Source organism: Molossus molossus, unplaced genomic scaffold, assembly GCF_014108415.1.
Source record: "Molossus molossus isolate mMolMol1 unplaced genomic scaffold, mMolMol1.p scaffold_m16_p_22, whole genome shotgun sequence".
In the NCBI taxonomy this organism is placed as follows: domain Eukaryota; kingdom Metazoa; phylum Chordata; class Mammalia; order Chiroptera; family Molossidae; genus Molossus; species Molossus molossus.
The window spans coordinates 36356292-36636008 of NW_023425358.1; the positions used below are offsets into that span (position 1 = coordinate 36356292).

At 57.0% G+C, this 279717-nt stretch overlaps 6 protein-coding genes, 7 non-coding genes and 1 pseudogene across 17 annotated transcripts; 6 read left to right on the top strand and 8 right to left on the bottom strand.

The window, feature by feature from the left end:
- Positions 1-69895: 69895 nt before the first annotated feature.
- SCARB1 (scavenger receptor class B member 1) lies at positions 69896-132339 on the bottom strand. Of its 5 annotated transcripts, none has more exons than XM_036276578.1 (13): positions 132015-132339; positions 100221-100378; positions 99346-99487; positions 96534-96737; positions 93441-93536; positions 91379-91494; positions 89614-89780; positions 84985-85103; positions 82699-82772; positions 78320-78371; positions 77421-77567; positions 73147-73285; positions 70531-70631 (listed from the first exon to the last, which is right to left on the bottom strand). In XM_036276578.1, exons 1-12 carry the CDS (start codon positions 132138-132140, stop codon positions 73157-73159), a joined length of 1530 nt encoding a protein of 509 aa, XP_036132471.1. In that variant the 5' UTR covers positions 132141-132339; the 3' UTR covers positions 70531-70631; positions 73147-73156. The 5 variants fall into 5 exon arrangements, with proteins under 5 accessions (XP_036132473.1, XP_036132471.1, XP_036132475.1 ...); XM_036276582.1 differs by lacking the exon at positions 132015-132339 and adding an exon at positions 113600-114120 and having other exon boundaries at positions 70533-70631; XM_036276581.1 differs by lacking the exon at positions 132015-132339 and adding an exon at positions 107239-107391 and having other exon boundaries at positions 70533-70631.
- A 15879-nt stretch (positions 132340-148218) lies between these two features.
- Positions 148219-148693, top strand: LOC118640191 (electron transfer flavoprotein regulatory factor 1-like). The gene has a single exon (XM_036277075.1). It carries the CDS (start codon positions 148219-148221, stop codon positions 148483-148485), a length of 267 nt encoding a protein of 88 aa, XP_036132968.1. The 3' UTR covers positions 148486-148693.
- A 4764-nt stretch (positions 148694-153457) lies between these two features.
- Positions 153458-153561, bottom strand: LOC118640460. Its single transcript, XR_004961380.1, has one exon. It is a non-coding gene; the product is annotated as a U6 spliceosomal RNA (small nuclear RNA).
- Positions 153562-155099: 1538 nt separating this feature from the next.
- LOC118640284 lies at positions 155100-156519 on the top strand (annotated as a pseudogene).
- A 1137-nt stretch (positions 156520-157656) lies between these two features.
- UBC (ubiquitin C) lies at positions 157657-160798 on the bottom strand. The gene is made up of 2 exons (XM_036276731.1): positions 160675-160798; positions 157657-159546 (listed from the first exon to the last, which is right to left on the bottom strand). The coding sequence occupies exon 2, from the start codon at positions 159536-159538 to the stop codon at positions 157817-157819; it is 1722 nt and encodes a 573-aa protein (XP_036132624.1). The 5' UTR covers positions 159539-159546; positions 160675-160798; the 3' UTR covers positions 157657-157816.
- A 6526-nt stretch (positions 160799-167324) lies between these two features.
- Positions 167325-167396, bottom strand: TRNAA-UGC. The gene has a single exon. It is a non-coding gene; the product is annotated as a tRNA-Ala (tRNA).
- Positions 167397-170422: 3026 nt separating this feature from the next.
- TRNAD-GUC lies at positions 170423-170494 on the bottom strand. Its single transcript has one exon. It is a non-coding gene; the product is annotated as a tRNA-Asp (tRNA).
- A 213-nt stretch (positions 170495-170707) lies between these two features.
- On the top strand, positions 170708-170779 carry TRNAA-UGC. Its single transcript has one exon. It is a non-coding gene; the product is annotated as a tRNA-Ala (tRNA).
- Positions 170780-171189: 410 nt separating this feature from the next.
- TRNAF-GAA lies at positions 171190-171262 on the bottom strand. The gene has a single exon. It is a non-coding gene; the product is annotated as a tRNA-Phe (tRNA).
- Positions 171263-173358: 2096 nt separating this feature from the next.
- Positions 173359-173430, bottom strand: TRNAD-GUC. The gene has a single exon. It is a non-coding gene; the product is annotated as a tRNA-Asp (tRNA).
- A 267-nt stretch (positions 173431-173697) lies between these two features.
- TRNAA-UGC lies at positions 173698-173769 on the top strand. Its single transcript has one exon. It is a non-coding gene; the product is annotated as a tRNA-Ala (tRNA).
- Positions 173770-177261: 3492 nt separating this feature from the next.
- Positions 177262-197320, bottom strand: DHX37 (DEAH-box helicase 37). The gene is made up of 27 exons (XM_036276708.1): positions 197178-197320; positions 195571-195737; positions 194394-194506; positions 193311-193653; positions 192752-192900; positions 192278-192370; positions 191020-191116; positions 189941-190054; positions 188657-188758; positions 188413-188527; positions 187513-187608; positions 187263-187345; positions 186623-186767; positions 186032-186108; positions 185594-185826; positions 184530-184641; positions 183354-183460; positions 183081-183269; positions 181287-181411; positions 181095-181211; positions 180123-180295; positions 179419-179533; positions 179148-179285; positions 178889-178983; positions 178725-178798; positions 177672-177769; positions 177262-177519 (listed from the first exon to the last, which is right to left on the bottom strand). Exons 1-27 carry the CDS (start codon positions 197281-197283, stop codon positions 177434-177436), a joined length of 3462 nt encoding a protein of 1153 aa, XP_036132601.1. The 5' UTR covers positions 197284-197320; the 3' UTR covers positions 177262-177433.
- A 2650-nt stretch (positions 197321-199970) lies between these two features.
- LOC118640283 (BRI3 binding protein) lies at positions 199971-217333 on the top strand. Its single transcript, XM_036277238.1, has 3 exons — positions 199971-200234; positions 209158-209260; positions 215870-217333. Exons 1-3 carry the CDS (start codon positions 200028-200030, stop codon positions 216289-216291), a joined length of 732 nt encoding a protein of 243 aa, XP_036133131.1. The 5' UTR covers positions 199971-200027; the 3' UTR covers positions 216292-217333.
- Positions 217334-230818: 13485 nt separating this feature from the next.
- On the top strand, positions 230819-259615 carry AACS (acetoacetyl-CoA synthetase). The gene is made up of 18 exons (XM_036277121.1): positions 230819-231023; positions 235946-236049; positions 238097-238217; positions 239992-240105; positions 243082-243179; positions 244188-244302; positions 244466-244547; positions 248189-248336; positions 250051-250131; positions 251647-251771; positions 253252-253316; positions 253429-253551; positions 253944-254057; positions 254154-254279; positions 254825-254894; positions 255121-255179; positions 255887-256089; positions 258557-259615. The coding sequence occupies exons 1-18, from the start codon at positions 230891-230893 to the stop codon at positions 258692-258694; spliced, it is 2019 nt and encodes a 672-aa protein (XP_036133014.1). The 5' UTR covers positions 230819-230890; the 3' UTR covers positions 258695-259615.
- The last annotated feature ends 20102 nt before the right edge of the window (positions 259616-279717 follow it).

A 279717-nucleotide genomic window follows, 5' to 3' on the forward strand; every position in this document is an offset into this window, starting at 1 on the left:
ACGGGGCCTCCTGAGTCCCTCAGAGTCAGCAGAGTCAGCCGGGCTTGCGCGGCGGTTTGGCAAACCGTCTGCTGCGCACCTTTCCTGTGGCGCATTAGGTTGAACAATGGATGGAAAGACCTTGAGCCAGTGCCAGGTCAGGACTCCGGGTGCTAGAGGACAGAAAACCCAACACTCCCTGGTAGAAACGGAGAAGAGATTTCGGACATGTCACTGGAGAGTTTCAGGGGGAAGCGGCTTCAGGAATGGCTGGATCCAGGTACTCAAACAAAGATCCTGGCAGTCACTCTGCCTTCATCTCCCAGTCCTGTTGGGCTCCGCAAGCTCTCCCCAAAGATGACGGAAGCACCCAGGAACACCCAGCTGATATCTCTCCTTCTCGGTCAACTCCACGCGCGCCACACCTCTCGGCCCCACTCACTGGTCCCTTCCAGGTCACGTGGCCATCCGAGCCGATCACTGTGGTCAGGGGAACGCACTTAGCTGACTGGCCGTCCCTAGAACTTGCGGTTTGGAACCCCTTCGTCTCATGGCCGAAATTGGAAGAGAGATGGTCCCCAAAGGACAATGGAGATGCAAAAGGGAGAACGAGGAGGCTGGGAGGCTGCCCCCCTCGGCCTGTCCGTGCTGGGAACTGGGCGAGGCCCGAAGGCAAGGGCCCCTCCCCCGGGAAGGCCACGGGCCGGTGCTGCTCACGGGCCGCGGCCCCTCTGATCGCTGTGGGTGAAAGGGCCGCACACCAGCCCTGCCGCGCTCAGGGGAGGCCTGCGTGGGGCCCTGGCACACCTAGAGACCAAAAGGAATGTCACAGGATCAACTGAAACGCCAGCTCCCTCTTTAAAAGCGAGTCATGGCGAGTAGTCATGTCCGGGGCTCTATCTTCCCTGACGAAGTCAGTCTGTACCCTGACTTTTCCCATCTATGATGATATACCTTTGGACCGTCAACCCCTTTTCCCGGACCCCTCAGGGCACAAACACGCACCACGAAACACCCCATTCTATTGTTATGCTCGTTGCTGACTGTTAACTACTCGGCACCCACCTGTGTGGGTCCACCGTTACTTTACTTGTATCCATTCCCAGAGACTCCCCCACCTCGTTTTCTCCGCCTCCCTAAGCTGTCACCCAAGGGTTTCGCGTATGCCTCACACCTCCTCCTTCGATTCTGGCGATAAAACACGTGGCAGAGCTGCCTTTGTCTGGGGCCTTTCTCTGTCCGCTGAGCTTTTGCTTCCCAGCAGTGGTTGTCAGTCTGGCCGGTGTGGCTCAGTGGCTGAGCGTCGACCCTGCACCAAGAGGCCGCCGGTTCGATTCCCGGTCAGGGCACATGCCCAGGTTGTGGCCTGATCCCCAGTGGGGGGCGTGCAGGAGGCGGCCAGTCGATGTTCTCTCTCATCGATGTTTCTATCTCTCTCTCCCTCTCCCTTCCTCTCTCTCTGAAATCAATAAAGGAAAAAAAAAAATCTCTGATCTCGCCCTTGCAGTAGGACCGCCTCTCTCCATCCTTCAACCAACACTCGCCACGTGGGCCACTGTGCTCAGCCCTGGAGACACAGCTGACCATGACACCGAGAAACATCCTGGCTTCATGGCGCTTCCGCCAAGATGATGCGATAGTGTGGAGGACGTGAGATAAACCAGATGGCAGCAAATGCTGTGGAGAAAGGGGAGTTGGTGGGGGCGTGGGGTTGGGCACCGACTCTGGAGCTCGGCGGCCTGGGTCCACATCCTCACTGGAGAGCGCTGTGCCCTTGACCAAGTCACGTCATGGCGCTTGGCCTCGGCGATACAATGAGGAAGAAATGAGATACTCAGTGTCAAGTGCCTGGGACCCTGTCTGCCACACGTGAACAATGACTGTTGTCATTACGTGGCGTTACTTGCTCACTGGGCCAGGCTGTGGCTCAGGGCAGGAGGGGAGGGCTTAGCCCAGAGCGGAAGACTCAGTCACCCGTGCAGACTGGATGGATGTCCTGAACTCAGCTCTATGGAATCTCCGTCCCATGTGGGGGTCCCCCTCCCCTCACCCCTACAGCAGACTCACCTGCCCTCCCCTCCCCGAGCCTTGTCTAACCACCCAAGTACAATTAAGCCAAACTTTTGATTTAAGACATTTATAAAGGCACTAAGAGTGTCCTCTAATATCAGCTTATATATTTTTAATCTGCTGTTAAAGTGATTTAACACGGAGCTCCGATGGACGGGTGTGATGAAAATTAAAAGTCTCCATCACCTCGTGTCTGGCTGTGGCGCCCCTGCTGACAAGGCACAGGGACGTCCCCACCCCGCTGAGCTGGGGACGCGTGGCCTCCCGCCTTTGGGCACCGGGGCGGCGGGCGGGCGGGCGGGCGTGGAGGAGCCCGCGGCGGCACAGGCCCTAGTGAACAGTGACGTCTCTGTCCGGTTAATTAGCGAGCCCGTGGCTGTGCAGGGCTCAGGATGCGTCCTCGGGGCTCGCGGGGAAGCAGCCTGTGGGAAGGGGCTGCCCATCTGCAGAGCAGCCCCCCCGCCCCGCCCTCCCCCCTGCCTCCTCTCAGGAGCCAGAGCACGAACCGGCTCCTACCGTCCACTCCACCAGGCAACTTCCTGGGGCGCATTCGTGTTTCCTGGCGGCGAACGCGCTGCCCCCCTCTCTGTCCCCCCGCCGCCTCTGCACAGGGAGTCTGACATCCGTGGAGGCGGACAAAAGTGGGGAACCCACTCACTCACCCACAAACGCTTCTGGCTCCCCTCCGGCCACTGACAACACCAAGTGGGGACAGAGCGAGACTGCAGGACCTCACCGTCCAGGGCAGGACAGGATGGCGCCATTTCAGCATCGAGGGTCTGCAGACAGCCCGGCCTGGAGCGGGGTTTTGACTGGGGGCCGGAGGCTTGAGTCTCCAGGCTGTAACATCTCGGGAAAGGCAGTGCCCAGGCCCCAGAGGGAGCCCAGGAGGAGCCGCAGATGAACACAGCTGCCGGGCACGGGCTCGGGCCCCACTGGGCGCCCCGGGCGGTGGACACCAGGGGAACGCTCTGCTCCTGCCGCCGGCGCACTGCCCCCTGGAGGCAGGGGCTGTGCAGCCCCTTCTGCGGGTGAGAAAACCAGGAGGCACAGAGAGGGCACAGCCCTGGCCCAAGGGCACCACCTGGCCGGAATCCGTCCTCCTCACACGATGCCTTTAGAGGGTAACCGGCTTGGCCAAGGGGTGGGCTGTGTGTGGTCACACGGCTGGCTGGGGGCTGAGACCCGAGTGATGTCCACACCAGACCATACCCACTCCCCCGTTTCCTCGGGGTCCAAGGAAAGTCCTTCAAGCACCTAACACCTGCCAGCCCCCTGCCCCCACCCCCCCACGGAGCACTGTGGCAGCAGGGAACAAGGCACGGTCTCTCCTGGGGTCCTCCCACCTGGTGGGGAGCAGAGGGAGCCCTGGTGGATGTGGAAAGGTGGTGGTCAAAGGCAATCTTCCCACGGGGAGCCCCAGGCAAATCCAGTGCAAGTCAGTGGCCGAGTCCAGGCAAAAACACGGCTCTCGCGTTGTTTCTAGACGAACTAAAGGCCTCAGTCTGACCGGAAAGCTCCCAGTGACGCGGGCCCTGCTGCCCCTCCAGCCACAGCCCCGCTCACTCTCCGCAGCCCAGCCTCCTTGGTGGCCTCCATTCTTGGAACAGTTCTGCTCCCTTCCACCTCAGGGCCTTTGCACGTGCTATTCTCCACCCACCTCCTGACTCCGCTGCCACCAGTCAACCTGGCTCTCCTCTCAGATGCCACTTCCTCCGTGTCTCAGTCAGGTGTCCCCTCCTGCTTGGTTAGGGTCCCCTGCTTTTCCCACCACAGCTCAGTCACTTGGCTCTTGAACTGCCTGGATCCCTGTCTCTCTCTCCCGTCAGATTCCGAGCTCCATCCTTGGGGGTAGGGACCATGTTCTAGCCACCACTGTATCCAGTAAGTAGAAGCTAAATGAATAGACAAAGTGGAGCGACTCGGGAGCTGCCCTGACCCCACAGAACAGTGGTGTCTGGGGCAGGGGGCGGGGATGGTGGTTGTGGGGACACAGCCCTTTTCGCAGGACTGTGGGTGGCTGGGGATGGGGACGATGACACGTGTGGACCTGCTGTGACGGCTCCCTAGGGGGCCTTCCCGCGGGGACAGTTCTGACGCACCCAGGAGGATGCTGGCGGAATCACCTCCTCAAGCCCCCCTGGATCGGGGGTCAGGTGGGACACAGTAGCTCTGGCTGTGCTGCGGTCCTGGGCAGACATCCAGGTGGACCGTCCATCGGGGAGAACGCTCTGCCCGGAGACGTCGGTTTGGAAGTCGCTGGCATGTAGGGGCAGTTGGGGCAGTGGGTGTGGGTGGGGCAGGGAGGGCCTCTGACAGCTGGGGGACCCCCAGATGTGGGAAGGAGCAGTGAGGTGGGCAGAGGCCTGAGGATGCCCCTGGACCCCTGTGCGCGGTGTGCACGCCCCTGGGTGACCCTCTCCTCTGCTGGTGCACCTGGCACCAGTAGGATTGTTCTCGAGATCTGGGGTCGGGGGCCTCATGGGAAGCAGAAGGGTCTGGTGGGCAGAGACTTCAGGTCCCAAGAGGAAAAGGTAAAACGGGTTGCATGTGGCTGTGGAGAGGCTGAGGGGAGTGAGGCACACCCGTCTGGGGGGCCGCCCTCCCGCGTGGGGCCTGGGTCTCCCGTGGGCCTGGGCTGGTGGGCAGGGAGCCCTGTGCCCGGGGGATCTGCCCTCGCAGCTGGGCCGACCTCCCGCAGGCGGGCCTCCTCTGCACAAGAGCGCAGTGTGTTTCCCTAGGCGGGGGTTTGTCTGGGGGTCCTGCCGGGAGCCCGGCTCAGACAGGAGCCCTTTGAAGGCGGCATGAATTGGGCTCAATGTCCCCATCCAGCTGAGAGCGGGCGAGGAGGGCACGGGCCACCTCCGGAGGCCTCTCGTCGGGCTCGGCTCCCAGCACCGACTATTCAGACCCGCAGCATGAGCCCCGCGCAGGGGAGGGGGATCCTGGGCCAGCGGCCCTGACTCCAAGCACTTAGGCATTTACTGGGTCACGCAGAGCCAGCCCGGCCCTCCGGGGCCTGCTCGGGTGTTCCTGCCCGCTGCAGGGCGGCCGCTCGCGAGGAGGGTCCGCCGGGGGTCCGTGAGCCGGTGGATGCAGAACCCGGCCGGATGCACGCGCCAGCACAGACCCACGCTGGAGAGGGACGCCCCTTCGCCAAGGGGGCGGGGCTGAGTGCGGCCCTCGCCTGCCACAGGGGCCGACACAGGCTCCCACGAGGGTCCGGCCCTCCCTGGCTCCTGTCTGTCTCTGTGGCGATCAGACTGCTCCCAAGAATGTCCCCAGCCACCCCTTACGCCTGTCATTCTCGGGCTCAGAGACTGCATTTCTCACTTGGCTCCTCCCCCCACCGCCCCCTGCCTCTGGGCTCCAGAACCACTCCGCGCCCTGCACAGACCGACCTTCCTCACGTGCTCCTGGTGACGTGCTCCTGCTCAAGCACCTTCCGTGGCTCACCATTACCTGGAAAATAAACACACTTCCTCAGCCTGGGGCTTCGCTGTCGCCGCTCCGGTCCTGCAGCGCAGCCTGCCCTGGGAAGAGGGGAGCAGGTTAAATCTGGGAGGGGGACTTGCTAAGTGCCTGTGCAAGCCGGGGAGAGCTTCCCTTATCGGAGATCGGAGAAGGCGGAATGGTACAGGGCCCCGCTGCTCTGGCCCCTCAGGCCCTACCTCAGGTCCGGGGGCTTCCTGGCCCCATGCAGTGCAGTCACCCGGGCCGGTCACCTCCGAGGAAGGGAGAAGGTGCTGACGGTGAACTGCACCCGGGCGGTGTCTACACGGGTCAGGAGGATCCGGATAATGGAGTCCTTGGACGCGTACAAGGGAACATCCCCTCTGGGCCTCGCAGGCCCAGGCGGCTGCCCCTCTGCCCAGCACCGTGGACCGGCTCCTGCCTTCTCCCGGCCTGAGCACCCACTGGCTCAACTCTCTCAGATCAGCCGGTTGAGGCAGATGCGTGGACTTGGAAGGCCCACGCGGCCACCACTGGACAGCCAGCCTCAGCTGCTGTAAACAGTCCATAACCATGACAATAATGGGAACAAAGGGGTCATGAAAATCTGCTTCCCAGCGCCGAGACCCCGACTTTCCCCTGCTCTGTGGCCGGTGGCCCAGCAGCTGAGCCAGGCGCCCCCGGAGACCCCCTCCTGCGGCAGGAGAAGGGAGGAACAAGGTGCCTTTCTGCGGTGGAGGGTGACTCAGCGCTGTGTCTGCGCCTCCCCGGCCCCCCACGACTCGGGAGGATGATACATCATGGTGACTGGGAGGGAACACCTGAGCAGGCCAGGCAACCCCGGGCGCTCCCAGCCCTGCCTCCTTCAGTCCTCAAGACACCCCAGGCAGGGGCAGGGGCCCCGTCACCATCACAGGGACCTGGAGGTTGTGACTCACCCACATTCGTTCACCTCACGTACATGCTCATCCTCAGAACACGTCCCCACGCGTACACACTCTCACATGTGGACATACACACACTCATTCTTTTGCACACGTGTGATCACTCAGCACGTGTGAGCACACGTGTGCATGTGCATGTACACAGAGAGACCAGGCACACCTGCCCCTCACGCAGGTTTGTCCCCTGCACACAGGCGGACCCACACGCAAGCCCACAGTGCACACGCGGTGTGTGACAACTACCTGTGTAAACACCGCTGGGGAAGCACACACAGGCACACGCAAACACACGTGTGCATCTTCACTCGCTCGGATACATATTCATTGCACCGTGCACTCGATCACAAACACAGAAACACGTAACTCAAATATGGAGAAGTCGAAATCCAGGCAAATCCAAAATTCCATCCCCCTGCCAGCATCCGGACACACATGGGCACACAGGAACATGCCCACAGACGCACCCAGTCCCTGCCCCTGTCCATGTCCCCGGTTCCGGGCCTACGCTGAGACCGGGGCCCACACCAGGCCCTCTGTCTGGGTGCCCGTGGAGAGGGGGCCGCTCCTGGCCTCCTGCTGGGTGGGTGTGGCCGGCAGCAGGGTGTGCTGAGAGGAGCCCTGTCCTCGGGGCCGCAGGCCTGGCCCTGGATGCCTTGGTCACTCCTCCTGACACCGCACCGCACTGTCCATGCCGGACCCCGGGGCGGACCAGACCCAGAAGTCTGGGAGGGGACGGGCCCTCTCACCCTGGAGCCACCCCGGCCCCGTCACGCAAACTGAGGAAGCGCCGCACGGGTGAGGGTGGGGGTGGGGCGCCTGCCTGGACAGCCGCCTGCGCGACCAGATGGCCAGCCATCTGCAGCCCCCTCCTCCTCCCAGTGTGGCCAGGTCTGGTGCGTCCCCAGAGCCGGCGGAGCGTGTTGGAGCCATGTGCTGCCTGGCAGGCCACTCCAGGCGGGGGCGGGGCGGCCCCTCGGAGAGGCATCCGAACACACGGCCCTGCCGGCTGCAGCGGCCCCTTCTCTGGCCCTGCCTTTCACCCGTCATGTAAGCAGCTCTGTTCTGGAAGATTCTGCGGCTTTTGGGGGAGAGTATACCGTCATCCATTCAACCACTCATTCGCTCACTAAACCCTGTGCCCACTAACTGCCAGGCACTAGGGACGCGAGAGGGAACCGAGCAGATGCTCGCCGGGCACCTGTGACGGGCCGGTGACTGTGCCGGGAGCCGGGACGCAGTCTCAGACACGTCGATACCTGTTGGGCACTCGCTGTGCGCCAAGCACAGGCTCACGACTATGGTGGTCAGACGGGGGCTATTGTGCGCCCACTGTGTGCCAGGAGCTGTCCTCGGCACTGGGAACACGGCAGTGAACAGACCACATTCGCTGAGTACCCACCATGTGCCAGACCCTGGGGTACAGTGGTGGCCGAGGGCATGGTCCCTGACCTCACAGGGTCCGGGATGGGGACAGATGAGCAGCAGAGAATACACAACAGCAGCAGCAAACTAAGGAGTGAGGGGAGGACAATGTCATTTGGACCCATCTGAGCACTGTAGATGGGACAGTCAGGGAAGGCTTCTCAGAGGAGGTGATACGGAGCAGAGACCTGGAGAGAACAACGAGCCAGCCCTCATTCTCCTTGGGGGAGAAGGTTCTGGGCAGAGGGAACAGCCAGCTGGAGGATTGGGCTTGATGGGCCTGAACAGCCGTGGGGATTCAGGGCCCCTGGGCAGAGCAGGTGAGCCCAGCAGGGTGGGGTCCTGTGACAGTGAGGCCCGGGAAAAGTGTCCACGGGTTTGGGGGTGCATGTGAGATGAGGACACCTCATGCAGGAGTTGCTCCTTGGCCCCAACCCACACCGAGGGTTGCATTTGGACGGGTCCAGGGAGTCTGGGAAGTGAGTGCCCACTGATCCCATTTCGCAGACAGGAAGGTAGAGGCACATGGGAAAACCGCAGTCTGGCCCCCAATCTCTCCGGCACCCCTGATCCATCCGAGAGAAAGCCAAGCAGCCCCCTCAGCCCCACGCCGGACACGGCTCCCGGCGGCCCAGGCTGGCCGAGCTCCAGCTTCAGTCCTGGGCTCTGCAGACACGTCTGGGCGCCCGCGTCCCCGGGTCCCCGGCTGACCCCTCTGCTGGCGCCTGAGCTGGCGCCTTGACTCCCCTCGGGCTTAGTCATCCTGTGCGAGTGACATTTATTTATTCCCTCACACGGGAGCATGGTGAGAATTAATTATTTAGCGCGAGGAAGTGCTTTGAACGTGCAGAGTGCCGAGAGGGACCGTGACATTGCAGAGTGACGGCCGCCTCCCGGCCACCCAGCTCTGAGCCCAGAGCTCCTCTGTGAAGAGGGCGGGTGGGAGGGGGCCGTGGGGGGGAGGGATAGAAGGAAGGGAAGGAGGGGGAGGGGTGGAGGGAGGGGTAGAAAGAAAGGAAGGAGGGGGAGGGGTAAGGGAGGGGGTAGAAAGAAGGAAGGAGGGGGAGAGGGAGGGGAGAGGTAGATTAGTAGAAAGAAGGGAAGGAGGGGGAGGGGTGGAGGGAGGGGGTAGAAAGAAGGGAAGGAGGGGGAGGGGGAGGGAGGGGGTAGAAAGAAGGGAAGGAGGGGGGAGGGGAGGGGTAGAAAGAAAGGAAGGAGGGGTGGGGGTGGAGGGAGGGGGTAGAAAGAAGGGAAGGAGGGGGGAGGGGAGGGAGGGGGTAGAAAGAAAGGAAGGAGGGGTGGGGGTGGAGGGAGGGGGTAGAAAGAAGGGAAGGAGGGGGGAGGGGAGGGAGGGGGTAGAAAGAAGGGAAGGAGGGGGGAGGGAGGGAGGGGTGGAGGTAGGTGGTGGGGGTGGGAGGGAGGGGGTAGAAAGAAGGGAAGGAGGGGGGAGGGGGAGGGGGTTAGAAAGAAAGGGAAGGAAGGGGGGTGGGGGTGGAGGGAGGGGGTAGAAAGAAGGGAAGGAGGGGGGAGGGAGGGGGTAGAAAGAAGGGAAGGAGGGGTGGGGGTGGAGGGAGGGGGTAGAAAGAAGGGAAGGAGGGGTGGGGGTGGAGCGGAGGTGGTTTAGAGCATAGAAAGAAGGGAAGGAGGGGGAGGGGGGGGGAGGGACGGGTAGAAAGAAGGGAAGCGGAGGGGGGGGGGAGAGGGGGTAGACAAGAAGGGAAGGAGGGGTGGGGGTGGAGGGAGGGTGGTAGAAAAAGAAGGGAAGGGGGGGAGGGGGGGCAGGGGAGGGGGGTAGAAAGAAGGGAAGGAGGGGTGGGGGGGGAGGGAGGGGGTCGAAAGACGGGAAGGAGGGGGGAGGGAGGGGTAGAAAGAAGGGAAGGGGGGGGAGGGAGGGGGAGGGGGTTGAAGGAAGCAGGAAGGAGGGGTGGGGGTGGAGGGAGGGGGTAGAAAGAAGGGAAGGAGGGGGAGGGGGGAGGGAGGGGGTAGAAAGAAGGGAAGGAGGGGGAGGGGGGAGGGAGGGGGTAGAAAGAAGGGAAGGAGGGGTGGGGGTGGAGGGAGGGGGTAGAAAGAAGGGAAGGAGGGGGGAGGGAGGGGGTAGAAAGAAGGGAAGGAGGGGTGGGGGTGGAGGGAGGGGGTAGAAAGAAGGGAAGGAGGGGGAGGGGGGAGGGAGGGGGTAGAAAGAAGGGAAGGAGGGGGGGAGGGAGGGGGTAGAAAGAAGGGAAGGAGGGGTGGGGGTGGAGGGAGGGGGTAGAAAGAAGGGAAGGAGGGGGGAGGGAGGGGGTAGAAAGAAGGGAAGGAGGGGTGGGGGTGGAGGGAGGGGGTAGAAAGAAGGGAAGGAGGGGGGGGGAGGGAGGGGGTAGAAAGAAAGGAGAGGGAGGGGGGGGTGGAGGGAGGGGGTAGAAAGAAGGGAAGGAGGGGTGGGGGTGGAGGGACGGGGTAGAAAGAAGGGAAGGAGGGGGAGTGGGAGGGGTGGTAGAAAGAACAGGAAAGGGGAGGGGGGTGGGGGTGGACGGGAGGGGGGGTTTAGAAGAAGGGGTAGGAGGGGGAGGGGGGAGGGAGGGGGTAGAAAGAAGGGAAGGAGGGGTGGGGGTGGAGGGAGGGGGTAGAAAGAAGGGAAGGAGGGGGGAGGGAGGGGGTGGGTAGAAAGAAGGGAAGGAGGGGTGGTGGGTGGAGGGAGGGGGTATGAAAGAAAGAAGGGGAAGAGGGGGAGGGGGGCGGAGGGGGTAGAAAGAAGGGGAAGGAGGGGGGGGGGTGGAGGGGGGGGGGGGGTAGAACGAAGGGGAAGGAGGGGGGAGGGAGGGGGTAGAAGAAAGAAGGGGAGGGGGAGGAGGAGGGGGGAGGTAGGGGAGGAAGGAGGGCGGAGGCGGGGAGGGAGGGGGTAGAACGGAAGGGAAGGAGGGGTGGGGGGGGAGGGAGGGGGTAGAAAGAGGAAGGAGGGGGGGGGGGAGGGGGGGGTAGAGAAGAAGGAGGGGAGTAGAAAGAAGGAAGGAGGGGGGGGGGGGGGGGGGGGGGGTAGAAAGAAGGGAAGGAGGGGGGGAGGGGGGGTAGAAGAAGGTAGGAGGGGTAGGGGGTGAGGGAGGGGGTTAGAAACGAGGGAAGGAGGGGGGAGGGGGGAGGGGGGTAGAAAGAAGGAAGGAGGGGGAGGGGGGGGGAGGGGTAGAAAGAAAGGAAGGAGGGGTGGGGGTGGAGGGAGGGGGTAGAAAGAAGGGAAGGAGGGGGGAGGGAGGGGGTAGAAAGAAGGGAAGGAGGGGTGGGGGTGGAGGGAGGGGGTAGAAAGAAGGGAAGGAGGGGGGGAGGTGGAGGGGTGGAGAAAGAAGGGAAGGAGGGGGAGGGGTGGAGGGAGGGGGTAGAAAGAAGGGAAGGAGGGGGGAGGGAGGGGGTAGAAAGAAGGGAAGGAGGGGGGAGGGGAGGGGGTAGAAAGAGAAGGGAGGGAGGGGGGGGGGAGGGAGGGGTAGAAAGTAGAAAGCAGGAGGAGGGGTGGGGGTGGAGGGAGGGGGTAGAAAGAAGGGAAGGAGGGGGGGGAGGGAGGGGTAGAAAGAAGGGAAGGAGGGGTGGGGTGAAGGGAGGGGTAGAAAGAAGGGAAGGGAGGGGGAGGGGTGGAGGAAGGGGTAGAAAGAAGGGAAGGAGGGGGGAGGGGAGGGGTAGAAAGAAAGGAAGGAGGGGTGGGGGTGGAGGGAGGGGGTAGAAAGAAGGGAAGGAGGGGAGGGGGGAGGGAGGGGGTAGAAGAAGGGAGGAGGGGGAGGGGTGGAGGAAGGGGGTAGAAAGAAGGGAAGGAGTGGTGGGGGTGGAGGGAGGGGGTAGAAAGAAGGGAAGGAGGGGGGAGGGGTGGAGGGAGGGGGTTAGAAAAGAAGGGAAGGAGGGGGAGGGGAAGGGGAGAAGGAAGGAAGGAGGGGGAGGGGAGGGGCGAGTAGAAAGAAGGAAGGAGGGGGAAAGTCTCTCCAGTAGTCCCAGCCACCCCACAGCAGGAAGGCAGGACAGAAATGAGTCACAGACCCGCAGTTCTGGTTTATAAAGCACTTTCTCTACCTTATGTCACCGGCGGGTTCTCGGCCTGGGGTGGGGCATTGGAGCTCAGAGAGGAACTGGGCCTGGCCCGAGGCTCCACAGCATCAGGAGCAGAATCCGGAGAGGGAGCCGGGCCCACCGGGGCGAGGCATGGCCACGCTGAGGGCTCTCCCCAGCGCCGGGACCCTGGGCCCACCCAGCGGGACCCCAGCTCACAGGGCGACCCCTAAGGCCAGTCAGGCAGCTCAAAGGTTTCAGCACGCAGCAGACTTTGCGGGGTCTGAGGACTTGCGCTTTGAACCAGAGACGCCCTCCGTGTAAAGCAGGAGGCCACCCAAGGGCACGGGGGCCCTGAAGCCACCTGGCTGCCCTCCACCTGGGAAGCTCCTTGGACAGCTGGGCGCCCACTGGAGGCTGCAGCCATGGCAACAGTGCCAGCTGCCCTCACTCCGTGGGGCCCCATCCTGCCTCTCCCGGACACTGAGTGGGCTGGGGCTCAGCTGGCCACCTCTCCCTCCAGGGGTCATCGGGGAGTCCTGAGAGCTCCCCATCCACTCTGGACCCCAGCAGGGCAAAGCCGGCCCCAAACATCCCTCACATAGTAACTACCACCAGCTGACATGTGCCGAGTCCATGGCCCTTCACAAGTACTGATCCATCAGTTCTCATGTAACCCATTTGACAGATGAAAAGACTGAGGTCTAAAGGGGCGAAGCGCTTGCCCAGGGTCACATGACTAGTCAAAAGCAAAGCCAGGGTTCAAAGCCAGGGTTTCTGACCCCAGAGCTCCATTGCGTAGTAGAGTGCAATGGTTACGACACGGAGCAGGCTGAGCTGTGTGACCCTGGACAAATGACTCAACCTCTCTGGGCTCCAGTTTCCCCTTCTGCAAAGTGGAATGACAGTTACTGCTTCAGAGAGTCCTTGGGAGGATCAGCTCAGTCCATGCGTGCAAGGTGCTTGGAGCAGAGGGCAGAGCGAGCGCCGGCGCCCCGAGGTTCCCACCCAGATTCGGAGCATGTGTGGCAGGTGCCCCGGGAGCAGGGCAGGAAGGTGCTGAGCACTGTCCCAGCCCTGATCCCTGGCAGGCTCGGGAGTGGGGGTGCATCTGAGCTTGTCCTGCCTCTAGGAAAGGGGGTGGGACCCCCTGCCGCCCCGGAAAGATGACAACCCCCAGGCAGCTCAGGCTTTGGGGCCTGCCCGAGAGAGTCGGGGGCTCATTACCTGCCCCGACCTCACGGCAACCTGTCTGACCAACAGAGCTGACCACGCTGGGTCACAGTGGCACAGACCTGGGCCAGGGAGCCCCGTCTCCAGACTCCAATGCAGCACCTTCTCACTGTGCCCGGGCACAGCCTCCAGGCCTGGAGGACAGGGTGCCAACCTGGGCAGGAGGAACTTAACTTCTCCAAGGCCTGGGCCAGCCGGAGGAGGCCGTGTCAGTCCAGGTGTCTCAGGCAGCACGTGACAGAAAAACCCCCATTCGAACAGCTTTCAAGATGAGGAAGCTTGATCTTTTCCGTGATGAGAAAACCAGAGGTAAGGGGCTCCCAGGCTGCTTGATTCAGCAGCTCAGTGGTGGCCTCAGGACCAGGCTCCTTCCAGGCCTCTCTCTGGCTACTCTCAGGGCACATAGATCACTCCACTCATGGTCCCAAAACGGCTGCAGCAGAGCCAGTCATCACATCCCACCAGGACAGCGGGCAGCTCAAGATGAGGCAGTCGTCTCTTCCTTGTGTTTCTCTCTGTAAAGAACCAGGCTTCCCTTCGACCTTGTCCGGGGTCCCCTCACATCTCATTGGTGGGTCCTGTGAAAAGCTGGCGAGGGGCACAGGGCAGGAACGACGGACTTAGACCACAGGCCAGACCTGGCCCCAAGCCTCCTGGTGCCCCACCACGCCCACAGAGCCGAGCGGCTGCACTGGGGCCTGTCTGGCCCTCGGTCCTGAAAGGGTGATCTGACTCTTTACAGAAAATGGCCTGTTGACCCCTGGCTGGACTGACTGGGAGTTACCCCCAGGCTGGACTGAGTCACGGTGCCTGAGAAATGCACACTGAACACAACAGTCTGAGCCCAGTGTCGGTGGGTGGGGGCTGGGCTGGCAGCTACATCCTCCTTGAGGCCTCATTGCTGAGCGTGGTCCCGAGACCAGTGGCATCCCACATCCCCAACCCGAACCTGCACTTGGACCAGCTCCCCCAGGGTCTGTGTCGGCAGGAAAGCCCAGCCCTGCCGGGGGTAAAGGCATGGGTGGGGACAGGCTGGGTAGCTGCACCCGAGTGACGCCAAGCCAGGCCTGAGTTCCAGTCCTGCCTGTGACCCTGAGGCGCTGCGTGGCTGTGGTGGTCGCGGTGCCCCCCGGGGCCTCAGCACCCTCACCCACCAAGTGCTGTGCACAGAGCCCAAGCTGGGCGGCTGGAACCACAGACCTGAAGGCCGGCAGCCCACCGGCAAGGGGTCGGCAGGCCGTGCTCTGCCGAAGGCTTCTCCTGCCTCTTCCAGACTCTGGTGGTCCCAGCTGTCCCTCGGCTGTGGCTGTGTCACCCCAGCCTCTGCTGCTTGCACATGACCTTCTCCCTGTGTCCCCTCCTCTTCTTATAAGGACACGGTCATAGTGGATGAGGGCCCACCCTCATGACCCCTTCTCAACTTGATGACCCCTGCCAAGACCGTTTCCGCACGAGGTCGCCGTCCCAGCCTCCGGGTGAGAACTCCAACATACCTTTTGGGGCACTCAGTCAACCCATGACATTTGGGTAGTACCATCCACACATCACAGACAAATGAGACGTGTGTGCTTGTTGCGGGGAGACAGGGCTGAAGGGGGCAGCCCTCCTGGGCAGCAGCATGCCGTGGGCTCCCGGACTGCCGCCGGTCCGAGTCGGCTCAAGGAGACCATCGCTGCGCCTTCTGCTGCTGCCAGGCCGCCGGCCCCGCGGAGCCTCGGCAGGTGGGACAGGAGGCAGGGGAGGTGCCAGCTGCGAGCTTTGAGGGCGTCTCCTCGCTCGCAGGGCCCTGACGGCCTGCGCCGCCTGAAATGGGGGGCCAGGAGCGCCTAGCTCACCTCACGCTAGTCCAGTGCTGGGCTCCGTTCTGCCCTTTATACACACACACACACACGCACACCTGCCCTGCGCCTCCACCCCGCTGTGGTCGGGGAGCAGGTGTGTGTAGCCCCACCACGACCGCATGCGCCCGGGAAGTCTGCCGAACTTCTCAGGTGCCTTGGAAACGTCCAGAGTGAGCTCCCTGCTTTGCTTTGCACACAACCGAGGCTTAAAGAACATGGGAATGAGTGAAAGAGGAAGTACATTCCCAAATCCACATTCCTCACCGTGACCCGAAAGGCCCGCATGAATGGGCCCTTCCCGCCTGACTGACCCCCTTCCCACCGTGTGCCCCCGACCCTTGGGTTCCAGCCACACCGACCTCCTTCCTCTGTCTAGAACACGCGAAGCCCACGCTGGCCCCAGGGCCTTTGCACTTGCTGCGCTCCCTGCCAGACACTCTTCCTGCAGGTGCCCATGCGTGGCTTACTTCCTCCGGATCTCTGGCCGAAGTCATCTCCTTAGACAGGCCTTCCCGACCAGACACCCGAGAGCAGACATGCCCCCCGCCCCGCCACGGCCACCGAGTCACAGTCTGTCCCGTTGAACTACGTTATGGTCTTCACAGAACTGACAACCGGGTAGACTTCCCACATCATTTATTTCTCTACCGGCCACATCCTCAGTGCCCGGAACATTGTCCAGCACATAGTAGGTGCTCAATAAAAATGTGCTATTTGACCAAATGGGCCCCTTCCTCCCCCCGACCCGCTAAGCTCACCGTGAACACTCAGGAAAAAGTCAGGCCCCAGCGTTCAAGGCCCGGCAAGTCTGGCCCTGTCGTGGAATTTTCCGGATGAAACTGTTCCTTTGTGTGTCAACAGAGCCCTTGAATCTCCATCCATCCCACCCACCAGGCAGGAAGGAAACTGCTTTGCTGAGGGACCTCTGTCCTGAAGCCGCCAGGTAACATGGGAGGGGCCTCTTGAGGGGACAGGGTCACCTCACTCCTGAGGAAGGTCAGCGGTCCCTCTCGCCCTCCCACACCTCTGCCCACACCCGGTCCACACGGCCGAGCTGCCCCTGGGCTCCCTCCAGCCTACCCTCCCAGCTGCAGCACGGCCCTCTGGAGTCAGGGGGTCTTCCAACTTCCCACACGCGAACCCTTTAAAAATAGCATTCTTCATGTTCTTTTCTTTTTCCTGGTTAAAAATGTACCCCTGGCCCTGGCCGGTGTGGCTCAGTTAGTTGAGTGTCGTCCTCTGCACCAAAAGGTCGCCAGTTCGATTCCGGGTCAGGGCACATGCCCAGGTGTGGGCTCGATTCCCCAGTAGGGGGCGTGCAGGAGGCGGCCGATTGATGTTTCTCATGCATGTTTCTCTCTCTCTCTCCCCCTCTCCCTTCCCCTCTGTCTAAAATTGATAAAAACACATTGTTAAAAGTTTGCCCGTGTAAACCATGTGTGTTGAAGAGGAAAAATCCCGAAATTTCCAGAACACACAGGGAAGGGTGTCCTTGCCCTCCTGATTCCAACCCCCAGCGCAGAGGTGACAACCACAGCCAAAGGCGGCAGGTGCCCTTCGTGAGGTCTGGACCGTTTCTTTACCCAGCTCTTGTCCAGGGCCCCAGCAGTCCGCGTGTGCGGCTGTGGCCAATACCCCCGTTTTACGGATGGAGAAACTGAGGCTCGGCAGGAACGGAGCTAGCCAGTGCCGGTCTCAGTCCGCGGGACCCTCCCATTCTCCGTTTCGTTTTCTATTTTCTGTTCTGTGATGCTCTTTTCTTTTTTTAATCCGCACCCGAGGATATTTTTCCCTTTATTTTCAGATAACGTGGGAGGGAGAGAAATATAGATGGGAGAGGGACACATCCAGTGGTTGCCTCCCACAGGACCCCAACCAGGGCCGGGGTCCAAACCAGAACCCAGGTGCACGCCCTTGACTGGAACCAAACCTGGGTCTCTCTGGATTGGGGGCCGCCGCTCTAACCGCTGAGCCACGGGCCAGGCGATGGTCTGCAATGCTCTGGGAGCTGCTTTCTTCCTTGAACCTCCACGCCCGGGACGTCGTTTCGTGCCGGACACCTGTCGCCCCTTCGTGTTGCTTCTTTAGAGAGAGTGAGGCGCTGATTGGCTGCCTCCAGCACGCCGCCCACAGGGATGGACCCACAGCCCTGGGGCATGGGACGACGCCCAACCCACAGAGCCATGCCGGGGCCACCCCTTCTTTCTCGTGTCTGTGTAGCGCTCCGGAGCCACTGCACCCAGCACAGAACCATGATGACTTCTCGGGTCAAACTGGCCCGTTTGTGACCACCTTCTTTTTTTTTTTTTTTTTTATCCTCACCCGAGGACATTTTTCCATTTTTTGTTCAGGTAGAGTGGGAGGGAGAGAGAGGAACAGAGAGAGAGAGAGAGAAACATCGATGTGAAAGGGACACATCGAGTGGTTGCCACCCGCACAGCTGACCAGGGCCGGGGACAAACTGCAACCGAGGTACATGCCCTTAGTGGGAACCGAACCCGGGTCTCTCAGGACCGCAGGCCGACGCTCTAACTGCTGAGCCAAACCGGCCAGGGCCACCTTCTATTCTGAGGACACAATTCACTTGCGCGTGCGCGATGGTTCATGGGGACACTGACTCTTTGGGACACCGGCACTCCAGCGGCTGGGGAGGAGGAAGTCTGGGTCACCCTGACACCCAGGGCCCCTGGGCTGACTGCGATGCTGCTGGCGGAGGACGACGCAGGGCCCAGCACGACCGTCCAGAACGTGCCCAGCGCCAGAGACAGCGGGAGGACGAAGCGCCCCTTTTGCTGCTCAGCTACAAATCTACGGACCTCAGCATGTCAAACCTTCAAAGCACAGTGACATCCCTTGGAGGACGGTGCCCGCTGATTCACAAAGCAGCCCCGCGGACGGCACAGTCTGTCCACACCTCCGAAGCTATTGGTACTCAGAGTCACCCCTGAGCAGGTCGGGGGACGCCAGCCTCTCCCCGCTTCCCGTCGGGTGCTTCTGAGGGTTGTCACAGAGGGAGTGAGGAGGGAAAGGCATTGCCGCAAAGTCAAAACGGAACTGCCAACGACACCGGTCTGTCTCTCGAGAGTGAGTCACCCGGTGAAAACCAGAACATTGTTCCAAGTGTGAAATCGCGGCGCAGCCTCCGGGGTTTGGGGCCGATCCAGCCGCACTGAGCCCAAACACGCCAGCGTGTTCCTCGGGCACCTGTGAACGGGGCCCCGTGTTCCCCCCGCAGCCTTTGTTTTCGCGAGCCCGGGAAGAGGACGGAGGTCAGCGGACAGCAGGCCAGCCACTCCTGCGCCCGACCTCCGGCCAGTGGGGGGGGCCGTCGGCGTTGGTGCCCCACGGAGGGAGCCAGGCCGGCGGGTGGCCGAATTGAGGGCCTTCAGAGCATCACGTGGCCTCCGGGCACGGGGAGGGCAGGCGGGGGCCGTTTGTCATCATCAGGACGTTGACTTCGAACAGGGCAGAAACGGTTTCAGAGTGAATTTACTGGTGCTGGATCTGAAATGCCTCTTCCAGCCCTCGGAGTAACTCTGTGCGGCCCTGCGCCCTCCATGGACGGGGAGGTGGACTGGTTTGCAGACGGGAAGGAGGCCGGGCATTTCCATCTCCTGGCTTCCTTTACATGAGGGAACTCGAAAGGCGGCCCTAGAATGCCCGGTTTGCCCCGTGGGGTTGGCCGGGTCTCCATCCTCCTACTGAGTATATTTTTAGCGCAGGTGTTACTCCGTAATGAGTCATAGGAAAACCAGGACAGTTCGAGCTGCGTCTGTTTTCCGCTGTGGCCGGGACTGGCGGGGGGAGAGTTGGGGGTACGGCAGCAGCTAACATCTGTAAAGCAGGAGTTTTGCGCGGGCTGGGCCCCGTCCCCGGCGCTGTGTGTATTGGTGTTGATCAGCTGATGACCCAACAAGGGAGGTACTAATAGGATGGCTATTTTCCAGAGAAGGAATCCGGAACAGAGAGGTTAAGTCACTTGCCCAAGGTCACACAGCAAGTAAATGGCCGAGCTGGGATTTGAACCCAGGGGACCCAGCTGCACAGCTTAGGCGTTCAGTAGCGTGTGGCTGTCCCAGATCATGAGGGGCTTTCTGTGACAGACACTGTGGCTGGCCTGCCCAAGGGCATCTGGTGACGATCCATCCGCTGCCTTTCTGGCTATTGTTTACTGGGGACCTGCCACCTACCATAGGTGCGGTGGCCTCCGGGTTCATTTCCCCACGGTGCTGTAACACCTGGGAGAGAGGCCGCATCGGCTCCATTCCACAGATGAGGACACTGAGGGGCCGGGGCTTTGCAAACTTGCCCAGTGGGTGGGGGCAGGACTCACCTGGGCAAGGCTGATGCCCAGGCCAGGGTCTCCCTGTCCTCAGCCACAGCCACTCCAGCCCACGGCACCGCCTTGGAGAACATGTCCAGCCCCCCAGACTCCAGGCTGTCCGCTCATCTGCCTGCCCAGGGCCAGGGCCTCCCCCGTAGGGCCTCGGTGTTCATCCGTCAAGTGGGGCTGACGCTGGGACACCCCCAGGCTGCGGTGCCGATTCAGGGACTTCCTCCGCTTGGCACAGGGCCTGGCACATGGGAGCTCTGGACACGTGGCGTTATTGTCTCTACTATTTCCACTAAGTACCCAGAGCCGTCCCGGGAGGAGCCCCCTGGGCAGCCATGCCCTGTGCCGAGGGGCCGCTGAGGAACCTGGGGTCTGTTCCCATTGAGTCTGGCCTGGGTTTGTGCTCCCCAGGCCCGAGCACAGGTGCCCTTGAGTGACCCCCGGGAGGCCTCCTGCACGGAGCCACCCCCGGAAGGCAGGTCTGCCAGCCCCTTGTCTGCAAAGAAGCACAGGCCTGAGAAAAGCCATCTCCTGCCAGGGGCTCAGAGACTGGCAGTGGGCACCAAGGGCAGGGTTGGGACTGCAGGGGGCTTCGAGCGAGGCTGCCAGCGACTGCAGCGGGGAGTGGAGATCGCCCACGGGTCAGCGCAGCGCCTGGTGTCCGCGGGCGCTCCACCGAATACGCGTGGACTGTGGCCAACCACGGGCACACGAGTGGATCACTCTGCAGCCCTGGAGGTGGCCAGGGACATCGGGCGTTCTGAAGGAGCAACAAAGAGGCCGGCCTGTCTCTCTCCGTCTCTCTCCCACGCACCTTCTTCCTCTGACTGCTTGCACCTGGGGGGCCCTCACTCCCTCTGGCAAAGCCCCCAGATCCAGCCCCCCCCATCTCCGTCCTACCAGATCCGGGTCCACCTGCATAACAAAAATTACACGGACTCTGCAGTGACCCAGACCTGGTCCGCACTGGAACTTCCCACCTGCATGGCCTTGAGCGGGTCACGTCCCTTCCGAGCCTCAGTGTCCCCTTCGGAGCCTCGGTGTCCCCACCTGCACAACAGGGCAACCCTACAAAAAGAGCGCATCCTCCCCACGAAGAGAGGGTGTGGGTGCGCAGGCGGACTCCCCAGTCTGCCCCTCACTGGCCTCCCCTGGCAGCCGATCCCCGGGGAGCGCGGAGTGTAAGTGCCTCTGGCCCCGATTCCCCAGCTGCGCGGGCGAGGTCACCGCAGGGCAGTCAGGGGGCCGTTCGCTTGATTGGGTCCCTTTTTCATCCCACGCGAGCGGTGAGGCGGCTCGGCTCCCAGGGCCAGGTACCCCGTTATCACGCAGCGGAGCGGGGGGAGAGTCCTTCAGCGGCAGCGTGAGGGCACCCCGCAGTCTGCAGACGCCCCCACGCCGAGGGCTCCCCTAACGTGTCTGAGTCCCCTTCTGTGAAATGAAGTCAGGAATAGCACCAGCTTCCCAGGGTTGTGACGGCTAAAGGCTTAACGACTGTGAGGCCTCAGAAAGGCGCACACAGGGGGGCTCGGTGAAGCCCGGGGTCCCTGCTAACCAGGCCCCACAGACCCCGCACGCCCACTGCCTCCCCTTAGCCCGGGCATCTCCCTTCGCCACCTTCGCAGCCATGTCCCCTCCTCCGGGAAGCCTTCCTGGGACCCCCAGTGCACCCTGAGCCCCTGGAGCCCCACGGATCTGGGTCTGAACCCCTCGAGCTGTGTGACCCTGAGCCAGAGTATTTTCCTGGAAAACGTAATTAAAAACACAAACAATAAAAATAAAATTTCAGAAGCACCTCAGAGGGCTCTGGTAGACTCTGAGCCCTCGGTCCCTTTGCAGTTGGGGCCCCCTCCGTGCACCTCTCGGTGTCCCCGGGGAACGCCATTCATAATGCAGATAGGCTCAGATTGGGGTTCTTCCAGCTCGGAGCTGAGCCCCAGAGCTACCCCTAAAAGGCTGTGTGACACTGGGGAAGTCACTGTGCCTCTCTGAGCCCCGGTTCCCTCGTGGCAGTTCCTTCGTCGGAGAGATTAGGAAGCGGGCAGCAGTGTGGCCCGGGCCTCGGGTCAGCATTCCCGCACCCCCTCCCCGGCCGCCAGTCCAAGTGCACCTCCTCGGGGCAGCCTTTCCTGGCTGCCCAGCTCGGACGGCCGCTTGGTCTCTCCGGTCTGCACGCTGAGCTCCTGGGACTTCAGGCCTTGGGAGTCCCTGATGCCTGGCACCCGCCCTGCGAGCAATGGGTCGTCTGAGGTCGGTGACGACCATGATAATAGGGTGGTGGGGTGTCCTTCAGGGCCTCCCAGGTCCCCTCAGCCCCCCAGTGTGATCCCAGCTCCACTTGCTTCCAGCGGGTTTTCCCGGGTCCTCGGGAGCAAGGGCGGAGGCGCCAACACACACACAACCCGGCACTGGGGTGTCCAGCTCTCTGCCAGGCAAGCCTGACTTTTTGTGTTTTTCTTTTTCTTTTTATTGATTTTAGAGAGAGAGGAAGGGAGAGGGAGAGAGAGAAACATCGATGAGAGAGAACATCGACTGGCCGCCTCCTGCATGCCCCCACTGGGGATTGGGCCCACGACCTGGGCATGTGTCCTGACCGGGAACCAAACTGGTCGACACTCAACCACCGAGCCACACCAGCCGGGCTTGCCAGTCTCGAGTGGCCCCTTGCCTCGAACAAAGAGGCTTATGTTCAAGCAGGTGACACGGCCTGCAAGATGATTGGCACACGCAGACGACCACCTGGCATTGTCATAGTTCTGTTCACACAGATCAGAAAACCCAAACACCAGTGGCTAGCCCGAATAAGGGTTTCTTTCTCTTTGTTAAGAGACAGCTCCACCACCATGCCATCGAAATTCAGGCCTGTTTCTAAGACTTTTTTTTAAATCCTCACCCAAGGATATTTCTCCATTGATTTTCTGATAGAGTGGGAGGGAGGAAGAGAGAGGGAGAGAGAAACATCGATGTGAGTGAGACACATCGACTGGCTGCCTCCCACACGACCCCGACCAGGGCCAGGGATTGAACTGCAACCTTGACCGGAATCAAACCCGAGACTCTTCGGTCCAGGGGCTGACGCTATAACCGCTCAGCCAAACAGGTTAGGTTTGCTAAGACTTTTATTTTAATGGTTACCTTATGGTCACAAACTGGCTGCTCTGCCTCCACCATTGCATCTAGATTCCAGGCAGGAAGAGGAGAGAAAGCCAAGGACAAAAGATCTGCACTACTTTCTTCTGTTCCCCATCCCCACCCCCCACTTTTTAAAGAACTGTCACAGAAATCCCATCTAACCACATCCACGTACAGTTCGGGGTCATGGGGCAAACTTTACTTGCAAAGGAAGCTGGGAAAGGTGGAGTTTAACCTGGGTGCTCCACTGTCCTAAACAAAACTGGGGTTTTATTCGTAAAGGAGGGGAGAAAGAACACTGGGAAGACGACCAGTTGTGGGGTCCACACACACCAAACCTGTGATTCACAGGAATTATAACTGGGGGCAGTGGTTCTCATGCTAAGCATGTGTCATGAAAACACAGGTAGCTGGGCCCGCCCTCGCACAGTAGTTCTGGGGTGCGGCCCAACAGTGTTCATTTCTCACTAGCTCCCCGGAGCTCCTGAGGATGTGGGTCCCCTGCCACACTTTGAGAATGGCTAGCTCGCGGCAAGGCTAACGTTGATATCCGAGTAAAAACATGCGAGTTGATTTTAATTTTTTTTAATCCTCACCTGAGAATATTTTTCTATTTATCTTCAGATAGAGTGGGAGGGAGAGAGCGGGAGAGAGAGAGAAACATCCACATGAGAGAGACACACCAACTGCTTGCCTCCTGCACGACCCCAACCAGGGTCAGGGACGAACCACAACCGAAGTACGTGTCCTTGGCCGGAATAGAACCTGCGACTCGTTGGTCTGCGGGCCGACACTCTAACCATGGAGCAAAACCGGCCAGGCACGTGAATTGATTTTAAAAGGATAATAAGAGAACATATTAGTGTAGGTATGTTATTAGTTAGGGTCCAACAGGAAAGGACACCAGCAGATGGGAAACTGAGAAACCCTAGCAAAGCAACTATTTGCAGAAGTATGAGCAGAGGGTGGTAAAGACCCTCCCTCCTCCCCAAAGCAGCATGGGGAGCTGTTCCCGCACCGGAAGGGACAAGGGTGAGCGCATTCCTGGAACCTGAAGGAGGAGCTAGAGGAGAAAAACCACCTAGTAGTAGTCGGAGGGGCACAACCCACCCAGGCAAGGCAGAGAGAGAGCTGGCAATGCCCTGGCCTCGTCCACCACCTGCCCCGACCCCCAGCCGGTGCCTCCCACTGGCTGCACCCAGCTCGAAGCCAAAGGGCTTGGGAGTCCAAGGCTGCAGCCACACAGGACGGAAAAGGATGGAGGGTCGACCTGGAGGGGCCCACAGAAGATGTCCAGCACACACAGAAAATATCGTGACATCGTGATGTACCGCTGAGTTTGGCAAACAGTTGAAAGGAGGCAGCTCACCCAGCTCATGCAACCATTCCGTTATTCACCGAGCGCCGCTGTGTGCCAGGCTCCGTGCCAGGCGCCAGGGACGTAGAACTGAATTAGTCATGACTCCTGTGCAGAGAGTGGTGTGGGCTGGGGTCCAAGGCCCTGTGAGGGCAGGTGGGTGGGGTTGTCACCTCCCCACGCGCCCACCCAGCCGGTATCACTGTGCTTTCCACTGATCTCATCTGCTCAGCACCCACGAGAATTCTGCTGTGATTTAAGCTTTCATTAAAGTTTAACCACAGGGAGACGACTGCGAAAAAATTCACCTGCTCCGTCACAAATCACTGGCTTACGATGTGCTGAGAGAGGCTGCAGGAATTCGCCGAGGGGATTGGGGATAAAGTGAATTTGAACCACGGGGCGCCCCACGCCCCCGTGGTCGCACCCCGTGAACCTTGGTGCGTGTACATTTCTGTCTGCGGATTGGGAGTTTCCCCCGCTCTGCCCGGCCCGGGGCTTCCACGTCAGCCTGGTGCAGAACGTCTGTCTCCGCGCTCAGCGGCCAACAACGAAAACGATGGAGAAGCTGACGCAGACGCAGATAATTGCTCTGGCTTCCCCCCGTGAATTTAAATAGCTTTCTTGAATTACTGCTTCTGACGCGATCGATAAAATTGAGCTATTGCTGTATCAGACCTTTCAGCAAATAGGCAGGGAACTGTGCTCCGGGGCAGACGGTTTAGTGACCCCCGCCCTCCCGGCAGGCAGGGCCAGGGGCTTGGGGACAGCTGATGGAGTGGGGACAGCGACCGCTGAGCTGGTCAGCAGGGGAAACATGAACTTCAACAGTCTGCATCCCTGGCTGCTTTCGCTTTTTCTTTTTCTTTTTTTTATCCTCACCCGAGGACATTTTTCCATTTTTTGTTCAGGTAGAGTGGGAGGGAGAGAGAGGAACAGAGAGAGAGAGAGAAACATTGACGTGAAGGGACACATCGAGTGGCTGCCACCCGCACAACCCAAGCAGGGCCGGGGACAAACTGCAACCGAGGTACATGCCCTTAGCGGGAACCGAACCCGGGTCTCTCTGGACCGCAGGCCGACGCTCTAACCGCTGAGCCAAACCGACCAGGGCTGCTCTCACTTTTTCTGCATCCCTTCCCCTCCCCCAAAAAACAATTAAGCACAAGTTACCTGCCTGCACCGCCCCCCGCTCGGCCTTCCGAAGCCAGCTGGCCCAGCCCTCGCTCTCCTGGTCCAGGGAGACGCTGAGCCCTCTCTCACCCTCCAGGAGACGTCCTGCGTGACCCCAGGCCTCCTGGACACAACGTCTCTGGTCCGGGAAGCTACCCCAGCCGTGGCTTTTACGACGCGTCCCCCAAGACCAACGGTGAGCCCCAGTGGAGAGACGGCAGATAAAGGCACGACCCCAAGACTGAAACATTTTCGGGTGCGAGTCACAGAACACAAAGTGACCCATGTTGACGTGTGCAGGGCAGTGGCCCTCAGCACTTCCACGACCAGGTACAGGCACTACCCCTGTCTCGTTCCAGAACATTCTCATCCACTCTCAGTGAAGACCTCGTACCTGCTATGCGGCCGCTCCCACCACCCCGTCTCCCAGCCCCCGGCACCCACCGATCTGTGCCGTCTCTCGGATTTGCCTAGAATGACTGCGTCCCTCGTCCCCCGGCATCAGCAGGCCGGGGCTCTGTGCCAGGCGCCTGGAAGAGGTGAGGGCGGGGTAGGACGCTAGCAGGCCTCTCGGGACTCGGCTCGGTGGCATCGGGCCCGCCATAGTTCCCACAAACGCTTGACGCCAGGCTGACTGATGCGGAGTCGGGGCTCGGCTGTTCTCCAGCTGTGCGGCCCTGGCCCCGCCTCGTGGCCCCCCAGGCTCGGTTTTCTCCCTGCGATGGGAATGTCACTGTCCCTGCCTCCGTGGGCAGCCGTGAGCATGACACGGGGAGCACGGGAAGTCCAGCCCTGTGCCGGCCTTGGGGAGCAGGCTGACCTGGGTAGTGTCCTCCCCCGAGTCTGTGTCCACCCGGAACCTGCCAGCACGATCGTATCTGGAAATAGGGTCTTCGCCGCTGGGATCTGGTGACGGCGAGGGCACGCTGAGAAGGCTGGGCCTGCGTCCAGTGGCTGGCAGATTTCTCAGAGGGCCGTGTGGGGGCACGGGGACACGGGGGCACGGGGACACGGAGACACGGGGACACAGGGACACGGAGATGCAAGCACACGGGGACACGGGGACACAGGGACACGGGGACACGGAGACACGGGGACACGGGGACACAGGGACACGGGGACACGGAGACACGGGGACATGGAGACACGGGGACACGGGGGCACGGGGACACGGAGACACGGGGAAACGGGGACATGGAGACACAGGGACATGGGAACATGGGGACACAGGGACACGGAGACACGGGGACACGGGGGCACGGGGACACGGAGACACGGGGACACGGGAACATGGGGACACAGGGACATGGAGACACGGGGACACGGAGACACGGGGACACGGAGACACGGGGACACAGGGACACGAAGACACGGGGACACGGGGACACCGGGACACGGGGACACGGAGACACGGGGACACGGAGGCACGGGGAAATGGGGACACAGGGACACGGAGACACGGGGGCACAGACACGGGGACACGGAGAGACAGGGACACAGGGACACGGGGACACGGAGAACACCGCCAGTGTTGCAGCCACGAGCCGGGGTTGCTGGCTGCCAGAAGCTGGGAGCAGCAAGGCAGGCCCCTCCGGGAGGCTCCAGAGGACGCGTGGCCCTGCCGACACCTCATTTCCCACGTCTGGCCCCAGAGTTGCGAGTTCACTTCCTGGGGTTCAACCACCCAGCTTCCGCTTCGTTCGTGACGACAACCCAGAGAGACCAGGGCCGGGAGGGTCCGGCGCCGGAGGAGCTTGACCGTCCCTGCTGCTATTCATGACCTCACGCTGGGAGGTGGCGGGTCACGCAGGACGGCCCACGGGACTGAGGGCAGCCACCAGGGGAGCAAACCTCACCTCTGGCTGCCGGGGCCTCACCGCGGCGTCAGGTCAGGGTTCAGGACGGGGTCTGCTGGGTGGGAGCTGAGGGCAAAGAGGGCCAGTCTTGGGGTAAGTTGGGGGCTGGACTTTGGGGCGAATTCATGGTGAGAGAAAGCCCTCTGAGGCCCGTAGGCGGAACAGCCAGCGCAGAAGGAAGGTGAGTTGCTTTTGGAAAAGGGGTGCTCCCTGGGAAGGGCCCCACCTTCCCTGCCGGGATGTACGGGCTGGTCTGCTTACGACCCAAGGGCTCCCCAGGCAGGGTGCCGGCTGTTGATTCACTAAGTTCTCGAGAGGATGTTGACGTCTGGAATTGGGGAGATCTGGGAGATGCCATGGAGCCACCCACAAATCAGAGGCTCTCTCCAAAATGCTGGTCCCTCTCAGAGCCACCAAACGTGCTTTCCCTTCTCCCTGGATTTGGGCTCTGGGAAGCCCTGGTGTCTATTAAATGGACATTCTGGGGTGGGGGGCGGGGCACAGTCATGGGGTGGGGGTGGGGCACAGTCTTGGGTGACCCTTCGCTCATTCCGGCCTGATGGAGCGCACGTGGGCCGAGTCCAGGGGACGCTAGGCCAATAATTCTTCCCCAGGTTTTACACAACTGCCCAGGTCCTGGGCACCAGGTGGCCGGGTGCCAACCTGCCAGGACAGGCAACTTTGCCCTTGGCCAGCTCTGGGCACGTGTGCGCAACGCAGTCACGTCGCCTGGTTCCCTGGGCGCCTCCGATGGCACCAACGTGACTGCAAATCTGGCCTCCGACCGGGAGATACCAGCCCCAGCCACGCACGGGGCCCCGAAAGCTCCCAGAAGGACGCCGGTTTGGATTTCTGACGCCAAACCAAACACGGGCTGGAAAACGTTTTCTTATTATCTCATCCCCCGACTATGGAACAATCACCCCATTGAAAAGCCATGAGCCCGCCCAAGTTTTAAATGAAACCTCTTGCGTTTCCCCTCGGAGAGCAGATGCAACCCTTCCCGCTTATGTTCTGAGGAAAGAATTTGGGGGGTGCGCCCTGGTGTGCGCTTCCCCGAAAACGCGACCCCTTGTGCTGGATTCCTGAACGCTGTTTAAATACGTTCCTCGAGGAAATCGTGACGTTTGATGAATGTTGAAACACCATCCAGGAGCAGGCCCTCCACGCCGCCTGGGTGCTGGGATGAAGTTCCTTCTGCAAGGAGAGGTGGACCCCTTCTCAGGGAGCCCCCCACGCCCGGAGCGGCCCCCAAGGGCATTTATCTCCACCCCATCTAGCTATTCACTGGTCCTCAACCGCAGGCTCTGGAATCCCCTGTGCCAAACATCTCACGTTGCACGGGAGCGGAGGGTGTGTGTGTGTGTGTGTGTGTGTGTGTGTGTGTGTGTGTCCTGGGCGGGGGAGGGGCAGGAAGAGGCCCCACCCCAGCAGCTGGGCAAATGCTAGCCGGTCCCTTCCCCTCTCCGCCTCCCGATGCCTTGTCCCGAAGGGATCCCCTTGTGGGATTCCCACCCGCAGGTGCCTGGGAAGATGCTGCTGCCGTTCCTTCAGGGGCGCCTGCCCTGTGCCAGGCTCTGCTCTGAGCGCTGGGGTGAAGACAGGGAGCTGACAGTGCAGGAGGCAGGAGAGCACACGTCTTTTAGACTCGGAGGGATTTCTGACTTCATTCTGGAAGCTACACGAGGCGTGGTGTGGGGCCTGGTACACAGTAGGTGGTCGGCTCTCTCGGAAAAAGCATGTAAATACCGAACACCAGGAGGGAAGGGCCCTGTGCTAGTGGGGGGGGGGGGGGGCAGTGGCGATTCTGAGTGTCCAGGTTGCGGCCCCATCGGGCCCTGCAAAGCACCCTCGGCCGAGCTGAGATGACCCTGGCCACACCACCCCGACAACAGAAAGGCCGGATGCCCACGCACAGCCTGACTTCTGCAGCCAGTGACCGAGACCAAGCTTTAAAATCGAGGGCATAATGCGGCCCTGTGGCCGGGCGTCCCCTGACCACAGAGGACTTGATACACATCAGCGCACGTGCGCAACGCCGACCCACGGGACACACAAGTCCAAATGTCTGGCTGCCCTTGAAACATCAGAAATTCCTCCACCCTGGGCCAAGTTCCAGCCTGGCCACGCTGGGCTGGGGCCTCTGCCCTCCTTTAGGTACCTGCACGGCCCCTGCGGGCATCTGAGTTTCACTCTGTCCCCCATGTGAGCCAAGCACGAGTTCGATGGGGACATGGGTGGCACTAACGGTAAGAAGGTGCTTTCTCTGTCCTGGCTGGCGCAGGGGTGGCACGGGGTGGAGGGAGCCCAGGTTTGGGCGCCAGAGAATCGATGGTTCAAATCCTGGCTCTGCAGCTCCTTAGCTGGGTGATCTGGAGAAGGGCACTAAGCCTCTCTGAACCTCAGTGTCCTCATCTTGAAAATGGGAAGATGTGCCCTGCCGATTGTCGCAAGATTGTTGATCGAATGTAAAGGGTCTACTATGCACCAGGCATCGTCAGGGGCCAGGGACACCGAAGACGAGGCAAGGGGGTGAAACTCAAAACCTAGAGATCGGCCCGATCGGTGTGGCTCAGTGGTTGAGCATCGACCCAGGCACCAAGAGGTGGCCAGTTCAATTCTTGGTTAGAGCACATGCCCAGGTTATGGGTCAAATCCCCAGTGGGGGGACATGCAGGAGGCGGCCCATTGATATTCTCTCTCATCGATGTTTCCATCTCTCTCTCCCTTTCCTTTCCTCTCTCTCTAAAATCAGTAAAGAAAAAAAAAATTTTTAAATAAAACCCTACAGAGATCAGACAGGTGAGGGGCAATGGGGCCTGGTGGGGAGTGGGGCAAAGTGAAGGGGAGTGTCCCTTTCCAGACTATTTTCATCATGTGCAAATGTAGGACCCAAAGAGACTGAACCTTCTCTTTTTCTTCCAGAGCCCACAAATCCAGATTTTAAAATGCAAAATCTGTTAACTTTAGAATGATGCCAATTAATGTGTTTGAAATGATAGAGCTCTATGCAAGGGCAACCAGACAGTGTGTGGGCCACCCGTGGGCAGCCCGGGGTAGAAACAGGGAGCTCCTGCCTTCACGGACTTGCAGCCTGGGGTGCGGGGAGTGGGAGCTGGGGGTGCGGAAACAGCCTCGCGGTTCTGGGGCCCCCACTCCTGACGGACTCCGCAAAGGGGAGCCGCGTCCGTGGAGAAGGGGCTTCCCTGAGGCTGAGTTCCTGGGCCCGGGGCGTGGGCAGGAGGAGGGGAAGAGCCACGCAGCGGAACAGCACCCGCAAAGGCCCAGCAGGGGTCTGAGAACCGGCTGTCTCTTCTTTCCCACACGGATGCTGGTTTCGCGGTGCCTGCGAGTAGGGACGAGGGCGGCCCTTCCAGGGAATTCTGTCCCGGGCTCAGCAGTCACCCACCGGAATGCTAGGGAGTGGCTGGAAATCGGAACCGGGGCCTCCTCTGGGCCTCTCTGTGTCTGACATCACCCACCCCAGGTCCCGCTCCCCGCCCTGCCCCAGCCCACTCTTTCCTGAAGGAGGGGACCTGGGAACGCACTTCGGATTTTTCTGCCATTGCGTGCTGTTTGGGCGGCCGCACATTCCACAGGAAACAGTTAGCAGGCAGCCCGCTGGGAGGAGGGGAGGGAAGGCCGAGGGAGCAATGGAGACCCACCTGCCTGGCTTCTCTCCTCTCTGCTGGGTCTGGGTCCGGCTTTGACCTTCACCTCCTCCCTCCCTTGCCTTACCCTGCCCCTGCTTGCCATGGGGCCTGGCGGAGGTGCAAGCGGTCAGCAGGACCTTCTCCAGGGTCAAGCTCAAGGTCAAGCCCCTTTGCATGTGAGCACCTACTTGGGGCCAGCACTGGGTTACGGAGAACAAGACAGGGAAGTCTCCAGGGGGGGCCATTAGGAGGCAAAGTTGAGGGGACCCTCAGCACCCCTAAATCCCTCGCAGCTTTTGCACAGAAGCCCGGAACGTCTTCTTGCAGCATCTCCACGGAGAGAGTTCATGCCCACGGCGGTGCACACAGTCGGTGCTCAATAAATGCTCGCCCGAAGCACAATCTCAAAAGGGGCAGAATGAGTCTGTGTGCTGAGATCGCACCCCCCGCACACGGAACCCGCGTCCGCTCAGCCAGCCTCTCTCCAAAGGCTGCTGGGAAGGAAAAGTATTAATATGTTCAACCCTAATCAAATCTGGGTAATTTCACTAGAAATCTTTCCATAATTTCATCAGTGTTAAAGATTACAATAGCAACAAATTAAACCAACAGGCATGAATTTCGTTGCTCAAGAGGAAAATGGAGTTTGATTTAGAAACGGATGTTACAGTTTATTAACCAATCTAAATTAATTCGATTCTAAGCCACTGTTAAATATACATTAGGATGTATCACCCAAGAGCATTGCCGGCAGGGGGAGAGAAGGGAGGAGGAAAGCAAGGGAGGCCCACGTGAGCTTGGTGCCCGCACACAAAACAGCGTCTTAATTTTGAGGCTTGGGGCCAGGTGTTCAAAATCGGGGAAGGGAGGATCCGCCACGACTCTTAGTCGCAAGAATCAAAAACTCAGCTCAAGCAGGCTTAAGCCAAATGGGGGTTTCATGATCTCAGTATCTGAAAATCTCGGCTTTGCAAGCTTCAGGTACGGCTGGATCCAGGCTCTCAAGGCCCCTAGGAATTGGCCTTTCTCTGTTTCCTAATCTGTTTCCTTCTGGGGGCAGGAAAACCACCGGCAGCGCCAGGTTTTCATTCTACTGGCTCAGCCCAAACCCAGGGAAGCTCTTGCTGGCCTGGCCAACGCCATGGACCGCTCTGAGGGGCTAGGCTCGGACCCTCCGGCCACGTGAGAGCCGGAGAGGAGAGGAGGGTGGTCAGGCCGAGTGAAGCACATGAACTCGGAGCAGGGAGCAGGGGCCCCTCAAAGAGAGAGGCTGGCACCCACTCTGAAGAAGGAGAAAGGGCAATGCAACGCGTGCAGGCCCCCTCTGGAAGCCAGACGAGCCAAGGGGCCCCCTCTCCCTGGAGCGTTCAGAGGAAACCGGCCCTGCTGACTCCCCATTTCAGTCCCGTAAGGCGGACTCAGTCTGGGTTTCTAACCTCCAGGACCACAGGAGACACACAAGTTGTCCTGAGCCCTTCGGCTACGGCAGGTGGTCACGGCGGCAGTAAGAAGCCAGTGCATGTGTGGAAGGCCACGCACTGCCCTCGGCGTGGGGTCGCGCGCCGGCCTTCAGGGACACAGAGCCAGCGGAGAGGCCCGGCCTGTTCCCGCTCGCCCCGGACCAGCGCCCCGCAAGCAGCCCAGGTACTGGCGGACGGACGGACGGACAGCCCGCCGCTGCAGCCTGAGCCCCCCCTGTCCCACGGGTGTGTCCAGCAGTGAGTGAGCACGGCGGGGAAGGAGACCAGCCTGGCATGTGGGCTCCCTCCGAGGGCCTCCCCATTTGCTGGACGGAAACTTCCTCAGTCAGAAGGGTGCTGGGCCTGAGTCCCTGCCACCGAACCCCCCTTGCCCTCACACAGAGGCCGGCCCAGCATCACCACCCCATCCCCCCTCAGAGCCGGCTCCCCCATCAGCCTCTTGCATCGAATGTCCCCTGGCACCCCTTCCTGGAGGAGCCAGGCTGAGCCGCACCCCTGGGGGATTAGGAAAAGGAGTCCTCTGCCCGGACGCTTGCCAACAGCCCCGAGCTCAGCCCTGGGCACGGCGCGGGCGCCCTGGGCAGGGGAGGGCTGCCACACACCCCTGGCTGGAGGGCCCTTGGGAGGGAACACGAAGGTGGGCAGGCCAGACAGACCCGCCTCACTACTCAGGGGGCCAGGAGAGGGCAGCTGCCCACCATGCCGGGCCCCACACGCCTCCCCGCCCACCCTCTGGGCTGTGCCCACCACGGGCACCGCGATATCCCAGACAGACAGTTCTCAGGAAGGTCCGCTTCGCCTGGCCCACACTGGGAGTCCTGGAACTTGGTTTACTGGGTAGTTTCCTGCACACCTGGGCTTCAGCTCCGCTGACCTGGTCCCACGGGGGAGCATCTCTCCAGCCACCCTGAGCAGTCCATCAGGGCCCTCCCGGCCCCGCCACGCCCCTTGCCTGCCCCTTGCCTGTCCCTTGCCAGCTCTGGCCCCACCCCCTCACTGTGTCACCTAGGCCGGCCGCTGCCCCCTCTGAGCCCTGTTCTGGACCCGAGGGGCTCCGAGCACACAGAGGGCCGGTTTAATTGCTCGTTAAGCGCCTCTTGTCAGAAAGCCCAAACGGAGCAGCTTCTCCTGTTTCCCGGCTTGCCCACCCCTCCTGGCTGAACCAGGCAGCTGGATGCTGGGGTCAGGAGTGAGGGGGCTGGAGAAGGGGAGGACCCTTGGGAAGGGGCAGGAGCCTCCAGGCTCCAGCCCAGGGAGGTACACAGCCCCGGGAGGGTTTTATTTGGTGGATCCTAGCAGTACCCCCCAAACAGCAGCTTCGGCGAGAGTGGGAGGTTCCACGTCTCCGGCGGGACAACCATGGCAGCCGACACCACCGCGGGGTCCACGCCCTGCGCAGGCACCCACAGCTGTTCCAAGGGGGGTGCACACACGAATCACAGAACCCCTCGTCCTGGCGTGAAAAGTGCCCCCCAAATCCACTTCACCCTGTACCCTGGGCCTAGACCTCATTGAAACAAGGTGTTTGCAGGTGTGGTCCAGGGAAGACAAGGTTGTGCTGATTCAAGGGGCCCTCGCTAGTGACGGGGGTCCTCATAGGAAGAGGGGAATGTGGACACAGATACCCACAGAGGGAGACGGCGTGTAATGACAGAGGCGGAGATGAGAGAGACGTGTCTACAAGCCAAGGACACCAGCGATGGCTGGTGACAGCGGCTCAGAGGGTCACGGAACAGGTGGGTCCGCAGCGAGTCCAGAAGGAACCAACCCTGCAGGTACCTTGGCCTCAGACTTCTGGCCTCCAGATCTCGGCCGTTTCGTCTTTGGGACTTGGTAGCCCAGGAAACGGATACACTCCAGGAGGTGGGTTCTGTCATCACCCCACGTTACAGTCGGAAACGGAGACACAGAGAGGGAAAGTGACTAGTGGGAAGTTGCACAGCCAGTCAGGGGTAGAGCTGGGAGGTGATCCCAGCCCACTGGGCTCCGCCTCAAAGACTTGCCAGGCAGAGAGGTACACGAGCCAGTGAACACACATCCGTGGACGTGGACGTGGACAGGAACCTCTACAGTCACCCGAGGGGTGCTATGGGGCGCGTAGAAGCCACCATGCTGAGACCCAGGATGTGTTTGACCCGCTTCTCCAGAAAGTGCCGATGAACAAATGAGCCCTGGGAACCAACTCTCCGCAGCACGGGAGAGCGGGGTCGGTGACCGGGCAGGTGACGTTTAGCAGGTCGGAGCCCCGGCTGTTGGGATCACCCCCAGCTGAGCTGGTGGAAGGAAGCCCCGGGTGGGAAGGCTGGCCCGGCTGGTGATCGGAGGAAGCGGCCCGGACAGTGTTCCAACACAGACCGGAACCCAGGGCACTGAGCGCCAGGGGCTGTCCCCCGAGGACACCTCCCTTTGCCCGCCGAGCCTCGTGTCTCCCTCTGTGCGGGGGGACCCATGCTCCTCTGTCCCCGTCTCACCGGTGACGTGAGCGGACGCTCCCTGGGCCGGTGTCAACACAACAGTGTCTTTGGGTACAGTCTTCACATTTCCAGTTCCATGTTCTCTCTTTTCTATTGACGGAGAGTGGGTACCCGTTATTTTTGTGCAGGAATAGAAAAAAATGCGTATTGTTTATATTTGAAGATCCCTGAATTTGCTCCATGCGCCCTGGGGAGACAGCACAATCCCTGATTTACAGCCAAAGCTGCTGGGGATCCGGCCGTGAGCAAAACAGCCCCAGCCCCTCGCCCCGTGCCTTCTGTCTGGGGGGAGGGGCCAGACAGCAACGACGACGGAGATGCATTACTGCGGATGTCGAAGTCTCGGGTAGGAGGTGCAGGGGCAGCTTTGCCACCCAGGTCCCTTTCACAGGGCCCGTGCGCACTGACTGCAGGGACTGACTCGCAGCTGTGCCTCTTGGGAACTGGCCTCCATCTGAGCCGGAGCGACTCGCTCAGGGTGCATTCCTCTGTGGGCAGACCCGTGGGCAGGGAGGCAGGTGGACGCTGGCACGTCCCGTCCACAGCAGCGTGGCTCACGGCGCCAGAGGACGCAAACAGCCCGGTGTCCATCAGCGGGTGAACAGCTCGACCAAACGCGGTCCACAGAACCAGTAGAATATTGTTCTCGACACAAAAGGACACCGCTGCTGAGAACCTGGGACTGCTCCGAAAGGTTGTCTATTTGACGCTACGTAGAGAGAGCGTGTGTGGGAAAGACAGGCCGGAGCACCACGTGCGCCCGCATGGGGACCGGAAACATGCCCAGCGAGCCGGCGCGGAAGGGCCACACGAGTCCCACCTGTGGACTTCGCGGGAAACACACACTCTCAGTCTGCAGCAGGGACGTTTTACCGCAGTAAGAACAAAGAGGCCCTGGCCGGTGTGGCCCCGTAGTTAGAGCGTCGGCCCCTGCCCCCACAGGCCCAGCGCCCCCTCTGCGCCCCCTCTGCCTGGCTGGTGAGGTGACCGGTGGTACAGCGCTGGCCTGTCCCCGGGCTGCCAGGCAGCCTTCAGAAGCCTGTGGAAAACACGGCTCCAGAGCCGACAGCCAGGAGCGGCCAAGAACCACGGCCCCTGCGTGCCTCCTGCCCCCAGGCCCAGCTCCGGCAGCGAACCGTGTCTTATTAAACCCATTGATCACACCCCTGACCGGGAGCTCTCACCTCCTGGGCACAGCCCGTGACCTCAGCCTTACGCTCTGGAGGACAGAGGAGGGGGCCCAAGGGTGTGGCCGGTGTGCAACTCCCGCTCCTCCGAGGCAGAGAGCGAGCACGGGTGCCTCCGACACACAGGGCTCGGGGTCCATTCTCCGTCCTCTTTGCTGAAATAATCGTGTGCAAACATGAGACACTGGGCCCCCAGACAGCACTACCTGTCCCTCCGGAAGGACGGGCACGGGGACGGTGCACGGCAGTAACTATGGTTTTTGCATGTGAAGGGGGGGCGGGGAGGCAGGACGAGGGTCCTATTGGATTATTTACAGTAAGTGGCAGGAACCGAGTTGGGTAAAGAGAGACCCCAGCCCGGCTGGTGCGGCTCAGTGGATGGAGCATCCCATGCACTGAGAGGTCCCGGTTCGATTCCCGGTCAGGGCATGTGCCCTCATTGCGGCTCGATCCCCAGTAGGGGGCGTGCAGGAGGCAGCCGATCGATGTTTCTCTCTCACATCGAGGTTTCTATCTCTGTCTCCCTTCCTCTAAAAAATCAATAAAAACATATTTTATTTTTTAAAAAAATTTTAAAGAGAGTGCAGCCCAGTTTTTTACAGAGAAGGGCAACCACCCCTGGCTTCCAGCTGCACAGGGCATCTTCACCCTGGGGATGAAGGGCTTTGCTGGAGCGGCTGAGACAGGCTGATGGGCCGTGTCTGGCTAAGAGCAGTTGTGCGTGGCTGGCGGCGTCGGGGTGTCCCGTCCCAATAGCCCGGTGTGGACAGTGTAAGGTCGCCGGCATGTTCCATACATGGGCCTCCGTGACCTCCTACTGTTGAGAGGAAAGAGGGAGAAGGAGACGCCAATGTACTGAGCACCTACCGGGTACCAGGCATGGGGCCAGGGGCTTAATCTGCCTTTCATGGCCGTCTGTCTGCATGTTCGAACAGCCCACAAATACTTACTGAACACCTACTATTAGCCGCGTACCAAACAGCCCCAGGAGCTCAGTGCACAGACAATACGCGCGATTTAGCTCCTGCTCTGCAGGGTGGCCGGCTGGACAGGCTCGGGGGAGGCACCTGCGCCCCTTTGCGTAACTGCAGGTTGGCTGACGGGGCGGCCCACCCCACAGCTTCTCCTCCCCTCGAGGGCCAGCAGCCACCCGCACGCTCTCCCCGTGGGGATGGCGGGGAACAAGCAAAGTCTAGCAAGTCTGGGGTACACTCTGCCCTGGCCACGGTTCCAGCCCCAGTCAAGGGGGAGGAAGGCAGGCCCCGCCCCGAGGGGGAGGAGCTGGGACGTGTGACAAGAGGGATGGAGATGGACCGGGTCCTGTGCGCCAGCCCGGCCTCGGCCTTGAAGAAGCTGTTGGTTGTCAGCGTGTGGGCCTCCGTCCGCACACAGTCCACAAATACTGACGGAGCGCCCGCCCGCCAGCCTCCTGCTCCAGGACCAGCCCCGTGGCAAGCGCTGGAGATACCACGGCGAACAGGAGGACAGGTCACTTTCCTGGTGGTCCTCGCGGGGTGTGCGTGACGTCAGCTGTGACCAGGAACAGAGGCGCTGATAGTAGGGGGATCACAGGGCACCTGGTCTGGCCCTGGGGATAGAGGGACAGTCCCCGGAGTCTCCCCAGGCACCGAGGCTGGAGCTGAAATTCGAGATGTGTGGAACCACCCTCGGGAAGAGGGGAGGGAAAAGCATTTTGGGTGAGGGGCCGGCAGGGGCAAAGGCCCTGGAAGGAGAGGTGGGTGGCAGGTGGGGGAGGCACGGGGTGGGGGTCCTGCGGGCACAGTGCTCACCCACAGACCCTCAGCCCTAAGGGGCTGTGACAACGTCCGAGACCTCACACAGAGGACATGCTGCTTCCAAAACGGAAGCGACGACAGCAAACCAGAGTGAACAGCTGTGCCCTGAGACACTGACAGGACCCCTCCTCCTGTTAACACGTCAGCTACAGACTCCTGGAGGCCCCTCTCGCTCCCACCCACCGAGGTAACTAAGGGCACAGCGCTGGCTCGCACTCACTGACCTCTCCCGCACGCAGCCCCCTCACACGCGGCAACCCCACTGCACAGATGAGGAGCCCGAGGCCTCCCAGGCTCCTCCCACTTGGGGCGGGGCAGCTGCCTTCTCCCCACTCCACCATGGGACCATACCCCAGGCGTGCTTTCTGCTGGGACCCCAGGACCCCGCAGCGGGTGTTTAACTCGAATGTGAATGCACGCATTCAGCAAACATTCAATAAGTACCTATGCACGCCAGGCGCTGTTCTAGGTGCAGGGACCTGGCAGGGAGCAAGATGGAGAGAAGCCTGCCCTGTGGGTGCTGGTTTCCAGTACAGGCCCAGCCCGTGTGGCTCAGTGGCTGAGCGTCGACCTGCACCCGGAGGTCGCCAGTTCAATTCCCGGTCAGGGCACATGCCCAGGTTGTGGGCCCCATCCCCAGTGGGGGGCGTGCAGGAGGCGGCCAGTCGATGTTCTCTCTCATTGATGTTTCTATCTCCCTCTCCCCTCCTCTCTCTCTAAAATCAATAAAGAAAAAAATATTTAAAAAAAATAATAACACGCCCTGGCCTGTTTGGCTCAGCAGTTAGAGCGTCGGCCCGCGCACCAGAGAGAGTCCTGGGTTCGGTTCCTGCTAAGGACATGTACCTTGGTTGCAGTTTGTCCCCAGTCCTGGTTGGGGTCGTGCGGGTGGCAACCAGTCGATGTGTCTCTCTCACATTGATGTTCCTCTCTTCCTCTCTCCCTCCTGCTCTCTCTAGAGATAAATGCAAAAATGTCCTCGGGTGAGGATAAAATAATAACAACACGAGTGTGCACGGTGCCAGGCACCGGGGTGCAGAGGACAGATGTGAATGCGGGAGGGGCAATGCTAGGCAGGGGGCCTTTCCCCCCAAGAGGCGGTGGGCTGCCCCGCCCCGAGGGTGCCCTGCTGGGAATGAGGGCGGGGAGGGGCCGGGCAGGGTGTGCGGGCTCCGGGGCCACAGTGAGAATGCGGGCTCGCCCCGACCAGCTGGGAGCCATGGGAGGCTCCGGAGCACAGCCGCCGCCGTGGGTTTCGCAGGATCAGGGGGGTGCGACTGCATCCGGCGGAGTGAGCAAGGCGCCGGCTGGGACCTGGCTGGGGCCAGAGCAGGTGACGCAAAGGGTCAGACTCTGGATCTGGTTCGAAGAGAAAAACAACAGGGTTTCCTAATAGACTAGGTTCTGGGCAGAAGAGACAAAGAGGAGGCGGGGAGGACCCCAGGTGGTCAGCCCAGCCGGGGGGAGGCAGGCGTGGGGGGGGGCGTGGAGGAGCAGGTCTGACTCGGATGCTGGGAGCCAGGGCAGCCCAGTGGGGTCTCTGGGGGGGGCCGCACGGGAGACAGAACACGCTGTCTAGCTGGAGCTTCCGAGAGCCTGCGCTCAGGTTGGCTCTCCTCCGGGGATAAAACACACCGACCAGATCCTCCCCCACCGTCTCTCCTGAGCGCCGGAGCCTCCAACTGGGTCAGCCTCCCTCGGCGGCGGGGACGCTGGGCCATAAATCACGAGCGAGCGAGGAGCCGGGCCCGGGAGGACGCCTCCCCGCGTGAGGCTCCGGCAATGGCGGGGGTTCGGATGAGCTCACGCAGCGGCGGGCACATGAGATGGGCCATAAATTATTACCAAGTACCAGGAAATCACCGTGATCTCCCCCGAGCAGCAGAAGGAGCAGGGGACAGTCAGGAGCCCTTGCAGCCTGCAGGCTCCAAACCATCAAACCATCACTGCGTGGGCAGTAGGCAGGGTGTGTGCGCGTGTGTGTGCGCGTGTGTGTGCATGTGCATGTGCGTGTGTGTGTCCCAGACTAGGCCATAAACAGTCTGGCACTTGGGAGAAATGAGAAAGTTTGCTTGAGGACATGGGGTGATTCCTTTGCTTAGCTACCTAACCTCTCTGAGCCTCTGTTTTCTCTCTCTCGAAAAATGTGGGTAATAAGCGCACCTGCGCATCACACAGCCAGGAGCGCGGGGCACGGTCGCACCGACGCTCCCTGAACCACTCACCGGCTTGCTGGTGCTCTTCCCCAGCGCACGGGGGCACTGCAGAGCCCCTTGAACTTAGGCGAGGTCACGTGACTGGCTTCTTCCACCCATGAACCCCGGCACTCACCTCCGTTCAAACGATGGCCACTCGCAAGGGTACGGCTGTCCGTGCGGGCCCATGACAAACAGGAAGCACAGGGTCGTTACTCCTGTTCAGCAGGGATGGGGCCACTTGTGACTGCAGCCGAAGCTGACCTCTCCTGCCCCACACGGGACAAATGTGTTAGTACGTAGACAGTGCCCAAGGCGCTGCCTGGCACCTGGGGAGACTCCAGCCCCTCCTTCCTCTTTTCAGAACTACAGAGCCTTATGTATTTTAACTCGCTGTTTACTTTCAAATTCTCGCCGGACGGACGCGAAGGAACTGGCCCTCGGGACTGGGGCCTGTGGACGGATACAGGCCTCGGGCTCCTGTGCCCTGAGGTCTGGCTGGGAGCCGTCATCCTGTCCGAAGAACCGCGCTGAGCACCCCCTTTTCTCATCGCATGCGGACAAGAACCCGGGAGGTAGGGACCAGTGACGCCCATTTTGCAGACGAGGGAACTGGGGCGCTTAGAGGCCAAGTAGCTTGTTTAGTGCCGGGCAAGGAGCAACAGGCAGGTGGCCTTGAGGTGCATGGGGGGGGGGTCCTGTGGGGTTTCATGGAGCGTCGCCCAGAGCGGGGGCACGAGGAACGCAGCAGTTGTCGGCCTGGCGGCGGGCTGCAGGTACCGGCCGTGGCTGTACCCACCTGCCTGCTGCCGTTCCAAAGGCTTTGTCTGCATTTAAGCATCTGGTGCCCGTGACACTCCTGTAAGGGACAGATGTTAGCATCACCCCCGTTTTTTATGTCCAGGGTTCCACAGCTAAGGGGTGGGGGCTGGGACTCCAGCCCCGGACCCTGCACCCTCCAGCCCCACTCGGCACTGCCTCTCCGACCCCTTCTGGAAGGGAGCCGGCGCTGGGCCGTACCCGCTTTCTCTCCCTTGCGAGCCGTCTCGCAGTTTGGCACCCGGTAAGCAGGTGGCTCGGGGCCGCACAGCTGACGAGAAGCTGCTCTCTCAGATGCGCAGCCACAGTTCTAGCCTCCAGGTTCCCCCTCAGCCTCTGGGCCACCGCAGCCCGCCGGAAGCGCGGCTGGACAGGCCCAGGCGGACCCAGAAGACCAGAGGCAGAGGAGGCCGAGCCTTCCCCGCCTCCGCTGCTTGTCAGCATTCTTGCTGAGCTTACGGGGGGAGGGGAACCCTGAAAAAATGACAGTCAGAGCTGTGGCTTGCTTACAATGAAAAAAAGGAAAAACTGGTCACGTCAGGAATCTTTCTTGCAAGCCAGTGCAAATCCAGAGGGCTTACGCAAAATAAAAAGGGGGGGGGGGATATATTGGCTCGAGTAACTAAGATTCCTGGAATTGGTTCAGCTTCAGACATAGCTGGATCCAGGGGCCTGAGTCCCTCTCTGGCTTGTCCTCTCCTCCCTGTTGGCTTCATTCCCAGGTGCCACCTGGTGGCAAGGTGGCTGCCAGGAGCTTATGCTACATCCCAGGTCCTGGGCCAGAAAAAAGAGATGCCCCTTCAGGGCCCTGCTGCTAAGTCCCCAGGATCAACCCTAATTAGCCACCCGGAACCATTCATAGAGGCCAGGAAAATGCAATACACCGACCGGCTTAGACCCGGTTTATTGATAAGATCACTGCCCCTGGAGTTGGGGTGCAGTTTTAGACTGAGAGTAGAAGGCTGGACCCCTGGCCGGTGTGGCTCCGGGAATTGAGCGTGGTCCCATGGACTGAGAGGTCCCGGTTTGATTCCCAAGTCAGGGCACATGTCCGGGTTTCAGGCTCCATCCCCAGTAGGGGGCGTGCAGGAGGCAGCATATCAGTGTTTCTCTGGGGGAGCGTGAGGTCGCTCCCCAGGGCTGGTTGTTTCCCTCTGACCAGCAGTGCCTCTCCTCTCAAGGTGGTAGTGGCTACACCCTCTCTTTGGGGTTTCCGGAACTCACCTTGCCTCCTCCCTTCCATAGCAGGGTGTGGTCAGGTCCTCCACTCCTAGCCCAGGGTGTCCCTGAGCCCGCCCCCTGCCCACACCTTTGCCAACGCTCTGCTCCCCGAGAGGCCCTCCTGAGGGGCCCACTGAGAGCTGCCAACAGGAAACCAACCTGGGCACCTGGGCGGGGCACTCGCCTTCTCCTGGGATCCTCCTGCCCTTCCCCGCCCTGCCCCGCGGGTGCCTCTGCCCTGTCCCAGTCCAGAACCCCGGGATGTGGGGGAGATGGAGAAGTCTGGACACGGATGGTGATACAATGATGCGAATATACTTAACGTCATGACTGCACACTGAAAAATGGTGGAAATGGTCAATTTTATGTTTTATTTTATATTTCACCATAATTTTTTCAAAATTTTTTTTATTGATTTTAGAGAGAGAAGGGAGAGGGAGAGAGAGAGAAATGTCAATGAAAGAGAGAAACATCAATCAGCCGCCCCCCGCATGCCCCTTCTGGAGAGGGAGCCCATAACCCAGGCATGTGCCCTGACCTGAAACCCACTGGGGACCGCTCAGGGCACAGGACAATGCTCAGCCCATTAAGCCACACCGGCCAGGGCCAATGCTTTTTTTTTTTTTTTTCCTTTATTGATTTGAGAGAGAGGAAGGGAGAGGGAGAGAGTGATAGAAACATCAATGAGAGAGAACACTGATTAGCTGCCTCCTGCACGCCCCCTACTGGGGACCAGGCCCACACCCTGGGCGTGCGCCCTGACCGGGAATCGAACCGGCGACCTCTGGTGCAGGGTCGACGCTCAACCCCTGAGCCACACTGTCCGGGCCAATGTTTTTGTTTTGCTTTGTTTTGTAAAGGAAAAAGAGCCAGTAGGCACAAACCCTCCTCCACCCAGGGCCCGGTTCCGACCCCTCCCCCGACCCGGGTTCTGCAGAGTCCAGCTCCGGGCGGCACAGGGGGACGCGGGCTCCTCTGGATCAGCGCCGCACTGGCTCATGCTCTGTGGGGAGAGCAAGGCCCAGGCTGACTTCCTGCCGCGAAGCTGAACTTCAGATACCCCAGGCTGTGGGCACGAAGGATGGAACGGTTCCCGCAGCCAACAGGGAGCTGCCCCCTGACCGGGCTGGGTGGCAGGCGGAGAGGCTTGGCAGACACGACGGGCAGAAGCCACAGGACAGGATCCCAGCAGACGCCCAAGTTCCCCTGCCCAGCGCAGGAACTGAGTCACCCTGCCCACACCCTCCCAGCAGCTGCTGCCCCCCCCCCCCCGGCGCTGGGAATGCCCTGGTTCCGAGGACAGAGGCCCAGGGTCAGCAAGGCTGACCTGACCCCGTGGGCTGGGATGAGCGGGACCAGAGCACACAGCTGGCGCCGCAGAGGAAGCATGGCTGTGAGCGGGTTCGAGTTCCCTCGAAGCCACGTCCAAATCAGGAGAGGCCCGGGGTTAGAGCGCCGGCCCTCGGACAGAACAGTCACAGGTTTGATTCCCGGTCAAGTGCACATACCTGAGCTCCCTTCCACTCTCTTTAAAATAAAATAAAAAATCAGCCCGGCTAGTGGGGCTCAGTGGTTGAGCGTCGACCCATGCACCAAGAGGTCACCGGTTCGATTCCTGGTCAGGGCACATGCCCAGGTTGTGGCCTGGTCCCCAGTGGGGGGCATGCAGGAGGCGGCCGATCCATGTTCTCTCTCATTGATGTTTCAATCTCTCTCTTCCTCTCCCTTCCTCTCTCTCTAAAAGTCAATAAAGAAAAAAAATTTTTTTTAATCAATAAAGAAATAAAAGTAGCCCTGGCCGGTTTGGCTCAGCGGTTAGAGCTTCAGCCTGCGGACTGGAGAGTCCCGGGTTCGGTTCCCACTAAGGGCACGTACCTCCGTTGTCCTGGGCCCCGGTTGGGGTCGTGTGGGTGGCAACCACTCAATGTGTCCCTGTCACATCGATGTTTCTCTCTCTCACTTCCTCCTTCTCTCCCTCCCACTCTATCTGAAGATGAATGCAAAAAAAAAAGTGTCCTCGGGGGAGGATAAAAAATTAAAAAATAAAAATCAAGGCGTGTGATGCTAGAAGGTGTGAAGCAGGGGATCGTGATTTGCTCGTGGGGTGGGAATCAAGGCAGGCTTCTCTGAGGAAGTGGCCTTTGAGCTGAGCTCCCTAGCTGAGGGGGAGGACGCAGGGAGGAGAAGTCCAGAGGGGGGGGAAGTCCATGCGCAAAGGCCTACGAATGAGTTGGGATGTTTTGGGGCCACAAGTAACAGGCATGAGGCAATTTAATGATCTCAAAATACGAAGTCTGGAGAGTGTCAGTTTCAGGATGATTTTGGCTCCAAGATCCAGAACCTAGGAGCCTACCAGCCCTCCGCGCCACCACCCTCAGTGGGTCGGCCATGACCTGCCTCATGGTCGCACAATGGAGGCTGAGGCTCCAGGCAACACGCCCTCACGTAGCAGCCAGCCAAGCAGCGAAGTGAGCCTTCTTCTCACGTGCTTCCCTCTCATTGAGGGGGCCTCCGCCCCTGGAAGAATCCCCCTAACATTTCACGAGAGCAGGGTCTTTTTATTTTATTTTTATTTTTATTATTTTCTGTGGTACGTGCCCCTGGCAGGAACCGAACCTGGGACTCTCTGGTCCGCAGGCCGACACTCAACCGCTGAGCCAAACCGGCCAGGGCCAGAGCAGGGTCTTGTGTCCACCTCAGAGCATCGAGAACAGCATTTCCTCCGTCCTGCCTGACGAATCCCTGGGACGCGGTGGCTCAGCTCCACCCTGACTCCTTGAGTACAATCTGGACTTTGCCGGAGAGGAAAAGGAGGGACCGGTTCTGGCGAGGTGACCGCCAGGGCCCGCCTGGCCTGCGGATTATTGTTTAACGGAACTGGCCGTCTCCGGCCCGCTAGGATGGGGCCTGAGAGAATGCGCCCGGGGCGACGTGGCAAAACCGCGGCCGGTCCAGGCGGCCTCATCCCCAACACCCAGATGTAATCTCACTGTCCCTGTGGCCCCTCTCACATGTCCCTCAGCGCCCCGCTGGGCGTCACAGGAGTCCCACCTCCCAGGCTGGCTGAGTGAGCGTCCGGCCCCTCTGCCCACGCCCAGGGGGCCTCTGGAGTGGAGCTGGGGCTGGGCTGGGTGGCTGCCCCTTTGACTCCCGGCACCGGCACCGGCCCAGCCGGGCGGCTGGCGCTCAACCAGCTCGACCAGTTCCTCTCCCCGCAAAGCTTTGTTCTCTGCTCCTGTGGGAAAGCTCTCTGCAGCTCCAGAGGGCACCTCTGCCCAGAAAGGTCACCCGCAACAGGACTGCGGCCCGCCCCGTCCCCGAGGCTCAAGGGCACAGCAGGGGGTGAGGGTCTGTCCACACCCTGCCCGTGGGGGCGCATGCTCGGGGCGCGGGCCCAGTGTGCGCGCGGGGGTGCTGGTGGGGCCTGGACGCGTGTGAGAGGCGTGCAGTGTGCTTGGCCTCATTCACCCGCCGGGGGGCTGGGCGCCGGCTCCAGGCTTGCCCGCTGCTCCTCCGAGGTCCCCAGTAAACAGCGGGAACAAGCGCCCCCACGTCGCTGGCTGACCATGAACGAGAGAACAAACACGCCCTCGTTTCAGAGGCGCTCCCTCCTGGGGCGAAGGTGCAGCCTGCTGAGGGTTCGAGCTGTCGAGCTGGCGGACATCTGAGCCACAACCACTAAGGAGCCGGCTGTGCAAAGGGCCTGGGGAAGCTGGTTCCCCATCCGAAGAGCCAGTAAGAGCCCCGGCGTGGGAGCCAGCGGGTGGTCCAAGGAACAGAAGGGACGTCTTCGAGGGGACCGGCGTCCCCTCTTGTGTCCCCTCGGCCGGGTGCGGGCAGGACGGGGGCCTGAGTGTGCCTCCCCTTCTCCGAGTTTGGACACTAAGTCCGGTCAGAGCGGGAGGGCTCTGCGGACCGTCTAGAGTTTCACTGTTTCCTGGCGGCTCCTTCAGCCCTGGGGGCTGCAGTTTCAGAGCCCTGGTTTTTTCCCAGGTGGCCACGTGCCCAGCTGATGAATTCCATTTCTGGCCTCCCCTGTGGACATGGGGGCCAATGAGTGGCAAGCAGAATTGTTAGGATAGATCCTTGGAAAACATAATGTTTTCTTTTTGATTAAATTTCAGAGAGAGGGGAAAGGAGATGGGGAGAGAGAGAGAAACATCGGCGAGAGAGAAACATCCGTTGGCCGCCTTCTGCATTCCCCCTACTGAGATCGAGCCTGCAGCCTGGGCCTGGGCCCTGACCAGGAATCAAACCGGTGACCTTTGGTGCATGGGACAGTCTCAACCAACGGAGCCACACCGGCCAGGGAAAAAAACATTATTTTCTTAAAGCTGGAGTTCCTGAGTCAACCCCTTATACACAGTATCAGTCGCCTGCCACCGATTTGCAAGGATTTTGTGAGCAATTGGTAAACCGTTGGCATCTTGAAATGGCCCGCGGGGGGAGTAGCCACACCATGAATGTAGGCAGACACGACACCTCAGGACTTCCAGCGACCCCCGCCCCCTAGAAAAAGCTGATTGAGCCCTGGCCGGTTTGGCTCAGAGCATATGCCCAGGTTGTGGGCCCGATCCCCAGAGGGGGGCATGCAGGCGGCGGCCAGTCGATGTTCTCCCTCCATCGATGTTTCTATCTCTTTCTCCGTCTCCCTTCCTCTCTCTCTAAAAACAATAAAGAAAAAAAAAAAGAAAACAAATCTGGCTGCCCACAGACGTTCGCCCCATTTCACAGAAGGAGAGACCGATGTTGCAGAGGCCCCGTGACTTACCCTGGGTCACACGCCTGGTAAGCAGTGGGGCTGGGATTCCAACCCGCCGAGTGACTCTTGTCACCTGTAGCCACTACGTCCTGATCAGTAAGTCAGGGGACCCTGAACCCCGAGCTGGCCCTGGAGAAGCCCCTCCCTTCTCCACAGTGGGCCCACGTGCCCGCCTCCCTCTGCCGGGAACCCCTGATGAATGAAGGCGGTGGGCACCCAGCACAAGAGACTGTGTCGGGAGCCACGAGACCACAAACAGGAGCCACCCGCAGACCAGGGGGCCTTGCCCAGAAGCCAGTGCCCTCCGGAGTCCGAGTCACCACCGCAGGTTCCACGCACAGCCCCGGGACAGCAAGACCACCGAGCAAACAGACTCCAGAGGCGGCCAGAGCCTGAGCGCGCACCGCCCGGGGTCCCAGGCTTGGCCTGCTCATCACTGGACAGTGGCTGGAAGCTAGCTTGTCGCTCCAGGGTGACCCCTGGGGAAGTCACAACCCCATTTTATAGGTGAGGAAACAGGGCCAGCAGGGTGCATCACCTGCACAGCTCCGGAGACAGGAATTTGGGAATAAAACTGTCTCCCAGGGGCCCTCACCCTCCTTCCTCCTACCTTGGAGCTGGGTGAGAATTCTTCGTCCTCTGCTGTAAAGACTGGTTGCTAGTCCAGCTGGTGTGGCCCAGTGGTTGAGCGTTGACCCTGCACCAAGAGGTCGCCAGTTCTATTCCCAGTCAGGGCACATGCCCAGGTTGTGGGCCAGATCCCCAGTGGGGGGGCGTGCAGGAGGCGGCCAATCGATGTTCTCTCTCATCAATATTTCTATCTCTCGCCTTCTCACTTCCTCTCTGTCTAAAATCAATAAAGAAAAAAATTAAAAAACAACAACAACAATGGTTGCTATTTTAGCTACACTACACCCATTTCCCTTCTGTTTTGTTTTTAAATCCTCACCCGAGGATATTTTTCCATATATCTTCAGACAGAGTGGGAGGGAGGGAGGGAGGGGGAGAGAGAGAGAGAGAGAGAAACATTAATGTGAGAGAGACACATGGACTGGTTGTTTCCTGCACGACCCAACCAGGACCAAGGACTGAGCCGCAACTGAAATACATGCCCTTGGCCGGAATCGAACCCATGACTCTTTGCTCCACAGGCCAACACTCTGACCACTGAGCCCAATGGGCCAGGGCTCATTTCCCTTCTCAGTGGGAGCATAGCCCTGGATTTCCTCCACCTGCCAAGACTCTCCACCCAGGAGGTTCTGGTTGGGTGCTACCCCCTGGAAGGGCAGAGCCTGTAACCCAAGCCTGGCCAATCAGAGCACTGCTAGCCAGGTGACTGGCTCAGAGATGGGCATGTGACCCAAGCTAGTCCAATCAGAATGAGCAGTAGGACTTAGGCAGGAGTTACCAGGGAGAAACATTCCATCTTTTCTGCTAGACTCGAAACCAAGGGAAATGTGAGTTACAACAACAAAAATGTATTATCTCACAGATCTGGAAGTCTGAATCTGAAATCTGTCTCCCTGGGCTGGAACCAAGATGGGGGCAGGGCTGTGTTCCTGCTGGTGGTTCTGGGGGGAAATCCATGAGTGGCCTCTCCCAGCCCTTTCTAGAAGCCGCCCACATTCTGTGGCCTATGGCCCTTTCTGGAAACATCACTCCCATCTCTGCATCTGCCGTCACCTCCCTCTCTGACTCTGATTCTCCTGATAAGGACCCTTGTGATTACACAACCCTTATGCTAATCCAGGACAATCTGCCCATCTCAAGATCTTTAACTAAATCATCTGCAAAGTCCCCATGGCCATGTCGGGTCACATGGGTTCCCTGGGGTTAGGATGTAGACATCTTTGGGGAGGCCATTCTTCAAACCCACGGAAAACAGGGTGCCAAGATGGAAAGAAAGTACATCTGGTAAGCGTTTTGAGCCCCTGGATCAAGCTATACCTGAAGCTATGTACTCCACTTTTCAGTTACAAGATGACTATTCAATGACCTATCGCCTCAGCTAGTTTGAGGTTTGTTTTGTTTTGTTTTCAGCGCTTGTAAACACAGAACCTGGCTGATACAACGCCCAACCCGGACCATCACCATGAGTCATCACCAGCTTGTACGTGTGTCTCTGTCTCGTGTGAGGCTGAACTTCTTTGAGCCCAAGGACAATAGCTTATTTAACTGTCACCAGACCTAGCAAGGTGCCTGGCACATAGGAGGTGCTGGGCCAATATCTGTTCACAGAATAACAATGTGCTGATTAGACAGTTGGGTAGACGCCCTCTCCAGTGGCCATGTTCGGAAGGAGAGGACAGAGACGACCCTCAGCGGAGCTCCAGGGGGGGAGCCAGGCCGGTCACTGCCTCTCTGCAGGCGAAGAGGCTCTGAGAGCGACCGGGACAGGAGGCCCGGAGCAGGCCTGACCTTCACGGGCAGCCAGCAGCCTCGCTGTCCTTAGCCAGCATTTCCAAATTAATCCCAGGGTGGCAGCTGCGGCCCTCAGCCAGCAAATTTATCTGAGTCATTTCTGGTCAGGAAGCACCTTGCTAGTAAACGAGCCACAGCTGGTCGCTCTGCACACCCAGAGAAGACAGAGTCGTGTTCCTCGGCTGCGGCGGGCGGCCAAGGGCGGCCAGGAGGGTTGGTGTAGACAGGCGGGGAGCTGGGAGGACAGTGTCCCAGGAAGACTTGTATATCTCTGTCCTCAGAACTGAGCTATTGTTTTCATCAGCAAGGCCCCTGCAATTTTTTTTTTTTTAGAGAGGAAGGGAGAGGGAGAGAGAGATAGAAACATCAATGAGAGAGAATATCGATCAGCCGCCTCCTGCATGCCCCCCACTGGGGATCAGGCCCACAACCTGGGCATGTGCCCCTGACCGGGAATCAAACCGGTGACCTCTTGGTGCAGGGGTCGATGATCAATCACTGAGCCACACTGGCCGGGGGGGGGTTCCTACAATTTTTTTTTTTATCCTCACCCAAGGACATTTTTTCGTTTTTTGTTCAGATAGAGTGGGAGGGAGAGAGAAAAAGAGAAACATCAACGTAAAAGAGACACATCGAGTGGTTGCCACCTGCACGACCGGGGACAAACTGCAACCGAGGTACGTGCCCTTAGCAGGAACCGAACCCAGGTCTCTCTGGTCCGCAGGCCAAAGCTCTAACCGCTGAGCCACACCAGCCAGGGCGGTCCCTACAATTTTTGTTCACACACACGTCCTCCCTTCTCCAGCCCACCCGGACATACCTGCCTGTTCCTTTCCTGCCTCACACCAACGGGTCTGCTGTACCCTCTGCAAACCCCAAAAGGCAGGGCCCGGCCTCTGCCACGTCTGTGCTGAGCCCTGCACCCCAACTTCATGCACTGCGTTGTGACAGGAATGCATGCCTTTGCATAGGCTGTTCCTTCCCCCGGAACACTGTTCCTCCCCACACTGTCTATCCCTTTGCCTGGCTACTGTCTCCCACAGATGCGCAAAGACTGAGCTGAAATGCCACTCTTTGTTTAAGCGACCGGGATGCGTAAGAATAATGAACAGGCCCCTACACCTGTGATAGACGCACGTACCTACCTAACCTCCCCGGAAAGACCTGAGGGACCTGGAGCAACTGGTCAGTGTCCCATGGGCCGGCTGCTGCACCCGGGCTATTCCGGCTGGGGACTGTCCATCCTCCGGCTGACTTCCTGGGCCCCTGGATTTTAGCCAAATCCCCTGCTGTGTGGCCCCAGCAGCCCATCAGAGCCTGTGCTCCCTGAGGAGGGGGTGCCTTGCTCACCCTGACCCCCAGCACCCCGACTGGGTGGCTGCAGCCAAGCCCTGTGAACTTGGGAACTCAGCCTTTTGTGCCTCAGTTGCTCTTCTGTGATCTGGGGATAATAATGGCACCTACCTTGACAAAGGTGTCCCTGAGCCCCCCTTCTTGAGGGGGACTCTAACAAAGAACTCAAATAAGAGATGGATGGGGGCATAGGTAGGTATGAATTTTGACATCAAAATATTAGAATTTCTAGAGTGTTTCCTCAGTTTGAGGGAATGAGGATTTTTGTCCCAAAAAAGAAAGAAGGAAGGAAGGAAGGAAGGAAGGAAGGAAGGAAGGAAGGAAGGAGAGAGGGGAGGGAGGGAGGAGGGAAGAAAGGAGGGAGGGAGGGAGGGAGGGAGGGAGGGAGGGAGGGAGGGAGGGAGGGAGAGAGGGAGGGAGGGAGAGAGGGAGGGAGGGAGAGAGGAGGGGGTGGAAGGAAGGGGGTCAGGGGGTAAGGGAAGGGATGCTCAGCCCTTGTAACTATAATCCAATCCCGGAGTCAGCCCATCAGAACCACAAGCCAAATCCAGCCTGTGGCCTGTGTGCAGCCCATGAACCGAGAATGACTTTGTGCATTTATAAAGAGTTGCAGAAAACAAAAAATATTCCGGAGGCTTCACAGCCCACCAAGCCTAAACATTCACTGTCTGGCCCCTCACAGAAACAGCTACCTCTGAGCTCGCCACCAACTCCCCCGCCTGGACCAGCTGTGACTGCAGAAGCGGGGGACAGGCCAGACAGCCTGGAAATGTCCATTTCCGCCCCCGGGGCGGCGTACCATCCGTCAGAAGCCTTTCAAAGCCAAGGCCCAGATGGCTGAGCGGGAGGATGGAGGTCCCCACGCGCCCACGGGGAGGGAGTGGTTCTGCAGCCTCTGCCCGTACCCATCTCTCGTCGGCTTTCTAGAGAACAAGGGGATTCGTGTTCCCTGTTCCGTGTGTGGCATGGCGTGATTTCTGGTTTATGGAATGAGAGGAAAGAAAGGCCTCTTTGTGAGTCGGGGCTCTGGGTTCCAAGTGATAAAATTCCGATTCGAACTGACTGAAGCAAAAGAGCATTTACTGGCCCATGTTACTGACAAGTCCAGGAGCTGGACGAGCTTCAGGCATAGCTGGATCCAGGGGCTCAAAACGGCACCATCAGGACCTATTCTGTTCCCTTCGGGTTGGTTTCATTCTCAGGGAGGCAGCATGGGGCCAGGGGCCCACATCCCATCCATGGGCCACGTCCAGCAGGGAGAGCTTCTCTCCCGGAACGGAACATTCCAGAACCGAATCTCACTGAACTCTGGGCAGGAGAATGGTCTAATTGGCCAGGTTTGGTCATGTGCTCCTCCAGGAGGGCTAGGAGGGATCAGCCCCACCTGAACCACAGGTGCTGAGAGGAAACAAGAGAAGGGATTCACCCAACAAGATCAGGGGCTGGTACCAGGAGGAGGAACAGATGCTGAGCCGTCAAAGCAACCGCTGTCCCTACCGAGACGGCCCAGTCTCAGGCGCCTTGGCCCAGTCTCACTACCACGGGCTGAGTAACTGGGATCCTGGAGGTGAAGCCTCTCGAAGTTACAAACTTCATCGGAGCCTGACGGTCTTCCTGCTGCCCACACTGACCCCATGGTCTCCAACCCTGCCCTCCGAGAGGCCTGCACAGTCGGCCATCACACCGAACCGCACGGCGCCTGACGGCAGAGGCCACGGCTGTCCGCTCACTGAGAATACCTGGCACAGACTACGAGCCCCACAGACAGGGGCGAGTAAGCGCCTAGCATCCCAGCACTGCGCGCGTGGTAGGTGTCCCACGAGTTCTCGCTAAACACGTACAAACCTGCGCATCCACGCGTTACCACAAAAACCCCGTAAGGGAATGGACGCCTCTGTCGCACTGACACGCGGGAGGCGCGCCACAAAGGGCTGGTGAGAGGACACGTCGCCGCGCCCAGGCATAGTAGGTGCCTAACAAATGGGGAGTGAACGAGTGAGCCGCAGTGAAGCCAAGCTGCCTGGCCGCCCAAACACTCCCAGGTCGTTAACCAGACACATGGAGACAGAAGAGTGGGGGCGGGAGAACTGAATGAATGAGGGAGTGAGTGAGTGAATGAATGAGAGAGTGAGTGAGTGAGTGAATGAATGAGAGAGTGAGTGAATGAATGAGTGAATGAGTGAATGAATGAGTGAGTGAATGAGTGAATGAATGAGTGAGTGAATAAGTGAGTGAGTGAGTGAATGAATGAGAGAGTGAATAAGTGAATGAATGAATGAGTGAGTGAACGAGTGAGTGAATAAGTGAATGAATGAGTGAGTGAGTGAATGAATGGGTGAATGAGTGAATGAATGAGTGAGTGAATGAGTGAATGAATGAGTGAGTGAATAAGTGAGTGAGTGAGTGAATGAATGAGTGAATGAATGAGAGAGTGAATAAGTGAATGAATGAATGAGTGAGTGAACGAGTGAGTGAATAAATGAGTGAGTGAGTGAATAAGCGAGTGAATGAGTGAGTGAGTGAATGAGTGAATTGAGTGAGTGAGCGAGTGAATGAATGAATGAGTGAGTGAATAAGTGAATGAGTGAGTGAGTGAATGAGAGAGTGAATGAGTGAATGAATGAGTGAATGAATGAATGAGAGAGTGAATAAGTGAATGAATGAATGAGCGAGTGAATAAGTGAGTGAATGAGTGAGTGAATGAGAGAGTGAATAAGTGAATGAATGAGTGAATGAATGAATGAGAGAGTGAATAAGTGAATAAGTGAGTGAGTGAATGAATGAATGAGTGAATAAGTGAATGAGTGAGTGAGTGAGTGAATGAGTGCTCAGAGCAGGACCCACATTTTTTATGGAAGGTCCTGGACAGTAAGAGCATCAAGGTTACTTGGAGAGCAAAACCCGGTCTGGGTCTTTGTGACCTGGAGGGGGCTGCTGGCAGGAGGAAGCCAGGTCAGCCAACCGGCTGTGCCAGGGGCGCTGCGCCCGCCGCCCGCCCCTGACCTTGCCTCATCCCACAATAGAGCCTCCATTGTAAGTGGGTAATTGGGTTCCGGCTCATCCCCTCCCCCGGCTGGGGGTGGAAGTCAGGGAAACACAATCTGTTTTCTATTTGTCGTGGCTGCCAAGACTCCGCTCCCTGCCCTGCCCCCGCGCTGGCCCTGTGAGCCCAGCGGCTGTGACATTCCTTGGCTGGGCTGAGGGTGGACTGGAGATTGGAGCTGCCGGTCCTGGCCGGCTAGCCCGGGAGAACCCACACAGAAACCTAAAAACAGACCACGGGGCCTCCTCACCTGTGGGGAGCTATAAATAGAGCCCCGTTGGAGTCACTCCATCCAAAGGCGGGGTTCACACCCCGGCTCCTGTTCTCCAGAGCCGTGGGACCCTGGGCCAACCTTTCGGGGCCTCAGTTTCCTCATCTGTAAACCGGGCATGACAGTAATATTACCAAAGGCCGCGGGATGTCTCGAATGTGTCCCTGGGGCAGGGTGCGGCCCGGAGAGTTTGGTAGCTGCGGCCCCTCGAAGGGTTGTTCAGGGAGTTGGGTCCTCCAGTTTCCAGTTCGGTTTGCAGAGCTGGGTGAGCGTGGAGGGGAACAGCCCGCGCCCCAGCTGGTGCTGCTGCGCCGTCCGCGTCTGGGAAAGCAGGGTCCCAGGATGCTGCTACCTGTCCCGCAGGGCCTGGGCCCAGCACAGGTGCGCAGCAGGTTGAAGACCCAGTACCGTCGTCCCCCGCCCAGTGACCCTGTGTTGGGAATGGGGTGCTCCCTTTGTGTGGGTCCCAGAGGAGGACTTGGGGGGCAGCATAGGTGGGACGTGGGCTCTGCAGCCACAGGAGCTGGGGACACGGACCAGCGCGTCCCCGCGTCACAGCTGAGGGCACAGGGCCGGAAGAGGCGGGCAGCGAACCCGGGGTCCACGCAGCACAGCCAGGGCTCAAGGCCGTCTGCCCGTCTGCCCGTCGCCAAGACCTCTCTGGAGGCGGGGTCTCCTTTCAAAACAAACCCCGAGGAGCCCCGGCTGCTGACCCCTTCCATGAAAGCCAATTTCAAGGTCTCCTGGTTTCTAAATGAACAGCCCTGATGATGGTTAAAGGCCCCGTGTCTGCCCAGGCTGCTCATTTTATCAGAAGCCGCCAGCAAGATAAATAGCCCTGGAATGAACGCCCTGTCCCACCGTGGAGGCCTCGCGCCTGTGGGAGCGCAGATGCCAGGAATCAATCACGTCTGATCTCCGGAGCCCGCAGAGCTGCCCCAGCCATGTCGCAGGGGGGGGGGAGCCGCCCGGCCCGGGGCTCCGCCCAGGACCACAGCGCGGCTGCCAGGCCTTCGGACCCCGAGGGCTGGCGGAGCCTGGGTGGGGTTCTCTCCGCCTGGCCCCCGTGTCCCTTCTCCACAGCGTTTTTCTTCGGGGAAGCCAGCCCTCCTTCGCTCGGGGTTCTGGTCATCACCCCCCCCCCCCGGCCGGCTCAGGGCGCGGACACCGGATCGAGCCCCGTGTCCTGTGGCTGCCGTGATTGGTTCAGGGTGGGCATAGACGCCAGGGCGACAGGACCCAATTCTCGGCCCGCTGTGGGAACCCCAGGAAAAGGGTCTCTTTCGGCAGAGGCTGCCTGTCTCCCCCACTGCGTCTCCCCAGCTCCCAGCACCGTTACAGGCACAAAGCGGGAGCTCAGTCACTCGGCGCTTGGGGACTGGTCGAGCCAGCCGGACTGAAGACAGCCGGGCTCTTCTCTGCCATGTCCAGATGCTCTCGTCACCCCTCTGGGCCTGTGTCCCTGCCTCTTGAGGGGATAATAACAGCTGGTTGTATCAGTTAGCTACTGCCAATGCTATGCTGTGTAACAAATGACCTCGAAGCTCAGCGGCTGGAAACCGCCACCGTGCATTCGTGTCTACACGCCTGCCAGCAGGCCGCCCCCGCCCCCCGCCCCCCAGCCCCCCGGGTCAGCAGGCTCGCCCAAGGCATGTCTGTCTCACACCAACAGCAAAGGTGCAGAAAAGTACGAGTCCCTACGGGACTGTGGACGGAACCAGCACGGCATCACTTCCACCTCACTCTTCGGGCCAAAGCAAGTCGCTGGCCTCAGCCAGTTGTGGGAAGAAGCGCCGGTGACCGAGCAGAGGAGGAGGACGCAGGCGGGGTGATGGCGAAGGTGACGGTGCCCTCTCCCACCACACCCGACTGTCTGCATGTCCTCGTGCAGCATCGGCTCCTCCTTGGCACCTGGGGTTCTCTGTCTGCTCTGTCACCAGGGCATCCCAGCTCCCAGAACGGGGCCCGCGACACAGTCCGTGCTCAGCGGACATTGTCTATAGACCGGGAAGCTGGACACCCTCCCTGCACTGTTGTAAGGATGAGGCCACAGAAGCCCGAGAGCCCTGGTTCTGACCCCACCCCAGCCTTGAACCTCCGGGTGGAGGGGGGGCCATCCCATCTTTGTCCTCCTGATAAACAGCAGAGCCAGGGGTCTGATGGCATGTGTGGGTGTCACACCTGGGGACCAGCCCCCTGCCCCTGGCCAGGCTGTGCTCTGCAGCCTCACATCTGCACCCCACCTCGTCCTGGAGAGCCTCCCCACCTCCGGCGGCTCAAACTGCAGCCCTTGGACCAGGAAGCTCAGGCTGAGCTGAGTGCTGAGGCCGCAGATCTCTCTGGGACACGAGGAAAGTGGCCGAAAGCCCCCGGAGAGGGACAGTCTGCCGTGGCCTGTGCTGGCCTGTGCTGGCTGAGTCCCTGAGGCCACAGCCCTGCCCTGGGCAGGTTTTTTAGCCCCCCCCCCCCCATCTCTGGAAAACAGCAGTGTCAGGGAGCCCTGCCCTGCCTGTCTGCCCTTCCCCAGGGAGCTGTCCCCCCACCACTGTGCCCCTCCGGAGCTGTCTGGTCTCCCACGCCCCCTCAGCCGGGCACGCAGGGACCCGCTCCAGTCTGCCCAGCCGCACACTTCAGCACAAAACCTTCCCCCTCTCCAGGCCGAGAAGAACCAAATGTTCCTCTATTATGCAAGCTCATTTCTCTCTTCCTGCGGCAAAATTGCAATCTGGGCAGGGGAGGCGCGGGCTCCTCGGGGAGGCCTCTGAGCCAGGGAGCCGAGCATCTGCGCAGGACGCCGGCCTGGCCCCGCGGAGGGGGCGCTGCGTCAGCTCCTACCCGCGCCCGGTGCGCCAGGGCAGGGCGGCGCCCTCAGCCTGTGTCCCCAGCAGGGCTTCATCCTGGGGGCGCAGCAGGCACAGGGCGGCGCCCTCAGGCGAGAACTCTGCGTGACACAACCGCGGGGCTGTTGGCTGTGTAGGCGCTGGTCCCAAGGCCTCGTCACTCCACCTTCACGACCGGGTAGATCCTGTTCCCATCCCCCTTCACGGAGCACGAAACAGGCTCAGGGACACACCTGAGAACTGGACTTATTTACTTATTTTCGGTGACTCCTCGCCTAAGGATATGTTTTCCACTGATTTTTAGAGACAGTGGAAGGGAGGGAGGGAGGGAGGGAGAAACATCCATGTGAGAGACTCCCACACGCGCCCCCTCCCACCCTGGAGCATCGGAGCTGCGACCAGGAATGCGCCCTTCATGGGGAATCGGGCCCTCAACCCTTCGGGTCCCAGGACAACGCTCTAACCACTGAGCACATTGGCCAGGGCTTACCTGAGAACTTTATTTGTTTAAAATAGGTTCTCACTGACTTCAGAGAGAGAGGAAGGGAGAGGGAGAGAGAGAGAGAAACATCAGTGAGAGACACATTGACTGGCTGCCTCCTGCATGACCCGTGCCAGGGCCGGGGACTGAACCTGCCGCCCAGGGACGTGCCTGTGACCGGAATCGAACCCTTGACCCTTTGGTCCGCAGGCTGACGCTCTAACCACGGAGCCACACAGCCAGGGCTGGACTGACAGCTTTCAGTGAGGAAGCCGTAGAGCCGGGACCCAAGCCACCCGGTGACCCCAGCGCTTGCTGCTCCGCCCACCGTGGGGAGTGACATCTGCCTCCCAGAGGGCACCAAAGAGTTGCGGGTTCGATTTCAGTCAAGGGCACGTACCTCAGTTGCAGTTTGGTCCCTAGCCGCGGTCGGTGGTCCGGGAGGCAACCAGTCGATGTGTCTCTCTCGCAACAATGTTTCTCTCCCTCCCTCCCTCCCTCCCACTCTGTCTGAAAATCAGTGGGAAAATATCCTCGGGTGGGCTTGAAATACGGGGAAGGGAATTCTGGCCCAGGCTACATCGTGGTGAACCTCGAGGACATCATGCTGAGTGAGATGAGCCAGACACCAAGTGACAAACAGTGTGTGGTTCCAGGGACGCGAGGCGCCCGGACAGTCACGGTCACAGAGACAGGCAGGAGGACGGGGGCTGGGGAGGCGGCCGGGGCGTCGGTGCTGAGGGTACAGTTCTGGAAATGTGTTTCACAACCACTGAGTAAGCCTGACACTATCACTACAAATGGATGAGATGGCAGGTGTCACGTTCTGTGTGTTTGATCCCCCCCCACGCGCGAGTCTTCACCACTATCAGACCATCTGCGCACTTGTGCAGCACTTTGTGCACATGCTCCGCAACCTGGGAGAATCTGACTCACACTGGCGGCCCGACTGGGTGGAGTGTCCCGAGGCCACGCCCTGCGGCCACGCCCCACGGCCACGCCCTTTGTCCCGTGGCTCTGCAATTCCTTTGCTGGGGAAGTGAAGTTGATCCCGCCCCTTGAGTATGGACTGGCCTGGGGACTGGCCTCGGCCCCATAAGTGACCGGTGTGGTAGCTCGGCCTTGGGAGGCTGGCGTGTTCCTGTTGTCCCCCCTGTCCGGCGGCTCAGACCCGGTCCTGGGGCAGTGTCGCTGGCACAGAGCGGGGCTCTGCCAGCTGAGGGCATCCTGGACGGGCCGGCAGGCGGGCGCCCCCACACGTGTGGGAGCCCAGCTGGGACAGGGGAGCCCCCGCCACGCCCAACCTCAGGCGCGGATCTGCAGCCTCCCCGGGTGAACCCCGCTCGTCGCTGGAGGGCACTGGTGTCTGGGGCAGCTTGTTCCGCGGCGTTGTTTTGCCGAATGATGCTTGATACTGACTCGTGCAGAAGGCCCCACCCACGCATTCACTGACGTATCTGTTCCGACACCTGCTTGTTAGGCACCTTCTCCGTGCCCACGGCGGAGCTGCTGGCAGGGCCTGCGTGGGGCCCCAGGTCAGAGGCTGACCAGACGAAGGCCAGCACCTCCCACGCGGGGAGTCGGTGCTCTGAAACGGAAGGAGCACACCCGAGGTTGGGGAGGTCAAGGAAGGCCCCCTGGAGGAGGGGTTGTTGGAAAGGAAGCCTGAGAACGTGAGAGACAGCCAGGTAGGGTGTTGTGTGCAGGCCCGGGCAGAGGACGGTGTCTCCGGCGGAAGGAACAGGGGCGGGGGGCCTGGCTGGTTGTGGGGACAGAGCCTGGCTCCTCGGAAGAACCGCCAGGACATGGGGGCAGCTGCGCCGGCCGCTCCGCAGGTGGGACTGCGTCCTGAGGGCCCGGGGTGAGGTGGGCGGTCAGCCGCATGCGGCCCAGCAGATCCGCACCTTGAGACAGACCACGCGGGTGGGCGGGCGGAAGAGGTGTCCGCCGGGCATGCCACTGGCACAGCCATGAAGGCTCCTGGGGACGCAGAGGCCCGGGTCATCAGGAGTCGCGGGGGGCTGCTGTCTCAGCTGCCCCTCTCCCGGGCTGGCTCCTTCTCGTGTGGCGATGCGGAAACAGGTCGTTCAGGGTCCGCCACTCCATCCTCATGGCCTCCCCGGGGACCTCTGCCAAGTGTCCACCCTCTCCCCACCCAATCAGCTGGCCCTCGCCCGCTGCAGAAGCTGCCTTGTCCAATCGGGAGCCAGGACAGCCCGCAGGCCACCTCCAGCCCATCAGTGGAGAGTGAATTTGCTGATTCTGGGCAGAGATGGGGCAGCCAGAACCCTCCCTCCAACCCCCTCCAGGCGTGGCCACCTGGCCCGGCAGCCGGCACACCGCCCCAGCAAGACCCCACGTCCGTCAGACAGCACCCTCCCCGGCATCCATCACTCGTGGGAGAGAAAGGCAGGCCCTGCCGTATCGTTGTCCCGGGATTAATGTCCCTGCTGTGAAAACAACCGGTGCGTCTTCCCGCCAACATTTATTTTTGATAAATGCTGTGACTTTGCCTTGACATTTCGGAAGCAGCGGGAGACCATTACCCGGTGACAATGTTCTATTCCACCGACATTATCTCTTAATTATAATATGCAAGTAATGCTGGAAAAAATGGCCCATAAATAGCTCGTTTGGAGTTGCGGCTTCTGCCCTGTCGGGAAACGCTGAGCCTTTCACTCAGCCCTTGCAAACGAGGGAAGACAAATGGATTTCTGGGAGCTGGAGTGTGTCCTGCCTCCGCAATGACAGAGCTCCCGGGGTGGCAGGAGGTGGCGGGGGGCGAGGATTTCAGGGCATCCTCTGGGCTTCTGCCCTCCCCAGGCCCCTCTCCCCCACCCCCACCTCAAAATCAGAGGGCACCTCACCCCATCACCCATCAGAGGGTACCTCACCCCATCTCCCATCAGAGGGTACCTCACCCCATCACCCATCAGAGGGCACCCCACCCCATCTACCATCAGAGGGCACCTCACCCCATCACCCATCAGAGGGTACCTCACCCCATCTCCCATCAGAGGGCACCCCACCCCATCACCCATCAGAGGGCACCCCACCCCATCTCCCATCAGAGGGCACCCCATCCCATCACCCATCAGAGGGTACCTCACCCCATCTCCCATCAGAGGGCACCCCATCCCATCACCCATCAGAGGGCACCTCACCCCATCACCCATCAGAGGGTACCTCACCCCATCTCCCATCAGAGGGCACCCCACCCCATCTACCATCAGAGGGTACCTCACCCCATCTCCCATCAGAGGGCACCTCACCCCATCTCCCATCAGAGGGCACCCCACCCCCATCTCCCCATCAGAGGGCACCCACCCCCCATCTCCCATCAGAGGGCACCTCACCCCATCACCCATCAGAGGGCACCCCACCCCATCACCCATCAGAGGGTACCTCACCCCATCTCCCATCAGAGGGCACCTCACCCCATCACCCATCAGAGGGCACCTCACCCCATCTCCCATCAGAGGGTACCTCACCCCATCTCCCATCAGAGGGTACCTCACCCCATCACCCATCAGAGGGCACCCCACCCCATCACCCATCAGAGGGCACCCCACCCCATCTCCCATCAGAGGGCACCCCACCCCATCACCCATCAGAGGGTACCTCACCCCATCTCCCATCAGAGGGCACCCCACCCCATCTCCCATCAGAGGGCACCCCACCCCATCTCCCATCAGAGGGTACCCCACCCCACCACCGTCAGCAGCCGCACACGGTTTGCTCTGCAGCACAGAGGGGACAGGAAGAGATGGTGTTTTCAAGAAATTAATTCTGTCCAGGGGCAGGGAGGTCGAGGGAAGAGTTTCTGGAGAAATTCCCACTCGGCGACTCCTCTGGGTCCCTAGGAGCAGAAGAAACCTTCACCCAAGTTCAGTGGGAACGGTTCCAGAAGGGGGTCCTCGGGGACAGCGGCTTCAGAATGGGGAAGGACAGATGGACACTCCTTTTGACCGGTGCACAGCAGCAGCGCTTTGAGAGACTCCTGGGGCCACCAGCAGGCTCCCATCTCCACCTGCGGCCTCTGCTGGGGTGAGGGTCAATGGGGGGCGGGGGGCACCATGCACACAGTCTTCCACCAGCTTCTAGAAGGGTCTCAAGGGCTCAGGCTCGAGCAGGGTCGCTGGCTCAGAGCCGCCACCCCCGGGGACAGCTGCCAGGCAGGTGTGAGGGCCCAGTGAGGCCGGATCTCTGACTTTGCAAAAGCAGCTGAAATGCAGATTTGTATGGGAAATCCCTTGATTTTTAAATACTGGCCACTCATTTCGGGTTTTTCTCCCCCTTTTTAAACACTGTGGAAGCCAAAGTCAACAGATCTCCAGGCCACTAGCTTGCACCCTCTGGCCTGGCCTAGGGCCAGACCCTTCCCCTGGGAGATGACCCCACACAGGCCTGGAGCTGCCCGGGAACTCGCCCTGCCCCGGGCCCACGGCCAGAGACAACAGACCATGGCAGCTCCCCGACAGTGGGCCCCAGGGGACAGACACCTGAAGTTCACTGACCCTCCACCTGCCTCTGACCCCATCTTGCCCCTAGAGTTCCACACCAGATGAGATCTTCAAAGCCACTCGATACCAGCTGGGTACCCGGCTGTCAGGTCATCTGTCGGAGCGAGGGGAGAAAGGACGCAGCCCCTCGGAGGGGAGAAAGGACGCAGCCGAGGGAAGGCTGGCCGGCTCAGCAGGACCTGGCACAGAGGGGTTTTCAGTCCAAAGGGCAAAGACCATCCAACCCAGAAGGAGCAATAAGAGGCTGCCCTGGCCCTGGCCGGTTTGCTCAGCGATTAGAGTGTCGGCCCGCAGGCCAGAGAGACCCGGGTTCAGTTCCCGCTAAGGGCACAAACCTCGGTTGCAGTTTGTCCCCGGCCCGGGTTGGAGTCATGTAGGTGGCAGCCACTTGATGTGTCTCTCTCACGTCGATGTTTCTCTCTCTCTCTCCCTCCCTCTCTCCCTCCTGCTCTATCTGAAGATAAATGGAAAAATATCCTCAGGTGAGGATTAAAATATATATATATATATGTTTTTACTGATTTTTTAGACAGAAGGATAGAAACATCGCTATGAGAGAGATACATCGATGAGCTGCCTCCTGCACACCCCGCACTGGGGATCGAGGCCACAACCCGAGCCCGTGCCCTGACCAGGAATGGAACCCGGACCTCTCAGTCCATGGGAGGATGCTCAATCCACTGAGCCTCACTAGTTGGGCTATTAGCCCCATTTTCACAGATGAGGCTGTTGAGGCTCAGAGAGGTTACGTGACTTGCCCAAGGTCGCACAGCTAGTAAACAGCGGATCTGGGCTCACACCCAGTTCTGCTGGCGCTAGGGCGTCATCTCGCTGTCACCATCGGTGAGCCCGGAACAGGGCCGCACAGCACCCAGCCTCCGGCAAGGCAAGTACCGCGCGGCCGCCGGCAGACCGAATCCGCCCGAGACGGTTCGTCGGGCCAACTCTCTTTTCTTTCATCGGCACATGTTGCCAATAGTTAAAAATCAGTCGATTTCACATTTCTTGAAAACCATCTTCCTTTGAGAAATTTGTTTTTAAAGCGGGAAGACTTGGCAACAACAGCCTGCATCCCCATAAGACGCTGTCGGCGTGGCACAGGCGACGCCCGGCGCTCCGATGACGTGACGGAGGCTGCGGGCTGGAGCTCCAGGGTGGCACCAGCCCAGAGCGCGGCACGCAGAACGCTGCCTTCTTTGACCACGGGTCCGAAGGCCTCGCGGTCACAAGGCGGCAGATTCTCATCTCGGTCTTAACGATAACGCGTCAACTGGACGCCTCTCAAGTGTGGAAGAAATGGCACTTCAGGGAGGCACAGCAGGGCCCACCCACCCGCACCCCCTGGCTCTGCCACCCGCTCCAGGGGTATGTACACTGCTGCCTGGCTCCGTGGGCATCTGAACTCACCTCCGCTCTTCGACACATCATTTAAAGAAGCCAGCTGTACGCACAGAGCAGGGTGGGGACGTCCAGCCCACGGGCCGTATAACGCCCACGAAATCAACACCAGCTAACGTCACGGCCGCACCAAAGAGTAGCATGTTCCAGCCACCCCGTTAGGGGTGAGTTAATTAAATGTTTGACCAAATACAGCAGGCTAATTTTTAAGTTGATAATTTTTTAAAATCGATTTTAGAGAGAGAGGAAAGGAGAGGGAGAGAGATAGAAACATCAATGAGAGAGAACATCGACCAGCTGCCTCCTGCACGCCCCCCACTGGGGATCAGACACACAACCTGGGCATGTGCCCTGACCGGGAATCGAACCTGCGACCTCTTGGTACATGGGTTGACACTCAACCACTGAGCCACACCAGGGGGCTGAGTTGATTATTTTGTATGTCCTGGGAATAATGTTATAAACATCCAAATGGCCCTTGGCAGCAAAAAGTTTCCCTACCAGATCCTAGAGGACAGCCCACGAAGTGTTTGACGGCGACACCTCCTGGTGACGTGCAGTATTACAGCTCAGCTCCAAAAAGCCTGCTCAACACTACAGGGACCCTGGCTATTAATAAGGTTACTTTGTTCAGTGTCATTTTGTTATAGTGTTGATGAGATGCTGTAGGAACTTGACCCTTGTTTGTATCAATTAGCCGATGACAAAACGGCTTTCATGACTCATCGTTTGCCTCACAGAAGCAGAACCTATCAACGCCATTAGGTGGGGATTTGCTGTATTTCAGTTTGGCTCAGCGGTTAGAGCGTCAGCCCACAGATCAAAGCGTCCTGGGTTTGATTCTGGTTAAGGGCACGTACCTTGGTTGCAGTTTGGTCCCCGTCCCTGGTCGGGGTCGTGCAGGAGGCAACCAATCGATGTGTCTCTCTCACCTTGATGTTTCTCTCTCTCTCTCTCTCCCTCCCACTCCATCTGAACATAAATGAAAAAATGTCCTCGGATGAGGATTAAAAAAATAAAATAAAATAAAATAAAATAAAATAAGATGTGTCCAGGATTAGTTCCCAAATTACTTTGTGACACTCTTCAAGGTCTTCTCTAGTAATTTTCAGCCGAAAGGGCGGAACCTGTCCTTCTTTACAGTCCTCCTGAGGACCTGTGACATAACTGACCAGGAATCAGAATTCCTGCTGGACAAGGGGCCGAAGTGACTTGCCTGACAGCCATAGTGGACCGAGGCCTCTTGAGCAAACAGCCCTAACTTCGAAACCCCGACTCCTGCCTAATCGCTGAGGCTGGACTCCTGGGAGCAACCACGTCCTTCACCCAAACTCTGTCTCTGCCAGAGCCACAGGGCTGGGCACCCGGCGAGGCAGGGCCAGAGATGTCTCATCGGGAGTCTCCAGCCCTGGAAACGGAAGACATTCCTGCGGCCCAGAGAAGGACAGATGGGCGGGTCACAGAAACAGACGGCACGTCCCAGAGACCAGGAGAATGTTCCAGGGTTCTGCAGAACTGCCACAGGGCTGGCCACCGCTTTCCCGCCTTCCAAACCACGCTGTTCCCATCCATCTGCTGCGCTGCGTCCCGGGAGGGGGGGACTGGAAGCCCCATTTCGTAACGGGCGTGGGGGAGGGGAACGAGATCTGGTTTGCAGAAAATGCGCATCATGGCCAACGTGGCTCGAACATCTGTTCTTCAAGCAGAGAACAAACAGCTCCATCGTGAAGCCCTCCCCCGGGCCTCCGCCGAGGACTTCCAGATGTTGTCGAGTTTGCTGTGGCTCGCGACTCCAGACTCCTGGACACTACCACGTGGCCCACGCCCTCGGGAAAGACACGCCAGGCCTGGGACCCTCGGAGCCAGCTCCTGAGGCTTCGAGAGAGGACCCTCAGGAAAACAGTCCCCACCAAAGCAGTGGACCCTAATTTAAAGTCCCGGGCGGCTTCCTCCCTCTCTTGGGCTTTGGAGAGCTGAGCAACCCTTTAGGGATGAGCAGGCAGGAGCCTGCGTCCAGAGAGAGCCCTTTCCGTTACATGCTGAGCAACAGCTAAGGTCACATGGCCCTGACTTTTATGTCACGGGTGTTATTCTTGCCCACAAGATGCCCGGAGAGAGGGTCAAGACCCCTTTGAAAATCTGAAGAATATTAAGAAAACGTTTCCCAGAAAAAAAAAAAATGCCCAGACACATGCATAAGGCGCAATTTCTGAAGGTTACAACTTCCTGGAGCCAGGCGACACCCACCCGCAATCCGAGGAATGCGCTGAGGTCACCCGCGGCCCCTCAGATGGCAGGCCCTGGACAACCTGCGTGCACGGCTCGCCCCCAAGTGGCCGAGCCGGGAATTGCCCAGAAGCCCAGCACCGGGCCGCAGAGAGGAGGGATTTTCCCAGCATGCTCCGCGCCAGGATGGAGCTTCAGGGCGGGGGAAGCGCGCAGGCACTTAAGCCAAGGATGCGCCCTGTGCCGGCTCACGTGTAAGAAGGTGCATCGCACCCTGGCCAGTTTGGCTCAGCAGTTAGAGCATCGGCCTGCGGTCCGGAGAGACCCGGGTTCGGTTCCCGCTAAGGGCAGGTACCTCGGTTGCAGTTTGTCCCCGACCCTGGTTGGTCGTGCGGGTGGCAGCCACTCGATGTGTCCCTTCACGTCGATGTTTCTCTCTCTCTCTCTTCCTCTCCCTCCCTCCTGCTCTATCTGAACAAAAAATGGAAGGATGTCCTCGGGTGAGGATAAAAAAAAGAAGAAGAAGAAGGTGCATTCCAATGAAGTCCTGCTTCTTTGTTGGACGGGGAACAAAACGTGACACGCACGGATACTGTTCCGAGCAGCTGTGCACCTACAGTTAAATGACGATCCAGACAAAACCTTTATAGGGTCACAAGAAAAAAGATGTTAAATGTGCATTTCAACTTCTGTAGGTGTTTACGGTGTTGAGAAGTACGCCGGCAAAATGAGTAAGACTTGGAGGCATAAATTATATAACATTTGGCTGGGATTCTGGGGCGGAGAAGGAATAGACGTTCACGGGGGAAGGCTCACATTTCCCACGACAAGAGCATGTGTGCGGATTTCTTTTTAAGTGGAATATCCTCTCCCCATCATATTTAGATTTCACTGGGCCCGTTTTTATCAAAAGAGGGGTGATGTGCTTTATTTTAACACATCGACAAGGGCAGACAATAAGCGGGAAATTTTACCCTGTGCACCGATTTAAATTTAGGATAAAAACGTCTCCACATCAACTTGAGACACGGAGTTTGGGGAGCGTGCCAAGCACCAAGGTGGATTGGGGGCACCCGGGAGGTCCTGCGCCCAAACGCACGGCCCAAGGCCCCACCGGAAGCCGGAAGGCCAGTCTTCCCGCCCCAAGTCCTTCAGCCGCCCCCCGAGCCTCTTACGTCATGAGAGGGCCTCTTGCGTCATCAGGGCGCCTCTCGGAGAAATCGCAAGCTTGCGCGTCACCTCGGTGCCCCTTCCAACCGCGCCAAACGACTCACGGCGCACTCTCCTGCTTTAGGGAGTGGCTTACGTCATCACAGAGCCACGTCACACCGCAACCCTACGTCACCACGGCGACGCTGCGTCATCCCGGCGCCAGAGTGGAAATGCTTGGGTTTCTGGACACCTGGGCGCACGCACCGCGGGAGGCCCGGCCGGCTCCCGCGAACAGCGCTCGGCCTGGTAGGCAGCCGGCGAGGCAGGGCAGGGTGAGGACAGGGCCCTCAGCCAGGGGAAGGCCAGGTGTCCCGGGGCCGCAGGGCAGCGCAGTGACTTCCAGGCCCCTTCCTCCAGTAACAGTATCTGTTTTTAAATATTTTTACTGATTTTTTTAGAGAGAGAGAGGAAGGTGGTGTAAGGATTAAGTTTTAAAACATTTTTCAACCTAAAAGTTTGGGGTTTTCCTTCTATATATATATATATTTTTTTTTTTTTAATCCTCACCAGAGGATATTTTTTGCATTTATCTTCAGATAGAGCAGAGGGAGAGAGGGAGGAAGAGAGAGAGGAGAGAAACATTGATGTGAGAGACACATGGACTGGCTGCCACCCACACGACCCCAACCCGGGCCGGGGACAAACTGCAACCAAGGTACGTGCCCTTAGTGGGAATCGAACCCAAGTCTCTCCCGTCCACGGACTGACGCTCTAACCGCTGAGCCAAACCGGCCAGGGCTTTCCTTCTATTTTTAAAAGAAATGAACATATTTTTGTGGGGCCCTGGAAGGCCGGGACACCATGCTGTGTGCCTCCTCTGCCCGGGCTGGGGGATGGAAACCCAGCTGTCGACCAGCAGCTGGGAGCCCACCCTGTCCTGTAAGAAGCGTCCAGACCTGCAGAGAATGTTTTACTGAACTGGCGCCGAGTTGAAGACCGTCGCTGGGTAGCTGTCTCAAGGCGTGGAGCAGGCGCTCCGGAGAACGGCAGTTTTGTGCCGCATTTCATACATTAGAATCGGAGGAGAAGATGTAAGGAGGGTCCGTGAGGTCCATGGGCGGTAGACTAAGGGGGCCGGAGAGTGCGAGGTGAGGGAAGTGTCTGGGGCTGGACCAGAGGGGACACGGAGAGACACACACTTCTTTCACACCGGTGCGCCCCGGAGCCAATCCAGTGACAACACAGAGGTGTGTGAGCAACACGAGGGCTCTGCGGTCTGTGCCCTGTGGGGAGTGGGCCCTGCGGGTCTGCAAACAGAGGGCACTCTGGCACTCGAAGCCGTGCTAGCGTAGGCACAGAGGCAGTAGACAGGCTCAGCTCAAAGACTGACTGTCGTTGAGGAAGATGCGGCCGAGGACGTGACCCCCCTCCATGACTCGAGTTGAGATGGGAGTTTTTGTGTCCTGACCACCCTGTGTGGTGACTCTGGGTCTGAGTGTGCTAGGCTGCCTGCAGGCCTCCCTGAGCTCGCCAGGCCTAGCGCGGAGCCCTGTGTGTCCAGTCCGACCCCCAACAGCTCTGGAAGGAGGGGCGGGGGGTGGAAGCATGCCCGGTGACTCGGAATCCACCTACCTAGAGAAACGCGTCCAACCACCAGTGTTTTGGTCCCTGACACATCCCATCTGTGGCGTGGTGCCTCGTGTACTGTGGTCACGGAAGGACAGAGTGCTCAGTGTGTTTGCGACAGGGGGAAACGAGACCCCCAAGATTCCAGGGGACGGGGCCATGTGACCGTCTTACCTTGGACACTACGCAGCCATTGAAAAGAATGCAGTTGTCCTGGCCAGTTTGGCTCAGTGGTTAGAGCATCGGCCTGTGGTTCAGAGAGACCCGGGTTCGGTTCCTGCTAAGGGCACGTACCTCGGTTGCAGTTTGTCCCCGGCCTTGGTTGGGTTGTGCGGGTGGCAACCACTCGATGTGTCCCTTTCACGTCGATGTTTCTCTCTCTCTCTCTCTCTCTCTCTCTCTCTTCCTCTCCCTCCCGCTCTGTCTGAATAAAAAATAGAAATGTCCTCAGGTGAGGATAATATATATACATATATATATGTATATATATGTGTGTGTGTGTGTATATATATATATATATAAAGAATGCAGCCCTGGCCGGTTTGGCTCAGCGGTTAGAGTGTCGGCCTGCGGTCCACAGAGACCCGGGTTCGGTTCCCGCTGAGGGCATGTACCTCGGTTGCAGTTTGTCCCCGGCCCTGGTCGGTTGTGCGGGTGGCAGCCACTCGATGTGTCCCTTCACATCGATGTTTCTCTCTCTCTCTCTGTTCCTCTCTCTCCCTCCCACTCTACCTGAACAAAAACTGGAAGGATGTCCTCGGGTGAGGATAAAAAAAGAAGAATGCAGTGACTTGCCTGGCCCAGTGGCTCAGTTGGTTGGAGCATCTCCCTGTGCACCAAAAGGTATCGAGTTCGATTTTCAGTCAGGGCACATATTATGGGAGGTAACCAATCAATGTTTCTCTCTCACATCAATGTTTCTCTCTCTCTCTCTTCCTCTCTCTCTAAAATCAACAGAAACCTGTCCTTCAGTGAGGATTTAAAAAAAAAAAAAAAAAGAGCCTGGCTGGTGTGGCTCAGGGGTTGAGCGTCGACCCCGCACCAAGAGTCGCTGGTTCAATTCCCGGTCAGGGCACGTGCCCAGGCTGTGGGCCCAATCCCCAGTGGGGGGCATGCAGGAGGCAGCCAGTCGATATTCTTTCTCATCGATGTTTCCATCTCTCTCCCTCTCCCCTCCTCTCTAAACTCAATAAAGAAAAAAAAATTATAAAGAATGTGATGCCTCAGTATGTAGGAACCAGGAAAGAGATGCACAGTGTCCAGCTTGGATGGAAAGAGAGGAGGAGGGTAAGTCATGACGTACAGTGACGCAGCCGTATTGCCCGCCCGGTGCCAGCCCACACCACGCGTCCGCTCCAGAGCCCGGCCGCCCCCCCCCCTTCAGGCAGCCCGGGCCGGCGAGAGCCTGAGGCCAGGAGACTAGCAGGAGGCAGGGCCAGAGCACACCAGGCCTCCGGCTCCCTTCCGTCCTGTAACCACCGCTTTCCTCCATTATGTCACAGGAAGAAAAGGCCCTGAACACCCCCCACGTGCCCGCAGGCCCTCGCCTGGGCACCGCCGCACAGGGACCAGCCTGGCGGTCCGTGCAGAGCGGCAGAGGCACGCACCTCGGCGGCGGTCGGAGCGGCCTCGGGCCTCCTCTTTCTGAACTGCATCCACACACAACTGGCAGCAAACGGGACACTCGCCCCGCTGACACGTGAAACAGCAGAGAGGCCGGTCAGCAGCCCACCTCCGAGACTCGGGCAGCTTCCAGAGAGGAGCTGCTGACTGCCAGCCAGAACGTCCCAGGAGGCTGTCCCCAACCCCCGCCAGCCGACGGACTCACAGACTCACGTGTTCGCTTTTTTAAAAGGTTTATTACTTCAGCCCTGGCCAGTTTGGCTCAGCGGTTAGAGCGTCGGCCTGCGGTCCGGAGAGACCCGGGTTCGGTTCCCGCTAAGGGCACGTACTTCGGTTGCAGTTTGTCCCCGGCCCTGGTTGGTCGTGTGGGTGGCAGCCACTTGATGTGTCCCTTCACATCGATGTTTCTCTCTCTCTCTCCCTTTCTCTCTCTCCCTCCCAATCTATCTGTACAAAAAATGGAAAAAAAAAAAAAAAAAAAATAAAAGGTTTATTACTTCAATCGTGAATTGTTTTAAAAAGATGATAAAACTCATTTTTCTTCTAGTAGAAAAGAGACAGAGGCTTGCCCCGGAGACCAGAAGCCGCAGGTGGACGGGTCTCCCCCTGGCCCGGCACCTAAGAGACGCGGCCCCCGTGGGGCAGCTCGGGCAGAGCCTCCGCCACCCCAGCCAGGGAGTGGCCGGCTCAGTATACAGCATGATGTCAGTGTCGCTGGAGGGACGGGGCTCCAGACACCCAGCCTCAGGATCACGGTCCTGGGGGGTGAGGACACAGCCGGGCAGCTGCACGGGGCGTCTCTCGTGCTGGTTCTGAGCTGGTGTGGCTGTGCCCCGGCCCGGATGGGTGCAGAGACCCCGGCTGGGCCCTGAGCCCCGGCTGTGCACCTGGCTTTGGCGCGAAGCCCGCACTCTGGCTGGGTTCCCAGACAGCGGCTGCTTGTCCTGCGGGGGGACACCGAGCGGGGCCACAGTGTCCCCAGGCTGTAGGCGAGGGAGCTGGGAGGGGTGGCCCAGGGGCTGAGGGCTGGCCCACGTGTGGACACTGGAGAGCTTCCGGAGCAGGTCCTGCTGGCGGCCCCTCCGTGAGTCCCTCAGAGCACCTGTCCCTGAGTGTCGGCCGCACCCGTGCACCCGGGGTGCGGACGTGTTGGGGTGTGACAACTGGAGGCTCAGACTTTGGGACTGGCAGGCTGTCCGCTGAGAGAGTCCTGAAGAAGTGGGGTGCAGGGGCTGGGGAGCCGGTCTGGCTGAGCGGCAGAGCTCGGCTGGCTCTTGGCCTCTCTGGGACCCTGTGGAGAAAGGGGGGGCTGGATTCACGCCCCAGCCCCAGCCCACCCCACCCCGGCTCTGCCCACACCCCGGGCAGTGCAGAAAGCCCACGGCCTCCCCGTCAGCAGCACCGTCTGAAAAGCTCGGGGGACCTGGCAGGTCCACATCTCACCAGACACACCCCGCCCCGCCCCGCCCCGCCCTCACTGTATCTGAGAGCTGGGGAAACTGAGGCGCAGAGGGCCTGCCGGGCCGTGGGAAGGCAGAGCAAGGGCCCGAGGCTTACACGCAGCCTGTTAACTCAGTCAGGACACAGCCTGCTGCTCGTCGACAGAAAGCGTTCCAAGCGCAGCCGCAAGGGGCCCTCGGCCGAGACAGCGGCCACGGACAGGGCTGGGAGCCAGCTGCAGAGTGACACGGGCCGTGACCCCCGAGACCAGGCGAAAGCAGACAAAATGTTAACATTAGTAGTGCTAACAGCGTTAAAATGTTAACGAGCTGCTGAGTCAGGGCGAGAGGGAGCTCACGGGTACTGTGATTTGTCTAGTTTTCCATTTAAACATTTTTTTCTCCAAAAATAAGTTAAAGATAAGAATTGGGGCTACTCTTCCCCCCTAACCCTAAACCTTCCCGAGAAGGCAGAGGCTCCTCTGAATGCCCGAGCTCACCCGGGCTGGCTTCACCCTGGGGCTCCACGGGGCTCACCCCCCCACACAGGCAGCACGGGACCCCCGGGGGGCCAGACCCTCAGCAGTGTGGGCCCAGAGCCACAGCTCGAGACACCTCCCTCAGAAGTAAAAGGGGAAAGAGTTTTCCAGGAAACATGCTACATACTCTTGGGGCCAGAGGGGGGAGGGGCCCCTCCCCTCCTGTTCCCCTCCCCCTGGGTGTGCCGGGTGGGGCCTGGCACAGGAGACACAGTGATGAGAAGGGAGGAAGGGGACATCCTCCGGAAGGGCGCCCAGCTTGTCTGCGTGCCGTGTGCCAGGCCACCTGTCCTGCCTTCCCGAGTGAGGCAGCCTCAGGCACCCCGTGCCCGGTGCCGGTGTGGCCTCCCCAGGACCCAGGCTGGAAGCTGCCTGCATGCTTGAGCATTGGGTTCTGTTGCCGGAGCAAGAAAAGACCCCGGTTCGGTTTTTATGGGGGAGGGGCAGGCATCCTGGCCATGTCCGGGGAGGTGCTTCATGCGGTTCTGACCTCCCAACCAGCAGCTCCACCTGGGCTACAGCTAGCGACCCCTCCCTGTGCCTGACGACCCCCCTACCCCCCCCCCAGAATACCAAGCAAATCTGTGCCGAAGGGAGCTGGCTGGAAGGGGCAGGCAGTGCCAATGCGGCCAAAGGGCACGCGAGGAAGCATTCCTGAGAGATTCTTGGGAGGAAGGACAGGGAGAATGCCCCGCCCCCAAGCCTGGGGACCGGGAGTCACCTTAACGCCTATTCCTGGCCTGATTGGGCCCTGCCCTCTTATTCCCAAATTTCAGGAGAAGCCCCCCCCCCCCCCAGCCTGGCTGGGGACTCAGCTGACCCTTCCTCCCTCCCCCACCCCTTCCTCCTCCTCAGGGGGCCTGCATCCCTGCATTTTCTCTTACTCCCCCCCAGTGCTGGGGTCGGGACCGGAGGCGGCCACGGGCCGAATGGCAGGGCTGTTGCCTCACCCGGCCTGTGGCTTGAGGAAGCTACTTAAACCCAAGTGGCCCAGCAGCTCGAGGGGGCAGCACATTCTTCAGAAACCAAAGTAATAGCCCTGACCGGGTAGCTCAGTGGGTTAGAGCGTTGTCCCGATAGGCCGAGGTTGCGGCTTCGATCCCCGGTCAGGGCACATGCAAGAGTCAACCAATGAATGCAGAGGTGATGGAACAGCAAGCACATTGCTCGCTCGCTCTCTGTCTCTCTCTCTCTCTCTCCCCTTCCCTCTCTTCCTAAGATCAATAAATACATTTAAAAATTTTTAACTGTATGGGAGAAAATTATATATGTATGTGTGTGTGTATAAACACAACATAACAGCTATTATCAGAGGTACAACCCTAGAGCAGCTCAGCTCGGCCCAACCCGACGGTGGGACAGTGGGCCTGGAGTTCTGCCTGCCTCCCCTGGCGGGACCGGCTCTCCTAAGACCTCAGACCTAGTGGGATGCGGCCCAGTCACCCTGGATTTATGTAGACCCATCTGCACCAGGATCCCCGTGGGGGTCCCTTAAACACGGATTCCACAGCCAGTTTCTACAGCAGGTGCAGGAGCTGCATTTTCAGCAACTGTCCCTAGAGGGCGCTCTCGCACCAGGGGTTGGAAGGGCAGCTGCCCCAACTCCACAGCCTTTCCTAACACAACCTTGCGAGTAACACGCCAGCCCGCGGACACCGGGCGTCCTGCAAGGAAGAAGCTGCCATGCACGGGAGTGGCAAAGCAGACGCACGGGCGGTCTGTCTGTCCGCACTCCGGGTGGGGTCCAGGCTGAGGGATGTCAGATCCACACTGTTTCAGGCCGCCCGAGTTCTACCCGCTACGGGAGGGGGCGGGGAGGCACCCTTACCTGTACCCACCTACAGTCTCGCCTCCTGCAGCACAGCGCCTTTGGGAGCTGATGTCATCAGGGATTCAGAATAGGCCTGCATGGCCTCCTTATCCTTTGAGCCCTTTTTATTACTACTCCAAAATAAATAGCATCTCTCCTAGAAGATAACCAAGCTAATTTATAGTTGACGTTGCAGCTGAGCAGAGAAGGCTTCAGGGGTTCTTTCGTTTCCCGGAAGCGGAGGGGTGTGGAACGCTCAAGTCCGACCCCGTGGATCACTGGGGTTGGCTGAGATTCGGGGAGTCACGCCGCCCTTCACCAGGGGCGGAAACACCGGCATCGTGAGGAAACACGCTTGGCCAGCGGGCCAGGCCAGGCCGAAAGGTTCGTCCACTGGAAAACGGAGCGATCGGGCGGGTGGACTGGCCAGGAGTCCGCGGGTCGAGCAGGGCGCATTTTAAATCGACCCAAAACAGGGGTTTTCCTGTTGCAAGACTTTCCTTGTAAAGAATGAACTGTGAGAAGACAAGCTTCTCTGGAGGACGTTAAAGTGCGGGGAGCTCAGCCCTGAGGCCCTTTTGTTTTGATCAGTCGGGACAAACACAGAAACATGGAGGCCCAACCTCAGCCCAGCCAGCTCGAGGCATCCAGTTCAGTTACTGGCCTCAGACACCTGGGGGAGGTGGCCTCAGACACCTGGGGGAGGGCCCCAGCCCACCCCTCGGTGGGAACAGTAAAACATCGGCCTTCTCATTGGGTTGGGGCCTGACAGTCTGGGGAGGGGGAGGCAGGGAAGGGGCCCGAGCCAGCACTTCCCATGGTGTCCTCACTCTCCTCCTGGCCCCTGTGTGACGGACAATTAGGAGACAGGGCGACAGGCTGCCCTGGCCTCCCCCACCAGCCGGTCCCCGAGGAGCCCCCGCATGTGCCGTGTCTTCACTGGGGGAAACCCGCCCAGGGAGCAGCCCAGGCCGGGAGCTCTGGCTTCTAGTCCCTTCCGCCCTCCCAGCAGAATTTAATCGAAAACCGTAGGGACTCCCTTCTGCTCCCTGGAGTGTCAGCCCCGCTCAGCCTGGCTGTCCTGGGGCAGTGACAGAGCACAAGGGCCCCCGCGGTCTTGTGACACCCAACGTTCATGTTCATCGGGGTTCAAACACCAGAGGCCGTGACGCGGCGAGAGCTGGCACCTCGCTCGCTCCAGCGTGAACCTTTCCCCACGGGAGGGGCGTGGGTTAAGGGTCTGGAAGCCCAGCTGAGCGGGGAGGGTTACCGCGGCCGCTGCAAGCCCGCCGGCGAGCAAGCCCCCGGGAAGGAGAGAGCCGTCCCCCAAGCCGTCCCCCAAGCCGAGGCAGAAAGCAGACACTGCGAGGCCCAGGGCAGCACCCCGACCAAGGCCTCGGCCTGGGGCCCAGGACAGGGTGGTTCATGGATCCCCGGTGGTTTCTCAGACACTCCCTGCATGTCCCTTCCCCACCGCACAGCTGCTCCCCCAGCCGCACTGCCCCGGAGCCCCGGATCACAGGCTGTGGCCATGTGACCTCAGGAACTGCTTCCAGTCTGATTTGCTCCCTGGTCTCCCCCAAATTGTGCATGGTGCCTGGAGCACAGCTGCTCACCAGAGGGGTGTCAATGCCATGGGTGAGGAATGAATGAATGGGTGAGTGAATGGATGAATGAATGTATGAATGGGTGAGAGAATGACAGAATCAATGGGATAATAGAAGAATGGGCAGGTGAATGACAGAATGAATGGGATAATGGGGTATTGAATGAATGGATGAGTGAATGAATGAAGGGCTCAAGTCAAGGAGTGTATCTTGTCCCCCGTCTTCCTGCCTTTAGAGCCCTCTCTGACTACGCCTCCTTCCAAAAATAGCCAGTGTGCCCACTCTGGTCTGAGCCACCACCTTGCTCACCTGGGTCTCCTCACTAGCCCCCTGCTTCTGCCCCTCCCACGGAGGGCCTCGTCCCCACACAGCAGCTGACTCAGCCACTCCTCTCCTGAAAAGCCTCCAATAGCTTCCTGTCACCCAGGAATCGGTTCCAAGCGGCTCACCCTGTGCTGCAGGGCCCAGTGTGACCTGCCCCTGCCCCTGTCAGACATCACCTCACTCCCTTCCAGCTCCTGGCTCTGTGGCGTCCCCTCCGAAGCCTCACCCCCCCGGTGCCTCGGGGCCTTTGCACTGGCTGTTCGTTCCCGAGGGGAATTCATCCTGTGGCTCTGTGCCCAGTGCATCGCGGCCTCGGGGCCTTTGCACAGGCTGTTCCTTCCCGAGGGGAATTCATCCTGTGGCTCTGTGCCCAGTGCATCACGGCCTCGGGGCCTTTGCACGGGCTGTTCCTTCCTGAGGGGAATTCATCCTGTGGCTCTGTGCCCAGTGCATCGTGGCCTCGGGGCCTTTGCACGGGCTGTTCCTTCCCGAGGGGAATTCATCCTGTGGCTCTGTGCCCAGTGCATCGTGGCCTCGGGGCCTTTGCACGGGCTGTTCCTTCCCGAGGGGAATTCATCCTGTGGCTCTGTGCCCAGTGCATCGCGGCCTCGGGGCCTTTGCACGGGCTGTTCCTTCCTGAGGGGAATTCATCCTGTGGCTCTGTGCCCAGTGCATCGTGGCCTCGGGGCCTTTGCACGGACTGTTCCTTCCTGAGGGGAATTCATCCTGTGGCTCTGTGCCCAGTGCATCGCGGCCTCGGGGCCTTTGCACGGGCTGTTCCTTCCTGAGGGGAATTCATCCTGTGGCTCTGTGCCCAGTGCATCGTGGCCTCGGGGCCTTTGCACGGGCTGTTCCTTCCCGAGCGGAATTCATCCTGTGGCTCTGTGCCCAGTGCATCGTGGCCTCGGGGCCTTTGCACGGGCTGTTCCTTCCTGAGGGGAATTCATCCTGTGGCTCTGTGCCCAGTGCATCGTGGCCTCGGGGCCTTTGCACGGGCTGTTCCTTCCCGAGGGGAATTCATCCTGTGGCTCTGTGCCCAGTGCATCGTGGCCTCGGGGCCTTTGCACGGGCTGTTCCTTCCTGAGGGGAATTCATCTTGTGGCTCTGTGCCCAGTGCATCGCGGCCTCGGGGCCTTTGCACGGGCTGTTCCTTCCCGAGCGGAATTCATCCTGTGGCTCTGTGCCCAGTGCATCGTGGCCTCGGGGCCTTTGCACGGGCTGTTCCTTCCTGAGGGGAATTCATCTTGTGGCTCTGTGCCCAGTGCATCGCGGCCTCGGGGCCTTTGCACGGGCTGTTCCTTCCCGAGCGGAATTCATCCTGTGGCTCTGTGCCCAGTGCATCGTGGCCTCGGGGCCTTTGCAGGGGCTGTTCCTTCCTGAGGGGAATTCATCTTGTGGCTCTGTGCCCAGTGCATCGCGGCCTCGGGGCCTTTGCACGGGCTGTTCCTTCCCGAGGGGAATTCATCTTGTGGCTCTGTGCCCAGTGCATCGTGGCCTCGGGGCCTTTGCACGGGCTGTTCCTTCCTGAGGGGAATTCATCCTGTGGCTCTGTGCCCAGTGCATCGCGGCCTCGGGGCCTTTGCACGGGCTGTTCCTTCCCGAGGGGAATTCTTCCTGTGCCTCCTTAGCATTCACATCTGAGCTTAAATCCTACCTCAGATAAGAAGCCTTTCCTGACACTCGCTATAGCTGTCCCCAGCCTCCCTGGACTCTGTGCCGTCCAGGCCAGTAGCCAGACATGCAGCGGGCAGACCCGCTGGAAGAGTAAGACACACACTGGGCTTCAAGGACCTAACGTGAAAAAGCTAATGCAAAGCATTAATATTGATATTTTTATATGGATTACGTGTTGAAATGGTCATATTTTGGATGTATTCCGGTTACATACGATACGTGATTAAAGTTAATGTTTGTAGTTGACGTGGCCATTAGAAAACTCGAATCTAAAAGCACACACGTGGCTGGGGCCGTGTCTCTACGGGCAGCCCTGCTCTAGCCTGTCCTTCTCACCAGGGCACTGACCTCGTGTGTATTTGCCTGTCTCACCTGCACCCCACCCCGTCTGCCTTGTTCATTGCTGTGCCCGTCACCCGACAGGGCCAAGCACCCAGCAGGCGCTGCCGACGAACAAGGCATTTAAGCACCAGGTCTCATCACAAAACCACCGCAGCCCCTCCAGGGGAGGGTCCCCAGGCCTCCCCGAGCAGGCAGAGGAGCATGCAGGGTGCAGGGATGCAGGGACAGCTTCCCCGCCCCCGCACAGAGCTCGGACAGGCACAGCAGGAAAGGACGGGGTGGGGGTGGGGGGTCCCATGCAGCCCCGTTCCCCCAGCAGGCGAGCAGTGAGAGGCCCCCACTTACTTGGGTCCGGATCTGGTAGACAACGGGGACGAGCAGCAGGAGGCAGCCCAGGGCGAGGAGCACGTACTGGGCGTAGTGCAGCAACTTGGGCATCAGCACCAGCTGTGTGTAGAACTTCTGGAGGGTCTCGCCCTCCATGGCCCCTCTCTGCGGAGGGAGAAGGACAAACACAGATGCCACCCCACGCCGCAGCCCTGTCCCCGCACCCCTTCCCCACTCAAGCCTGCTGGTGGCCTCCATCTCCTCCAGGGCCACACGAAGACACTACATTTCCCAGACTCCCTTGCAGCTGGCAGGGCCATGTGAAGGCATCCTGGCCAATGGGACATGGGCACAGAAATGTTACAATGTCCACACCTGGCTGGTGACAGCCTCCCCCAGATTCTCCCCATCATGTCCCCCACCCACTGAACTGGGATGGACCCTGAGGGTCCACAGGGCGGAAGGAGCCTGGCCCACCCTGCGTGGCGGCGTGGGAGGGGCTCTGCCCCCCAGAAGCCCACGTCAGCCTGCCGTGAACCCGGCCCTCGGAGGCTCCTGCTCAGCCCTCAGCTCTCCCCGGTCTAAGAGGATCGAGGCCAGGAGAAGCCCCGACAAGCCGGAGGGAAGGAAGTGCACAGGAAACGCCAACACCCCGAAACCAGCTCCCTCGCCTCAGAAGAGGTCATGCGCATTCAGATAACGGGGACCTGGGCTGGGGCTGTCGTTTCCCGGAGCTTCTGCCTTTGCCCAGGTGCCTGCAGAGTGGGAAGTTCCCCGTGGATGGTTCTCGGACGCACAGTCCATTCCCCGGGCCCAGCCCCCCCACCCCCCACCAACAGCCCCTGCGTCAAAGGCCCACACAGGCCCCCCACTTCGGTGCCACGGAGCCCCGTGCAGGGACAGCGAGGTGGCCTTACCTCCTCAAACCACACCAGCGGCAAGACCACAGGCTGGATATTCCTGGTTTGCCTGGAAAGGGAGACAAAGAGTGAGGGGTTTCGCCAGGGGGTCTGCCGTGGGGCCGGGCCGGACATTCGGTTGTGAGCTCCAGGGGCAGGAGGGCTTTGAGCAGCGACGCCATTGGGGCAGGCTCGAGAGACGGACCTTTCCGGGCAGGAGCAATCTGACCATCAGACAAGACCTTTTCCCGTCAAAACTCATCCGCCCGGACCGGGTGGCTCAGTGGTGGGCGTCGCCCATGCACCAAAAGGGTCAGGGCACAGGCCCGGGTTTCGGCTCCATCCCCAGTAGGGGGCGTGCAGGAGGCGGCCAATCAGTTTCTGTCTCTCTCCCGCTCTCCTCCTCTCTCTCTCAAATCAATAAAAACATTTGACAACAACACCTCCCATCTAAGCGGCAGGGCTGCCCACGACCTAGCTGACACCCAGCCGTCCCTGTAGAGGGGCCCGGCCTCATTCGGGCACAGCACCGGCTGACAAGAGTGTGGTTTGTGCCGGGCAGAGCTGTGTGAGGCGTGATGAATTCACACAGCATCGCCCACAGGGCAGAGACGCGGAAACAACACTGGAAACAGGCTTTGGCCTCTTTCGACCCTGCGTCTGTAACAACTGACGTGCGTTCAGTGCGAACAGCGTTCATCACAAGACAGATCCCGTGAGCCGAGAGCAGGTTCCTGACCATCCCTCCTCCGCCTCCAGGTGGCGACAAGCCCTGCGACCGGGACCGGCCGCCTTGAGGCCAGGGCTCCAGCTGGTGGGACATCAGGCTGCTGTGCGCGCCCCCACCCTGCACAGACGGGGACACAGATGCTCAGGAAGGTCAGGGTCACAGCCTGAGACCCCCAACAGGCAGAACCCAGCCCCCACCCCAGTGTTCTGCTGGCTTGGGCAGTGTCTGTCAAGAATGTGAATTCACTCCCGACAGGTGAAAATGCAAGGAGCTCATGTTAAATTCCAGATTTTTTTTTTTTTAATCCTCCCCCAAGGATATTTTTCCATTGATTTTTAGACAGAATGGGAGACAGGGAGGGAGAGGGAGAGAGAGAGAAACACTGAGGTGAGAAAGACACAGATTGGTTGCCTCTTGCACAACTCTGACCAGGACCGGGAATCGAGGTTGCTGCCCTTGACGAGGAGTCGAACCCGTGACTCTGGTCCAAGGACCACCGCTCCAACCACTGAGCCAAACCGGCCAGGACAAAATCCAGATTTTTTTAAACGCTGAGACTACACTGAGCCCCTTCCCTTGCCCGTGGCCCCAGCCCACCCAGCCTGGCCTCTGCCCTGCCACGCGCCCACACAGGCACGGTCAGGCTACCAGACCGGTGCCGATGGCACAGTGTCTTCCACAGCCCACACGCCCTCCTGAAGGAGCCTGTGCCAGGGGAGAGCAGCCAGAGGCCAGCATGGCCCTGCCATTCCCCACTGCCCACAGGAGTGCTCCCAGGCCGCACAGACCACCATCCTGCAGCCGGGAATCTCTCTACGAGATGGCTTTCCAATGAAACTATTTCAAATATGCTGACAAGTACCGACGTTGACATGAGATGCACTGGTGTGCTCCCGCACTCGGTGTGGTCAAAACATCGCGTTACAGAGCAAGAGCCGGCGAGCACGGGAAGCCGGAGCCTCCGCACAGCTGGCGGGAACGCAGCCGCTGTGGGAAACAGCCTGGCAGTTCCTCAAACCGTCAACACCGAGTTACCATCTGACTCAGCAAGTCTGCGCCTAGGTGTCGACCCAGAGAAAGGAGAACCAGAGTCCAGGGAAACTTAGACATGAACTGTCGTAGCAGCTGTTCACAGTGGCCGAAAACTAGAAACAATCCAAAGAATCAATAAAACATGGTCGGTCCTGACAGTGGAATATTACTCGGCCATGAACAGGAACAAAGCACCTGCTACAATGTGGATGAACCTTGAGAACATGACACTTGCCTGGCTGGTGTGGCTCAGTGGTTGAGCATTGACCCATGCACCAAGAGGTCGCCGGTCTGATTCCCGGTCAGGGCACATGCCCAGGTTGTGGGCCGATCCCCAGTGGGGGGCATGCAGGAGGCGGCCAATCGATGTTCTCTCTCATCGATGTTTCTCTCTCTCTCTAAAAATCAATAAAGAAAAAAACTAAAAAAAACAAGAACGTGACACTGAGAGAAGCCATACACAGAGGCCACATAGCGCGTGATTCCATTTGCAAGAAATGTCCAAAACAGGCGAATCCACAGAGACAGGAAGTAGATGGGTGGTTGCCGCACACGTGGGAAACGGGAAGTGACTGCTCATGGGGACAGGGTGCCTTTGGGGGTTGACGGGAATGTCCTAAAGTAGGGGTGATGGTCGCACAACTCTGCATGTACTACAGTCACTGAATTATACATTTTTAAAGGGTAGGTATTTTTTTGTTTTGTTTTTTAATCCTCACCCGAGGATATTTTTTTCTATTGATTTTAGAGAGAGTGAAAGGGAAGAAGGAGAGAGAGAGAGAGAGAGAGAGAAACATCGATGTGATGTGAGAGACACACCAATTGGCTGTCTCCCGCACAACCCTGACCAGGGCCAGGAATCGAACCTGCAACCCAGGTACATGCTCTTGCCTGGCAATCAAACCCTCAATCCTTCGGTCTGTAGGTCGACGCTGTAACCATTGAGTTTGCTGACCAGGGCAAAGGGCGGGTTTTATAGTATGCGAATTAATAATATAGTATGTGAACTGCTTGATAAAGCAGTTATTAAATTTTTTTTTTTTTTGCCCTGGCTGATGTGGCTCAGCAGTTAGAGCGTCGGCCCGCAGACCAGAGAGGCCTGGGTTCGGTTTCCAGTAGGGGCACGTACCTTGGTTGCAGTTTGTCCCCGGCCCCGGTTGGGGTCGTGTGGGTGGCAACCAGTTGATGTGTCTCTCTCACATCGATGTTTCTCTCTCTCTCTTCCCCCCTCTCTCCCTCCCGCTCTATCTGAAGATAAATGCAAAAATGTCCTTGGGTGAGGATAAAGAAAAAATTTTTTTTCAACAAAATCAGTGCATAAAGCAGCCCGCCCACAAAAGGAGCTGAGCAGAGTGCCGGCCAGTGAGCCCCCACTGTGGGACGCCCACCTTCGCCAGGGATTCCGCGGGGCCCTCTGCTACAGCAGGCAGCTGAGCCCCACATTCTGCCGAAACTGGGGACAAAGGTTGGGAGGACGAGGGGATTCTGAAGCAGAGATGTCAGGATGCAGGAGGGACCTCCTGATGGAGGAGTGATGGCAGGGACCAGAGCCCACACCCGGGGGGGCAGCCCCCAGACCCCGGCCCTGTCTCTGAGCTCACACCCAGGAGGGAAGCCCCCCAGACCCCGGCCCCGTCTCTGAGCCCACACCCAGGAGGGAAGCCCCCCAGTCCCCGGCCCCGTCTCTGAGCCCACACCCAGGAGGGAAACCCCCCCAGACCCCGGCCCCGTCTCTGAGCCCACACCCAGGAGGGAAGCCCCCCAGACCCCGGCCCCGTCTCTGAGCTCACACCCAGGGGGCAGCCCCCCAGACCCCGGCCCCGTCTCTGAGCCCACACCCAGGAGGGAAGCCCCCCAGTCCCCGGCCCCGTCTCTGAGCTCACACCCAGGAGGGAAGCCCCCCAGACCCCGGCCCTGTCTCTGAGCTCACACCCAGGAGGGAAGCCCCCCAGACCCCGGCCCCGTCTCTGAGCCCACACCCAGGGGGGAAGCCCCCCAGGCCCCGGCCCTGTCTCTGAGCCCACACCCAGGAGGGAAGCCCCCCAGTACCCCGGCCCCTTCTCTGAGCCCAACCCAGGGGGGAAGCCCCACCAGACCCGGCCCTGTCTCGAGCCCACACCAGGAGGGAAGCCCCCAGACCCCGGCCCTGTCTCTGAGCCCACACCCAGGAGGGAAGCCCCCCAGACCCGGCCCCGTCTCTGAGCCCACACCCAGGAGGGAAGCCCCCCAGTCCCCGGCCCCGTCTCTGAGCTCACACCCAGGAGGGAAGCCCCCCCAGACCCCGGCCCCGTCTCTGAGCCCACACCCAGGAGGGAAGCCCCCCAGACCCCGGCCCCGTCTCTGAGCCCACACCCAGGAGGGAAGCCCCCCAGACCCCGGCCCCGTCTCTGAGCCCACACCCAGGAGGGAAGCCCCCCAGACCCCGGCCCCGTCTCTGAGCCCACACCCAGGAGAGAAGCCCCCAGTCCCCGGCCCCGTCTCTGAGCCCACACCCAGGGGGGAAGCCCCCCAGACCCTGGCCCTGTCTCTGAGCCCACACCCAGGAGAGAAGCCCCCCAGTCCCCGGCCCCGTCTCTGAGCCCACACCCAGGGGGGAAGCCCCCCAGACCCCGGCCCCGTCTCTGAGCTCACTCACCCGATGCCCTTCACGGCCTTGATGTAGAGGCTCAGCTGCAGCTTCACGGAGCAGTTCATGGGGATTCCCGTGACCTGTGGGGACAACAGTGAGCCCGGCACAGGGAGCCTTCCTGGAGCCCGGCAACCAGCAGAGGGAGCCTTCCTGGAGCCCGGCAACCAGCACAGGGAGCCTTCCCGGAGCCCGGCAACCAGCACAGGGAGCCTTCCCGGAGCCCGGCAACCAGCACAGGGAGCCTTCCTGGAGCCCGGCACAGGGAGCCCTCCTGGAGCCCGGCACAGGGAGCCTTCCTGCAGCCCGGCAACCAGCACAGGGAGCCTTCCTGGAGCCCGGCAACCAGCACAGGGAGCCTTCCTGGAGCCCGGCACACCAGCACAGGGAGCCTTCCTGCAGCCCGGCAACCAGCACAGGGAGCCTTCCCGGAGCCCGGCAACCAGCACAGGGAGCCTTCCTGGAGCCCGGCACAGGGAGCCTTCCTGCAGCACGGCAACCAGCACAGGGAGCCTTCCTGGAGCCCGGCAACCAGCACAGGGAGCCTTCCTGGAGCCCGGCACAGGGAGCCCTCCTGGAGCCCGGCACAGGGAGCCCTCCTGGAGCCCGGCACAGGGAGCCTTCCTGGAGCCCGGCACAGGGAGCCCTCCTGGAGCCCGGCACAGGGAGCCCTCCTGGAGCCCGGCACAGGGAGCCCTCCTGGAGCCCGGCACAGGGAGCCCTCCTGGAGCCCGGCACAGGGAGCCTTCCTGGAGCCCGGCACAGGGAGCCTTCCCGGAGCCCAGCACACCAGCAAAACACCCCCACGCTCGGGGGGTGTCCCAGCTCAGTGCCTGCTCCCGGGTCTCCTAGCTCACTCTAAACCCTGACAGGTGAACACATGCTTCCCAAAGGCCTCGAGGGCCCTCCGGAGAGCCTCCGTGGATGGAAACGCCCTTGTCCTGGGCTCTGTCCTCTGACCGTGAAGCTTCCCAACTGCAGAGACCTTTCTAGCCACAGTCACCACCCCTCCCTCCACCCTCCGAATTCAATACAGCGGATTTGGGTTTGCGGGTTCAGCCGTCTCCTCTCGGCTGCCATGTTTACTTGTTTATCGTTGTGGCTAGTTCTCAGGGGGGGTAAAATTCCCAGTTTAAGGTAGTGACAGAAAGCTTCCTCTGTGCAGAATCTATTTTTCTTAAATGAGACAGTTTTTTTGTGTGGATTGCACCCAGGGCACAGCCTCGGTTCTGACCCCTCCCCACACCCAGGGCACAGCTCTGACCCCTCCCCACACCCAGGGCGCAGCTCTGACCCCTCCCCACACCCAGGGCGCAGCTCTGACCCCTCCCCACACCCAGGGCGCAGCTCTGACCCCTCCCCACACCCAGGGCGCAGCTCTGACCCCTCCCCACACCCAGGGCACAGCCTCGGCTCTGACCCCTCCCCCCACCCAGGGCGCAGCTCTGACCCCTCCCCACACCCAGGGCGCAGCTCTGACCCCTCCCCACACCCAGGGCACAGCTCTGACCCCTCCCCACACCCAGGGCACAACTCTGACCCCTCCCCACACCCAGGGCACTGCTCTGACCCCTCCCCACACCCAGAGCACTGCTCTGACCCCTCCCCACACCCAGGGCACTGCTCTGACCCCTCCCCACACCCAGGGCACTGCTCTGACCCCTCCCCACACCCAGGGCACAGCTCTGACCCCTCCCCACACCCAGGGCACAGCTCTGACCCCTCCCCACACCCAGGGCACAGCCAAACAGGGGAAAATGGAAGGCTGCCTCCTCTCCTGGCCCCCTGGCCACGCTGACCCACAGTGAGAGGGGCCAGCTGTGAGCACAAACCAGCTGTGGGTGTCTCCGGCCTCCTAAACTTAACTGCCTGTTTCTCCGCAGAGGGCGGGTGGGGGGTGATGTGAGAACAGACAGGCCTCGAGGCCTCGAGTCTGCTGGAATCCCCCGAAGCCAGTTTATCTGCAAGATAACTCCAGGATCTCAAAGGTATGCTGGCGTAACCAGATGGCTGCCTCCAGCTAATTGACAGGCTGATAACTCCTAATTAATTTACTGTCTTATGGCCCTTTTACGGGCATGATTTTCTTACAGGGAGATCATAAAGTTCTTGAACTATGGAGTCAGAGCAAAGGAGGGACCTGGACGGACGGTGTGACATTCCAGAAGCTATCAGAGCCAAAGAAAGCCAGGCTTCCCCCCACCCTCCCCGCCCCAACAGCTAGGTGCCTGGGGGAAGCGGGGGCCGTCTGTGCAGCAGGTGGAACCCCCCACAGGCTGACCGGCGGGGTCTCACCGGGTGGATGTCCAGGAATAGGGAGTGGTCCTTCTCGTTGGGGTGCAGGCCGAACACTGCCTCAGCCAAGACGGGGTCGGCGTTGTAGAAGTGGGGGTGGGAGAGAAACAAGGGTGCGTCTGGAAGGCAGAGGGCAGAGAGCGGCGTCAGACGAGGGGGCGCGTTGGCACGGCCACAGGCTCCATGCAGGGACAATGACACAGACGTCACCTGCAGAGGGCCCGGGACGATGACAGGATGCAGACAACAATAACCAGACAGACAGCATGCCTTCATTCGTCTGAACGGCGCCCCAGCGGCCCTGGGCACTGAACGGGCAGCGGACAAGCCCCGTGCTGTGGGAGTGGTAACCCGAGGGCTGCGGGGCTACTGATTCCAGGCAGGGGCGATGTGGGGGGGGGATGGCTGCAGGAGGCCAGGCCCAGGCCAGAGGTCAGAGGTCACGGCACAGACAGGAGGAGGAGGGGCAGACGCCAGGGCAGGGGTGCAAAGGGGACTGGGAGCTGAGGACACAGAGGTGAGGGAGGCCAGGTTTGACCTCGGGCTTGGGGGTGGAGCAACTCGATCGCCAAGCCAAGCAGCCCGGCAGGTCTTCTGCAGGTGACGCAGCCGCGGTCAGGCAGGCTCAGACGTGCGCCCTGTGGCCGGGCCTCCCTAGAACCCAGGGCGGGGGGACACACCTGCTCCGCTCTCGCCCAGAGGCTGGTCTGCAGGGTGGACACCGACTCGGCCGGTGTGAGAAACTCACACCCAGACATGCGAGGCCGGACCTCTCCAGCAGCCGGCCAGGGGGGCGGACAGCCTGCGGGAACCGCCCGGCAGCAGACTGCAGCTGGCCGGGGGCGGCAGCGGGGAGGGCCGACCGCTCCGGGACAGGTCTCCTCCGGGGCGTTGAGCACGTTCCGAAACCAGGCGGAGGTGGCCGCAGGCGGTCGTGAACGTGCGAGGGGACTGGGCGTGTTCACACGGTTCGTTTTATGTTCTGTGAACGTCGCCTCAATAAGGAGAGAGAAGGACGTTTTTTTTTTTTGTTTGTTTTTTTTTTTTTTTTTTTATCCTCACCTGAGGACATTTTTCCATTTTTTGTACAGACAGAGTGGGAGGGAGAGAGAGGAAGAGAGAGAGAGGGAAACATCGATGTGAAAGGGACACATCGAGTGGCTGCCACCCGCACGACCAACCAGGGCCGGGGACAAACTGCAACCGAGGTACATGCCCTTAGCGGGAACCGAACCCGGGTCTCTCCGGACCGCAGGCGGACGCTCCAACCGCTGAGCCAAACCGGCCAGGGCGAGAAGGACGTTTTCAAGAAGAGACGAGCTCAGCTCATGAGGCCTCGTTCCCAGAAACTGGCTCGTGTGCAGCCGGGCCAGCATCCTGCGCGCGTCCGGCCGCCTCGATGTCTGCATTGCTGCTGCGATCCTCGGCGGAGCCCGGCACTTTGTGGTGTCTGCCTTCATTTTCCCGGAGCCCTTCCACTTCCCAACAGTGATCCCTCATCCCGGCTCCCCTTCCGTCTGGACACGGCCAGATCCCCCACAGCACCATTACCCAATGGGCTTCCTCGAGCCAACTGCCCTAACGTAAGTAGCTACATCTATCTATTTTTTAATCCTCACCCGAGGGTTTTTTCCATCGCGTTTCACAGAGAGGAGAAAGCAGGAGGGGGAGAGAGAGAGAGAGAGATTGCTCTCTCATCGACTGGCTGCCTCCCAGGTACGTGTCCTTGACCAGGAATCGAACCCAAGACCCTTTTGGCCCTCTGGCCGACGCTGTGAATGCTGAGCCAGTCCGGCCGGGGCTGGTACCAGCTCTGTTTCAAAGGGAGGGGCTTATATCTGAGCCGTAGCTGGCCAGCCTTGCGCCGCTGGGAATGGACAGAGGAACAGACACAGCAGAAGCCAATCGGCGCCGTCCATGCCGGCCAGACGTTGCTCCAGCACGAGGCTCTGACCCGAGACCCTCTCTCTGTCCTGAGGAGAGGCAGGCAGCGCTGGAAGGCACGGAAGCCCTCGCGGCACCGACAGAGACGCCCTCTGGAGGTGAGCAGAGACACAGGAGAACGGGAGACAGGCCTCCGGGGCTGTGCCAGTGTTACTCACAGCCCCTCCTGCACCTCTGACATCACCTCGAGCACCCGAGAGACAATGTCCCACAGTCTGGACAACCCCGCCTCCCATCCTCCCACGGCACCGTGAAAGGAGACCATCAGAGCCAACACACGAACCCCACTTCCACCCACTTCCACAGGTGGCGAACGAAACTCTGGGGCCTTCAGGAAGGGAGGCAGTGGCCAGGCCAGGCCCTTGAAGGTGGCGAATCTCAACCAGGCACCTTGGCCATGACCCCAAGGCCAGCGGGAGAGGGAAGTGGGCGGGACCAACCTGCCATCATCTGTCCAGACTCGACAGTAAGTCCACGTGACTTTCAATAGCATGAGTGTGTTTCCATTTTATTTGGGCGTGAGAGAAACATGCCCAGCTGATAAGTGCTAATTAATTTATACCTTTATGGCACATCTAATTCTATCTAATTGCCCAGGATCATCACGGAACACGATTAAGGGGCGCTGGGGCCCTTACACAGCACGGAAGTTTGAGGGGACAGAGCTCCCTGCGTCCAGGAGATGTTCAAGACCCGCAGAGGGAGATATGTGAGTATTCTTATCTCCAGATAAAATGCCACAGAAATAAGTGCACCAAACATACGCAAGAATGCTCCCGGCAGCACTAAGATCGTGTGAAAGAACAAACCCAAAAACTGAGGTTCCCATGAAGAGTGAGAGGTGAGGGAATCAAGAGGTTCCCAGGAAGGAATACTACACAGCAGTGAAGAGGACGCTTGCCCCCACAGCAACAGGACTGGACCACTGCGATAAAGGGCGGGGGAGGCCAGTGACGGGGGACACGGGCCGCCCAGGCCTGCTCCCGTTCTGTCAGACAAGAGGCTGGTTACAGGGCTGAGCTCACATTTCGGAATCTCAAACTGCTGGGCACCTCTCTGTATATATGTTTATTACACACGATAGAAAAAATTTACGAAAGCATCTTTAAATTCCCTCGCGTGCGGCCACCATGGCTCAGTGGATGGAGCACTGTCCCATGGACTGAGAGGTCCCGGTTCAATTCCCGGTCAGGGCACATGCCCAGGTTGGGGGCTCGATCCCCAGGAGGGGTGCGCAGGAGGCGGCCGATCGATGTTTCTCACATCAGTGTTTCTATCTCTCTCTCCTAAAAAACCAATAAAAACATATTTTAAATAAATAAACTTTTGAGGTCCCTGTGGGGGATGCGCCGAGATGAGGTGGCACAGGCCCGAAGGACGGGGAGGGGCTGAGAGGAAATGACCTTGCGAGGCGGAGGCCGGGCCCGAGCTCTGAGCGCCGAGGTCTGCGCTGCGCGTGCGGAGCCGTGTCTGCAGCACGGGCGTGGACGGCCTGGGAAAGGGTCTCGGCTGCTTCCAGAACGGGGTCCGCAGCGCCTTCCGCGCCCCCGCCCGGGCCGCGATCCCGAGGCAATGATCACAGCACAGGTGGCAGCCGCCACCAAGGACCTGCCTTTTATTTCATTTAATCTTTTGTTTGTTGTTTTAAGCCTACTCGAGGATTTTTTTTTTTTAATCCTCACCCGAGGATATTTTTCCATCTTTTGTCCAGATAGAGTGGGAGGGGGAGAGAGGAAGGGAGAGAGAGAGAGAAACATCGACGTGAAGGGACACATTGAGTGGCTGCCACCCGCACGACCAGCCAGGGCCGGGGACAAACTGCAACCGAAGTACGTGCCCTTAGCAGGAACCGAACCCGGGTCTCTCTGGACCGCAGGCCGACGCTCTAACCGCTGAGCCAAACTGGCCAGGGCTCGAGGATATTTTTTCCACTGATTTTTAGAGAGTGGAGGGGGGGAGGGAGAGAGAAAGAAACATCGATGTGAGAGAGACACGTGGACTGGTTGCCTCCCGCATGTGCCCCAGCCAGGGCTGGGGATCAAACCCAAAACCCAGGTAGTGCCCTTGACTGGAGACCAAACCCGCAACCCTTAGGCCCGCGGGCCGGTGTTCTAACCACTGAGCACACCGCTCCGGCAGGAACTGCCTTTTTAATTCGATTTCATCTGAGCCCAGCACACGAGGTCAGCGGTGACCACGCTGGATGGTCTGGGGGACAGACTGCCAGGGCAGCAGCAACATGACGGGGGGCCGCCTGGAGAGGCCTGGACCAGCCTGGGGGAAGGGCCCGGCCGCGAAGCCCCTGCGGAAGCGGCGGGGCAGTGTGGGAGCAGAGCCCGCACGAGGCGGCGGGGGCTGGCGGCTGGCCACACAGCAGGAGCTGGGCCTGGATGGCCCGGGGACAGTGTGGTCTGCAGGGCCCTTGGACACAAACGGCCGGAGAGGTGGCCGCGGCCGGGCTCAGAGAGGTGCTGCTAGACTTCCGAGCAGCAGCACGCCGACCGCCGTGACCTCTGTTCTAGACCACTGAGTCGGTGGGAATTCATTACGACAGCAGCAGAGACGCAAGGCTCTTGGTTTCTCAAGCTATCCTGCTGCTGCCCTCCTACCTCCGGCCTACGGGGATTATCGGGGTGCAGAGGACAGATGAGCCCTCCCGCTCGCCCGGGTCAGGGTGGCACGTACTGAACCTGCAGGTGCTGACGTTCTGGATCCCGGACTCCCGGCATGGGCAGAAGCCCTCGTTGGGCGGGTACACGGACCCGTTGGCAAACAAGGTGTCGGGGGCCTTGAAGCGAAAGGTGGGGATGCCTTCGAATTCCCCCGCCTCCTTGTAGATGAGCTTCATGGACCTGTGGGGACAGATGAGGTGGCGGCTGACACCCAGAACGTGGTGGCTGCCACCAGGACCTGCGGAGGGTAACCCCCGTGGGCCCACCTCCCCCACCCCACTGCCACCCCTCGGGCCCAGCAGCCAGCACGGGACTCTGAAACAGCATGGAAGGCATCACGCCCCCACCCGATGCGGCGGCTGGCCGTGTGCCTACAAGGAGCTCCCGCGCCCTCACCGTGGCCCACAAGCTCCTGTGGGGTCCAGCCCCCGCCTCCCTTTGACTGCCCCCCTCTGCCTCCTGGTGATTCCTCCATGTTCCTGCCTGCCCCAGGGCCTTTGCACCCATCGCTCCTGGAATGTTCTTCCCTCTACCCTCATACACCGACTCCAGTTCTTTGCGCGGCTTGGCAGTCACCTCCTGGGGCGGCAGCACCATGTCGCCACACCCGGGCGCCCTCCCCCGTCCACCCTGCTGTGGTCCTCAGAGGCACATCCCAATCCGAACGTGGATGGGGGAGTCCACGCCCGTCAGTGCGAGCACGCTCCAGGAACCCACGGCTGGACACCGAAAGAAACGCATGTGACGCCCCTTCAGTGACAGTGGAGGTAGGAGGATTTCGCACATGCTGAGTCAAACAAAACGTGCCATTACAGTGACTTTCACTCATTTCTCCTTCCTTTTTCTCACACAGCCGGTAGCACATTTAAAATTGGGAAACGGGACTTGTGCTATGTGGTCACTGGGCGGCCCGGGCCCAGCCAGCGGTGTGACGCTGATGCTCATTTCCTCATCGTGACAGTGAAGCGGTTATGAAAGAAAACACCCCTGTGTTCAGAAAACACCCACTGGTGTGTGCAGGCATCCAGCTTACTCTCGGATGGCCCAGGAAACATCTACCCCGAGAGAGACGGGGCCAGTTGAACTGGGGAACGGGGTGGGGGAGGGCGAATGACACTTTTCCTGCAGTTTTTCTCGAGGTTGGAATCTCCGCGTGTGAACAGTGGACGCACGCCCGGCAAAGTCCCTTCTGGCTCTGCCCCTCCCTGCGGGCGCACTGGCCTGAGTCCCCTCCAGGCCCCAGGCCCCGAGGGTCGGAAACTTCCCCAGCTCGCCACGGCCCCTGCACCCCGCACAGACGGGCTCCGGAAGGGTTCCCTGGGAAGGCAGAGGTGTCCGAGTCCACACCGAATCCCCGTGGGGGGCAGCCGGGACCCACCGTCTGCACTCGTCCTCTGCACCGTTCAGCCCAAGCCGACCTCTGTGGTCAACTCCAAAGACGGGGGCCCGAGGTGGAAGCGCCCAGATGGAAATGAGAGCAGCCAGCCCTCGCCACAGGGAGCAATCTCGGCCTCATTTCCAGCCCCTGCAGCCTCGGTGGCTTCCTGCCCACCACCACCACCTCCCCAACAGCCACCAGCAGCCTCTCTGGGCCCTGCAAGAGCGGCCACGGCTGGCGTCTGGCTTCTCCGCGGTGCAACCCAACAGTATCTGTGGGGGCGCCGGGGGCTGGCGAAGACACGGAGAGCCGAGCCTCTTTCCCAGGGACGCCAAGAGCCACTTGCTCAGGCCGTGCAGCAGACCTCCCTCTGCACCCAGGAGGCCCGGACGCCGCTCACCTGCAGGCCTCGGGGCTGTAGAATTCCAGGGAGGACTGGGGCGTCATGAACGGTGCCCACAGCTGCCCGGAGGTCCCGTTGATCATGTTGCACTGGTCTGAGTGCCAGAAGCTGACCTGCGGGGACATTCAGATGTGGTACTCAGGACAGTCCACCGCCACAAGAATGCAGTGGGCTCTGAACCCCTGGCCAGAGCTGCGACTTGACAGTGCCGTCCTGGGACAGAAGCCAGTGCCCTCGGAGACACAGCCTGGCACGGCGGGAGGCGAGCAGCCTGCTCCCTGACAAAGACCCTGGAGCGTGCCACTTGGCTCGGGGCTCGGTTACCTCACCTGTGAAATGGGTCTGTCACGGGCACCTCCACAGACACAGCGAGCGGGAGAGGTGGGATATTGTCACCCTCACCTCTCAGAGAGAAAGTCACCAGACACTTCCTCAAAGCAGACAAAGTCAGCAGGTGGCACGACAAGGGAAATGTGTTAAATCGTCTTGGCCCCCAGGACAGCTGAGAACAGCAGCTGCCTGGGGAGTGACACGGGAACAGAAAACACACACAGACTCTTCCCCCTGCCCTCGGCACGTTCGGAATGTTTCCAATCGCGTGTACGAGTGTGTCTTTATATTGAAAAAACAGCCCTGGCCGGTGTGGCTCAGCGGTTAGAGCGTCGGCCCGCAGCGCAGAGAGACCCGGGTTCGGTGCCCACTAAGGGCACGTGCCTCGGTTGCAGTTTGTCCCCGGCCCTGGTTGGTCGTGGGGGTGGCAGCCACTCGATGTGTCCCTTTCACATCGATGTTTCCCTGTCTCTCTCTTCCTCCCTCTCCCTCCCTCCCACTCTAGCTGAAGATAATGCAAAAATGTCCTCAGGTGAGGATAAAAAATATATATATATATATATAGAGAGAGAGAGAGAGAAAAAAGTAAGTTACAGAGAACTTTAATGCAACTGGGACCCCCATAGCTCTGCACACCGATGGGGCGGGACCGTGCCCGGCCCGCAGGTCTTCGTACCTATGACCAGTGAGCACCTGGCGCCCCGCCGCCACGCCCTGTGAGGAAGGGCCGCTGCGGCGTCGGAAGCAAGGAGCATCCCTGCCCAGCGGAGGACTTCGCTGCGTTCAGAGAAGAAAACCCCCAAAGCTCTCTGTCTGCACAGAGGGGTGCACGCGGACACGCCAGGCAGGAAGGGCACCCCGGCCGATGGCTGCGGTTTCCTCTGTGGTTGGGGCTGGAGCCGGGCGTGTGAGGACGGATAAAACACACTGTGTCTGTCTCGACTGTCCCTTGTTTCAATGTGTCCTCCTGAGCTTCTAGTGTAATTTTATTTTGTTTTTGTTTTTTACTCAATGTCATCTTCTAATGCAATGCATGGTGATATCATCGGTGTCATGTTTTTTCAATGTTTTTGTGAATTAGGAACCACAGGAAAAAGAATGACTTCTTGCCATTTGCGACCACACGGGTGAACTTAGAGGGTGTGATGCTCAGTGAAAAATGTCAGACAGAGAAAGGCAAAGACCCTAAGATTTCACTTATGTGCAGAATCTAAAGAACAAACTAAATGAACAAACAAAACAGAAACAGACGCATAGGTACAGAAAGGAGACAGCGTGGCCAGCGGGAGGGGGCTGGGGGCGGAGTGGAAAAGGTGAAGAAATGGAGAAGTGCAGAGTGTCAGTCACAGCACAGCCCCAGGATGTAAAGGACAGAAGAGGGAACACGGTCAATAATGTCGTCATAACTATGGACGGTGCCAGGTGCGTGCCGGAAATATCAGGGGACCACTCTGTAAAGCGTACGACTGTCCGAACGCTATGCCATATCCCTGAAACAAACACGAAATAATAGTGAACGTCGACTGTAATTTAAAAAAAATAAAAGAAACGCAGTTTCCAGTATACACTTCGTACTAAATATGTCCGCTTCCTCTGCCGCACCCACCCGCCCATCCAGAACCAAGAGCTCTGAGCCTTCACCACGGGTGGCACTCCAACTCCGAGTTAAAGAGAAGGAAGGTGTGCGGGGCGGTGACCAGGTGGCCCCGCCGTCCCCTCCAGGGCTCACCTTGCTCAGCCCGTTCCACTTGTCCACGAGGTGGATCCGGCTGAAGTTGCTGATCCCCGTGAACACGGTGAAGAGCCCGGAGTTGGAGTTGTTGAGCTGCAGATACAGCACAGAAGAGCATGGTTACGCCTCGGGATGGGGCCCTGGCCAGTTTGGCTCAGCGGGAGAGCATCAGCCCATGAACTACTGAGTCGCGGGTTCGATTCCAGCCAAGGGCACGTACCTCGATTGCAGTTCGTCCCTGGCCTTGGTTGGGTCGTGTGGGAGGCAACCAGTCGATATGTTTCTCTCTCTCTTTCTCTCTCTCTCTCTCTCTCCCCCCCTTCCTACCACACTATCTGATGATAAATAGAAAAAAATATATATCCTTGGGTGAGGATTTTTAAAACCCCTCGGGATGGGGGCAAAGGGACCCACGGGCTGACCCTCAAGCCCGCCCGTCTAGTTCCAGGCTGGTCCTGCACCTGGGACCAAGAGGAGGAGGAGGAAGAGGAGGAGGAGCAAGAGAAGGAGGAGGAAGGGACTTCCTAGGAGGACCCCCTCCTGATCACACAGCCTCCCTCCTAGAAAGTGTCCACCTTCTCCTTCTGACTCGGGGAGAAGCTGGTTCTCCTACAGGTGAGTGGCAGGGTCACCTCCCACCCCCAAACACACACTTAAAATAAAGCATGGTCACGTCACCTCCTCCATCAATAAAAAGGAGTCAGAACTGGCATGTCACCTCTGGGGGGGGGCAGCTTTAAGCCAGGTGCATGCATGTTTCACCCACATTTCACCATGGACATGTCCAACGGCACCCTCCCCTCACTGAGTCCCTGAGTGACCACAAAGAGCTGAGGGCTCCCTGGTCACCTACACTGGATACAAGCAAGAAATACACCTTCACTGTGGTAAGCCACTGAAGTCCCGGGACTACCTGTTATACAGCACAACTCGCCTATCCTGACTACAGGACCCAATCCGCGGTGAGCCCCAGGCTCGGGCACCCCTAGAAGCAGGTCTCTAACGCCAGGAAGGACATGCAGAGTACAGAGAGATGAGCGAGTGCTGACTAGCGTCTAGGGGCACTGCACCCCTGTGCGGAGGCCGTCTGATGGACCGCGCAGAGCACCTCAGGAACTCAGAGGGCTGCTGGCTGGCTGAACGGCTAGATCGATACTGACTGGGTCGGCCACAGACTCCAGAGCAGGGCCGATTCCAAGCCTGGCCCTGGGATCTGTGTGCCGTGTCACCTCTCCATGCAGAGCTTCCCGGGCCCATACAGCCATAACGAGGGGGACTACGGAGACTCTACAAAGGCCCTGGGGCCCGGCCCATGTGGCTCAGTGGATTGAGCATCGTCCCCTGGACTGAGAGGTCCTGGTTTGATTCCCGGTCGGGGCACATGCCTGGGTTGCAGGCTTGATCCCCAGTAGGGGGTGTGCAGGAGGCAGTCGATTGATGTTTCTCCCTCGTATCAATGTTTCTACTTCTCTCTCTGAAAAAAATCAATAAAAACATTAAAAACAAACAAACAAACAAAAAAGAGGCACTAGGACTATTAAAAGAATTAAGTGTAAAAACTGCTGAGTGCAATCCTGGGACACACTAAGAGCTCAAATGCCAGTCCTTTTATCATTACTGTTATTATCATTAGTACATGCTCATGCAAAAAGATACTTATAAATAATTATAATAGACAAGGTATATCAGAGACTGCTAGTTACTACTCAAAACCTGTTCTCCCCTTTCTCCTTCATAACAAAACCCAAAACTTATGCAGCATCAACTCACCCACTGAAAGACTATATTTCCCAGCTTCCCTTGCAGCTACGTGTGGCCACATGTCTAAGTTCTAGCCACTGGAAAATAACTGGAAATTGGTTTTTTCCCTCCCAAAGAAGGAGACAGCTGGAACATGCTGTTTTGGCCCCAACTTCTCTACCTACCCCCACCACCCATCACTCCTTCCTTCCTGCTATGCTGTCTGGAAAGTGGATGTGATAGCTGGTGCTCTTGCAGCTATCTTGGACCATGTGGTAATCTTGAGTATAGAAACCACAGCCTAAGGATGACAGAGCACAGAATTAGGATCCTGGATCCGTGAAGAGTACAGAGCCACCACACCACCATTGAACAATCTCTGCTGGGCTGTTGGGTTCCCACTACACATGGTCAAAAGCAAATTATAGATATGCTAGTGACTGCAACAACCTTCATTTGTTTGCAAGTTTACAAGATGCTTTTATGGAATCATGTCACTGCAATCCTGCCAAATTGCCCACACACCCAGAACCAGTCAAAACTGTTTTAAGCATCTATACTGTGTCAGGGACAGAATCATGATTTCTCCCTCCTACTTCCCCCAACAACATATCAGCAGACCCCAAAGAGGAGGTTGAAACTGGAGCGACCCTGAGGGCTCATTAAAACCTGTTGTTGAGCCCTGGCCGGTTTGGCTCAGCGGTTAGAGCGCTGGCCTGCGGTCCAGAGAGACCCAGGTTCGGTTCCCGCTAAGGGCACGTACCTCGGTTGCAGTTTGTCCCTGGCCCTGGCCCTGGTTGGGTCGTGCGGGAGGCAGCCACTCGATGTGTTTCTTTCACATCGATGTTTCTCTCTCTATCTTCCTCTCTCTCCCTCCCACTCTATCTGAACAACAACAACAAAAAAAAAACCTGTTGTTGAAGGAGCCAAAGTGAGGGTCAGAGGACAGAAATCAGATTCTACAGTAGACCATGGCTCAGGAGATCAATCACAGACCCTACCAGGTTACCAGGGGTCAAGATTAAGAAAAATCAGGCAGCTCAGATCAATGCTACCGTTGATATTTATGATCTGCATCCTCATCACCCATTCTCCCTTCTTCCAGCAACAGATGCCAGTTGTCTAAGTTTCTCCCCATTCACATCATTTGAGCCTGGATCAAACTGCACCTGAATCCATCCTTAGAGTTTTCAGCTATATGAGCCAATAAATTCTCTATTTTACTTAAGCCAGTACAAACTAGGTTTCCTGCCATTTACAACCCATAGCCTCCAGGGCTCCCCAGCCAGCTCCAAAACCAAGCTGGTACCTTGTTTCCAGTTCCTGAACTTCTCACTGGGCCATACTTACCTCAGCAAATAGCCCGAACTTGCCCTTCATGGGGAACTTGTCTGGGAAGTATTTGTGGATGATGTTTAGGATGGGGTCATCATAGCCCCACATGATCTCGCCCACAGTGCGGTTCATGAAGGCGTGCTGGCCAAAGGTAGTGAACGCCAAGGTCAAGAACACCTTCAGGGACATAGGCTTGTTCTCCATCAGCATTGCTGCACTCTGCAAAGCAAGGGGACAGCATGGCTCAGAGGCTGCACACGGTCAGTCCATGCTCCTGGACTTCAAGCCAGACCCCAAAGCAAACAGCCCGTCCAGGGAAATGTTTGAGCTGAGGAAGGGCCCTGCTGTGGGCGCGAGGGGTGGCTGGGACACCCAGAACCATTCCCTGTCCCTCCGGTAACAGACCCACATGTTCTCTTGGATTCATGCTAAGTTCACCCCCAGCCCCAGAGACAGACACATGGCTCAGGCCCAGCCAATCAGAAACATTCCTCCCTCTAGAGGTGATTGGTTTGGAAAAGTGTGTGTGGCCCCATCAAAACCAATGAGCACAAGAGTACAACGAGCTGGGGCTGTGGGGTGGAGAGGGAAGGTCCCCTGCCAGCCTTGAACCTGGGGTGTGCAAGGCCGTAGCCACCCAGATGGGCCGATCTGCCAGAGCATAAAACCAACACATCTGGGCAACACTGCTTGCACCCTGGATCAAGCTGCACCTGAAACTCACACTACCCCTGTCCTTGCAGTAACACGAGCCCATAAACTCTCCTTTTGCTGATGAAAGTTTAGAGAGCCTTTTACTGTCACCTCGTTCAAAAAAAACTCTTCATGGAGACTCTACTCTACTCCCTGATCATCTCTCCCCAAACACTGGGTGCTTCAAACATCTGCTCTACCCCACATGTGGGTGTTTAGAATACAGGTGAAATTATGTTCTAATTTTTGCTTTCTTCTGGAGATGCCATCTTGGTGCTTGGTTTATTTATTTTTTTAAAAAAATATGTTTTTATTGATTTTTTTTTTTCCTAAGGGAGAGAGAGAGACAGAAACATCAATGTGATAGATCGCTGCCTCCTGCACTCCCCCTACTGGGGATCGAACCCGCAAGCCAGGCATGCGCCCTGACCGGGAATGGAGCCAGGACCTCTCAGTCCAGGGGATGACGCTCAGTCCACTGAGCCCCACCGGCCGGGCTGGTTCATTTTTAAAGGCACCACATCTGAAATGCTGTCTCCACCTGCAGGAAAGTGAGCACAGCCGGCACTTCCCAGAAGATGGGCGGCGGAGGTCTGGTCCCATGGGAACTCACCAAGGTCTCCTCAACATTAAAGGTACTAAACTCACCCTTTTCAAACATCACAAAAGGGGTCTGGCCGGTGTGGTTCAGCAGTTAGAGCATGAGGCCTCGGACCAGAGTCCCAGGTTCGACTCCGGTCAAGGGCACGTACCTCGGTTGCGGTTCGGTCCCAGGCCCTGGTTGGGGTCGTGCAGGAGGCAACCAATCGATGTGTCTCTCTCAAATCTATGTTTCTCTCTCTCTTCCTCCCTCCCACTCTATCTGAAGATAAATAGAAAAATATCCTCTGGTGAGGATTTTTAAAAAAATAAAAGTTACAGCCCTGGCCGGTTTGGCTCAGTGGTTAGAGTGTCGGCCTGTGGTCCAGAAACCTGGGTTCGGTTCCTGCTAAGGGCACGTACCTCGGTTGCAGTTTGTCCCCGGCCCTGGTTGATTGTGCGGGTGGCAGCCACTCGATGTGTCCCTTTCACGTCAAAGTTTCTCTCTCTCTCTCTCTCTCTCTCTCTCTCTCCCCCGCTCTCTCTCCCTCCCACTCTATCTGAACAAAAAATGGAAAAATGTCCTCGGGTGAGGAAAAATAAATAAATAGATAAATAAATAAAAGTAACACAAGGATCTAGAATAAAATGGAAGACACTGGCACCCCCTGGCCTCCGTCCTCCCAGTCCCTGCCCTGCAGCAGCCCACTGGGTCTGTGCGTCTCCTCAGAGACCGTCAGGCGCTAACAATGTTTGTACATTTTAAATGGCTGGGAAAAGCAGAAGGAGGATATTCCAAGCAACCCAAAAATCATGTGAAACTCACATGTCAGCAACCATAAGATAAAGTTTTATTGGCACACAGCCACGTCCCCGTCGTGGTCTTTGACAACAGAGCGGAGGTGCTGCGGCAGGGGCGGCGGGGCCGAGGTGACCAGCCCAGCAAACGCCCTGGGCACGGGGCTCTGAGGGGCTCCCTGGTGGACGGCATGTCCCACGCGGCCATGTGCTGTCACAGCTTGTTTCGGGGAAGGAAGCGGGTCTGTGGGACTCGCCTAGGAGAGGACTCTGGGAGCTGGGCGTGGCCGCCACCCTGTCCCACCCCCTCCGGGTCTTGTTCTGGGTTATGTGATCCGCTCAAACACGTTGCAGCCATGAGCAGGGCCCCGTGCTAGGCCCTGCCCGCCCTCCTGGCCAATCAGCAGCCCTGGGGTGGTCCCAGAGACCCCGACACACAGGGCAGGCAATCCAGCTATGACTGTCACCTGCACAGAGCAGAGACCCTGCCCACACCCTCCCCCAAGTGCCACCGACGATGACAGGGCCTGAGGCACCCATGCAGCCCCACACTGGTACCTGCCTTTGGGGGTTCTGTCAATGGAAAAGGAAGGGCAGTGCCTTTGGCCGGCGCCCCTGAACCAGACACCAGTGGATGTGCCCGGGCCACTCGCTGGACTGAAAACGTGGCCCTGTGAGCCCCCGGCTGCCTCAAGGATGCCTGGCGGGGAAGGGGACACGCGAGGGCAGGGAGCGGCACGGCCGCGGGCAGCCTCACCAGGACCAGAATGTTGGGCATGATGATGTAGTCGCTCTCCAAGCCGCTGGACTTGTCGGGCTGGAACTCAAAGGTGCGGTACTCGAGGAAGGACACGGTGTCATTGTCATTGAAGGTGATGTTGGTTTTGCGCCGGTATTCCCTGTGGAGAGGAGGCCGGGGGGTCCTCAGATGTCCGTGTGCACCCCAACCTGCCAGCCCCACTGCGGAGCCACCCCCGCCTGTCCTCCTGCCACCTGCCCACCATGGAGCATGGGGCCAAGGCTGTGTGACGCTCATCAGCCACCCAGGGAGCACCTCGAAGCCCGACATGTCCCCTCCACCTGCCAAGCCACCTCTGCTCACACGTCACCTCCTCAGAGACAGCCCACCCTCCAGGCCATCTCAGACCTGAGGTGCAAGCACCCTCCACACCCCTAGTACCACCCTATCACTACTCTGTGATCTTACTTATTCATTTTCATCTGATTCCCCCCAACTCGAGTGCAGCACCCCAGTGTCTTTTTGTCCATATCTGGGTCCCCTGTGCCCAGAACAGTCACAGACGTCCACCAGGTGCTCAATGGATGTGTCCTGAATGAATGAATGAGCGAGCGAATGGATGACTGAGTGGGCACATGAACGAGTGAGTGGGTGAATGAGTGAATGAAAGTGGATGACTTAGTAAGTGGATGCTTGCCGCTGACTCTGACTGGAGTTTCTGACTCCCAAACCTTGAGCACAGTTGCGTTTTCATCCCTGATTGCTCTTGATGCCCAGACCCCCTCACTTCCTGCCCTGTGCCTGGCCTGCTTCTGAAACAGTCCCTGAGGCTCGGTGCGCAGCCCCCCCTGGCGACTCTGAGACCCACCCAGCCAGGGGACCTGCACCCTTACCTGTACACGTAGGGCCCGCGCTCCCGCACCTGCGGCTTCTGGCCCCGGAGGATCTCTTGGGAGTTGACGATGTCGAAGAAGTAAATGGAGAGGTAGAAGGGGATGGGGATTTCCTTCCACATGTTGAAGGACAGGCTACTGGGGTCGATGCGCACATTCTGGGGGGCGAGACAAACATGCCCATGAGGAGGGTGACCAGGGCCCCCAGCGCCCACCCACCTGCCACGAAGCTCCAGAGTGACTGCCCAGAGCCGGCCTGCACCACCGAACCTCAGCCCGTCAGGGAAGGGGCTTGACACGGTTAAAGTTCATAGGTAATCCAGTCGAGTTGGTTTTTTCGGTGTTTTAATAACCACGGCCTGACCGGGGGATCCTGGCGAATGATGGGAGGCCCTGTGCCCTTTGAAAGGAGACGGCTGCTACCCTGCAGCACCTGGGGCTGAATGTATCACTCACTCATCCAGCAGACACTCGCCAGCACCCGCCGTGGCTCAGCGTATCACTCACTCATCCAGCAGACACTCGCCAGCACCCGCCGTGGCTCAGCGCATCACTCACTCATCCAGCAGACACTCGCCAGCACCCGCCGTGGCTCAGCGCGTCACTCACTCATCCAGCAGACACTCGCCAGCACCCGCCGTGGCTGAGCGTATCACTCACTCATCCAGCAGACACTCGCCATCACCCGCCGTGGCTGAGCGTATCACTCACTCATCCAGCAGACACTCGCCAGCACCCGCCGTGGCTCAGCGTATCACTCACTCATCCAGCAGACACTCGCCAGCACCCGCCGTGGCTCAGCGTATCACTCACTCATCCAGCAGACACTCGCCAGCCAACCGCCGTGGATGAGGTATCATCCACTCATCCAGCAGACACTCGCCAGCACCGCCGTGGCTTCGGTATCACCTCACTCATTCAGCAGACACTCGCCAGCACCGCACCGGTGGCTAAGCAGTAATCATCTCACTCATCATGCAGACCTCGCCAGCACCCGCAGTGGCCTCAGCGTATCACTCACTCATCCAGCAGACCACTCGCCAGACACCCGCCGTGGTATCAGCGCATCAAACTCACTCATCCAGAAGACACTCGCGAGCACCCGACCCCGTGGCTGAGCAGTATCACTACACTCATCAGCGTAGACTACTCGACCTAGCACCCGCGTTGTGTTCCTCAGCCGTTCACTCACTCCATCCAGCCGACACTCGCCAGCACCCGCCGGGTCGTTCTCAGCGCTATCAAACACTAATCCAGCCAGCCATCGCCCCGCACCCGACGTGGCCTCAGCGTATCACTCACTCATCCAGCAGACCACGTCTGCCAGCACACCCGCCGTGGCTCAGCGCTATCACTCACTCATCCAGCGACACTCGCCAGCACCCGCCGTGGTCTCAGCCGCATCGACTCACTCATCCAGCAGACACTCGCCAGCACCCGCCGTGGCTCACGCAGGTCACTCACTCATCCAGCAGACACTCGCCAGCACACCGCCGTGACTCAGCGCTTCCTCACTCATCCAGCAGACACTCGCCAGCACCCGCCGTGGCTGAGCGTGTCACTCACTCATCCAGCAGACACTCGCCAGCACCCGCCGTGGCTCAGCGCGTCACTCACTCATCCAGCAGACACTCGCCAGCACCCGCCGTGGCTCAGCGCATCACTCACTCATCCAGCAGGCACTCGCCAGCACCCGCCACCTGCCAGGCACTCGTCTAAGAGCTGGGGATAGGAGAGTGAACCAGACAGACCCGGGTTCCTGGCTCTGTGGGGCTTTTATTCCACGGGGGGAAGGCGGGGTCGAAAATCATGGGAAACATGTGCTCCGTGGCAGAGGGAAGAGGCCTGCATTCTGAACGGCCTGGTCGGTGAACTGTGTGCGTAAACCAAACACCAAACCGAAACAGAACCCAAAGGCAGTGAAGGGGAGCACAGGGATCAGTGGGGGTAATTCCATGTAGAAGCAACAGGCAGTGCAAAGGCCCTGAGGCAGGGAGGTGCTGAGACAGAGTCTAGGGACAGCAAGGAGGCCTGGGTGGCGGGAGCACCGCCTGTGCGGGGCACAGTGGGAGATGAGAACGAGAGCTGAGTTCCATGAAGAGCCAGAAATACAGAAACCTAAATGAAACCTCCTCATGGATAACACTTGGCAAAAACTTGGTTTTCCTAAAAGGCCAAAGGAAACAGGCCTGAAACCCACACAGTGAGTCCGACCGTCAGATACACTGACCTCTATCTCTGCTTCTCCCCCCGCTCTGCGGGTCCCTGCCCAGTGTCACAGGAAGTCCCCACCCACCCAGCGCCACCCCATCCACCCACCCCTGTCCTGGCCACATCACCAGCCCCTAGCAGGCTCACAGCCCCTCAGAGCCCAGGCCAAATGGAGTGACCAGTCCATCAGACAGACGCCAGTGCCGCAAAGCTAGGCATCTGGGGCGGCTTGGTCACAGCTGCCAACATCTGAACACGGCCTTCCAGGACAAGGACAGTCCCCAAGCAGTCAGAAGCAGTAGGCAGGGGCTCTGCAGGAAGCAGGAGGCTGGAGCTGGCCAGACAGGCCCCATGTCCACAACGGGGAAACTCTGGGAGGAAGCCAGACCCCAGGGCCATTTGGGCCAGTCAGTCCCTTCTGAATCTGTGTTACCGTCTGTACAAAGGGCTGGTGACCCTAGTCTCAGCAGCAGCTCATCTGACCTACATAATATCTTAACTTTTTTTTTCTTTATTGATTTTAGAGAGAGAGGAAGGGATAGGGAGAGAGAAATAGAAACATCGATGAGAGAGAACATGGATTGGCCGCCTCCTGCATGCCCCCCACTGGGGATCAGACCCACAACTTGGGCATGTGCCCTGACCGGGAATCAAACCGGTGACCTCTTGGTGCATGGGTCCATGCTCAGTCACTGAGCTACACCGGCCGGGCTGACCTATATGATACTTAAATGGAGAAAAGTTGGCCCTGGCCAGGTAGCTCAGTCAGTCAGAGCTTCATCTCCATACATCAAGGTTGTGGGTTCGATCCCTGGTCAGAGCACATACAAGAATCAACCAATGAATGCATCAATAAGTGGAGCAACATACTGACTCTCTCTCTCTCTCTCTCTCTCTCTCTCCCCCCTTCCTCCTCTCTCTCTAAAAAAAAAAAAAAAAATTAAATGGAGAAAAGCTGAATTCGTGCCATGACACAGAGCCAGGAGCCAAATCGCACAACTTCAGGCCAGCTGGCCCACCAGCCACCCTGAGGCCATGCTGGGTCATCTCCTGAAGCGGGGTAACCTCCCTGTGTCACAGATAGGGAAACTGAGCCCAGCGAGGTTGGGGGGCTCTCCTGGAGGGTCCAAACCAGGCAATTCCCCCAGCCTCTCGGCAGAGCCTGGTGAGTAGAATTCAGACCTCAGCCTGAAGGCTGTTGGCAGGGATGGGGTGTCACCAGGATGGAAATCCTCAGATTTTAACCTGAAACAGGCCCTCAGGGAGGAGCGACAGGGGGAAGTGGTCTCATCACGTCTTCTCCACCGTCCATGTCCTCACCCACGGAAAAGACACCCGCGGGGCTGGTAACTAGTGGTCCTGCCTGTCCTGGCTTCCCTTGGCATGCTCAAGGGAAAAGGCGACAGCAAACTCAGCGTGTGTGCATGGGTGTGTGCGTATGTGTGCATGCGTGTGCAGGGTGTGCGCACGTGGGTGCATTGGGTGCGCGTGTGTGTGCATGGGTGGGTGCATGGGTGTGCATGGGTGTGCGCGCGTGTGTGCATATGTGTGTGTGTGTGTGTGCATGTGGTAGGAACACACACAGATCTACCCTCTTAGCAAATATTTAAGTAGACAGTGCAGGACTGTTCACTGCAGCTCTGCAGGGTGCAGTGGATCTCGGACGTACTCCTCTTGCAGAGCTGAAGTCAGCGGTCATAGCAGTCACACAGGCGGGGAGGAGGCCTGTGGGGGCTGGCGGGTGTCTGCATGGACACAGCTATGGCTTCGCGGGCTCAGCTCAGCTCCAAATGCAGCGAGGTGCACACTTTAATGGGTTACAGCGTCCCTTTTGTCAATCACACCCCCATAAAATGGTTTAAAAAACAAGAACAAATAACCATTTCCGGCTCCTGCCTCCCTCCCGTGGCCATGTCTCTTGGCAAAGGCAGCAGGGCCCAGAGAAGCCTCTGGAACCCCAGAGTCCTGTTGTGTTTTCCTCCCTCGCTGGCCTACTCACCTGCTCTGGGGACAAATCAGCCAAACTAGGAAATAGCAGAGAAAGCTGTGTGTGTGTGTGTGTGTGCGTGTGTGTGTGTGTGTGTGCGCGCGCGCGCGCATGTGTGTCTCCAACAGAAGGGGATCCGGGGCTCGAGTGCCACAACATCCCATGGCTCTTGCCCTCATGCAATGTCTGATGACCGGTGCTGCCGTTGGGCTGGGTGACGGTGGACAAGTCATTGATCTTTGCGCCTCGGTTTTCTCCTCCATTCAATGGGCGTGATGACAGTGCCCACCCACAGGGTTGGCGTGAGGTTTAAGCGAGTTCACAGAGGTCAGGCGCCTACAGCAGGGCCTGGCAGAACCGGGGACATGTAGGTCAGCCGTGCAGTCACCAGGCTCCTCCTCCCCTGCTGCCGCCCCCCACCTCAGCGGGACCAGACTTTGCAAGGCTCTTGATTTGCAGGGCAGCTTTCTCTCTGCCGCACAAGGACAGAGGCACCTGGTTACATCACTTTGGCCTAAGTGTCTGAGTCTATCCCCGCCCCCACCCCCAAGGTCAAAGATCACAGCCCAGAACACAAAGACTGGGAGAGAGGGAGGGTCAAGGCAGCTCGTGGATGCCACTCCCTCTCACCCATCTCTGGACAGTCAGGAAGGCCCAGAAGAGGGGGCCTGTGAGCTGGGCTTTGCCAGGCTAAGAAGACCGGAGGGGGTTCTTGGCCAGGACTCAGCCTGTGCACAGGTCAGGAAGGAAGCCGGCAGCAGCATGACTTACCTAGATGTCCGCCAATAACAAATATGCTTTAAAAACACGTCTTAAAATAACCAAATGTCCATCGACGGATAAACTGCCATGTACCCAAACAACGGAACACCATCCACGAATAAAAAGGAGCCAAGTAGTGATAAAAGCTACACGCAGTGAGCCTCACACGCATATGGCAGGTCTTTTAAAAGCCAGGTACAAAAACGACACACTATAGCACTCACTCCTATGACATGCTGGAGAGAGGAAAGCCACAGAGACAGACACCAGCCAGGGCTGCAAGGGGCTGGGGGCAGACAGGGGGAGCCGGCTGCAAAAGAGAGGCAGAGGACTATTCGGGGTGATTACAACGTCCTGTGTATTGACCTCGGTGGCCACGCAGGTGCACTGTATACATTTGATAAAACTTATCAAACTGTACATTTAGAAAGGATGAATGCTATGGGTGTACCTTGAAAACACTGTGCTAACATTTTTTGACAGGTTAACTGAGATATGATTCAGAGACCATACAATTCACCCATTTAATGTGTACAGTTCAATGGCTTTGGCATAGTTAGAGTTGTGTAGCCATCAGAACATTCCATCACCCAAAACAATACACTTCTCTCCCCCAAGCGCCTGACCACCACGGATCTACTGTCTGTCTCTATGGATTTGCCTTTTTTCAGATACACAGAATCATACGAGCCTTCAAATACGTCCATAGGACTATTTCTCAAAAACAAGGAGGCACACAAGACCACACGTGGCTTCTTTCACTCAGCACAATGTCATCAAGGCCCATGCATTCATTCATCCATTGTGTGTGTCGTCTGAGGAGTTCCAGCCAGTATATGTATCCTCGCCTTATGGCAACCAAAATCGAGAGAGAACATTTGCACCATGCCTGTTACGGAGGGGTGTGTATGAGCACACCAGTGGCCAAAAGTGTCCATCAAGGGATAAATGGATACAATATGGATACAGTCAACGCAATGTGATACAGCCTTGAACAGGAGAGAAATCCTGACATCTGCTACAATGTGGCTAAACCTTGGAATCGTGGTGCTGAGTGAAAGAAGGCAGACACACAAGGACAAACACTGTGGGTGAAGTGCCCAGAATGGCAAAGCCACAGAGACAGGAGGCAGGCTGGTCATTGCCAGGGGGGGTCACTGATGAACACATATGGGTTTCCTTTTGGGGTGATGAAGATATTCTAGAACCACAGAGGGTAATGGTTGCACAACACTGTGAATGTAGTAAATGCCACAAAGAATAATATACTTTTAAATGGTTCAAATGGACAGTTTTATGGGCGCTTTTAAAAAATTTTTCCCCCTTTTTATTGAGTTTATGGGGGGTGACACTGAATAACAAAATTATGGACAGTTTTATGTTAAGTAAATCGACCGCAAGTTACAAAAATAATTAACAGCACATTAAAATGAGGTATTTCCCAAAAGATGGACACAAACTAAGTCACAGGAGAAAACCAAGTTCGGGCAAAGATGAGGGGACACGGACACACATCTTTGTTCGTGGCGCGGGTCAGCACCCTAGAGAGCGGTGAGGGCATCCTCACGGGGTCTAGAAGGCGAGCTCAGCTTGGACAATGCAGTGGCCCCCTGCTCCGCAGTGTGTCCTCAGCACAGAACACTGGCTTCCACACCCCAGAGGGCACATCTCAAAGACAGACTCATGACTGAATAGAAGGCAAGCTCCAGAAAGACTCAGTCAACACTGGCCTCTTGGCCTGAATTTCTCAAACACAAAATAATGTGTAACATTTTATTTCGTGAAAGTAAACCTAAAAGCTGCCATCTCAACACTGGTCTGCAAGCTCCCCGTCTGGTCTCTCCAGACCCCACATCCTGTCATTGCCCCTGTCACTCAGCCCACTCTTGCTGGCCTCCTTGCTGCCCCAGGGCCTTTGCACTGGCTGCCCTCTCTGCTTTCAATGTTCTTCCGGAGGTCGCCACAGGGTCCAATCTCTCACCCTTCCCAATCTCTGCTCACGTGCCCCTTCTCAGGAAGGCCCGCCCTATTCGCTCCAAATTCCTGAACTCCTGTTACCTGCGGTCTTGCTCCATGGTCCTGTCACCTTCCAACATACACTGGAATTGATTATGTCTGCTGTTCATCTGTCTTCCCAACGAGGACAGGATTCTCGTCTGCTCTGTTCTTTGGTGTCTCTCCGGGGCCTAGAACAGTGCTTGGCGCCCAGCAGGCACGCAGCAGATGTCTGCTGAGTGAAGGAGAAAGTGAGCTCAAAACGAGCCCAATCAACCAGGCAGCACCGAGCGAGCAGTTCTGCTACTGTCTGTGTGTGTGTGTGTTCGCGGCTCGTAGCCACGTGTACATTTTTTTAAATACGCAGAGAGTATGGGCCTGTTTGGGGCCCAGCTTGGGCCGGGGCAGCAGCTCAGTGAACGCGTGATGGGGAAAAACTGAAAATGTCATACGTATTAAAATGTTTAGCTATTAGCCTATTTTTCAAAGAAGTCAGTCCTAAAAACTACAATTTTAATAAAATGTTCTGGCTCAGTAAGCTGCAAACTCACAGGCCAGACCACAGCCTCAGGACTGAGGTAAACAAACGCTGAGGCCCAGGCACCATCCCGTCCGAGGGCCTGTGGGCCGGGGGTGGACCAGCCCGCGCTGCACGGAGAGGCCCGAGCGGGGGGAGGCCCGGGGAAAATACTACAGCCGGGTGCAGAGTGCCACGACCTTCATGTCAGAGGGGGCCACCCAGGGAGGCTTCTGAGGAGGTGACGTTCGAGCTGATACCAGAAAAGTTACAATCCCCAGAAAACACGTTTTTTTAAAGACATCACACTTGGATGCCTCACTCAGTGTGCCCTTTTCAGCAGTGGGGTCTTTCTCATCACTCACTCACTCGACACCCACGTGTTCTTTGCTCTGTCTGAAGGAGCCCAGAGCAGGACTCGAAGCCTGCCGCCTGGTCACCCGGAGGTTCCACACTGATCGCATGCGGAGTGGGTGATATTTGGGGTGAAGAAGGAGACCCACTAATTCCACCTGTAATTCCTTTTTTTTAATGTGGCTACTAGGACATTTCAGATCACAGTTTGCACGACATTTCTATGGTCAGTGCTGGTGTGGACAGATCTGATGGGACCCCTCCTCCATCACTTCCTAGCTGTGTGGTCTCAAGCACAAGGCTTCCCACTCAATGCCTCAGTTTCCTCGTCTGTAGAGTGGGAGGGGTGAGAGCCCTACTTGGCAGGGCCGTGGGTGAGACTCAGAGACCGTGCACAGCGAGTGTGCACTGCAGGTACTTATTATGAGGTAGCTGTAATTGTCACTGGGCTCCCCAGCACCTTCGAGTGTGAACTCCTGTTCTCGGCGTTCAGTGCTTCATGTCCTCCAACATGAGTCCACCCTGGGAAGGCCATCCGTTCACTGTCTCCCGCACACACCTCTCTACTCCGGCCTCCCACAATTCCAAAACCCCGCCCAGCAAGTGCCACCTCCTCCGGGAAGCCTTCGGGAGCTCCCTACAGGGAGCCTGCTCTGATCTAATTAAGACCCCAGCTCATTCTCCACACAATCACACCTCCCCCCCCCCCATGATAGATGCTGTGCTCGGAATTGAAAGTCGTGAAGATGAACAAGAGAGGTCCCCTGTCCCCGAGAAGCTAGGGGAGACTCGGGGAATAGGAAAATCATACTGACCAACTGTACAACTAAGAAAACACTTCTGCCTACTTCACCTTGTTAAATTCTCAGAGGCCCATTTCGCGGATGTGGCCGCTGAGGCTTAAAGTACAGATGTCTCCCCGAGGTCGCGGGTGCAGGCGGCCCAAGCCTCGGGTTCTGAATCCACACGCAGGCCTGCACCCTCACACTTCTCTACCAGGCCTTCCCACTGGGCTCTGAGCACAGGTCACAGCTTAATCATCAACCTAACCCGAATTACAAAACCTAACTCATCGCCCAGTGATAACAGAAAACAAGCTCCAGAGGAAACACCTCTGACCAGAGGAGCCAAGAGGTCAGTTCGCCCATGCAAGGTCCAGTTCTGGACAGGACCGGACCCTGTCCACCCCAGACTAGCCAGCAAGTCCCTTACCACCCCCTGAATCCCAGGGCTCCAGAGGCGTCCCCAGCCCCGCGGGGCCTGTGAACTCTGAGATGACTGCAGCCTGGCTGATTCAATCTGGGACTGGACCGCGCCCTTGGCTAATGTTCCAAGTTCTTTAGATTTTAAGGTGCCAAGAATAAAAGGAAAGCCTTTGATAGGAAACCCAACTACACTGAGAGTCAACAGGGTGGGTTGTTTAAGCTGAGGTGAGTGATCCTTGACTCCTCCATTTCCCTCCCACCCAGAGCCTGCTGGTCAGCAAGTCTTGGCCTCTCTCTCTCTCTCTCTCTCTCTCTCTCCACACCTGAAATCTGCCCCCTTCTCTCCAGCACCACCGACACCCTTCATTGCTCGCTTGGGCCAGTGCAGTACCTGGTCTATTCTCTCCTCAGAATCAGATTGATCCTTTTAAAAGATACTCTGATGGTGTCATTGCCCTGCTCAAATGCCTCCCATGGCTTCTTATTTATCTCAGAATAAAATCCAAATCCGTGACAATGACCTCCCTGTAGTCACTCCAATCAAACCTCCCTTTGCCAGCCGCCTCGCTCATTCTTCTCTGGCCACACTGGCCCATCAGGCACACTTCTGTCACAGGGCCTTTGCACTGACTGTGCCTCCGGGGGCCATCTCCCCCCACACCTCTGCCCACAAAGGTGACCCCCGACTTCTCAAGCCTAAAGTCACCTTCTCAGTGAGACCTTCCCTGAACAGTCTTCGTTCTCTCAACAATATTTACTGGATGTCAGGCTCTGCTCTGTACCGGGAGGCTGTAGCAGCAAACAAAATGAACAAAAAGATCACCCTTTCTACAGTAGCCCTTCTCCCACCACGTTCTTACCATCACTGTGTTCTGTCTTCCTGGAATTATCAATATCAGAAATTCCTATGTATTTGTTGACAGGTCCCCCTTCCCGCTGCCTGGACTGCAGTCATGATGGATGGAGCTAGAGCAGCCACCTTGGATCACGAGGCAACTTTGAGAATGGAAGTCACACACAAAGGGTGATAGAGCAGAAAGATAGGAAACGAGATCGCTGTGACTTCATGGGGCCACCCCACCAGCCCTGGGCAGCCTAGACATCAGAGAAATGTCAACTGATCTCACAATGAGATCCTACACCATACACCAGAAGGGCTAAAGTGAGAAAGACTGACAATAACAAATGTTGGCAAGGAGGTGGAGCAACTGGACAGCTCACAGCTCGCAAGCTCACACGCTGCTGGTAGAGGGGGTGGGCACAGTGCTATGGAAACATTGTAGCATCGTCTACTGAAGCGGAGCTCCACTGACACAATGAGCATCAGGAGAAATGAACACAGACCCACACAGGTGGTCCAGGAAGGTTCTCAGCAGCTTCACTCATAAGAGCCCCAAACTGGAACCAACACAGGTGTCCACAAACAAGTGGATGGAAGGATGGCAAGAGGTGGCACATGCCGACCCTGGGGGCCACCTAGCAAAGAAAGGGAGTGGACAGCAGGGACCATGACGTGGATGAAACAGAAGCACAATGCTGACCCACAGCAGCTTGGCCCGCAGATCACTGTGGGCGGGGTTGACGCGCCTTCCATAAGCAGGTGAGCGCGGCGAGGGTGCGGTGCGCTGCTGGGTGCTGTCGGGGTGCGGGCAGGAGAGCGGTCCACCCGAGCCGGGGGATCGTCGCACATGTGTGCTCCTGTGGGAAAGTCCAGTGACCTCTACACCTAGGGCTGGGCACTTTCCTGTATGGATGCTCCAGTTCGATTTTTTAAAAAGACAAAAAATTAAAGCAAAATGTTTTGATGCTTTTAAGACATCTGGCATACCCCCGAGGTGCCGGGGCCCCGAGGCCCAGCAGTGTCCCGTCAGACCTGGTTTCCGGAGCTCTCGCCTGCCCCCAGGGCAGTGAGGAGGCTGCGGGGCACCCAGGAGAGAGGAGAGGCCTGGGGGCTCTCCCTGCAGCAAAGGGACCCCGCCCTATGGCCAGGATGCTGAGTCCTCCCCCTCCCTTTTGTGGAGCCCTCTTAAAGGTTCCAAACAAGACAAGACACAGGGCCGGACACACTGCGGGTGGCTTCCTTCAGGCTGCCCAGTGGGGGGCCTTTGTTCTCACTCGGGGACCCCTGCAGAGCAAGCCCCTTCCAGGCTACAGACACACCAAGGCCACCTCCTGACTTCTAAGACCAAAGGACAGCCTGCTTGCTGGTGACAGAGGGCGTGGAGCACAATCTGAGGCACACCCCAAGAAGCACTCAGCTGGAACACCCGCGGGGCTGAGGGGCCCTGGAAGCCTTCTCCGCCGCAGCTGGAGGTCACCAAAGCAGGCCTCAGAGAGCCAACGGCCCACGGGACAGAGGGAGGGGAGCGAGGGCCAGAGGTCTCAGGAGTTTGGGAGTCCTAGGGCCCAGGAGGCTCCTTAGCTGGGCAGGGACCAACAGACCACGAAGCCATACTTCCTCAGACCCCAAGAGGGGCAGGGCCCGGGGGGCGGCTCCAGGGGGTTCCTGAACCCTCACACCATTCAGCACCTCAAAACCTCCGCCAGACCCCGGAGCTAGTGTGGTGACCGCAGCATTGTGGCAACTGTGGGGGAGGGGGTCCTGCTCCCTGTCATTGTACCTGTCCCAAGAGCGGTTTTCAAAGTGTGGCCCCCGACCAGCAGCCGCAGTATCACCTGGGAACCGGACAGAAGTGCAGATTCTCAGGCCCCTTCCAGACTGGCCTCCCTCCCTCCCTCCCTTCCTTCTTTCCTTCCAACCCTGTATGCGCACTCAAAGCTGGGGAGTCAATCCGACAGCAGCGAAGCAGAGGACGTGTTATTCACGAACGACTCACACACGAAGGGGAGAGCCTAGCGCACCAGGTCTTCACTGACGCTGGCGTGCGGACAGGACACGCGGGGACGGCAGGGGCTTTGGGGTATCCTCAGACAACACGCCCTAAAGCAGAACACAGGCGGGTGCCACAGCCCAGCAACCCCGTCCCCAGCTGTGACCGAAGGGAAAGGAAAACACACATCCGCACAAGGACGTGGTACACACATGTCCCCAGCAGCCTTGTTCCCGTGAGCCCCACAGAGGGACCCTCCACAGCGATGGGAAGACAACACGGGTGACTCTCATATGCCAGCGTCGAGCCAGAGAAGCGAGCCGCTGCCGTGTGCGTCCACGGCGCTGAGACCGGGCGGAACCGAGCTCTGCGCCGAGACCAGGCAGAACCGAGCCCTGCTATATGACGACACGGAACCGAGCCCTGCGTTGAGTCCAGGCAGAACCGAGCCCTGCTGTATGATGAGGCGGACCCGAGCTCTGCGCTGAGTCCAGGCAGAACCGAGCCCTGCACTGCGACCAGGCGGAACCGAGCCCTGCGCTGAGACCAGGCGGAACCGAGCCCTGCTGTATGATGAGGCGGACCCGAGCTCTGCGCTGAGTCCAGGCGGAACCGAGGCCTGCACTGAGTCCAGGCAGAACCGAGCTCTGCGCTGAGACCAGGCGGAACCGAGCCCTGCTGTATGATGAGGCGGACCCGAGCCCCGCGCTGAGACCAGGCGGAACCGAGCCCTGCTGTATGATGAGGCGGACCCGAGCTCTGCGCTGAGTCCAGGCGGAACCGAGCCCCGCGCTGAGACCAGGCGGAACCGAGCCCTGCTGTATGATGAGGCGGACCCGAGCTCCGCGCTGAGTCTAGGTGGAACGGAGCCCCGCTGTGTGGCGAGGCTGTCCTGGGGAGCAGCAGTGCACACGCCATGCCCGGTCATGGACATACCGTCTGTGGCAGCTTTGCCCTCCGGCAGCAGAGCCGAGCAGCCGAGACAGAGCCCATCTGGCCTGCGAAGCCAAAAATATGTCCTCTCTGTCCCCTGACAGACAAAGTGTGCAGAGCCCTGTCCCCTCGGTGGCAGAGCAGAGAGGAGGAAGAAGCCTGGCCTGGCCTCTCTGAAGATGGCACCCAGCGTAACTGGGCCACAGGGCCTATTGCTACATGAGCCACGCTCAGCTGGCCTGGGCCCCGGCCCAGGGACACACGGCAAAGCTGGCCAAGGTCGGGTCAACCGGGGCCACCAGGGTCACGCCTGCAGGAGCCAGGAGCTCAGGGCTGCTCCTTCAAGGCTCCGTCTGGCGATGTTCAACCTCTCTAGCTCCTGGCACACAAACTAACTGCTCAAAGTCTGCCGCACACCAGCACAGACGTCTTCGCCAATCTGACGAATAGAAATAGGTACGATTTTCATTCCCTCACACAGGGCGGAACCTTTGTGCTGGCTGCTGTCTTTGTTTTATTTGACAGGGAACGAGGTCAGTGCCCCTGACTAAACAGTCAGGTACTGCGTATTTTATACGGCTCACCGGCTGAAGATCGCTGAGTTAATCTTTTGCAGGAGGCTCTGCGGGCTGTCGCTTCCCCCAGCCATGGGTCTGGGCCCTCGGGTCTACCACCTACAAATCCAGTCCACGCCGCTGGCCGGGCCGGCCCGACTCCTGCGAAGGTCAAACCCCATCACACGTTTTGTAAAGTGTGGTCGAAGACTCGTGGCATCAGGTGACATTTTCCAGGGCACGCCGGTGGCAGGAAGCACGCATGCGCTGTGTGGCCACAGCACCACCCATGCCCAGGACTCTCTCATCTTCCCAGACTGCAACTCTGTATCATTGAACGATGAGTCCCCATCCGCGCCTCCAGCCCCCGAAACCACCAGTCCACTTCCCATGAACCGGGCTCCTCTCCAGCACCTCCTGTCGGTGGAACCGTACGGGATGTGTCCTTTGGGGGCTGGTGTTTCGCTTAGCATCATGTCCTCCAGGCCCGGTCATGTTGAATCAAGTGTCAGAATCTCCTCCCTTTTTCCTTCTTCGTTTAGAGAGGGGAAGGGAGAGGGAGAGAGGGAAAGGCTTCCCCCCTGGCGACGGTGAACAATGCCGCCCTGAGCACGGGCGAGCCCGCAGCCTTCCAGACCCCCTGGGCTCCTCGGGGGCGTGTCTGCAGCTGGAAATGCTGGGCCGCACGCTGGCTGTTCTCAGTGTTTTGAGGAACTGAGAGCAGCCAGTTTCCCGTGGCAGCTGCACATTTTACAGCCCCACCCACCGTGCCAGGCTCCGATCCCTCCACGCCCTCGCCAGCGATTTTCCTCATTTGATAGTAGCCGTCCCGCTGGGTGCGAGGTGCTGTCGCGTGGGGTTTGACCGGCGTCTCCCGGTGACGAGTGCCGCTGAGCTGCTTGGCCTGTGCTCCGGGTACTTGTTGGTCTCCGGAGGAATCTCAGCAGTCCTTGGCCCACTTGTTAATTGGATTGACCTGTCCTACCGAAAATGTAAGACCAGATTTAAGGCCCACACTGCTCCCCGCCCAGTCGTTCTATCTTGGGAAACAGCTCCCTGTCCATGAAGTCCCTCAAACAGAAGTCGGGAGCCGTCCTATTTCCTTCCCTCACACCCCGAGCCTGGCCCATCAGCACCCCTGCTGACTCCCTGCAAAAGAAGGCTCAGCTCCGTTCCCTCCTTTCAATTCTACTGCCGCACCCTGGCCCGAGCCATGGTCCTTTCTGCCTCCACCCGGCCCCACACACTCCCCTCTGCCCACAGCAGCCACGGGGCTCCGGTTCTTCCCGGCTTAGGACCTTCTCTCGGCTTCCCAAGAAACTGAAACCAAATCCGAACTCCTCACCTGTGCTACGCGGCCTGGTCCTCTCTCCCGCTCACCGCCCTCCCTGTCACTCCTCCCCAGCCCCAGGGACCTGTCTCCTCTCCCTCCAACGCATCAGCCACTGCCCACCTCCGGGCCTTTGCACATGCTGTGCCTCCGCCTAGCGCAGATGGCCCTTCTCAGAGAAGGAGGCCCCTCCCCACCAGCCACTCGACGGCAACTCATCTGCCTGTTCCCTTCTGAGTGCCCCCTGCACACGAGCAACAGCCTCTGGAGTCTTCTGGGCGTCTTTACCCGCTTGTCCACGGCCATCCTTCCTGCTAGAGCATCGGTCCCAGTCTGGTGTGCCCACGCCTGCAGCTCCCACGCCTGGCACAATGCCCCGCACAGTAAATGTGCTCAGTAAACCTGTGTAGAAGGAATGAGGGTCCTTCCTTCTCATAACACCATCTGGCAGCCCGGAGCAGATTCCGCACGAAGGTTGGTCCCATCCGTCCGCAGGGACGATCTACAGAGGAAGCCACTGAGGGGCCCTCGGCTGACGCTCCCGCCCGTCTTCCTGGAGCCTTCCCGGCCTCCCCGCTGCGGCTCGGCCAGACACACGCACAGAGAGAAGTCCAGAGATGCTGCAGGAGTGTGAGCCTGCCTGTTCTCGTGTCCACAGCCAGGAAGAGGGTTCAAAGGCAGCCCCAATCCTGGAGTTAAAGGACAGCTCGAACCTCAGCTGGACTCTGTCCCAGCCCCGTCCTTTCTCCCTCCCTCCACCAAGGACACGGGTGGCCACGGCTGCTGACGGCTCTGCCAAACTTATCTGGTCTCCCCAGCCACTATCACAGCTGCCGGGGCCCAGGAAGCGTGAGGTCAGCGACGTCAGTCCTCACGTCTTGCCGGAGGACGGCGAGGGCCAGGCAAGGACAGAGGGAGGGGAGCCTCCCTGCCCACCCCCCACGCTGGGTCTGCCCCCCCACCCTGCTTCAGGTTCTCTGGACACCACCTTTATCGACACCCACACCATCGGGAGCTGGTGATGTTCTAAGCACTTTGCTCGCTGAATCCTCACGACATCATCCCTCCTTACAGACAGGGAAACTGAGTCTCAGGGAGGCTAGGCCACTGCTCAAGTATGGCTAGAACTTGGGGCTGTTTTCTTAATCCCCACCCTATACTGCCAAATATATTAAGACAATAATTGCAGTAATAAACGACATTTTTCATTCTTTTCCTTATTACCTCACTTGATCAGGTAGAAAGAACAGGTGCTATCACAGATGGGGAAACTGAGGCAGGAGGTGTACAGTGGGCTGAAAACCTTAAGCATCTCCCAAAGGCTCAGACTTCTTTTGCAAACTCTTCCATAACTGGGGATCCCGGACAGCCTCCAAAAGAACTCTGAATCCATTCCCAAAAAAGACCGGTGATGATGGCCCTGGCCAGTTTGGCCGAGTGGTTGGAGTGTCAGCCTGCAGACTGAAGAGTCTCAGGTTTGATTCCCGGTCAAGGGCATGTGCCTGGGTTGCAGCTTTGATCCCTGGCCCTGGTTGGGGTCACACAGGAGGCAAACAATTGATTTATCTCTCTCACATCGACGTCTCTTTCTCTCTCTCCCTCCCTCCCTTCCACTCTATCTAAAAATCAATGGAGAGGCTAAAGAACAGACCTCACATCTTCCAAACTGTCACAAACCCAGATTTGCATGCCAATCTGCCTATTTAAACACTGACAACCAATTTGATTTTTCTTCTTTTAATAGCAGTGTGGACCCCACAAAACACCTATGGAACCAGGCTGGGCCATGACCTTGGGACAAAAGAGGGGCAAAGCCGGACTCTACTTCCACCACCGGCTGTGTGACCTCAGGCAGGTGCCTCGACCCCTCTGAGCCTCAGCACCCTCACCTCGAAGGCGGCTGTGAGGACCCAGTGAGCTCCTGGCTACACCAGGCACGGCTTGGTGCCTGCACACAGGACGGGCTCAGTCAACGCCGACTTTGTTGTTAACATCGTCCTTCCGGTGGGGGTTGGAGGGTGGCCCCTCAAAACAGATGTCCACCGGGAGCCTATGAATGTGACCTTACTTGGAAATTAAGGACCTTCACATGAGATGACGGTAGATGATTAATCCAACGACAGTGTCCTTGTACGAGAGGAGAGGCACAGCGCAGACGGACACGGCAACGGAGCGGAGTGCGATGGCGCTCAAGCCCAGCGCCCCGAAGGCAGGGGGGCAGGCCCTCGGGAGCCTCTGCGGGGAGCACGGCGCAGACGGACACGGCAACGGAGCGCAGTGCGATGGCGCTCAAGCCCAGCGCCCCGAAGGCAGGGGGGCAGGCCCTCGGGAGCCTCTGCGGGGAGCACGGGGCAGACGGACACGGCAACGGAGCGGAGTGCGATGGCGCTCAAGCCCAGCGCCCCGAAGGCAGGGGGGCAGGCCCTCGGGAGCCTCTGCGGGGAGCACGGGGCAGACGGACACGGCAACGGAGCGCAGTGCGATGGCGCTCAAGCCCAGCGCCCCGAAGGCAGGGGGGCAGGCCCTCGGGAGCCTCTGCGGGGAGCACGGCGCCGGGCCAGGCTCGCCCTCGGCCCCCCGCCTGAGGCGCGGCGCTGCTTTCGGCCCCCGTCCAGAGCACTCTGGCAACGCCCGGCAAACGGACGCCCTCCCTGAGGAAGGCCCAGAAGCCGCGCTCGGTGCCCGTCATGGGCATGTCCAGCAGGAAGGTTTCTCTCACGGGACCCGCCCTGGCCGAGGAGCCCAGCAGTCAGAGACTCGTCCTGCTACACTGTGCGCTCTCTGGTCAGGGCACGTACGAGAATCAACCAGTGAATGCGTAAAGAAGTGGAATAACAGCCCAGCCCGTGTGGCTCAGTGGTTGAGCGTCGACCCTGCACCAAGAGGTCGCTGGTTCGATTCCCGGACAGGGCACATGCCCAGGTTGTGGGCTGGATCTCCAGTGGGGGGCATGCAGGAGGCGGCCAGTCGATGTTCTCTCTCATCGATGTTTCTATCTCTCCCTCTCCCTTCTTCTCTCTCTAAAATCAATAAAGAAAAATAATAAAAAAAATAAAAAGTGGAACAACAAATTGATGTCTCTCTCTCTCTCTTCACCTCCTTCCTCTCTCTATAAAAGCAATCAATAAATTAAAAAAGAAAAGAAAAGAAAGTGGACCCAACCTTCAGGGCATCCCAGGGAACGAGGCCTCCGCTGGCCTCCTCACGGCTCGGGTGCTAACGGAAGGCAGCTCTGTCCTTCTCTGTGCCGTGTACAGGCGGGCAGGCTGCCCAGGGAGGCCTCCTGCAGGCTCGAGAGAGAGTCCTGTGCACCAGGAGGAAGACTTCCCAGACTGGCCCACGGAGCCGATCCAAAGTGGAGAGGAACACAGACTGTAGACATGTCCCAGACTGGCCCACGGAGCCGATCCAAAGTGGAGAGGAACACAGACTGTAGACATGAACACTTTTCCAGGAGGAAACTATTAAGCACGTTACCTCTGGAACAAGGACCCATTATGGGCTAGGGAATAGGGTCTTTTCATGTTGGGCCTTTTTTTTTTTAAGGTTGTACCCTTTTGTACACGTTCCTTTTTTTTTTTTTTTTATCTTACCCCTATTTTACTTTCCTTATTGTTTGTTTGTTTTGTTTGTTTGTTAACCCTTGCCCGAGGATATTTTTCTATTGATATTCTTTTTTGAGAGAGAGAGAGAGAGAGAGAGAGAGGAACATCGATGTGAGAGAGACACGTCAATTCCTTGCCTCCCGCACGACTCCAACCAGGGCCAGGAATCAAACCTGCAACCGAGGCGCGTGCCCTTGGCCAGGAATCGAACCTGAGACACTTTGGGCCATGGGCTGATGCTCTAACCACTGAACAAACAGGCCAGGAGTCCTTATCTTATTTTTTCCCCTTTATTGACTTTAGAGAGAGAGGAAGGGAGAGGGAGAGAGAGGTAGAAACACTGATGAGAGAGAACATTGACTGGCCGCCTCCTGCATGCCCCCCACTAGGGATCGGGCCCACAACCTGGGCATTTGCCCTGACCAGGAATCAAATCGGTGACCTCTTGGTGCAGGGTCGACACTCAACCACTGAGTCACACCCTTATCTTATTTTTGATCACAGCAGGGGCTTTCTGGGCATGTCCGTTCCAGCTGTCGCAAGTACATGACCATCCAAGGACATGCTGACCTTTAGTGAGAGCCGAGAAAATTACCCCATTTGCAGAAGAGAAAATCGGCTTTCAGAAGAAAATCAAGTTCCCATGAAACCCAAGAGCCGGGGTCTGGATGTGCACCCAGAGTCCTGCAGCTCTGGGGTTGGGCACTCACACTGCGGGCAGTGGTGTCCCCCAGAATTCATGTCCACCCGGGACCTCAGAATGTGACCTTATTTAGAAATAAAGTCTCTGTAGATGGAATTAGTTAAGAATCTAGAGATGAGGTCCTCCTGGATTAGAGGGAGCCCTGACTCTGACGACAGGTGTCCTTATAAGAAGAGCAGAGAGCCCTGCTGGTGTGGCTCAGTGGTTGAGCGTCGACCCAGCACCAAGAGGTCGCTGGTTCAATTCCCGGTCAGGGCACACGCCCAGGTTGTGGGCCCAGTCCCCAGTAGGGGGATGTGCAGAAGGCAGCCCATCAGTGTTCTCTCTCATCAATGTCTCTATCCCTCTCTCCCTTCCTCTCTCTCTAACATCAATAAAGAAAACAAAATGTTTAAAAAGAGAAGAGAGCACAGAGACACACAGAGCAGAAAGCCATGCGAGGACAGGCCGGAGGGAGGTAACATGCGTGTACACAGCTGCACACCAAGGCGGCCACACCGTCAGCAGGAGGGCTGGCCACACGCTCGCCCCATCCCGGAACCTTCTCAGCACAAAGGAGCCTCACATCCCTGGTCCTCTCCCTGCATTGGACCTGCCTCGGCCGCGGGGGCCAGAGATTCCGACTAGGCCTGGGTCGCACCCCAGCTTGCTGTGCCCTGCGACGTGCTCCTCAGACGCTCCGAGTCTCGGCCCCCACCCCCGCCACTGACTTACAAAGATAAAAGACTCAAGTCCACAGCTCAGCAATGCAAATCAAAACAAGACACCAGCCCCGGTCTTGAGCTCAGCATTTAGAGTGTGGGCCCGCGGAGCAAAGAGTCGTGGGTTCGATTCTAGTCAAGGGCACGCACCTCGGTTGTGGTTTGGCCCCCGGCCCTGGTCGGGGTGGTGCAGGAGCCAATCGATGTCTCTCTCACATCGATGTTTCTCTCTCTTTCTCTCCCTCTCTCGACTCTATCTAAAGATAAATGGAAAAATATCCTCGGGTAAGGAGTAAAAAAACAAAACAAAACAAGACAAGACACCAGGCATGCTCCCATGGCAACCTCGGACATCCCAGGTCAGCTGCTCAGAGCAGACGCCGGAGGGACCGTCCACAGCCCTCTGGAAAGGACATTTAATGAAAGGCACCCAACCCAGTGCCCTGTGGCCAGCAGTCCCACGCCAGCACATCCCAAGGAAATTCTCAGGCCCATCGGATGACCGGCTCCAGGATGTCCGCTGCTGGCGCGGCAGGAGCGGACGGTACCAGGTCCCCTCATGAAGGGAGTAAATAAGCCACGAGGAATGTGAGCTCGGAAACCCAGGCAGCAGCGAGAAGCTCCGAGCCAGGTGCATGCGCAGTGACGTGGGTAGATTCCAAAGAGCACAGCCAGAGACCAACAGGCCACAGGGTGGGAATCGGCCACGAGCAGAGGCAGCCCTCTGCCCAGGCATACAGCCGCCGGGGCTGCCCAGCCACACCCAGCACTGGCACCTACCAGCCCTCGAGATCCTCACCTCAACCAATGGGAATGTGTGATTGATCTCATTTTATAACAAAGCCCAGAGACTTGAGGAGCTTGCCCAAGGTCACACAGCAGGCAGGAGGCAGGGCCAGGATTTGACCCCACGCCCGCCTGGTCCAGACTGTGCTCTCGCCCTGTGTGCGGCATGGCCACCAGGGTATGGGTGCCAGGGCAAGCAGGGGCGAGGCACGAGAGTGATTCGGGGAAGAAGAGAAGGTAAAGGAGACAGTGGGAAGCAGGTGTTCGAACAGCCACATGGACGTCGTTCACAGTCACCAAAAGGTGCAAATGGCCTGTGTCCCTCAAGTGAGGGACAGACACATGGCATGTGGTCTCTCCCTCCAGTGGAGTAGTACTCAGCCCTGAAAAGGAACACAGCCCTGACACCTGCTGCAAAGTAGATGACGTGCTACCCTGTTATTCTGAGCGCTCTGCACACGCCAACTCCTCCACCTTCGTAAGAGCCCATACAGGAGAGGTGTGTTGTCAATCCTATTTTCAGAATTATATAATAATGGCACAGACAGGGTAAGTTACTTGCCAGAGACACACAGCTGGGAAGTGGCAGAACGAGGATTTCAGCCTGGGCTGTCTGGCTGAACAGTCCATGCTCTTGGTCCACCTAAGCTCCTAGATGCCAACCCTGGCCAAGGGCTGGAGAGAAGCCTGGGGGTCGGAGCAGTCACGCCGACTGTGCCTGTGACCGGCCAGAGCTCCCTCTTCCAGCCGCCCGGGCCCCCCCCTGCCCCACGCCTCTCGCCCAGGGGTAAGGTGCTCGAGTAGGCATGCAGGGCGCCGCTCCGCTCAGAGAGCTGCCTGGCTGCCCGGGCGGGCCCCTCCCCACCACACCTCTGTACTCCCTAGGTATGGAAGCATGTGCCCCAGGGTTTGGGGCCAGGGCCAGCAGGCTGGCAGCCATTCGGTCAGGACTGTTGCTGGCAGGTGTGCGGGGCCACATTGCAGAATACGCCTGCTGGGTACCATTCCAGATCCTCTCCTCTGCGTCTACGCCTGGGCAGGTTTTGACAAGGGCACTGAGTCAGGCTCATCCACGTCCTGTCCCCGGCCCCTCCACCGGGCCTCCCATGTGGGCCAGACAAAGCCTGAACTTTGGCACAACCCAGCCCTGACACCTCTCCCAGTTTATTAAAAAAACACACACCTCCTCCCAATCCTGCCACCAGGGCGTGGGACTTTGTGCCTGAGGAACACCTGTTAACGACTCGCTCCTGCAACTCCTCGGCCTCTTCCAAGCCCTGCTCCTCACCTCACTCCCCTGCCCAACAGGATGCCCTGCAGCACGGTGTCCATCTGCTCTGTGGTCTTACAGAAATCCCTGCTCCCTCTGGATTTCGGTTTCCCCCAAGGAAAAATACAAGATGGCACTGAGTTAGACCTAAGTTCTAGATCAAATCATCTGATCTTTCACGAAACCTTCCCTGATAAAAATAATTAGCTGTTACACTACCATCTCAAGAGGTCTTGGATAGGGTCAAACAAAATAATCTCTAATACCATAAGAGCAAGAGTCACTGAGGAGCAGTGTGAGACACTACTTTGGGGTAAAGGGCCATCAATCATTCTTGCTGCCTGACACCCTCTCCTGCTTCTACTAACATAAAATAGGAACCAAGCGTGAGAGCCCGGGGGGCTGGGGAGCATTCCAGGGAACAGCAGCCGCCTATGCAAAGGCCCCGAGGTAGGAGAGAACATGGGATGTTGGAGGAGAAGGCCTGTGAGGCAGGAGCCTGTGAAGAAGGTACTTACAGGCCGTGGGGCCAGATGGGCTTTATGCCACGGGCCAGGTTTGAATCGGGGTCAAGAAATGTCCCCACCTACAGTTTTACGAGAGCATTCTGGCTGCAGCAGAAAGAACTAACGGCCGAGTGGCCAGGTAGACAGGAGCAGCCACAGGGTCAGCCGGCAAGAGGCGGGGCCGCTGGCTCTGGAGCAGGGCCTGTGCCGGGGAGAGAAGCAGGCCCCAGGGCCCTGCACAAGACCAAAACCTGCCACGAGTCACAGACCCCCGGGAAACCATCCTTCTAAACATCCATCCAGTCGATACTTCAGAACCCACGATCATGTGCCAGGCATCATTCCAGGCGCTGGGGACAAACAAAGCGAGGTCCCTGCCCTCCTGGGCCCACCGTCCTCACGGGGAGAAACAGACAAGAAACAAGAAACACGATGCCCAGGTCGAGTACACAGTATCTCCACTGGTGACAAGGCCACAGGAAACACAGCAAGGCGTGTTCAGAACACGGGGGACCGGGAGGAGGTTGGCGTGGGCTTCGGAGAGCAAGGGAGATTTGTAGAAGGGCCTGAAGGAGGTGGGAGAGGGGACAGATCAGGGCCAGAGTTGGGGGTGGAGGGGAGGCAGCTGGTGTCTGAGCCGGTGGCAGAGGGAAGGAGGGCGGACGGGGCAGGGCGGAGGGCACAGGCCCCCTGCGGGGCTTCGGGCGGAGCGGGACGGTGACTGGCTGCAGTTCTCATCCATCTCTGGCTGCTGTGCTCAGAACACCTGACCGGCAAGCAGACACAGGTGCAGGGAGGCTGCCCGCATTCAGGTGAGAGCTGGTGACGCCCTGGACCAAGGAGGTGGCCAGAGCGGGACGGCGAGAGGCAGCTGGATTCTGGACAGGTGTTGAAGGCGAAGCCTTACACTTCCTGGTGGGTCAACGCGGGAAGCAGAGCAGAGGGGCACGGCTGAGTCCGGGACTTCCGGCCTGAGCAGCAGGAGGGCAGCAGCCGGAGCAGGCCCGGGCCAGGGCCCTGGGGAATGGAGGAGTCAGGCGTTGCTAGGGGGAGCGGCCTTGAGCAAATCCAGGTACGGAGTTGGAGTTGGCCACTGGAATTCAGGGGCAGGCATGGGCCCGGGACACCAATCTGGGAGTGCTCAGGACAGAGACGGGGTTCCCAGAGTGACCCTGGGTGGGCTCGCCCGGGGAATGCGTGAGCAAGGACAAAGGGTGTGTGGGCCCTGAGACACCAGAGTCGAGAGGTCAGGGAGCCGGACAGATGAGACTGGGAGCAGCCGGCGAGGCAGGAGGCACCGTTAAAGTGTCTCAAGAGCCCTCCGAGAAGCTTCAGAAAAGGTGGAAGGAACTGCACCCAGAATGCCAGGAAGTGAACAAGGGTCAGGGCCACTCCTGTTCCTTCCCCATCCCCAGGAGGAGCCAACTGGTGAACAGGAAGAAGCAGTGGGTGAGGGAGAAGGGAACCAGAAAAGGAAGACGGCCGCGTGGGCGCCGAGGGGCCCGGCCTCGGGCTCAGGGAGGTTCTGAGCACGCCCCGGCGGCGGACCAGGGCGGCGGACCAGGGCGGCGGACCAGGACGGCGGACCAGGACGGCAGAGCAGGGCCCAGGCGGCCCAAGGAGCACATCACCAGCTCAGGGCCCTTCGAATGTTCTGGGTTGTTTTGTTTCTCTTTGTCTGTCGGCTCCGGCCGGCCACTCCCAGGGGCCACGGGGGCCAAGGCCTCTGAAGCAGGAGGAGGAAGACGAGCTACACAAACGGACTCGGCTTTTGTTTTAGTTCTGTTGTTTCTTGGCCGAGCCCTACAGTTGAAGTCTCTGCACAGTGAATGTGTCTGTGGGGCTGGAGCCGCCAGACCTTCCCATGGAGGGGGGAGGCTGGGGCCAAACTTCGTCCCCAAACCCTCTCTTCTGAGATGATGAACCAAAACAGTTGTGGCAGAAACCAGCCATGAGGGGTGGCTATGACCCCTGGGGCCCCTCTTCTAGGGACCAAGGACATGGGAACACCCCCGGGCCCTCCTGACCCCCAGGAGGACCCCCAGGAGGACCCCCAGACACAGACGAGGCAGACAGGCCTGCGCCAAGGCACGCCCCAGGAAACACCCCCAGTAGGTCCTCAGAGCAGCTCCCCGTCGCCTGCAGAGCACCAGAGCCAGGTGGTTCCCAGTAGTGGGTGCAGCTCCGGGTAACCAGCAACCCCCAGCAGGCACAGCGAGTGCTCCTCGTTCCGGGAAAACTCGGCAGCTGCTCCTGGAAGGAGAAGCGTCAGCCCCGGGAAGGCCAGCACACTGGAGTACGACACCAAGGCACGCACACACCCCAACACGTGGACATGCCTCAACACGCATGGACATGTGTGTCTGCCTGTGTGAACATGCGCTGGCGCAGGTCCATGTTAGCGTGTGTGTGTGGTCATGCACACCAACATGGGGCCCTATTAACATGCTGTGCATGTGTCCACACATGTAACCATGCATCCAATACACAGGCACACATTGCCACATGGGTGTGCATGTGCCCACACCTACAAACACACAAGGGCTCATGGATGCCATGTTGCCGCATGTGGGCACATATCAACACATAAGTACATGTGTGTCCGTGTGCACACACCAATACAGGGACACGTGTTGTGTGCTTGCACATGTTGACACCATCGACGCCTGTACATGTGCTTTAGCGTGTGCGCACACAAACACATGTGTGTGCGCATATCCACACGGGTTCGCGGGTCACCAGTCATGCATGCATAATTGGCGCACGTGTATGCACACCAGCACACACGTGTGCACACACATACACTGGTGAAGCCAGAGAGAAGCAAATCCACCAGGGCAAAGTAGGAAACTAAAATAAACTGGACTCAGGAACACTAAAAATAGGCGGTGTTTTCAGCTGTCACCACGGAGCGCGCTGAAGCGGCCCTCGCCCGCCCCGAGAAGTAGGAAGTCTCCTGGCAGGCAGAGGAAGAACAGCCGAGCTGGAGCACACCTGCGCAGACAGACAGGCCCCGGAGAAGGGGCACCCCACCCGCGGCACAGCCCGGCTCTCGGCTCTCCCAACGCGCCCGCCCGGCGCGGGCCTGCAGGGACAGCCAGCTTCCAGGGCCCGGAGCAGTCAGGATGCACCATGCCACCCCCCGGATTGGTCGCCGAGGCTTTCTGGAGCCCAGACACACAGAGCGGGCTAGCAGCCCTGTAGGATGGCCAGGAGCCCGGCCAGGAGGGGCAGAACCACAGGCGAGGGAGAAGCTGCCCTCCCCAGCTTCCCTGGGCTCATGGGTCTGGAACAGGCCCTGAAGGGAGAGTCAGGAGGCACTCAGCACCAGAAGTTAGGGAGGAGGAGGCTATGAGGAGGAAGGCCTGGTGCGAACCCCACGGCCCACGGGCCATGCAGGGAAAGGAAAGGGGAGGTGGACCAAGGCAGACTATGGGGCGCACTGCCCTGCCTCCAAATGTCAAGTCAAGCTACAAGGAAATACAGAGGAGGGGGCTGGGCCGACCCAGGCTCCCTGGATTGAAACCCGGTCCTTCCACTTCGGCTGTGTGACCTGGCACAAGTGACTGCGAGTCTGTGCTCTCCTGTCCCTCAAGGAAGCAGAGGCAACAGTAGCTGCTTATATACAAACAGAAATGAGTAACACAGGTAAAGCACTTAGAACAGTGTCTGGCGTAACAGCACTCATTACTGTTATCTATCATTAACCCTCACCCTTTAACTGATAGCAGACAACTGCCAAAGGGCACAGAGAACAGACGCACGGGGTGGCTCTGGCGGGGACGAGGTGGCAAAACAGTTTGAGGCTGGACTGGAGTGGGGAGGAGGTAAGGAAACCACCGCCCTCCACGCTCTGGCCTCTGTTCGGTCGCCATCCCACCAGGAGCCCCAGCCTGGCCCCGGACAGCACAGACCCGCCCCACCAGACTCCGGAGCTCGTGGGGGAGAGAGACGCACAAATAAACATGTAACATACTGGGGGCAGCTTTGGGGTAGTAAGGGGCGAACTACATGGACTTCAGGAGATGGACCTTCCGGGCAGAGGGAAAGCAAGCTGGAGACTGAGGGTGGCCAGGCCTGGTGGGTTCAAGGAGCATCGGGGATGAGCACGGGCCGTGGGCAGGGGGGCCAGAGGGCCAGAGCGTGGGCCTTCCGCCACTGAGGGACTTTGCTGATCCCCAGAGTGAGATGGGGACCTGGGAGGGAGGGAGCCCAGGGGCACGTGATCTGACGAGCATTTCAACGAGGTCCCTCCGCTGTCTATGGGGCCCAGAGAGGAGACCACTGCGCCGGTCCAAGCAGCAGGCTGTCCTGGTGGTGATGTTGACAAGGGTCACAGTCTGCATGAGCTCTGAAGGCAAAGCCAATAGCGTTTGCTAACAGGCCAGACACAGGGCTGTCAGAACAAAGCGTTCGGTCCAATAGAACCCTGGCTTTTGCCTTGACATTTGGAGGAACAGATGGAGGGGCACTCACTGGGGAGCACAGCTGGGGAGGTGCACTCACTGAGGGGGAGCACAGCTGGGAGAAACCCTCAGCAGCTGGGAAAAGTAGAGACCAAGGCACCCAAGGCTGGGTCCGGCCAGAAACCACGGGGAAGACAGCAGAGAAGACTCGGTTTCCCTCTTGCTCCTGGAGAAGGCCACACATCCCGTCACCGCACACTGGCCCGGCAGGCAAGCCCCTGCGGCCCAGCTGCAGCAGGCCCTCCCTGGTGCACCAGAGACACAGGGTAACTCAGAAATGTCCCCCAGACACCGGACTGTGCCTTCGTGCGCTCCCAGCAGAGGGCCGGCGCGGGCGGCAGCACAGAAGTCCGCCCCCACCCCCGCGTGCCTCCAGGACACTCTGTCACACAGGCAGGCACATACCAGCCAGGTCCTGGAGCACACCACCATCTTAAGCTTCTGTTTCCCAACAGTCAGTGATGACGAAACATGTCACAGAATCCTCTCGGGACTCAAGGAGAGGATGTTCAGAGAGTCAGAGAGTCTCTGAACATGCCTGGCACACGGTGACTCATGATGATGCTCCCTGGGGTAGGTCTGAACACCTCGCATCCACCCCTAACCTCTGGGGGAAGGGAAGAGAGAAGTTTCCCTTCCTCCCCTGATCTCCTCCTGGAGACTCGGGACCCTGGGCTCCACTGCGCGCCTCCTGGTTTGGGGTCTCCTCTGTTTGGCCATTCTTTGGGGACAGCTATGGATCCGCTACTAGTTTTTTTGTTGTTGTTGTTCTTTTTTTTTTCCAATTTTTATTAATTTATTTTTGTTACAGATGTTTCTCCTTTTCCCCATCGCTACTAATTTTTTTTTTATCCTCACCTGAGGATATTTTTCCATTTTTTGTACAGATAGAGTGGGAGGGAGAGAGAGGAAGGGAGAGAGAGAGAGAAACATCGACGTGAAAGGGACACATCGAGTGGCTGCCACCCGCACGACCAACCAGGGCCGGGGACAAACTGCAACCGAAGTACATGCCCTTAGCGGGAACCGAACCCGGGTCTCTCCGGACCGCAGGCCGATGCTCTAACCGCTGAGCCAACTGGCCAGGGCAGCTACTAATTTTTAATTAAACGCATAATACAAAAAACCTTCTCGCCTTGGCCGGTTTTGCTCAGCAGTTAGAGCATCAGCCCGCAGACCAATGAGTCTCAGGTTCGATTCTGGTCAAGGGCACGTACCTCCGTTGCGATTTGTCCCTGCCCCGGGCCGCGGTTGGGGTGGTGCGGGAGGCAACCAGTCACTGTGTCTCTCACATGGATGTCTCTCCCTCTCTCTCTCTCTCTCCCTCTCTCCCTCCCTCCCACTCTATCTGAAGATAAATAGAAAAATATCCTCTAGTGAGGATATTTTTTAAAACTTAAAAAAACAAAACAAAACATTCTCTTTGTTTGAAAAAAAAGTCGGAGCATTACAGGTACAGCGTAAGTTTACTTGGGCCAGGCCTCCAGCCCCCCCCACCCCCCCTCCTCGCTCCCCTCCCCCCTCGGGAGGACCCTCTGTTGTCCATCGGGTGTGTGCCTTTACACCTGTTCCTGAGCTGTTACACACTAATATTAACCCACTGGAAATACAGAATGTTGTTTCATGGAGTTTTTAAAATTAAAACAATAAAACGTAAATAGCACAGAGCTTTTCTGAATTACTGACGTGTTTTTTTGACCTACCACTGCTAAAACATGCATATCTAGTTTCTTCTTTCTGTCTTTTGCCGGGAAACCCACCCAACGAAGAGCTCCACTTTATTTCCTATAACCCAGATTTGGCGGCGATCAGGGTTCCCGCCCATAACTTGCACAGCTGTGTCAACTCCAGCACGTTGCTGACCTTTGCTCTGCCTCAGTTTCCTCATCTGTGGAAGAAATAATACCACCACCTCTGCCTATTTCACAAGGCTGTGATGGGATTCAAATAAGGGATTAGGTATATCCAGGGTATTTCCACACACATGTAGTCAACTTTGTACTTAATAGTCTCACCAGGTCACAAACTAGATCTGACGCCTGTGTCACAGGGGAAGTGACCAGCCCGAGTCCTCCCACCTGGGACCTGGCCCAGCTGGGTCTGTAACTCTGCGCTCTGGACACTGACCAGGACTACAAAGCTCTCGTCTCTGCTCAACCCCATCAGCAACCTGGGAAATGTAAATGAAACGCACCAGAGCCCGGCAGGTGTGACTCACTGGCTGAACGTCGACCCTGCACCAAGAGATCGCCAGTTCTAGACCTGGTCAGGGCACATGCCCAGGTTGTGGGCCAAATCCCCAGTGGGGGGCACGCAGGAGGTGGCCAGTCGATGTTCTCACTCATCAGTGTTTCTCTCTCTCTCTCTCCCTCTCCCTTCCTCTCTCTCTAAAATCAATTTAAAAAAATTTTTTTTAAAGAACCACCAGAGTAACAAAAAAATAAATAATACGGCAATAATAAATGGGTTCTCTCCAGTGATGTGGGGGAGTGGCTACTTCCACAGAGTTGGTGGAAGTACACATCCAAACTGTATGGTTGTTTGTGACAAAGAAAACTGTCAGTAGAGAAACAGGTAAATAACAAAGTGTTTGGCCATTCAAAGGAGTACCAAGAAGCAGTGAAAAAAACTGATTGATTTGTTTTATTTTATTATTATTTTTTTAATCCTCATGGGAGGATATTTTTTCTGTTTATCTTCAGGTAGAGAAGGAGGGGGAGAGAGAGAAACATCAACGTGAGAGGGACACATGGACTGGCTGCCTCCTGCATGACCCCAACCAGGGCCGGGAACCGAACCGCAGCTGAGGTACGTGCCCTTGACTGGAATCGAACCCGTGACTCTTTGGTCTGAGGGCTGACACTAACTGCTGAGCCAAACCGGCCAGGGCAAAACTGATGGATTTGTATGTTCTTACAAGGGAAAGGCTTCAAGTTGTATCAGTGAATAAAGACAAGCTGCAGGACATTTGTGCGTAGTATAGTTCACCTACGTAAAAACATGTTTCAGGGTGTAGAAGTGACTGTGATGTATACATTGGTAAAGGTCTAGAAAAAGCCCCGCCAATGATGGGGCTATTATCTGAGGAGGGGAACAAAATGGAGGGAACTTTCTTCTTTTTTTCTCCATTTGAATTTTTTTTTTAAGTAAAGTAGCCAAAAACCATAGAAATCGAAGCACAAGCCGCCCATTCAAGTTGACATGGACACGTGCAGCCAAGGAAAACACCAGCGGGCAGCCCCCCCTTCTCCTAGCATCCCACTGGCTCGGCCCCCGAACACTGGCACCCTTCTTCCTCGGGAAGGACTTGGCTGGGACTCAGGGGGACTGGCCAAGAGGCCGGGCCGGGCTGGGCTTGCCTTCCTGCCTTCACACCACTCAGCCCCAAGCCAATCGCCTGAGAGATGGTCAGTCGGGTGCTGGGTAGCTCTCACGCAGCTTTGGGCCCAGGAGTCCTCACCCCTGGACAGTTGAGGACGACAGCACTGTCCTCTTTGCAAGCCCAGAGCAGCAGCGGGGAATTGGGTGGTGCGTGCATACACACATGTGCACACGTACACACACGTACACACACACACACACACACACAGAACTAACGTCCTTAACCTGCTCCACAGGCATAGAGAGAAAAGCCCCGAAACGAGCCCGAGAGTGACTGAGCTGACAAGTTTCTTCATCGACTGTAAACCCCACACCCCCCCGCACAAAGCAAGAGGCTCACAATGCTTCACATGGAGTGACAGTCCCCCAGGGACACAGCACAGCAGCCACTGAACCGGCGGGAGTTCCGAGGGCCTTCGAGACAAAGCTCTCGCAGCTACTTCGAAAAGTATGACAGACATGCACCCGTTGGCCGCCACAGGACAGAAAGAAGCAACTCTATGTCCTGAGGTTCCCCACTCAAGCTTTTCCCCCACCAGCCCCAGAGGACCAAAAAAATGAAGGGGAGCTCGGTATTCAGTGTCATCCGACAGGCTCCCCATACAATCAGATTATAGGATTTAACAGGACAAGATTTGAAAACCAAAAAAATGAAAAAGAAACAATGACACGGTGTGGCCAAAATGACTCAGACAACTGCCCCCCAGAGACCTTGAGCAAAGCCTAACTTTGTCCCATCCATCTTTCAAGGAGGCTGGGTCCCAGGAAGGGTGGGCCAGGTCTAAGCAGGCGGCGGAGCCTGCGTTCATTCACTCATTCACCCTCCAAGCCTCCTACACTGGGCATGGGGCACAGAAAAGTGGGCAAATGTCCATTCTTAAGTTCTCCTCAAGAAGCAGGCTAAGGGAAAAAGAGGATCAACAGCAAGTGACAACGTCCACCTCTGCGCAGCCCTGTGTCTGGCTGGATCTAGGGCAGAGGTGAGCCTGCTTCCCCTCCGGTTCCGCAGGTGCTGGCTCTGGCTTCGAAGCTCTGAAGGCTTCTCGCTGAGTGCAGACTGCAGTCTCCCTCCTTCAGTAACTCCAGACACACTGGGCGGAACCTGACCGTCTGCAGGCCACCTGCCCGCCCTCACCTGTCTCCCCGGTTAAAAGGGCAGTGTTGTGTAAGTGAGGTCAGGATCAGACAAAAGCCCTCGGGCTGTGAGCTCTCCGAGGACCCCGCTCACTCAGCCTTGGGCTTGCGCCGCCTCTGCTGACCCTGGGAGAAAAGCGGCTTAGCCTTTGCAGCCTGCGTCAGGAGGGCGGAGGGGGCGGCGGAGAACGCTCCACCGAGCACTGGCTCGGCCTGGGCACCCAGGGGAGCCTCTCGGAAGCACATGCATGTGGGGTTCCTGTCCTGGGGGCTCGGTGAGCAGGCCAAGCGCAGCCTAGTTTGGGCAGACACCGCCCGGGCGTGCGAGGGCGCTCCTGACCTCCCCGGCAGCACCTCGGCGGGGCGCACGCCAGGACGCCCCGGGAGGCAGCCCCCGGGCGAGGGCGGGCTCCCGCGTGCTCGGTCACCCAGGCCTCCCCGCGGGCCTCCAGCAGAGCCCCGAGGTGCCCTCTTTCCTCCCGACCCAGCCTGGCGGGAGAGCGCTGGGAGGCGGGCAGCGGCTGCTCGCGCCCGGGCCTCCAGCCCGCCGGGCCGTCACCCACCTTGTAGACCTGCTGCCTGATGATGGAGGGCACCGAGATGATCATGACGGCGCCCAGCACCGCGCACAGCAGCCCGAGGAAGCCCAGCGCCGCGGTCGCCCAGCGCGCTCTGGCGCACCCGCCCATGTCAGCGCGCCCTGGTGCCCACGCGGCGCTCCGGCTCCGCGCCTGGAGGGGACGGGGTCGGGGGCAGAGGTGACAGAAGCGGCGACTCTGGGGACGTGGGCCGCAGCGACACCACGGGCCTCGGACAGCGGCACACGGAGGAGCGGTCCCGCAGGTGGCCAGCGGTTTTATGCGCCATCTAGGGCGCCGCTGGACCGCCCCCGAGACTCCCTGGGCACCGGGATTCGGGAAGGCGCCCGCCGGCGGGGGCGTGGTCTGGGCTGGCGGGGCGTGGTCTGGGCGGGGTCTGGGCGGGGTCTGGGCGGGGCAAAGATCGGACGGTCCGAGGGGGCGGGGCCGACACGCCCTCGCTTCCGTTTACGCGAGAGGAGTCGCGGAGGCCCGGCGTCCCGCGTGCCAGGATGTCAGTTGGACCTGGTTCCCCTCCCCCTTCTTTGTTCCTCTCCCTCCTAACTCCCACCTGCGCCCGGCTCACCCCTTCCCTGCCCACACCTCCTCCCCATCTTCTCCCCTGCTCTCTCCTGTCTCCCCTCCTCCCATCTCCCCCAACACCTCCCCCCTTACGCGCCCTGCCCTTCCTCAACTCCCACTTCCCCTGTTGTGACCGTCATCACTGTTCACTTTTAGTAGGAGTTTCCCGCCCGAGGGGATGGCAGCTGGGTTCCCCCGCCCCAGCCTCCGCACCCCGGCCTCCCCCCACACATTCTAGTCCAGCCTCACTGTTCCTGGCAGAAGCCTGGGACTCCTGTCTCCGGGTCTTGTACGCCCTGGATTTGGATTTTGTTCCCCCAGGTATCTGCTTGGCTCCTTCCCTCAGGACTGCGGGCCACCTTATCAGCAAAGCCTGCCCGCCACCCTGGGTAAAATAAAATACTGCCAGCTGTCCCAGCCCACCCCTCGCCCTTATCACCCAGCACCACCTGTCCTGGGACACTTTCATTCGTGCTTTGCATTCAGACCACGGCTCCCAACCAGGATGCTGCAGGCAGAAGCTGGCCCAGCCCTGTCTCCACTGCCTGGAACGGAGCGCTCTTGTCCACAGTAAACAGAATGAAGCAACCAGGAGCCTTCCGGGTGCTGGCCCTGAGCTGAGGCCTGGCACACGCAGCTCAGTATTGCGATAAAGGGAGCAGGCGAGAGATGAAATCAACACATCTCAGTCTGCTTTCTAGTGAAGAGGCCACAGATGATGAGAAATGAGCACATGAATGCTGTGTAATTGCAGATAGTAAGCCCTCCAAGACATTGAAACGGGTGAGTGTGTGGGTCTGTCCCCTGCAGTCTTCCCCCTGGCCTGCCGGCTCGTGCCTGCAGTACCCCCTCCCGCACTGAGTTCTGGACCCCAGATGTAGGCCAACCCTCTTATTCTCTAGGTGAGTTACTAGGTGGGCAAGGGTTACACGGGGAAGGAAGGGCAGTGCCCCTGATTCCTGGGGAAGACAGGCCGGTCCCTGAGGGCTCCAAGAGAGACCTTCTGAAACTCATATTCACCCTTGGAAGGGAGCAGCTTCCTCTCCTTAAGCAATTTGCCCCGGCCTGAGTCGGTGTTTATTAAACACCTACCATATATTGGCCAGAGAGCCTGGCCTGGTACTGTCTTCCCCTCAGGAAACCCAACGTGGTCTAGGGTGCTAGGAGCAGGGCCCACCCCTGACCTAGATCAGGGTGACTAGGGCAAGGCTGTGGTGCCAGATGGGAACTGATTGCACAAATCCATACTCCAGGGATTGCCACCCCAAAGTCCTGGGGCAAGTGGGTTGGCCCACCCTGTGCCTCAGTTTCCTCCTCTGTTAAATGGGGATAATAAGGGCCTCTCTCCAAGGGGTTGTGAAGAAAGGGTTTGGGAAACCGATCCTGCTAACACAAATCATCTCGTCATTACTCAGCAGACTTGCAGCCATCAGTCAGCTAATCCACTCATTCATTAAGCAATACACTGATTAATGAATGTACTGCATTGAATTCCTCAAGGCCTCAACAATCACCAGCTTTGGGGTTGTTTTAGTTTATTTTTTTGCGTTTGTAGTTCTTGGGAATTAACCAATTAACTAAAAATCTGGGCTCTGCACTGGCCCTGACACCTCCCACCCCCTCAGCAAGGACCAACTCGCCTTGAACATCTCACCCAATCTCACTTTTTGTTTATTACTGAGTCTTCAAGGTCCAAACGTGCGTGGTGCTTACCGAAGAGAGCCCAAGGCCATGGCAGGAGTGCCCTCAAGTCACACCACTGTCACCTGACAAGAGAGAAGGGCAGAGAAGAAAGGATGTTTGACACATGACCACCCGTGACTCCTAGAGGGGTGGCACTTCCTGGGGGTGGGGGGGCAAGCAAAGAAGAAGCAGCCTTGGTCGTGTTTCAGAGACAGGCCTTCTGGGAGGAGGACAGCCAAGGGTGCAGGAGGAGAAGAGATTAATGACAGTAAAATATTCTGCACACTGATGTCGGAGGTAGCTCGCAAACGCCAGTCGGCGGACATTCGTCCCCCGCTCCAAACCCTCTCATGCGCAGGGACAGACAGTGTGCTGGCAAAGGCATGCAGACACCCAGCCTTCCTCCGCTGCTGCCCAGCCCCAAGGGCAGCTGCTGTGGGGACAGTCTGGAACACAGCCCTGAAAGGCCAGCCCGGAGTTCCTGGGTGGCCCAGCAGGTGACACCAAGGTGTACTCAAGGGAAATGAAAACTGTGTCCTGTTACAGCGCTATTCACAGCCCAGCTCTCCGTCAGTCGGATGAGCCGGAACATTACACAATGGAATACGATTCGGCCGTGAACAGGAACAAAGCAGTGACGAGCTGTGATGTGGACGGCCCTTGAGAACGTGATGCTGAGCGAGAGAAGCCAGACACAGAAGGCCACATAGTGTGTGGTTCCATTGATAAGAAATGTCCAGAAAAGGCAAACCCACAGAGACAGGAAACAGATCAGTGGTTGCCTAGGCTGGGAAAGAGGGGGGTCAGGGGTACGAGGCATCTTTGGGGGTGCTGAAAATGTTCTAAAGTTGATTGTGGTGGTGGTTGCACACTCTGTGAATAGACTAATAGACTAAAATCCACCGAATGGTGCACTTTAAATGAGTGAATTGTGTGCTATATGAATTACATGTCAATAAAGATATTATCATTTTTTGTTTTGTTTTTTGTTTATAATTCCTTACCCGAGGATATTTTTTCACTTATTATCAAATAGAGTGGGAGGGAGGGAGTGAGGGAGGGAGGGAGAGAGAGAGAGAAAGAGAGAGAGACGTCAGTGTGATAAAGCACATCTACTGGTTGCCTCCTGTACCACACGACCAGGGCCGGGGATGAACTGCAACCGAGGTGCATGCCCTTGACCAGCATCAAACCCACGACACATTGGTCCACGGGCTGACACTCTAACCACTGAGCCAAACTGGCCAGGGCAATATTGTTTTGTTGTTGTTGTTTATCCTTACCGGATAATATTTTTAGACAGAGGGGAAGGGAGGGAAGGGGAGAGAGAGAGAAAAACATCTCTGTGAGAGAGATACATCGATTGATTGCCTCCGGCATGATCCTAACCAGGGCTAGGGATCAAACCTACAATCCAGGTACATACCCTTGACTGGGAATCAAACCAGTGACCCTTCAGTTCACAAGCCAATGTTCTAACCACTGAGCCTAACTGGCCAGGGCAATAAAGATATTTTAAAAGAACAACAATTTCCTATTGCGCCTACCTCAGAGTAAAAGCCAAAGTCCTCACCACAGCCCACAAGGTCGACCTCACCTCCCTGACCTTCTGTTCCCCTCCCCCCACACTCTCCATCTCCTGGATGTTCCTCAGACCTGTCACCTTGCCCCTACCTCAGGGCCTTTGCACTTACTAGCTCCTCTACTCTTCTCTCAAACCCCCACACACTCCCCCTCCCTTCAAGTCCTCACTCAGTCACCTTCTCTGCAAGGACTTCTTTCCTATCCACCCTTTTTAAGTTAAACTACACCTCATACTACTCGATATTCCCCTTTCCTGCTTTTTTCTCCATAACCCTTACCGACCACCAACACACTACACACTACACGTCTTTGTTTTATTGGCTCCCTTCCCTCTAGAATGAAAAACCTTCACAAGACCAGAAACCTGTCTATTTTGTTCCTGGCTGTGTCCCCAACTCCCAGAACAGTGCCTGGCACACAGCAGGTCCTTAATCAATATGTATAGTTGACCGAAAGCTACCAGAGCCCAAAGCTTAAGGACCTGCGTCCACAGAGGCTCACAGCCCAGCAGCAGGGGGTGAGTCACTAAATTGCTCTGTGCCCCAGCCTCCTTATCTGTGCAGTAGGGTTGATCTCGGCGGTACCCACCTCCTGTGGGCGTCCTGAGGACGAAGTGAGTTCATCCTGGCTCCACGCTTAGCAAGGTGCAGGCAGCCGCTTGCTGTCTGCCCCACCCCGCCCCAGGGAGAAGTATTAGCAGCCCCACTGGCAACAAACGAGATGCTTTGCATGGAATTTAAATGTCTTGTTTCAAAAGAGTCATCCTGGGTTAGTGGCAGAGCAGGGACTTGAAACAAAGTCACTTGGCTCCAGAGCCAGGCAGAAACCACTGCTCTCTTCCCTGAGGAAAAGGAACTAGGGGAGAAGGGGGAAGAGGAAACCGTCACCTTTGCCACCCAGGTCCCAGCTAGGGCGAGGGCAGAACCAGAGCTCACGTTCGCTTGTTGGGTTCAGGCGCCTGACACTGAGCACCCCCCCTGTGCCTGTGCAGGGCCCCAGCACTGGCCGCAACAGCCCCCTGGCCTAGCGGGTCTTGCAGTCCAGTGACGAACAAGGCCGAGATGACAAGCGCCATCACTGGTCAAGTCTGTACCGTGTCAGAGCTGTGCTGTGCAGGAGGCCGCTCCCCGCCTGTGGCCACAGGGCACTCGTCCTGGGGGAAAGGCTGTGTCACGTACGCCAGGTTTCAAAGACTGTGAGAGAGAACATGAAATATCTCAATATTCTGTATTGATTCCATGTTGAAATGGGATATGTGGAGCTACATAAAATACACTATTAACACAAATTCTGCCCGTTTCTTTTGTACTTTTTAAAATCAGTTACTAAAATTTCTTTAAATTGTGTATGTGACTCCCATGGCATTGCTGTTGGACAACAAACACTGTTTGCGGATAATGCATGCTTTGGGGGGAAAGAAGAAGACAGAGTAAGTGCCCCTGGTGGGGGGGGCTCAATTTAAATGACATGGTTGGGGAGGGCCTCTGAGAGGAGATGACATTTGAGTGAAGACCCAAAGGAAGTGAGGGAAGGAGCTGTGCAGAAATCTGAGGGAAAGGGTTCCAGGCAGAGGGAACGGCCAGTGCAAAGGCCCTGAGGCAGGAGTGTGCCCTTGATAGACTCTACTGAAGGGGCTCATTTCTCATGTTGATGCAAGTGACTTCTTAGGAACTGCTTTTCTTCAGCAGGTAAAAAGGCCCCCTACAAAAATACGACTATTAATGGAGGTCTCCAGAGCCGCCAAGCACCTCTGGGAGACTCAGCCTAGCCTTTGGAAATCACTTCCTGCAAAGTCACCCAACACCTAGTGTGTCTCCAGCCTCCTTCCTTCTCTAAGAGCTGGTGGTTGAGCATCACCTTTGCCCCTAGCTCTTAGGACTTGAGACTTTGCCTCTCTAGAGACAGCTAAGCCTCCAACAAAAAACTGCTTTGCAGGACAAAGGTGCAAGTGTGTGGGGCCCCGCAGCCAACGGCTGTGAGCAAATAGCTGCTCCATTTCTGCTGGGTCACGAGAAGAGAGATGCTCTGTCTATCCCCTCAGCCCACAGCAGCTGGAGACATAAGCATGGGTCCTGTCCCAAGACCTAGAAGGCTCACTTGAGGGTGCCTGGCTCTGCTGTACCTCCCCAGAGAACAGGTGTATGTACTCATTCATTCATTCATTCATCCATTCATTCCTGCAGCATATACCTACTACCACCCGTTCTGTGCCAGGCCTACTGTGTGCTGGGGACCAGAGACAGCATTGTGAGCAAAACAAACAGGTTCCCCTGGTCCTGGCCTTACTTTAGAGAGATTTAGAAACAAAACAAAAAAAAACCCACATAAATAAGGACTTGAGCCCTGGTTACGTGCTAATGAGAGAAATAAATGAAGTTACACCACAGAGAAACGAGGGGGTGGAGGGGTAAGACAAGAAGGGTAAGACCCGGGGGAGGACATTTCTGGCAAATAACCAGTAAGTGCAAAGGCCCTGGCCCATGTGGCAAGATGTTCAGTTTGTTCCAGGAGCACATACGCTGAGATGGCGCCATGAAGGAGCCCTTAGACAGCATGCCCACCTACTCTGTACCTCTGGTCCACAGTATCCTTAATAGCTTCCCTCTCAACGTCTGTACAGAGTTGTGTCGTCTCCTGTTTCTCAGGCCACGGTAAAGAATTCTGATTTTAGTCATGGTGGCCTTGCAGCCAAAGAGTAACCTGATCTGATTTAGGATTTTTGTTGTTTTTATCTAAATATGTCTTTATTGGTTTTAGAGAGGAAGAGAGAGAGAAACCTGAATCGGCTACCTCTTGCACGCCCCCTACTGGGGTTGAGCCTACAACCCAGGCATGTGCCCTGACCGGGAATCAACAACCCAGGCATGTGCCCTGACCGGCAAAGTCCTGATGCATGGGAGGGTGTTCAACCAACTGAGCCACATTGGCCAGGGATGATTTAGGTTTTAAAGTATCTTTCAGCCTGGCTGGTGTGGCTTACTGGGTGAACATCGACCCATGCACCAAGAAGTTGCCAGTTCGATTCCCGGTCAGGGCACATGCCCAGGTTGTGGGCCAAGTTCCCAGTGCGGGGCGTGCAGGAGGCGGTCAGTTGATGTTCTCTCTCATTGATGTTTCTCTCTCTCTCCCTCTCCCTTCCTCTCTCTAAAAATCAATAAAGAAAAAATATTTTTTAAAAAAATAAAGTATCTTTCAGCCCTGGCCAGGTAACTCAGTTGGTTAGAACATTGTCCCCTTACACCAAGGTTGTGGGTCTGATCCCTGGTCAGGATGCATACAGGAATCAACCAATGAATGCATAAATAAGGGGAACAACAAATCTCTCTCTCTCTCAAATCAATCAATCAATCAATACATTTTACAGTTTAAATATATTTATTAAAAATATATATTCCCTGCCCTGGCCGGTTTGGCTCAGAGGTTAGAGCGTCGGCCTGCGGTACAGAGAGACCTGGGTTCGGTTCCCACTAAGGGCACGTACCTCGGTTGCAGTTTGCCCCCGGCCCTGGTTGGTCGTGCGGGTGGCAACCACTCGATGTGTCCCTTCACATCGATGTTTCTCTCTCTCTCTCCCTCTCTCTCCCTCCCGCTCTGTCTGAAAAAAAAAAAAATGCAAAAAAAAAAATGTCCTCGGGTGAGGATAAAAAAAATATATATATATATATATATATATATATATTCCCCCTGAAGAAATCCTTTATTGGCCTAAGTTCTAAACCAGGAGCTGGCAAACTACAGCCCACAGGCCAAATCTGATCCCCAACTTGTTTTTGTCAATAAAGGTTTATTGGAACACAGACACCCCCATTCATTCCATATTGTTTATGACTTTCCTGCTTCAGAGGCAGAGTTGAGTCGTTGTGACAAAGACCCTAAAGTTGCAAAAAGGCTAAAATAGTATTATCTGGTCCTTTGCAGAAAACACTTTCCCATTCCTGAACTAAACAATTGCTGTGCTTACTGTTGAATTTTAATAATATACAGGTAAACTTCAAATCAGCACATCTGTATTACTTGCCCTTTTTTGTTGTTGTTAATCCTCACCCAACGATATTTTTCCATTTTTAGATAGAATGGAAGGGAGGAAGGGAAAGAGAGAGAAACATCGATGTGAGAAAGACACATCGATTGGTTGCCTCCCGTATGAACCCCAATAGGGGCTGAGAATCAAACCTGCAACCCAGGTATGTGTCCTTGACCCAGGGACTGGGAATCAAACCTGAAACCCTTTTGTGCACAGGCTGATGTCCTAACCACTGAGCCAGCCAGGGCTGTATTGCTTACCCTTTAATAAATATTGTATTCTACATGAAGTTTAGTTAAAGGAACACCATATGCCCCCCACATACATGCACAAACTTAGTCCCACACATGAACTGTTTTAATAAATACCTTTCAAATAGAAATTAGATTTCTTCCTTTTGTTTATTTTTAAACTATAGAAGGAATCCAGAAAATAATGCTCTTCCTGAAAGGAATTGTTTAAGGGGGGAGGGTGTTAAAAATGATCGACTCGGGGGTAAACGTTAGGTATATTGCTGACAGGGTTTTTGTGAGAATGAACGTAAAAGTTACACGTGTGTGATGACAGACACCATTGGCTGCCTCTCCCAGCCCTTCTTTCCTGACAGCAGAGTGTCTACCTTCCTCCAAGCAGCCACAGATGCTCAAAAAGGGGACCCTGTGCCCCTCTCAGGAAGGAATTCTGATTATGCTAAGCAGTCTGGGAAATATCATTCCCCTCACTATGATTGGCTTAGGAGTAGACATGTAACCAAATTCTGGCCGATAAGACATGGGGGTGGTGTGCTGGGGGGACTTCTGGTAAAAAAGGGACATTGTCCCACCGGATGAGGTACGCGGACTGAAGGTGGCCATCGTGCAATGCAGAAAGTGCTGGAGCAGAGAGACGGAAAGGACCTGGGTCCTCAAGGATGTCCTTGGCCACTGAGACTGAGAGCCATGAAACTGCCCCATCTCAGGACATCCCCTGACGTGGAAATAATAAATGTCTTCACTGTTACACCGCTGGAGTCGGTGCTTTCAAAAGCATCTCAATGAGTTACAAGTATGAAACCCTTTGGCAAGTAGCCAGCAGCCACAATCAGCAGCTTTATTGATTTGTTCATTCAGTGAATATTTACTGAGTGCCTTCCACGTGTCTGGACAGTTCTGGGGCTGAGGATAATGAGAGAGGTCCCTTCTGCATTCCAGCAGATGGAGACAGACACAAAAGCAAGTCCACAAATAAGCAAACAAACTATCAGATCATGCTAAATCTGAGAAAGAAATAGAGTGGTTGACAAAGCATGAGCGAAACGAGGATGGGGCTTCTCTGGGAAGGTGACATTTGAGTAGAGAATGGAATGAAGAAGTGTCAACCATGTGAAGACCCTGGGAAAGCATTCCAGGTGGAGGCACAGCAAGTGCAAAGGCCCTGAGGTGAAAGTGAACTCTGCATGTTCAAGGAACTGAAATGTGGACTGTGTGGGAAGATGATTATATTTATGACAACAGGCTACACAAAAGGCCCACAGTTCAAGTTCCTCTTCTCCCTCTCTCTTTCTCTCTCTCTCTCTCTCTCTCTCTCTCTCTCTCTCTCTCTCTTTTTTTCTTTTCTTGGGGCTTTTGTTCCCAGGCCCCCATTGTACGCACTCTGGTTTGTTGAAATCTGGACTGAGTTTTTAGGCTTTACCCCCTAACTCAAGAGAACCTCTCATTGAGTGTGGGTCTGACATACCAAATGGCTTATACCTTTTTTTTTTAACCCTCACCTGGACAGAGTGGGAGGGAGAGAGAGGGAGAGAGAGAGAAACATCAACATGAGAGAGACACATCGACTGGTTGCCCCCCGCACAATTCTGACCAGGGCCGGGACAAACCGCAACCAACCAGAATCGAACCCAGGACTCATTGGTCTGTGGGCCGATGCTCTAACCACTGAACCAAACCAGCCAGAGCCCAAATGGCTTTTTTAATGAAAAACAAGTTTTAGTGCTTCAGCTTAACTAAATTCTCCATGGGCAGCAAGTCCCCATCTGTTTTGCTATTTTTCCTGCCAGAGCAACATTTTCTGTCCTGCAGTAAGTTCCCATTGCGGCCCCTTCCACTGCGATACCCTCAGCCTGGGGCCCACCGAGGCCTGGGGACAGGTCCACGACACCAAAGCAGGAGGGCAGACATGGTGCAGCCAGGCCAACATCATTACAAAGATTGCTTTTAACAGAAAAGTCCCCTGTGCTTTTTAAAAATTCTCTCAACTACAGAATTGTAGCAAAGGTGCCAATTTCTTTCCTGAGGGTTTCAAAATTGTCCCTGGCATCAGGCTGAGGTATGTGCCAGAGGTGGTTGGCACCCAGGTAGAAGCAGATCCTAAAAATATTCTTTGGAAAGCGGTGGATGGCAACGCCGTTCTCAACATGGCTGCCAGCAGCTGAGACCTCTGACTGGGCAGGGATGGGTGGTGCCCAGGGGACCAGTGGACGCTCACCCACAGGGTTGTTTGTGTAACTGAGTTTACTGAGCGTTTCTTATGGGCAAGAGGATCCTGAATGCGTGAGCCATGGTCTCATACAGGTCTGTGACCAGTGGGAACAAAGATATTACTCACACATCAGTGAGTCTATAATGTCACCTGAGAAAAATGCTTTCAGGAAAAGAAATCGGCTTGAGGGAGGCTATTTTACAGAGGGCACAGAGTAGATGTTTCTCAACGCCAATGAGATCATGTTACTTCCTGCTGAAACCTTCCTCTGGCTTCCCATGGCACAGACATAATATTCAGATACCTCCTGGGTCCCAGAAGGCCCTGTAGCTCTGGTCCTGGCTCCCCTCCCTTCCCTCGCTTGCCCTCACTTCCTGAGATGCAGCCTCTTGTGGCTCTTCTGACATGTGCAGCTTGTGCCCACCCCAGGACCTTGGCACGGGGGCTGTGCTCGCTGTTTTAAACACTCTGCACAGGTCTGCCCAGTGAGGGCAGGTCTCCCTTGGCCGGCCCATCTAAAGTAATGCTCCCACCCTGGCCAGTTTGGTTCAGTGGTTAGAGCGCCAAGCTGTAGACTGAAGGGTCATGGGTTCGATTCTGGTCAAGGGCACTTAACCTGGGTCACAGGTTCGGTCCCTGGCCCCGGTCGGGGTCGTGTGGGAGTCAACCAGTCTATGTCTCTCTCTCACATCGATGATTCTCTCTCTCCCTCCCTCCCTTCTACGCTATCAAAAAATCAATGGAAAAGTATCCTTGGGTTTGGGTAAAAAATTAAATAAATAAATAAAGTAACACTCCCTATCACGTCATCCTGTTTCATTTTTCTTGCACCCTGACATCATCCAGTCTGGCTGTCCCTTGGCATGTGGGCATCAGGAGGGCAAAGACCTTGTCTGTCCTCACACAGGCCCAGCACATGCAGGGAGCACCATGGTTTGTGGAAAGATGAATGAATGAGGGACTGAATGAGGGGCCGAACCCCATCGGAGGGAGTCAGGGAAGACCTTCTGAAGAAGTAGTGTCTTAGTTGACAATTGATGGACAAGGGGGAATTGGGCTGTTGACCCCAAACTTGGCCAACCATTGGAGTCCAGGGGGCTGTGCAGCGTGCCAGCCTTGAGCACCATCCTCAGAGTGTCGGGACCCGGGATCCTGAGCAGGGGTCGGTGTGTTTCTAACTCCCATGAGAGGCTCACAAGCACCCAGGACTGAGGGCCATTCATCTCAGGCAAAGCTTCCTCGAGTGTTCTTCAGAGTAGCAGCAGCTGGCCACCTGGGACCACGTTAGAAATACAGGTTCTCGTCCTGGCCAGTTTGGCTCAGCGGTTAGAGCGTTGGCCTGCGGTCCGGAGAGACCCGGGTTCGGTTCCCGCTAAGGGCACGTACTTCGGTTGCAGTTTGTCCCCGGCCCTGGTTGGTTGTGTGGGTGGCAGCCACTCGATGTGTCCCTTCACATCGATGTTTCTCTCTCTCTCTCTCCCTCCCACTCTATCTGTACAAAAAATGGAAAAATATCCTCGGGTGAGGATAAAAAAAAAAAAAAAAAAAGAAATACAGGTTCTCATTCCTTCCCCAGGCCCGAATCAGATACTCAGGGGGGAGGCCAAGAGAGGACAGACCCCTGGGCAGCAGGAGGAGGGAGGACAGTCTTCCAGAGCACAGGGCTTTGAGCTCGTCTGGGGGTGGGAGGGACTCCAGGGCTGCCAGGGCCGAGGCTCCTCTTGCATTCTTGCCCCTGTGGCTGCTGAGATCTGGAACTTCAGATGGCCCCAGGCCCCAGGCCCTTGAGCCTGATTTTGCCTCTGCAGTGTCACTGGAGTTGGTGCAATCAGCTGGATGCTGAAGAGACAGGCCTTCTCTTCACACTCCTCTTCCCCACCCTGCCCCATGGGGAAGGAGAAAGGTAGCCAGGCAGGAAGGAGTTGACTGCTTCCAAGGTACTGACTCAAGTTCCTGAAACACTACCTCGAGACACTCATTCAGAGAGGAACGTCACACCCATGGCCCTGGCAGTTTATGAAACAGCAGAACCCTGAAGTATTTTTCTCTCCCTTCACGTACTTCCCTCTTCCCTCCCTGAGTTCTCTTGTTTTGATAGTCTTGAATCCTTTCCCCTAAAAAGATACTACCACTTATACCCCCAGTAACAACATATGCGAGTACCTTTCCTGATCTCAACAGGTGGGGATGATCAAACTCCTTTTTTTTTTTTTTTTTTAATCCTCATTCGAGGACATTTTTCCATTTTTTGTGTTCAGGTAGAGTGGGAGGGAGAGAGAGAGAGAGAAACATCGACGTGAAAGGGACACATCGAGTGGCTGCCACCCGCACAACCGACCAGGGCCGGGGACAAACTGCAACCGAGGTACGCGCCCCTCGCGGGAACCGAACCCGGGTCTCTCAGGACCGCAGGCCGACGCTCTAATCGCTGAGCCAAACCGGCCAGGGCGATCAAACTCTTTTTGTTGCTATTGTTGGTACAGAAATCATTTATTATAACCTAATCGCTGTAAAACAGCCATTTGCAATTTGATCTGATGTAAAATAGCCCCAATTTAAATATAAACTGAGCCAATAAAGTTATTACAAATTATGGCTTTTGAGTTCATGTTTATAGTTGTATGTTAACTCCCTGACATTTCATGATTTCTAAAAAATTCCTAGAATATGAAAGTTTACTCCCATACAGGTATTAAAAAAAAAAAGTAGAAGAGAGAGGAAGATTTTATTCCCTCTACAAAGCAGGATGTAGCTAAAGAGTAAGCCTTTCAGGCCCTGGCTGGTGTGGCTCAGTTGGTTGAGCACTGTTCCATGCACTGAAAAGTTGCTGGTTCGATTCCCGCTCAGGGCACATGCCCAGGTTGCAGGCTTCATCCCCAGTGGGGGGTGTACAGGAGGCAGCCAATTGATGTTTCTCTTTCACATCGATCTTTCTCTCTCTCTCCCCCTTCCTCTCTAAAAATCAATAAAAAATCTTTTTTAAAAAAGAGCAAGTCTTTCATGTAAAGTGCACCTTAGAAACCTGTAGTTTTAAAACCTATATGAACTTTGACTGAAGTCCTAAAATGTGTGTACACCTGACAGTATTTGGGAAGGTCTATGAAAGCCGCACCCACCTGCTACAGTAACTCACAGCCACCCAAACCCTAGCTCCATCTCTCTCTATCTAGAAGCATACTTTTTTTTTTTTTAATTTACTGGGGTGACATTGGCTAATAAAATGATGTAGGTTTCAGGTTCAAATTTTCTCTTTTTTTTTTTTTGATACATGTCCCTAGCAGAAACCACACCCGGGACTCTCTGGTCCGCAGGCCGATGAGCCAAACTGGCCAGGGCTTTTTTTTTTTTTTCTTTATTGATTTTAGCAAGGGGAAGGAACAGGGAGAGAGAGATAGAAACATCGATGAGAGAGAACACTGATTGGCCGCCTCCTGCATAACCCCCACTAGGAATCGGACCCACAATCTGGGCATGTGCCCTGACCGGGAATCAAACTAGGACGTCTTGGTGCATGGGTCGATGCTCAATCACTGAGCCACACCAGCTGGGTGAGGCTGAACATTTTTTATATGTTTATGGGCCATTTGCATTTCTTCTGTGAACTTCTCATTGACCTCCTGTGACCATTTCTCCTACTGGCTGGTTTGTTAGCACTCTTTGTACAAGGCCATCACTTCTTTGCCTGGCGTAGGAGTTACAAATATATTTTCCAATTTGGTTTTGCTTTTGATATTTTGCAAAAGATGAACTTTGATTTTTCTTGTGGTCAGAGTTACTATGAATTTTTTCCATCTACATTCTCTTCTTGTATTTTCTAGATGTTTGTATTTTTCAATCTCTGCTCTACTTGGAGTTAATCTGTCTTCAGCTATGGAATAAGAAAGGAATCCAGTTCTCCTGATTCAGCGTACTTCTGATTCTTTCCCTCTGAAGAAAGTGACCATCTTCCACATCCCACTTGCTCTACATACTCTGGTCTCTTTCTGGCTTTTTCTCTCTTATTACACCACTCAATTTGCCCACTCCTTCTTCAGGGTCAACTGTATCTTATACTCCGCCTTTGTAACTCAGTATAGTATTTGGAAAAGCTAGTGTTCCCTCACTATTCTTCAGTTTCAGAACTTTCCTGGAAATGTTTATGCACTCTTTTTATAAATGTACTTCAGTGGCACTTCCTTAAATCCCCCAAATTTCCTGTTGTTTATTCATTGGGATTGCTTTGATTTCTGGCTAACTGAAGGGAACTCTGACATGTTTCCCAAATGGGATCCTCCTTGCCAAGAACAAAAAGATTGTCTGGTCGCTCATCCAAGCCTCTTTTAAATGTATGTATGTATGTATTTATTTTTTGTTAATCCTCACCCAAAGATATTTTTCCATACTCGAGGATATTTTTCTGTAAATTCCTAGATAGAGTGGAAGTGGGGAGGGGAGAGAGAAAGACATTGATTAGTTGCCTCCCAAATGACCCCAACAGGGGCTGGAGATTGAACCTGCAACCCAGGTATGGGCCCTTGCACAGAAATCTAACTCGAGACCCTTTGGTCCACAGGACAATGCTCCAACCTCTGAGCCAAACTGGCTAGGGCTCCAAGTGTCCTTTTAAATTTAATAGTAGAGCTCAATCAGTGTGGCTCAGTGGTTGAGAGTCGACCCATGAACTAAGAGATTGCTGGTTTGATTCCTGGTCAGGGCACATGCCCAGGTTGTGGGCCAAAACCCCAGTGGAGGCATGCAGGAGGTGGCCAATTGATGTTCTCTCTCGTTGATGTTTCTATCTCTCTCTCCCTCTCCCTTCCCCTCTCTCTAAAATCAATAAAGGGGAAAAAAAATTTTTTTAAGGAAGGAAAGATGAAACGCAAGAAGGGAGGGAGAGAGAGAGGAGAGAAGCAAAGGAAAGAGAGACCTGTCCTTGCTTACCTTTCTGCCACCTTGTGGCTGGTGAAGTTGGGGGCCAGCCTTGGAGAGAACTGGGCTGCCAAGACACTTGTGTACTGCAAGCAGGTAATATGGATTTGAGTCAGGGAGTCTCCACTTAGGTTTCACAACTATTAGCATGGCCCTCTTCCACCCCACACGCAGTGCACCGTCTCGCCCTTGAGCACGCAGAAAGACCTGCACATCGGGGTGGTCACTGGATGGCCATCTCCTAGGCCACACTTAGAAACCCTCCCCAGTGGAAGACTCTCTGACCATCTTCTGTTTCTCCATCTACCTCCTAAACACTTCTCCATGCCTACTCACCATGCATTTAATTTTTTTTTTTTTTTTTTTTTTTTACTATTTTACAAGTATACAGGTCAGTGCATTAAGTACATTGTTGTACAACCATCCCTGCCATCCATCTCCAGAACTTTTCTCATCTTCCCAGACTGGAACTCTGTCCCCATTAAACACTAACGCCCCAGCCCCTGGCATCCACCATTCTACTTTCTGTCTCTCTGGTTTTGACTACTCCACAAACCTCATGTAAGTGGAATCACACCGTATTTGTCTTTCTGTGACTGGTTTCTTTCACTTAGCATGATGTCCTCAAGGTTCACCCGTGGTGCAGCCTGCACCCGTTTCCTTTCTAAGGCTGAATGATACTCTTCTCTAGGGAGAGACCACATGCTGTTTATCTATTCATCTGTCAGTGTGTTTTTTCCACCTTCTGATTATTGGAATAGTGCTGCTATGAACATAGTATATCATCATCATTTTTAAATACTACACACTTTAGCTAAGTCAACAATTCTGTGGGTCGGCTCCTGCCTAAATCTTGGATTCCAAGAGCGAATCAGTCAACCAGTCACAGCTGCAGCGTGCCGGAAGGTATTCTATGTATAAAAGTGAATATTTCCATGATAAGTGAAAATGGCCAATTCTTTAAGAAGAGAAGTACTAAATCTTTATAAAAATCTGCTGTACCTTGGACGCGATTATCCAAAAAGAGCAGACTATTTTAAAAGGCGCCTGAAGAATGTTTTCCTTAAAAACAAAGATGTGAAAGACCCAGAGAAGATCAAAGAACTTATTGGACGGGGCGAATTTGTAATGAAGGAGCTAGAAGCCTTATATTTCCTTAGGAAATACAGAGCTATGAAACAACGCTATTATTCAGATACTAAGGAAACTAACTAATCATTACTATAATTTGACTCAAAACCAGTGCCAGCTGTTTGTGTATAATATAAAATTAATCCTAACTTAAATTACAACATATACATATCATGTAAAAAATACTTAAACTGCCTTATTGAAAACTGGTTTCAACTTCATTCTGAGAGCTGCATCAGCAACCCTTTATGCACAATTTTATACTAAAATAGAAATGTAGATGTTGCCAACTACAAATTATTAGAAAAAGAAAAAGAAAAAAAAGTGGGACATGCCCTGGTCGGTTTGGCTCAGCAGTTAGAGTATCAGCCTGCAGACCAGAGGGTCCTGGGTTCAGTTCCCGCTAAGGGTACGTACCTCAGTTGCAATTTCTTCCCAAACCCGGTTGGGGTTGTGTGGGTGGCAACCACTCGATGTGTCTCTCTCTCTTCCCCCCTCTCTGTCTCCCATTCTATCTGAAGATAAATGCAAAAATGTCCTCGAGTGAGGATAAAAATATAAAATAAAATAAAAAGTGGGACAGCCCGGTTGGTGTAGCTCAGGGGTTGAGCATCAACCCATGCACCAAGAGGTCTCTGGTTTGATTCCCGGTCAGGGCACATGCCCAGGTTGTGAACCAAATCCCAGGGGGATTGTGCATGAGGCAGCCAATTGACGGTTCTCTTTCATCAATCTTTTTATCTCTCTCTCTAAATATCAATAAAGAAAAAAAAGTGTGACACTCTGGCCCTGGCCAGTTTGGCTCAGCGGTTAGAGCGTCGGCCTGAGGTCCGGAGAGACCCGGGTTTGGTTCCCGATAAGCGCACGTACCTCGGTTGCAGTTTGTCCCCGGCCCTGGTTGGTCGTGCGGGTGGCAGCCACTCGATGTGTCCCTTCACATCGATGTTTCTCTCTCTCTCTTCCTTCCTCTCTCTCCCTCCCACTCTATCTGTACAAAAAATGGAAAAAATATCCTCAGGTGAGGATTAAAAAGAAAAAAAAAGTGTGACACTCTGACCACCTGTCAGAGCTCTGGTGCTCCATATCCAATTTGGCCCTTCCCTCTGCGTGCACCACAGCTAATGAGCAGCACACAGTTCAACACAAATGATGAATGAGGCGATCAATATCGACAAGAGATGCCCCCCAGGAGGACAAAGTCCCCTAGTAAGCTTCAAGAAATGTTTTTATATTGAAAGTGATTTTGTTAAATGAAATAATGAACGAGTTTCTTTTAGGATAAAGGGAAACTTAAATTGTACATTAAAACTATTATAGCCCAGCCCGTGTGGCTCAGTGGTTGAGCGTCGACCCCTGCCCCTAGAAGTCGCCGGTATGATTCCCAGTCAGGGCATATACCCAAGTTGTGGGCCAAATCCCCAGTGGGGGACATGCAGGAGGCAGCCAATCGATGTTTCTCTCTCTCTCTCTCCCTCTCCCTTCCTCTCTCTCTCTAAAATCAATCAATAAATTTAAAAAAAAAATTTTTTTTATCCTCACCTGAGGACATTTTTCCATTTTTTGTTCAGATAGAGTGGGGAGGGAGAGAGGGAGAGAAACATTGACATGAAAGGGAGACATCGAGTGGTTGCCACCCGCACGACCCAACCAGGGCTGGGGACAAACTGCAACTGAGGTACATGCCCTTAGCGGGAACCAAACCTGGGTCTCTCTGGACCACAGGCCAATGCTCTACTGATGAGCCAAACCAGCCAAGGCAATAAATTAAAATTTTTAAAAATAACTAAATAAATAACTAAATTATGGCCCAACACCTGCTCCGTCTGACAGCAGAACCTCTGTAGTAACGAGATTGGTCTATATCTGTACTGTCTGGTATGTTAGCCCCAGTGAAATTTTTCTGCTGGGCACTTGAAATGTGGCTAGTGCAATTGAGGAAATAATTTTATTCCATTTTAATTAATTTAAATTTAAATAGTCACATGTGATTAGTGGCTGTGGTGTTAAATCTACACAATGGAATATTTTGCTACTGGAAACAAGAATGGGGCAGATCTATATTTACTTCCTTTTCTAAATTTATTTTTTTATTGATTTGAGAGGGGGATGGGGAGAAAGAGAGACAGACAGACAGACAGACAGACATCGATTTGTTGTTCCACATTAGAACTGGTTATTCCCCTGCTATGGTCCATGCTGATGGGCTTCACCCTTCACTCCCTAAGGTCTGGGTTTTTGACACATTTCAAGATTCATTTGATGGTTTATAAATATGTCCTGTCCTCATCCGAGGATATTTTTCTTTTGAGTTTTAGATAGAGTGGAAGGGAGGGAGGGAGAGAGAGAGAGAAACATCAATATGAGAGAGACATTGGTTGATTGCCTCCTGCACGGTCCCAGCCGGGACCAGGGATTGAACTTGCCCTTGATTAGGAATCAAACCTGAGACCCTTTGATGCAAGGGCCGATGCTCTAACAGCTGAGCTAAACCAGCCAAGGCAATATGTTCTCTTTTAATATAACCATCTCTGAGGAAGAGACAAATATGCACTAATCATTATTTCCTGTTGTGTGTGTGTGTGTGTGTGTGTGTGTGTATTTTTATTGATTCTGCTGCAGTTTCAACAGTAAAATGAACAAACATGTAACCCAATTTTGGCCAATGAGGGCAAGTTGGCTGACGGGACTTCTGGGAAAGATTTTTTACTCCTAATAAGAGTCACAGGAAAATGATGTTACCTTTCCCTCCTCTAGACATTTTGGGTCTGTGTGTGATGTCTGAAAACGCTCAGCCATCTTACTGACCACCTGAGGGAAAAAGACCACACAGCGCAGGCCAGAGCCCCAGAGCCCAGAGTGTCTTGGTATAAAAACAATGTATTTTCTTATGAGTTAGGCCAGTAGGTTAGTTTTCTGTTACTGGGAGCATCCTGATATAGTAGGGGCTCAATAAAGCTTTGATTAAATGGATACCTGCATTTGCTACAAATAAGATCACAAATAGTATCCAGTATAACTTATTTTCGAAAATAGATTGAGCTCACTTTTCCTCAATACAATTCTTCGATACTGGTTTGGTTAAAAACGATTTCACCCATTCAACGATAATAACACTTTTAAAACAGTGGTTCCCAACCCTGGCTGCACTTTAGATTCACAAGAAGAATATTTAAAAATGCTAATGCCTGGGCCTCTCTCCTCCAGACCAGGCATTTAAAATCTGTTGAAAGCCCCCCAGCCCCACTTTAGTCACGCTGGTCTCCTTTCTGTTTCTCAAATATGCCAAACTCTTTGCCGCCCCACCTTTTGCAAAGCTGCCTCCACTCATTCTTCAGGTCTCATGTAAACAGTCTTTTCCCAGAAGGCCTCTCCTGACCATCTGATCACAAGTAGGATCCTAACCCTCTCCCCTTCAATCTGATTATCCCTGCTATCATGTGCAATTATTGTGTAGTATCAAACACAGGAACAGTTATTTCATTTGAATAAAGAACTTCAATACAAAACAGAAAGAGCTGCGATTTCAGGGAAGACAGAATTTCCAGTCGGGACAGTCAAGGAAGACTGGGGAATCTTTGAATTAGGTCTTGACTATGGGTAGGATTTGAATTGTTGAGGGGGGCATGGTGGTATTTTAGAAAAAGGGAGCACCTTGAGTGAAGGAAGGAGTGCGAAACAGAAGGGAACATGTGGGGAAAGAAAGTGACCAGCAGATAAGGGCAGCAGGGAGAACATTCTGACAGGTTAGATTTGATGAGATACAGTAAGAAATGGAGGGTCTATGCTGAATACCAGCTACATTAGATGTTAGGAAGTCGTTCCAGTGAGGTGGAAACACGGAGGTGGCTGCAGGACTTGGCGGGGAGGGGAGTGAAAGGCATTTTATTGGTGAGTAAATAAGCCTCGGTTGGTAAGGAAAGGTCAGATACACAAAAACATAAATTACCTGGTCAATTACAACCGCTTGAGGGCGCTGCAGGCTTCCTGACTAAACTAGTCTGTCCCAGTTGCTCCCTCTTCTGGCAGAGATGAACACTGCAAACTAAAATGACATCTTGAATCAAAAGGCTCTTGCCAACCTGTAAACAACATACTTCTATGAAAGCCACATTTATAATAACTTGGTGAGGATTTTGTTGTACTTTCAGACAAAACATAGAAACACTACTTTAAATAACGACAAGCCACACATTTTTCTTCTGGTTTATCAAGGTTCACACAACTGCATCTACGTAAGTGAATCCTTACATAGTATTCATTCAAGTGTAAAACCAAACTTTCGGGTGCTTGCAATTTAAGTCATTCAACAAAACTGATCAAGTCTAGCTTCTCTGTTATTCAGCTCTACTGAGGATTCTTTGATGGCAGAAACCCTTCTCATTAATCACTATATCACTATAATTCCTGGCATGCTTGTATATTTGTTGGATGAAGGATCCTGTAAAATTTAGTAAATGTTCACTAGGGATTGTGTTGCCCTGGTGGCTGTCTTTGTTCTTGAGAAAATTACATAAAAGGTATTTTTCTGCCTGACCATTGAGGCTCAGTGGTTGAGCATCGACCCATGTACCAGGAGATCGCTGGTTCAGTTCCCTGTCAGGGGACATGCCCAGATTGTGAGCCAAATCTCTAGTGGGGGGCGGGGGAGGCATGCAGGGGATGGCCAATAGATGTTCTCTCTCATCGATGTTTCCGTCTCTCTCTCCCTCTCCCTTCCTGTCTCTCTAAAGTCAATAAAGAAAAAAATGGTAGTTTTCCTCTATACAAAATGAAAGGCTAGAACTGTCCAAACTATTGAAGATATAAAATTAAAAAGCAAGGTGCACTATGCCACCACTTGTGTGAGGGGGAACTGTTTGTATATGCATAGAAAAACTACAAAGTACACACTGGGTGGATGAGAGACAGGCTGGATGCCTTTTCATTACATCTTTTAAGCTTTTTACGTATCTAAAACACATGCAAGTATTACCTATTCAGAGAATTAAAAGAAAAAGATGGAACAATAAATAATCATTCATTAGTTACAAAAATAAGTTCTAAGTTTTTTTCTTTTTTATATATGGAATGCTTCACAAATTTGTGTGGCATCCTTGTGTGGGAGCCATGATATTCTCTTCATCATTCCAACTTTAGTATATGTGCTCCCCAAGAGAACACTAAGACAGATTACTTTTAATTATTCCCAAGAACATTATTAAATAGAAATCTTGTACTTACACTATCCTTTCAAAATAAGGATGTACCTTGCAGCAGCAGCATGACAGCAAAAACCTAGAAATGTTGGTAGACGAATTAAATACATCATAAGACATCCATACAATGAAATACTACCAAGAGTATTAACAAGAATGAAGTGATCTAGAGATGCTGGCTGAAAAAGATGTCCAGAACTAGCTTAAGAAAGAAAAGCTAATGGTGCCATGCAGTCTAATATTTGTGATGTTTGCTATGGTGGTAGACTTTGGTGAAATGCAAATAATGTGTAAAGCTAGTTTTTATGATTAAGGAATTAAATTTATTGAAAGTTCAAACAACATGTAGGAACATAAACAGAGTATCCTCTTTTCATGGACTAATAAAACAAAAGCTGAGAAACTATGTTGTGAATGGTCCTATTTGTGTGTATACATATATGTACATAATAAACACGGTGTATGTATTACACAGGGGGTAGTTTTAAAAATGCAACTTTAAGTAGTGGGGGATAAAAATGAGTGATTAGGAATTTAGATGGGTTATCTTTGATTTTATAACACACACACAACATATGTATACATTATAAATGGTGAGAAAAATATTCCTAACTCAAGTATTTTTCCTGGGAATGAGCTTGTATGCAACCCGTTCTACATCTGGTTTTTAATGTTTGCATTGATTTTTCTATTGGGATTAGCAAATTTCCTTTCACACTTGACAGAAAGCATTGTCATCTCAAGTGTTTAGTGAGCTCTCAGTTGAGCACCCTCACCCTGACACAGATTTATTAGATTAATGCTCTAGTGCTCCAATCCCAAGATCATTCCAGCTCTGGGGAAGACAGGCAGGGTCTCCATTTGTCTTAAGAGGCATGAGGCTGTAATGAGATGACCCAGTCCCACATTTTCTTTTCTTTTTTCGTCGTTATTGATTTTAGAGGAAGAAAGGAGAAATAGAAACATTGATGAGAGAGAACATCGACTGGCCACCTCCCATACACCCCTCTACTGGGGATTTGGCCTGCAATCTGTGCATGTGCCCTGACTGGGAATCAAACCGAAGACCTCTTGGTGCATGGGTCAACACTCAACCACTGAGCCACACTGGCCAGGCAAGGCCATTCATTCTTAATGAGCATCAAAACTACACTAAAACTTCCAGCAGTAACTGGAAGAGGTTATAGGATCCGGTGGAGTTTCTGGGTTTCTTGCAACATTGCTACTTGACTTGTATGTTGACTTGTAGTGAGTCATGGAAATTCATTGCACTACATATGTATTACATGCACCTGTATCAACATGGTGAAAAACCCACAATAATGGACTTGCCTACAATTTCTACATTTCTCAAAAGGCATTTTCTATAGTTATGATCTCCTTAAATTTATGACTTAAACCTGTTGACTTCACCCTCAGTACACCTTCAGCCGCCGTGCCATGTGGCTTTGGTATTCCTTGTTCTTGGTGGGCTGTGGGGGCTCTGTGCCATGACCGTTAGTCATGTCGGATTCTGTAAGTTATGGTCAGTCTGGGGGTGAGCAGCAATTATTCTTCTTATGGAAATCAGGGCAATCAAGGTTATGGACAAGCACAAGAAAGCTACTCGGGCTATGGGCAACTTACTGATTTTCTCATATGGACAGAATTATGGCAGCTACTCCAGTTATGGACAAAGCCAATCAGGTTATTCACAATCTTACAGTGGTTATGAGAGTCAAAAATAGAGCTCGTACAGTCAGCAGTCTTACAATAACCAGGGACAGCAAAACATGGAATCATCAGGAGGCCAAGGTGGAAGAGCGCCTTCATATGACCGAACTATGTTCAACAAGATTCATATGACCAGCAGTCAGCTTATGATCATCATCAAAGTTCATATTATGATCAGCAGCATGATTCCTATAATCAAAACCAGCAGTCCTACCACTCACAATGGGAAAATTACAGCCACCACACACAAGATGACTGACATGATGTGAGTAGGTATGGAGAAGGTAATAGAAAACATGGCGGGTCACGCCCTGGCTGGTTTGGCTCAGCGGTTAGAGCATCGACCTGTGGTCCGGAGGGTGGCAGCCACTTGATGTGTCCCTTTCACGTCGATGTTTCTCTCTCTTTCTCTCTTCCTCTCTCTCCCTCCCACTCTATCTGTGCAAAAAATGGGAAAAGTGTCCTCGGGTGAGGATAAATAAAAAAAAAAAGAAAAGAAAATATGGCGGGTCACAGGGAGGAGGTAGCGGGCACGGGGGATATAAGGATGGAAGAGTCCTGTGACAGGATCAAGTGGTGGTGACCGCAGTGGCTTCAAACATTTTGGTAGTCACAGGGATTATGGACCCAGACAAGATGCTGATTCAGAATCTGGTAACTCAGATAACAGCACAATCTTTGTGCAAGGATTTGGGGAGGGTGTGTCTACAGATCAAGTCAAGGAGTTCTTTAAACAGATAGGAATTACCAAGACAAACAAGACCAGAAAACCAATGATAAATCTGTACACAGACAAGGACACAGGGAAGCCAAAAGGGGAGGCGACAGTGTAGTTTGACGACCCTCTTTCAGCTAAGGCAGCCATTGCCTGGTTTGATAAGAATTTCATGGCTCAACATCATTCAAGTGTCCTTTGCCACCAGACCTGAATTTACGAGGAGAGATGGAGGTAGAGGTGGGCGGCTAGACCATGGTGGATAAGGAGGCCACGAGGCTTTCAGGGGAGAGGTGGAGACTCCAAAAGTGGGGACTGGGTTTGGTCATGTGGAAATACAAACTTTACTTGAAGGAATTCCTGCAATCAGTGCAATGAACCCAGACCAGAGGACTCTCATCCCTTAGATTTTCAGGGTAGAGGCTGCAGTGGAGAGAGGGGCTATAGACATCATGGGGGAAGAGGTGGAACCCAGGTGGCTATGGTGGAGACTGAAGTAGGGGTGACTGGAGATGAGTTGTGGCAGCTATGGAGACAGAGGTGGCTACAGAGGCAAAGTGGGACTACAGAAATCATCAGTGCAACCGGCCATACACTGATGACTGTTTTGAATGAAATTGCCACGCCAGTTTTACCTGCTGCTTTCCTCATGGCCTCTTCTTGGGTAAATTAAGTGACATTCAGAATTTCATTTGGGTGGGAGGACTGGGGCAGTTTTTCTTCTGTCGAAATTTTCCCCTTTAGTTTCCAACTTTCTCCTTTCTAACCCTTGAAGCTAAGTGTGTTGTAAAATATTGCCAAAATGTAAAGTGTTTTGTATTACTGCAATAAAGGCTGCTTGTTTTGTGGGAAGAAGAAACAAACACAAAACTGTTGACTTCAGTTATTTTACAATTAGCAGTGAAAACACGATTTCCTCTATACCATGGTACCCTAACTGGGGGGAATGGAAGAAAGTCTTCAGAGAAAATCTCAAATTCTTTAATGGGCCTAATTTCTGGGAAGCCCCACTATAAATTTCTGCAAATAAAGATCAAAGACTAATTGCTTCACCCACTACTAATAAAGTTATACACACAGAAATCCTGTATCTGTATTCACATGAAATACAGGAAAATTGACACTTGAGCAACTTTATTTCAATCAACAGCTTTCATTTTTTAACCACTCGCCCTTTACCAGAATTGAACTGACAACTCATTAGTCTGCAGATCAACCCACTAACCACTGAACCGTATCAGCCAGGGTGCAACTGTGATTTTAAATATAACTGGGTTTATCTCTACTGTATGTTCCCTTCAACCACCCCTTATCTTCTTGCTGGATTACTCCAGATACTTGCCCATTTTCAGGTCCCTACCACCATGCCCAAAGTCAGTATTTTGAGTCAGTACTGTTTACCAGTTTACCTACATTTAAGTGTACATATGGAAAACTGCAAACCTCAGATATGTCAACTATTTATTCTTCTCCATCCCCCAACAGTTATATATTAAGACCATCTTACACTGACATTACCTGCTCATTACCACAAAATCATGTTAGACTGCAGAACTTGATACCACACCCCACCCTAAATAAAAAGAATCTTACTTAACAATTGAAAGAAAAAACAAACCACTACTTGGGAATGCAACAACTTTATTGAAGGAAAGTGCAATTAAATTGGTTGAAAACTTAAAGGGGGGACACTTAAGACATCTCAAGTGCAGGACCAGGTGCAGAGGGGACTTTCTGGATGTTGTGGCCAGACTGAGTGTGCACCCATCTTCCAACTCTTTCCAAGCAAATATCAAACTCTGCTGGTCAGGAGGATGCCCGCTTTGCCTTGGATCTTGGCCTTGACATTCTCAATGGTGTCACTGGGCTCAACCTTGAGGGTGGTCTTACCCATCAAGGTCTTCACGAAGATCTGCATCCCACCTCTGAGGCGCAGGACCAGGTGCAGAGTGGACTCTTTCTGGATGTTGTAGTCGGACAGGGTGCGCCCATCTTCCAGCTGCTTGCCGGCAAAGATCAGCCTCTGCTGGTCAGGGGGGATGCCCTCTTTGTCTTGGATCTTGGCCTTGACGTTCTCGATGGTGTCACTGGGCTCGACCTCGAGCGTGATGGTCTTACCCGTCAAGGTCTTCACGAAGATCTGCATCCCACCTCTGAGGCGCAGGACCAGGTGCAGAGTGGACTCTTTCTGGATGTTGTAGTCGGACAGGGTGCGCCCATCTTCCAGCTGCTTGCCGGCAAAGATCAGCCTCTGCTGGTCAGGGGGGATGCCCTCTTTGTCTTGGATCTTGGCCTTGACGTTCTCGATGGTGTCACTGGGCTCGACCTCGAGCGTGATGGTCTTACCCGTCAAGGTCTTCACGAAGATCTGCATCCCACCCCTGAGGCGCAGGACCAGGTGCAGAGTGGACTCTTTCTGGATGTTGTAGTCGGACAGGGTGCGCCCATCTTCCAGCTGCTTGCCGGCAAAGATCAGCCTCTGCTGGTCTGGAGGGATGCCCTCTTTGTCTTGGATCTTGGCCTTGACGTTCTCGATGGTGTCACTGGGCTCGACCTCGAGGGTGATGGTCTTACCCGTCAAGGTCTTCACGAAGATCTGCATCCCACCCCTGAGGCGCAGGACCAGGTGCAGAGTGGACTCTTTCTGGATGTTGTAGTCGGACAGGGTGCGCCCATCTTCCAGCTGCTTGCCGGCAAAGATCAGCCTCTGCTGGTCAGGGGGGATGCCCTCTTTGTCTTGGATCTTGGCCTTGACGTTCTCGATGGTGTCACTGGGCTCGACCTCGAGGGTGATGGTCTTACCCGTCAAGGTCTTCACGAAGATCTGCATCCCACCCCTGAGGCGCAGGACCAGGTGCAGAGTGGACTCTTTCTGGATGTTGTAGTCGGACAGGGTGCGCCCATCTTCCAGCTGCTTGCCGGCAAAGATCAGCCTCTGCTGGTCAGGGGGGATGCCCTCTTTGTCTTGGATCTTGGCCTTGACGTTCTCGATGGTGTCACTGGGCTCGACCTCGAGCGTGATGGTCTTACCCGTCAAGGTCTTCACGAAGATCTGCATCCCACCCCTGAGGCGCAGGACCAGGTGCAGAGTGGACTCTTTCTGGATGTTGTAGTCGGACAGGGTGCGCCCATCTTCCAGCTGCTTGCCGGCAAAGATCAGCCTCTGCTGGTCAGGGGGGATGCCCTCTTTGTCTTGGATCTTGGCCTTGACGTTCTCGATGGTGTCACTGGGCTCGACCTCGAGCGTGATGGTCTTACCCGTCAAGGTCTTCACGAAGATCTGCATCCCACCTCTGAGGCGCAGGACCAGGTGCAGAGTGGACTCTTTCTGGATGTTGTAGTCGGACAGGGTGCGCCCATCTTCCAGCTGCTTGCCGGCAAAGATCAGCCTCTGCTGGTCAGGGGGGATGCCCTCTTTGTCTTGGATCTTGGCCTTGACGTTCTCGATGGTGTCACTGGGCTCGACCTCGAGCGTGATGGTCTTACCCGTCAAGGTCTTCACGAAGATCTGCATTGTGTATCCTAACAAAGATCAAACAAACAAAAAACTCCAAGTTTAGCAAGCAATTCATGTCAACACAATCCTAATGCTGGAAGTTAAATATCACTTTTTTTTTTCATCCTCACTGGAAGACACTTTTCTACATTTTATTCAGACAGGGAGGGAGAAAGAGAAACATCAAGGAAAAAAGGGACAGATCCAGCGGCTGCCTCCCGCACAACCCTGATCCAACCAGGGCTGGAGACAAACTGCAACCGAGGTACGTGCCCTTAGCTGGAACCGAACCCGGGTCTCTCTGGACCGTCCGCGGACGCTCTAGCGCTGAGCCAAACCGGCCAGGGCTAAATATCACTTTCTTTTGGTCAAACAACTAAGATAAAAATTTGTCTGACACACCTTGCAATGTAGCCACCGTGTATCGTAGAAAAGTACACCTGAACACCCGTATGACTTTATTAACCACTGTTATACCAAGACGCTAAAAAAAATAAGTAAATAAAATAAAGCTGCCTGGAACAAATCAAGTCCCTTCTTGACAAAGTCAAAAACCAAGCTCCAGGCACTTACGGGAGTAAAGCAGGGGAACCGGACCCAAGTCAGCTGCGGGCCTCACGTACTCCCCCCCGCTGTCCGTCCGTCCGCCCGCCCGTGGCAGTTCAGCACCGTGTAACCGCCCCAGGCCCAAACCCCGTGTCCCGCCGCCGACCGACACCGCCCGCCCCGGAAGGTGGCCCCGCCCTCCACTGTGAGCCCACAGAGGGTGACGTCAGGCGGCCGCTCGGCCGGCGCGCGCCTCCGCCCCCGCCGTGGGTGCAGGGCGGCTCTGCGCGCCCCCGGCCCGGTCAGGGCCCCCTCACGCCGCCGAAAAGGCGGCTTCGACCCAGTCGGCCCACCAAACACGTCACATTCGGTCCCCCACACACGGCCCAAACCCGTCCCACAGACACCGCGCTCGTCCCCCGCTTCCCGGGCCGCGGCCCCTCGCCCACCTCACGGGCCGCGGCGGAGCGGCCGGGCCGCCATCTTGCCGCGCTCCCCCCTCGGGCCCGGCTCGCGGGGCCGCGGCGACCGAGACCCCGGCGGGCTCCGCCCCGCCCCCACCCCGCGGGACGGCCGCGAGCCCCCGGCCGGCGGGCGCCCCTCCTCACCAGGTGACGGCGAAGGCTGCGCACGGAGAAGATCAGCAACTGAACCGCGGTCGGCACCAGACTGCCTGCGCCGCGCCCGGCGCCGCCTTATATAGCGGCCGGCGGTGCTGCGCCCGGATCCCTCCGCGGAAGCGCCGAGAAGGGACTACTTTCCCCGGCCCTCCGGCTCTCTGGGGCGACACCCGGTTGCGCAGTGTCTTCGGGACCCCCCCGAAGTGTGGTGCGGTGGGTGCAGGCTGCGGCTTCGGGGTGACTCTGGCGGGCGGGGGGCCGACGCCCCGCGGGCAGGGCGGAGGGATCGGCGCGTCGGCTGCGCGCTGCGGCCGCGGACGTGGCCGGCGCTCACTCGGCGGGGGAGGGGCCGCGGCGGCCGCGAAAACCCGGCGCGGAGTCCGCGGCGCCCGGAGCGGGCGGCCACCCCGCGCCCCCGCCTGCCGGCCCGGCGCCCCGTCCGCTCGACCCCAACGGTCCCCGCGGTCCTCGGAGCGCGCCCTCGGCGGGCGGGGGTCGGGCCCAGCGCCTCGCGCGGAGTCGGGGTCCCGCTCTCCTCCCGGGCGCCCCGCCCGCCCCTCCCCCCGCGAGACGGAGGGTCTTTATTTCAGGGTCCCGTTTACATGGATGACAGTGCCGGTGTTCCCCTGAACGCCTGTGCCCCCCGGCCCGTCGCGAGGGCCCCCCAGGCCCAGCCCCACCCCCGCCGCGGCTCGGGGCGGCGCCCATCCCCCCAGCGGGCACCGCGACAAGGCGGATGACTCGGCAGTTCCCGGCCCGCGCGGGCGCACGCGCGCCTCGGGGCCTCGGGCCAGGGTTCGCCGAGCGCGCAAACCCAGCTTCGGTGGGGACCAGGGTGCGACCCCACCGCTCAGTGGGCACGTCGAGTGCGCCTGGAAGCGGGCCCCGCTGGAACTTTCTAGATTGTTCTCGACTCTTCCTGCGGGCCCTGCGCGGCCTTGGGGTGGGAACCCCGGTCCTCGATTGCAACGCAAGTCTGGGCGTTTCGGCCGGGCCGTGTGTCCCCGAGCTCAGCCATGACACCCCTTGAAGCCCGGGGTCTTCAAAAGACACTGGCGGACTCAGCTCTGTATGTTTTTAAGGGGGAAACTTTGTTTAATGCCCCAAATATGAAATTTAACCCTACAGGGAAATCCCACGTGGGTAAAAGGAGAAAAAACATCACCAGCTGGGTCGCTTTCATTTTTACGATGACCTATTTTAAGTGTTTTAAAATATATGTACATGGTGAACATTTAAAACAGGTTTTTAAAAAAGTTCACAGTTGAAAGTCCCCGTCATGCCCTTAATATCCCAGTCACAGTTCCTTCTGGATTTTTCTAGAAAAAAAATTTTATTGCTAAGAATGGGGGAGGGGGCATTTTCATGTCTTCCTTCTGGATTCTTCTAGAAAAAATATGTCTATTCCTAAAAATGGGGGAAGGAGTCATTTTCATTTCTCCCTTCTGGATTCTTCTAGAAAATATTTCTATTCCTAAGAATGGGGAAGGGGTCATTTTCATTTCTTCCTTCTGGATTCTTCTAGAAAAAAAAAAGCCTATTCCTAAAAATGGGGAGGAGGGAGTTATTTTCATTTCTACTCTCTAAGGCCTTCAAGAATAAAAGTTTTTAAAGAGGTAGCAATGAAATTACTAACCCTGGGCCTGTTCCCCAAGCAACTAAAAAAATGTTGCTACCAGGAAAAGACTATGTTCCTTGTTTAAATTGTGAACATTATACTATTTAAACATACTTAAAAAGTGTATCCAACCAAAACAAAACTCTGTATTTTCTTTGGCAACTGACTATGTTTGTATTTATGAAAAAGGACTGGGCAGTTCAAAATAGACTATACCCTCTTGTTTTTAACATTTTTTCCGAAGAGAATGAACCCACTACTGGGAAATTAAAGTGAAGCAGATGTCATTTTTCAGGTTGGCAGGAGACCCCAGTGACATCCGATACAGATTTCCGTAAAGAATATTTCTCTCTAAATTTCTGGAAAGAGGTTTTAAAGGAACAAAGCGTTGTGGCGCTTTGTAAAGTGAGTTCTCCCTGAATTTCGGGGAGACGTCAGAAGCTCTTAGAGGAACAGAAAAGGGGGGAGTTCTCACTGAGGTGACCCGGCCTGGTTCCACACCGCACCCTGTTGACTTCTGGCTGCTGTTTTGCTGCCGGCCTCGTGACGAATGTCTACAGGCTGAGTCAGGAGCCCTGTGACTGAGCTCTTTCCAGAGAAAAACAGCCCCGATGTTAAAGGCGGGGAGGGAGGAGGGAGACAGGCTCAGAGGGTGGGGAGCGGGCCCAGGGTTATCTCCAAAGAGAAAACAACATTCTTAGGAGTTGGAGCAAACACCGATGTTGTCTCCAAAAAAAAAAAAAAAAAAAAATTCTGAAATACCCCTGCCTGCCCCAACTGAAGTCCAGCGGGGGTTTGTTTCAGTGAGTAGGTGTTTCTCAGAAGGTGGTTCTCAATCTGAGTGATTTGGTCCCTCAGACAGATACTATTTTGGGGTGGGGGTGGGGGGAGTGAGGAGCCTAGGGACTGGCACTACAGCTAGTGGTAGAGGCCAGGGATGCTGCTAACCTCTGGACTAGGGTCAGTCCCCTACCACACAGTCACCTGGCTCCAAAGGTCAAGAATGCCGAGGTTCAGAAACCTTGGTCAACAGAGGATGTTTGTTGTCTTTGTTGTGGCAACTGTTTCTCTGTTTGTTGGGACGAGCTGCCAAAGTCCAGATGTCCCACTGGGTCTCAGGAATCAGGTGTCAGGCTGTGCCCCTAACCCTCCAATCCCCTGACCTAGAATGCCTGTGCTGGAATGTGCCAGAAGCTGGATGAGTCACCGGATCCATTTTCAGTTCCTTCCTCCCCCAGATCCGTCCTTTGCAGGCGGCCCAGGAGAAATTGCTTCGGAGCTGCCACCAATGGGAGCGTGACAGAAGCCCAGCAACACGGTCCGATTGGCGGGCACGCTGGGCACAAGTTGTGCTGAGCTCACAAAGGGCCTGGGTGTTGGGCTGGTGGGGTGGGGGAGGGCAGACATTGGACTGGTGCCTATTTGTCTGCTTTTCTTCCTTCCCGTCACCCCCAAGGGTTCAGTTCCCTTGAAGGTTACAGCCTTGTATGGGCCTCAGAACTGAGCGACGTGAAAATGCCCGAGAACACAATGACTGGCAAACGTTTTCCCCCAGAGAGCTGGATGGGAGAGGTTTGCCTTGTTCGGTCGTTGGTTATATAACCGTAAAAGGTAGTCAGGGGGATCTGCAGCTTAGGGGGGAAACAAACCCACAGCAGTCCCAGGGACTCTGTTCCTTTTCCTGTTTACATGTGTGCATTTGCCTCGAAGCAGAACACAACTGCTCCAGCTGAGAAAGAACCAGTTTCATCCCCTCACTTACATCCCCTCACTTATTGGGGCTTTTATTTATCTATTTTTTATTCTCGCCGGAGGGCATTTTTTTCCATTTTTTGTTCAGATAGAGTGGGAGGGAGAGAGAGAGAAACATCGATGTGAAAGGGACACATCGAGTGGTTGCTGCCCACACGACCCAACCAGGCCCGCCCGCATGACACAACCAGGCCTGGGGACAAACTGCAACCAAGGTACGTGCCCTTAGCAGGAACCTAACCCGGGTCTCTCTGGACCTCAGCGACGCTCTAACCGCTGAGCCAAACTGGCCAGGGCGTTATTGGGGCTTTTAAGTTTTGTTTCTCTTTATTGATTTTACAGAGAGAGTGGGAGAGAGAGAGAAACATCAGTGAGAACATCAATTGGCCGCCTCCTGCACACCCCCCACTGGGGATCTGGCTCACAGCCTGGGCATGTGCCCTGACCAGGAACTGAACTTGCAACCTCTTGGTGCATGGGTCAAAGCTCAACCACTGAGCCACACCGGCCAGGCTATTGGGCTTTTAAAAAAAATTGTTGCAAAATACACATAACAAAATGTACCATCTTAACCAATTTTAAGTGTACAGCTCAGTAGTAGTGTTGAGTGTATTGTAGGGGAGTTCTTAGAGATCTTTGTAGTGAAAGAGAATAACAATGCAAAACCCCAGAAGTTTATGAACTTCATACAGTGTACTTGGGAGATACCCTGGGGGAAAGGAGTAGTAACTCAAAGAGGTGGCTTTATGTTTTAGGCTTAAATACCACAGGGACAAGAGGAGAGGGATACAGCCTCTTAGGAGAGAGGAAATGCAAGTGGGAGAATAGAATAGCTGGGAGATATGATAGTTTGTGACCCCGTTTGGTGCCTACTCCTAATCTCCCTCCTGTGACAAGAGTCTGTCTTCCCTGGTTGGTGAAACTCCCAGGAGGGGACCTATGACCTCTCGGTTCCCTTTGGAGGCTCTGTCATTAGGCAGATAAAGGGATTCGATTCAATAAAAGATTCTCCTTGCATTTCCTGTTTTTCAAGTGCTTTCGGCCCAAAATAGTATTGAAGTGGCATATTTTGGGGTAACATATTCTGCTACCTTTCTTTCTTTCTTTCTTTCTTTTTCTTTTTTTTTTTTATCCTCACCTGAGGACATTTTTCCCTTTTTTGTTTAGATAGAGTGGGAGGGAGGGAGGGAGGGAGGGAGAGAGAGAAACATCGACGCAAAAGGGACACATCGAGTGGCTGCCACCCACACAACCCAACCAGGACCAGGGACAAACTGCAACCGAGGTACATGCCCTTAGTGGGAACCGAACCCGGGTCTCTCTGGACCACAGGCCGACGCTCTAACCACTGAGCAAAACTGGCCAGGGTATAGTATATTCTGCTACCTTTCAGCATTCACATTGTTACGCAACCGTCACTACCATCCATCTCCACAATTACTTTCATCTTGCTAAACTGGAACTCTGTACCCAGTAAACAACTCTCCATTGCCCCATCCTCCCGGCCCATGGCAACCACCTTCCTACTCTCTGTCTCTGTGAATTTGACTACTCTGGGTGTCAGGGTTTGGCCGGTGATGCGGGCTTGTGGAAGAATTCACTACTAAGAGATAAGAGAGGAAGTTTATTTTATTTTCCCATAGGAGAGAGAGGACCCAGCATTGACAGGCAATACAAGGGCTGGGAAGAAAGAGTTGCTCTTTTATTTGGGGGCTTTAGGGAGTGAACAGCAGTTGGGACAGGGAGGGGGATTGCGTTGAAGTTGACAGATGCCCAGAGGCCAGGGTGGGGGGTGGGGGTCTTGTCTTGAGAAGTTACAGTTTGCTTTCCGGAGGCGGTCTTGCAGATGTCCTAAGGAGCTGTCCTCAGCATCTTCTCTGGCCTGCAAAATACACTTAGAGCAAAGAAAGGGACAGAGTGTGAAAGGGGCTACAAAGAGTCCGAGAAAGGGAATCTTGTGTGAAGAGGGGTGGGAGAAGGGAACTTTCTGTTCACCAGAGACTCTTCGGGGCAATTATTCTGGAGGTGTTCAGACAGCAGGGAGGAGGGGATGGAAGAGGGTAGCCTTGAGTGTCTGATCTGGTCCTGCTGTTCTCTTTGAACAGAGGAGGGTTTGAGTCTCAGGAGCCAACAATCTCAGGGTTTAATTACCATGTGCTTTTCATAAATTGTGGAAAAATCATAACACAAAAGAAAGGACTGTTTTCTTACACTAGGTACCTCATGTAATGGGCTTTAATTTTTAAAAAAATGTACAATAAAATGTTATTGTTTAAAAATGTTTATTTCAAAGATTCACAACTTTTCTAGGAAGCTCCATTTCCCAATATAAGCTTTATGTTATTTTTTCCTTAGGGCATTTTTTCTTGGTCACTGTGCTGTTAGAAAGATTTAGTTATAAGATACAGAATGAAACAGAAGCATGTCATTAGCTTCGTGGTAGGCCTCATAGGTTTAGAAATAGCGACAACGCTTGTTTTCCTCTCTCTGACAACCTTTTTAACATTTAGGGAGAAGGAACCTTCACGGAAGCTCACTGCACACAGGAGCTGCCCCCACTCCTCCACCCCCACCTGCTGAGTCAGTCCAGGGATTTCAGTTTCATTCCGAAATGAAGGCTTTGCAAAGAGTCTCTCCAGATCTAAGATGATTTAAAACATGAGGTGAAGTGACATGAGGCAGATCAATGGATGAGGATCCATGATTACTACAAAGAGCTGAACTCACAGGATGCCACGGGACCCCTTCTTTCAATAAAACGTAGCTGTTATTTTTACCCCTTGCTGATGAAGCAGGGAGCAAAACCAGGCCTGCTAGGAATGCTAGTTTCTTTTTGGGTGGCGCCCTCTGAAATGGTCGTTTGTGACAGCACGAAGGGCAAGGCCAGCGCACGCAGACGCTCAGACCTTTGACTTACACGCTGGCCGCTGGCCGTGTGATCGCCAGGAATGAGTCACCAGCCCTCCAGGCCTTCGACTGCAGTCACAATGCCAGGAGAGGCACCGTGACTCCCCTGTTGATCGTCCTGCTCAGTTTTGCTGTGGTTTCAATCGTCACCTCTGGTTTTGCCTCCTTTACTTCTGCGAATTGCTCGTTTGCCTCTTCTTGTAAAAGTGCATTTGGAATGTCACAGACCTCGGGAAGGACAGGGCAGACTACTGTGAAAACCCCACCTGCAAGTAGTGACGGAAGGAACTACACTCGTTATAATCGCATCTGTGGCGCTTTAATGAGGAGCAGGGCAGAAAGAATGGGGGTAAAAATGTAGTGGAGATGCCGGGGATCGAACCCGGGGCCTCATACATGCAAAGCATGCGCTCTACCACTGAGCTACATCCCCCACCTCTGCTGCTTTATTTTCTGAGATTCTTTGCTAGACTCTATTTTAAGAATATGTTTTTTTTCTAAATAAATTTTGTTTGTTTATTAAAATTTTGCACCTTTAAATGACTATTGCCCTGGCCAGGTAGCTCAGTTAGGTGGAGCATCTCCAGATACACCAAGGTTGCAGGTTCGATCCCTGGTCAGGGTACCGACAAGAAACAACCAGTGTATGCATAAATAAGTGGAACCACAACTCTATGTTTCTCTCCCTCTGTCTCTCTCTCCCTTCCTCTCTGTGAAATAAATAATTAATTAAAAAGAATAAAATAAATGTGTGTTAAGGTTTAGAAAATGCAAACCAAAATATATCATTTGTTTCTCCCAAATAGGCCTGTGTTTTATAACCCTAAGCCGCAATGCTAGCTAATACTGGAACCAACAACAGGGAAGGAGACCTATTCTTTTCTGTATGTTTTTGGTGGAGGTGCTGGGAATGAATCCCTTTTTAAAGTAAAGTTATTAGGGTAATGTTGGTTAATCACATTATATACATTAAGGTGTACAACTTTATAATACCACCTCTGAGTACTCTCTTGTGTGCTCACCGCTGGAAGTCCAGTCCCCTCAGTCACCATACACTTGGCTGGCTTCCCCCACCCACCCTGCCCCCTTCCCTTCCGTAATCACCATTCTGTTGGAAACAGACCTACTCTTGAATGTTGCTCCTCACAAACAGAAAATAAGAGAATGAAATGAAAAAATTTGTTTCCAATAAAAAATAGGCATAGCCCTGGCCGGTTTGGCTCAGCGGTTGGAGCGTTGGCCTGTGGACCAGAGAGTCTCGAGTTCGGTTCCTGCTAGGGGCACGTACCAAAAATAATAATGATAATAATAAATAAATAAATTTTAAAAAGTAAAAAACGGGCATTGACCTGATTGTACTTCCACCCAGAAATCTCTGGTCTCTTAAAACCATTCCAACCTCAGCGACTTTGAAATCTGCACATCTGCTTGAAGCCTTTTTCCTTCCTCCCCAAATAACTTTTCTGAATAAAAAATAAGCACACTGAAAAGCAACAGATCCAGCTCCCAGAATCATGGCTGAAACTCGGAGGAAGCCCTTCGCAGCAGCCCACTGGAAAGAGCCTCCCTCTGTCAGTGGGCCCGTCTCCCTTGCAGGCTGCCTACACAGCACACCAGGCGACAGAAGTCACAATGTGCAGTTTCTTCCGGGTCATCAAGGTGCCACTCAGTGTTGAAGGAATGGGTGGAGGGGCAAGGAGAGGGCAGAAAAGCCAGGCTACACCTCCTCCCGGGACCGCTGGAGATTTCTAGGCAGGAAATAGGTTTCTTACCAGGATGGGGAGCACCTCCCAAAATGTCCTGCCGCCTTGGGCCCAGTGAGCTCCCTCCCAGCCTGCGACGCCTGAAATTTTGCAGCTGAAGGCCTAAGGGAGCTGGTGCACAGGACACCGGACCCAGCAGCGGGGATTTTATCGCACCTCCCAGGCCTTCCTCGTAAAAGGGAGGTTTGACTAGTACCCACGTCCTGGGTGGTGGTGACCTCTGAACAAATGACATAGACAGTCTAGAACAATGCCTGGTGCAGGGTGTGCGCTCTGAAACTGAGTTCCTAGTACTGTGATGCTGTTGCTCTATGAACTCGGGTGAACGGCTGCTACTTCGGGCTTTCACCCCAGGTGTGAGCTGCTGCTCGCTGGTGCTCTTTAGGGGAAACGGACGAACAAGGGCTTGGGGCGAGGCGTGGAATGGGGCTCCTGGGTAAGCCATCTGCTGGCCTTATTCCTCCAGCTCAAGGGGGCGCCAAGAGAGAGACTTGGCCAGGACGGAAGGATGGTGCCATAGGGACTGTACTTTGGACATGGTTTGGGAGGAGTTGAGGCAGTTGTCTTCAATCTGGTTCTCTTGCCAGATTGCTGTGCTCAAAACAAACTCAATTTTGTTTCCTCTCTGCATAGAACTCTTAGAATCCAATCCTTTTTCCACAGTCTGGCCTGTAAGGCCGTGCTGGGATCTGGCCTCTGTCAATCCTGTGAACATCACCCCTTAATCCTCTCCTTCCTCAGGGCACACCCAGCACACCTGCTTCCTGGCAATCCTCAGGTAGGCCAGGTTCCTCCTTACCTCAGGGCCTTTGCACATGCCCTTCCCTCTGCCAAGAAGCTGTTCCCCAGATCTTCTCATGATTTACTCCTTCTATTGTCCAGGTCCTCAGAAAGGCCTTCCTGGTCACCTCTCCAAAGGGGCCTACGAATCTCTGTCCCTGTCACACCCCTCGGATGTGTTTTGTTTTTCTTCATAGCATTTCTCACACTTGAAACTGTGTCCCTCACTGGCTCATAAGCTCAAGAGGGCCAGGTCTTGTCATCTTATTTCCTGCTGGCTGCCCAGTGTGGCACATAATAAGTTCTCAGCAAACATCTGTGAATGAATGTGAAAAAAGAAATGAAGAAACAAACGAATGAAAGAGTAAGAGACTGGGAAGGATGGTAGGTATATTCAGGAAGCTGAATCTGTGACTGAGTTAAGACTAGAAAACCCTGCCCTTGAGAATCACCCCACCTCCTGTCTCAGATCCATGAGCAGTTTCTGAGGGCCAAGCTCTGGGCCAGAGGAAGACACACCAGACCGAGTGCCTGCAGCAGAACAGCAAGTATGGCCTCAGAGGTGGCCAGTCTCGCTCTGGGAAGCCATTATGTAAAGCAAACCCTCTGCAGTAGCGCTGTGGGCGTGCAGGAAGGGGAAAACAGCCCCAGTGCCAGAACGTTTGGTTGTCCTGCAACCCTGTGACACTAGGAACCTGAGCAAGAGTGGAACCTAAGAACAGGAAGAAAACCCAGTGACTCGAAGGTGCTTGACAGTCAGGTTTACTTGGGCAGGAAAGAGTCAGGAATTTCTATGAAAGTTAAAGAATTTGATTTGTAATAAAGAAAGAAACAGATAAAACGAAAGAAGAGAAAGCATTCAATCTGTTTAAAGGCGAAAAAAAAAAATACAGAGAAACGATAAAAACACTGCAGCCTCCCCGTCGGGGAATCGAACCCCGGTCTCCCGCGTGACAGGCGGGGATACTCACCACTATACTAACGAGGACGAGCCCTGCCGGGGCTCCTCCTGATTAGTCCATATAGAAATACTGTTGCCTCCCTGCTCCTGGCCGCCCCCCAGCGCAGTGCGGGGCGGCGGGCCTCGCTGCAGGCCGAGCGACCTGCTGGAGTCTATGGGGCGCTGAGCACCCAGAAAGGAAGAAACAGGTGCAAGAGGAGAAAAGGTGCCTCTTCCCCAACGCACAGGCCGCGGAGGGCGGGGGATGTAGCTCAGTGGTAGAGCGCATGCTTTGCATGTATGAGGCCCCGGGTTCAATCCCCGGCATCTCCACCCTGCGGTTCTATCGGGAATTTTTTTAAAAAAAATCTCTTCTTCAAGTCTTTAGTTATGAAGGTGCCCCAAAGGTTTACGGGATGTCTCTTTTCCTACAACACTAAGTTCTTGATCTAGCTGCGAGCGGAAATGAGCAAACAGAAAGCACAAATGAAGGAACACACCTGCAACGGATTGATCAGCGCTTAGAAAAATGAAAGACGTCGAGTCGAGGGAGCACTCGCTCTGGGGGGCCTTCCCCAGGTGGGGTAACCTGCAGAAAGCCTCCATGCGCTCTGGCTCCCGGGCGAGGCCGCGCAGAGCTGTTTCCAGCAAAGAAAGTAAATCCCTCCTCTCGGTGCAGGGAAAAGGAGCCTGTCTACTCTCCGTTTCCACCGCCCTTTGGGGGAAGGAAAAATAAGGAGAGCTGCCGAAACCCGGGATCGAACCAGGGACCTTTAGATCTTCAGTCTAACGCTCTCCCAACTGAGCTATTTCGGCTGCTGCGTGCAGAGGCGCCTCCCTTTCGCCCCATGGTTCGCTTGGCGGCTCTGCGTCATCCATGCTGTGATCCGGGCGGGAGACCCAGTCGGCCAGAACCCCACCCCCACCCCGGCCGGGCTCGCGCCGGGCCCGGGGCACCACGCCCCTTCTCGTCCTCCAAGGCCACCGCCTCCAAGAAGCCTTCATTGATTACACCTCCCACCACGACCCCAGCACCTTATGGTTTCTTGTTAGCTTGGGCATTGTTTTCCTTGCCAACAGGCTCTGTCTCCCCAGCTAGAGTGACGAACCCGGGCGGAAGCCATGTGTCTGGGGCACTGCTGTATCCCTCAGGGCCTAGGACGGTGCCTGGAACATGACGCGTGCTCAGTAAATACTTGTGCATTAATACATGAACGAATGAATGGGGGATTCCCCCCTGGGACAGAGCTCCATCTTCTCAAGCTCCCTTCTTCTTCTTCCTTTTTTATTTTATTTTATTAATTAATTTTTGTTACAGATGTTTCTCCTTTTCCCCTCATTGACACCCTCCTCCCCATACCCCCACCCCCAAGCTCCCTTCTTCTGCAAAGAAACTAGGTCACCCTGGGGTGCAGCTCGCCAAGCAGCCCAAGCGTGTGGGATGACACACAGGCCAGAATGTGGCTTTCCTGGGGCCAGATCCGGCTTCACCGCCCGGCCACACCTGTGGCCCGGCTCAGCGTCCAGGCATCAAGAAGCCGACAGCTCAGCGTCCCGGTGCGGCCCTCCCTGCCTCCCTCCCCCCCCTCTGGGAAGTGGGTGGGTGGGGAGTGCTGTCTGGGGAGGATGAACCAGTGGGGAGGTCCCCCCTGTTGTGAAGTCATTTGATAAGTGCTTGCCCAGCGCCTGCTGACCCTGTGGCTCATCTGCAAATACAGTAACGAGATAGTTCAGGGTAATAGTTATGCTAAGAAGCAAAATTAGCTGCGGTGATGGGATGGGACCCCTGCGAGGTGGCAGTAGGACAGGTGGGGAGCCGAGAAGACCTGGGGAATGACGAGCCAGCTGTTCCGAACCGACAAAGAGGCTCTGGGACAGGAGGGGCCGCTGAAGCAAGGGCCCTGGGGCTGGAGAGGTTGGCTGGTTGGAGGAACCGAGACGGCCTGGCCAGGTGAAGAGGGTGAGGGGCAGAGGGTGACGGCAAGGTCAAAAACGGGGGCAGATGTTAGGAAAAAACAACAACAAAACACGGGGGCAAAGGCCAGGTCTTGCCAACCTTGAGGGTGCGGTGTTTGGATCATCTTCCGATTGCATGTGGGAAGTATGGTCTTGGGGGACATAGGTCGTCTGGGTGTGTTGTCCACTCCTGTCACAAGTCAGTCGTCCCCGGGGAGGGGGGGTGTGACAGCTGAGTTCCTTCCCGGCCTCTGGCATTAGGAAGGTGAGGGGAATTCAGTGAAAGTCTCTGTTTTGCAAGCGCCTTCAGCTCCAAGACATCGACACACCAAAGGGGCATCTCCTGAACCCCTCCAGGAGCCGAGGGGGCCGGCAGCTGAGTCCTGCCGCTCTTCATCAGTGCATAGTTCTTAAAACTGTTCGGTGTATCCTTCTGGTAAAAGGGGATCAGAAAGGGAGGAGGGGACAGGAGGGAGGGAAGGAGCAGGAACAATGCAAGTCAACAGGCCAGAAAGGTACCGAGGGGAAGGCCAGGAGTCACCCCCACCTTCCCGGGCCCTTCTCCCCGGAGGGGACCAATGTCTAGAGCAGGTCGGGAGGTGTGTGACCTCGTGCAAGTCACACAGCCGTGGTCTGCGCCTGCGTCTGCTCGCCCCCCGGCCCCCCGCCCACCGGGCCAGCAGAGCACCCACCGGCGGGGCTGCTGCGAAGCGGGGTGCGCACCCCCGCCGCGCGGGGAGAGCTGGGTGACCCTCGCGACGGCCCAGAGAGATCACATGCCGCCTGTGTACGGGCACCTGCACGGGCCCCTGCTGAGCTAGCTTTCTTCACCCCAGGGATCCTTGGGGGGAGGAGGATGCTTTCAGGAAGCGCCCTGGATGTGCACGTTTGCGGGGACAACGGGGAGCACACGGCGCCGTGCGTGTCTGCGTAGCACAAAGCAAAAGTCCAGCGGCCTCCCCGTCGGGGAATCGAACCCCGGTCTCCCGCGTGACAGGCGGGGATACTCACCACTATACTAACGAGGACGTGCGCTGGCCGCACCCCTCCACGTCTGTCCATAAGGCTGGCGCGCTCCCTGCCTGCGCCCCGCCCGCCCAGGCCGGCCCGCTGCAGGTGTGGCGCCTGGCGCGCGGCGTCGACCGGCGCGGAGGCCCGCCGGTACCCATGGAAACGCCGCACGCGCAGAAGGGGCCGCGGGGAGGGCCTGCCGGTACCCATGGAAACGCCGCACGCGCAGAAGGGGCCGCGCGGAGGAAGGTGTGGCTGCCCGCAGCGCCGCAGCCAGCAGGCCAGGGGATGTAGCTCAGTGGTAGAGCGCATGCTTTGCATGTATGAGGCCCCGGGTTCAATCCCCGGCATCTCCACCTTCTCTTTTTTTATTTAAATCCGTTACTCGGTGGGAAGGGGATCCAGACTCCCCCCATCAGCAGACCTGGAAAGGAAGCTCCCTTGGAGAGGGCAGCGCTAATAAAATTTCCCGGGGCCCAATCACAGACCCCGGATTCCTCCGCTGGAGAGCCGCCTCGGGAATGCGCATTTTTAAACAAATACTTCTGGATATTTGTGTCCTCAAGCAGTTAGGCAGACATTGGATTCCTTTTATTTATTTATTCATTTATTTTTTATATTTATTGTTGAATGTATTACAGATGTTCCTCATTTTTCCCTCCACTGATCCCCCCCCTTTCCCACACTGTTGTCTGTGTCCGTTGGTTATGCATACAAGTTCCCTTTGAGGTTTGTCAGTCTTGCAAACAATTTGTATTTCTTAATCCCTTCACCTTTTTCACCCATTCCCCCAACCCCCCTCCCATCTGGCAACCAACAAAATGTTCTCTGTATCTATGAGAATGTTCTGTTCTGTTCTGTTTGTTCATTTTGTCTGTATAGTCAATTGTCAATAGATACGTATTCATTGTCATTTTGTTTGTTCATATTTTTTATCTTTTTCTTCAAGAAGACCCTTTAACATTTCCTATAATAACGGTTTGGTGGTGATGAACTCCTTTAACTTTTTCTTGTCTGGGAAACTCTTTATATGGCCATCGATTCTAAATGACAGCTTTGCAGGACAGAGTAATCTGGGTTGTAGGTTCTTGCTTTTCATCAGTCTGAATATTTCTTGCCACTCCCTCCTGGCCTGCAAAGTTTCTTTTGAATAATCAGCTGACAGCCTTATGGGAACTCCCTTGTAGGTAACTAGCTGCCTTTCTCTTGCTGCTTTTAAGATTCTCTCTCTGTCTTGAACCTTTTGCATTTTGATGATGATGTGTTTTGGTGTGGGCCTCTTGGGGTTCATCTTGCTTGGGACTCTCTGTGCTTCCTGGACTTGTATGTCTGTTTCCTTCACCAAGTTAGGAAAGTTTTCTGCCATTATTGTTTCAAACAGGTTTTCAATTTCTTGTTCTCACTCTTCTCCTTCTGGCACCCCCAAGATGCAAATGTTGGCATGCTTGAAGTTGTCCCAGAGGCTCCTTACACTATCCTCATTTTTTTGGATTCTTTTTTCTTTTTGCTGTGCTGATTGGGCGTTTTTTGCCTCCTTATATTCCAAATCCATGGTTTGCTTCTTGGATTTATGTACTCTACTATTGAATCTGTGTAAATTATTCTTTATTTCAGTTAATGCCTCCTTCATTTCTGACTGTGCATCCATCATTTCTGACTGGTCCTTTTTTATGCTCTTGAGGCCCTCCCTAAGTTCACTGAGGTTCTCACTAAGTTCATTGAGCATTCTTATGAGCAGTATTTTGAACTCAGCATGTTAGGTTGCTTATCTCCATTTCGCTTAGTTCTTTTCTTGGGGTTTTGTTCTGTTCTTTCATTTGGGACGTGTTTCTTTGTCTCCTCATTTTGGCTGCCTCTCTGTGTTTGTTTCAGTGTATTACTTAACAAGAGGTATGGGGTTATCTGAGACCAGATGCTGCTTGTTTGAAAGAATTTAGGAAAACCTCAGGCAGGATCCCAGACAGGCCAACCCTATGGTAAAGCAACTGGCAACAGTTTGGGTGGGCCTGAAAGTTGGGTGGGGCGGGGCCTCAGGGAATCACCAGGGTGGGGCAAACAGTGTGAGTCAGGTTGCTGGAGTCTCACATATGGTGGGTGTCTGCCGCCCTAGGGAAGGGCTCACCAAAGGAACAAAGGCCTCTGACAGCACGTTTGTCCTGGAGAAAGCCCCCTCTCCAGCCCTCACTCCAGTGCCAAACAGCTCAGTTCTTCCCTGTATGTCTCTGGTGCCCCTCGAGCTGCCTCCCCTCCAAGCTTAGAGGGAGTGAGTCCGTGCCCGGCCCTTTAAGAGGAGCTGCCTGGGGCTCCAGCTGCCTCAGCCTCCCTGAGCCTCAGTTCCCACTGGTTTTTCCAGTCAGAAGTGATGGGGATTCTCTTCCTGGCACTGGGACCCCGAGCGGGGTGCCTGGTGTGGGACGGGAACCCCTCAGTCCTCAGGGAGGACCTTCCCAGCTGAGGTGTCCTCCTGATTTTTATCCACCACACTGTGGGACCAGCCCCTCCGCCCCTCCTACCAGTCTCGATGTGGCTGCTTCTTTAATTCCGTACTCGGAGGACTTCCATTCAGCTCAATTTCAGGCAGTTCTGAATGATGGTTGTTCTGTAGTTTAGTTGTACCTTTGATGTGGTTGTGGGAGGACACGATACTGCATTTACCTACGCCGCCACCTTGACCAGAAGTCCAAGACATTGGATTTCTCTGGACGGTTTTGCAACTGGTCATTCATGAAGCTGAGTGCTGAATGCCAGGCAGTGCGCACACACCGAGCACCTACTGTGCGCCCAGGTGAAGTTCAAGCACTCGGGTGATCCAGGCAGGTTTCTCAGCCCTCCTACACTTGACCCTCCCGCTCAAGCAAGGCGGGGTCAAGCAAGGGTCAAGCAAGCTTATTGCTTAACAATAAGCAAGTAGTGATGTGTTTTATGAGAATAACGATGACGAGATGGAAGCTGAACCAGGACGGTGTGTGCGAGTCAGGGGTGCCTGTCTGCAGTAATGGAGGAAATGGCAGGTGCAAAGCCCCCGAGGTTGAGAGGGTAGGGTGCACTCTGTGTTGCAGGCACAGAAAGTAAACCCTGTGCATGGAGTGTACAGGACTAAGGTAGCAGGGGTTTGAATCTTCTGATACAGGAAGGCCTGATGCACCTGGAGTATGACCAGATTTGGGCTTTGAAGGCTCCCTCTGGCGGCCATGTGGAGAATAAACCAGGGGCCCACAGGCTGGACACCAGACCGGCCCTGAAGCCACAGATGGTCCACGCAGGGATGGTGGGGAGCACGAGGGGGCTCTGGACAAATTCTGGAGGTATGGCGACAGAGCTTGCAGATGGCTCGGATGTGTGAGGGGGAGAGACGTAGGAGGGGGCACACTGGGGTCAGGTGCCAGGCCGTGGGGCAGTGAAGAGTTCTGGAATATTAAACGTTATCCTGGTTGTTTTGTTTTATATTATGGAGCTCTGACGTTTCTATTGCGGTATCAGCACAAATTGATTAAAAAAAAACCCATGCGAAAGTGAGAGGAACTTGAGCCACCCCAGCAGGCTCATGGTGCCAGGTGGCCGTCACTAACACGCAGGTGAGCAGCATGTGTGGGGCAGAGGGGCACCCCCAGACCACCCCACATCAGAGATTCACAGGACAACTGGACTTCTACGCCAAGATTTATTACAGCAAGGGAGCTGACCATCAAGGGACACGCCCCTCCTTGTGCCCCTCTCCAGGAGAGGGGTGGAACCTTGGGGTCCTGCCTCACTATAGGGAGGGGGCACCGCACCCAAGGAAGGAAGGACCTGCAGTCACTCGGTCCAGCCCTGACGCTCCACAGAGACTAATGTAGTCCACAGAGCACATGAAATAAACCATTATCCGCCATGTGACAAACAGTTCTAGAAAGTCAGCCCCAGGAGAATCGGGCTGAGATGGATGCGGGCTTCCCGGGGCCAGAGCGGCCATGCCGGAAACGGGCTGCTGCCATCCCCTCGCTCCCCACGCCAGGGCTCAGCCTGCGGCGAGCCATCGGGTCAGCGGTCAGAGGTCGGGGGCCAGGCTTTCTCGACGTCGGCGTGCGTGGCCTGCGGGAGCCACTCACAGTACTCAGCCAGCAGGTCTGCGGGCGGGAGGGCAGTGTCAGAGTGGCTCTGGGCCCTGCCACCCCCTGCAGGGCACAGCCTCCTACCGACCCTGGGCTGCCCTGGCCGGCCCGTCCCGTCCACTCCCAACCTCTTCTCGGCCAGGGCACCCTGCCCTGGCCTAACTCACATTTGGGGTTTTTCCTCCACGCAGCCAGCAAGGCATCTCGGCAGTCGGCCTTCTTGGCAACAAGGGCTCTCAGAAGACTCTCTGTCCTGGGCTGCAGCCTGCGCGCAGGGACGTGGGTTGTGGGGCCCAGGAGGGTGGAGGGCCCCTTCCCCCATCAGAAGGGTCCAGACCCCATCACCTCTTCAACCCCACCACCCACCACTCCCACCTTTGCTGCCTCCGACCCACCCGCCCTGGCCTCTCTCTGGTTCCTTGAGCACCTGCCCATCCAAGCAGCTTCCGTACGTGCAGCTTCTCCCATCTAGAACCTTCCTCCAGATTGCTGCCTGGCCTGGGTCACCCCCCCACCAACCCCACCCCAGCCCGAGTCCCTGGGAGTGCCCGGCTGCTTCCATGCCCACCCTGCCCAGGACGCGGCCTCAGGAAGGGACAGGTGTCTTCGTGGGGCTGGCCATGCGTAGACAGGAAGCAGAAGAGGGATGGGGCAGGCAGGGGTGACAAGGGGGGTGATCACCATGACGATGATGGCGGGATGCAGTGGGTCTGTGCTCAGCTGGCAGGAAGCCCCCAGGGGCTCAGGTATACAGGACACCTCCTGCTGGCACCTGGCCACTCTACAGTGGGGTGACCAGTGTCACCCCAAAAGTTCACTTCACTCAGAACCTCAGAATGTGACCTTGTTTGGAAAGAGGCTGTTTGGAGATGGAACCGACGGAGATGAGGTCGTGTCGGATGGGGTGTGACGGTGTCTTACAAGACGAGAGGGCGGAATGAGGCCCGGGACAGCCATGTGAAGACAGACGCAGAGGTCAGAGTGGTCTGACCACAGGCCAAGGGCGCGGGAGCCCCCAGGAGCGGGGAGAGGCCGGAGGACCCTGCCCTGCAGCCTCTGGCGGGCACAGCTCTGCCGAGACCTTCGCTTCGGACTTCCGGCCTCCAGACTGAGAATACGTTTCTGCCGCTTTAAGCCGCGCGGCTGCTGTGACGCCACGTGGCCCAGGAGCCTAAGGCCAGCTTCTGCCTGCCACCCTGCCACCCCCGGGAGGGCTGTACCTGGCCCACGTCTTCAGCATCGTGCTGGGGCTGGACAGCAAACAGCGCCGGTGCGAGGCCAGCTTGGGGAAGACCTGAGGAGAGGTCACAGCATGGGGTGAGGGTCCCAGGCTCACCTCCCGTCCATGATGCCCAGGAAGGGGCGGGGATCACCGGCTGCCTACCTGCCCTTCCAGCAGAAACCGGGCAAAGTGCTTGTAGCAGTCCAGGCCCCCCGGAAAGTCCACCTGGACCGCAGGGAGGGGCCAGCCGACGCGATCTGGAGGGCAAGCGCCAGTGAGGGGCAGGGGAGGACCCCCCAGTCTCCCTAGCTCCCGAGCCCAGGGCCCTGCCTGTGGTGACACCCCAAGACACATGCTTCCTACGCAGGGAGCGGGGCCGTGCGTGCCGCAGCCCTCGGCCACCAGAAGTCACCCGACTCACAGAAGGTGCTGGTCCGATGACAGAGCACCCGTCCCTTCTCGGGGCAGTAGGCCGGGGGCGGCTCCTCCAGGGGCTGGTCGAACTGGCAGTAGGCCGGCAGCAGGACCGGGACCCAGGAGACCTCCACGGCGGAGACGCCTGGGCCGGGAGGGGCGGGTCAGCGGGCACTGCTGCCGGGGGGGGGGGGCTCGAGCACGTCCCCACCGCGTCCCGGCGACACGGCTCGCCAGAGCCATGGGGTCAGGCCAGGGCCAGCCACCAGCTTCGTTACCTTTCATGTACATCTTGGTGGTCTCCACAATTTCCTGGTAGACCACAAAGTCGGGGAGCTCCTTGAAAAGGACGGAACTGGGGTGGATGAAGACGGGGTCATCAAGGAGAGGGGTCTGCAGAGAGAGGGGGAGTCGGCGTGAGTCCAGGAGACTCACGAGCACGCGGTGAGATGATCCACGCGAGTCCGCTGTGCACGGCCAGGGAAGCAGAGTCTCCGTCCGCGGCGCGGCAGTCTGATGAACGGGGCTCGGCCCGGGGGGACGCTGATGGCGCCGGCACACAGTGGGGCCCACACCCCCCCGCAGCCGCGAGAAGCCGCGCAGGACGCGCACGAAAGGCCACGTGCTGCCTGATGCCGCTGGCACGAGCTGTTCGGAATCGCAAATCCACACAGAACGTAGGTGCTCGGGTGGAGATGAGAAATGGGGCGACCGATGGCGAGTGGGGTGAACGTCCTGAGGCTGCGTGTGGTGACGTCGTGCTGCTCTGTGGAGCGGCTCCAGACCACCAGCGGCACCCTGACCGCAGTGAGCCGTGTGCGGTGTGGCCCACACCTCGCTCAAGTGGTTCTGAAGCTGGTGCCCCGCACCCACCGGCCACGGGGGAGCCGTGACTGGCACAGCCCTGCCCTTGCCCACAGCTGGGGGAGGGGAGCCTGGGCACAGTGACTGGCTCCCCGCCGGGCCCGAGCTGGAGACCCACCTTGTAGGCGTTCCTCCATTTGTCGTCCAGCAGGTCCTCACTCTGGACCCTGCGAGCCAGGTGGTCGCCCAGGCCGGCCGTCACGATCTGCCGCAGGTAAGTCACCTGGCTCTCGGAAGGTGGCTCCATCTTGGGGTCCACGAAGAGCCCAGCTTCGGGGCACACAGTGTTGACTGTGGGGAGAGCTAGGCATGAGGACTAAGGCCTGGGCTGGCTTCACACTGACCTTCTCGAAGCCCCAGCCACGTGCCACGTGGCTCCCGCCTCAAAGCCTGCTGCACCGGGGCTGCGGGGAGACAAGCCCCCAGCAGGCAGGACCAGCTGCCCACCCAGAGCCGTGTCCTCCTCCTCAGGACCCCGAGTCCTCCGTGGTGGCAGAGAGGCCCAGGCCTCGGCCGAGCCCGTGGTGAGAGGAGCTGCCAGCCGGAGTCTCCGGAGCGTTCACCCTGCCCTTCCCCCGGAAAGCGGATGGCACGGAATTCCGCTGCCTTCTCGGCCCACGAGGCGGCACCGAGAGAAGCCACATGCTTCGGGTGGCAGGACAGTAGTCCAGAAACATGTGGGTCCTCCTGCACCCCGCGAGCCAGGGCCCGACCCTACTTGGGAGTGGGGAACCCAGGGTGAGGCTGGGGCACCCGGGGCTGCTGGACAGAAGGCGTGGTGAGCAGCTGGTCCAGGCCAGAGAGGGGCAGAGGGTGACGAGGGCTGTCACCGAGAGTGGGCGGGACTGAGAGACGGCGGATGGGACCGCGTGGGTGTCCTCAGGGGCTCAGGATCGCCGAGGGCTGGTGCTGGGGTCGTGCACAAATCTTGGTGAGTAGGTGGACTTGCAAACACAGAACCAGTGACTGACGGGACCAAACGTACACGGACAGCATCGCTCTGAACAACTCTAACGTGACAAGGGCGTGTTCTCGGCCGGGGCTGCCCATGGACGGGGGTCAGGGGCTCCAGAGGCCGGCGGGGCCGTACCTGTGGTGGTCAGCTGGCCCCGCAGACGCCGGATCTCCAGCATGGCCTTGTACCGCAGCCCGTTGGCCTCGCAGAACTGCGGCGAGCAGCCCGCGTACTCGCAGGCTCCCACAGCGCCTGGGGAAGAGGGACGCTCGCACGCGCTGCCCCCCTCGCCCAGCCCCCCCCTCGCCCTCCACACCCGGCACACACCCAGCAGAACCATGAGGTCTCCGAGTTTCAGGGAAGCCCCCTGTCCGGCCCACCTCCTCTTCATCTGGGCTACCCTGGCCCTCTTGCCCCTCAGCACGGCGAGCTCCTGGTCACTGGCGGCCGGTCTGCAAACACAACAGACCACCGGCTACTGCCTTGGCCGAGGCCACAGGGGCAGGGAGCGTATCTGTGAACCAGGGGGAGGCCCCAGGGCTTAGGGACAGGGACACCGCATGGTGGGGTCACTGACATGATTAAGGCCTTAGGCTCTGGCTCAAAATGTACCCCAAAATTCACCCTGGCAGCAACAAGATAAAAAGTGGGCACGTTTCCAGCCCAGCGACTGACCGTCTAGAGATCAATATAAAGACACAGTGTAACAGCCCTGGCCGATTTGGCTCAGTGGTTTAGAGCACCAGCCCCCGGACCAGGGAGTCGTGGGTTCGATTCTAGTCAAGGGCACGCACTTTGGTTGTGGTTTGGTTCCCAGCCCTGGTCAGGGTCCAGTGGGAGGCAATCAATCAACGTGTCTCCCATCGATTTTTGTCCCCCCCCCCCCCGAGAATAAATGGAAAAATATCGAGTGAGGATTAAAAAAACCACCACTTGACAACTGCCGAACTATCCGCCAGGTGTGGCCGGATGAAGCAATCACCCCAGGGTCCTGGTGACGCCCAGGCAGCAGGCACAGCTGAAGCCCTGTGGCCGGAGGAATGCGTTTAACCCCAACGACAGCTCGGTCACTACTGACGCGGCACCCCCACTGTCCAGGTGGGGAGATGAGGCCCAGAGAGGTGCTGTCACCTTTCCAGGGTCACAGCTCAGGAGTGGAGGGGAGACTTGCACCCAGGCGGCCAGCCCAGCGTCTGGGCTCCCGGCCCTGTGCAGCCCTGACCTGGGCACTGCCCGAGGAACCCACTCCGGCGGATTCTGTCGCGATCGGAACACTGGTGCGAGGGCACGAGGGCCTGCGCAAGGCCACCTCTCCGCCAGGGCGCCCACGGCCTGCGCAAGGCCACCTCTCTGCCAGGGCGCCCAGCCCCCACCTGCCCAGCTCCCCGAACAGCGCCCAGCCCACCTGTCCAGCTCCTCGAACAGCGCCCAGCCCCCACCTGCCCAGCTCCTCGAACAGCGCCCAGCCCACCTGTCCAGCTCCTCGAACAGCGCCCAGCCCACCTGTCCAGCCCCTCGAACAGCGCCCAGTCCACCTGCCCAGCCCCTCGAACAGCGCCCAGTCCACCTGTCCAGCTCCTCGAACAGCGCCCAGCCCACCTGTCCAGCCCCTCGAACAGCGCCCAGCCCACCTGTCCAGCCCCTCGAACAGCGCCCAGCCCACCTGTCCAGCTCCTCGAACCAGCGCCCCACCTGTCCCAGCCCCTCGAACCAGCGCCCAGCCCACCTGTCCCAGCCCCCGAACACCCCAGCCACCTTTCCAGCCCTCGACAGCCCCAGCCCACCTGCCCAGGCTCCCTCGGAAACAGCGCCCAGCCACCGCCCAGCTCCTCGATACAGCGCCCAGCCCACCTGCCCAGCGCCTCGAACAGCGCCCAGCCCCACCTGTCCCAGCCCCGTCGCACAGCGCCCAGCCCACCCTTGCCCAGCTCCTCGAACAGCGCCCAGCCCCCACTGTCCAGCTCCTCGAACCAGACGCCCAGCCCACCTGTCCAGCTCCTCGAACAGCGCCCAGCCCACCTGTCCAGCTCCTCGAACAGCGCCCAGCCCCCACCTGTCCAGCTCCTCGAACAGCGCCCAGCCCCCACCTGCCCAGCCCCTCGAACAGCGCCCAGCCCCCACCTGTCCAGCTCCTCGAACAGCTCCCGCACGGTCATGGCGGCCACGATGGTGATGGCGTAGGGCAGGCAGCCGTGCTGCCGGCTCAGCGCCAGCATCTTGGCAAAGCGGGGCGCCACGGGGAACGTGGCCATGGTCCGGCCCAGCGCGGTGATGGGGCAGCTCAGCCGAGACCTCTGCAGCTGCTTCATCCTGGAGGGGAGGGGGCCCGGCATGCTCAGCCTGGGAGGGGGGGGTGGGAACGCCGCGGGAACTGGGCTCTCTGCTCCCCGTTACCTTTCCGTTCTCTGGGGCGCCTGCAGGGCGCCCAGCGCAATTAACAGCTCCTCGGCCGCCAGGAGGGCCTCCACGGAGGGTGGGGTGGGAAAGGGGAAGTTGACGACCTGGACATGGGACAGCGAGAGGCAGACGTGAACACCCAGCAGTGAGCACAGCGCAGCCAGGCCAGGCCTGTGCCCAGCACCCGGAACGCAGGGCCCTAGGTTTTCCAAGTCCTCGTGCCAGGGACACCCCTGAGACCTCGCCCCCGTTTAGTCACTGCGCCCACTCACTCGTGCACTGAGCACCTAACCCTGATGTGCGCCAGGGGCTGTTCCCGCAACGGAGAAGAGACAAGGGTCCGCCGCACGAGCCCCGGCACCACCGGGAGGGGCGCAGACCAAACACCAAATCCACACGAGTACGTGCCCGGACGACAAATGGGGACGGGGACGGTGGCACTTTAGAAGGAACGACCAACTCAACACACGTGTAGGAATCCGCCACGCGTGCCCACAGCAGCCCCACACCCTGGCGCCCTGGGGGGCACAGGGATCACCAACAAAGCCCGTCCCCACGCTGGCCCCTGCCTCAGCCACAGAAAGGAAGGAGGCAGGGACACGTGCCGCACCGTGGCCGAGCCACATGACACCGGCCACGGAAGGACAAGGGCTGTGTGAGGCCATTCACATGAAGTGTCCGGCACCGATAGCCACACAGAGCGGACGAGCTCGCCGGCCGGGGGAGGAACAACTGGGGAAGGATCCCAGTGCGCGTGGGGTGTCGTCTGGGCACAGGCTCTCCTGACTCTACCCCCCGCCCGGAGCAGGGAGAAGCGGGTGACCCCAGGACGGGATGTGGGGCTGTCCATCCCCGAGGACTCAGTGGACAGAACACTCTGTGAGCCACAGCACAGTGAGCAGTGGGGTGGGCCCTGTCTGTCTGCATGGCGTCTGTCCAGGCAGCTGTCCCCTGGTGCTCAAGGGGCACAGCCCTGGGAGAGTGGGGGCTCCGGGAAGCAGGGAGCCCCAGGCGGCTGGGCAAGCACCCCTGCGCTCCGCTCCCAGGTGCCCTGGGCCACGGGGAAGGGAAGCCAGCCTGTGAGGGGCTAGGGCCGCCCTGGGTGACCGTCCCAGGCACGGGTGTGCGGGGAGCTCCGTGGGTGCGGCAGGGCTGGGCTGTGCTGTGACTGACCTTGTCGATGCTGAGGGCTTTCATCTGAAGGACCAGGTCTTCGACCGGCCTCCGCGTGATCTCGGCCGGGGGGAATGGCTCGAAGTCGCTGAACACCGCGGACGAGTACAGCCTGAGGAGACGAGGCCCAACAGCTCGGACAAGCGGAAAGACACTCGGCCACAACGCCCACAGGGGACCCCGACTCAGCTAGGGTGTCTGCCCGTTCCTGCCTGATTCCAGTTTTTATTAAACAATTTTTTTTCTTTATTGATATCAGAGAGAAAGAAAGGAAGGGAGAGGGAGAGATAGAAACATCGATGAGAGAGAACATTGATGGGCTGCCCCCTGTGTGTCCCCCACTGGGGATTGGGCCCACAACCTGGGCATGTGCCCTGACCGGGAATCGAACCAGTGACCTCTTGGTGCAGGGGTCCACGCTCAACCACTGAGCCACACTGGCCGGGCTAGTGACTGATTTTAGAGAGAGGAAGAGGGGGAGGGAGAGAGAAACAGGGATTTGTTGTTCCACGAATTGATGCATTCCTCGGTTGACTCCTGCATGTGTCTTGACGGGAGATCAAACTCACAGCCCTGGTGTATCCGGACGATGCTCTAACCAACAGAGCTACCCAGCCAGGGCTGGGAGGATGTTAGATACCACGTGTGCAGAGCTTACGACGGGGCCTGGCACACGGCACTCAGTAAATTTTAACCACCGTTGTTTCTTCCTGGTTTTCTTTGTGTGGTTTCTCAACTGTCTTTTTCCCGTACTTTAAAACACGTTGGAAAAACAGCAGCAAAGCTATTAAAGAGCAGCACGCAGACTGGAAGAAAACACCTGCCGTGTTACCTCAGACAAGGACCTAGCATCTGAGATACGTAAAGACCTCTTACGACTCGACAATAAAAATACAAAGAACCAGACGCGAGCAGGGCCTGACGTCTGCAGAACAGAGGAAGAAGCCGAGGATTCGAAGCCAACAAGGGCTTGCGGAGTCCCCACGACAGTCCCTTCTGCTCCTCAGCGGGCAGCTGGGACAGAGGAGCCGAACGTCGCTACAGAGGACTCTGGGGTGTCCCACCTGTAGCAGTGGCCGGGCTCCGTCCGGCCTGCACGGCCTGCCCGCTGATCCGCAGAGGCCTGGGAGACCCAGGTGATGCGAAAGGAGGACACACCGGTCACTCGGTCGTAATGCCGCTTCTTGACCTTCCCACAGTCCACCACGTACTTGATGCCCGGGATGGTGAGGGACGTCTCGGCCACATTGGTGGCCACGACACACAGCCGAGTCCCCTTAGGGGGAGGTTGGAAGACCTAGGAGGGCGGCAGAGACAGCACATGAACCATCGGGTCAGGAAAGGGTGCGTGCGGGGGCGGGGCCAGAGCTGTCCCAGCAGGGCAAGGCCGGGGGAGGGGAGCACACCTCCGCTCGCCTGCGGCTCTGAGGCTCAGGGAGGTGCGGACCCCGCAGCGAATGCGGTGGGTGATTCGGGGCGCCCTGCCCACCGGCTGTCCCTACCTGCGCTTGCCTCTCCGGGGCCAGCAGGGAGTAGAGCGGCAGCACGTGCAGAGGGTGGGAGGCGTCCGGCTGCTCACCTGGGGGAGGCAGAGGCCCGCTGGTACCAGCGCCCACGGCAGGAGCCAGCTCTGTGCCAGTCACACAGCCAAGGGCTCAGTCTGGGGACCAGCGCCGAGGGCAGGGAGGTCAAGCCCGGTGGACAGAGGGCCCAGAGGCCGAGGCTCTCCCTGGCCTGCTGCCCGGCCACGGCAGAATCTCCTCTTCGGGACGAGCCTGGTAAGCGGCCCCACAGCGCACTGGGGTCCCTTAGGCTGCCTGCTACGGCCCAGGCTGCACGAGGCAGGGCACTGGGGCTGTCTCCACAGAGGCCCCAGCAAGCACCTTTGGAGTTGGACACGCCCCCCCACCGTGGCACAGTGGGGACAGAGCAGTCAGGACCCCTGGCCTCTCAGGGCTCAGTCAGTGCTGGCGAGGGGCAGAAACTCGGGGTCACACCCACGGCCGGAGCCCCAGAGGGTGGGACAGTCCGGGGCTGAACGGCCGCTTGCTGAGTGACTGAGCTGAGAGGACGGGGGGTGGGGGGAGGCGCACCTGCGTCGCCGCCATCGTCCCCCAGGTCCAGGTCCAGGTCGGAGCCCAGGGCCTCCTCCTCCTCGTCCATCTCCGCCTCCCTGTCCTCGTCGCCTCCGCCCGCCGGCAGCACTGAGTAGTTGTCCAAGCTGACCGGGGGCAGCGTCTGGGGAAAACAAGACGTCAGGCCCACGGCCGCAGTGGCCCCGAGTGGACACGTGTCGTGAGCGGAAAAACAAGGACAAGGCCCAGCTCCGCCACCCGCGAGCCAGGAGTCCAAGGCAGGCTGCGCCACCTCCTGGTGCCTCAGTTTCCTCGCCTGCAAATGGGGGGTGATCCCAGGACTGTCAGCCAACCCACGTGAAGCACGCAGGGCGCCGCCTGGCACGCTGTGAACGCGGCAGGGCCTGGCCTTCCAGAAGCTTCCTCCGGAACACAGCGTGGGCACCCTGACGCTTCCCATCACAGCCGGCCCTCGGCCGCCCCCGCCGGTTCCCCGCACTGTCCCACAGGTGGCTCCGAGCACCTGAGCCGAGTGCACTGTGACCGAGAAGTGAGCCCCGACTTCCTGTCTCCCCCACCCAATGTCCTCTGCGCAGCGGGGGCGGGGGGCCGCCATGCCGACCAGGCAGCTCCAGAGCCCCAGCGCCCCTCCACCTACCGCCGCCTGGGCCTTCCTCGCTCTCGCCCGCGACTTCTTAAACTTCCTTGTCTTTTCCACCGAGTCTTCCTGGCCTTCCTGTGCTGGAGGGGGGAGCACGTTAGGGAGGGAGACTCCCGGGGCCAGGCTGGCTCTCCGGACTCTGCAGAGCACGGTGCCCGCACCAGTGGCCCTCACGGAGTCGGGAGGGCAGGGAAGGTGCAGCTCGCACGCAGGGAAGGGGGCCCCGAGTGCCCAGCCTCCCGGTTACCTGGCGGCCTGCGTCCGACGTGCGGGAAGGCCCTCCGCAGCCTGCGGCACAGCGCGTGCACCTCAGCCTGCCCCGTCAAGAACACCAGGATGCCCCCTGCAGGAAGGACAAGTGCCCCGTTAACCGTTCATCTGCGCAGCAAGCACTGACTCAGCCACCACCCTCTGCCAAACTCTGCTGAGCGCCGGGCACAAAAGAGAGCCCGCCCGAGCAGGAGACATGGGCAGGCGCCCAGCAGCCATGTCCCGGACCGAGGGGGCTGCGGTTCCACAGTCACTGTCGGCCTCGGCAGGTCCACAGCCGGGCATGTGCTAAGAGATCGGGAAGGAGGCTGCGAATCTCTGACCTGCACATGGACGCTCACGGCAGCTCCGTGCACAGAGCCAAGAGCTGGAAGCAACCCGGTGCCCATCGATGGATGGACGACCCGCAGACCGTGTCCTCCCCCACAGGGGAATATTACTCAGCCACGAACAGGAATGGAGCAGACACCTGCTACAGTGTGGATGTACCTCGAGAACATGGTGCTGAGGGGGAGAAGCCAGACACAAGCCATGTACTGCCTGACCCTACAATTACACCAACACCCAGAACAGGTAAACCCAGAGCGACAGGGAAGACAAAGCCACCTGGCGTGACACCAGGTAAGTAGCAGGACAGTGTTACGGGGCCTGGGGTCATCTCAGGTGGGACACACCTGCGCCACTGCCACCTGCCTGGGCCCTGTGCGTTGTCCTGCTTATCAGACATGGACAGAAGCTGCCCCGTGGTCACTGAAGCCTCACGATACTCTGGACGGAGCTCAGCAGGGCAGCTGCTGTGAACACGCCGGGACGGAGGAAACCGAGGCACAGCGAGAACAGGGAACCGCGCCCGGCCCTGCTCCCGGCGGGGCCTCACCTGCGGGCAGCATACGGTGAATCTTGCACACCTTCCGGAAGCACTCGCCACTGTAGTCCTCCAGCGGCGTCCGCTTGTTAAAATGCACTGTCACCGGGAACTGCCGCGACTCCACCTGATAGGCACCAAGGGGCGAGCGTCAGCCCAGGCTCGGTTCCTGCCCCTTTCCCGACCACGAAGTCTCAGTCTGGAAGCTGACAGGGTCCTGCTTCCCCCCAGCCCAAGACCCTGGCCGGGGTGTCACCTTGATGACGGGAGGAGGCTCTGGGAAGAGCCGCTGGTTCTGGGTGAAGTCCTCCACCCGCAGCGTGGCCGACATGATGATTAGTTTCAGCGGCAGGAGCTTCTGCAGGATGACAGGCTCGGTGACCCTCGGCCACCCAGGGTGGGGAGACCTGTGCCCTCCCGGCCTCCCTCAGCCCCCGTGCTGGATGCCCAGGTCCCAGAAAAAGTGGGAGAAGTGAGCTGATCGCAGGACCTGCCTCCCTCAAAGTGGTGGCTCCTTAAAGGGGATCCTTGGTTTCCCCCAAGTTAAACTCCGATGGCGGAATGTGAGCTTGGGTCCACTCACTCCAACCCCACCGGACCTCGTCCCCTCACTTCCTTCAGCCCCCACCCAGTCAGGTCTTCTCCCACCACCCTCCTCCGCCTCCTCCCTGGTCCTCCCCTTTCTCTGCTTCCTCAGTCACAGGTTCACAGGCCTTCTGAGTCTGCTTACTGCCCCCTGCCCTGGTTAAAAGAAGCCCCAGGCCCGGCCGGTGTGGCTCAGTGGTTGAGCATTGACCCTGCATCAAGAGGTCACCGGTTCAATTCCTGGTGAGGGCACATGCCCAGGTTGTGGGCCCGATCCCCAGTGGAGGCGGCCAATCGATGTTCTCTCTCGTCGAGGTTTCTCTCTCCCTCTCCCTCTCCCTTCCTCTCTTTATAAAATCATTAAAATGTAAAAACATTAAAAATAAATAAAATTTAAAAAGGCCCAGAATGCCAGGATCCAGTGTCCTGTGCGCACACACACACGCACACTCACAGGCGCAGTCACATACACAGGTGCACACACACGCGCGCACACGCGCACACGCGCACGCACAGCACTGACAGCTGTCTGGTGGACTGTCTGCACTGGGAAGACTCAGCGAGGTGCCACCTTCCCAGCAGGACCAAGGGGCTGGAGCAGGGCTGGTAGCAGAGCCCCGCCAGGGTGGCGTCCCCTACCCAGCAGGCCCCATCGGGGGGGGGGATGGGTGGGAGGAGGGGTGACCCTAGGCTGGGTGCTGGGCACGCGGCCCAGAGCAGGGTCACAGGGCGTGGCTGGCGGCCCCACTTCTGTGGCTTCCAAACACCTGGCTGGGCCTTAAAGCCAACACGGCAGGGCCTGACGGGCCGCGGACTCTGCGCTGGAGCCGCCAGCATTGGACGGAGGGGAGGGGTCACATGGGGCTGCTGCACCGAGACCCACAGTCCAGCACTGGGCTGGGCACCCAGCACCGCAGCAGCAGCCTCGGTGCAGGGGGCCCACGCCCCTGCCCACCTTCGCCCGGAGAGACACGATGCGGGACAGGAGGCCGACGAGGATGTCCGTGTACACGCTGCGCTCATGGGCCTCGTCGATGATCACCACCTTGTATTTCAGCAGCAGGAAGTCCTGGGGGGAGGCCAGCAGGTGAGGCCTGCCAGCCCAGGCCTGACCCACCCGTCACTCCACGCCTGTCCCCACTCAGGGGTGCTGGAGCACTCAGTCTGGGGGATCCTGGGCTGGGACTTCACCCCCTGTACCGCACCTCACTTCCTGCTCTGTTCAAGGGGGTTCTGGCTGGGAAAGGGCAGCTACTGTTCACTAGACCTGAGCTACCAGCCGCGGACGACGGGAGCAGAAGGCAGGAACGGGAAATGAGCTGCTGGGTGGGGACCAAGGGCGACTGAAGCACGCACGCCCCATGGAAAGGGCCATCGGTCCCCAAACAGCCCACAGCCTCCTTCCTGAGCGACCCTGGCCAGCCTGGAGGCAGGGTAAGTAGGATTCTCTCTGCCCTCCCCAGACTCCTGCCCGGGGGATGTCGCCGGCCAGCGAGGAGCAGCAGGCACACAGCTACGGCGCCCATCCGTGAACCCGATCATCACAAAGACACGAGCTCAAGTTTAAGGAGCACCTACTCGGCCAGTGCTTCTCAAACTTCCTAAGCCTGCGACCTTTAATACAGCTCCTCGTGTTGTGGTGACCCCCAAGCATAAAATCATGTTCACTGCTACTCCATAACGGAAGTTTGCTACCCTTGTCTTAGGTGACCCCTGTGAAAGGGTCGTGCGACCCACAGGCCGAGAACCGCGGCTCTAGGGGCTCTGCTCAGCGCTCGCACATCATACCATTTCTGCTGCAGAACGGTCCGCGAGGAAGGGACCAGGAACGGAGGCCCAGCGGGGTTTACTTGCCCAAGGCGGCGCCACAGTTGGCACCAGCTGCTCGCAGCCAGGGTGTCATCTGACTCCCACTGCAACTGAGGTACTTGCCCTTAGTGGGAACCGAACCCGGGTCCCCGCAGGCTGACACTCCAACCACCGAGCCACACCGGCCAGGGCGGCCTCGTGTTTCGAGGTGAGATGGGCACCCACCTTCTGGATCTCCTTGAGCAGCACGCCGTCGGTCATGAACTTGATTCTGGTCTCCTCGGTCACATTCCCTTCGTATCGGATCTGATAGGAGACGACCCTGCGGGGACAGGGCAGGTGAGGCCCCAGGGGTCTGGCTGTTCGGGGCTGCTGCCTTGAGGCCGCTCTAAGGTGGGCGGCAGCGAAGACTGGGCCCCGGTGGGCAGGCAGCCAAGGGCAGGGCCCCCAACGCCCCAAAGAAGGCCCAGACACCTGCCCGCCCCCTCACCAGTGTGCAGACCTTGGCTGGAGCCCGAGTGACCGAGCCACTAGGAAAGCTTCCCAGGACATGGCCAGGGACAGCAGAAGGTGGACCACAGGACCCACGGGGGTCACGACGCGCTCTGGTCACCAGGGCATTGCCGCTGTACTTTACAGAGCCCTGTTTTCTTTTTTAAATTCCAAATGGACACGTCAGACCCACAGAGGGAAATACTGAGGGGGAGACGACATGACACCTGCAATTTGCTTCCCAACGACGGGGACCAGGAGTGGGGTACAGACGAAACAAAGCTGGGTCCCGAGCTGACAGAGACCGAAACTGGTCCTGGGTACACGGGGCTCATCATGCCAGTCTTTCTCCTTTTGCACGGGCCCGTGGTTTTCACGAGAGGAAGTTGGAACGTGCAGCAGGCTGAGGCTCCCGTGTGCCGAGTGCCCAGCGGGTGCTGCTCTAACACCTGGCGGGAGCACGGATGAGACTCTCCGTCTGCACCGCGGGCGCGATGGGCTCAGGTGAACCGGGACAGCCACCCCTTCAACCCTGAATTGCACGGGCTGGGCCGAGGCCGGGCACCTGCACTAGGAACGCTCCCCAGCCCTTCTCCAGCGCCCCAGCGCCTGCTCCCAAGGCCTCGCTGCCTCTCAGAAACCCGAGTTCTCAATGCTCTGGGCAATGCCGAGTGCCCGCGGCTGTGCCCGCCTGCTCCGCTGCTCTGCTCTGCCCTCGGGCCACTGTCCCCGCAGCACAACGTGTGGGAGGTGAGCACAGGGCCTGGCAGGCTTATCCCAGCTTCACGCCCCCGCCCAGGAGGGTCCCACCGTCTGACGTGCAGAAAACCTGGTGGAAGGAAACCCTGTGCTGGGACGCAGACGCCACACTCTGCCCTGGGCCCTCGGGATGGATGAGGGCCTCCAACGCTCTCGGATCCCCTGGACGGCTGACCCCTGGGCTCGGCCAGAGCACCAGCCCTCCACACTGCCCCGGAGGCTGAGCCCTCACCGCTGCGACAGGTTCATTTCCTTGGCCACCCGCTGGGACATGGCCACAGCGGCCACTCGGCGGGGCTCCGTGACGCCGATGATGCTGTCATCGCTGCAGGAAGGAGAACACGTCATCAGCTGGGTACAAGTGGCCATCACCGGGGCCAGGAGACACGCCCAACAGGCAGGCACCCCAGCGTCACTTAGCAACAGACTATGACTCTGCTGGGCCCCACGTGTCTTAGCAAATCGCTGAACCTGGGGTTGGCCTTGGGGACCCGATCACATGTGTCAAAAGTGCCAACAGAGGTGACACGCCGCTCCACGTGCCAGGGACCGAGCCAAGCGCTTTACACCCACTCAGTCATTTCATCGACATGACACCCAGGGGAAGTGGGTGCAGTGACGTCCTCATCTCACAGCTGAAGAAGCGGGGGCCCAGAACCACACAGCAAGCCAACGGCAAGGCAGGGCCGGAGCCCGGGAGCCCCACCTGCTGTAGCCTGCTTCGTAGAGAAACTGGGGCACCTGCGTGGTCTTCCCGCTGCCCGTCTCGCCACACACAATGACGATGGGGTGCTCGGCCACTGCCTCCATGATCACTTGTTCTTCGGACAGAATCGGAAGCTTCAGGCGTTCTTTCTGCAGAGAGAGGAAGGCAGCACTCGGGAATCAGGGGTCCGCTGCAGAACGGCTGAGGGGACAAGGGGACTGTGCTGAGACAGCAACAAGGTAGGGCGACGTGTCTCTGTAGAGGTGGCAGCTGGATGTGCACGGGCTGTAAGGACGCGGGGACAGTGTGCCCGCTGGGGAACAGAAGCCTTGGCAGCTGGGGCGGGCGGCAGAGACGTGAGCAGGGCCCTGCGGGAAGCGAGACCCGGCGTCCTCGGGGACAGCGTGGCCAGCGCAGAGCAGCCCGAGACCCGGGGGCGCAGCTGTTGCTGGTGGGGGGGTCTACGGGTAGGCACTGGTGAGGCAACCATGCCGGAATCACAGGGCCACCCCTCCCGGCACCCTCAGCGCGCGGCATCAAGTACACTGGAGCCACGGACCTGCATTTCCGGGGAGCGGTTCACGGGGATGAAGACGGCGGGCTTCGCGGGGGGCCTGGGCAGGGAGGAGGCCGCAGCTGGAGTCCCGGCAGGAGTCCCGGCAGGCGCGGGCGGACCCCTGGGCACCGGGCTCTCCCCTGCGCCCCCTGGCGGAGCGGGTGGCAGCCGCAGCGCCACCATCTCTGTAGGGGCCTCCGCCTGCTCGGCAGCCTCAGCCTCGTCGGGTTCAGACTCCACTGAGGACTCAGACTCTTCTTCTGATTCCTGGAGACGGCGCTTCCGGCGGGCCCCGCTGAGGCTGCTGATCTTCTCCTGACCCTGGGCCGTGACCTCGTCAGCCTTCCTGCAAGCAGACAGGAACCAGACACCACGGCTCTGGGGTGGACCCGGGGCAACTGTGGATTCCCGTGCCTGTCAGAGGCCAGGACGCAAAGGCCACGCAGCTTCCCGCCTCAGGGCCTTTGCTCTGCAGTTCCTGCTCCCTCCCTCACCTCACGCCAATGTCACCTCCCAGGGACTTCCCTGAGGCACCTCTGCCTCCTTCCACCCCCTTTCCTGCTCCAGCTCCTGCCTGGCGCCCGGCAGCAGTGATACATCAGCTTCCTTCCACCTGCTCGTGGCGCAGCCCGCCGTGGAGGGAGGCTCACTTATCACTTTATTTCGGTGCACTGCTCTGTCCCCAGCCTGAGCAGAGCCCGGACAGTGTGCAGCTGTCATGTAGACGAGGTCATAGTGGGTCGGGGTGGGCCCGCAGTCCCGTGAGGAGAGAAAGGCAAGACGCAGGCACAGGCCGGGAGGACGCTACGTGACAACAGAGGCAGGGATGGGGGGACGCATCTCACAGGGCTTGCCGGCCAGCACCTGGGCTCGGAGAACACGCTCCGGCCTCCCGAAGGAACCAGCCCTGCTCACCCCTGGAGTTTAGATCCTGACGCCCTGGAGGCCGGCGTCCGGTGCCTTGCAGGGTATGTAGCACCTGGGGCCTCTACCCCCCCAAGAAGCGTTACAGCCCGTGGACCACTGCAGACATGTGTTCTCATGCCCCAGGGAGGGACAGGCTTCAGAAGGGGCTGGCCGACTCACGTTCTGGCGTGGTACATGCGGTCCCCAGTGCCCAGCTTGGACGTGGTGTAGTAGAGTCTCAGCTCCGCTTCCGACACCTGGACCTCACTCAGTTTCTGCAGCATCTGTGCGCGCTGGGGAGGACATGAGTGTGTCAGATTTAGGAGGGATCGCCACCCTCTCTTCAGAAGGGGAGGGAGACTGTACACCGTCTCAGCAAGACTGGTACCGACAGCCTTCCAATCGCAACTGCTCTGCTGCCGGTGTTGTTATGCCAGCAGACGCATGGGCTGGGGATGCTCTGCACCCCTTACGGAGTCGGGGGTGGATGAACGTGGCTCTCTTTGCATCGCTGTCATAACACGCTGTCCTGGATAAACCCCCATGCTCCCACTGGTTTCTTTTCCCCAGTGAGCAGCTCATGAGTCTTTGTTTCATTCTTCTTGAAATTATACATATTTTATATGTGTTTCCATACACATCTTTCACAACCAATAGAAGAAAAATGAAGTACGGAAGAGCAGGGAAAAGGACTGCACAGGACTTTACAAGGGCACACGAACGGGAAATCTGCTGTCTCTCAGCCGGCCGGGATCAGTGCAATGCCATGAACCTACAACCACACGCTGGCTGGAGTGAGAGGGAGCTTTGCAAGAGAGCAAATGCTCCAGATCTCTAGACACAGTCCCATTTATTTGCAGATCGGTACCCCCAGGTTACAAGTGGATTTATGTAAATTATTTCCTTGAGATGGCATTACTGCAAACCATACACCCTAGCTTTGTCTCTGGCTTTTTATGGGAAGAGACCTTGAAGCCAAAAGATAAACCCTTATTTACACGCAAATGAAGCACCCAATACAGTTGGCTGGGCCAGGTACCACCAACCTCGCCCCGTGCCCCGTGCCCCGTGCCCCGGATTCCAAGAATTCATTAACACAAAGTTGAGAGTGCGTAACACAAGGTTATAAAATGTCCATCTTCCAACTCCCCGACCCCCCAGGAGTCCTCTGGGGAAGGAGTGGCACTAACGGGAGACCTGTGTACACACAGCACCCTGTGTGGTGACCCTGACAGCAAGCCTAACACGAACCAGTGAAGCCTCGAGACTAGGGTTTCTCAGTCTCCCCGCTGCTGGCACTGGGGGACGGAGACCCCCGTCTCTCTCCAGTCTGGAACGCCCGCAGGAGTGGGCATACCTGGCCCTTCTTCTCCTTCTGCTCCAAGATTCTCTGCAGCACTTTCCGCTCTTTCTTGGTCAGAGGCTTCTTCTTCCTCGGCAGTGGCGGGGCCTTGGTCTTCTTTTTCTTTTTCCCGGGCAGGACGAGGGCATTGCTGGCATCGACGCCTTTCAAGGTGTCCCTGTCTGCAAAGACATGTTTGCTTAACCTCCAGCCCCTTGGGCCAGAGTTCAGACGCTGGCAGTACCTAGGGTTCCCCATTAATGCTGGCTTCCTCTGAGGCCCTCCAGCCCCTCGTGGGAGCCCCTGAGCGCCCACACAGGAACGAGGGTACAGGCCCACTGTCACGTGTTAACTCACCCACCCAGCACCCGCCACGGGTCAGGCTCTGTTGTGAGCCAGGGCTCCTCCATCCCAGTGTGGTGGGAGAGGAAAGAGGGTACCAGTAAGAGGGTACACACTGTAACCTGCTCTCAGCGGGTCTGTGAGATCAAAGCTATTCTCCTAATAATATTGCGAGGTACGGAGTTTGTTTTGGGTTGTACCTATTTTTACATGTCACAGCCTGAAAGCATACAACAGAGACCGAAATTCACTATCACATCCCTGTCCAGCTCCACCTCCTGCAGCACCTTGGGGAGGAGGGACCTTGGGAGTGACTCCTTGTGTCTGATATGTCACCCTGCCCTTCCCTCCCCAGTACCCCCTTATGGCCAGTGTCTGCTTCTTTCATCGACTGCTCCTGCTTTGCACATCTTTATTTAAACAGTAAGAGAGGTGGTGTGACCCTCATTAAGAAGAATGAGACAGTTTTTTTTTAATCCTCAACTGAGGATATGTTTTCCCTTTTATCTTCAGATAGTGGGGGCGAGAGAGAGAGAGATCAGTTGCTTGCCTCCTGAATGCCCCCGAGAGCTAGGGACTGAATCACAACCAAGGTAGTGCCCTTGACCAGAATCGAACCTGTAACTCTGGTCCGCGGGCCGACGCTCTAACCACTGAGCAGAACCGGCCAGGGCCAGAATGAGAGTTTTAAGAACTGTAGCCATGCTGCCCGCCTTCAGGACTTGACCATGGGTCAACGCACCCCCTCTCTGCTTCATCTCCTTGGTACCCCGACCCACACCACCCCCTGGATATTTTACGTGTGTCTCTGCCTGTGTTCTCCCACGAGCAGCTACACTCAGTGAGGCAGAGATTTGTTTCCCTTTCTGCCACGTCTCCAGCGCCTGCAAAGTCGCTGGCACTTAGCAGGCGCCTCCTTCTCAAAGGGGTGTCAAGCAATCTGGAGCTGGGCAGGGAGGTCTGGGCTCACAAGGCAAACGGGGGGCAGGAAGACTGCAGGATCGAAGCCATCAGGGAAGGTAAGGACCTTATTTTCTGGCCCAAATTCCCCACGGCTGTTATCCGAGGGCTGAGAGACACCCCAGGTACTGTCCCCAATCCGGTTCAAGTCAGACTGTCACTGTCCCCCCGTCTCGGGGTCAACTTAGAGGGGAGCTCTCTGGCTCCCCGCCCCAGAGGCGCGGACGCGGGCGCAGTCGGGGTCCCTCCAGCCCCAGCGGCCAGCGCTGGCTGCGGGTTCCTGGGGGGCCCTTCTCCCGCCCAGCCCCGGGGCGCCTTACCCTCTAGCTCCAGCAGCACGGGGGGCGGCTCCGGGGGGCCCTTCGCGGGGCCGGGGGCCGCCTGCTGGCGCCCCTTGACGTTGTACCGACGGTGTAGCTTCCCCATGGCGCCCGGTGCCGCGCCGCTCCGCCCGGGCTCACCAGCAGCGCATCGCTAAGCGCGACCCACGTGGGTTCCTAGACTCCTCTTCACGCCGGTAAACTTCCGGGCTGCGCTCTCGCGAGAGCTGGGATGGCCCGGCCCCCGGGAAGGGCGGGGCTGGAGGCGGGGCTTCGCGGAGAGGCGTGGCCGGACTGGAGCGGGGCGGGGCCCATCCGGACGCGGGCCGAGGCCTGAGGTCCTGCAGAGGCCTGAGTTTTAAACCCGGGGCTGCTTTTCCCTGGGTGCAGTGAGCGCGGTCTGAGCGGTCTGCTGATGCGAACTGGGCGCTTTGTCGCCTCGTATCCGAACGCTGTTCTCTCCTTTGATCTATTTCTCCTTTTGCTCATTTGCAGTGAACACTTTTTTTGGGGTATTCTTGTAACAAACATTAGTCGTGGGATAAAAAGGCCCGACGGCTCTCCCTCCCAGGGACAGAGCTAAGAGGAGCCGGCCCTTATTCGCTTTAAAGTCTCGTACCCAGCGCCCCGGGAAAGAACAGGGGTTCTGCATCCTGTAATTATCTTGCACAGAACGGTGATATTGTGTCGCCCCCTCCCCCCCCTTTTTTTCTGTTAAAAGCGTTAACTCGTTAAGGGCAAACATTTAAACGATATCACTAAAGAAGGCGAAGGCACCAGGACTTATTTTAGAATTTTAGAAAGGATAATGTTATTTTTAACAACTGTCCCTGAAGAAACATTTGAAGACCCTAGGAGAATGAGATCTGGCTGCAGATTAGGTGAGCCATAAATAGTTGCTGAATGTAGGAATGAATGAGTGAAGAGTGTGATTGAATTTGGAGAAACTCCCCTCCTCCCCCCTAAAACATAAGCAAACCCCCACAAACGCACAGGTGATGCATGAAGGTTTGGGTCGTATACATATGGACATTTTTAAAAGTTAGAGATTAATTTAAATGGATATTTGAAAAAAGTATAATCAGCATATCAAACCTATGTTTTCATGGTTTAAGATTATAGCAATCCAGTTTCTTTAGATTCACTTACTTCACTAAATAAAACGTGTATCCATTTTTAAATTATTAAGTAGGTAATAGAACATTCTCCTATATGTTCTTCTAAAACACTGCATACCAAAAAAATTATCTTCAGAAGAGTTAGAGACATTCTATAAAGCCATTTACACAACAACATGGGTCTCATGAATGTAATATTGAACCAAAGAGGCCAATCAGAAAAAGTCCTATTTTGTGATCCCATTTATATAAGGTTTAAAAACAGGCAAAGTGAATCACCTACATTTTGGAGGGGGTCATAATGAACGGGAAAGGACCAAAGGAGCCTTCCCGGGATGCTGCCCATGTTCCATTTCTCCAAATGCGTGGCTGGTCACCTGTGTGTTGTTTAAATTCATGGAGAGACACCTTATGATTTGTGTATTTTTCTGTTTGTATGCTATGCGTCAAAGAAAAAGTTGACTTAAAAAAAAAAAGAAGATACGCTAGATGGCCAATAAAAATATGAAAACCTCACCAGGAATCCAGAAAAATGTAAATTCAAATTTAAGATACATTTTTTTTTTTTTTTTTTTACTCTTTGCGTTGACCAAAATTAAGTTTTGTTTTTCGGGTTGTCTCAAAAAAAAAAAAGTCTGGTTTGACATGGTTTGATTTGGGACGCAAACAGGCCCTTGCATTGCATTGGGTTACTACGCTGTTGGGTCTTGAAAAATCAATAATCCTCCCCTCCCTTCACTTTTTGTACCATTTACTTATGGAAGAAGCTGGGTCCTTGGTCCTGTAGAAAGCTCCCTATTCTGGATTTGGCTGATTGCTTCTGCTTCTCAGTTTTTCCCTCCATCCTCTATGTTTCCGGTACACTGGAGGTTAGATGTAGAGGTCGGATCAGGTTGGGGCTCAAAGCGTTTTGGCAATGAACCCATTATAGGTGGCGCTGGGACTTCCGGCCACTGAGAGGGGCGGGGGCAGGTCCAGACCACGTGGGCCCCTTCCTTTCCTAGCTCCCCAGCAACCTCCTGGTTTTCATCTCTGGACTCCAATTGTCTGCATCCTTTCATTAAGGGCTGCACAATGGTCTCCTCATCCTCTCGCTCCTTCCTCCTTCACTAGCTGGACTTTTCTAAAAAACAAAAAAAAAGCTTGCCCTCCGCTATGGCGTGACTCCGAAATACAGTTCGTTCCGGAAGGGCGAGAGGGATGCTAGATGCTTTCCCTTTATCCCAATATTTCAGAATGAATGAACGGACTGGGGTCCTCGCCATCGGCAACGGTGGCCAATGCCTGGGCCCCAATACTCAGTTCAGTGATACGTGATATACACGTTTCATGTGTTCCAATCAACCGCAGTCGCTTACCGAGGCTGCTGCAAGTTTCCCAGGCATGGGTTGCTTTTTACCCAAAAGTTAAAAATTATTAAAAAAAAAAAAAAAGGAATGGTTGGAACCCCACCAGGTCAGGAGGGGCTTCCGGGAGGTGGGGGCGGGTCGACAAGGCCACCTCCCAGCCGTCCCGCGGGCTCGGGCCAGGTCGGGGGCGGGGCCAGACGTGGGCAGGACCGTCGCGCCTTTGCGCGCGGGGCGGGGCCGGTGGCGCAGCGGCGGCGGCGGCGGCGCGGGCACAGGCGCCACGCGCGGTCCCTCCAGCGCGCCTACGCGTCCCTGCCTGAGTCGCGCGGCCCTCGGTGCGGCCCTCCCCCGTCTTCCCGACCCCGCATCCCTCCGGCCCCAGGATGGGTGCGCATGTCTCGGGCTGGCCCCGGGCCCGGGCCGGGCTCCTGCTGCTGCTGCCGCTGCTGCTCGGGCTGCTGGCCCCCGGAGCGCAGGGGGCGCGGGGCCGCGGCGGCCCCGAGAAGACCAGCTACCGCCGCACCGTCAACACCTTCTCGCAGAGCGTCAGCAGCCTGTTCGGCGAGGACAACGTGCGCGCTGCTCAGAAGGTGGGCGCTGGGCCCGCGCCCGCAGTCACCTTGCCCCGGGCGCCGCGTACCTGGCGCCTGGGCAGCGCGCGGCCTCCGGAGCGCGGGGAGAGGGGAGCCGGGGCTGGGGGTGCTCAGCCTGCGCCCCGGGGCCTGCCCGGCCAGTGTCAGGTCTGGCGGCGTGTTCCGGTGCGGGGTCGGGACGCAGGGCCTCGGGGCGCCCTCTACTCCGCGCCGCGCTTCTCCTTGGACCTTGGCCCCTGGGGCGCCGCCGCCGGGGCCTCCGGGGCCGCGCTGACGCCGGCCGCGCCTCTCATTCATTCATTCGACGCGTTTGAAAGAGCACCTACTATGAGCCAGGCGCCGAGCTGGCTCCCCAGGGGGCGCCCTGCCCGCGCGCGCCCTCTCCCCACGCTGCTGCGCTCTCTCCAGCGACCCCAGATTTCTCCTGGCCTCGCACCCGACCCACTTCCCGCTTCCCCTGGGCTCCTGCGGCCCTCCTCTTTCTGATGTGAAGATATGTATGGGGTTCCCCCCCCCCTTAACTTACACGTTACGAGAAAAGAAAGGGAGCGACGAGACTGTTCTGTTGGTTTCGCAACTGGAACCCTCCTGAGCGCCCACTGTGCGTCGGGCCTTTGCCGGGGAGTGTTTTCTTGGCTCTGGAGCTGTTCGGGAGCCTGCGGCCCCCTGGAATGGCGTTGAGCGCCCTGGAGGAGCTCAGGGACACCCCCCTCTCCCCGCCGCGCCCTGCGTAGCCCTCGGAGCTGGGTGGGATGGGCCTCCCCTGGGGCAAAAGTTCGCCAGTAGCTCCTCAGAAAAGAGGAAGTGAATGGGGAGAGTTGCATGGGTTAATGGGGCCCCTTGACTATATATCGTCTTGCCCTCATCCTATTCATCCCTCTGTCTGCGCTAGTTCTGGGGGTTTGGAGTGGAGAGACGTTTGGGTTCAAGTTTGGGCTCTACCACTTCCAGACTGGATGGCTTTAGGTTCGGATTCTTTACCCTGTTAAATGGGGGTCCTACTTCATTGTGAGTGTGTGACTGTGAATGGTCGGTACTTCCCAGGCACAGTGTGATGGTTGAATTAGTATCAGCTACTATTAGTTACATCCCAGCCAGGGCCCGGGTCGCATGGCTTAGCTGGGCTGGAAGGGCGTTCTGGGTTAAAAAAAGTTGTCTGGGCCCTGGCCCGTTTGGCTCAGCGGTTAGAGCATCAGCCCGCAGACCAGAGAGGCCCGGGTTCGGTTCCCGCTAAGGGCACGTACCTTGGTTGCTGTTTGTCCCCGGCCCTGGTTGGGTCATGCGGGAGGCAGCCACTCGCTGTGTCTCTCTCATGTCGATGTTTCTCTCTCTCTCTCTCTCTCCCTCCCCCTTCCTCTCTCCTTCCCACTCTATCTGAAGATACACGCAAAATGTCCTCAGGTGAGGACAAAGAAAAAAAGTTTTCTGGTATTTGAGATGGAGAGGGAAAAAGAACATTGAAACCCAGATGAAATTGGTGGGCAGCCTTATTGGGTGAAATGAAAGACAGATTAATTGGTTAGGGAAACTCGCTTCTGGCCATCCTCTTACGGGTGTGTGGACACCCCTTGTGGAGGCGGGGGTTTCTGGGGTGAGAGAACTCTTTGTAGGTGGTCAGAGGGGGAGAAAGCATGTCCAAACATCTGAAGGCGGACAGGTGGCCCTCCATCCTGTGTGGGCTCGAGGGATGCGAGCCAGGTGCCTCTGTGTGCTCCAGGCGGTTTGAAAGCAGGAAACGTTTGTCTTGGAGCAAAAAGAAGTCTGGCTTCTTCATGCAGGATGAGCAGGAGCTCACGGTTCAGGGTGAGACTCCAAGGTCTTCAGCTGTGGGATACAAGAGGTATTTAAGGCCTCACTTTCTTGGTTGGGATCAGTAGAGTAGCTGTATTCTGAGGAATCTGAGGACTCTTAGAGTTTGTGCCTCCAAAGAAATGATGGTGACATTCACTTCTGTTATTTGCTTACAATATACGAAGTGCTTTTATCGGTAGAGTAAGTCACTTAACCCTGAGAACAATTCTATGAGGTAGGTACCGTTACTGTTTCCAGTTTATAGACGGCCAGATGGGGAAACCGAGGCACAGGGTGTTGAAGTGACTGGCTTTAGGTGAGGCTGAGTGGCAGAATCAGGATTTGAACCCAGGCCGTGCGGGCCTGGAGCCCACGGTCTCCCTGCCTCCTGACCTTCCCGGGGCTCGCCAATCCGTGCAGTTTCTAGAATGAGGCTGACCTGACTTCTCTCCTGCTGAGTGTAGCCCACACCAGCCAGGCTTGGGGAGAACGGGCTGGTACCCTTAATGGGAGGAAAGCTGTGTTGGCTGGCAACTGCACTTTCCGTGTGCCTGGGTCTGCTAAGTAGAGCCAGACCTGCTTGGTGGGTGGTGACGTTTGCGGGTAAAGAAACACCCTATTTTCTAATCTAGGACGTGTTTCAAATAAACCCATGACCTTCTGGTTTGGAGCATGGGCCTTGCTGACCAACAGACATGGGTTTGAACCCCAGCTCTGCTTCTCACTAGCTTTGTGACCTTGGGCCTGTCGCTTGACCCCTCTCTGTCTCCTTTGTGCACTGGAGATAAACTGGGGGTTGGATGTGATTGGTCAGGGTGTACAACACCAGGCACTGAGTAAGCATTTGGTTAATGGTAGAAGATGTTTATATGAGAAAGGGATTTATCTGGTAGGAGAGTGGTATATTCATTGATTCGTTTAAAAATTAAGCATCGCCCGGGTGGTGTGGCTCAGTGGTTGAGCATCAACTCATGCATCAAGAGGTCGACAGTTCGAGTCCCAGTCAGGGCACATGCCCAGGTGGTAGGCCCGATCCCCAGTAGGGGGCATGCAGGAGGTGCCAATCAGTGTTCTCTCTCATCGATGTTTCTATCTCTCCCTCTAACATCAATAAAGAAAAACATTTTTTTATATTATTAATCATCTTATACACAAGTGTTCACAGAAGCACTTTTCACAGTAGCCAAAAAGTGGAGACCACCCAAATGCCTATCAGTTGATGAATGGATAACCAGACTGATCTATTCATGCAGTGGAATATGATTCAGCCATGAAAAGGAAGGGCACACACTGCAAGTTTGTGTTGAGTGAAGTACTGATACACGGATGAACCTTAAAATAAAAAAAAGACACAAAAGGCCGCATACTGCATGACCCCATCCATCTGACATGTCCAGAACAGGCAAATCCACGGAGACAGGAAGCAAGAGTGGTGGTTGCTAAGGGGAGGGATCGGGGCAGTGACTGCTGAGTTGATAGGGTGGTTTTTTTGCATGAGGAGGATGTTCAGGAACTTGACAGGCGGCCTTTGCACAGCGTTGTGAATGTACTCGTTGCCCTGGGTTGTACACTTAAAACGGTCTCTCTTATGTTATGTGTATTTTACAACAATTTAAACTTTTTCTCAAGCACCTGCTATATGGAGCACAAGACAGGAAGTATCCCCTCTCGAGGAGCTTTCGTGGGGCAGGAACGAGAAGGTAAAACGTAAATGCAGCCACGTTAGAGTGGTTGGCGTCGTTTGAGAAATAGAACAGGATGATGTAATAATGATGGTAGATGACCGCCGCTGAAGCATAGCCTGTTTCTGGCACTGCTGTGAGAGAGGTTCTGTTCTGTCCCCCCGTTTTATAGGTGAGGGGAGTGAGGCTCAGGGAGGGTGGATGTCCTGCCTACAGGTCAGCGAATCAGTGGCGGGGAGCTTGGCACGCCCACACTCACTGCAGAGCTGGGAGTAACCAGTGGCCAGGGAAGGGTGCTGAATGAGAAGGAACCAAAGGGGCAGCGGGGACAGCAGGGACAAAGGCCCTGTGGTGGGAGCGGGTTTGGTGTATGTGAGGGCCAGGGAGGCATGGGTGGACAGAGCGAGCCAGGGAGAGAAGGAGACAGACCTCACGCCTCACACAGGATCTGGGCTTAACAAGGTAGAGTCTATTGTGATGCAAGAAAGGCATTGCAGAGCCAAGAGGAGGGGGAGTCCAGGGGTCCTGCCCGGAGGAGGGGGCATGAGTTGTTTGTTTTGTTTTCCTTGCTCCTTTGCTTTTGTTTCCGTTGTTGTTTTTTATTTTTATTTTATTTATTTATTTTTATCCTCACCTGAGGACGTTTTTGCATTTATCTTCAGATAGAGCGGGAGGAAGAGAGAGAGAGAGAAACATCGACCTGAGAGAGACACATTGAACGGCTGCCATCCACACGACCCCAACTGGGGCCGGGGACAAACTGCAACCGAGGTACGTGCCCTTAGCGGGAACCAAACCCGGGTCTCTCTGGTTCGCGGGCTGACGCTCTAACCGCTGAGCAAAACCGGCCAGAGCTTATGCTTGTTTTCATTTATTTTTATTTTTATAGAGCCTGCATACCCTTGTAGGTCTATAGATCCCACCCCTCGCTGGTTTTCTGTTTGCTTTGCGCTGTGTGTACTGTTCCTTCACCTTCGTTTCCAGTTAGGGTCTGGAGATCGGGCCTTATCAGTCCACACTGCCTTGCTTCCTTCTTTTCCCAGGGCTGCGGAGAGCAGATTACTGTAAGGATGTGCTATACTTTCACCCGCCCTGATAGCAGACGTTTTATTAGCTTCCTGTCTCTGCCACTCAAGGCCGCAAGAAAGGCCTTTCTTTATAGACTGGGTGTGTGTGCGTGTGTGCGCGCGTGCGTGTGTGCGTGCACGTAGACAAATTCATCTGTAAATTGTTAGAAATAGAGTTGCTGAATCCAAGGGTCCGTGCATTTAAAAAAAAATTTTTTTTTTCTCTAATCCTCACCCAAGGACTTTTTTTTTTTTTTTTTGATATTTTGTTCAGATAGAGTGGGAGGGAGAGAGAGAAACATCGACGTGAAAGGGACACATCAAGCGGCCGCCACCCACACGACCCAACCAGGGCCGGGGACAAACTGCAACCGAGGTACGTGCCCTTAGCGGGAACCGAACCCGGGTCTCTGCAGACCGCAGGCTGAAGCTCCAACTACTGAGCCAAACCAGCCAGGGCTAAAACATTTTTAACCGAAATCTAACTAGTGCCTTTTCCTGCGGGATCGTGAGCACAAGTGGTCGCCCCCTGAGCACACCCACGTGACCAGCTTGGGCTCTAGGAGTGGGTTGTTCAGCCATCTCCACCCCAAGATAACCACTCTGCTGAGTGCTGCTGGCAGCATAAATGGGTTCTGTCTGCTTGCGTCCAGTGGGCACAGTTTCATAGACACTTTCACTTCTGAGATAAAACCGAGTCATTTCCCGAGTTACCCGGTGACTCTGCTTGTACCAACACGTGCGAGGGCTGGTTCCCAAACCTGCTGCAGCAACGCGTGGCACTAGACGTTTTGGTTTTATTAAGTTTGAGAGAGATGGTCTCTTTGCTTACTCCGAATCTATAGCAATTTCTTTTCTGGGAACTGTGGTGGGTTTTTTTTTTTTTTTTTTTTGACATTTTGTCTATTGAACTGTTGGTCTTTTTTGTTTTGTTTTTAAAAGGCCTGCATTTTTGGCTGTTTGCAAGAAATTTTGAGCAAAATAAATTTGACACTTTGTAGTCTTTTTTTTTTTCTCCTGCTAACATTTTAGTGGCTTTATGGGGTATAATTGACATGTGTCAAGACAACATGTGTTTACAGTGGGCAAAACTGGACATGATACATTTTTTGACAGATGTATACACCTGGGAAAACATCACCACAATCAAAATAATATTTCCTCTAACTCTTTACTTGGAAACATTTCAAAGTATAGGAAAGTTGAAAGCAGAGAATACGGAACAGGTGTCCACGTTGCCGGTGGCCTGGGTTCACCGATTGTTCGCGCCCCCCCCCCACCCCATGTGTTTCTCTCTTTTTGGCTACACACACACAGTCTCTTTTGAACCATTTGCAGGTAGGTTGCAGACATGACCCTTCCTCCTGCAGACCCTCGATACCACGCCCCCTGCAGGAAGCTGGAAATGAGCACAGTGACCTCTGCAGCACACAGTCCGTCCACACTTCCTTCACAGCGGTTCGGAAGACCCGACGCGCCAAGGGCTGCTCGTTGCGTTCGGTTTCAGTCCTTTCAGTCTCCTTCAGCCTGTCAAAGTCCACTGACGTTTTGGAGGCGTGGGGAGCTTTGGTGACCTTGACATTTTGTCTTTGTGACAGCTTTATGACTCACAGTTCAGACACTGCCCCATATTCATTCATGGGCAGTTCAGTGGGTTTTAGCATATGCAGAGAGCCAGCTGTGTGACCGTCACCGCGATCGATTTCAGAACCTTTTCATCACTGTGACCCTGCTAACCCTTATGCCCATTAGCAGTGACTCCTCTCCCCCCCAGCCCCTGGCCACCTGTAATCTGCTTTCTGTCTTTGTGGATTTACCTATTCTGGAACATTTCCTATAAATGGAATCACATGTGGTCTTTTATTTATTTACTTTTATTGATTGATTTTTAGAGAGAGAGGAAGGGGGAAGTAGGGAGAGATAGAAACATCAATTGGCCGCCTCCTGCGTGCCCCCCACCGGGGATCGGGCCCACAACCTGGGCATGTGCCCTGACCAGGAATCGAACCGGCGACCTCTTGGAGCATGGGTCAACGCTCATTCCCTGAGCCACACCGGCCAGGCCACATGTGGTCTTTTGTGACTGACTCTCACTCAGCGTAACATTTGTGAGGTTCACCCATGGTGTAGCGGGGGTCGGTGCTTCGTTCCCTCTGATGGCCCTTTATAGATCCATCCATCAGCTGTGAGACATTTGGGTCATTTCACTGCCTGTGCTGCTGCTGGGGACACCCACGTGCAAGGCCCTGTGAGAGCGTGTGTTCAGGGTTCTGGGGTGTAGACCTAGGAGCGGAACTGCCGGGTCTCGTTGCTGTGACATTTCAAGGCTCTGCTGTGGCTGAGGGTTCTGGTTCATGTCTTCGTCTGTCTTGTGGATGCCAGCCCTGCTGGGGGGCTGAAGGGTACCCAGTCACTGTGGCTTTGACCGGTCAGCTGTCTTTCGCAATGTCCCGCAGTGTGTCTGGTTGCTTCCTGCGGGTCCGAGGGAGGGCACGCAGTTCCAGCGAGAAGTCTGCCGAGGGTCTGGGGTCCTGTGTGGGTGTGTATCAGGCCACGCGGTGTCAGCGTGACCTTCCCTTTGATCTTTGGTTGTAGCTCAGCGGGCCTTCCGCCCTCCTTCCCCCTCTGCGATTCATTCCTGAGCGGGCCGTGTGTTCCGGCACTTGGCATTCAGGTGACCTTGGCATTTCATCGTGTCCACAGGTGCCCAGGGAACCTCACCTGCAGGAACTCTCACCTCTTCCCTGACTCGCTCAGGATGCACTTGCCTGAGGGCCTGATTCTCCTTGGGGCGGGAAACCCTCCGGCACGGGGTGTCCAGGCCTGTCTCCTCCGTCTCTGTGGCTGCTGGCCTCCTCTCCCTTCCTCTCGCTCTCTCAAATCAATCAAACTTTATTTCTTTTTTAAATATGTTTTTATTGATTTTTTTTTTTTTAGAGAGAGAGAGAAACATCGATTGGCTGCCTCCTGTGCACCCCCTACTGGGGATCGAGCCGAAACACAGACATGTGCCCTGACCGGGAATTGAACCGGGACCCCCTCAGACACTCCATCCACTGAGCTGCACCAGCTGGGCTCTCTCTCTCAAGTCAATTAAAAAAAAAAAAAAAGTGTATTTTGCCCTGGCCGATTTGGCTCAGCGGTCAGAGCGTCAGCCTGCAGTCCGGAGAGACCCAGGTTCGGTTCCCGCTAAGGGCACGTACCTCGGTTGCGGTTTGTCCCCGGCCCTGGTTGGGTCGTGCAGGTGGCAGCCACTTGATGTGTCCCTTTCATGTCGATGTTTCTCTCTCTCTTTCTCTCTCCCTCCCACTCTATCTGGAAAAAAAAAAAGGTTTCATTATTTCTTAAAACTCTTGTTTTTTATAATAATAAAAAAAACAATCCATGCAAAAAATAATGCTAAAAAGGTGACACGAGCCTGCACCCATGCTCGGGAGGTGGTCCTCTGGACTCGCCTGGAAAGCTGTACAGACCTTCAGGTTCCAGGTCCCCGAGGCCGGACAGGGCGTGGGTTTCTGTCATCGCTACAGATGCGGCTCAACTGTGAGAATGTTTTCCTCCTTCAGAGCTGCTCCGTGGCAGGGTGACCCAGCCTCCAGGTGGAGGAGGTCGGGGCCAGAAACGCCCCCACGCACAGCTGAGAAATCAGAAGGACAGATTGCCAGTTGCAGAGACAGTCACAGGGATGCCATGCACGGCACAGGGAATCCGGTCCAATCATATTGTCATAACCGTGGGTGGTGCCAGGTGGGTACCACTAGGCTTAGTGGGGTGATCACTTCGTAAGGTACACGGATGTCTAACGTCTGTGCTGTACACCTGAAACCAACGTAACACTGCACGCCAACCGTAATTGAAAAATAAATGTAAAACATTAAAAATAAATGAGATCGAGCCCTGGCTGGTTTGGCGCAGCGGTTGGAGCGTCGACCTGCGGTACTGAGAGACCCGGGTTCAGTTCCCGCTAAGGGCAGGTACCTCGGTTGCGGTTTATCCCCGGCCCTGGTTGGTCGTGCGGGTGGCAGCCACTCGATGTGTCCCTTTCACATCGATGTTTCTCTCTCCCTCCCGCTCTATCTGAACAAAAAATGGAAAAATGTCCTCGGGTGAGGATAAAAAAAATAAATAAAAATAAATAAATAAATAAATAAATAAATAAATAAATAAATGAATGAGATCGAGAAACCAGGCAGAGGGGAGCAGAGACCTGGACAGAACGGGGAGCAGAGGGGCCCGGGGGCCGTTGGACAAGGAGTGAGGGGGCTGCTGAGTGGAGGCTCCTGTCGCCCTTGGTGCATCGCCCCGTCCGCAGAAGGGAGGCCGGACCAGGAAGAGGGCAGCGTGGGCGAGTCGGTGATGACCCTCCTCTTGTTTCTGCAGTTCCTGACCAGGCTGACCGAGAGGTTCGTGCTGGGCGTGGACATGTTTCTGGAGACGCTGTGGAAAGTGTGGACAGAGATCTTGGACGTTCTTGGACTCGACGGTAGGTGTAGGGGGTGTTCTTCAAGGCGCGTTTTAATCCCGGTGGTTCTCGTGGTGTGACTGGCACCCACAGTGGGTGGTACGTGACACGCCTTTCGGGGGGCAGTGGCCCTTCAGAGCCGATGTTCACAGGTGCCACTCGGGGCAGTGCTGACGTGTCTGCCCCCAGGCCAACTGCACGGAGCAGAGGTGGGTTCTCAGGGATCCATATCAAACTACACCAGTTAAACAGACAGGGTGTAATTCAGAGGGTGAGGTGCTCACCGAGTCATCAGAAGGTCTGAAGGAGTGACGTGTGACCCCGCACACCGCTGACCTGTCCTGCTCCAGGAAATAGGAGGCTGCCGCAGGGGTCACTGACATCAAGGACACAGCCTGGGGCCAAGCTGCTGCCTCCGCTCCGGGAAGTCTGCAGCAGCCTCTCATGTTGGGGTCCCCAAGACCACCCCCAGGCTCGGGGCCTCTAGGAAGACTCAAGGGAGCCAGCGTCACACTCTCGCTGGTCCGTACCCCAGCGAAAGGGCCTGAAGCAAAATCAGCGAAGGGAGAAGGTGCATGAGAGGAAGGCCAGAGGGGAGCAGGCTCCAGCTCGAGTCTTCCCCCCGGGGAGTCACACGGGACACGCTTAATTCCCCAGCGAGCAGCTGTGACAATACAGGTATGAGGTGTCGTCTACCGGGCGAAGTCCTCAGAGACTCAGCGCCCAGGGCGTGTGTGGCTGTGCTGGTCACCTAGGCACCCTCTGCCTGGCAGGTACCTAAATCCCAGACTCCCCAAAGGAGGGCAGGGTGTCAGCATGAACCACATTGTTTGCGTGAAGAGTCCAGATGCAGGGAGACCCTCTTATGGGGAATGGAGGAGCCTTTTCTGCAGGGCCACACCGCCAAGCCAACTCCCCCCTCCTCGGATGCTGGTCCCGCGTCCCACAAATGTAGGTCAGTCTGATGCCATCCACCTGGAGACAGCATCCATCCCACAGGTCAGGGGCTCCATCCTACAAGACCGCCCCCTTTAGGTGCTGATCGCAAGTCCAGGTTACCACCTGGGCTCTGACCAGCCACCTATAAATCAGAGGTCCCCACGACCCCCTCCTTGGGTTCAGTTAGTTTGCTAGAGCGGCCCGCAGAACTCAGGAAACCAGTTGACTTCCTGGTTTATCAGCAGAGATCACGCAGGAACGGCCCAGATGGAAGAGACGCACGGGGCAAGGTCTGGGGTCAGGGCTCGGGGATTTCGTGTGCGGAGTCCAACCCAGGAGCCCTCCGAACCCTCTGCTTTGGGTGTTTTGGAGTCTTCCTGACGCAGGAATGATTGACCAAATCACTGACCATCGGTGACCGATTCCACCTCCAGCCCTTCCCCCTCCCCGGAGATGGGGGGGTGGACTGAATATTCCATCCCTTCGATCACAGGATTGGTTTCCCTGGCAACCAGCCCCCATCCTTAGGGGCTTCCCAAAGTCACCCGATGAATAAACCCAGGAGTGGTCGAAAGGAGCTTGTTATGAATTATCGAGACGCTTTTCTCGCTGTTGTCACTGAGGAAATCCCAAGGGTTTTAGGAGCTCGGTGTCAGAAACGGGGACAAAGCCCAAGTATATGTTTCTTGTCATGAATCAGCATCATGCTCCGGAAATCCAGTTCCCAGGCACCGGCCAAGGCCAGCCTTGCCAGCAGGACTCCCTGCAGGGCAGCCTCGGCCGGCCGGGCGGACCCTCCCCGCACTCCTCCCAACTTGGTTTCCTCCTTGCTGCCGGTTGCCTTTCTCACTCAGCCAGAGGGATTTTTTTTTTTTTAATTACTATTTTTTATTGCATTGAGTGATTAAAAAAACAAACACACATAAATCAGGTCAAGTCACTGCCCTTAAAACTGTCCGGTGACAAAACATCTGCAAGAAAAATAAATGAATACAAATGGCAAGACCACGAAATCGATAAATGCATTAATTTCACCATGAAAAAGAAAACCGCCCAGTGACTTCCGGTTGCACTTGGAACTGACAAAGGTCACGCGAGGACTGTGAGCATCCAGGATCTTCCAAGCTTCCGCCTGCGCCCTGTTCTTGGACGTGCCCGGGCCTTCGCACCTTCCAGGAGGCCTGTTAGGTGTGTCCTTCCAGCACCGATCACCCAGCCCTTGGCCAGCTTGGTCTGATCCATCTTTGGGTCTCTGGTGCATGGCACCTCCTCTGAGGAGTCCATCCTGATTACCCCATGTTCTCGCACCATCCCTTCCTTCTCTTTAGGGCACTTGTCTGCTGTAACCTCCTGGGTGTGGGAGGTGCTGTCTCCCCTCTGGCATCTCAGCTCCCACAAGCGGGGTCCTGCCCATCTCCTCCAGGCTGCACTCTTGGCCGGGCGCTGCCGTGGCCCAAAGGGGCCCAGCATTAAGAAGAGCTGGAGGGCCCTGGCCGGTTTGGCTCAGCGGTTAGAGCGTCGGCCTGCGGTCCGGAGAGACCCGGGTTCGGTTCCCGCTAAGGGCACGTACTTCGGTTGCAGTTTGTCCCCGGCCCTGGTTGGTCGTGCGGGTGGCAGCCACTCGATGTGTCCCTTCACATCGACGTTTCTGTCTCTGTCTCCCTTCCTCTCTCTCCCTCCCACTCTATCTGAACAAAAAATGGAAAAATATCCTCAGGTGAGGATAAAAAAAAAAAAAAAAAGAAGAGCTGGAGGACTTGCCCCACTGCCTCACTGCTGGTGTGATTACACTTCCAGAATGCCCTGGACCTGTGCATGTGGCCTTATTCGGGAGCAGAGGTGATCAAGTTAAGATGAGGTCATCCTGGGTTAGGGTGGGTCCCAAGCCCAGTGTCTGGTGTCTTTATAAGAAGAGGGCCGTGGACACAGAGACCCAGAGAAACACACGGGACGAGGCTGTGTGACGATGGAGACAGAGCCTGGAGTGATGTGGCCACAAGCCAAGGGTGCCAGGAGCCTTCAGGGGCTGCACGAGACAAGGCTGCATTCTCCCCTGGAGCCTTCAGTGGGGGCACCGCCCTGGCTCACACCTGCTGCCGTCCCCCACAGCCACTCGAACCATCTGCAGCCTCAGACCACTGAGTTCAACCTCTGAGGGGCCTCAGGCCGACGCGGGGGGCCTCGCTGCTCAGGCGGAGAATCTGAGGTGGCAGCATGGCCCTTTGAGAGGACGCCGTGCAGCCGGCTGCCCCTGAGGCCACACATGGCGACCCCTGGGACGCGGGCCGAGCCAGTGCAAAACCAGACACAGCAGCGGCGTGCAGTCCGTCTCGGGACCCGAGGTCTCTGCCGGCCCAGCTTGCGCAACGTCCAGCACTGCCACCCCCGACCAGGTTGCCCGGGAGACACACACCTGATTACAAGGACTCGCGCGCAGCCGGGGGAAGAAATCCAGAGGAGACCGCCTTCTGAGTAGCAGGAGGGGACCAGGGTCAGGGTCGTTCCGCGCGGACCCACGGGGCAGTCAGTGCTCACATTCGGCACGCCCGCAGGTGAGGGAACGCACTTCCACGTCACGGTTTCCCCCCTTACTTGACGCACAGACTCCACAGCATCCGAAGTCCTTTGCAGTGTGTGTCCTGCGCCTAGACGTTCGCGTGTGTACAAGGCAGCCGTGCGAAGTTTTCCCGTGAGCACGGTCCTCGGGATGTTCCAGGCTGCTGGGAAGATGGAGACTTCTCAGCCCAGAGCCATCCGGCAGAAACAGAGCCGGCCACACACGTAATGCGAAATGTTCTCGTCGTCACATTGGAAACGGGAACCACCGCCCTGGCCAGTGTGGTTGAGCATCAGCCTGTACACCAAAAGGCGGTGGGTTTGATCCCCGGTCGGGGTGCGGACAGGAGGCAACGGATCGATGTTTCTCTCTCACATCAAAGTTTGTCTCCCTCCCTCTCTCTTGAAATCAATAAAAACATAAAAACTAAGAAAGGAAACCGGTGACCTTAATTTTAATAAGGTACGTCAGTTACCCCAATAGATTCAAAATACTATCATCTCAACTTGTCATCGACATGGAAAATGATTAACGAGGTGTCTTACGTTTGGAAGGTGTTAAGTCTTCAAAATCCAGTGTGTGTGTGACACAATACGCCTCAGCTGAGACCCGCCCCGTGTCCAGCGCTGTGGCCAGTGGCTACCCCAAGGCACAGCCAGCTTCAGCCCCGTTTCAGATCTGCTGGCTCAAGACACTCGTGGGAGACAGCACTTGTCCAGGGAGGACGGATTTAAGTCGTCCAGTTGTTTACTTCCCCTGGGCCACCGAGGCCACTTCCAACAAAGGGGGGAGAGTGCGTGTTCCTTCGACTCCCTGCCTCAAAGTCCCAGTTCGGTCCTGTCCTAGCTGTGGTATCCTCGGCAAGTCCCCACCTGGAAGGGGTTAACATCCAAAACGTATAAAGAACTCTTGCAGCCCTGGCCAGTTTGGCTCAGCGGTTAGAGCGTCGGCCTGCGGTACGGAGAGACCCGGGTTCGGTTCCCGCTATGGGCACGTACTTCGGTTGCAGTTTGTCCCTGGCCCTGGTTGGTCGTGCGGGTGGCAGCCACTCGATGTGTCCCTTTCACGTCGATGTTTCTCTCTCTCTCTCTCTCTCTCCCTCCCGCTCTATCTGTACAAAAAATGGAAAAATGTCCTCAGGTGAGGATAAAAAAAAAAAAGAAAAGAAAAGAAAAGAACTCGTGCAACTAAATAGCAAAAAACCCCAAATAATACTATTAAACGCGGACCAAGGACCTGAATAGACTTTTTCCCATAAAAGATGATGTGCTACCTGTCACCTGTCAGGGCGGCCACGTTCAACACAACGACGAGGACGTGTAGCAAACGGAAGCACCGTGCACTCCTGTGGGGGTGCCGCCGCCGTGGAAAACAGTATGGAGTTTCCTCAAAAAATAAAACATGGAACTGCTGTGTGACCCCGCGATCCCACCTCCGGGACTATATCTAAAGAAAAGGAAAATGCGCCCTGGCCGGTGTGGCTCAGCGGTTGGAGCGTCGGCCTGCGGTCCAGGGAGATCCGGGTTGGGTTCCCGCTAAGGGCACGTACCTGGGTTGCAGTTTGTCCCCGGCCCTGGTTGGTCGTGTGGGTGGCAGCCACTCGATGTGTCCCTTTCACATAGATGTTTCTCTCTCTCTCTCTTCCTCCTACTCTATCTGAACAAAAAATGGAAAAATGTCCTCGGGTGAGGATAAAAAAAAAGATATAACTTCCAGCTATAGGTAAATACGAGGCTGTCATGTAAACATGTTAACTGTAGCCAACGTAGAGGATGTGTAGGGAAGGCTACATAGGGAAGCTATTAAGAGAGGACTAGAGCCCTGGCCGGTGTGGTTCAGCGGTTAGAGCGTCGGCCCGCGGTCCAGAGAGATCCGGGTTTGGTTCCCGCTAAGGGCATGTACCTCGGTTGCAGTTTGTCCCCGGCCCTGGTTGGTCGTGTGGGTGGCAGCCACTCGATGTGTCTCTCTCACGTCGATGTTTCTCTCTCTCTCTCCCTCCCGCTCTATCTGAAGATAAATGCAAAAATGTCTTCAGATGAGGATTAAAAAAAGAGAGAGGAGAGAGAGAGGGGACTAGGTCAGTTCTTAGGACAAGCACAATTCTTCCTCCTTTTTGTGTCCCTACGAGGTGATGGACGCCCACTAAGCTGATTGTGGTGATCTTGTCACAGCATATGTAAGTCATGCGCTGTACCCCTTGAACTTCTCCACTATTTTATGTCCATTATATCTCAATAAATAAACCTGGGGGTGGGGAGGGGGCAGAAGCCTGCTAAAGTATGGTGTGTATGTCTTTCAGAGGGTTCGGTAAAAAAAAAAAAAAAAAAGTGTGTGACTGGAGCCGGGAGTGTGTGACATGGCCAAGCGTGAGCGGGCGCTGACCCCGCCGCGTCCTGCCGATGCCGCTGCTCTGCTAACCTTTCTGCTTAACGATTTTCCTAAGTTGGACGCACCTCCTGCCTTTACTCCATGCTTAAGATGGAACTGCGTGTGGGGGTACCAGTTACGCTTAGGTTTGGCTGTGAGTAAGACACCCCAAAGTAACAGCAGCTTAAGCAAGATGGAAGCGTCTTTCTCTTATGTGGGAGTTTCCAGGTAGGTGGGTAGGCAGGTAGGTGGCCTCGTAGCCCGTCGTCCTCAGGACCGAGGTGGCTCCCATCTGATTGCTCCCCAATAGGTGACCTTTCTTCCCTCGTGGCCCAAGACAGATGCTACTACTCCCCCTACTATGGCATCCACGCCCCAGCAGGCAGAAGAAGAGGTAAAGGGCACCTTCCCGCTACTCTTAGGAAAAGTCCCCCTTGACCCAGCTCAGTCGTGGGAAGGGCCCACACCCTAGGCAGCCTCGTGTCCTGCACGGCCCGGCCCTTGTCGCTGCAGGAGGCAAGAAGGGAGGAAGCTGAAGGACAGCGCTGAGGCCGTGCCCTGCGTGACGGGCCTGAAGCCCACAGTAGGGCAGGCAGCCGGAGGACCGGCCCTGTCGTCCCCCCGGGCTGGCATGGAAGTTAGTGAGGCCGCGTGGCTCCGTGGGCTGTGGCACAGGGCCCGCAAGTGAGCCGAGCGGCCCGAGCCCGGCCTGTGCAGAAACCCCGGCGCCCTGTAACCGGCCGCTGTCCCTCTTTTCTGTTCCGCAGTCTCGAACATGTCGCAGTACTTCAGCCCCGCTTCGGTGGCTAGCAGCCCTGCCCGGGCTCTCATGCTGGTGGGCGTCATCGTCCTGGCCTACTGGTTCTTGTCCCTGACCTTGGGCTTCACCTTCAGCCTCCTGCACGTGGTGTTCGGCCGCTTCTTCTGGGTCGTGCGGGTCGTCCTGTTCTCCATGTCCTGCGTGTACATCCTGCACAAGCACCAGGGGGAGCCGGAGAACGCGGCCCTGCCCCTGTGCTTCGTGGTGGCGGTGTACTTCATGACCGGGCCCATGGGCTGGTACTGGCGGGGCGGCCCCAGCGGCCCCAGCGTGGAGGAGAAGCTGGAGCACCTGGAGAACCAGGTGCGCCTCCTCAACATCCGCCTCAACCGCGTGCTGGAGAGTCTGGACCGCGCCAACGGCAAGTGACAATCAGCCGGCCGGCCGGGGCCCGCCGCGCCTGCGCCCGCCCTCAGAAAGCAGAAGAGGAGGAGGAAAAAAACCACAGCCAGCCCCAAACAGTCTTAATAAACGCTCCTGAGCACGAGGGCGGCGCTCTGTGGGTGTTTCCGGCCACGGGCGGACTCTTAGGACTCGTCCCTCGCGGGAGGCCCGGCTCGTTGAAGTAGGACTGCCCGCCGGGCGTCCCTAGTGGAGGGAATATTTTTTAAACAAAGGATAGAACCATATTAGCTGTACAGTAAGAGAAGTCTATCTGCATAGAGCCTAACGTTAATTTTTTCAAGCATTTAAATACATCTTTTGTAAGGTTTTTTAATAAAGGCAGATCTGGGTCAAGTTTCTTAAAACTGTACGTGGAGGGGGAAAAATATACTAATTCGAAAAGGGAAGGGATTGGGTGAGGTCCCTGTGCGTGGTTTCCATGTTCCTACCAGGTGAGCTTTGTTTTACGTTCTTTGGGGTTGATGTTGACCGAGGTGATCAGCGTTGTCGCTTTTGAAACGCAGACAGTCGGGCGTGAGGATGAAACGAAACGCCTCTTGGATCGTGGGGACCCCAGCCAAGCGCCCATCAATTCTGTTTCTCAGTGAAGAAATCATCATTTGTAGAAAACCTGAGTTTTTTTTTCTTCTCCCCCTTCTGAACTCGGATGAAAAACTCAAGCACTGGGGGGAAAAGGTCTCCCGTGTCGAGAGGTCCCTGGGTGGGTGCCCAGGCCCACTCGGGAATCTCGGGGACCCTCGCCTTGCCTTTGCCAGCGAGGCCTGCACAGGACAGGTCTGCTCTCCAGGGGGGTTTGTTTCTTTGTTGCATTGTGGTTTCCGTTGACTCGGGACCTTAGCGGGAAAACAAACCGTAGCAGCTAATAACGTTTTCCATTCTCGAGGCTGATGAGGCATCTCAGGAACACCAAGCGGCATAAATAAGCCTTGGAGAAGATCCGAGTTGTTTTTCCTGAAATTTTTACAAGACAGTCGCTCCTCGCTTATCGCGGTTAATCAGTTCCAGACTCCACGGTGATGAATGAATTTCCGCGAAGTGGGGTTCTTTATTTACTGTACAGTCGTCCCTGCCACTTCGCACCCCGACTTCCGTGGCTGCGACAGAGTGAAGCCGCCAAAGTCAGAATGCGAAGTGGCGAGGGACGACGGTACCCGTGTTAGGTGCTTTCCGTCTTAGTCTCTGGTGTCCTCGTTTGAGGTGCTCTGGGGGCAGAGAGCGGCACATGCAAGGTAGACAGCGGCAGGGTCCTGGGCAGGGGCTGGTGGAAATGCTCCCCAGGGCCCCCATGCTGGTTGGCGTGCGTCAGAAAGCGGGGCATGGGAAGGAAGCCCCAGCTGTTGTTGGAGGCTGCTAGGGGTCTCCAGTATCTCCACAGTCCTCCGCTGCCCGCCTCTGTGCCCTGGCAGCCCCGCCCAGAGCCCCCTCCCTGTCTGATCAGGTGGCACTAACAACTGTCATGCAGGCATCACGCCGGAGCTAACTCGGCTCTCTGCCAGCCCCCGTGCGGCATTTCTGGGAAGTTTTATTTTTGGTGCGAGTATCTGGTGAATAGAAGCAGACGTTTCTGAGGATGTCTACAGTACTTCTCTTCTTAAGGTGCCCCAGACACTCCTGCGTTCGCCCCACTTCCCGGGATCATACCTGTTCTCTAGGGTTTGCTCGGGCCGATCTTCCTCCTGGGCACTTGAAACCCTCCAGTGTGGTCAAGGAGATGCTTGTCGGTGACGCTGTGTGAGCGCTGGGTGCTGGTGGCTCCGGGGAGGTCACACTCGTCGTGTGCATGCATTTCGCGTCTCTGCATTGGCTGAGCTTCGGGACTGGCACGTGGCTTTGCTTAGGCTGACCAGGGGGAAGTGGGCATATTCCGCACGAAACTTTTAGGTCTTAAACGCTCACTGGTCTGAGTGTGCCAGTCACCCCTTCCCTGTGTGTCCTTGCACATGAAACCTCAAGGCCCCTGTGCTGGATTGGGAAGCCACTTTCACTCTCAGTAAATACAGGGAGGCCCCAGAGACCGCAAGCATAACTGAATGTCGTCGTTGAGAATTTGCACTGTTTTATTATTATTATTATTTTTTTATCCTCACCTGAGGACATTTTCCCATTTTTTGTTCAGATAGAATGGGAGGGAGAGAGAGAGAGAAACATCGATGTGAAAGGGACACATCGAGTGGCTGCCACCCGCGCGACCCAACCAGGGCTGGGGACAAACTGCACTGCAACCGAGGTACATGCCCTTAGTGGGAACCGAACCCTGGTCTCTCTGGATCGAGAGCCGATGCTCCGACCGCTGAGCCAAACTGGCCAGGGCATAGTTTGCACTGTTTTTTACCAAATTGGTGTCGTGTAGGCTCTGGGTCCCATGTTGCAGTCTGATGCACTCAAGTGTGAGATGTGAGTGGTTTTTTTTTAATTATTAAAAAATTTTTTTCTTTATTGATTTGAGAGAGAGAGGAAGGGAGAGGGAGAAACAGATAGAAACATTGATGAGAGAGAATCAATTGGCCACCTCCTGGCCTCCCCCATTAGGGATCGGTCCACAACCTGGGCATGTGCCCTGACATGGAATTGAACTGGCAACCCTTGGGTGCATGATACGAGCTGTCGCAGAGACATTGGTTTATTATTTTCTTAAGAGACATTGGTATTTTTATTTTTTAATTTTATTTTTTATCCTTACCCGAGGTCATTTTTCCATTTTTTGTTCAGATAGAGTGGGAGGGAGAGAGAGGAAGAGAGAGAGAGAGAGAGAGAGAGAGAGAGAGAGAGAGAGAAACATCGACGTGAAAGGGACACATCGAGTGGCTGCCACCCACAAGACCCAACCAGGACCGGGGACAAACTGCAACCGAGGTCCGTGCCCTTAGCGGGAACCGAACCTAGGTCTCTCCGGACTGCAGGCCGACGCTCTAACCGCTGAGCCAAACCGGCCAGGGCGAGACATCGGTATTTTTAATGAGAGAGCCTATATTTAATTAGCAGGAGCACTTCACGGTAGAACCTTGTTGGAAATTCTAGTACAAATACTAGATGTTAGGTCCAAATCACTCCTGCTTTTGAATGCAGAAACTTGCCTTTTGTTCGGGCATATTCTTAACCCCAGAGAGTTTGGAAATTTCTTTCTTGCTCCATTCATTCCATGGAAGCGTGTAGGGTATCGGGCCTCCCCCACCACCCCCAACCCCATCTCTTTTTCTCTCTTTTGTACGTGGAAAAGTGTATTTTTCTACCATATCTCATACCTTGAAGAGCAACCTTTTCTGTATCTTCAGGGCTGTAGAATGTATCAATGCAGCACTTCATTAAATGTGATATAAAAACATCCCGGTGAGAACGACTGTGGGTCTGTTGTGAGACTCCGTTTTTTAAATATCTGTCAGTGTTGATTTCCCAGTCCTTCAGTATCACAGTAAATACCGAGAACAGAAAATAGTCCAGAAAAGAAAAAAGGACCAACGACCTCTCACTTGCTGGATTTGTGTGGCTGTCTTGGGTTCGATGTTTAGAATGATCTGTTACTTAACAGTCAGTGAAGGTGCTTTCACTGGGTCAGCCTCCCTCAGGATCTTCTGATAGCAGTCAGCATCCCTGCCCCCTGGGGTGTTTTTGCTTGTTTCAGTGATACCCCGTGTCATTTCCAGGAGCAAAGTCACAGCAGCAGAGTTTCTTGAAAGCTTGCTCTTTGAAGTGTGCCGAGGTCTTTTTTTTTTTAAAAATTTTTTTCCTTTATTGATTTTAGAGAGAGGAAGAGAGAATTGGGGAGAGATGAAAACATCGATGAGCAAGAACATCGATTGGCCGCCTCCTGAATGCTCCCTGACTGGAGATCAGGCCCACAACCTGGGCACGTGCCCTGACCGGAAATCGAACCGGCGACCTCTTGGTACATGGGTCGACGCTCAATCACTGAGCCATACTGGCCAGGGATCTTTTTTTTGTTTTTAATGTTTTTATTGATTTAAGGGAGAGGGAGAGAGAAAGAGAAACATCATTCAGCTGCCTTCTGCATGCCCCCTACTAGGAATGGTGCCCAAGTGCCCTGACCTAGAATAGAATTGAACCGGCGACCTTTTGGAGCATGGGCTGATGCTCAACCAACTGAGCCACACCGGCCAGAACCTGGGCCGGGGTCTTCATTTATAAAGGTGACTGCATGATGACATGTAGGGGTTAATGCCATTGAAAGAATTTTTAATACTCAGGTCCCTGAAGATGAGAGGCACAGTACGCCACACAGGGCCACACGGAGCCTGTCACACGCAGGGTGAGCAGAGACAGAGGCCGATGGGACTGTACTGACTTCCCCTGTTGGGTAAACATGCAGGTCACGGTCAGTCGTTGGAGGCCCATGACTTTTGCATGTCCATGGGGACCATGGAAACCACTTTGGCTGTGGGTCTGTCTGATTCAGCAGCCTTGTGGAGAGGTTAGGGATAACATGTTGCGTCGTCAACGCGGACTCTAAAAATCCTAAATCACTTCACCTCCATGCTTCCTGCCGCTTACGACATCCGCCGTATGGGTGATGCCTGACACCTTCTCCCTGCTGGGTTTTGAACTGGCTTTTGAACTTAACCAGAAACCTAGCTAGCTCTCTGCCTTCCAGCCAGCTCACATTAAAGGGAATTTCTGAGCCCCTAAGGTGTCAACCCCCCCCCCCCCCTTAATTTTTTTAGTAGTAGATCACTCTTCTGCAAAGTTTCTGTTTTTGGCCATTTGAGTAGTCGGACCTTTGCGCCTCACTTGTGAATAATAGAATTATATATGTTTTTCAGGATCTAACGCAGTACCCTTACAATTAGTGTTAGACAGCTGGTATGATGTACAGTATCTGGGATAAACAGACTTTGGTCAGCACACTGAATTCTGCACTCCGCTCTTCAATGATCCCTTGACATGTAGTGGATACGCTGGGACCAGTATTTCCCTCGTGGCAGCTGACTGTCAGTCTCATCTGATAACCTGTGGCAGCTAGTGGCGTTAGTGACCCTATGTACCCCTGTCTTTTTGCAGATTTCAAGGTGTTAGTGTCAATTTAATATCTGCATGTGTGTTAAATCTCTGAGTACCATGTAATTAAATAGATTTCTGCCGATGGTGATGGTGGTTAGTGCTCACTTCAAATTCAGCAAAGCAATTTCCCTCTTCCTAACTGGAAATCATATTTGTGAGGTATGGTACCCATTGTCAACAGTGCAGTCAGGATTCAATTCATATTTTGTGTACCTGGTTATGAATTTGATACAGCATTTAATTTGACACTTAATATAAATCCATTTGATTTGAATATAGGGGTGTGTGTGTGTGTGTGTGTGTGTGTGTGTGGTGTGCAGTTTAGTACCATGAGCCTTGGGAAACTGATACTACAAATATCATATATAGACATAAATGTATAAGGCTTGTTGTTTTTGCAAAGCGATACATTCCTGTTATTTATTAAATAACTGGCTTTGGTGTTATGTAGAGATATTTGTAGACTGATTTTAGAACAGAATTAAAATATTGTGAAAAATTACAGCTCAATAAATGTTTATTGTAATTTTGTTTGGACTTCCTAAATATATTGCATCACTTCCAGCCAAGCATGTATGGCGTTTTCCCAGTTTTGAGACGTAATGGTGATTCCATGATTCTGCTCCCCATCTGAGAAGGTCATACAATTGGAGGCAAGGTCGTCTGATAAAGTACAGGGTGCCTGCTGAAATTTGAATGTCAGATAAACAACAAACACATTTTTAGTGTTAAGTATATCCCATGTACTATTTGGGACACACTTATACTAAAACCAAGCGAGCCACACCGGCCAGGACTGTTGTTAATTCTAATTGGTAGATATAACCCACAGAAACAAATGCTCCCCGGGTCCTCAGTAAGTTAAAGGGTATAAAAAGGTCCCTGCCTTCGTCTGTTTGGGCTGCTCTATACAAATACACCATAGTGCCCGGCTGGTGTGGCCCAGGGGTTGAAAATGGACCCTGCACCAAGAGGTCACATGCCCAGGTTGTGGGCCAGATCCCCAGAGGGGCCATGCAGGAGGCTGCCATTGATGTTCTCTCATATCTGATGTTCTCTCCTATCGATGTTTCTATCTCTGTCTCCCTTCCCCTCTCTAAAATCAATAAGGAAAAAAAAAATTTAAATCAAACACGTCATAGATGGGATGGCTTAAACAACAAACGCTTATTTATCCAGTTCTGGAGGTTGGAAATGCAAAATCAAGGTGCCAGGTACTTGGTGACTGGTGAGGGGCCGCTTCCTGGTTCAGCTACTCTCTATTCTGGGACGCTGACTACTTGTCACTTGTCACTCACTGGGGTTATTTGATGAATCTGTTCACTTCCTTTCCTCTGCTCTTTGTGCCCCCCCCCCAAGTCCTCGAGTACTAGGGAGCCCAATGTGTGTATTTGGGTATATACATGTTAGAGTCGCCGCGTCCCAAGCCCAAGCCCCTCCTTCGGTCCCCAGGAGCCCAGCCCCAGGCTGGAGGACACCGCACGCAGGGCAGCTCTGGCTCGCTCTGCACTCACCAGGTTGTCAAGGTGACAACGCGCAGCCGTCACAGTCCGAGAGTGACCCCGCCCCGCCGCCCAGCTCCCATTGGGCACGCCTTTTTCCGCTCCTTTTTTCGGATTGGCTGAGAGGAGCGGCCCATGCGCCGGAGCGACTTGCGATTGGGTGGCGCTCAGGCCGGGGCGCGGCGGCCTGGGCTGATATGGGACCAGCTCTCCACCAGCCAATCAGCGTGTGAGCTGAGGGTGGTGCGTGAATGAGGCTCCGGATCCTTCCGCGGCCGCCACCGCCCGGGCGCGAGATGCAGGTGGAGGGCGGGCTGGCCCGGGCCGGGCAGGTTGGTCTGGGCGCGGCCGAGAGCGCGGTCCTGCCCAGCGGAGGAGGAATGAGCAGTCTGGGCGGCTGTGTTAGGTGCGGCCTTTGCTGACTTCTAAGGACCCATCCAGCAAATTCAAACTGCAGCTTGACATCCAAAAAACTTTAAAAAGAAAAAGACTCACCCCACAAAGCATGAACATAAAGAAATACAGTAAATAAAAGAACGCTAATTAAAATAAAAGAATTCAAACAAATACAATAAAACAACAATTAAATCATCAAACAAGTACTGGCGAGGGTATGGAGAAAAAGGGGACCCCAGTACACTGCTGGTGGAAAAGCAGACTGGTGCAGCTACTATGGAAAACACTCAAAAAAATTAAGAATTGAACTGTCATTTGACCCAGTGACCCCACTTCTAGGAATATAGCCTAAGAAGCCTGAAACACCAATCAGAAAGAATAAATGTACCCCCATGTTCACAGCAGCACTGTTTACAATAGCTAAGATCTAGAAATAGCCCAAGTGTCCATCAGTAGAGGAGGTTTAAAAAGCTGTGGTACATATACACAATGGAGTACTATGCAGCTATAAGAAAGAAAGATCTCTTATCCTTTGAGATGACATGGAGGGACCTGGAGAGTGTTATGCTAAGCAAAATAAGCCAGTCAGAGAAAGACAAATACCACATGATCTCACTCTCCGGTGTGGCTCCGTGGTTGAGCTTCGACTCATGCACCAAGAAGTCACCAGTTGTATTCCCTGTCAGGGCACATGCCCAGGTTGTGGGCCCGATCTCCAGTTGGGGGCATGCAGGAGGCAGCCAGTCGATGTTCTCTCTTGTTGATGTTTCTATCTCTCTCTCCCTCTCCCTTCCTTTCTCTCTAAAATCAATAAAGAAAAAAATTTTTTTAAAGAAAGACACTTAAAAAGAAAAAAACAACAACCACATGATCTCACTTATTTGTGGAACATAATGAACAGAAAAAGCTGATGAACAAAATAGACCCAGAGACACAGAAAGGAGTATGGTTCAGACTGACAAACTTCAGAGGAGGGATGCAGGGGGAGGGATGAGATAAACCATAGAATTTATACGCATGTATGGGTACCCAATGGACATAGACAACAATGCTTGGGGGGTGGCGGCGGGATAGAGAGGAGGGTGTCTGGGGGGAAAATGAGAAACATCTGAAACAAAAATAAATTAATTAAAAAAGTAAAAAAAAAAAAAAAAGAATGCTAATTAAAATAAAAGAATACAAATAAATACAAAATAACAGTTTAAATCGCCCAAAAGGGCCAAAAGAAATGCCTGGTATAGACTTGCAATAGAGACCAGAGAGTCAAATCCTGGACCCTCCCCCGTATCTTTAATCTTTACATGTTTTTTGAGCTGTTACTGTGTGCTGGGAAAATAGCCAGGAACCAGATGGGCAAGAAGTACGTGCTATGGAGCAGCTTGCTGAGTCCTACACAAAGGACTTCATTTCAGGTGGTGATAAGTGTGTGATAGGTGCTGTGGGTAAAAACACGGTCTGGGTGGAGTATCTGGGGCCTGGTCTAAATTGCACCCACATGCACAAAAATGGGGTGGGAATAGGTTTCCAAACGAGTAGTCTCCTGGAGGTATTTTACTATGTGCGTGGGAGGGAGTATTGCATGAAAATGGCGAAGGCATGTTCGAGAAAATGAGGTTTCTCTGCGTCTAGCCCCATCTGGCCCTTTCCTTTACCCATATGTGCCAGAGGAACACACGGGTGCCCTTTTATTTTTCATGATCCTTTTCTCTGGAAGCCTGGCTTCTGCAGAAAAAGAGAAGGAAGCCACATGGAGGCAGAGGGTGGGGAGTCGCCTCCTCTGAGTGTTTGCTGTGAGCCAGTGAGCTGGAGGGGTAACGACGGGTAGTGTGTGCCTGCCATGTGCCAAGACAAAGAGAGAGGTCCCAGCTTTCATGGCACTTCGCTGTCGAGAGAAGAGGCAGAAGATAAAAAAAGTAAACAAGTTAATAACCAGGAAGATTTACTCAGTCTTGAGCTGTGAAGGGAGCAGAATGAAATCATGCGCAGAGTGTCTGGACAGTGGCTGGGAAGGTTCTGTTGGAGGGGGTGGCGTTTGAACCAATGACAAATGTCTGTGTCAGGTGATTCCAGCAGATGTGGTCTGATACCTCGAAAATCAGTTCGTCGAAAGCCAATTTGCAGAATTAGCCAGATGGACCGATTTACCAAAAGCCAACATTGGATGGCTTAATATTCTTGAATTAGTTTCAAAGGATCACAGTCTTCTGATTTCTTTTTGCTTGACTGTAAGAACATGTGCTTCGTGAACATACTTTTGTTGAGTCTACTCTGGAGCACGCAGCCTGAGGGCTTGGGTGTTACCTGGGAGGGTCCTCATCTCGGAGTATCTGTCTCTGGCTTGTCAGCTACGGTGTGTGGGAAGTGTCTGTGCTGTTCTCTGCTGTAACCCTTGACCCATTCTAGGCTTCTCTGTGTGTCGAAAACAATTTGTTGAATGGTCGAGTTTCACGTCCAGACTGTGCTCACGGAAATCTTCCTTCCCAGGCTTCAGGATAGAGAAAATTTGAAGTGCGGGGCTTGAGTATGGGTAGGTCTTTGGGAGTATTTACATACACCATGACCCTTCACGTATTCACTCGAGAGATCCTTACAGAGCATCCCGTGGTGAAGTAAAACAGTTATTAATGTCACCTGCTTTTATTTATGTTCTTAAATTGTGAAATGTATGAAGCATACAAAAAGACTAAATATAGTATGTGTGTCCAGTTTAGAAGATAATATAAATGCACACCATGTACTTATGACCAGTTTAATAGGCCATGACCAGGACCTTGGAAGCCCGTCCCTGAGTTCATCCCTTTTACTTCTCTTTGAAGAAACCAGTGTCCTGAAAGTTGTGAACTATCTATTTGCTCCTCTCTAAATTTTTCTAATATGTATGTATCCCTAAATAAATTATTTTGGGTTTTGCCTGGTTCTGACTTTCTGTGAAAGGAAACATATAGTTGGTATGTTTCTGTGGCTTGCCCTTTTTTTTCGCTCCACAGTATGGTTTTGAGAGTCATCATGCTGGTTCACCTTTAGAGCATCCCTTTTCACTGCTATATAGTATTCCATCAGGTGACTCCTCACCATTTACTCATCCCTATTCCTGCTTGAAGATACTGGGTAACGTGGCCACATTCTCTCCTCTTCTTTCTTCTTGTGGGTGGGAAGGTTGAACTTTGAGACGTCACTCCAGGCCCTTCTGGCCCGTGGTGCCTGGCGTTCACCCCACTGTCACAGCCCTGATGGTTGAGCAATCATGTTATAGAGACCAGAAAAAGAAATCCTTGAATAACACTTTCACCTGAAAAACTCAGGGAACTTGCAGGTGCTTGACTGGAATGACGTGTTCCTCTCCCCATGCCGGGCAGGGACAGCCTGTTGTACCAGCAGCTGCTGGCCTGGAGCGGTGGCGGCCATTCTGTTCTCCTCTCTCCTTTCCCAGGAGCCCCACTTCACTACTCCTCGGGAAATCCATTTGATGCTGGGACTTGTTCTTATCTCGTCTGGGCTCCAAGGCTGCTTCTCTAACCTAGCAGCTGCTTTCCCTTGGTTCTGCCTTCCAAAGTGTCTCTATGTATATATAGATGTTTAAAGATCCATCCATCCATCCATCCATCCATCCATCCATCCATCCCTCCCTCCCTCCCTCTTCTCATCATCCACACCTTCCACCCTTGTCCAAGCCACCGTGATGCCCCATAGGGACTTTTACAAAATCCCCCTAACAGGTCTCCCTGATTGCACCCAATCCACCCCAAACCCAACCCCACTCAATGACCTTATAGCGGCTAGAATAATCCTTTCAAAAGGTAAGTTACATCACTCTCCCACTTAAAACTTCCCACATGGCTTCTAATCATATTTTGAATAACATCCAAAGTCTTTACCCGTGACCTCCCAAGGCCCTATAACAGTATAGCCAATATCATTTGACTGTGCCCCTCCCTAAAAATGTGCCTCAGGGCCTTTGCACTGCCTATGCCATCTGGCTGGAAGGTTCTTCCTAGAGATCAGCATCGGGCTGAAGGCTTCACTTTCTTTAGGTGAAGAGTCTCCAGTTCTTGTCCTCCCTGGCCTGTGGAACCCTGAGACACAGGAGCTGATACAGGGGTCCTGGCTTGGGGACCTCACCCTCCCTAGTTATTACTGATAGCTTTACAGCTTCAGATCAGGAGGTCTAGGCCATCCCACTTGGGTGATGAATGTACCAAAGGGAAGAGAAGCCCCCAGGTGTGGGGTGGGGGGAAGCGCAAGGGAAATGACCTTTGGTGGGGGTTTTAGTTGGAATGCTTTCGGCAGGTTATTCACCAGAAGCCCAGTGCCAGTCACGAGCCTGCTCTGGCAGCTCAGCGGGAGGGTCTAGTCTTTCCTTCTGCTGCCCCACGTCCTGTTCATGGGTTTTCTTCCCGGTTGTTTCTCAGGGTCAAGACATGTCTGTCACAGCTCCCTGTAGAGGGACCTTGCTCACCAGAGGGGAAACAAAAATGTTCCAGAGCTGCCCCCCACCCCAATCACACTCCCCTTTGGTCTCATTGGCTAGAATTTGGTCTCATGAGTGCCCCCGGCCAATCACTGGCAAGGGAGAAAAGGGAGCTCTGAGATTGGCTTAGATTAGTGGGTCTTTAAATTGGGGCATATTGATCCCTGAGGGGTATACAAAGAATTTCCAAGGGGTGTGGGTGCCCAGATTCCTTTAATGCACTTGATTGGCAGACACTCCCCGACCCCCGCAACCTCATCTGTACCCAGTCCTCACCATTGCCAGAGAAATGATGTGTGTTCAGTGGCACTCCGCCCACTTAACAACAATGGCAGACAGGGTTGCTGGAGCTCACCCCAGCTCTGCCCCAGGAGGCAAACAGCAAGGAGGCCCCAGAGCCTCCTTTAATAACTGCCCCCCCTGCTCTCATCTTTCTCCGGCTTGGACATTTCTCCCAAGGGTAAAGTTTAGCTTGGGCGGAAATGTTCGGATTTTGGAACGAACTGAAGAGGTGAAATTTACTGACACTAGTTATTTATTTATTTATTTAATCATCACCCAAGTTCATTTTTCTATTTATCTTCAGATGGGGGGGGGGAACATCGACGTGAGAGGGACACCTCGACTGGCTGTGTCCTGCATGACCCCTCGACCAGGGCCGAGGATGAACTCCAACCGAGGTATGTGCCCTTGACCAGGAATCAAACTCAAGACCCTTCAGTCTTCAGTTGAATGTCCTAACCGCTGAGCCAAACCACCAGGGCTCAAAGAATACATTTTATTAAAATAATAATAATAATAATAATAATAATCAGCCCTGGCCGGTTTGGCTCAGCGGTTAGAGTATCACCTGCAGACCAGAGAGTCCCAGGTTCAGTTCCCGCTAAGAGCATGTGCCTCGGCTGCAGTTTGTCCCCGGCCCTGGTTGGGTTGTGTGGGTGGCAGCCACTCGATGTGTCCCTTTCACATCGATATTTCTCTCTTCCTCTCTCTCCCTCCTGCTCTATCTGAACAAAATATGAAAAAATGTTGAGAATTAAAAAAAAAAAAGAAAAGCAATTTTGCTCAGATTTGGCATGCATGAACCACTAAGATAAATAAAAATGTACTTTATTTTCTCACATTAGGGCATATTCAATACAATAAAAAAAAGCCTCACCTCGCCCTGGCCGGTTTGGCTCAGCGGTTAGAGCGTCGGACTGCGGTCCGGAGAGACCCGGGTTCGGTTCCCGCTAAGGGCATGTACCTTGGTTGCAGTTTGTCCCCAGCCCTGGTTGGGTCGTGTGGGTGGCAACCACTCGATGTGTCGCTTTCACGTCGATGTTTCTCTCTCTCTCTCTCCCTCTCACTCTATCTGTCCGGACCGCAGGCCGCTGCTCTAACCGCTGAGCCAAACCGGCCAGGGCCCTCTCACTCTATCTGAATGAAATATGGAAAAATGTCCTCGGATGAGGATAAAAAAAAAAAAAAAAAAGCCTCACCTCATTTTATTATAAAATGCTCAATTAAAAATATGGCCATATAAGCTTATGATGAAACTTTCTATAAATCAACGGAGGATACAGTCCCCAGGGTTGGGCACCACCCTCCAGGAGACATTCGGAAGGTGGAGCGGAGGGCTGCCCCCATCTGCACTGAGCTAGCCTCTGCCAGCTCTCCCCCCAACACACACACACACACACACGCTTTCCCCCCCCAGCCGTGTCTCAGCAGGGTGACATCTGTTCCTATGTGTACAGAGAAACAGCACACTTTGAGAAGAGAAGAGAAAGATGAGTGTCACATCGTCCGAGGACTCCTCAGACATAAACCTGGCTTCTACCTCCTCAGGCTGCTGCCCCTTTTTCCAAGCCAGTGGCGTGGGTCTTTCTGGGAACCCTCCTTGCTATTTCCAAATACTTTCAACATACTCCAGGGGACCTAATGTTCTCATAATTTACTGTATTGGTTAATGGTCACCTGAACAATAGCGAGGACTTCGAAACGTGGAAAATGTAGCACATGCCACAGTGGGAGAAAGAAAAAGAAACATGGGTGGGCTTATCCAGGGAGGGGCGAGCAAGGCAAATTCCAGAAATGACCCGGAGGTCCATTCTCCCATGAAAGTGTCCATGTAGTTGGCTGGCCTGGCAAATTTCTACATTCTTTTAAAAAAAGTCTCAAAGCACTGGAATAGGACGGGGAAGCTCGGATCAGGAGTGTGGCATATACCTGGTGTCCTTCTGAATGCTTCCATCAAAAATGAACATGTGCCCTGGCCGGTTTGGCTCAGCGGTTAGAGCGTCGGCCTGCGGTCTGGAGAGACCCGGGTTCGGTTCCCGCTAAGGGCATGTGCCTCGGTTGCAGTTTGTCCCCGGCCCTGGTTGGTCGTGCGGGTGGCAGCCACTCGATGTGTCCCTTTCACGTGGATGTTTCTCTCTCTCTCTCTCTCTCTCCCTCTCTATCTGTACAAAAAAAAAAAAAGGAAAAATGTCCTTGGGTGAGGATAAAAAAATAAAAATGAACATGTGTCCGGCAGGTGTGGCTCAGCGGTGGAGCCGCCCCTGCACCAAGACGTCCCTGGTGCTATTCCTGGTCAGGGCACGTGTCCACGCTGTGGGCTCGATCCCCAGTGGGAGGATGCAGGAGGCGCCCAATCGGTGTTCTCTCTCATCATGTTTCCATCTCTTCCTCTCATTCTAAAATCAATAAAGAATAATAAAAAAAACTTTCATACTATTCAGTGGGAATTCTCTTATTAGGAGTTAAAAGCCAAGAAAGTAAAAACATCAAGAGTGATAAAAATAGTGACACAAAAAGAGGGGATGAACACCGGATTGAGCCAGCGGCTCCTGGCTCTCGGGGATGCTCTAGCCGCCTGCTGCCCCAGGTGAGCGCAGAGGGCCGGGGCGCAACGCGCGTGCGCTCCCCACCGGCCGCGTGTGCGCAGGTCCGGTGGGATGGCGCAGGCGCGGTGACTTGCACTCCTTTGCGAGGGCCGCACCCGCGGAGGGTTACATGCCGAGGGGGCGGGGCCTCCGAGGGGCGGGGCTTCCGAGGGCGGGGCCCGGTGGGCGGGTTCGCTGGGTGCCTCGTGGTGGGTGGCCGCGGCGGCTCAGTCGTGCTCCCGCCGCCCGCGCCCCAGCCGCTGCCTTCACTCCCCAGCCTTCGGCCCGCGCCCCCGCCTTCGGCCCGCGCCCCAGCCATGTCCAAGCAGCCGCGGGCCGGGCGGGACGAGATCCTGGAGTGCCAGGTGATGTGGGAGCCCGACAGCAAGAGGAACACGCAGATGGACCGCTTCCGGGCGGCCGTGAGCGCCGCCTGCGGCCTGGCGCTGGGTGAGTGCGCTCGGCGGGCCGGTCTCCCCGCCCGGCTCCCAGGGGCCCGCCGCGCCCCTTTTCCCTGGCGCTGCTCTCAGAGCCCCTCCAAGTGTTGGAAGGGCCTCCCGATGTCCAGTTTCCCTGTCCTGGGGTTTGCACAGCAGCTGAACGTGGGTCCCTCTTCAGGGGGCGGGGCACCTCGGGCTGTGGGGGCTGCCCCTCGTCTGTGCGGGGCGTCACCTCCCCACTTTGAGGGTGCTGGACTTCTGCCTGCAGCATCTCCCTGCGGGTGGGGCGCCCTCGCCCTGGGAGGGTCCCCGTTCTGGCCTGGGAACCCCTGTGCACCGAGAGGTCCCTTGCTCAGGAGGCTCCTGCTCGTGAGGGGGGTCTTGCTCCAGCCTGAGGCCTCCTCTTCCACTCGGGTCTTTCTGCCTTGAAGCTCTTCCCGGCTGTGTGTGGGGTCGCTTGCTAGCCTTGTACTGTCCCGTTACCCCCCGACCCCCAGGTTGACCCTGTTAGAAGGCCAGCGCGGGATTTTAGGGCCCAGGAGGGTGGTGAGGAGGGAGCCTGCCTTTGGGGTTGGGGCTCATCAGCCAGCACCCGTCTCGGGAACCACCTGGCGGGGTGTGGGTTGGGCAGAGGAGCCCCCCCCTTCTGAGAAGCGCTTGCTTGTGCGTCCCCTCAACCCTTGCTGGCTGGTCTGATCACCTGCCGGACCTCCGGCTTCACCTCCCTCCTCCCTGCGGGGTTTTCAGCTCACCAGGACTTCCTCCCCTCGCTCCCCGCAGCTGGCCGCAGGGGCTGTGACTCAGTGGGTGTCCTCACTCTTCTCAGGCAGCCGCACAGGAAGGGTGACCTGTCCTGTGGCTTGCACAGGGTGTCCCCCTCGGCCGCACCGCCTCCTTCCATCCCCCTCGGCCGCGGTGCCGGCAGCACCTCTCCGGGGCCCTGGTTGTCTCTTCCCCAAACATGAGCTGGCCTGTCAGCTTCCTGCTTTGCCGGAGCAGAATTGACGGCCGGTCTGACTTGTCCCTCCTTGGCTCAGAGCTCACAGTAGCTCCTTGCTGACCGTGCATTTGCTCATGGTGCATCGGGAGCTTCCAGGCCCTCCAGAGCTGCCAGCCACCCAGCCCCTCACCCAGCTCCATCCCTCCAGCTGCTGGAGACAGGCCGGTCTTATTCCTCTCTTACAACTCTCCGGCCTCCAGGTGGTAGCTGATAAATTAACGTGTGTTGGATTGGGGGGGGGGGACAGACTTGATTTCCAAGTAGGGCTGGGAGTGGGCCCACATTCTGCTTCCGTGTTATTTTGCCTGGCGTCCATGTCTTTCCTCTGCCAGCGACAGTATAATACTGGTCTCCGGGTGCTTGTCTAGCCCTGATGCCTTCCCAAATTATTTCACTTAAGGGCAGCCCTGTCAGGTGTGCGAGACCCAGAAGTCATCTGACTACCTGGGTTTGGGACTGGCTCCATCACTTACAGCTGGGTGATCGGGTGGACGTTTCTGGGTCGCCCCAAGCCTTAGTTTCCTCATCTGTAAAATGGGCTACCTGTGTCACTGGTAGGTGTGAGGGTGCCAGGAGGTGATCAGGCCCCGTGGGGTTGCTGTGTAAACACCAGCAAACACTTGTACCTCCTGGTCTGCTTGCTGAACTCCTGTCTGTCCTTCAACATTTGTGGACTGCTGGCCCGTGGGCTGGGTTGGACCTGCAGACTTGGTTCAGGTGGCTGCCACGCTGGAGATAGCATATGAAAAGCAAGATTTCCAATTTCTTGGGAAAACCCAAAGGCCTGTGATGCTGGGTCTTTGTGCCTCGGTGGCGGCCATCGGCTGAGCCAAGTGGGGTTTCTTCCTGGATGTGGGGGGTGTTGAGAGCTTGACATTGGCCTTTTCTCCTCTTGACTCCTGATGGCTGACCCCACCGCTCCCTCCTTTCCACAGGCCTGTCCCTGGAGGTTTTGGGCTTCGTGTTGAGACCCAGCCCCAGATGCTGCCTCCTCGGCCCATTTCCTCTTCCCTCTACTCTCCAAGTGCACGCGGTTTGGATGTGCATCCCGCTTTTTCATTTATTCGTGAGCCTTCTTACTGCTTAGTGCCAGCACCCTTGACCGCATGCCCTCTGTGCCCCAGCAGTGCTGTGAGTAGCAGGTGCACAGCACTGAGCAGCGCCGTGGACCAGAGGTGCAGAGAGAGGACCGAGCATGTCCTCACGGGCGGGCCTCAGCCTCGCTCCTGCCCTGAGGATGGCCGGGGGCAGGGTTGCCCAGCCTGGCTGTCCCCGCACCAGCCCATCTGCCCCAACCCTGGAAATTCAGGAGGGGCAGCGTCTCCCTTCCACCACCAGGGCCGTGTCCGTTGGTTCTTGTCACTGCTGCGAGCAGAGCTCACCCGAGGCTCCCTGCAGGCCCAGGCCAGCCTCCTCCGGAGCTGAGCTGTGCATGTAATTCGAGGCTCTTTCTCAAGCCCCCACGGACGTGCAGTGGTACAGCCCTCTAAATAGGGGAGTGATACCGCTTTGGGGTACATGCGCTTTTGAGGGACTGTGCCAAGTGCCTTTCTGTGCGCACCACCAATGGGAGAGCGGCGGGCGTAGTGCCAGCCGGTCCCCTTCTCGTAGCTCAAGTGCAGTTGCGGGGGAGAGAGTGGATGTAAAAATAGCCACGCTCCAGTGTGTCAGTGTAGGGGCAGCGCCCTCCACCCTCTGTTACCTCCTGGTGCCCAGGTCTGCTGTCCCACAGGGCCCACGAAGTCTTGAGCTGACTTGAAGGTGCAGGCTGGTCAAAACCCCCCCGGGGTGAGGAACAGGGGTGGGTGGGAGCAGGGCTTGCAAAGGCAGTTGCCTGCAGGGCCTGGCAGGTGACAGGTATTCATGCCAGTTAACTCAGATGGGCAGTTGCCACACGCCTGGCCCCTGTCGGGCACTTTGCACGTGTTAACTCACCTGATCCTCAGCATTGGTCAGCAGCTGAAACAAGCTGAGATCTCACAGCTGTGGGGACTGGCGCTGAGCCTGTTTCTAGAACCAGCGCTCTCAGCTACTGTGGGAGGCTGCCTCCGCCGCAGGGTAGGGGCCCTGCAGGGCAGCTGGTACCCTGCGCTAGCTGATTGTCACTCTGGTGTGGCAGTGCATTTGCTTTATGTTTGCACGTAACAAATCGCCCCAAGACGCAGCGACAAAACCAGCAGTAAATGTTCAGTGTCCCTCAGCTCCCTTGGCTCCGCTCTGGCAGGGGCCCTGGGTGTCAGGATGCCGCTGTTATCTGACGGCTTGGGGGAGGGGCTGGAGGAGCCAGGGGGCTTGCTCACAGGGCAGTGGGTCCGTGCAGGCTGTGGGCAGGAGTGCCACCGAGGACTGTCCGAGTGTCCCCACACGTGGCCGCCAGCTTCTGGCAGAGCAGGTACAGGGTCTCTGATGACCCAGCCCCGGGTCCCACACACTCATTTCCTGAACGTCCTGTCGGCTACACAGGTCAGGTGGGGAGGGGACAGCACAGGGACCTGAAGGCCAGGAGGTGGGAATCACTGGCTGGCCACCCCAGCCGAGAGTCTTTTCTCACGAGGAGCCAGAAACTCCAAATGTCATTTGCAAACAAAAATCCCCATGATTTTCATGTTGGCCAGGAATTGAGGTGTTTTTTTGTTTTTTTTTTAAATTTTTTTTTTCTTTATTGATTTTAGAGAGAGAGGAAGTGAGAGGGAGAGAGAGACAGCAACATCAATGAGAGAGAACATCGATTGGCCGCCTCCTGCACGCCCCCCACTGGGGATCAGGGCCACAGCCTGGGCAGGTGCCCTGACTGGGAATCGAACTGGCGACCTCTTGGTGCAGGGTCGATGCTCAGCCACTGAGCCACACCAGTCGGAGCCCGTGAATTCAGGTTCTTTATGAACATGTGGGAACTGAACCAAACGAGCTTGTGGTTGGTTGTCCCTCGGGGCTCCCCGGTCGCAGCCTCTGAGCGGAGGTGGGAGCGGGCGAGCAGACGCCCGAAGAACCGCTTCTGTCCGCTGGGAGGGCATCTGCTGGAATGCTCTGTGGCTTCTGAGGACCTCGGCGATTACAGAAAGACCCGGAGAGAGGGCGCAGGGCCTGTGGTCTCTCGGTTTCCGGAGGGGGGTGGTGGTGCCCTCTCCAGGGATGCCCTGGGCCTGGCCCACCTGCCTGCTCTTTTCCGAATTATCAGAGAAAGTTTATGTGGAAAGTTACAGACGTAGAAGTGAGCCGGCTGGGCTGTGTGGGCTCAGGAGACAAGTTACAGAAGCAGAAGAAGGGCCCTTGGAGCTTAGGAGAGAGGAAGGCGAAGGTGGCACCTGGGGGAGGAGAGGAGTCACCTCCACCTCCTTCGGGGCTGAGAGCCCAGCATGTCACGTGCTTTCTCAGAGGTTGAAATAACTAGGTCACCCCCCAACATTGTGCTGGCGCGAGAGGCCACCAGCTCGTCCGGGTTTCCCGGGTCCGTGTGGCACAACGGCAAAGTCTTCACGTAGTTCTGAGTGTGGTCAGGCCCTGTTCTAAGCCTTCTATACACGTGATCATTGACACCCTCACCGGAGCCCCGTGACGAGAAGGTGCTATTTATCATCTGTTTTTCAGAGGGGGAAACTGAGGCACAGCGCGGGCTGAAGTAACTTGCCTGGGGCCGCACAGCCAATGATGGCCAAGCCAGGATGCAACCCCAGGCCTGGAGGCTCCAGGGCCCCTGTTCTGAGGCTGGCTGAGGCCGCAGTCCCTGCCTCATTGCCTTGTTCCCTTTGGGGCTGGCGGGGTGGGGCGTCTCACTAAAAACTTATGGTCCCCTCCCTGCTGACCATGACCCATCGGATGCCTGTGACCTGCTCAGACGTACCCTCGGGTGTGTCCACCTTATTACCAAACTGCTCAGGTAAACCTCCTCCTGAGGTTCACCTGAGCCCTGAGCCACTTCATTTCACTTGTAGGAAATTACAGTGACCTGTACCAGTGGTCGGTCGAGTCCTACTCCGAATTCTGGGCCGAATTCTGGAAATTCAGCGGCATCGTCTCTTCACGCATGTATGATGAGGTCAGTGGAGATCTCGTTATGTGTTACCGTTTCTATGGTTATGTTCCAGAACGAAGTGTCAGTTTTAGGGAACACCACCTCATTTCTTCCTTCATAACCTCACATCGGTGGGGACACGTCATTGCCCCAGAGAGCTGGCGGAAAACTGTGTTAGGGTCACGGACCCCATGGAGATGGGGCCCTGTCCTGATCCGAAGTAGTTGGGCATTGTTTTATTTTTATTTTAAAAAGTTGTAAAATTGGCCTTGGCCGGTTTGGCTCAGTGGTTGGAGTGTTGGCCTGCGGACCAGAGAGTCCCGGGTTCGGTTCCCGCTAGGGGCACGTACAAAAAAAAAAAAGTTGTAAAATTGTGGTAAAATACACATAACCTAAAATTTTCCATCTTAACCACTTCAAAGCGAGCAGTTCAGTGGTATTGAGTACATTCACATTATCGTTTTTTAGTCTTTTTTAATCCTCGGGTGAGGACATATTCTCATTGATTTTAGAGAGAGAGAGAAACATTAGCATGAGGGAAATGCTGATCGGTTGCCTCCCAAACATGCCCAGACTGGGGATCGAACCCAAAACCTAGGTGTGTGCCCTGACTGGTATACGGGATTATCCACCAACGGAGCCACACTGGCCAGGGCTGCGTTATTGTTTTTTTAAACTAGCACTGGTTTCATTCTTTTTTGTTATTGTTGTTAATCCTCACCTGAGGGTATTGTCCTCTGATTTTCTTATAGAGTGGAAGGGAGGGAGGGCGGGGGACAGAGAGAGAGAGACATTGATCGGCCGCCTCCTGAATGACCCTGACTGGGGCAGGGGGCAAACTTGAACCCAGGTACATGCCCTTGACCAGGATCCAACCTGCAGCCCTTGGGTCTGCTGCCTGCGCTCTAACCACTGAGCCAGACCAGCCAGGGCTCATTGTTTCCTTTAACTTGGATTTTAGAGATTTTTTTCAACTCGATGCTATAAATCGGTAAGCATCTGGGGAGAGGGAGTCCTGGCATTCAAAGTATAGTTTATTTATGGTGGACACTTGCAGAAGGAAAGCAGGGCTCTAGCCCCTGAGGCCGGGTCGGACTACGGAGGGGCAAGGGGCCCCGGAGCCTGCTCTGCAGTGTTCTCAGGTCCAGTCTGGCCTGGGGCGTGCGGCAGGGGCCCTGCCTGTGGTGTCGCCGTCAGCCCTCAGCGTCCCTCCTCAGTCACGTGTTTGAGACATACTTGTTGGAAAATAGATCCTCAAGGAAGGTGTCCCCGTGGCATTCACTTTTAAAACTTTATTGAGGAGCCCACCTGGTGGGCATCGCCCCATAAACTGAGAGGTCCTGGTTGGATTCCCAGTCGGGACACGCCCGGGTTGCGGTTCCATCCCCGTGGGGGCGTGTAGGAGGCAGCCGATCGGTGTTTCTCTCTCTCTTTCCCTTCCTCTCTAATAAATCAGTGGAAGCACATTTAAAAACACCTTCATTGCCCCGGCCAGTTTGGCTCAGCGGTTGGAGCGTCGGCCTGCGGTACAGAGAGACCCGGGTTCGGTTCCCGCTAAGGGCATGTACCTCGGTTGCAGTTTGTCCCTGGCCCTGGTTGGTCGTGCGGGTGGCAGCCACTCGATGTGTCCCTTCACGTCGATGTTTCTCTCTCTCTCTCTTCCTCTCTCTCCCTCCCGCTCTATCTGAACAAAAAATGGAAAAGTGTCCTCGGGTGAGGATAAAAAGAATAAAATAAAATAAAAAAATAAAAAAATAAAAACACCTTCATTGAGGAATGATTGACACACAGTCGGCGGATCTCAGGCGCAGCTCGTGGTGATTTGATGTGCTTTGTGGAACTGCCACGCCCATCATTTCACACGGTTCACTTTTTTTTAAGCTTGCGCGTGTCCAACACCCAGTATTTTCGAGTATTTCAACCCCCGAGGCATCGCTTTCTATCTCAGTGGGTTCAGGGCTCAGTCTATACACTGAGGGACGGAGGCTCTGGGCTTCCCGGGAGGCGGAGTCGGGTTCTCACTCGTGGTGTAGGTCTCACGTGCGAGTGTGTGGCTCACTGTCCTCTGCAGGTTGTGGACACATCCAAAGGGGTGGCCGACGTCCCCGAGTGGTTCAAAGGCAGTCGTCTGAACTACGCGGAGAACCTCCTACGGCACAAAGAGAACGACAAAGTTGCTGTTTATGTCGCAAGTGAGTCGGGCGACCACGCCTGTCATTTTCCTGGCCCTTCACACCGCGTCCTTTTTCCCACCGCCAGGCGATGCGGGGGGCCTGGTTTCTCCCGCTGGGGCGTGGGCAAGGTCACACGTGAATCTTTGACAAGCAGAACAAAAACAAAACACACCTAAAAAACAGCATATACCCGATGGCTGGCCAGTGTCCTGTGGCACCGTGGTTCCGATTCTGTCTCGCCCTGGCCTCCTCGCTCCCTTTTGGATATTGGAGTCCCTTCTTTTAAAAAAAAATTTTTTTTTTTCCTCTGTTGATTTTAGAGAGAGAGGAAGGAAGAGGGAGAGGGAGAGAGACACATCGATGAGAGAGAACATCGACTGGCCGCCTCCTGCATGCCCCCCACTGGGGATCGGGCCCACAACCTGGGCCTGGGCCCTGACCGGGAATCGAACCAGCAACCTCTTGGTGCAGGGTCGACGCTCAACCACGGAGCCACACCGGCCAGGCAGTATCTCATTGTTTTAATGTATTTGTCTTCGAGGCTGGTGAGGTTGATCGTTTTATTGTCACTCATCATTATTATTTTTTTTTGCAATGGCAACGTTTCGAGCTCACGCTGCCTTTATAATCCGAACAAAAGTGTTATGGGAAGCAAGCCGTAGGTGGGGTGCTGCTCAGCCAGGAGGGGACAAACCTCGGGGGTGCTGGCGGGGCGGAGAAGGCCGTCGCAGCAGGCCCTGCCCTGTGACTGCGCATGCGGGACGTTGTTGAAATGTGTTAGAGAGAGGAGGGCAGCCTGGTGGGCAGGGGTAGGGTTGGCGGAGGGGGGGGGCATGAAAGGCAGCTGGAGGAGGATCTTGGGGGTGGGAGTGCTCTGGGTGTTGGCTGTGGAGGTGGTTACAGCAATGCTGTCCAGTGACAACGAACCACCCCCCCCCCACACTGTGTGGACGTCCGTTTCCTGGCTGCGACACTGTCTGTGAGACGTAACAGTGGGGGAGCCGGGTGAAGGGCACTACTGCGACTTCCTGGGAATCTGTAGTTATCTCAACATGAAAAGTTAAAAAACAAAACAAGCCCCCGCCGGTTTGGCTCGGCAGTGAGAGCGTCGGCCTGCGGTCCAGAGAGACCGGGATTTGGTTCCCGCTAAGGGCACGTACCTCGGTTGCAGTTTGTCCCCGGCCCTGGTTGGTCGTGTGGGTGGCAGCCACTTGATGTGTCCCTTTCACATCGATGTTTCTCTCTCTCTCTCTCTCTCTCTCTCTCTCTCCCTCCCACTCTATCTGAACAAAAAATGAAAAAATGTCCTCAGGTGAGGATTAAAAAAAACAAAACAGAAACTACAGCCAAAATTGAAGGATTCTTCAGTTAATAGAAACATTCCCACTAGTAAAAAGAACTTCAGCCCTGGCTGGTTTGGCTCAGCAGTTGGAGCATTGGCCCGAGGACCACAGAGTCTTGGGTTCGATTCGGGTCAGGGCACGTACCTCAGTTGCAGTTTGTCCCTGGCCCAGTTCGGGGTCATGCAGGAGGCAACCACTCGATGTGTCCCTTTCACATCGATGTCTCTCTCCCTCCCTCCCACTCTATCTGAACAACAAATGGAAAAATGTCCCCGGGTGCGGATTAAACCAACCACCCCAGACGGCTGGCTGTGAGCGCGACTCCTCGCAGGTTCTCGCTCGGCCTCCCTCTCCTCCCAGCCGAGCCAGGCCACGGGCGCTCCGCCCTCGGCTGGGCCGCGGGGTCTTCCTTCCCGGGTGGTCCGCATACAGCCCGTCCTCTCTTCCAGGGGAAGGCAAAGAGGACATCGTGAAGGTGACCTTCGAGGAGCTGCGGCAGCAGGTGGCTTTGTTCGCGGCGGCAATGAGGAGAATGGGTGTGAGAAAGGGGGACCGCGTCGTGGGTGAGTGTTTGGGGAGCTTGCCGTGCTTTGGGGATGAGACCGAGGCAGAGGGAGTGGCGGGAGGTTGGGACAACTTTGGAACAAGGTAGGGGTCACATCATTTCATTCAACTGCTAGAGAAGTTCAAAGGCCTGTAACAACGTGTTCTCTGCCCCAAGGGACTTGAGTTCATTTAGACGTGGGTTGGCTTGTTCGGGGGGTGGGGGGGGAACAGGTGAAGATAAGCTGCCTCCTCTTCCCAGCTGCCCTGGTGGTCAGGGTGCTAGACTGCCCTCCCCATCCCCCGTGTAATGGGACCAGGGCCGCAGAACCAGTGTCCTCAGGAGCAGCAGCCGGGTGGGGGGTTGGCCTTGGGCCTGGAGCTCGGCGTGGTGGGCCTCTCCCCGGAGCTCAGGCAAGGGCATTGGGGTGTGTTTGCTGAGAGGGCGGGGAGCCGGGTGGGGCGTTGGCCTTGGGCCTGGAGCTCGGCGTGGTGTGCCTCTCCCCGGAGCTTAGGCAAGGGCATTGGGGTGTGTTTGCTAAGAGGGCGGGGAGCTGGGCGGCCTCGTCATGTGGGAGCCGAGCCGGGCTGGGCTGTGTCAGCCCATCGCGGCGACGGGACTGGAGCCTCTGCTCACCGTGCTCGCCAGAAAGAATCAGATAGTGAGGGACACACCGCCCGGCCCCGCCCCGGCCCTCGCAGGGGTGTTCTGCACATCTGAGGTTCTCCCTGGCTCGTCGGGGTCTCTGCTCCGACCTTCGACCCTGGGAGATCCTGGGGACATCCATCTCCCCTCTCTCCCTGCATCTGCCTCGCTTTCCCTGTCAGCCTGGACCGAGGGCCTGGCATCGCCTGCGTGAGGGAGGCAGTGAGCCTGGCAGCCGAGCCGAGCGGGCTTCTGGGGTCGCAGCCTCGGTGTCTTGGGTTCTTGGTCCAGTTTAATCTGTGCGCTTGTAAGGTCTAGAAAAGGGATTTCAAAGGTTCTTCTCCAAGTTGTTCTCCCCTCCAATCTACATGTTCAGAAATGTCCTTTGGAGGCGCACGTTCTGAGAGAAGGGGAAGCGGGGAGCGGGGTGTGCTGGGGAAGAACGCCCAGCCTTTCTTGGCCATGCTCTTTGGGGGACACCTAGTTCCAGTGCCTCGGACACTTCAAAATCAGGCCGGTACCTGGTGACCCGCCCTTTCTGATCATCTCGGCTTGGCCACTGTTCTGACCTGACCACAGCGAGGACTGGCCGGGTGCTTCTCAGTGGAGAGTCTAGGGAGAGAGTCTGGTGGAGGAGTAAATGGGAGGCGCCCACAGGGCTTCAGAGGCGGAGCCCCAGCTGTCCCGGCTCAGTGCCCGTATCTGTGAAGTGGTTGCCTCCTGGCAGTGGGTCAGTCCGCCCCCCATCAGCGGGCCATGCGGCCTCCCCGGGTGGCGAGTCTGCCCTGCCCTGAGGCAGTTGCATCATCAAGAAGTTTCAGTTTGCACTAGTCTCCAAAGCAAACATCAGGACCTGCCGCGTGCCAGATGCAGGGTGGGGCCCCTGCCCCTTGGGACTCTGGGCAGGGCAGGTGCGGGGAGCCCAAAGAAATGGAAGTACCAACTGCTTTGGTCAGGTGGGTTCAGAGCAGCGGGAGGAGGGGCCAGGGAGAGTGTCCAGGGGGTTCTGGGTGCTAGAGCCGAGCGGGCTTGGCCACCTGGGGAGCCCAGCTCAGGTGAGGCATTTGGCCCTGGCCCCTGCTGCCCGGTGCCTGTGCACAGATCCTTCCCTCTGGAAATTGAGGGTCTGTTTCATCGATCCGCACTGGCCAGGAAGACTCTGTCTCTATTCGTAAAAGCCCAGCCTCTGACTCAATGGAGGGCCCGAGCCCTCCTCTGCCCTGCATAGGCTTATATGTGTCCCATGCTGTCCTGCTCATAGTCTCCATTCTTCTCTCCTTCCTGCCCATCCATCCATCCATCTACCTGCCCATCCATCCATCCACCCACCTGCCCATCCATCCATCCACCCACCTGCCCATCCATCCATCCATCCATACATCTACCTGCCCATCCATCCATCCACCCACCTGCCCATCCATCCATCCATCCACCCACCTGCCCATCCATCCATCCATCCATCCATCCATCCATCCATCCATCTACCTGCCCATCCATCCATCCACCCACCTGCCCATCCATCTATCCACCCACCTGCCCATCCATCCATCCATCCATCCATCCATCCATCCATCCATCCATCCATCCCGTCCATCTGTCAGTCTGCCTGTTCATTCATCTGTCCATCCAGCTATCTGTCCGTCTGTCCACCTGTCCATTCATCCATCCATCCAGCTGAGGCCAGGTCGACCTTGCTGTGTGGGGCACAGTAGAACAGAGAACGAGACATGAGGTTCTGGCCGTCACTTGAGAACCAGACGTTAACCAGGCGGTGATGGTGGTTATGTGTAGGGGATTATTCGAGTTGGTGTAGCAGGGGAGAAATGGAGCGTGCTTTGTGGGTGACTGTCTGGGGACTCTGAGTCCAGAGGGCCTCGGGGAAGGCTTCTTTGAGAAAGTTTCATTTGAGTCAGCAGCTGAAGGGTGAGTGAGCCCAGAGCAGGGAAGGCTGGGCGCGTGGAAGGGTTGAGGCAGTGCAGACAGCTCGTGCAAAGTCCCTGGGGCAGGAGGAGCTCAGAGCAACTGAAGAGTGGAAGAAGACTGTCGCGGCTGAGCCCGGAGTGGAGGGAGAAGAGGCCGGGCAGCATCCCGTAGGCTGTGGGTCGCTCTGATCAGACTGTGGAGAACGGGTTAGAGGGGCAGCAGTGGCAGACGGGCTGGTGGTAGGGACACCGAAGAGAGGTGTCAAGGCACCTGGGATGGGTTGGGGAGCGGTAGGGCCGGCTGTGCTCCTTGGACAGCTTAGGGCCGGCCCCTGGCCCCACTCCTGCCTGGCTTTCGGGGGATGCCTTGTGGAAGACCACTGCAGCCCGCACGCCCTGAGCCAGGCCGCCCTGTGTCCTCGCTGCAGGTTACCTGCCCAACGGCGAGCACGCCCTGGAGGCCATGCTGGCGGCAGCGAGCATCGGCGCTGTCTGGAGCGCCACTTCCCCAGACTTCGGTGTGAATGTGAGTCGGGGTCCCCACCGGGGGTTCTCGGGGCCCTGAGCATGCCCTGGGTGTGCGGCCCACCAGACTTCCTGGGTCGCAGCGAGCGGGGCACACTCCCAGTGGAGCTGAGGGTCGGCAAGGCAGGAAGGAAATGAGGTCACGCCCCCCGCCCCCGCCCCCCTCCGCCGGGACACAAGAATAACAGGAGAGAAGGAGCCCCAGGCAGGAGCTTGCTTTGAAACCTAAAGACATGATTCTAGACTGTATGCTGCCCAGTGTGTGTGCGGCCACCTTAGCATGTGACATGTGACGGTTTCTGTGTGGGGCTCCAGCCCGAGAGGCCTGGTGGCTGCTCCTGCACCTCCCCACGCCCTGCCCCCACCCCCCTTGTCTCCCCCTGGCCATCTGCACCCGCCCCCGCCCCTGCGCCCCCACCCCTGTGCCCCTGCCCCCCCCCCACCTCCCCCGCGCACCCTCCCCGCACCCATGGTTTCCAGTTTCCCAATTGCTCCCAGAAGCCCCAGGCCTCGGCCCACTGCTGCGTCTGACCTGGGCCCTGGCCCTGTGCAAACACCAGTACCTTCCCCACTGGGTAGACTCCATTCGCTGTTTCGGTGTCTGAGTCCTTTGGTATTCTTTTCCTTCCATCCTTTGTTAATCCCCCCCTGAGGGTACTTTTCCATCGCTGCTTTTAGATCGAGTGGAAGGAGGGGGGAGAGAGAGAGAGAAACATCAATGTGAGAGACATAGTGACTGGCTGCCTCCTGCTTGACCCCAACTGGGGCGGAGGATCGAACCTGCAACCCAGGCACGTGCCCTTGACCGGGAATCGGACCCCAGACCCTTCGGCCCGTGAGCCAGTGCTGCTGAGCCACACTGGCCAGGGCGGTGTCCCTGGTGCTTTCCTGGGGTGCCGGCCAGCTCGGGCGCGGCGTGTGCCCCTGGCCTGGACAGGACCAGGCACAGGGCTGGCTGCCCAGGGGAGGCTTCCCCAGGGCCCGTGATGACTCCGCCCCCGCTCCTCAGGGTGTCCTGGACCGGTTCTCCCAAATCCAGCCGAAGCTCATCTTCTCCGTGGAGGCCGTTGTGTACAACGGCAAGGAGCACGGCCACCTGGACAAGCTGCAGCAGGTCGTGAAAGGTGTGTGGCCCTTGGCCGGAGCTGGCCCGGGGGCGGGCGCAGGGGCGGGCGCAGAGACGGGAGCCCGCAGGACCCGCAGGGCTCGGCGGCTGCAGACCCGTGCAGCCCAGCACCAGGTGCTGTTAGGAACGTAAGTGTCCTGTGAGTGGCCCTCCTCCCCCAGGGCTGCCAGACTTGGAGAAGGTGGTGGTGATTCCTTATGTTGCCTCCAGAGGGACAATCGACATCTCGAGGATCCCCAGCAGGTGAGTCGGCCAGGCTGCTCCGGTCTCGTGGGAACCCACTGCGGCTCCCGCGGGCGGTTCCGTGACCCCTCACTTGGCCTGCAGCGTCTCAGGTGCAGCAGGGTTCAGCTGAGGTCCTCCTCCTGTCGACGGGCACCTGAGGCCCCGAGTGAACCTTCAAGGCCACAGCGCAGATTAGTGGGGAGCAGGTCCCAGGGACCCTCTCTCTTCCTGTCTGTGTCTCTTTCAAGTGGCGGGGCCGGGCCCCACTCCCTGGACGGGCCACACAGTGCTGACAGTACGTAGCCCATGTGTCTGTGGATGTGAATGTGTACCCCCCCCCCCCCGTTTTCATTCTCATCGCTGAGGGCACCTTCCTTTGCTCGTCTTGCATTTACAAGCCGATACACCACCTCCCCGAGAGCCAGATCGAGTTGTGAGGTCTTTACTTGTGGTAGAAATTAAGGAATGGACTGTGGTTTGCTCTAAGTTGAATTTGTCCCCAAATCCTTAGAGTTAGACTCTCTTCCTCTCTCTTGAAGCCGCTGGGGAAAGTTTCAAGGCGCTTGGCTGAGGGTCCTGTGCGGTGTGCCCCGGGCGCGGAGGGTCCTGTGCGGTGTGCCCCGGGCGCGGAGGGTCCTGTGCGGTGCACCCCGGGCGCGGAGGGTCCTGTGCGGTGCGCCGCGGGCGCGGAGGGTCCTGTGCGGTGCGCCCCGGACGCGGAGGGTCCTGTGCGGTGCGCCCCGGGCGCGGAGGGTCCTGTGCGGTGCGCCCCGGACGCGGAGGGTCCTGTGCGGTGCGCCGCGGGCGCGGAGGGTCCTGTGCGGTGCGCCCCGGACGCGGAGGGTCCTGTGCGGTGCGCCCCGGGCGCGGAGGGTCCTGTGCGGTGCGCCCCGGACGCGGAGGGTCCTGTGCGGTGCGCCGCGGGCGCGGAGGGTCCTGTGCGGCGCGCGCTGGGTGGAGGCGGTCAAGCCTGTGTGGTCCCGGGGGCCTGCAGAGCAGAGGGCCAGAGACGCTGCAGGGAGGGTGAGCCGTCGCCTTGAGCCCAGTGGGCACAGCCGGGCTTGTTGTGGGTAGGAAGTGCAGAGAGCTGAGAGAAGGGTGTAGTTGCTCATTCGTAGGGTCTGGTGGCGCCAAGGTGACCTTGGGAGAGGGGCGTGGTCTGGGGACAACTGCAGGGCCAGGATCACAGAGGCCAAAGGGAACCATGAGCGAAGCGACCGCTGCCTGAGGGCTGAAGGTCTGGAGCCGGATGCTGGCTGGGTGATGCTGCGCTAGTGATCAGCCTCTCTGGGCCTTGGTTCCCTTCTGTGAAGTGGGGATGGAACAGTCCGTCCCTCACAGTCTGGCTGTGAGCAGAGCGCATTAGTTGGCTCTCAGTAACCATGAGAGAAGGTGACAGCCGCAGGCAGGCGTGGGCTGGTCCCCGGCAGCGTCCAGGCCGGGATGAGCCAGCCCTTCCATGCAGGCCCAGGGGCCAGGACTTGTCCACTCGACTGTGGGCACCCTGCCAGCCCTGACAAATTATAAGCAGATGACAAAGCTCGGTCTCGGCTCACGCAGCCCTGAGCAGCTCCCTGCTCCTGCGGGCAGGGCTGTGGGGCAGAGGCTGGAGGACAAGCAGACAGACTTGCTGGCCTCGGGTGCGGGCTCTGGTTCCTGAATGTGTTCATCAGTAACTGATACAAAATGAGAGCGTCCAGGAGCATTAGCCCTTCATTGGTTTCATACAGTGCAAAACGGCAGCAACAGCAGCAGCTGTTCACGGTGACCTGTGGACTGTTGGAAAGAGGCTGTTCTCTGGCCCTGGCCAGCCTGCTCCATGGTTAGAGCATCGGCCCGCGTACCAGTGGGTCGCGGGTTTGGTTCCGGTCCAGGGCACGTACCTCGGCTGCGGTTCGTCCTGACCGGGAGGCAACCAGTCGATGTGTCCGTCTCACATCGATGTTTCTCTCTCTCCCCCCCCGCCCCACCTCCCACTCTATCTGAAGATAAATAGGAAAAAAATGTCCTTGGGTGAGGATTTAAAAAAAAACTAAACTTTTTTCTCTGGACACACTGATTACATCGGGCACCCATGTGAGTGGGGTGCGGGTGAGAGGTGGAGGTGGATGGGCCCCATCGGCCGGAACGACCGACGGCCAGGCGTTTTCCTGGTGCTCTGGAGCAGGTGGCCTTGCTCACATGCAGAGATGAGTTACTTCTATGCCCTTCTTTTTTTAAAAATATTTTTTCTTTGTTGATTTTAGAGAGAGAGGAAGGGAGAGGGAGAGAGAAATAGAAACATCAATGAGAGAGAACATTGACTGGCCGCCTCCTGCATGTCCCCCTCTGGAGACCGGACCCGCAACCGGGACATGCGCCCTGACCAGGAATCGAACCAGTGACCTCTTGGTGTGTGGGTCGGCGCTCAGCCACTGAGCCACACCGGTGGGCTCCACGCCCTTCCGAACCTCACTCACCTGCCCCGGAGACCGCACCTTTCCGGAGGCCTCCCGCTGCGACCAGGGCCCTTCACGGCAGCGCTTCTGCGTTCGCCTTGCAGAGGAGCCCCTTGCGGGCCGCGGCTGACCCGACCTGACTTCTCCCCCGCCTGGGAGAGACGCAGCCCTGTCCGTGTCCGTTCGTCTTCTCCCCTAAAACCCCGAGGAGCAGGGTCTGGACGGCTGTTTCTGCCGCAGTTCCTGCTCAGAGAGCAGGTCTGGTCGTGCCCTCTGGCGGCTCTCGGCCACATGCCCGGTGCCTCATGTCAGCTTTGGGGACAAGGAGGACTTCTTAGGCTATGCACGTGGGCCTAATTTCACGTGTTCCTGGGCCGACAGTGGCGCTGCACGCTTTGGGTGGCGTGAACCCGTGATAACCCATGACGACCACTGGCGGTTTTTCATCATAGAAACTAGTTTTCGGGTCCTGGCCCCACCTTCTCGCTGTGCCCTTCACACGCAGGAGGAGCTCATGCATCCCACACCCGCTCCCTCCCTCCTCCTCACGGGGCAGCGTAGTGATTCAGGCCCCCTGGGCCGCGGCCTCGCTTTAAGGGAAGCCGGGGTCTGCTCACGAGGTGGGTGGTGGCCGAGGTGGGGCGCCGGCGGCACCTCCCAGCCTCAGCGAAGCTGCTTCCCCGGAGCAGGCCCAGGCCCCCCACCGCGACGCGGACGCTGTGAGAACAGGCAGCCTGACCTGTTCAAGCAGCCGGGAGGTGTCCCCCCTCCGCTGCTTCCCCGGAGCAGGCCCAGAGCCCCCACCGCGACGCGGACGCTGTGAGAACAGGCAGCCTGACCTGTTCAAGCAGCCGGGAGGTGTCCCCCTTCCGCTGGCTTCCCCGGAGCAGGCCCAGGCCCCCCACCGCGACGCGGACGCTGTGAGAACAGGCGGCCTGACCTGTTCAAGCAGCCGGGAGGTGTCCCCCTTCCGCTGGCTTCCCCGGAGCAGGCCCAGGCCCCCCACCGCGACGCGGACGCTGTGAGAACAGGCAGCCTGACCTGTTCAAGCAGCCGGGAGGTGTCCCCCTTCCGCTGGCTTCCCCTCAGTCCCGTGTTTGGGAGACTCCGGGAGGCTCGCTCCCCAGGCCCAGGCTCTGGTCCGCCCAGACAGGAGGGGCACGAGGCTGCATCCTGGTGGCAGGGCATGCCACTGTTTGACCCCCCGCGTTTTGCCTGCAGCGTGTTTCTGGATGACTTCCTGGCGACCGGGAAGGGGGATCAAGCGCCCCAGCTGGAGTTCGAGCAGCTGCCCTTCAGCCACCCTCTCTTCATCATGTTCTCGTCTGGCACCACCGGCGCGCCCAAGTGCATGGTGCATTCGGCCGGGGTAGGTCTCCCCGCCCCCATCTTCGGGGTTCTCGCACGCAGCCCGCTCTCGGGTGGGGTGCTGCCCCGAGATCTGCACTCCAGCGGGCAGGGAGCTGCTGCGCCGGTGCTGCGGCCACGCTCAGGGGACAGTGCTGCAGGCCCGGGCCCCTGCTTCCCCGGCGGCTCGGGGCTTCCCGCCGGCCTGCCTGGCACCCTCCAGGGGCGGCTTCCCAGGGCGCCCAGCACGTCAGTGAGACCTTGCAGCCTCGCGCTCCAGCAGCCTGAAGTGGCGAAGGGTGACCCTTCTCTCCTGGTGCATGTAGCTGTGCAGGCTCTGTGCCTAGAGCACCCTGAACCCTTCCACCAGGGGGAGCATGTCCGTGCAAGTCACATCAGAGCCTTAGTGACTTCCTCAACGTCTCCACCGACGGGCGGGGTGCACCCGCCCCTTCCAGCTTGATTTGCCGCCCTCGGCGTGAAGGAAACCTGTGTGCGCCGTGGTGGCTTCTCTGCAGCCCCCAGCCAAGGTGTTGTTTCTGGGGTGACACTGCCACCCCGAGGTGCCTTCTGGTGGGAGCGAGTGGTTCTGCAGTGAAGCCCTCCTGCGTGTGCGTCGGGTCGGAGATCTGCTCCGCGGCTGCCGGTGTCGCTGCCCCTCGAGGGAGGCCAGCACCTGGCCAGCGCTGCTCGCGGCCGTGCCGATGGCCGCCTTCGACACCTCGCGCAGGGCTGGGGCGTGTGTGGAAAACAGCAGGCGGTCTAGGAGAAGCAGCGTATCCCTGCTTCTGTTTCCGTGACTGTCACTTCTTAGGAGAGGGACAGAAAACGTACTGGATGCAGTTTGCTCACGAGATCGTCGTGTGTGGTGCGTGCGAAGCGGGCACATTCAGGACGCGTCGCACTTACCGTGTCACCAGGGCCTCCTGGGTCTCCGAGCAGCTGGCCGCTTCCACGTGGTCTCGGCCGGGGAAGGCTGGCACTCCCGGGTTTCCGGTGGGGAGGGCTGCTCCCGCTGGGGTGTTTTCTGAGTCCGCGAAGGGCCTCAAAGCAGCTGCCCTCCCGTCTCTGAAATTAAATTATCTTCCTGCTGGAGGCCCACGAAGCCAGGCTGCTCCCCTCCCTCCCCGGCTGGGCCGGGACTGTTCGCAGATTAGGGGAGACCTACCCCTGAGCTACGGCTCCGATGGAGGTGCTGGAGAGAGGAGCATGGCCGGCGTGTCCTGTGCCCCGGGAGGGGGCCAGTGGACAAAGGGCCAGGCCGGGCAGACCACTGGGGGGGACGCAGTTCTCAGTTGGAAAGGGCACGTTCACGCGGTCCGGGAGCCGGTCCTTGCCGCGGTTCCCGTGTGAACAGTGGCTCATCTGAAGTTCGTCGCTGTCACTCGGCCACTCCCATCCCTGGGAGACAGCCTGACCTCCACTCCCTCTGCCTGAGGTGGCGGGTCCCAGAGGGTGTGGCTGTCACTCGGCCACTCTCATCCCTGGGAGACAGCCTGATCTCCACTCCCTCTGCCTGAGGTGGCAGGTCCCAGAGGGTGTGGCTGGCCCCTGGCACCTAGAGCTGGTGGGCCGACGGGAGCCTGTCAGGGCTGCTTCGTCCTGGGCTCTCGGGTCGGGGCAGGGAGACGAGGGCGGCCGCCCGTCGGGCGAGGGAGCCAGGGTCCGCTTTGCTGGGTCAGCAGTGTGTCCCCTCCTGGGGCAGCGTGTGTGACATGCGGCCTCTCCTCCCCCAGGGCACCCTCCTCCAGCACCTGAAGGAGCACGTCCTGCACGGGAACACCACCAGCAGCGACACCATCCTGTATTACACCACGGTGAGTGGGCGGGGGGCCGGGTGCCGTGCTCAGGGGCCTCTCCCTCCGCCTCCCCCTCAGTGGCTTTGGTTCTGGTGGCCTCGGAAAAGCAAACAACACAGCGAAGCCCATGTCCTTGAGTCTCATCCCTGTGCCGTGTCACTGGGCGGCACGGAGGGAAACCAAGTGGTGGGTCCTGCCCCGCCCCTGCTGTGCAGTGTGGACGGACAAGCGCGTTAGACGGGAGCGGAGTTCAGGGGTCGGAGAGGGTCCCCACTTGGCTGGACACTGACGTGTGAGATCTGAGGACCAGTGAGAGGACGCAGTGCCTGTCCCGAGGGGGGGGGGCGCAGTGCCTGTCCCGAGGGAGGGGGCGCAGTGCCTGTCCCGAGGGAGGGGGCGCAGTGCCTGTCCCGAGGGAGGGGACGCAGTGTCTGTCCCGGGGGAGGGGGCGCAGTGCCTATCCCGAGGGGGGGGTGCAGTGCCTGTCCCGAGGGAGGGGACGCAGTGTCTGTCCCGGGGGAGGGGGCGCAGTGTCTGTCCCGAGGGAGGGGGCGCAGTGTCTGTCCCGAGGGGGGGGGCGCAGTGCCTGTCCCGAGGGGGGGAGGCAGTGCCTGTCCCGAGGGGGGGAGGCAGTGCCTGTCCCGAGGGGGGGACGCAGTGCCTGTCCCGAGGGAGGGGACGCAGTGTCTTTTCCAAGGCTGCAAATACCAAGAGGGCCCAGAAGGATTTAGTTGTTTTCTGGACAATGACTCTGTGCTGGGTTTTTACTTTTTTAATTTTATTATTATTTTCTATTCTCACCCGAGGACATTTTTGCATTTATCTTCAAATAGAGCGGGAGGGAGAGAAAGAGGAAAAGAGAGAGAAACACTGATGTGAGAGAGAGACACTGACTGGCTGCCACCCACACAGCCCCAACCGGGGCCGGGACCAAACTGCAACCGAGGTACGTGCCCTTAGCGGGAACCGAACCCGGGACTCTTTGGTCCGTGGCCTGCGCTCTAACGCTGAGCCACACCGGCCAGGGCCTGAAGTTTTAAAGAGACAGTATGGTGGAAGTGAGGCCCTGACCTGTGGGGTGCCGGGGACAGGGCAGGCCTGCAGGCTCCTGATGTGTGGCTGTGGGCGGTGGCCTCACCTCTCTGCCTGGCTAAGTCAAGGGCCTGGGCCCAGGACAGCCCTGCTGGTCTCCTCCCCCGGGGACAGTGGAGGGACTTCAGAATCGGGAGCGTGTTTCTCAAGGGCGGCTCCCTGTCCTGGAGGCTCCCTGTCCTGTGAGTGAGGACTGGGCGTGGATTTTCCCACGGAGACCCAGCATCCCCCCGCCGAGCCCGCCCGCGCCGTGTCCCTCCCTCCGGACTGTGCTGGACAACAGACTCCGGACGCGGACCCGGGCGGAGCTCGTGTGCTGGGAACGGGCGGCTCTCACCAGCTCCGGGCTCGGCTGGTGGCTGCTGGGACGTGAGGCTGAGTGGAGGGGGGCAGCTGGCCCCGCACTGGGTGACCGAGCCCCATCCCACCCCGTCTGCCCAGGCCAGCTGGATGATGTGGAACTGGCTGGTGTCCGCTCTGGCCACGGGCGCCGCGCTGGTCCTGTATGACGGCTCCCCGCTGGTGCCCACGCCCAACGTGCTCTGGGACCTGGTCGACCGGATAGGGTAGGTGCCCTGCTGGACTTCACCCTCCTGCCCGTCATCAGCGCCCCGTGCGGCCGCTCCCTGTGCTCTGGACCCTCACGTGGGTGCCCCAGTGCTTCCTGCCGGCGTCGCCCGCGGTGCTTGGCTGGGCGGCAGTGGGCACCGAGGAGCCGAGGCCAGAGCGGGTTAGAAGGGGAGCCCCCTCCTGGCCCCCGAGGACTGAAACCTGGGAAGAGGAAGGGCCCTCCCCGCCTGGTGCCCCTCCTGGTCCTCACTGGCACTGTCCTGTTTCATGACCGTTGTTAATTGTGCCTGGGGGCCGATTCTGCTCACTGTCGACCTGCCGGTGGGTTTTCGGGATGAGAACGTGGGAGTCAGCCGAGTCGGGATGTTCTCATTACGTACAGTCTGAGTCTGTGCACGGTGGGCAGACAGGAGCCGCTAACATTTAACACCCTTGGCCATTAACATTTTAAATACAACGTTGCCCAGCCTGGGAAATATTTAAATCCTGACATTTGGTGTACAATGGAGGTTCTTTCCTAATGAGAGTGTTTCCAGCGAAAGGTTAATCAAATCCCTGGGAACTCGGAGGGCTCCCGTATCTTCCCCCCAATACTGCAAGCTAGGCTGTGGATGGAGACACTCCTGGTGTGTGTGCAGGAATGTGTAAGCATACCTGTGTGAGTGTGTGTGAGCGTGCATGCATGTGAATGTGTGTATGTGAATATGAATGTGTGTGGTGTGTAAGCACGTCAGTGAGCATGCATGTGTGTGAATGCGAGTGTGCAAGCATGTCTGAGCATGCGCGTGTGAGTGGTGTGTAAGCATGCCGGAGTGTGAGCATGCATGTGTTTGTGTGAACATGTCAGTGTGAGCATGCATGTGTGTGAGCGCGGTGTGTAAGCATGTCTGAGCATGTATGTGAGTGTGTAGCGTGTAAGCATGCCTGAGTGTGAGCATGCATGTGTGAATGAGTGTGAGCATGCATGCAAGTGTGTGAATGAGTGTGTGGAGTGTGTAAGCATGTCTGAGTGTGACCATGCATGTGGGCGTGAGTGTATGTGTGTATATGCACGTGCATGGTGTACAAGAGAGTGGTGGCCAGGGGGTCTTGTGCTTAGGGCCAGGGTTGGAACTCGGGGTCTTGTCTGGTTTTGCTAGTATGGGGCAGGCGTCAGGTCGCCTGAACCGTGTCGCCGCCTTGAGCGGACGCACCGCGGTGAGATGGTTCCAGATGGAGCCTCGGGACGGGGAGCGGGCTCGTCCATCACTCAGGCACCCCTTTGCCAGCACCATGTCCGTGCCGTGCACACACGGGGGGTGAGGCGTGTCACTGCCAGATGCCAGTGAACAGGTGTGAGGACCCTTCAGCCAAGGTCAAATAGTAGCTTAACCCAGAAAAACGAGTCTTGATTTTGCACACGTATCGGAAGTGAGCCTTCCGTTTTGGAAAGAAGCTCGAGGAGTTTCGGTGACTTCTTCCCTCCTGTGCCCTCAGCATCACCATCCTGGGAACGGGCGCCAAGTGGCTGTCTGTGCTCGAAGCGAGGAACATGAGGCCAGGTGAGTGTGGCCGGTGTCTGGTCCCCAGCTGCCGGGGAGCCGCAGCCCTGTGCTGTGAGTCCCCCGCGTGCCGGCCAGCGGCAGGTGGTTCAGTCTTGCTGCCTCCCCCCAGTGGAGACCCACAGCCTGCAGACGCTGCACACCATCCTGTCCACGGGCTCCCCGCTGAAGGCCCAGAGCTACGACTACGTGTACAGGTGCATCAAGACCAGCGTCCTCCTGGGCTCCATCTCAGGTACGCTGCGTGTGCTGGCGCCAGGGAGGGGGTCCTGCAGCACTCGGAGGGGGGGGGTGCCCCCAGGCCGGTCCCCCTGCGCAGGCACAGCCCCTGACCCGCGGTGCCTGCCGGGCGGATCTGACGGGCGAAGCGTTCGTTTCTCATGCGGCTGAGTCTTGATGTCCCATGTGACCACGAGAGGTCGTTTACTTAGTCTCTCCTCCCGCGGGGGACTGGGTCAGAAATAAGTCACCCGGACACGGAAGGCTCGCTCCAGTGTCTCATTTCCCTGGAGAGGGGCTCCCTGTCTGGGACTTGGCAGCGCTCATCTGCGGGGGTATAGATGTCCGTCCTTCCGGTCTTTCTCCTTCGCTCTCATTCACTGGAGTCTCGTCTCGTCGCGGTCGCAGGTGGCACGGACATCATCTCCTGCTTCATGGGCCAGAATGTGTGTCTTCCTGTCTACAGAGGGGAGATCCAGGCCCGGAACCTGGGCATGGCCGTGGAGGCCTGGGACGAGGAAGGTACGGCCCCCCCTGAGTGTCGACTGGGGAGCGTGTGTGTGCAGTGTCCGAGAGCTGCCTCGCAGGCAGCACTCGCTGAACGAGCCCCCCCCCCAGGAAAGGCGGTGTGGGGGGCGAGCGGAGAGCTGGTGTGCACCAAGCCGTTCCCCTGCCAGCCCACGCACTTCTGGAACGACGAGAACGGCAGCAAGTACCGCAAGGCGTACTTCTCCAAGTTCCCAGGTGGGCGCCGCTCGCAGCCCCGCCCGGGCCGTGAACTCTGGTGCCGCCTGTCCCGGAGCTGTCTCTGGGTTCAGGTTCCTCGGCGGCACCCTCTGTGCCCAGGGCCCCTGCCTGTGTGGGGGTGGGGGCTCTGTCTGCTTTAACTGCTCCCTTGGTGAGTCCCTGAGAGGCGTGGCTTCTTTTTACGGCTCCGTGTGGGTGGAGAAGTTTGATCCCTTGGGTGGTTAGCTTTGCTGAGCCCCAGGACGAGGGGTGGCTCCGCATCAGTGTCACGTCCAGTTCGTCCCTCCCTCGCCCTCCGTGCTCCCTGGGCTTCACCTGCGGTGGCTCTCTGTCCACTGGCCGGGGCCTGAGCTCCGGCCTGCAGTACGGGCCTGTGGCAGGAGACGCCTGCCCGGTCACGCTGCTGCCCCTCCAGGCCCCCTTCTCCTCCCCAGGCCCAGGGTTGTCCTTTCCCACTTGGGGGCCCTGCTGATGTCCACCAGTGCGACTCACGTTGCCACGCAGCCCCCTCCCAGGGTGACTGAGCACTCTGCCCCCTGCAGGTGTCTGGGCGCACGGTGACTACTGCAGGATCAACCCCAAGACCGGGGGCATCGTCATGCTGGGCCGGAGGTGAGGGTCTGTGGTCGGCCTCGCTTCCTTGGACCCCCTTTTCCCGAGGCGCCGGGGAGGGGAGGGGGGCGCTTCCCATGTCCGTTTCCGAGGGCCTGGTTCACTATTCTGTGCTCGGACCTGGTGGGCGGAGGGGCGACAGCTTTTCCAGGACTGAGGTTTGTGGGCCAGGGCCCCCTGCTCCGCTCAGGAGCTGCGGCGTGTTCATGATCTCGTCTCTTTCCAGCGACGGCACGCTCAACCCCAACGGAGTGCGGTTCGGCAGCTCGGAGATCTACAACATCGGTACGTTCCCCTTCTCCCCAGTCATTGTCAAGTCGGGGAAGGAGGGGTCCTGGCGGGGCGCCCAGAGGGCTGCCTTCCGCAGACTCACCTTCCGGCAGGACTCCGCCCCCGAGCCTCCTGCTGTGAGTTAGCCATTTCCGGTGTGTCCTAAGGACACACCTCGTCCTCGCTGCTCGCAGCCCTCAGAACCTCAGAAGGGGACTCAAGACCGCAGGCTGTCCCCATCCCTGTCACGCTTCATGCTCACGGTGAGCTCCGGCCAGGCGGTTAGTTGAGTCTGCTCTTTATGAGTCGAGAAGCAGAAACACAGGGAGGTTGCGAGGTTGCTGAGGGTCACACAGTACCACGCAGGGCACCAAATACAGCGTGGGCCGTGGCCCCCCGCTGCACAGTGGGCTCATCCGGGGGCCTCACAGGGCCCAACTCAGCCCAGCAGCTCAGCTGCGCAGTCTCGTCGGGGCTGCTGTGCAGCGGGGGGAGAAGTCCCCACCTCGCTCGGCCTCTGCTCCTCCCACCACGAGTTCTTGCCTCCTCTTTAAGGAACGTAATAAGTAAGGGCCGCACACGATCTTGTTCACACCGTCTTCCCCCTGCCCCCCGTCTCCAGGGGCTCTTTCCAGCAGGGCTGGGGGGGAGAGGGCCGTCCTTGTCCGGTGCGTTGGCCGAGGCGGACAGCTGGAGCGTGGCCCCACCCCCTGTCTCCACAGTGGAAGCCTTGGAGGAGGTGGCGGACAGCCTCTGTGTCCCCCAGTACAACGAGGACGGGGAGGAGAGGGTGGTCCTCTTCCTGAAGATGGCCTCCGGGCACACCTTCCGGCCCGACCTGGTGCAGCGCATCCGGGACGCCATCCGCGTCGGCCTGTCGGCCCGGCACGTGCCCAGCCTCATCCTGGAGACCAAGGGCATCCCGGTAAGGCTCTGTCGCCTGCCGCCCCGCAGCGGGCCAGCACGCCGCCGTCTCCCGCAGGCCCATGCACAGGAACTCTAAGGCGCGTGCTTTACATAGTGTTTGTCCCTGTTGCCTGGCAACAGGCTCTCTCCCTGTCACCTCTTTTCTGACCCTCCCTAAACTGCATCGCGAGCGCCTTCTGCCCAGCCCGCTGTTCAGAGCGGAAGCAGGCTCGCCCTGCACATCTCCCTGGCCTTTCCCGATGCGGGTTAGTGTGCTCTCAGAATCATCCCGAGAAAACGAACCCCAGCTTTCTGAAGAGCCACTGCGTGCGGTCGCTTTGGCGCTTCCTGTTAAGTCCGTCTGTTCGGGCCCTGAAGGCTGTGCCCCCTCTGACCTGTTCAGGTGGGGTGAGGCTCCCAGTCGGAGCACAGGTCTCACTTGCTGTGCCCACAAAACGAGGGTCTGTCAGCTGAGAGAAGGAAGTGCTGGCTACGGGCATGTACCCCGCAGTCCACACACAAGAGGCAGGCTGCCCTCCAGCCTGCGGAACAGCTGCTCGCGGGAGCCAGCAGGTGGCGCTGCGCTCTGCGGCTGCGCCAGCAGGACCTGCGCTGGAGGCAGATGGATCCGAGACAAGGCTTCCTGGGAGCCATGAAAGACGGCGGCCGTTGACCCTGAAACTCCTCCAGCGCACGAGTCGGTTCTCTAGCAACGCCTTTAAAACGGTGTCTCCGGGCTGGGGGCGGGGGGTGTACCCCCGAGGCCCGCTGTGTGCAGGTGCTCATGGAGACCCTGCTTCCCCAGCCCAGCCACACGCTCGCTGTGGGCTTGCTTCCTTGGAAAATAGTGCCCACATGTCCTTTTCCATTTGGGTTATGCAGAGGAAGGGTCGCAGGGGAAGGGAGTTCTCTTGGGGACTCTGCAGGGATGTGGGCTCCTGGGCCAGGAGGTGCCTGGATCCACAGCCCCTCGGCCTTTCCTGAGGGGGCCAGGGCCGCCCTCAGCGGGTCCGGCCTGTCTGCATGCGCTTGGGCTAGACCGGTGCTGTGGGCCTGGCCTGGCCGTTCTGGGAGAGCAGCGCCCTCTGCTGGGCGTGCTGTCCCCAGGCTGCTGCTCCTGGACTGGGCCGGACGCGAGAGAGACGGCACGTGTCCCTCCTGTCCTGCTCTCGGCTCTGTGGGGACTGCTGGGCCGGAGGTCATGCGGAGGGTGACCTGAGGTGTTCCAAGTATTTTCAGAGCCCCGTGGTCTGAGTTAATGGAGCACTTGGGGGAGGGTTTTCTCTGTGTGTCGCTGAGCCGGGGAGGGTCTGGCCCAGCCACAAGGATTTGGGGGACAAGTCAGGCCCTTGTCCTGGGTCACAGTTTGTACGCCTGGCCTGTCCTGTCTCTCTCCCCTGGCCCCTCCTACCAGGAAACAGTAGTGGGGTCTCCTCTGAAACACTGTCCGGTTACTTTTGGCTAAGGGGAGGTGTAATTACTAGCTCCCACGAGCCTGGAGCGTCTGTGAAGCTCACGCGCACAGGAAACGTGTGTGACACTCCCCGAGGCCGCCGCGGCGACAGGGCCCTCGGCAGCCAGCGCTCAGATCCTCGGTTAGCTCACGCGTCAGCGAGTTTTCCGCATGAATGGATTTTCATCACCGCAGGTTTCAGAGAACAAGCATTGCTGCTGGAGAGGTCGGCCCAGCAGCTTAGGGGCTGTGTGGTCCTAGAACAGGGTGGGGGGGCCTTTCTTCCGCCGGGGCCGTCGGGTATGTATAGTATCCTTTGTGGACGGTACAAAATCATCACCTTAAAACCCTGCTCTGTTTGGTCAAGCTATTTGGTGAGGCTCTGGTGTTAGCTGGTATTGATTCCGCGGGTTTGTGAGGCCAGAGGGCCGGATGTGCCCCACCCCTGTCCTGGAAGCTTCCTGACCCCTAAACACACCAGCGCCGTCAGGATCACAGACGGAGCCCACAGGTGACGAGAGAAAGTCATGCCCCTCCCGCTCAGATAAACACCTCTCAGTGGAACAGTTGACAAGACTGTGGTGGTGGTGGTGGATGAGACGTGATTTCCGGTTGCCCATTGGTGACGACGTCACGGGAAGCCTGGGATGCTCGTCAGCTGGTCTCTGTAACGCGGGCACGTGTGGTGAAGGAACATGCACAGCGAAATGCGGGTAGAACACGATTTCGAGGCACTCCCGAGAGCTGTGCTCCCTCCCTTCACCTCCCAGCCTCGGGGTGGGGTCCTGTTACCCCATTTTGCATCCACGGAACAAGCTCAGGTTAGGGGTCGGCCCCCAGCCCCCGGATGTGGTGGCGGGCGTGCCACGGGCTAGCGTGGTGAGGCCCCTCCGTGCCTGCGTGGTCGGCCCGGAGCTGGGAGCGCGGGCCCTGGGCCCGGGCTGGGGGCCTGCCTGGTTCGATGTGCGGGCGGGCCGAGCCGAGGGCCGTGCTCCCAGGGTTAAAGGCGTCTGTGTCCTCCCCTTCCCTGCAGTACACCCTCACCGGCAAGAAGGTGGAAGTGGCCGTGAAGGAGGTCATTGCCGGGAAGGCCGTGGAGTACCGCGGAGCCTTCTCGAACCCCGAGACCCTGGACCTGTACCGGCACATCCCCGAGCTGCAGGGCTTCTGATCGCGCCGTCCGCCTCCCGCGCACGGCGGTGCCAGAACCGTGTGGTCCAGGAAGTCGCTCAGCACCGCAGCGCTCAGGCTTTGGGCTTGGGGAGAACCTGGGGTCCACCTGGGGTGCCGGTCTGCCCATGCCAGCATGCGGGCCTGACCTGGAGGCCCAGGGGCGTGTGGGGGTGGGGCTGTGCCTGCACCTGTGCTCCAGCGACAGCCTGTCCCCGAGGAGCATCTGGCCCTCAGCCCCCCGTGGGTCCACTTCTCGGTTAAGGCACAGGTCTGTTCCTCCCTGTACCTCAGTCTCGGCTCTGGCCATTGTCCCTCAGGGCCCGTCTGTCTGTCTGTCTGTCGTTGCCCATCAGCTGTGACAATGGCGCTGCCCAGTGTGACTTCCTGCAGCTGGTGGTCAGGGCCCGGCGGCTGCCGCCTGCGCATCTCCCTGATGGATGGAACACGCGCCATTCCTGGTGGAGCCGCGTCGCCCCACCAGACGGTGGGCGCTGCCAGAGAGCAGTCCCCTCCGGAGGACCAGACGGTGGGCGCTGCCCAGAGAGCAGTCCCCTCCGGAGGACCAGCGGACGCCCAGCTTTACTGGGAGCTTGTTGTTTCGTGGACTTTGAGTGGTTCAGAATCTCTACTGTGGACGGCCTGGTGTGTGGGTGTCTGGAGAGCTGGACGCCACCCTGGGGCGGCGCTCAGGGATGTGTCCTCAGCCTGTGCTGCTCTGCCCTAGGGCCCTCGCCTGCAGGAGGGCACCGCGCCTGTCAGCCGCGTCTCGGGGTTGACAGCCAGGTCGTCTATGTTCTCTTCAGTTCTTGTAATCCTGATGTTCATTTTTGTATTTTTAAAAACAGCACAGTGAAATACTTTTTTGAATCCATTTTCTTCTGGATTATAAAAATAGGGGACAGTGCCACGAGGAATCTAATGCAATAAAGAGATGTGTTGTGTACACACTACACGTGCAGTGTGCTCGCGTGTGCTCTGTAGGGGTGACCGGCTCCGGGCAGGAATCGGGTTCTGCAGGAGCCATGTCCTGGGGGAGAGGCTTGGTCCAAATGGTTGGGGCATTTCCTGGGCCCCTGGTGACCAAGTGACCCAAGAGTGCTCTCACCCCACGGCGATAATGTTCTCACCTGGGCTTCCCTGTGGCTGAGGGCCGGTTTCTGGACAGCAGCTCTTGTCATTGCAAGAGCCGTGTTCCGGAAAAAGGGCTGCGTAAGAAGCCAAAAGCCCGCCCCCTCGGTCTGTCCCTTTCTTATCAGCAAAGCAGTGGCTTTTCTGGAAACCCAGCTGAGCGCCTATCAGCGTGTGCATCGTTGTCAGAGGGCCACGCAGCCGTCCTAGCTGCAAGGGAGTCTGAGCCTGTTCCCCTTATTAAAATATCTTTTTATTGATTTTTTTATAGAGAGGGAGGGAGAGAGAGAGAGACATCGATTGTATGCCTCCTGCACGCCCCTTACTGGGGATCAAGCCTGCAATCTGGGCATGTGCCCTCACTGGGAATCGAACTGGGACCTCAGTCCATGGGCCACTGCTCAGTCCACTGAGCCACAGCAGCCGGGCCCTATTCTCTCTGTGTCATTGCCAGCGTGGGCCGCACAGCCGTCCTAGCTGTAGGGGAGTCTGGGCTTACTCCCTCTTTGGGCCAGTCTCCTGCTACTGCTGTAACAAAACACAACGAATGTAGGGCCTCAAACATGTGTTTTTAATAGTCCTGGAGGTCAGAGGCTGCTGACCTGGGTCTCACTGGGCTGAAACCAGAGTGTCAGCGGGCTGCATGCCTTCTGGGGGTTCCAGGGAGCATCGGTTCCCTGTGTTTTCCAGTGTCTGCAGGCTGCCAGCATCCCAGTTGCTGGTCCCTCCCCCACCCCGCAGCGTCAGACTCCTGCCCCGACCACATGTGAGGACCCTGTATGGAGTCCAGGTGATCTCCCTATGGTGCCATCTGTAGACCGGCAAGTTTAATTTCATCTGCAGCCGTCAGTCCTCTGGTCATGCAGCCGAACATTTTCACAGGTTCGGGGTGTTGGGAGGTGGCCATCCCTGCGGGGCCAGAGTGGTTGTTGGGGAGATATGAGCCCTGAGCAGAAAGAACCCTGGTTGTTGACTGTCCCCCAGGCTGGGCTCATCCTCCACAGGGCTCACGTCAGGCTCCTTCTCCGGGAGAGTCATCAAGGCCTGAGCCCCATGCCCTTTAGTTCCAGCAAGGTGCCGAGGCACGCTCAGCCTGCTGGAGGACTTCACGGGTGACAGATGGCTGGGAAGAACAGCCACGCGGACGCCGGGGCGCTGGCTGTCCTGTGATGTGATGTGCCTTGGCTCCAGCGTCACTCCGAGGAAAACCACCCGCTGGCCAGCTGCCTGTCTCCTCTGCGCGGTGGTCACAGGTTGCACCACGCACGACCCGGCAGCTTCAGGAAACTTGAGGGCCATGGGGCAGCCTGGCCTGGGCTTCGCTCGCTTGGGTGGAGGCGGCACGGAGTGTCTGGATGGGGCCGGGTGGTGGGAGACCTCTCCTGACCTCAGCTCTCCAGCTCTCCCACGGACACCCCAGAACTGCTGGTGCCCAGGGCACGGTCCTGTTCCGGTCCGTCAAGCAAATCGGTGCTGAGCGCACAGCGGAGCGCATCTGGCGCTGAACTGGCTTTAGAAGGACCCAAGCTGCGTTTCTGCGCTCGGAGCCGCGGGGCCTCTCCACCAGCACAAGCTCCTCCTGCAACCCAGGGCCGCCTGGTCCCCAGCCTACAAGACCGTCGTAAGCAAGTGAGTACATGCATCCCACTCAGCCCGGGGCGCCGTCAGGGCTGCTCACGCTGGAGCGCGCTGGGCCGCCGCAGCTGAGCGGGTGCTCACGGTCGCACTTGAGGACCCCCCAGGACTGCTAGTTCTGGAAGTTTCCAAACTTCTTCACTCTGGGATGCCCTCCCTGTCCCTCCTCCTCCTCCTCCTCCCCCTCCCCCTCCTCCTTCTCCTCCTCCTCCCCCTCCTCCTCCTCCTCCTCTCTTCCCTGGATCAATGGCTTATTCATAAGCCATGTTGGTTTTTGTAGAGATGAACGGGGGTGGTTGTCATGGGGCCCCCCACGGCTTAGAAACAATTTTCATTTTGGGGCTCTGAGCTCATCTGTGCCACCATCCTTCCCACCTCGATGGACGAGAGTGGGAAGGGCGGTCTCCCAAGGAGAATCGGGGTACTGATGGTAGAGGGGGTGGAGAGGAAGGTTCGTGAGGGGCACTGGCACCCACACAGCAGTTACAGGAGCATCAGTGAAACGGCAGGGTTCTTGGTCAGGAGAAATGCTGTGGCTGAGTTCGTAGCCAAGGGCACCGCCTCCTGTACACCCGTGCTGGCGATGCCCGTGTCGGCGATGCCCGTGGCAATGCCCTGCGGTGATGCCCGTGGCGATGCCCGTGTCGGCGATGCCCGTGGCGATGCCCGTGGTGATGTCCTGGCGGTGATGTCCTGTCGGCGATGCCCTGGCGATGCCCAGAATGAGTTGAGCAGACGCGGCCCTGTCAGGAGCCCTGTCTGGGAGGATCAAGCACTGAAGGGTTGTCTGGGCCGTGTCTGGGAGAGTTCCCAGATGGAATTTTGAAGAAAAAACGTTGTTTTTCTGTTCTGACTGTTCACGGGTAGTGAACGCTGATGAGCCTCACAGGCACGGACAGCCAGTGCAGGGACGGGGCTTCAGGGCCAGCCGGGGAGGCGGGGCAGAGACGGCTCCGTCTGGGGAAGCCCCTCCCCGCCGGCGATCTGTGCCGCGGGGCAGAGGTGATGCTCTGTCTACGGACCGGGCGGGGAATGCCGTCGAGCTTTGCCTGGTTCTGTGGGGTCGCTCACTCTGGGGAGCCCACCCCCATGTAAGGGCACCAGCTGGAGAACCCACGCAGAACAGGACACCTGTCAGCCCTGCCTGCATCCCTGACCCAGGGAGTCCGTGACACATCATAAAGTCAGTTTTCTGTGCTAAGCGTTGGGTAGTTATGCAGCCGTAGTCATCAGAACGAGGTTTCTTTCTTTCTTTATTTTTTTTATCCTCACCCGAGGACATTTTTCCATTTTTTGTACAGACAGAGTGGGAGGGAGCGAGAGGAACAGAGAGAGAGAGAGAAACATTGATGTGAAAGGGACACATCGAGTGGCTGCCACCCACACGACCAACCAGGGCCGGGGACAAACTGCAATCGAGGTACATGCCCTTAGTGGGAACTGAACCTGGGTCTCTCCGGACCGCAGGCGGACGCTCTAACCGCTGAGCCAAACTGGCCAGGGCAGAACGAGGTTTCTTTAAAGCAGGAGCAGTAATTGTCCTGACCCGTTTGGCGCAGCGGGTAGAGTGTCAGCCCACAGACCAAGGGGTCTCGGGTTCGGTTCTCGCTAGGGGCACGTGCCTCGGTTGCAGTACGATCCCTGGCCCTGGTTGGGGTTGTGCGGGAGGCAGCCAATCGATGTGTCTCTCTCACGTTGATGTTTCTCTCTCTGTCTCCCTCTCTTCCTCACACTCTGTCTGAAGATAAATGGAAAGATATCCTCGGGTGAGGATTAAAAAAAAGCAGGGCTTTGGAAGTTTACGTAGAGGGTCTGGTGTGGCCCAGGAACGCTGGGGACCGGAGAAGTCCGTTGTGTCTCGGGGTGATCGCCATTCATCCGTGGGAAGCACAGCCTGAGGGGCCTGGCTCCAGAGCCGGCTGGGTTCAAGTCCTGGCTCAACCAGCTGGGCCACACTGGGCACGTGTCTCAACCACTCGAGGCCTCAGCTTGCCCATCTGACAAATGGGACCACCAGGAAACGCCAACTTGGCAATGTGGAGCAGACGTCTGGGGCTCATGGCCAAGGGTTCAGATCTGGGCTGCTCGTGGGCCTTGCTCGGCTCCCATCCGGTTTCATTGTTTGGGTCCAGTTTAGAAATTGGGAGATTTCACAGCTTCTCTTGAAATCGTCGTAAGGGCTCGCACAGGCTGGCTGCCCAGCACCACCACACACGTTCTAAGGCCTTGACGTGATTCATTCATTCGTTAAGAAACTGATTTGCACTCTGGCCGGTTTGGCTCAGCAGTTAGAGCGTTGGCCTGTGGACCAGAGAGTCCTGAGTTCGGTTCCCACTAAGGGCACGTACCTTGGTTGCATTTTGTCCCCCGGCCCTGGTTGGGATCATGTGGTTGGCAGCCAGTCCATGTGTCTCTCTTGCATCGATGTTTCTCTTTCTGTCTTCCTCTCTCCCTCCTGCTCTATCTGAAAATAAATGCAAAAATGTCCTCTGGTGAGGATTAAAAAAAAAAATGGATTTGAGGGAGAGAGAGAAACATCCATCAGCTGCCTCCTGCCTGCCCCCTACTGGACATCGAGCCCACAACTGGGCACGAGTCTTTTTTTTTTTTTTCATCCTCACCCGAGGACATTTTTTTTTTCTTTCCATTTTTTGCACAGATAGAGTGGGAGGAAGAGAGAGAGAGAGAGAAACATCGACGTGAAAGGGACACATCGAGTGGCTGCCACCCGCACGACCAACCAGGGCCGGGGACAAACTGCAACCGAGGTACGTGCCCTTAGCGGGAACCGAACCCGGGTCTCTCCGGACCGCAGGCCGACGCTCTAACTGCTGAGCCAAACCGGCCAGGGCGGGACACGAGTCTTGACCGGGGACCTTTGGGTGCACACAGGATGACGCTCCAACCAACTGAGCCACATTGGCCAGGGCCGGGGGGTGGCTCTTCAATGTCTAGATTGATTTTAAACAAATCACACCGCAGTGAAAACATCCATCGCTACGTAGCTTTTCCAAGTCACTCTGATGCTGATACCAATACTCTCACGAGCCTCAGCCTCTAATTAGATTTGGAGGGGACTCAATCTGTGTCATGAAACTTTGAAAGACAGCGTTCCGTGAATGGCGCGCCCCATTGTTCCAGCGTGATTGAAATTGTGGGTTTCGAAAAGGAGGCTATTTATACTCTTAAGACAATGGCGCTTTCAGAAGAATTCGATGCTGGGTCTTCATGTGCGATTCCTGGGGACGTGGAAGGTTTTCAAAAATTTCAGAATGAATGTGTTTCTGCGGCTTTTCTCCTCTCCCCTCTTCCTTCCGAAGTGGCCTGACTCGGCATGCGCTCCCCACCGATGGGGATGTCGGGTCCTTGCCGAAGTATGTATCCCATAATTGCTTTTATGTTCAGGCCCAGCATGCGCGTGTTGATGGCCACGTCGCAGATGTGACAATTCTATTAGGCCCGGGTTCTTGCATGGTTGACCTTGCAAATTGAATTCGGGGAGGTCAGCCCTTCCTCCTGGCTGCTAGATTTCATGTTCGCAGCTTGGAGAGGGGCCTGGAAGATGGGCCCTGGGGCTTCAGGCCTGGGCACGGCAGCGGGCAGCCACTCAGACCTGTCTCACCCTGCACCCCCCTTGCCCCGGACCCTCCCCCGCCCAGCTCCCCAGACAGAAGGCGGCAGCCCTTGATCGATGGCTCCTGCCTGCTGTGCTGATATTAGCCACTCTGTCAAGGTGACAGTGTCATTTTTAATATCCTATCTTCAGAGCTGAGGTTTATTTTTAGGCTGGGAGTCAGCCAGCCTTCCAGAGCGAGAGCCTCGAAGAATTCAGGGCATGGCTCTCGACCCTGGCGGCCGGGCTGCGCGCCCACAATTCCCAGGCCCACGAGGGAGCTCTCCGGGGTGCGGGACGTGCTCTGTCTCCACCCACGTGGTGGTTACTTGAACTTGTCCGTGCGTACAGCACCCGAGCTCTGGTGAGGACGTGGAGAAATCCGAACCTGTTTGCATGGCCGGTGGGGAGACCACAGGGCGGCAGCGTGGAGACATTTTCTCGGCTCCTCAGCCAGGGAAACGGTTACCAGACGACCTGGCAATTCCGCTCCGGGGGACAGACCCGAGAGTCGACGGTGAGCACTCAGGCAGCTTGGCCACCCGGGGCCGCAGCAGCGCTGTTCAGTGACCCGCAGGTGGAGCCGGCCCACGTGTCCATTAAGAGATGACTCCAAAGAAAAACAAAAGAAATGAACAAGTAGAACAGAGACAGACTCGCAGATCAGAGACCGTCTGAGGGCGGCCCGGCGGGAGGGCTTGGGGATGGACGAGAAGGTGCAGGGACCCAGCAGCACAGATGGGCAGTCACAGAGTAGCCAGGGCTGTAAAGTCCAGCACAGGGAGTATGGTCAGTGCGACTCTGATAACTACGCACGGTGCCAGGTGGGTACCAGATGCGCCGAGACGGCCACTCAGTGATTATATGATGCCCGTCCCTGGGCGCACACCAGATGTGCCGAGACGGCCACTCAGTGATCACATGATGCCCGTCCCTGGGCGCACACCAGATGTGCCGAGACGACCACTCAGTGATCACATGATGCCCGTCCCTGGGCGCACACCAGATGCGCCGAGACGACCACTCAGTGATTATATGATGCCCGTCCCTGGGCGCACACCAGATGTGCCGAGACGGCCACTCAGTGATCACATGATGCCCATCCCTGGGCGCACACCAGATGCGCCGAGACGACCACTCAGTGATTATATGATGCCCGTCCCTGGGCGCACACCAGATGTGCCGAGACGGCCACTCAGTGATCACATGATGCCCGTCCCTGGGCGCACACCAGATGTGCCGAGACGGCCACTCAGTGATTATATGATGCCCGTCCCTGGGCGCACACCAGATACGCCGAGACGGCCACTCAGTGATTATATGATGCCCGTCCCTGGGCGCACACCAGATGCGCCGAGACGACCACTCAGTGATTATATGATGCCCGTCCCTGGGCGCACACCAGATGCGCCGAGACGGCCACTCAGTGATCATATGATGCCCGTCCCTGGGCGCACACCAGATGCGCCGAGACGGCCACTCAGTGATCACATGATGCCCGTCCCTGGGCGCACACCAGATGCGCCGAGACGACCACTCAGTGATTATATGATGCCCGTCCCTGGGCGCACACCAGATGCGCCGAGACGGCCACTCAGTGATCACATGATGCCCGTCCCTGGGCGCACACCAGATGCGCCGAGACGACCACTCAGTGATTATATGATGCCCGTCCCTGAGTGCACACCTGCAACTTATATAATGTTGTATGTCAACTGCCGTTGAAAAGTAAAAAAAATGATTATAAAAATGAAAGCATCTGAAATATTTTCCATACCAAGGGTTTCAAGGATCTTATTATGAACTTCTTTATAATTGTCCATTAGTTATACTTTGTTCAATTACTTTAACAAATGGCCAAATGGAACACAAAGCCGCAATTAGCATTATGTACTAGTGAGGAGACCCTCACTTCGGGCCATGGCTTCACTGGCGTATGTGTCCCTTGGAGGACAACAAGCCAGGGGTGGCGTCCCCTCCGCCTGCCTCTGGGCGCCATGTGAGCCGCGGGGGGCTGGGCAGCCTTACCGTCTGTGCAAAGCTGGTCATCGCCCAGGCCGGTCTGGCTCAGCGGTTAGAGCGTCGGCCCGCGGACCAGTGAGTCGCAGGTTCGATTCCGGTCAAGGGCACGTACCTCGGTTGCGGTTCGTCCCCGGCCCTGGTCAGGTCGTGTGGGAGGCAGCCGGTCGATGTGGCTCTATCACATCGATGTTTCTGTCTGTCTCCCTCCCTCCCACTCTATCTGATAATAAGTAGAAAAATCTCCTCAGGTGAGGCGTAAACGAACAATGTTTAGTGGTGACAGTTCTGTGTGCCGCTGTGTGCGCTGTCCCTGCTCCAGGCTGTCACGGGGACTCGACCTTCCTGTCGCTCCCCAGGCGAGGCTCTCATTTCCCGGTTTCGCAGACGGAGAGGTCGAGGCACAGAGTCCGGGCGACCTGCCCGAGGTCACACAGTCCGGAGGGGCCGGAGCTGGGCTCAGAGCCAGGCGGGCAGACCCCGGGCCCGGAGCTGTGCCCACAGGCTCTCTCCTGATCATCGCGTCTCAGAGGGAAACGTGTGTGACAAGTGCAGCGACCACTTCGTCCGCAGGAGCCCACCAGGGAGAGGAAAGATGTCGTAGCACGTGGGCCGCACGGCTGTTCTATCAGAATGTATTTTGGAGGGCGAGTGAACGCCACCATCCGAAACCTGTCCCGGAGCTGGACCACAGCACGGAGGACAGGCAGGCCGACCCGACAGGTGCCAGTCCCCTGCCCGCGCACTGTTCGGGGAAGACGGCTCGACAGCATCCCATTACCTGAACCATGTTGACGTCAAAGAAGCTGCTGGACTCGATGTGACGCTCCTTGGAGTGTGAGTGATAGGACCTAACACACGAGAGCCTTTGCTGATGCGGCTGGGAAGTCCAAGGTGGATTTCAAGCATGGCTGGATCCAGGACCTCGAACAAGACCCTCAGTGGTCCTTCTCGGTTGTAGTCCCCAAAGGAAAACCTGGGTCCCCCCTCCACAGAAGGGAAGGGGCAAGGCTGTGTTCAGGCACACAGGAGGCCCGGCCCTCGCCAGCCCGTCACGGCACTTCTTTTGGGAGTCAGTGTCCACATCTATGAAATGGGTATGTGGCAGGTGGCTCCCACTGTTTCTCTTTCTTGCTCTCTGCTTCTGTCTCTTTCTATCTCTCTGTGTTTCTTCTGTCTCTCTGTCTCTGCCCCTGTCTTAGTCGCTCTGTCTCTGTCCCTCTGTCTTAGTCTCTCTGTCTCTGTCTTAGTCTCTCTGTCTCTGTCTCTTGCTCACTCTCTCTGCCTGTCTCTCCCTCCTGGCTGATCTCTGCACTCGGCTCTCCTGACAGCATCTGTCTGGGCTCCGTGCTGTTAGCAGGAGCCTCTTCCAGATGGTGGGACGGATCTGAGTTGATAGCCTGGTGCGCATCGGACGCCGAGCTCATTCTTTACGATGATGACCGAGTCGCCTGGTCGGGGTCACGCTGTCCGCCGCCGTCCTGGCCCCGGCCACCCGCACAGGCGTGATCGCTTATTCTGCAGCGGGGGCTCATCTGCAGCCTCGGCCCCTCCTGGTCTGGTCAGTTTGGAAAGCCAGGGCCTGCTGTATTTTGCACAGGTGAGTCTCAAAGACCAGAGTCCCCCTCAGAGAAGCCAGGTCACCGGGGAGCACGTGGCCCCTGCTTTCTCTGCCACTGTGGAGGTGTGCGTGCGGCCACTGGCTTGTCCCCTCACTGACATTAGGGAGCCCATCTCACCCGGGGGTGCCTCGCACCGGGGTGTCCTCAACACCCTAGCAGAGGTGTCCCTGTTTCTGGTAGAGGCCATCTGGGCTAGCTCCCATCTCTTCTGTCTCATCTCCCTGGACAGAAGCAGGTGCACGGGAGAGTGTGGGGAGATGAGCAGGTGGCCCCCCCTCCACACCGCGAGGAGGCCCGGCAGGAGGAGGCAGGGTGCTCGCCAGAGCGCAGGGGCTCCGGAGTAGCTGGCAGATTCCAGACAGCGCCGACAGGGGTTGCTCGGCCACGGGGGGACCTGGTTCCCACCCTGCGAGCTGTTCCTGGGGCTCCCATCTCACCTCGGGGTGGAATCCTATTAGAAACCAGAGGCTCGTCCTTATGCAAATGGTTGTCTCGCTGCAGCTTAGATTCTCATTTTCCTATGAATTATTCCTTCCTCATTGTTTTTTTTTCCTCTCCCCTCTTGGAAGACATAAAAGCAAGCACTGATTGATCAGAGGACTCTTCCAGTCATTCAGTCAACGATATTTATCAAGTGTGCCCCCCGTACGGGGAGCTGTCATCCCGGGCTCTGCCCTCGACGCGGAGAGAGGCCGTCTCCGCAGCCCTGGAGCTAGATCCTGTGAAGCGGATAAGCAGCAAATGAATGAATAAATCAAATAGCGTGTCAGCGTGACACCTGGCCACAGAGGAGTGATTGGTGGGTGAGGAGGGCTTCTTTAAATTTTTCTTTCTCTTTATTGATTTTAGAGAGAGGAAGGGAGAGGGAGAGAGAGAGAGAAACATCGATGAGAGAGAACATCGACTGGCTGCCTCCCGCGTGCCTCGCACTGGGGATCAGGCCCCCGACGTGGGCATGTGCCCTGACCGGGAATTGAACTGGCAACCTTTTGGTGCATGGGTTGATGCTCAACCACTGAGCCACCCGGCTGGGCAAGGAGGGCTTCTCTAGATGGGGTGGTTGGCAAAAGTCTCAAAAGAGATGCTCTTTTGGGAGAAACTCAGAAGATGAGAAGAGGCCAGTCATGTGATGAGCCGGGGCACAGATATTTCGGGCACAGGGAATAACAGCACGTGCAAAGGCCCTGAGGTGGGCAGAAGCAAGGAAGTAGGAGATGGGGTTGGAGAGGGGCAGCCAAGTGCTGCGGGGCTTTGGAGGGGCGCTTTATCTGAAGCTCTTCCTGTGGGGAGTTGCTTTGCTGGCATGGGGTCCTGGCCCCCAGGGCCTGAGCTTTTGGGGATCAGCATCACCCCATCAGACATGATCTGTCTTGTGTCCTTGCCCATCGTCTATTTCCCTAATTCGAATCTAAGCCCCTTTGGACACGACCCTTGTCTGTCTTGCCCGTGGCTCTCTCCAGCATCTAACGGGAGTGGCACACAGTAGGTGCCCAGAAGTATTTAACAAATGTCGCAGTTTTCTAATGCTGCATAACGCACCCACCCCGAAACACAGCAGTTTAAAACGACACCCACTCAGCCCGGCCGTGTGGTTCAATGGTTGAGCGTCGGCCCTGCACCCAGAGGGTGCCAGGCAGGGTTGGGTCTGTAAACCAGAAAGGAGAGGCTTGTGACCTTGAGTGCCCCAAAGTGCCCAGCATGTCTTAGGGTATCTCCGACTCGGAGGCCCACGGGTGTGTCTAAAACCTGTAGGAGCCAAACAGTGTCCCCAGGCTTAGCAGGGCTCTCACCCACTGCCCTGGGGCCTGCCGGTGATGAGGAGAAGCCCCCCCGCCCGGTCCTCAAGCCCCCAGGAGTCGCGTGTGCCGAGGGCCTTGCACGGCCTGTGGATTCGCGGTCTGCAGATCCACCCGTCTGTCTGGCTTACGCATTGTTCACACGCTCTGTTCTAGGCAATTAATAAAAGATTCCCACTGTAGGTTGGTTCATCATACCTGATGAATTTGCAAATGTCAAGGAGATGATTGCGGCGACCTAGGGGTGATGTGTTTCCCAGGAGCCACAAACAGGGGGCTTTAACTGTGGCATTTAATAAACTCGGGGGCAACCCCGCAGCAGGTGCTGGTGGGCCGAGGGCCGCGCAGAGCTCAGCACGTGGGCCTCGGCTGGGCCGCGGAGGGGGTGGGGCATGTTCAGCAGGCGCTGGCCCTCCCAGCCAATCAGCTTCTGGATATGAGTTTCCACCACCACCCTGACAGTGGGGGGGTGGTTTCCCAGTTCAAGCAGCGCTCAGGGCTCAGGGCTCAGCGCTCAGCCGCTGCAGGGCCGCCCCATCTCAGCACAGCAGGTGGACTAAACCACCAGGGTACTACGTGAGGATACTGTCACGACTGGGAAGGCTTCCCTAAGTCCCTGCCCTTGCGACCTCCTCCTTGATAGTTACAGTCTTCCCGTATAAAGGACTAACCCGAAGGGGACATCTTTTATTAATTCTATAAACCAGAGAGCGTCTATTAAAAGTGAAAAAGTAAAACCCACAAGGTTGAGTTTGTAGACCCCGAATCAAATTTCAGCAAACGGCCCGGCCGGTGTGGCTCAGCGGTCGAGCGTCGACCCATGCACCAAGAGGTCGCCGGTTCGATTCCCGGTCAGGGCACATGCCCAGGTTGTGGGCCCGATCCCCAGCGTGGGGCATGCAGGAGGCGGCCAATCAATGTTCTCTCTCATCGATGTTTCTATCTCTCTCTTCCTCTCCCTTCCTCTCTCTCTAAAATTGATAAAGAAAAAAAAGATTTCAGCAACCGGGCACGTGCCAGGCACTCAGGGGAGTCTGAACGGGCACCCCTTTCCCGAGAGGCACTCTCTGTGAAACCCGGACGGCACAGGCTTCTGACGGACAAATCGTGCCCGCGTAGAAATGGGTGGGACCACACCTGTTGCTTTTTCACGGTGAGAAAGGGAACCTCAGATGTTTAGCAATATGAAAACCGGTCGGGATACATCATGCCATTTCCAGAAATTGGATGCTTCACATTAAAACTGTCCTAGAGAAACAACTGAAACAGTGTGGAAACATGACCATGCATAATTACGTGCACGGAGCCAGTTAAAACAATACATGTCATGTGCCCCTTGTAAATAGGTTGTAGAGAGGGGACGCTTAGAGAAGAGGCTGGAAAATCCAGTATGCGTTAGAAGTGGTTGTTTCTGAACAGTGCGGGTGGTGGTCTTTTCAATATTTGTATCTTCGAGTTGCTGCCAGAAAACACACAATCTGAAAAATAATTTAACCCTCACAAAGTCATTATAAAGGAAATCTACTTTTCTGTATTTTCCCCACCATTGACTTGTTATTTTGTTGAGCGGTAAATACATGTCCCAGTGCATTTGGGCCTTTCCTGCGTGTGCCTTGATCAATCAGGCTATTTTTGGCTGCAAGTAATGGGTGTCCCAATAGCAGTGCTTAAACCTCCCACCTCATCACCTCAGTAAATGGGAGGTCTGGAGATAGCAGGTCTGTAGGGTGGACACCACGGCTCAAGGATGTGGTGCCTCATGGTCAAAAGAGGCTGCCAGAGTCCTCCCATCACACCTTCACTCTACAAGATGCAAGAGGAAGGAAGGAGGTGCAGGGGACAAAGGGCCCTGTGCCTCTGTCATTTGATCAAGGAGAGCAGTCTTCCCACAATTCCTCTCTGTATCTCATTGGTCAGAACTGGGTCACATGCCTTTCCAGAACAGTCTGTGGCACAGGAAATGTGATGAGCTGAGATCTATCAGGACTTACCCCCCTGCCCCCAGGGCTGAGCACATTGCTGCTCAAACCAATTGGGGGCCTGTTGGAAGGAAGACAGGACTGCATCGAGTTCCTGGGGGGTCTGGGGTTGTGCAGAGACAATGGGGGTTGGGGGAGGAGCCACCCACCCATCTTGGTGGCTAACAGACCCTGGAGTCAGACGGCCTGGGGTCACATCCGATTCTGCTGCTTGCTGGTGACCGAGGAGGAATTGCTTCATCTCTCCGTGCCTCAGTTTCCTCTATCATAAAACAACTGGACGGTTGTGAGGAGTGAATTAATGAAAACGTGTGAACTCAAAAGAAGGAAATCAGGTGGTCCCACAAAAACCCGTGTGCAGTGTTTATAGCAGCACTATTCCTGATGGCTGAAAGGAAGGAACAACCCAGACGGAATAACAGGGGACTGGGTAAACCACTACAGTGGGACGTTATTCCGCTTTAAAGATGCAGTGCTGATTCATGCTACAGTGTGGATGGACCTTGAAAACATGACTCAGTGCAAGAAGCCAGACACCAAGACCACTTATTTTATGATCCCATTTGTAAAGAAAGGTCCGGAATAGGTAAATCCATAGAGACAGAAAGGAGTTTGGTACTTGGGCGGGGACTGTGGGGGACCTGGGTACAGCGTTTCTGTTTGGGGTGACGGAAGTGTTCTGGGACCCAACAGCAGCTAACGGTCCCACAGTATTGTGTACGTACTAAAGGCCACTGAACTGTACACGTTGAAATGGTTAAAATGGCAGATTTCATGTCATGTGACCAAAATAAAAACCAGGTAAGACAGAGTGGTGCCTGCCTGGTTTGTATCAAAATACAGTGTCATGACTCATTACTTGTCTTTTGCTTTGCTCTGGCACATTTTTAAATAGAAGTTTTCTTTTTTTAGAGGGAGAGGGAGAGAGAGATAGAAACATTGATGAGAGAGAACATTGATTGGCCGCCTCCTGCGTGCCCCCCACTGGGGATCAGGCCCACAACCTGGGCATGTGCCCTGACCGGGAATCGAACCGGCGACCTCTTGATGCAGGGTCAACACTCAACCACTGAGCCACACTGCCAGGCTGCTCTAGCACATTCTTTTTTCACTTTTAAAAATTAAGTTTATTGGGGTGTCACTGATGAATAAGATTATATAGGTTTCAAGTGTACAATTGTGTGATACATCATCTGTTCCCTGCGTTGTGTGCCCACCATCCAAAGTCAAGTCTCCTTCCAGCACATTTTATTTTTTTTTTTTTATTTTGTTTTATCCTCACCCGAGGACATTCTTCAATATTTTGTTCAGATAGAGTGGGAGGGAGAGAGAGAGAAACATCGACGCGAAAGGGACACATCGAGTGGTCGCCACCCACACGACCCAACCAGGGCCGGGGACAAACCGCAATCGAGGTACGTGCCCTTAGCGGGAACCGAACCTGGGTCTCTCCGGACTGCAGGCCAATGCTCCAACCGCTGAGCCAAACCGGCCAGGGCCAGCACATTTTAAACTGGCTCCAAGATCCCGCCCCTGGGGGTCTCTTGTCCAGAGCTCCATTCATTCATTCAACCACTGTTCACCGGACATGGCCCTTGCACCCAGCAGCTCCTTGGTGAACAAGACACAGGCTGGTGCTCCAGTGGGGACCAGCAGTGACGAAGGTCTCTCCCTGGACATCTGACGCCAGCTAGTCAGCTGTTCTGCAGAGAAATAAGGAAGGGAGAAAGGACACACACGCACACGCACAGATGGGGCACTTGAGGCCGGAGTCCCCAGAATGGGTGCCCTAGAGTCACAGTCCCCCCCATCACCGGGGCAGGGACCCCGGTGTGCCCGCCACGGCCTCACCCCTGATTTCCTGGGCAGGTAGGCTCCACTGCTGTCCCGAGGCCCCCTCCCCCGCCGTTCTCGGGGTGGCGGAGAGGTGATCGGTGGACCACGGTCCCTGGTGGGGATGCCAGCAGCCGGTTCAGCTACACACGAGCATTTGCAACCGAAAGCGAACACAGGCCGCTTTGCAAAGAGCATCGCCACGGGTCAATCACACCGGGGGTCGCCGCCTGCGTGCCGACGATGGTGCCGGTGCAAAGGATAACGGGGTCCTTTAAAGCCTCTGCGAGTTGGGGGAGGTGGGGACGTTTTTGGCCTAGTACCCCCCCCCCCACCTCGGCCGCACCCCCGCCCACGTCCGCGGTCTTCCTTCCGCCATTCAGGTCGGCCCGCAGTACCAGAGGCGGCCACGCGATGGCAGTGTCGCTCTACGCCTGTAGCCCAGCGCGTGGGCAGCGCTGCAGCAGAGGGGGCGGGGGAGGGCCCGCATTGGGGGCAGGGGCCTGGTGGGTGGAGCCTAGCGCCGAGCTGGGGGCCCGAGGCCGAGGCCGGCGAGGCTGGTTCCTACTTGGCTCTGCTACCCAACACTTACACCCCCTGGGGCAGGACCATTCCTGGCCTCAGTTTCCCCCTCTGCACACAGGGGAGAGATGGGGCTGTGTAATTCTTATGACTCTGCCTCCGGCTGGGGGTGGAATTCTAGGTTTGCTGAGCGTGGGGGCGAGGGTGGGAGTGGAGTCCCCCCCACTGCTGCCAGCGGGGGCCACCCCCAGCCCTTGAGATCAGGGAAGGCCTCTTCCTGCTCAGATGAACTCCATTCGTTACAGACTGGGAGGCCTGGTTAATATGCAGACATCGCCCAATCACGGGACAGGCTGAGGCAGAGCTGAAATTGTCATTTCTACACACATAGGAGCTCAGAGAGGGCTAGGGCTTGTCCAAAGTCACACAGCCGGGAGGTGGTAAAGCTCCCTGGCTCAGCTCTCAGCAGCATCGTCGGTCTGGGAGGCGGGCAGCCTGTCTGTCTACCTCAGCGCTGTCACAGCAGTACTTAGAACAATCGGGGAACAGGGCTAGACAGGGAGTGAGGGGTCTATTTTAGGTGGCGTGGTCTGGGAAGGCCTCCTGGAGGAGGTGACATTTGAGCCGAGATCTGAAGGCAGAAGGAGCCGGTCGTGGGAAGACCTGGGAAGGGTGTGCCGAGAAGAGGAGGCTCCCAGTGCAAGGGTGTGGAGGTGGGGACAGGTGTGAGACTGCCCAGGCGGGCGGGGGGCCTTGCAGAGGTAGGTTGGTGGCTGTGCCTATGACCCCAGCCCCAGCTCTGCCCTGGAGAAGTGAGGTGACTCTGAAGGGTGTGGTCCTGAGTGGGGAAGAGCAGAGCAATCACTGTCTGTCATCACACTTGACACTGTGTGTCCCTGGCTAGGGGACACCGACTCACCCCTCCCCATACTCCCTTGCCAGAAGATGACTTCTTTTTTTTTTAATCCTCACCTGAGGACATTTTTCCATTTTTTGTTCAGATAGAGTGGGAGGGAGAGAGAGGAAGAGAGAGAGAGAAACGTCGACGTGAAAGGGACACATCGAGTGGTTGCCACCCGCACGACCAACCAGGGTCGGGGACAAACTGCGACCGAGGTACGTGCCCTTAGTGGGAACCAAACCCGGGTCTCTCTGGACCTCAGGCTGACGCTCTAACCGCTGAGCCAAACCGGCCAGGGCAGAAAACGACTTCTTATCTTTGGGCACAGATGTCCAGCCCTCCCTGATATGCTGTTGGTCAAACATGGGGTGGGAGGCAGCTTGGCACGAACACCCCAGGCCACACCTCTGCCACGTGTGCCCCTGCCGTGGCTTCCCTCAGATCAGCTGTGTGTGCCCTTCCCTTATGAGACAGAGCTCCAAGGGGCAGGTGCCCCCACTCTGCATTTTCCTTCTCACAGGCCTGGCACACAGTGGGTGCTCAGCTCAGCAAATACTCAGGAATGAGCGTGGGAAAGAGACGAGGTGGCTGACAGCGGGCACGGAGGGTCCTAAGAAAGGCCCGACAGCTTCTGGGGGCTCATCTTTCCAGCTGGGGAACTGGTCCCAGAGAGGGGACAGACGGGGACAGAAGGGCCCTCTCAAGGCCACTCCAGACCCAAGGAGACCGCCCAATGTCCAGCCTGTTATGTGGGTCTCCGAGGACCCCAGGCCTCGCCAGGGCACCTACCGTGGGCTGGGCCGGGGCCGGGCTCCCTGAACAGGAATGTGTTAGCTGCAGCAGGTAGATCCCTGCACGTTTCGTCATTAACCTGGGCTACAGTCTCGCCACCTGCCCCTAGCTTTTTCCTTCTTTTATCTAAGAAGAGCTGAGTGCTGCCTCTGCTAATGAGCTTGTCTGTACTAATGAAGCAGGTGCCCTGTCCCCCGCCCCCCCCCCCTCGCCAGCTGGGCGGGTGGAGGATTGTTCTGATGTGAGCTCTGGGCCTCTGAGGAAAATCAGATACATAATAATAATGACCATAATGATGGGAATAATCACGTCCACAGTGGATCCCTTTGAATGAGCTCTCACTGAGGTAGGCCCGGGGTTTTCTGAGTTATCTGGGACACCAGGTGGAGGCCGCAATGGCTTCCGCTTCTGAGACGGGGAAACTGAGGCTTGGGAGGTTAACCGACTCTCTCCAGGTTGCACGGCGTACAGAGTGGCAGGGCCGGGTTCCCAGCCAAGACTCCAGGCGGAGGAAGTCCTTCCAAAGTGTGCGTCACCCCACGCTGCCTTATTGACCGTTTCCAAAGAGTTTGACCCACTTTCATGGAAAACCAGACGCTGGAGCCAGTGGCTGGTATGATGGGGGTTGGGCAGTGCAAGGACTCCAACCCTAGGTCCCCCCAGCCCCCTACCTGGCCCCCTTCCGGACTGCTGGCGGGGAGCCCAGCCTGGCCCATCCCTTTAGCCAGGCCGGCTACCTTGCCCTGGTTTGGGGGGGCGGTGAGTGGGGCGCTCAGGGAGATCTAGGACTTCTGGATAGAGGGGACTGTGACGGTGCTGCGGTCCTGCCCCTGGCTGGCAGATCTGACCGTCCAGTCCTCTCTCCCTCTGCCACCCCGCGGCCACTGACCCGCTCCGGCCCCCACTGCGCCTGGGCGCGCTCCTCCAGCCTGCGGGGAGGTGGGGAGGCGCCTGTCGCTCCGGTAAATAAGGGCCCGGGGAGTCCCTGCTTCTCACCTGGGTGGACAGCCCAAGACACATTTCTAACTGTTTCAAGATCCCTGACCAGGCCCCGTGGACACTGCTCAGGTACCCACGACCTCTGGAGGCCGCCCCTGCCTTCCCCTCCCGCAAGGCACCCCAAAGCCGTGACACATCTATTCCGGGACCTCTGGTCTGCGCTCAGCCTCGTAGGGCCAGTCCCCTGCAGACGCCTCCCCTCAAGTCGCTGTCCCATTCCAAGGACCCTCCCCGTCTCCCTCAGTCCCCGACCTTGGGAACTCCTACCGCGGCGCCCCGAGCACGCCCAGACCGATCTGCACTTTGCCGGGCAAGCCACCCCGCCGGCGGGCCCTGTCCCCCCGCCCTGACCGCCCCTGCGGGTCTCCCCAGGCCTCTGCGGCCGGGCGCCCTCCCCCGGGGACGCCAGGGAGTGGCATGTCCCGCCGCCTATCACCGGGCGGCCGCCCGCTGCCCCGCTCCGGCGGCAGCCCCTCCCCCGGCTCGCGCCCCTCCCTCCGCGCCTCCCTCCTCCCGGCGCGCGCTCCTCGCTCACTCTCTCGCTGGCTCGAGGGGCGGCCGGCAGCTGGCGCGGGCAGAGGCGGCGGCGGCGGCGGCGGCGAGACCGGGATGGGACGGGCGCTGGGACGCAGGAGCCGCGGCGGCGGCGGCGGCGGCGGCGGGGGCCCCGCAACTCGCGCCAAGTGCAGGCCCGCGGGAGAGGGCGCGGGGCGCTGATCCCGGGCCCCGCTCCCCTCCGCGCCCGGCCGAGCCCCGGAGAGCGCGCACCGGCGCAGCCCAGGGAGCGCCGCCCGCCTGCGTCCGGGGAAGAGCGGCGCCCGGGAGCGAGCCATGCCCGCAGCCCGAGCGTAGCCGCCCGGCTGCTCCCGGGAGCCGCGGGCCGGGCCGGGCCGGGCCGGGCCGGGCGCGACAGGAGCAGCCCCGCGCCGCGCCCCCCGCGCGCCGAGGACCATGCCGCCCCCCGGCCGGGCGCCGCCGCTCGGGCTCCTGCTGGCGCTGACGGCGCTCCGGTGCCCAGGTAACGCGTCCCCGGGACCCCATCCCTGACCCCGGCCGCCGCGCACAAAGTTGGCTCCTGCACGGGGCGGCCACCTCCTTTTCAAGTCCCCGGCAGCTCGCTTCTTCGGACTTGGAGAGATCTGTGGAGACCCTGAGAACCCGGGGGTGCCCAGCACGTACCCCCTTTCCCCGCGCGAGCTCACCCACCTTCCTCCGCCAACCCCCAGCTCCTGTCAGAGCTCTGAGGCGAATGGGGGCGCGCCTCCAGGAATCTAGCCCCCTCCCTGCCCCGCCTTGGGGCACCATCCCCCCAGGTCCTGGTTCTCGCGGGGTTTTGCTGTGGCAGGGCGTCGGTGGACCCCCTCTTTTGGTTTCCTGATGCTTGTGGACGCAGGGCCGTTAGTTCCCAGAACACCTGCGGGCCCCGACTTCAGGTCGTGTCTGTCGGCGCAGTCTGGCACGTCCACCGCTGCTCCCCGCGCCCCGCGGCGCTCCCCTGCTTTTACATCCCCCCAAGGGCCCTCCCGAGTGGCGTGTCCCCGCGCCCCGGCCCCAAGGCGGCCAGGCAGCCCCGGGGCGTGCAGGGCCTCCGGGAACGTGGTGATGCCCAGAGCCATCGCCTGGGTACCGGGGAGCTGGGCTTTCTCCTGCCACCCGCGCAGGTGTCGCCAAAACCGAGTGCGTGGAAAAGGCAGAGCAGGCAGGTATTTTCTTTCTCCGCTGGAGTTCGGGGAGCGTTCCGCCGCCTCGGTGTGGCTACATGTTGGCTCTGGAGGAAGCTCATCCTAAAATGCCAGCTCCTCCCCTCCCCCCACTGCAAGCGGCGGAGAACATCCTAAAGGCGCCTGGGAACCGGGAGCAGCCACGGGCGAGGTCCCTGCGCTTTGGAGAGCTCCGTTCTCCTGTTAGAACCGGGACCTGCGTGTTGTGAGCAGGTGCCTTTGGCTTCAGGAGATTTTCTCCTGGTTTTTCTAACACACGAACCACGCAGACACTCCGAAGGCAGGAGAAAAATACAACTGTAACTTTTCAGCTGTCACTGGGAAGGTTGCTTAGGAGCCAACCTTGCACGTCAACTCAACGTGGGATGTTATTTGCATGGCAAAGTAAATACTGTCTTCCTTTGAGGTGCCCTCAAGTGACCCAAAATATTTAATCAGACCTCTGATGTGGCGGTGCCCTT

Bases quoted from the DNA above. Each gene is read 5' to 3' on its own strand.
- SCARB1 (XM_036276578.1), bottom strand. From the start codon at position 132,140: ATGGGCGGGTGCGCCAGAGCGCGCTGGGCGACCGCGGCGCTGGGCTTC. The intron at 100,379-132,014 runs GTGGGTGACGGC...CTCGCCCCCCAG, and splicing joins TCAGGCAGCAGGTCTACAAG to AATGTGCGCATCGACCCCAG. The intron at 93,537-96,533 runs GTAAGTATGGCC...CTGTATCTGCAG, and splicing joins AGTTCGGGCTATTTGCTGAG to CTCAACAACTCCAACTCCGG.
- LOC118640191 (XM_036277075.1), top strand. From the start codon at position 148,219: ATGGCCAATTCTTTAAGAAGAGAAGTACTAAATCTTTATAAAAATCTG.
- UBC (XM_036276731.1), bottom strand. From the start codon at position 159,538: ATGCAGATCTTCGTGAAGACCTTGACGGGTAAGACCATCACGCTCGAG.
- DHX37 (XM_036276708.1), bottom strand. From the start codon at position 197,283: ATGGGGAAGCTACACCGTCGGTACAACGTCAAGGGGCGCCAGCAGGCG. The intron at 192,901-193,310 runs GTCCGTGGCTCC...CTCTCTCTGCAG, and splicing joins ACCGCTCCCCGGAAATGCAG to AAAGAACGCCTGAAGCTTCC. The intron at 178,799-178,888 runs GTAGGCAGCCGG...ACCTCTCCTCAG, and splicing joins GGTTTCTGCTGGAAGGGCAG to GTCTTCCCCAAGCTGGCCTC.
- LOC118640283 (XM_036277238.1), top strand. From the start codon at position 200,028: ATGGGTGCGCATGTCTCGGGCTGGCCCCGGGCCCGGGCCGGGCTCCTG. The intron at 200,235-209,157 runs GTGGGCGCTGGG...TTGTTTCTGCAG, and splicing joins ACGTGCGCGCTGCTCAGAAG to TTCCTGACCAGGCTGACCGA. The intron at 209,261-215,869 runs GTAGGTGTAGGG...TCTGTTCCGCAG, and splicing joins GGACGTTCTTGGACTCGACG to TCTCGAACATGTCGCAGTAC.
- AACS (XM_036277121.1), top strand. From the start codon at position 230,891: ATGTCCAAGCAGCCGCGGGCCGGGCGGGACGAGATCCTGGAGTGCCAG. The intron at 254,280-254,824 runs GTGGGCGCCGCT...TGCCCCCTGCAG, and splicing joins GTACTTCTCCAAGTTCCCAG to GTGTCTGGGCGCACGGTGAC. The intron at 255,180-255,886 runs GTACGTTCCCCT...CTGTCTCCACAG, and splicing joins CTCGGAGATCTACAACATCG to TGGAAGCCTTGGAGGAGGTG.